The sequence below is a fragment of the Heterocephalus glaber genome, unplaced genomic scaffold, assembly GCF_053883595.1.
Source record: "Heterocephalus glaber isolate CG9 unplaced genomic scaffold, H.glaber_assembly_v1.0 deba00001479, whole genome shotgun sequence".
Taxonomy (NCBI): domain Eukaryota; kingdom Metazoa; phylum Chordata; class Mammalia; order Rodentia; family Bathyergidae; genus Heterocephalus; species Heterocephalus glaber.
Window position 1 is genome coordinate 10,570,458 of NW_028258316.1, and position 267,975 is coordinate 10,838,432.

The 267,975-nt window shown below is 48.6% G+C and overlaps 2 protein-coding genes, 1 non-coding gene and 1 pseudogene across 7 annotated transcripts; 3 read left to right on the plus strand and 1 right to left on the minus strand.

Annotated features, from left to right (window-relative positions):
• Positions 1–11,567: 11,567 nt before the first annotated feature.
• On the plus strand, positions 11,568–70,719 carry Psmb7 (proteasome 20S subunit beta 7). The gene is made up of 8 exons (XM_004849396.4): positions 11,568–11,679; positions 12,103–12,196; positions 13,258–13,355; positions 14,957–15,097; positions 20,345–20,460; positions 40,282–40,340; positions 67,760–67,911; positions 70,484–70,719. Exons 1-8 carry the CDS (start codon positions 11,618–11,620, stop codon positions 70,593–70,595), a joined length of 834 nt encoding a protein of 277 aa, XP_004849453.1. The 5' UTR covers positions 11,568–11,617; the 3' UTR covers positions 70,596–70,719.
• Positions 70,720–71,942: 1,223 nt separating this feature from the next.
• Positions 71,943–140,967, minus strand: Nek6 (NIMA related kinase 6). Of its 5 annotated transcripts, none has more exons than XM_087183219.1 (10): positions 140,669–140,967; positions 103,483–103,600; positions 94,992–95,132; positions 93,866–93,928; positions 90,077–90,187; positions 87,929–88,037; positions 87,129–87,236; positions 80,922–81,016; positions 75,362–75,475; positions 71,943–73,129 (listed from the first exon to the last, which is right to left on the minus strand). In XM_087183219.1, exons 2-10 carry the CDS (start codon positions 103,570–103,572, stop codon positions 73,019–73,021), a joined length of 942 nt encoding a protein of 313 aa, XP_087039345.1. In that variant the 5' UTR covers positions 103,573–103,600; positions 140,669–140,967; the 3' UTR covers positions 71,943–73,018. The 5 variants fall into 5 exon arrangements, with proteins under 5 accessions (XP_087039345.1, XP_004849456.1, XP_087039347.1 ...); XM_004849399.4 differs by lacking the exon at positions 140,669–140,967 and adding an exon at positions 140,289–140,425; XM_087183221.1 differs by lacking the exon at positions 140,669–140,967 and adding an exon at positions 127,656–129,454.
• Trnat-agu (transfer RNA threonine (anticodon AGU)) lies at positions 132,702–132,773 on the plus strand. The gene has a single exon. It is a non-coding gene; the product is annotated as a tRNA-Thr (tRNA).
• A 59,197-nt stretch (positions 140,968–200,164) lies between the features above and the next one.
• Positions 200,165–200,793, plus strand: LOC101709016 (AP-3 complex subunit sigma-1-like; annotated as a pseudogene).
• Positions 200,794–267,975: the final 67,182 nt, after the last annotated feature.

Genomic DNA, 267,975 nt, shown 5'->3' on the forward strand with positions numbered 1-267,975 from the left:
TTGTCCTGCCTCGGAGCCAGATGACTATGGATTGAAACCTCTACATATAGTGAGCTTAAATAAGCCTTTCCTCCTTTAACATGTGGGTATCAAGCATTTTGTCCCAGCAACGAGAAAGTAAGACAACTACCTTTAATAAATGTAAAACCTCTATGTTCTTCACTTGTCTTGCCAAACTCTTTGAACAGGGTAAGAGCCTGGAAGGGATCCTTGGGCACCCCAGCACTTATTAACAATATTGCATGATCCATGCATACTATCTAAATCTTGGAAGCAGCCTATATGCCCATCAACAGATGAATGGATAAAGAAAATGTGGTATTGGGCCGAGAGTTTGATTCAGTGGTTCCACCACCTGCCTTGCAAGTGCAGGGTCCTGAGTTTGATCCCTGGTACCAAAAAAAAAAAAAAAAAAAAAAAAAGGAGAAAATGTGGTATTTACACACAATGGAGCCTGTAATCCCAGTACTCAGGAGGCTGAGGCAGGAGGATCTCTGAGAGTTCAAGGCCAGCGTGGACTACACAGCAAGACCTTGTCTCAAAAACAAAAACAAAAACAAAACAAAAGAAACAAAAAAAGAAGGATAAAATTGTGTCATTTGTAGGAAAATGGATGCACCTTGAGACCATAGTGTTAAGTGAAATAAATCAGACACACAAGCTTAAATGTCACATGGTTTCTCTTCTATAAGAAACTTAGAAATATAAATAAAGAGCAAAATAAAAGATAGAGAATAGGAAACAGGGAGATAGATCTTTTCTCAAAAGAGAAGGGGACCAAGATATGGAGAGAGAGGGGAGGGAGGGAAAGGGAAGTGGATAAATACGTGTTATGTACTTATACCATCTCCTCACGAGGAATGTAATTACTATGTACTTCGAACATGTAGCAATAAAAATAAAAATAAAAAAACAATAAGAGCAAAAGAGTGGCCCAGAAGGTCACCTGTGCAGCCTCAACAGGTGTCAAAGGCTTGAGTCAGAGTCCTGCTAGGAGGGGACCTCTATCTGGGGACCTGGGACACTGACGTTTGGGTGGGTGCAGCTGAAGACCTTAGGCCACACTCCATAGAGCCACCCTTCGTATATTTTACACTTGGGGTCTTTCAAAGACCCTAACCAAACTGGCAGCTATAAAAAAATGCTCATCCTTCTCAAGACCCAGACATGCCTCCTGTGTGGGTGTCCTGGGGCTGGTGTGACAAATCCCCACAGCCTGAAATCTTTGAAGTGATCCTTGCACTGCAGGGCATCGGCGGCCCCAAACTGGTCTCCCTGGCTCAGGCCAAGAGGTGCAGAGAAGGCTGGAGGCTCAGAGTGGAGAACTGGTCTTCAGCTCCTAAGGGTCACCTGCATTCGTTGGCGTGTGGCCCCTTCCTGCGTCTTCAAAGCCACACCCACCACCACGGTTCTTCCAGTTCTGGAGTCATATCTTCAGTTGGGGTGACATTTACGGCTGACCTGGATAATCCAGGATAATTTCCCCCAGTCAAAACCCTCAATTTATACCTGCACAGTCGCTTTCATAGGGAAAGGCAGTATCTCCCTGGGTTCTGGGGACTAGGAAGGATGTCAGCATCTGTGTTAGTTACTTTCTTTGTCATGGGAACAAAATAACCAACACCCACAGTTTAAAGGAGGAGAGGTTTATTTGGCTCACAGTGTGTTGAGGTTTCCGTCCAGGGTCGGCTGGCTCCCAGGGGAAGAGCACTGCCCATGGCATGGCGGTGGGGAAGCAGCAAGAGTCAAGGGAGGAGCAGGGGAGGGAGAGAAACCTTTCCAGGCCACGCCCCTAGTGACTGGCTCTTCCTGCCAGACCCTGGCTCCTAAGAGCAAGTCAGCTAAACCCCCGTAACCCAATCACCTTCCCACAGCCCCACCTTTGAGCGTGTGAGGCTTCGGGAGACATCCAGGTATAAACCATAACAGCATCTTTGGAGGCTATGTTTAGCAATGATCGAGACACTCATCCTTCAGTTCATTCATTAACTTGTTCATTCATTCACTCACTCAGCAGTGCAGGGCTCAGCTAAGCCTGGCCAGAGAGAAACAGAGCTCCTGGGCCAGGGAAGGCCACAAGCTGTGTGGACTGGCTCCTGTCCCTCCACTCTTTCTGCTCCAGCCCTGTCCTGGGCCACCTTGCAGAACTCTGGGTCACTTTGTCCAAATTTTGCCTAGAAAAGGAAATAAATTCAGTCTCCTGATCCAGCAGCACCTATAAAGCACCAGTCCTGGCTCGGAACATCATAGGGAGTTGCTTCTTGCAAATCTATGGCTGGGGCTCCAGTCCCCTTGATAGATGTGGAGGACTCAGAGAGCCTCAGCGGCTAACCTGAGGTCACACGATAGAAGTGGCTGATGGAACTGAGTCTGGGGCACTGTGGGTCCTGCCTTCTTTCCTGTGTGAAGCCACAGACAGGCCTAGGACCGAAGCCTCGCCTCAGCTCAGTCACTTTTCATTGGGCCCCAAAGTTAGAGATCAGCTCCGTCCCCTCTACACCAGTGTGTTAGGCAGGAGTCGGCTGGTGGCCCTTAGGAACGGAAGACATTAGGCTTCCCGTGATCAGGGCCCCTTGGCCACCTGTCCCCCGAACTGCTGTCACCTTTTAATAGATTTCTCCGGGAATGAGTAATTTGCTCCTGGTGTTGGCTCGGTGTTGGGCAGGAAGTCCCCGAAGGCCTGGCAGGTCAGTGTGGAGCCACTCAAAGGCGGCAGCTGGAGGAGAACAGTGGGTCAGCACTGGCCACTTAGCACGGCTGTGCCACCAATTACTGCCTGGCCTGCTTCCTGCCGTAGACATGCCCAAGGCCAGGGCTTTGAACCCTGGCAGAGAGTCCAGCTTCCAGTAAACAACCCAGGGCAGCGGGCAGATTGACAGCGAGACTCAGGATGCCGGGCGATGGCTGGCACTGCACGCTGCTCCTGCTGGCAGGTGGACAGGACCTCGGTCCCTAGGGTCCCCACAGGCAGGGGCTCCGGGGGCTGTCAGTGGCTGAGCCTCATTTCCGGTAGGCAGGCCCCTGCCATATCCAGCAAGGTTTCAGAGTCATAGAAGGTAATTTCTCCAGGTAGAGGATCAGCCTGGGCTCGGTTCCCTTCTCAGCCACCAGCCTGGGAGCAGGGGTGTGAACAGGAAGCTGCAGAGGGACAGCAGGGCCTGGCTGCTCTTTCTGCCATGAAGGTGACACTGTTGGCTGCCTCAGGCCTGGCTAGGGAGGCCGTTTCCGAGAAGGCCTAGGTTTCCAGACCCCAGGAAGTGGGGGCCTTTATGGGTACCTACAGGAAGGGCCACAGGGAGCTTGCCAGGGATGGCGGCAAGGTTCCAGATCTAGGCTGGGGTGCTGGGTGCACTTCAGCTAAACTCACCGACCAGTGGCTTTCACTTCCACATTTTCCTCTGCGCCCCATGTGCACCTTGGTTTAAACAGGAAGACAGGGAAGAATAAAGGGCACCTGGGACACACACACTCACATGCAAACACACACACTCACACTCACTCTGACACGCATGCTCACACGCGTGCTTACACATACACACATGTATACTCGCTACACTCACACTCATGCTGTCACACATGCTCACACACTCAAAACAGTCACACACGCTTACACACTCATAATACTCATGTACTCACACTACTGTATGGACCCACACACTCTCTTTCACACTCACATGACAAGTACTCAACTCTCACACGGTCACAAGACTGTCACACTCACAGGCATGCATGCACACTCTTTGCCACTGTCTCACGTACTTTCATGTATACACATCCTCACAACACTACTACCTACTCACAGATGCACGCACACACTCTCAAACTCTCAGACCTACACACACCCTCCCGCGGGGAACCACAGTTTTTTCTTCTACAATCAGGGCTCGCCCTCAACTTTTTCTCTCCTCAGTGAAGCTGCCAAGGAGAGCAGAGCGTCTTAGTCTTTGCACTGCCATTAAGCCCGGTCCATGTGCAGGAAGTGAATGGGTGACACCGGAAGCAAAGCGCCCAGGTGAGCTGCTGTCCTCCCCTGAAACAGCAGCTCAGGGACAGGGCTGCTGACTTGTGCTTGCTGTCTGTGGAAGTTCCTGAGAGCACAGATGTCCCCACCCTGCTTGTACACTCGCTGCCACCCTGTCCCGCCCAGATCTGGGTGGTTGCCCCTGAGGTCTGTGTGGCAACTGCTCTGCTCTACTCCTGGGGACCCCTCACTGCTGGGAAATAAAGGGGGGCTCAAAACTGGAGGGACTGTTTGAAGGGGCTCCACTGGCCCACATCAGAGACACCTGGAGACAAAAATGATTAAAGTAATTATGAATTATGATACAAATCCACTGTGAATGTTTAAATTTAAAACAATTTATCACAGTAAAAGACACATTATCATTAATACCCCTCAAAATACTCCCTCTTGCTTCAAACACACTTATTCCATGATTCTTACCATTATCTGAAGCAGTTCTGGAAGTCCTCTTTCATGAGTGTCTTTAGTTGCCCTGTCGTGGCTGCATCGATGTCCTGACTGGATTCAAAACGCTTACCTTTCATGGTCATTTTGACTTTGAGGAAGAGCCAGAAGGTGCACTGCATCAGATGTGTGAATAAGGTGGGTGGGGACGCACTGTAATCTTTGTATGAACCTGTGTTTCTGTTTGATATTACTCAGGAACAGCATTCACCATATTTTTGATCATACCTTTTAAAGACACTCAGGAAAGAGGACTTCCAGAGCTGCTTCAGAAAGTGGCCAGAATGATGGGATAAGTGTGTCCGGAGTCCAAAAGATTATTTTGAGAGGGATTAATGACAAGGTGTCTTTTACTGTAACACATTTTTCAGTTTAATTATTCACCATATATTTTAGTGGGGGGTTTTTTGGTACCGGGGATCAAACTCAGGACCTTGTGTTTGCATGGCAGGCGTCGGAACCACTGAGCTAAATCCCCAGCAAGGTCCCGAGTTTGATTCCCAGTACCACCCCCCAAAAAAGGTGTTCTAGATTCATTATAATGTTATCTATATAATATATACTATTACATAAGACTATAAACATATGCAACAATATAGAATATTATTTAGCCATATGTTATGTATTATGTAGCAATCTACTATAGAATAATACTATATTATACTATATACTGCATTATACTATATATTGTTATATTACATATTATACATTATAATCCATTCTGATATTAAACACATAATCTATGTTATAAATCCAATATATAATCAATTATAAAATTTAGTTTAGCCCACCCAATTTTTTTTTTTTTTGAGACAAGGTCTTCCTAAATAGGTCAAGCTGACCTTGAACTCACTATGTAGCCCAGGCTGGCCTCAAACTTGCAGTGATCCTTCCGCCTCGGCCTCCCAAGCTCGAGGATTACAGGCCTGTGCCACTGTACCCAGCCTCAGTCCACCCACTTTTGTCTCAAGGTAGAGCCTTGAAAAGGGAATTCTAGGGCACAGCATTCTGGACTTTTTCAAGGCTCCTGAATTATTTTAGCAACCAGCTATCCAGAAGACTCATCCTGCTTCACAGCCCTGCTGGCAAACCCCAGTAGTGCTCTTCTGGGCACATCTGGGCCACCTTGGGGCACTGTCACTAGAGGAAATGCCTTCTCTGGATCTGACAGTGGGCACCTCCAGTTATGGAGGTGTGAATGGCCCCGTGGATCTGTTTTGGTGGCGTCTCGCTTGGCTCTCCCTGCACCTGCAGATCCCGCACTCTTGGTGGGGGGACGTCCTTCTCCTCCAGTGCCACCTGCCTCTGCTGTTCCCTTGCTCTGCTTTACCCACTCCCCTGACCTGCTGAGGACACTGGCTGCCGGGCCTCTGCCCTCTCCCCTGGTGGCTCCTTCCCACTCAGAACCTGCACAGCCTCCGCTATTCCCTGGGAGCCCCTACCTCTCGGTCCCCAGCTCAGAGCTGTCTTGGGCTCCATCGAGACACATCCTAAAGTCACCCGCGCAGAGCCTCGTGCTGCCCTCCAGGTGGTCACCCAACAGAGATACCCGGAGGACAGCGTGGACGCCTCCTTTTCCCTGGCCCTCATACACAGACTTCGACAGCATCCTGCACTGTTCTGTAGAGACTGACTCCTCACTGTCCTCACCCCCCACACCATGGCTCTGGGAACCCAGTGCAGGCATTATCAGAACCCTCTGATCCTTTAACTTCCTGGTTTATTTCTGTGTCTGTTTCCTGGAGGACAGAAGCTTCCGGTCCCTGGTCCCCACACCCAGCATGGCCCCAGACGCCGGCCTGGATCTGCAGAAGGAACTCGTGCACTGAGTCAGTGATGGCTGATGGGACAGCACTGCCTCACTGTGCTCGGGTAATGTGTGTCCCAGAGACACATTTGAGGGGGACCGTGCAAGGCTGGGGGTAAAAGCACCCATGGACCTGGAACAGAGACTTCAGGATGCCTTGTCCTTTGGTGATGCTCTGCCCAAGCTCCTGTGTTAAGCGGCCAGTGCACTCCCCTGAGAGGGCTCACATTGCTTCTCGGTTTAAGCCTGCTCCTTGGCTCCCCAGTGCCAGCCTACAAGGCCTTCGTAACTGGGCCTGTCCACCTTGCCTGCCGCACCTCTCCTTCTCAACCCAGCCCACAGTCAAGCCCACCTGCCCCCCTACCACCCCCGTCTCTTTCTCTCGGATACCTCTCCAGCCCTTTCTTTATTTTTCATTTTGAGACAAGGTCTCATTAAGTTGCTAAGTTGCCCAGGCTGGGTTTGAATTTGCAATCATCCTGCCTCAGCCTGCCAGAGTTCGGACCTGACACCCTGTCATTCCTCCCTGCTGTTATCTGAGCTGCTCTGTCTGGAAGGCTTTTCCCCCACTCTTTGCTGGCGCCCTCCACAACTTGGGTCAGTATCATGTCCTCCAGGGAGCCTCCCGACCTGCCAGGTCAGTCCTGATGCCCCAAGTCTGCCCCCTAGGGGGAAATCGATCCCACTTTCTGCAACCAGAGTCTCAGCCTTGCCTCTCCTTCACTGGGTGACCTTGGGCAAGTCTCTGAGTCCTTCTGAGTTTCAGCTTCTTTTTCTGCTCCTTCCCCGATAGGGAGCCCCAGCTGCTATTTCCTTGCTCCTGGGTTAGTGAGAGAATCACACAGGCTGGGACAAGAGGCTGGGATAAAAAGCAAGCACTCTGGACAGCACAGGCCTGGGTTCAAATTCCATTTCCCTTGCTCACCAGCTGTGTGGCCTTGGGTTGGGCATCTCCTCTTTTTGGATGGAGAGTTCCCCACCTGTAAGGCAGGAATCTCATATGGCTCAAGGCATGAATGGGGTTGTGACCTGGAAGGTACTTAGCACAGCACCCGGCACACAGCAAGGTCTCAGTAAATAGATGCCACTGGGCGGGGAAGGGATTGGAACATGTGAGTGGGGGTCTTGATTGCCCTGTGGCTTGCACAGGCCCGAGAGGAGAAGGGAGGGGGGCTTCTCTCAGGCTCACCAGCAGCTGGGGCTGGCAGACTCAGGGGCCACCCCGCCTGGGCCCTGCTCACAGCGACAGGGCTTCTGTAGGGCTCAGGTGGCCCTGACTGCTCAGTGCCCCAGGAGCAGGTGGAGGAATCCATGCCTGGAGATGCCGCCCTGGGTCCCCCCAAGCCCCTCCCCCTGGAGCTGGGCTGCTGCACCCCACTGTGCAGAGAGGCTCCGCACCTGGGTGCTGGGCCAGGGGCCCTGGAGCCTGAAGCAGCTGCACTAATTCATGCAAAGGAAGGCGCCCAGGTTTGCCCTGTCTATTTATAGCTTATTTATGAAGAAGGAAAAACAAGGGCCCTGTTGCCATAGCAACCAGGAGCATCATGGGCGGCTTTCCCTGCAATGGGAAGATGGCCAAGTCTGCTTGTGAGGCACCCTGGCTGGTGTGTACCCTGATGGAAGCCAGAGAAGGTCTTCTAGGGCTTGTCCCTCACTGAGTTCTCCACAGCCTGGACATTGGGCGGGGTGGGGACTGCAGCTTGCTGGTGCCGTGGAAAATCTGGTGTGGTGCTGGGGCCATGCACAGCTGACCTCTGCGTGGGATGCACTCCTGGTCTCCTGGTTTTGGAGCTCCCTCCTGTCCTCGAGTGTCCACCTGCTTCCCCGGGCCAGGTGTGGAGCCTGTCATCCAGCTGTGCTCTGGAATGTGTCCTTTAGGACATTTAGCATAGCACACTGGAGCTACAGTCCTCACACTGATGCCCTGGTGGCTGTGATCTAGCTTACAGCTGGCAGGAAGCCTGGCCAAGGAAGAAGAGCTTAATAAATACTGAAGAATGAACGAATGAGAGAGCAAAGTGCTTTAGAATTTATGATGCGTACACTCATTCCGCATGTAAGCCCTGTAATGTTCTCTCATTTTACAAATGAGGAAACTGAGGTTCAGAAAGGTAAAGAGACCAGTGTAAGGCCACCCAGCGATAACTAGCTGAGTTGGTTTGGAGGAAGAAATTTTGCTTTTGTTTTGGCAAAGCCCTGGGGATCCCTGGAGTGGGGGATCCGTAGGGGTGGTGGTGGTGCTGCTGGGTCAGGCCTGGGGCCAAAAGAGGTGTGATCTGAACCTTGACTCTGCTAGTTGTCAGCTGTGCGACCTGCTAGTGACTTCGCCTCTACAGGCCTCAGTTGCCCCACCTGTAAAGGGACCACTGGTTCCCCAAAGACAGGCACTGTGCCTGTCCTTTGATGATCTGTTTTCCAGTGTCTGGCATAGTCTAGGTCCCTGGAATCCTCTGAGATCCTGTATGCAGCTTGGTTAGGACAAAGCCCAGGATGTTAAGAGCTTTCTGGGACTGTGGTTTGTTCCTGTGTTGTTTGAGAACTGAGGCACAGAGAGTCCGAAGGCTCCCCCGAGGTCACATAGCCACATCCATAGCAGAAGGGGTGGCTTTGGTGTTTAATTGGGCTCTGTGACCTGGCTAGGGAATATGTGGAACTTCGACCAGGCTGCGGGGAGGGCATTCTGGGCTGAGCTGCAGTCCCAGGGGGGTGCAGACTGTTGGGCAAGGAAGCTGAACAGGTGGCTGAGTGCTAGGATGTAGGACTACCTTGCCCGCTGCTGGCTTGGAGGTACTGAGGCTGCAGCCTGCCCCTGCCCAGGGCTCATCCGGTATGGGCCAAGCCCACGCAGCTTGGAGGTTCTCGGCCGCCCTCTGCTGGGCTCTGGTTGCCTTTGCTGGGTTACCCTCCCCCCCCCCCGCCCCCAAGCCAAGAGGCAGTTAGGAGGCAATGCTGCCTCCTCAGCTCTGTCTGGGCCCAAAAACAACACTAGGGAAACTTAAACAAGAAGAAAAATGTCTGATGAACAAACCTTAGTCGTCACTGTGCCCCCCTCTGCATAGCCCTGGGGATATTGACACTTTCCTCTCTGGACTGTAAACTCACAGGGTGTAGGAGTTTGGTTCAGTAGATTAGAAATCAAGATCCGGGGGTCGGCAGAATGACTCCTTTCTGAGCTCTGGGGGAGAATCTGGCTGAAGCCTCTGGCCTTGTGTCTGGGGGTTCAATGACAAACTCTAGTGTTTCTGAGCTTGCAGAAACACCGCCCCATCTCTGTCTCCATCTTCACGTGGCCCTTGCCCTGTGCGTGTGTGTCTGTCTACACATTTCCCCCTTTCCTAAGAACTCAAGTCCTGTTGGGTTAGGACCCATTTCAAGAGCCTCATTTTATTTGATTACCTCTGTAAAAATCCTATGTCCAAATCAGGACCCAGACTAAGAGTTAAGACTTCAAAACATACACTTACTTCCCATATTTCCCGTAAGAGATGCAGAGATGTAATAAAAGGTAATGTGGGACTACAGAGTTGCGATGGACACTGGTTCTAGGTACTTAGGATGCATCCATTCATTCATTTGCATTTGGAACCATGCCTGGCATATAGTTGGTGGACTATAGATAAGTGGGTAAATTAATTCATTCCACAGTCATTAAGGCTGTCATTTGCTATGTAAATTTGAGCAAGTTACTTCACCTCCATAAGCCTTAAACTCCATGAGCAAAAAGAGCTGGCACAGACCCATCTCCAAGAGCTGTTGATAGGCTGAAATGAATGTATTAATAATATTAATAATATTATAATATAATAATATTTATGAGGAGCTGTTATGTCAGGATCGATGCCTTCCAAGTACAATGTTCAGTACACATAGAGATATTTTTAAGTTGAGAGAAAATTTACCTAACACAAAATTTACCATTTTAATGGTTTAAAGTGTGAGACTCAGTGGTTTTTAGCATATTCAAAACATTGTACAACTATTACCACAATCTAATTCCAGAACATTTTTATCATCCTCCTCAAAGTCTATACCCTCCTCCCAGTTTAAAACAGTCTTAAAGTTCTTAAACAGTCACTCTTCCCAGCTTCCAGCAATCACTAATTTACTTTATGCTTCTATGGATTTGCCTATTAAAGACACTGTCATAATAAATAGAATTATTCCATTTATGTTATATAAATTGTACAATATGTTTTCTTTTATGCCTGGTTTCTTTAGCACAGTGTTTTCAAGGTTTGTACCTGTCGTAGTATGTATTTGTGCTTCATTTCTTTTTATGCTTGAATAATATCCCACTGAATATTCCACAGTTTGCTTATCCATCCACCAATCAATGGCCCTCTGGGTTGTTTCCACTCTCTGGCCATTACAAATAATGTTGCTATGCACATTCATGTTCAAGTTTTTGTGAACACACATTTTCAATTCTCTTGTGTAAATATCTAAGAGGGTAGCACTTTTGGGGCAATTGCCAAATCATTTTCTGGAGCTGCAGCCCTATTTTAGATTCCCACTAGCCCCCAAACAAGTTCTAATTTCCCCCACTTTCTCCCCAATCCTAATTCCCCATCTTTCTCATCAGAGCCAACCCAGAAGTGCAAAGCAGTATCTCATTGTGATTTTCTTTTCTGGAGTACCAGAGATCAAACTCAGGACCTTGTGCTTGCCAGGGAGGCACGGTGCCAATGAGCTAAATCCCCAACCCCTCTCATTGTGATTTTGATTTGCACTTCTCTAATGACTAATGTCAGCACCTTTTCATGTGCTTATTGGCTTTTTTTTTTTGACTGGGTCTTGCTTTGTAGTGCAGGCTGACCTTGAACTCACAATGTATCCCAGGCTGGCCTTAGACTCACAGGGATCCTCCTGCCTCAACCTCCCAAATGCTGGGTCTACAAGCCTGCTGAGCCATCACACTCAGCTCTATTGGCCCTTTGAGGAAAGTGTTCTTTTCATTCGACAGCGGAGAAAACAGATTCAGAGAGGTGAAGAGACATGCTCCTTCCAAAAAGGTGTCTGGGTCTTGGGTATTAATATCTCTGAAAGCAACGCGGTACCACTTTAACCTTAGAAATACATCTAATCTAGGAAGCCCACGTGGAGGCTGGAGCGGTTGCCTCAGACAAATCCTTTGCAGGCTCCGGGAGTCAGTTACTCCTCCACAGCACTTGAGGCGGTATGTGCCAAGCACATTTGGGCCTCTCTAGGAAGCGCGAGCTCTACGATCAATCGCTCCAAAGCGGAGTTTGCCCCGCCCCTTCGACCTTGTCGCCCGGAGCGCCGGAAGTTCTCGGCTCTTTTTCTTGGCGCCACCTCCGGCCAGGAAATACTTTCTCAGAAAGATGGCGGCCGTGTCGGTGTATGATCCACCGGTTGGAGGTTTCTCGTTTGATAACTGCCGCAGGTGCGGCTATGTGAGGGCCCAGGTCCGGGGCGGGAGTGGGAATGCTGTGGCGGGGTCGGAGCTGGGCCACCGCCTGGCAGAGAAGTGCGAGCGAGAGATGGTTGACGGGGCCTGTGTGACTCAGGGGAATTAGGGCCTGAGCATGGCTTTGCCCTGAGGCCGAGTCTGTCCTCTCGCTTTCCCATTGCGCTGGGACACCGCTACTCTCGGTCTTTTCTGACGAGTCGCAGCCCGCCCCCTTCCCCCGCTTTGGTACTCTCTTTGTGGAAAGTCGAGGCGAAAGTGTTGAAAGTAAGAGGATTCAGTGAACAGATGGGCGTGAAGGGGAACAGCTTTCCTAAGTTCCCTGTTAGGCACTCTGCGTTTTGGAACGGTGCAGTGGTGTCTTACCGTTCATCTCTTCATTTTCGCATTTGATCGCAGGAATGCCATCTTGGAAGCCGATTTTGCAAAGAAGGGATTCAAGCTTCCGAAAGCCCGGAAAACTGGCACTACCATTGCAGGGTTGGTCTATAAGGTGAGCAGGACAGGCCAAGACCAGGAACCGGTCCATTTGAACTCCTGTATCTCTCAGCTGAATCCGGACGGGCAGGTGTTAAGGGGCGCATCTGAAAAATAGGTCTTTTAGAAGAGACAGCTTTTGTCAGAAGGTTTTGTGCGTTTAACAGTTTATGTTCTTTGGTGACTTTGCAGGTTTGTTGTTTTGTGTTTTTTTTTGGTACCGGGGATCAAACTCGGGATCTTCTGCTTGCAAGGAAGGCGGCAGAACCACTGAGCTAAATCCCAGGCCCCGGCTTTGCAGTTTTTGACAGAAAGGCAATTTGCTTTTTCTTCAGTTACTTTAGGAAGGTGGGTAATGTAATGGGACAGTACAGAATTTGGGGTCAGACACACATGTCTAACCATTGAATGCTTTTATGTTGCTTCCAAGTTTGGGCAGCTCACTTCTCACAGCAGTACCCTCTCCATTCATCAAATGGGTGTAACTCCTGCCCTAAGGGTCAAAAGGGATAATGGTTAATGTTGTTACACATGAAGAGGGGTACTTTTTTTTTCTTTTTTGCGGCAAGATCTCGCTAGGTAGTTCAGGCTGGCCTTGAACTCACTATGTAGCCCAGGCTGGCCTTGAACTCTGGCAGTTCTTCTATCCCAGCCTCCTAAGTGCTGGGACTACAGGTGTGTGCCACCACACCCAGCATAGCACATTTTAAAAAGCAAATTGACAAGGGTGGCTATTTTAGTGAGAAAATTTCTGAGTCTTAATCTAGATTTTTTTTTTCTTAATCCAGATTTTTAAAAAAGATTAGCTGTGATTTATGAAGAATTCACTGAATCTCTGAACCTTATTTGCAAAATGGGAATGATGTCATACCACCATACTACCTGGCGGATACAATCAGTAATATTTTTTAAGAAGCTTTTTTTTGATTCTGAGAGTGTAGGATATTTTTGACTCGGTATCAGACTGGGAGCAAGGTATTGCCAGCAATGTTTTTTCTAAACAGTATAGAGGACTGTGGTTTATGTACGTAAAGTTGTTTAAAACCTTTTTTTTTTTTTTTTTTTTTTTGGTACTAGGATGGCATAGTTCTTGGAGCAGATACAAGAGCAACTGAAGGGATGGTTGTTGCTGACAAGAACTGTTCAAAAATTCACTTCATAGCACCTAATATTTAGTAAGTATTGGTTAGTTTGAATAGTTCTTAAATTTTCAAACTTGTTAGAGCTAAAATTGAACATCTGTCCTCACTAAACCCTGTTGTTCAGCCTTTGTTTTCTGTTTCTCTTAAATGGCATTTACATCTGCCTGTCTCCAAAGCTAGTTGTCTTCAAGTCCTCTGTTTTCATCTCCAGCTCAATTGGTAGACAGTTCTGCCTTCTGTGTGCCTCTTGAATCTCTTCCTTCCTATTCTTCCCTCTGCTAAAGTCTTTGTTTTGGTTCTGTTTTCTTAGTTACACTACTGCAGTTGTCATTGAATTGGCCTCTCTGCCTCTGGTCTTTTCTCCATCATATTGTTTACTCTTTCACTATATTGGACTTGGTAAAACACAGATGTACTGATAACTTTTTTTTTTTTTTTTGCTACTGGGGATCAAACTCGGGACCTTGTGCTTGTGAGGCAGGTGGCAGAACCACTGAACTAAATCCCTGGCCCGATAACTCTTTTTATTAAAAAGTTTCTGAGGGGCCGGGGATTTAGCTCAGTGGTTTCGCCACCTGCTGCACAAGTGCAAGGACCCGAGTTTGATCCCCGGTACCTTAAAAAAAAAAAAAGTTTCTGAGAGACTTTCCATATTTCACACATTATTTTCAGGATAAAAATTGGAAATCTGTAGCATGGTATTTTTTTTTGGTACCTGGGATGGAACTCGGGTCCTTCCGCCCACTTATGCAGCAGGCGGCGAAACCACTGGCCCAAGGTAAACTTTTTGAGAGATTGTATAAGGCTTTAAATACCATGTTACAGGGCCGGCGATTTAGCTCAGTGGTGCTGCCCCCTGCCTCGCAAGTGCAGGGTCCTGAGTTTGATCCCTGGTACCAAAAAAAAAGTTTACCTTTCAGGCTTTTTCAGATGCCGTTACCCTATGTTCCAGTTACGTCTGTACTGTCCCTATTGCCGTCATGTCCTGGTGTCCCTGTTTCCCTCATCTCCAGGCTATTTCACCTTTGCTTGTGCCAGGCCATAGGCTTAGAAATGCCCTTTCCTCTTCTTAGCCTCTAGTGTTTTTAATCTTCTATAGCCAGTTCATATGAATCCTTTTCTTAAGTATCAGAATAAATTGCTCTCTCCTCCAGTTTCCCATAGCATTTTGTATCCGTGCTACTATATTATGTAGCATATTATATTTTTGTCTACTTGTGTGTCTTCTCAGTTTTGAAATTAAGAACCCAGATTATCGTATTTTCTTTATTCCTAGTCCTTAGTGTAATGACTGGTACCTGGTAGTGAATATTTGGTAAATGACGAATTGCAAGACTTTTAACACACTTTGCTTTTTAAAGTTGGATATATTTGTAGTATTAGTAAAATGTGCACTCTGTTAAAAGAATAGAAACCAATGATTTGAAATATTCCATTGGGCCATAGAAAATATTTTTGCATGAAATTAGATATGTATTCTCAATTTCATGTTTAAGATAGCTAGTAATTTTATTGCACATATATTCAAAACATCTCCATATACCTGCACTCCGTGGACGTTGTCCAAGAAACTCCACTCTAATTGAGCCTCTAGGTAATTGAATGTCACCGAAGTTCCTCATTGTATTTTTCAGCTGTTGTGGTGCTGGGACAGCTGCAGACACAGACATGACAACCCAGCTCATTTCTTCCAACTTGGAGCTCCACTCCCTCACTACTGGCCGCCTTCCCAGAGTTGTGACGGCCAATCGGATGCTGAAGCAGATGCTTTTCAGGTATGATTCCACAACAGGGTTTTCCTTAGCATCTTTTTCTCATATCTTAGATTCTCAGCCAAGGGAAGCTTGGAAACTAGGGAAAAAGCATTCAGAAGTACATGTTTTATTCCAGAAATCAGTTATTAAAAGCCTTTTTTTTTGAGACAGGTTCTCACTATGTAGTTCAGGCTGACCCTTGAACTCACTATGTAGCTTAGGTTGGTCTTGAACTCATAGTAATCCGCCTGCCTCAGGCTCCAGAGTACAGAGAGCCATTTTAATTTCATAAGGCATTTGATAATGCATTTAAATTTATAGGGTCTGATTTTTTTTCTCCCCCAGAATAATTGGGGAGATGTGAACAATTAATTTCCTGAAGCGTAGGGATACTGCTTGTGTTTTAGTTACTTTTCTTGTTGCTGGGACAAAATACCCACATCTTAAAGGAGGAGAGGTTGATTTTGTCTCACTTCAGTCCATAATTGGCTGGCTATAAGGATGACATGGCACAGGGACATGGCAGAGGAATGGATGCTCTTCTCATGGTGGTCAGGAAGCAGAGAGTCGAGCTCGGAAGGAAGTTTATATAAACTCTTCCAGGTGATGCCCACAGTGACCCCATCTCCTAACAGCAAATCACCTGTAAGCCCCCATAATCCAGTCACCTTCCAAACACATGAAGCATTGGAGGCCATTTAAGATCTAAGCCATAACAATTGTATAAAATTGTACAATTTTACTCATGGTAAGAAATTGAGAGCTGGTGGAACCTTTGAGTTTGTCCTATGAATCTTACCCTCAAACCCCCAACACACAAATGCAAGTGACTTCCTCCCTCTTTTAGGAGCAAACTAATGCAGTGAAAAGTGATACGTGTAGTTGTTTGTGAGTAGGTATAATAGTACTGATAATTAACCAACCTTTATCTCTTATTCAATTCCAGGCCTTGTTTTAAAATGCTTCATGTATGTGCTCTGAGAGAGGGGCTATTTATTACCATCTCTTATATGTTGAGAGCTTGTTTGGAGGTTCTAGCAGGGGAGTGCAGCTACTTGTATACCTTTGACTGAGGAAATGGTCCTCCACTGGGGGATGGTCATCCTCTTCAACTGAGCGTGCAGCTTCAGGAGGGAAGCACACGGAGCGGTGAGGGAGGGAGGGAGGGGACACCTGCCTACCAGCCAGATCAGCTGAATCAACCCTAGTGATCAATAGTGTGACAGATATTGCAACGAGATCACTGTCACCTCTGCCATCTCATATTTCTAAGTGAACAAATTAAGGCTTTACTGTAGCAGTGTGGTCACTTGCCTGGCCTGGCCTGGCCTCTCCCTACCTCTGTAGCCTCCAGTGAGTAGTTGTGTCTCTTTTTCTCCTTCAGTATTGTCATTACTTTGTATATGTCTTGACAGTTTTCTGAACGTAAGTCCACTTTCTTAACCTATGTAAGAGAGGCAGTGTATTGTAGTGGAAACAGCCTGGGCATTTAGTCTTGGGTTTGAAAACTGGCTTTTTCTTTTGGAATTTGCCTCACCCTTAGCAGATTCTTTGCTTTTTCCCTTCTGTGTGAAATGAACCTTATAATATCTCCGCTGGGGTTGTGAGAATTAAAGGGAAGCATAAATAGAAGGCAAAGATTGTAAACTGGTAGCTCATAGGCCACTGGCCTGTAGAGGAGTTTATTTAAGTCATGTGACATTTTTAAAAATAGTAGTAAAAAATTATAAATTGGGAGATTTGAATTTGAAATTCTGGATTTTTGGCTTCTTTTGAAAAAGTTCAAAAAGAGGATGGGATAACACACAGCAGTAACCTGGAACAGAGTGGTAGGTGTCACCTTCAATGGGAATGTGCTCTGTCACAGTCCCCACCTGCCTCAGTTTGCTGTTTCTTTCATGTCCTGTGCCTTCCTGAGAATTTGCAGATCTTCATCTACATCTCTAGCACAGGCCTACTTCTCAGTAGTGGGTATGCAGCAAGGCTAATAGTACGGCATATACAGTTTCCATTTTACAGATGAGAAAACCAAGGCATAGAGTCATCTGGGTAGGAAGCCTAGTCTGCCTGAGTCCTGTTCTGGCTTGGCTATGCCAAGCCCTTTGTATATACAGCCATCATCCTATTCCAGGAGAATTCTTGCCAACAAAATAAATTCCTCCAGCCTAATAAGATTTCTGAAGACATTTTTGAATTTTAATTTTAAATACAAAGCTCCCTCTTGTGGCATATATGGCACATTACATATGAAGCAATTTTAAAATTGCCACAAATAATACAGTATTTTGGTTGGGCTGGGGATTTAGTTCAGTGGTTCCGCTGCCTGCCTTGCAAGCCCAAGGACCTGAGTTTGATCCCCGGTACAAAAAAAAACAAAACAGTATTTCAAGATTCCTCACAATGTTGTTTAAAGCATTTTACATAATAATTTAGCGAAATATCTCAGTTAATCTCTTTAAAATGTTTTAGGAATTCTAAAGTATCTTATATTCAGTGTTTAATCATTTTTAGTTTAATGTACTTTGTAAAAGTTAAATTTTATCAAAGTTTTGAGAGGAACATTTCCACATTTAACCAGGGTGATGTAGTCCTTTATGTCCTGGGATATTTTTGATGAGTTATGTAAAATGAATCAGTGGTGGAAAGGAAAAAGGCCTAGGATTTGACTTCAGCACTTGGGTTAAGTCCTTTTGACAGCATTGCCAGCTGTGTGACTTGGCAGTTCACCTTATTGCTCTGAGCCAGTTTCTTTCTCTAAATGAATACACTAGTTTCTGTCTCTTGACTTTGAGGGGGAAAGGAATAAAGAGGTAAGGTTATGACAATGTCTAGTATAGGCTTGGACTTCTGTAAGACATACTTTTCCATACCCGGCATACTATATCTCTGTTCTCATATTTGTGCATAAACAAGAATGGCATCCCACTTTGTGTTTCTGACTTACCCTATTCACGTAATAACAGTGTTGTGTGGATTGTTTCCATTAGCAGATGTAATCAGAATCAGGAGTTCCTGCTTGAGCCAGTGGAGGAGTTATGGAGACCCAGAGCCTCCTGGAGTAGGAAAAACTTATTTGGGGGTGGATTCCAGAGTTTTAATCAGTGTTTCAGAGGGGTCTGTGACCCATAAACTTTGAAGAACCGTGGATGCTCTTACAGTGTTTGATGCTATCACAGTAATCCATTCTGTGGATGTGTTACATTTTAACCACTTTCTGAACATTAATGATACTCGCCATTTTAAGACATTGAAGGTATTATAAGATATTCTATAAGCTCTTTGGGGCATAGAACCTTTGGGTGCTTGTTTAACTCACTAGGTTGTATTCTACAATAACTTTCTGAGTCCCCCCCAAAATTCTGACAGGCACATTTAACTTATTTTTTTGGTACTGGGGATTGAGCTTGACATCCCCAGCTCTTTTTTAGTTTAATTTTGAGACAGGGTCTTGGTAGATGGTCCAGGCTGACCTGGACTCGTAATATTGTTGCCTTAGCCTCCCCAGGAGCAGGGATTAGAGTTATGCACACTTGGCTTCGTTTAACATTTTGGCACACATAGAACTATCTGAGAGAAAGTTTTATTAGGTTGTACTGCCTCTGATCAGGATGAGAATAGTAGTATGATTGTTAATGATTATGTAGTGTTGTGTTACGTGGCTCTGCCACTTTATTTAGCCATCTCTCTTCTAGTTTTTTGCTGTCATAAACTATGGTGTAAATATCTTTTGGCATTCTTTTCTGTAAGTTTGTCTCATTATATCCTTAGGCTTGTTTGCATGTTTCTTGAGATTGAGTCCAGGGCTTTGCACATACTAGGCAGGCGTTCTACCGCTGAGCTATATAACCCCAGCCCTTAGGATCTGTTTTTCACGATTTCTGTCTTTGGCCAAAATATGTTAAGATTCTTTTTTTTTGGTACCGGGGATCGAATGTTAAGATTCTTGTAAAGGCATCAAGCAGGTTATATTTTAGCATGGAAGGGAACTGGCTGATTATTGTCTTTATTAAACACCCTACTCAGACGATAGTGGGAGAGGCACTGGATTGGTTGGGGGCAGTGGGCCTGAATGCTCTGACTTCTGCCTCAGGGTCCTAGGTTCCAGTCTTGCCCTCAGGTGGCTTTAGACCAATTATGTATTTCCTCTGAACCTTTGTTCCCTCTTTAGGTTGCTTCTAAATCCTTCCCTGTTCTTGAATTTTTCACTTAAAAATGAAAAATTCTCTATGAAATAAAAGTTTGGTAATCAAGGGACCAGGGACCAGGGACCAGGGACCAGGGACCAGGGACTTGACTGTTCTGTTTACTAAGAGAGCTCCTTGATGTGTACCTGTTTCTCAGACCGCAAAATTATGATTTTGGTCTTTTCTGTTTATTGGTTTCAGTTTTTATGGGTATAGCACATGGCAAGTTGAGCATATGTTGGTTTCATGTTTCTTAAAGAGCTAAAGATTCACAGTGGAGAATTTTAAGTCCATTGTGTTTATCTAGCATTGCAATTCCAGTGGTAAAAAATGACCAAATACATGAAAAGAATATATAGAAATGGTAAACCAACCAGGAAGAGAGTCCAAAGGAACAAGTACATGTGCATTTACCTTGAGATGGGGTGAAAGATATATTGTGTCCATGTTCCTGAAAAGGTAGAACTTCATCTGGTGGATGGTAGCGGTTGTTTTATTATCATGGAGTTATTCATGTCCTGAATGATGAAGTATTTCACCTTTACTCCATATAAGCTCTGTGATTATAATTTAGTGGAAGTACTCAAAGGAAAAGGTATTTAGACAGAAGCCTCTTTTCTGTCAAGGCTGTGATGAGGTTGGTTCTTGGGCCATCTGAGTGGTTGAGCTTAGCAGCTCCTCATTGTTAAACTCTGAAGGTTGCTTATCCACTGGTCACAGAGAGGCGTGATGAGCAGGGTGCCAATGATTTTTGGAGTAAGCCAGCTTTGGCTCCGAGACACAAACAGCTACTTAATGTCTCTGACATAGTTCTCTCTTCCCTAGTGAGAACGATAGTGCCCTCTCTCAGAGGAGGGTGTGAGCTGAACTGAAATGAGGTATGTGGAGCACCTCACAATTTACTGTTTATGGTGGCTATTATAGATGTTCCTCCTAACATTACTTGTATTCCCCCTTTGATTCCAAACAAAACAATAAGCTCTTAATGAAACAGTGAAGCCTTTTGTTATTTGACTTCTTGTGCAGCTTTCGCTGTGATGCTGTGTAGACTCATGTTTTTTCTTATGCACACTCTGATCACCAGGTATCAAGGTTACATTGGTGCGGCCCTAGTTTTAGGGGGAATAGATGTTACCGGACCTCACCTCTACAGCATCTATCCTCACGGATCAACTGATAAGTTGCCTTATGTCACCATGGGTGAGTGCAATGTTTCCCTGTGTTTCAGAATCCTTTTTACCAAGTTGATCTCCTGAGGGTTGGTCTTCCTGTAAAAGGAGGCAGTGCATTATGGTTCTTTAATTCATTCAGCAAATATTTAATGGGTACCTACTATGGATTACACTTGGGATATAGCAGTGAACAGAAGATAAAGATTAGATACTAGGTAAAGAGTCCTGCCTGTGAGGAGTTTTTTAGTGGTAATAAACAATAAACACTTATAAAAGTATATTTGTAGTATTAGAAAGTGCTAGGAAGTGATAAATACTAGGAAGAAGAAAAGAAATATAGGTGCTCTAATTATGTGAGATATACCTTTGGGGAAAACTGGGTCAAGGGGTATATAGGAACTATTTCTTACATCTGTGTTTGATGTACAGTGATCTGAAACAAAAAGTTAAAAAAATAATTCACGTAGGATTAGGGGACCTGGGAGTGGTAGGGAGGAGGAAGGCAGGTGGCAAATGGCAGAGTTAAGTTGGAAAGATGGAGTGGACGCTCCACCTGTAATGGTGCCCAGTACATGCAGAGAGGTTTGAGTGATTGGGTCCCCAATTTATCTTTTAATCTCTGAGGCATAGTGGATGTTTGTTCTTTCCTGAACCTTGATTTCCTCACCTGTGAAATGTCAGCAACACCCACCCACCAAGTTGTTGTAATGATTAGAAAATTATATAAACCATCTGCTGTAGTACCTCACTTATAAACAGCAGTAAATCTTTTTTCACGTCAGCTTTTTATGCTTGTATTTTAGCACTAATTTCTACTTGAGAAATTTTTTTTTGGTTTGTTTTTTGGTACCGGGGATGGAACTCAGGACCTTGCGCTTACGAGGCAGGCGGCAGAACCACTGAGCTAAATCCCTGGCCCTTGTTTTTGTTTTTTGAGACAGGCTTTCACTACATAGTTCAGGCTGACCTCCAGCTCACTATGTTAACCCAGGTTGGCCGTGAACTCATGGCAGTCCTGCCTCAGTCTGCCAAGTGCTGGGATTACAGGTATATGGAGCTACACCTGGCAAGAAGAGACCTTTTTCATGACAAAAATTTTTTTTTTTGAGATGGAGTCTTGCCATATTTTGGGGATGACCTTGAACTTGAGATCTTCCTGCCTCAGCTTCCCATATAACTGGGATTACAGGTGTACACCACTGAGCCTGGCTTAAAAAGAAAGTTAAAATTATATTTAGAGGAATTGGGATTTTCAGATTCTAATGAGTCAGTTGTATAGTTCGAGAAAGGTAACAGTCATGTGTAGCTGTTGTTGTTTACCACTTACGTTTTTGTCTTGGTATCTTGCCTCTGAATCTGGGAAGACTGCTTCCTTTAGTAGTTGGAAATTGCCAGTTTGAGACTTTGCTATCCCATTGTGTTGTCTAGTCTCTTCTAAGGGTTCTACAACAGGTGTTACCTGTTTGTCTGGAAGAGTGATTTACTCTAAGATACCATATGAATGGATCTTTGCAATTGTTTTAGAGTGGAGATATTTCAACTAGTTTAGAAATTTCTCTGAATTGCTTTATTTAATTTTTTAAAAATTAAATTTTATTTAATGTTTATTTACATTAAAGTTTCCATTTATTTCCATTGTTTTTATTTGTCCCCGTTTAATACCTTTAAGTGGTGGTAAAAGAATAATCTATTAAGTAGTTTTTTTTTTATTTGAAAAATTTCAAACTTGCAGAAAGTAACAGTAACATAGAATAAAGTGACACTCCCTCTACTCGGATCTGTCAGTTAACATTTTACTACATAAGCTTTTACACATACAGTATATGGCATTAGTATTATTATTTATTTTTGTACTGGGGAACGAACTTGGGACCTTGCGCTTGCTAGGTAGTTGCTGGAACCACTGAGCTAAATCCCCGGCCTGGCATCATTATTTTTCTATGAAACCATTTGAGAATAGCAGGCACCATAACCCCCACATCTGACTCTTTCAGGATGTTCTCTTCTGTCACCTCAGTAAAGTCATCAGTTTCAGGAAATCCGACATTGATAAAAAACAGTTTCATTTTTAAAATAGGAAAATTGGATTTCTTTGTTTTTTTCTAAGGAAAATTGGATTTCTTTTGCTTTTGAACTGTAATAATTTGTCTGATGAGCATATGATGAATTTAGGAAAAGTTGTTCAGAGTGAGTAGGCACCCAGATGTGTCTGCTGGTTTCACTTCTGCAACCCACTTTGCCCTGTACAGTCATCTTGTGCCTCCAGATCCAGTTTGAGTTGCAGGTGATGAGGCCACAGTTCTGAGTTTATAGAGCACTTCTGTTTAGAACCACTTCACACAGTCAGCTCTTGCTCTCCTTAAAGACAGGATTAAGAAGAGTGAGGCAGCAGTGACAGCTGATTTAAAATGCTGGTACTCTTTTGAGATTTTGTGTGTTTGTTGGTCATTCTTCAATTGTTTAGCAGGTGGCCTCTGTGAGGAGGCACTGTGTCGGGCAGCACAAAGATGAACTTGAGGGTCTTTGCCTTCATGACAGTCATAGACTTAACAGGGAGGGCAGAGGTAGATGCCCATGAGGGTGAGATGTACACAGGCCAGTCCCCTTCCTGGCAGAAAGGGCCACTTTTAAACTGGAGGAAGTCAGGAAGAGCTTCACTTCACTTGAGCAATCTTAAGAGGGGTATAGGATCTTTTCATTCACTTAACAGATACTTATTTACCACCATTAGTGCTGGGCACTGTGCTAGGTCCTGGGAAGACAGCAGTCAGCATGGTGCCACCTGAGAGCCTGTGGCCCCATGGGGCAGACAGACATTAATTGCACATTAATCTAAAAGAATGCACAGGGATAAGTACCCTAGAGGAGAAGAACAGTAGTAGGAAAGAATAATAGGGAAGAGTGTGTGGACAGTGGATGCTGGGGGTGTCCTTTCTGAGCAGATGACATTAAAACATTTTCTTTCTCTTTTTGGTGCTGGAGATCTAACCCAGGGCCTTGTTCATACTAGACAAGTGCTGTAACCTCTGGGCCACACCCCCAGTCAGAACATTTTTTTAAATTGAAATTAACAGTAATACCTCAGTTCCCGCAAGCTTCTGTTCACAAACCAGTTCCCAAACAAAAGCATTGGACAAAATTTTACTTCCGTTCACAAACTCCATATTTGGTGACAAACACAACTTCAGCCATCTTCTCCACACAAACACAACTGCAACCATCTTCCCCCAAATCATAAAACAAGTTAAGTTTATGAAGTGAGGTACCACTGTACTTTATGAGCATGATAAAACAATCGAGGGATGAAGTACCGAATGAAAACTAGCCTGTCTTGTACCCTTTCTCTACAGTCACCACTGTTAGGAGTGGTGAAAATGTTTTATAATAAAGCCCTCCCATTTCCCTGTCTCTGTGATCTCTCTCTTTTCTTTTTCTTTTTTTTTTCTCTTTTGAGGCAGCGTCTTGCCATGTAATCCAGGCTGGCTTTGATTGCACTGTGTAGCCCAGGTTGGCTTTGAACTCATGGCAGTCCTCCTTGTCTCAGCCTCCCTAGTGCTGGGATTACAGTCATGTGCCACCATGTCTGGCCTCTCATCTCTTCATACATGTCTGTCCCTCTTAAAAACACATAAATGAAGTCATGCTACATGTTTGATTCCTCCCTTAGGATGAGTGTGTTTTGAAGAGGTTTTTGTATCAGTGTATATAGATCCATATTATTTGTGTAATGGCAGGTACATAGAATTGCTTTATATGGCTGTAGCATGCTTTATTGACTGAATCTCCTAGTGATGGGTATTTTGGTTCTCAGCTTTATGACAAATGTGTCTTCATCTATTTGGTTTTTTTTTTTTTTTTTTTGGTACCGGGGATCAAACTCCTGTCCTTGTGCACGCGCAGCAGGCTGCGAAACCACTGAGCTAAATCCCTGGCCCCGTCTTCATCTATTTGTAAGAAATACATTGAGATAGACTTCTAGTAGTGAAATTTCCAGGTTAGGTTGTGTTCGTGTCTGTGGTCTCCCACTGTGAGAGAGCTCCTTCCTGGAAAGGGTGAGCGCTTCTGGTTGGTGAGCTCAGCCTCCCAATCAGGGGCAGGGGCAGGCGTGAGTTCCCCAGATATAGGAAGAAAGTACAGCTGCTGGGCAGCCCTCAGAAGTGACAGATGGCAAGCCATACTGTGCATTTTACCTTTTGAGAGCTGTTGCCAAATTGCCCTCCAAGAAGATGGCACCAGTTTACTCTCCACCCAGAGAAGATGATGCATTGTGCTACCTCACCAGCACTGAGTATTTTTGCATTTGATCATGGAAAAATGGGAAGAAGTAGCACTGAAGCTGAGACTTGACTGTTGAGTAGGAATCTGCCACCCTACCCCCTGCCCCGTTGAGTTGCTGGAGTCAGCTGCAGGGCAAGGCAGGAGCAGTGCTGGGTGGTGTCCAGGGTTCCAGGTAGGGGCACCAGCAGAGGCAAAGCTGGGAGGGATGAAGACTGGTGGATGGTATGAAGGTGGAACTGAGGTGCAGCTGGAAAGTGAAGCCAGACAGGGTCCAGATGCTGCAGACCGAGCTTTTGTGATTTTGTCCTGGGGCTTCCTAGCTAAAGTTTTGGTCCAGGCAATGATAGGATGAGATTTGCTTGTTAGAGAGAGCTGGCTTTCATTTTCAGTTTCTTTCCAATCCAAGTCCCTTGTGGAGAGGAGTGCTTTACAGAAAATGTAAAATACAGTTTATACTGCCCTGGGCTTTGTCTCTGTCACTCTTGTAGTTTCTTTTAGCCATTGTTCACTGTGATAGTAGCTGTGCAGGGCTGCATTGGCATGAGGGAGGCTGGGGCAGGGAGGAAGGTCACCTCCTGGCCAAAATTGTTGAGAGGTGACTCCTGTCACTTCAGAGTGCTCCGCAACCATCTGACCCACAGGCTGAGTCCTGAGTCCCCAGCAGTGGTCTGCTTCTTCGTCAGTGCCAGCTTTCTGCTGGCCCTTGGCTGTAGTGTTCCAGTGACTACCACCTGGGCCACCTGCCTTTCCAGTTGGACTTTAAACACCTTGCCCCATCTCTTTTCCTGTTCCACTTCCACTTGTACCCTGGGCCTCTGCAGCCACAGTCCCTTGCCCTCCCCAAAACAGACTTGATCAGCTCCTGCTGCCAGCTACCTGTCAGAAGTGGCTTTTCTGCCTGGAGTATTCCCCATGGCCAAGGTCTATCCCTGAAGCCACTGTCTGCTGGCTGTTGCGGCTGGTGTGGCAGGTCCTGATTCCACAACTGCAACCTTGGCCAAACTCCCCTTTCCTCAGCCCTTGTCCCTCCTGCCCCTGAAACTGGAATCTGTCTTTTTCCCCGAGACTCCTGTTACTTTGTGAATATTTGATGGTGAATTACTTTTCTGATTCTCTAACTTGTTTATGCCAAAGAATGTCTGAAATTAGTGTTGGCAGCCTTAGTGCAGTTTAACAAGAGCCAATAGTTCACCGTCTCCCTGGAGTAGAAGTGGTTTAGATTGTCCTCTGTTTGTGTGGCCCAGTTTAGCTCTAGGAGAACAGCACAAAGCATTGTTATGTGATGGTTCCTTTTTTAGCTGTTGTTGAAGCTTGGTGTTATTTTAAATTTAAGGCACATTTATGCAGCGTTTCTGTGAGAGTCCGCTGGGTGCTGTCACATTATTTTCAGTTAACATTTCATGCGAAGGATTCTGTTATTGCTATTTTATTGATGAGGAACCTGAAGCTTAGAGAGATTTAGCAGTTTAGCTATTATCACTCAGCCTGAAAGTAGCAAAGCTGGGATTTGAACCCTTGTCTTTCTTCTCAAGCAAGCCTCACTCAGTACAATATAGCAGCAGTGATTTTATTGTCTACAGTTGTTATTTCATTAAGCTATTAAGCCTTGCTTCAGAACACAAAGGGCATTCACAAAGGGCATTTGGGTTTTTTTGTATTTTTGATTACTCTCTGTGTAGATTTTCTACCCTGAATGTTAAAAACAGTATTTACTTGGGCCGGGGATTTAGCTCAGTGGTTTCACCATCACCTGCTGCTCAAGCTCAAGGACCCGAGTTCAATCCCTGGTACCAAACAAACAAACAAAACCATTATTTACTGAAACAGCTTTATAGTATCAAAAAGATTTTTTTAAGTTATCCACCATCCTGTGACCTAAAGACAACAAAATTTTCATTTTCTGTTTCTTTCCAATCTAAGTCCGTTGTAGTGAGGAGCACTTTACAGAGAATGTAAAATGCAGTTTATACTGCCCCGGGGCTTTGTCTCTGTCGCTCTTGTAGTTTTAGCTATTGTTTCCTGTGATAGTAGCTGTGCAGGGCTGCCTTTCTTCCTCATCTGCCTTTGATTTTTGTTGTTGATTTGTCTTTTTTCCTTCCTCTTTTCTTCCTTTCTTCTGAGGGGTGGGGAGGTGGGTATTGGGAGAGAACTCCAGGATTGTCCAAGTTGATGGATATTGTTTTAATTCATATTATTTACTTTGGACGAGCTACATACTAAATCGCAAACAACAGATGAAATGCTCCCATAGAACATTAACATGCGCGGTGTGATTGAGGCCTTCCATAAGCATAACTTTTGTTAGAAAATGAATATTTCATCTGACTTCTCATGTTTTAGTTAAATTATGAGTTTATTATGAGAAATAAAAGCAAAACTTTGTGATTAACTTTTTCTTTTTCTGAGATTTTTGACAGTAAGAGCTGGAAGCTACAAATCACCTCAAGACAGGGGTGCCTAAATTTTGCTTACCCAAGGGCCTGTGCTGGCGGCCAGCCAGGTGCCTGAAGGCTGCTCTTCATTTACATTGACTCTACTCTGCCACCTGTCTTGCTCATCTCTGCTCTGCATTGAGTGCGTCTGGGAGCCTCGTCTCCAAGGACTGGCATTCCTCAGGGTGCACCTGGGAAATGAGTGCATCCAGCTCCTGTGCCGAAGCCCAGTCTTAAAGCTTTCTTAATGGACGTAATGTTGACCATAGTGATAGCAGCATTCATCCAACTGCAGCAACAGCTGCTGTTGTGAGGTACTTCACTGATTTAATCTTTGCAACATGGTGCTGTAGCTGCTGTCTTCTTTGCCTTGCAGATAAGGAAACTGAGACTCCCAGAGGTTTCTTGCCAAGGTCACCCGGCAGGGAAGTGCATGTGTTAGAATGGGGACCCTAAGGTTTCATTTTCTTTTCTTTTAAGAGAATAATATGGAAGAGACTGTTGGTGATTGATCAGTGTGATTGTTGAAAACTGAGTGGGTTTCTTTGACTTTTGTTTATTAAGAAAAGGAGAGCAGTTTAGTCATTTTTTAATAGACAAAATGTGGACTTTTAATTCTCAGATTAATTAGCTCATTCTTTGAACTTACCAGCTTTTCTTTATTAGGCAAACTGAAGTAGTGTCAAGAGAAGCTTGGGGACCATCTTGCTATTAGTTTGGCAGTGTTCCTTGTAGCAGCATTGGCAAGGTATATAAAATTTTTATTTTGCTCGCTTATCCACATGGAGAATTAACATGAATAAAATTGCAAGCATGACATTCCTGGAAATGAGGCCCTTGGACAATTTAGAAATACTAACTTAAGGAGTAAACATTGGTATGCACCATGAGGGAAGACTTGGGGTTACTGCCAGGGCCATTCAGGTAAAATTCCATCTCCAAATAAACTGGATGTAGTTTCCTAATTACTGGAAAGCACCTGCTAAGCCCCAGCTTACAGGGCCCGTGAGCAGTTAAGATTAGGGACAAAGGAGGGAACATACTGGATGTTTTTACCTTGTGGCCAAAAGAATCTTAGAATTAAGTTGGAACATCAGTAGAGAGTTTAGACCTGCCATTTTCTCTATATTTTTACCCTTAAAGTACAACCTTTCCATAGGCATTTCTTTTTTTTTTTTTTTTTTTTGGTACCAGGAATTGAACTTAGGACCTTGCGATTGCCAGGCAGGTGTGGCACCACTGAGCTAAATCCCCAGCCCTGTGTAGGCATTTTGATGTTTCCAACCTGCCTTGATTTTGAAAGTTATCCTGCATTGGATCAATTAGTACACATCAAAATGACAAGTGTTTCTTCTATATTCATTTTCACTTAAGACAGCAGCCATGTTTAGTTCATGGACCACCATAAAAGCCTTCTTGAAGGACTTATGTATAGACTTCATAACTGTGGTGTTGCTGGAAATTTGTTTTCCTACACTTGGGGCAGGGACGAGTGATCAGAATATGATGTATTGCCTTGGGTACCTGGGTTGTGTCTGAGTCTGCATCTGCCAGGGGTTGTGCGAGGGAGGCACTGTGTTGGTCCAGGGAACCTCATTCAAGTGGAAGCTTTTCCTAGACAGCCAGAGACTGCCCACCCAGAATGGGCTTTTCAGTACCCTTCTGGGGTATAACTTTGAACCCTAGAAGAAGCCACGAAAGCTCTTGCTTTAGTGCCAGTTCTACTTGACCAGAGCCTCGTCATAATCTCTGGGAACCTCAGATCTGTTATTTCTCAAATGAAGCTGCTGGGTGTGGTGGCACATGCCTTCTAGCACTCGGGAGGCTGAGGCAGGAGGAATGTCACAAGTTTGAGGCCAACCTAGACTACATAATGAGTTCAAGGCCAGCCTAACTACAGAGCGAGACCCTGTCTCAAAAAAGCAAAAAAAGGTAAAATGAAGCTAATGTGATTTTTGTTGTGGTGAGAGTGCTGGTTTTTCTTTTTGGTTTTGGGAATATCCCAGGTCATTGTGGTGCTGAGATGTTGTGTCATGTGTGAATACACTCGGAGTTCATATGCATTTTTACATATATGTATTGCTCTTGAGAGCACGTTTGGAGATACTGGCTTAGTGAAAAGAGCTGGTCAGTCTGGGTTCAGATACTAAGTCCATAATTCATTAGCTGTCTGTGAGCCTTGCCTATTTCTTCTGTAAAGGGTGGCTAGAGGAACTGCCATGTGGGGAAGGTGAGAGAATGCAATGAGATCCCATATGTAAAAATCTTTGTTGTGTAACAGACAGTAAGATGTTTGCTGCATGTTTTAATAATTTTCAGTGCCAACACATTGTCCGTGTGCAGTTTTCTATATTAAGATTTCTCTGGCACTTTCTCCTGCTTTGATTAGTATATATAAGGTACATTTTAGAAGATTTAAAATGTACAATGCATGGATTTTGTGTCTTAAAAATTATGCTGCTATGGAGTGCTAGGAAGAAACCAACTGGGAATCAAAAGGCCATGAAAGTTGAATCGCGCATTTTGCATCCTGGTTGCTGCAAAGGTGGTACTAAGCCAATAGATGGTGCCATTACGTTAGGAAAAAAGAAAACATTTACTCCTAAAATTCTTTATATTGTTACAGGGAACTCAATACAGTCAGTCCTTGCTAGTTCTTAGTCTATTCTAATCAGAGTGGACTTTGTTCTTGGTTCTGTGGGGAAAAAATTGAACATCTTTTGTAGGTAAAATGGTGAAGTATTGAATTAATGTGTGGGATATTATCCTCTTTTTTTTTTTTTTCCTGCTCTGACGTTTTACTATGAAGTCTTTTCTGATTTGAGTTCAGTCTTCAGTCTGTCTACAAGCAAATAAAAGCTCTTGTCAGGAGTAGGTTTCAGAAGTATGAAGTGCTCACAGTTTTAAGTTCTTCACTTTAAATCCCACTTCCTCTTACCTGGTCTTGTCTCAGAGAGTTGGCCTTGCTAAAGAAAGTGCCTTTATACTTTCATAACCTAGTACTTGCTGATCTTTTATTTTCTTATTGGTCAGACTAAGAGGAAAGTCACTTTATGCATTAGAAGACTTCATTATGTAGTTTTTAGAACACCCAGATTGGGGTTCATATTCCCACTTTGCCATTATGAGCTATGCAACTTTGAGTAGATTCCTTCACTTCTCTGAACTTAAGCTTTTTTCCATTTAAAAAGGTGCTAATGCCATCTAGGCTATAGATGAATTAAATGAACACATATGTGTAACTGCCTTTTTAAAACAGTAAGTAGGATTTCTTCTTGTTTACACACAAGCTCTAGGGACAAGGCAAACCTTTACTTACATTTAAAACTAGGTATGCTTTATAAATTATTAAAATCTCTTAGGCCGGGGATTTAGCTCAGTGGTGCTGCTGCCTGCCTCGCAAGCGCAAGGTCCTGAGTTTGATCCCCACTACTGCCAAAAAAAAAAAAAAAAATCTCTTTTTCTTTTGTTCTTGATTATTCTAAGGGATGTGAAATCTTGGGAAAGGTCTGCAGAATGGACTACCTAGAATTTGGGGAGTTACTTTGACAGGAGGACCAGAGGAGAAAGGGTACCTTTGAGAGACCCTCCTGCAGCAGGCTGTGCAGGCTGTCCATGTACCCCAGTGCGCTGAGTGAGAGCTTGTCCCCAGTGGACCTGCCTGTGTAGGATGCTGTGAGGGCAGGCACGTCTGGAGTTGATTTTAATCCTCCATCTTAGCCTGAAAACAGAGAGGTAGGTGACACCTCTGTTTTTAGAGACAAGTTTTCTCTCCATACCTTGCGGCATTGCAATAAAATGCATTAATAAAATAGAACCTTTCACATTTTAGGTTTGGATGCCTTCTGACTGTTAGTCTTTTCTTAGGAATAAGTGTTTATAACCTGTCAGGTCCATGAGACGCTGGATTTGCAATTATAAGAAAAATTCCTGTCCCTTCAAGTGGTGTTTAAATTATTTACTTAGAGTAAAATTTAACTCCTCTGGCTACATTACATTACATTTAGAAAGACAACTGAGTTTTTTTAGAAATTAGTTTTTGACTGAAAAATGTTGACTGACTTAAAAATATATTTTTAAGCATATTAACGGGATAATTTTTTAATTCATTGGGAATAAAAGGTAGGCTCTGACATTGAAGTACATTTGCTGATGAAAAGGAAGCATTCTTCCCCCTCACGAGGGTTTAAATGTAATACTCAGTGCTTACTCAGGAGTGAAAACATCAAATTAAACTGTTTATGCTGACAAAGGACAAATCTGGATTTCAGCAAGCAATGCAAGATTGTCTGATTGCTTGGCTTGCCTTGCCTGGAAGCTTTTGGCCAAGGCAGATAATGAAATGCATGCATATGATTAAACCATTTAGTCTGTGGAGCAGGTTTCCTGAGTGGTGAGAGGTACTCCACTGCTCTCTAGTGGCTGAACGCCATCCCTGGGTATAGCATTGTTTTATATTCATAAATCACCTCTTCACATGTTGGCATCGTTGGCCCCTAGAGCAAACGCCAGTACCAGGAGATGAGGCCTTGTAGCAGGATCAGAGTGAAAAATGACCCCCATCCAAGGGGCTATGGAAAGCATCAGATTTCTCCAGGAAGAGCGGCCAGTCGGCTAACAATGAGCAAGTGTGAGTAAGTGCTCTGTCAGGTAGAGCTGACACTGATGGATTAGAAAGTTCTGCAGGTGACTCCTTTATCGCTGCATACGTCTTCCACCTTGGCAGGCCACGGTGCCAAACAGGTCCTTGGTTGCTTGAAACGGACCGCTCCTTAGCAAGAGGAGCGGGCTTTTTCCTGTGAAGGTCTGGTTAAATTGATTTGGGGAAAAGTAGTGGGAATCCATTCCTGCTGCCTCTCAGAAGAACTTCATGACTTTGAGAGAAGAAATGTTGAAGACTTCTGTTCCCATTAAAGCTGGCAGCCTGGGGATTTGTTGAGAATGAATGTATAAAATGGCTACTGGGAAGGTTGTTTCAGTGTCATCACAGTCACTACTTTTTATTGAGCACTTACTATGACCCTGCATTTTGCTGTGGATGTGGAGACTCTGACTTGTTCAATTCTCACAGCCCTTTTTTGAGGAAGATGCAAGCCATTGTCATCCCCTTTGTGTGGGGGAGGAAACCAGGGTGGCAGGCCTGTGGCACTGTGTGGTTTTTGAGGGATCATCACCTTGTGTTAGTCATTGCTTCATGGACTAGTGTGGCAGCCTTGTGGTGCTTGGAGTGATGTCCCCAGGGAGATGGCTAGAGAGGCTAGGACCTGTGCCTCATCCTGTGCAGCTGTGTATTCTTAGAGCCTGCATCATCTCTGAAGTCACTTGGGAATGAACAGTATGTGGGCTTGTGAACCACAGGGCCTAGGTTAAATCTTGGCTCTGCTTCTCCACTGTATTGCCCTGGCAAATTCTTTGAAACTAGTTGAATCTCAGTTTCCTTATTTATAAAGTGATAAAGCACCCTCAACACTTGAGTTCAAGATCTGAGACTTAGGGACCCTCAATAAATGTTTCCTGCTTCCATAGTCCAAGAGTTGATAAGTATAGATACTGTTTAAAAAAAAAAAAGAGCAAATTTCTATCTGCTCAATTTCAGATCTTTCTGACAGTTTAGGCAGCAAGTTTTAGAAAATTATTTCGGTCTTTAGTATATCTTTAGTATGTCTAATAACAGATCATAGAGTTGCTAAGTTTGATTTAGTATTTATAAAAACATGTTTTTTAAAAAAACTCACTTCCCCAAGGTCATATTAATACAGGTGTTTTTAAACATGTAGTATAGGTAAAATTAATACATATAGTACAGGTAAAATTTTCATGATGCATTTCAGATTTTGTCCTAAATTGGATTCTTTCAGAAAGTTAGGTTCAAATTGAACTACAGGTGAGCATCTGAAATCTGAAATGTTCTATCATCTGACCCTTGAGTCCCAGCATGTCTCCACAAGTGGAAATCTTCACCCTGTGATAGGTCACAGTGAAAACTCAGGCACACTAAGAATATTGTACAAAATTACCTTCTCAAGCTATCTGTATAAGGTTAAATGTCAATATCCTGATTAGACTTGGGTCACATCAAGATATCTTATTATGTATATGCAAACATTAACAAATTAAAAAAAAAAATCCCAAACCACTCTTGGTCCTGTGTTTTGGAAAAAGGATACTGAACCTGTACTAATGTGGATATGATCACAAAGATTTTTTGGGTTTTTAGAAAATGGAGACAAATTTAAGTTTTGGCTTTTTTTCCCCACTGTGGCTATTTTAATATAAATGATTTGGAACAGATACTTGAGTGGCATTACAAAACAGTGAATGGCATATGTTTAATCATTTAAAACATTTAACTAAAATTCCAGTCTCATTTGAATTTCCAAGTAAAATCACGCAAATTAACTATATCCAGATGTGTGTTAATCGTTCTGTTGAAATTTAAAGAAAAAGCCAGGTTGAAAGCATGTCTTTTTGGGGGCGGTAAGCTAAGAAAAGATAGCTACTCCTTCCAGGCCTACTTGCTAATCTTGACTTCAAGCATTTGGCTTTGCTATTTAAGAGGCAACTTGGAATGGAAAGAATGTTGCACACTTTAAATGCAGAAAGACCTGGCTTAGAAATCCCAGTTTGGCTAATCACTGGGCATGTGATCTGGGCAAATTTCACACCTCTGAGCTTCAGTCCTCTTAGGTAAAGTGGGATCACTCTACCTGTCATCCCTGAAGAGGAAACAGAACCAGTGTGGTTGGAAATTTCTTATACCACATAAGGTTATTACAGCTGTTTCCCAAGGTACACTTCTGGATAAGTGGGGTCTGGCTCGATCCTCATACCCTCAGAGACATTATTGTTAAGATCATTTTACCTCTAAAATGCCCTCCGGAAGCCCTCCTAAGGACAGTGGTAAAGAGAGATGTGGTGTATTTATTTGTGATGATTGATTGCTGTCCTTCCTTGGGACTGTTGACTCAGGCATGGATTGACCTTCAGGCCCCGGTGTACAGCTTTCAGGAATAAGCTGCTTGTGATGCTGTTAGACATAAAGATGTGACAGCTAGCAAGGTAATAGGGGTTTGGCTTGTTGTTTTCATCCCTTCAGAATGTTGAATTTTCTCCAAGTTTATACCTTAAAAAATTGCAAGTAATGCATGCTCTTTGAAGAAACAAGTTAAACAAAATGAAAATAGCACCACTAACAAATAAACATAATATTTTGATTTATGTTTTTCCAGATTTGTATAATATCTGTTAATATTGCTTTGGAATCCCCCCTAAATACTATATCTTGGACATTTTTCAGTTGCCAAAAAAAATGCTTCTGGTTTGTGATTTTTTTTTTTTTTTGGTGAGGTTCGAAATTGGGACCTTGCGCTTGAGAGGCAGGTGGCGGAACCACTGAGCTAAATCCCTGGCCCTTGATTTGTGATGTTTAATAACTTGTATATGTAGTGGGTTTTTTTGTTTGTTTTTTTGTTTTTTGTTTTTTTGGTACCTGGGATCAAACTCCGGTCCTTGTGCTTGCGAGGCAGGTGCTAAATCCCCGGCCCTGTATATGTAGTGTTTTATTATCTCTAGGTTCAATGTATATGTTTTAATATAAACAATGATCTTTTTATAGACATGATGCGAGGGCTGGGGATTTAGCTCAGTGGCACCGCACCTGCCTTACAAGCACAAGGTCCTAAGTTTGATCCTTGGTACTGCAAAAACAAAAAAAAAAACAGGCAAGGACATGATGTGAATATTCGCTCACTCATTTCTTTAACTAACTCCCAGGCAGTAGAGTTGCTAGTTTGGCCTGTGGGTAGCTTTTCATTTCTAGCTGATGTTTCTGAATTCCCATTAGAAAAGTTGTGTCCATTTTCACCTCTCCCAGTGTGTTCATGTGCTCACTTCCTGTCTTTATCAGCACTACCTGTTGTTCTTTTTAATCTTTGCTAATTTAGAAAGTACAAGGTGGTTGTTTTAATTCGTATTTCTTAGAATACTAATGGTGTTTCTAAACGTGTATAGGTCTCTACCTTGTTTTTTGTTTTTGTAAACTGCTGTGTCTTTTCTCTTTTGGAATATTGATGTTATTTATCCCTGAGCTCTTTTTAGTTATTCTGTGTGTTGCATATATTTTTTCAGAGTGTTAGGTGTTCTGTTTTACATTACTTACAGAAGTTTTTTGGTTTGGTTGGTTGGTTGGCTTTTTTCCTGTGATTCATAGGAATTTCGTTTTAAAAGCTTGGCTGGAGATGTGGCCCTGCGTTATGGGTGCTTGGCTCCCGGTTAGCAGATGTGGTTGACCCCCAGTGTCATCAGGAAGGTCTGTGGGTGAGTCAGGCCCTAACAATGCACTGGAGCAGACCAGGCTGTGCTCTTTCCAGGACACCGAAGGGTGGCAGTTGCAGACAGTTTTTAATGAGCACCCGGTTGGGGTGGCGGAGGCCAGGCAGCCTCCACCTGATGATTGCTGTGGATTGAGGTGTGCAGACTGTGCGTAGTTTCTGATCCCACTGGGGCTGAGGGGCCGAGTTGTGTGTTCTCCCCTACGCTTGCTCCGCAGCCTGGCTTCTGAGTGGGTTGGGAGTTGGGGGTGATTGAGCAGGGTGGGTGAACTGGGGGGAGGTCTGGTAAGGCAGTGAGTGACTAGGTATCTGTCACAGCGGCTTTGCATGTAGTCCTCTGTCTTAAAGGGCTTTGTTCTGGAAGCAACACTGGGTACTCAGTACCTGTGGTTGGGCTGAAAAAGGCAGGCTGTGGAGGTTGCCAAGAAGCAGTTGCAGGGAGACTCCTGAGGAAACAGGAGCTTCACTAGGAGGATGTGGAAATCTTAAGCAAGGTAGCTTATTCCTGTGATAGGGCAGTGGTTTGCCACCCTAGGTGAGGATGTAGAATAAATAGTACATGAGTGTATGCCTTTAAACCCTTTTTTGATTTTTGAAAACTGAACTTGCATTACATCTAAGTTTGCCTTTTATTTAGCCTAGTGTGGTGAATTAAGCTTTTTTTTTTTCTTTTTCACTACTGGGTTGTTGAACCTAGAGCCTTTGCACTGAGGTACACCCCCAGCCCTTTTTCATTTTGAGATGGGATCTCACTACGTTGCTAAGTTGCCCAGGTGTTCTTCTGCAGTTTATCAAGGTGTTTACTGCTGTTTTCACTCCTCAGAGTTTCCCTGGCTCCTCCATCAGACAGTTGTGTTCTCAGCTCAGCACAGCTTACTTTCACGTGTGCCTCTTTCTTGAGAGCTCATGGTGTGCCAGAGTCTGTGTGGTGTTGGGCTGCTGTGAAAGGATGGGCAAGTTGCAGGGTTGAGAGTTTATAAGCTCGTAGGTTGGCTGGGGATCAAGGAAGGCTTTTGGGAGGAGTGATGTCTCCATGGGATTTGAAGGGTGGCTAGGAAGTTCTGTGGGCTGTTAAGGGAGCAGTGGGGCCACCACGTGCCAAGATAAGCTTGAAATGGCTTGGGTACTTAGGAAATGATTGTCACCATTGTGTGTGTGTGTAATGGGGACAGGTTTGGGCTGAGGGAAGCAGGACTGGTCCTGGAAGGTCATGTGTGCCTTCTCTGAACTGTGTTGTGGCATGTAGAACTTTCTATATGAGAGAATGAGATAGGTCACCTCTGAGACAGGAGTCCTGCCCTATGTTTGTTAGTCCTGTAACCCTAGACAGGATGGCTGTCACTTCGGTGGGTTGCTGTGAGGATGACTAAGTGACATAAAACATGGGTGGCCCCAGGTTCTGTCTTCTCCCTCCTGGAGTGTGAGTTTTTGGAGCACAGGCCTCAGCCCCTTGTTTTTGTAGAGTCTGGCCTGCCTCTGTGGAAAGCACTCTCCCATGGTGCAACCACTTTCTCACCTGACCTGTCAGCTTTCTGCAGAGGCAGCGGACCCCTACCAGCCCACTGCCCTCTGGCCGTCTCTGTGCTTCTTCCTTAATGGAAAGCTGGGTAGCTCTGCTGTCTAACGTGTCCTTGTCTTTGGAATAGAAAATAAGAGGAAAGGGTCCTTCCAAAGAGCTTTCTTTGCCTTGGTGTTGGGTCTGAAGAGAATGCTTGGTTAGAGAGCTTGACACCAAGGTAAGGATGGCTTGGGGCCTCATTTGTGGTTTATGGGGAAACTGGGATGTAATATTTGAATATTCTTTCTGTGGGCCACATGGTGGTTATACCTGTACAACATTTGTCTGATGGTTTATCATATATAGTTTTGGGCATTGGACCAATATCTAGGAAACTTGAATAAAATTCTTAGAGAATACTGGTCTCATTGAATTAACTGTTTTGTTTTTTTTTTTTTAATGGCCAACTCTTTTTCCCTTGCTTCCTCATTGCATTGCCCTGCAGTTATGTGAGGTTTCACGTCGTGTTCTCTCACTGGTTTGGGCGGTGACAGTGGTGTATGAATTCTCACCCGTTTCTAGGCAGCAGAGGCATTCAGTTATGTAGGAACCTGTTGACAGTCACTTGTGTGCCTAGCTCCTAGCACTTTTGTGTCCTTCTGAAAAGGGGGCGCCAGAGTTCTCTTTCCTAGAAAGCTTGGAGCAGGAGGTAATTTGCAAGTGAAGTAGAAATTATCTTTAATATTGAATTTCCCTTTCTTTGCAGATTTATTTTGGGGCAGGGGAATATAATTATTTTGATTTCGCAAGAAGCAGAATCAGGCTGTTTAGGAAACTCTAGCTTTCCAGAAAATTTGTGAGTGTTGGGGATTGAGGTGTGTGTTATGGTGTAGTAAGAGCCTGTAGCCCTCCTGTGTCTGGCTGCCCCAGGACCAGCTCTAAAAAACACCTCTAATGACACGGAGTGTCTGTCCACACTGGTCAGAGCCTTCGTGTTCCAAGAGTCTGGGGGTCTAGTTTGTCATTTCCACTTACAGAAATTTTGTCTGCAGTGTTGTTTCTAAGCAGAAAAAAGTTTCTGATAAAAGATTCTGTTGGGAGGGAAATATTTTTTCCTTTCTGAAAAGACTGAATGAAGCTGAGCAGAAGGAAATATATATGCCTAGGAAAAACAAAGCCCTGTTTTATTACAGTTTTTTACAAAGCTGTTAGCTCTTAAGAAAATACTGGCTTTCTATCCTTTTTAAATGTTGATTTCAGGGCTCTGGTCCCTTTACCCTTGGGCTCTTTTTTTTTTTTGGTAGGGGGATCAAACTCGGGTCCTTGTGCTTTTTACCCTTGGGCTCTTAAGGAAGATAATCCTGGGCCACTCTGGAAAAAGGCAAGCCTGCTGTTGGCCACCCTACAGGAGTATTTTGTATCTAGAACTATTTTTTTCTGAGATTTCCTCATTTGCAGTTTTCTTGTTTCTTCTTGACAGCTGTCCTTTGTTTGCCACACAAAAGCAGGGGTTTTTTTTTAAGTTGTTTTTTTTTTTTAACTAGTGAGGCTGGTTCTTACCTGAGCCTTAGACAGCAACTTAGATTTCATACTTTTCCCTATTGACCTCTGAATCTCAGGGTGACCTGGTGGTAACCTCTAAAACGCAGTAGAATTTTCAAGGACATGTTTACTTTGAAATTCAGAGGTTTGATTTGGTGAATTTGTTTTTGCATATATGCTTCCCCCCCATACACTGGTGTTTTATCTGCTTAATTTCTATCTCCTTTCCAAAGGGACTTTTAATAGCCTTTACATCTCCATTTCAGTGTTTTTTTTTTAAGTAAAAAAAAAATTGTGAGGGTGGGGGGGAGGAAATGGGGTTGCCTTTTGCTCCCAAAGCTTAAATGAATAGTCACTGCTTATAATACTGGTCTATACTTGACGCTTCCTACTGCTTTAGATGTGATGTATCCAGTGCCGTGAAGGTAATGATCCTCAACCGCAGCAATATTCCATAACAGGAGTATCTGTCATATTCATCGGGATTACCATGTTCATTGATTTGTGTCTGTAAATCTGCTGTTTCTACCCTTTAAATTTGATCTATAATTGGATCTCCTTAAATGGTTCAGATAAGGTAGTCTGTATTTCCTCAATGTGGTGTTGCTGTCAGCTTCCCCTTTTTCATTATACATTCAGCAGACTTGATAAAATCAGCAGGACACCTCATTTGAAACTGTTTAATCGCTGCCTTTTTCCTTTGCTAAACCATTGAGTTGGTCAAGCGATGTACACAAATCATTTTAAATAGAAAATATGGTTTTCTCTCTGACCCAGCTAAATAGATAGTGTTATGCAAAACAAGTTAAAAAGTAATAAATGCCAAAAAAATCTTCTAATTGGAGTAAAAAATTGTGGGCAACTCTATCCTCTCTCCAAAAGTAGAGTATCCTGAAATATTGCCAGCATCCTGTACAGACAGGATGATGATTTTCTGAAGATTCTCTGGTTTCTGAACAAAGCAAGTTTAAATTTTCAAATAGTGCTGAGCTGCCTTTTGCATCCATTCAAAGGGAGCCCATACTTAAATGCCTTTATGTCTACTTTGGTAGGGATAAATTTGCTATCTGTTAATACCTATGCAGCGTAACCTTTCAGCCATTTGCTATTGTGATAATAAATTTTTGTTTCTTTGTCTGTCATTTTGTCTACTCAGCTGTTACTCTTCAAAGTGCAAACTAAAAATAATAGCCCCAAATAAATGCCACATAATAAAGTGTTTTACAGTTGCAGCTGGAATAACCTGGTGGCTGCGGCTTGCAGTCCTATTACCGTTGCTGGTGTGTTAGTTTTTTCCCTGTGTGTCAAGGTGCCTCTACCAGGGCCAGCTCATTAAAACAATGTATTCTTCCTAACTGGCTTGGTATTTAGCACTTGCCCAGCAGCCTGCCAAGGCACAATATGGAGCCCAAGCCTCACAAAATAGGATATGTGAAATTAGGTGGCATTCACTTTCTGAAAAAATACAAATTCTCCATAACCTCATTTTTGTGCTTCCGCATTTCATCGTGAATAATTTACAATTAAACTTGTCTGTGGGAGAGGAAGGGCTAGTTCCAGATTTACTCAAACTAGTGGTAAGTGTGAGTCTAGGCTTTTGAGAAATACTCTTTTTTACTTGGTTGATGTGACCCTATGGGATTAATATTTACACTGTACTTGAATGTGACACTGGGCGTGTTTTGCTGTTTCTCCTACCCTGAGGTGAACCTGAGATGGAGAAGCTGGGAGTTGGTAAAATACACTAAAAGTGCATCTTTTTCTTACAGGTTCTGGCTCCTTGGCAGCAATGGCTGTATTTGAAGATAAATTTAGGCCAGATATGGAGGTATGTAAGTCCCTGTAGTTTTATCCTTTCAGGTATTTTTCCAATTGTGTGTCAAGCATTTACAAACTGTCAGTTCCTCCAGAGCTTGCACAACACTGTCATTAGTTGGAATGTTCTTTGGCACGGATAGTATGTTTGTTGAAGAGAATGGCGACTTGGAAAGTGTCCTTTCATAGTAGCCCTGTTGTGCCCTCCTTCAGGCTTGAGGAGCCGACACTGTTCTGCTTTTTGCTCTGGGCATTGAGCTGTTTGGAACTCTTAGCTATAAATGCTCCTGGAGTGCAGAACATTTCCTTGTATACTAAGATTTCTTGTAGCTATAGCTCAAAATGACAGGTTTTTTTGTTTTCTTACTAAGAATAGAGCAACTGTGTGTGACTTTGCATGTCACACAGACCTGGCCTGAAAATGGGGGCAATTTTTTAAAAATCCCTGTAGATTGTTTAGCATCTTGTAGAAGATGGGGACAAGGTCATATGTGCCTAGAGTTTTCTCAGGGTGGAATAATGGACTTAAATATATTTATGAAGTTCTTTTACTATATTTTCTTTCTTTTTTTGTTTTTGTTGGTTTTTTGAGGCAGGGTCTCCCATTGTAGTTCAGGCTGGCCTCAAACTCTCGATGATCCTCCTGCCTCAGCCTTCTGAGTGCTGGGATTACAGGTGTGTACCACCATGCCCGGCTTACTATATTTTCTTTGGTGATCAGAGAAGTATATTTTGTGACATTCTTTCTAAATCTGTTTTAATGATAGCTGTCCTCCCCTCCCCAAATTGAGCAACCTCCTACCGCCCAAGAAACCCCCTCCACTAACAAATCCACAGATCTTCCATTGCCACTTTTGGAAGAGTCTTAGTATGCTTGGATGCTCACCACACTACATTTTTCTTCACTACAATTCCTCTGTGCCACCAAACCAGTACATACAACCACTTAAGTCCTAAAGGCAGCCTTCATCATATACTCTTGGTGTTTGGATGGCAAATTTTTTGACAGGGAATATAATTTCTTTTCAATTATTAGTATGCAGTTTGAGTGATTTACTTCATTTCTTAATATATAGGTTTCTGTCATTTCTGACTTTGCAGTATTTTGTTTAGGAACCGAAGGACATTGCTAGGTATTACTTTAAACAGTGCTTTATGTCTCATCTTCTCTGGAGATCACATATTAAAGACATTTTGTTCTTTGATCATCTCCTTGTCATTGGAGCACTAAGTGTCATAGGAGCTGTGAAGCCGACACTGTCCTTTAGGTTGGGCCAAGTGTTCTGAAGGCTGGAGAACATAGGGGGTGGATGCTGATCAGCCAGAATGGGCATTCCTGCCAGAAACCATTGTGCCTTGGTACTTGACAGCACAGATAAGGGACTTGGTCAGCAGGCTAGAATTCTCCCCTTTCTTAGACATCTGCAGAATTAAAAGGTGTAGAATTCAGGTAGATGTTTTCTAAAAATGATAGCCGTGCTCTAATTAAGAATAGTAAATAGAAAAGAAAAAAAGAATAGTAAACAGGACCAAGTATAAAACGATAAATGAAATTAGGATTCTGTTCTCATTTCTCAGGTGGAAAATTTATTCCCATATCAGCATTATTTGGGGTTCTTCAATTCCTAAAGAAAAGATAATATATACTAGGTCACTTACAAAGAAAAAGAAAAGAAAAAAACCCTTCCCTAGTCTTCTAACCAGAGGATTTTTAATGTCAAGGCCCTTTTTAAACCACATTAATCTTTTCAAATTTTCTTGAAAGCTTTGTCTCTTTCCAATTGATTGGGGCCTCCATATGTTAAAGAAAAATGAGAATTGCAAAAAGTTAAAGTGTGAGGTATATTAATAGCAACTTACCACTCTACTAAAGTAATTTTACATTACTTAAGAGTTTGGATTTAGAATGGTTCAAAGGCTGTGATTTTAATATTGATGTCCTGTGGGAGAGGAAAGGGAATTGTCAACATCAATAAAACTTCTGATATCAATCTGGGGAAGGTGTTAGATTAATTAATCTCAGAGCACTTCATATTCTGCATTACCTGTGAGAATTTGAAATAGGTTGAATCAATTCTCATTTCAGATTGATTATATATAAATTTACCATTTTGGGTTTTTGCTAAGTTTTGAAACTTGACACATTGATAATCAGTGAAAATCACTATTAAGGGGAAAGTAGTACCTGCACTAGTGGTTGAGTTTTAAAGTAAACAGAAGGCAAATAATAGTATAACACGTGTCAGTAGACAGTATTTTAAAAATCTAAACTCATGGTAAGAGGTACTTAAAAGGTTTATGAAGAACAGGCAGTCAACTGTGCTGGCCACACTGCTTGCTTTTGGTGACTGCAGTGACGCGGTGGTGGTGGAAGGTTGAGACTAGGAAGTTGGGAGGACTCTGTCAGTGACTTTGTTGTGAAAGAGAAGTAAGCTGTGGTGTCATTTCTAGTTCTGTGTTTGCATAGAACTCATGGAAACAGACATCCTGGTCTCAAATTTCTGAACTTTTAATTTTCTTTTCTGTGGCAGGAAGCCTCCATAACTTTTTCCTCCTTGATTAAATAGAGCCTGCAGGGTGAGCTGACTAAGTCGCCTTTTTCCTTTTTGGTATGGGAAGGGACTTTGGCTATGTTTTAAACAGAAACCCAGAACACCCTTTCACATCCCCTGTGCGTTCCCAGGGGCCACTTTTTAGGCTATCATAATTGTAAATTGCCAAACAGTCATTTTTAGAGTCAAACTCATGAAACAAACTCTCAGCTTTCTTGTTAAAACAAAGAATACATTAGAGAATGCCCAAAGTCTTTTTTCTCCTTTTCCTAAATCTTATTGCCAGGCTTGGGCTAGAAGATTTATACATCAGAAGTAACTGTGGTATTTATGGAATGAAGGTCACTCTTTACTTAAAAACCTTTAGTGTTTCCTCATTGTCTTTAGCTCCCCTGTCCAATACTGTATCCACTACCTACATGAGGCTGTCACATACTTGAAATGTGGCTCGTCTGATGAAAAGGGCTGTGGGTAGAAAATATATGCCAGATTTCAAAGAATTAATTCGAAAAATTTTAGTATTTCAAGGGTTTTATATTGGGCTTGGGTTATAGCCCAGTGATAGACTGCTTGCCTAACATGCATGAGGCCCTGGGCTTGAGTCTCAGCACCTTGAATGAATGAATGAATGAATGAATGAATGAATATTGATCACATATTGAAATGGCAATGTGACTACTAGAAAATTTATTGGGTAGGGCTAATCTAGGATTGGTTCTTGAACTTGTCATTTACACAGTGCATATTTCTCTACTTATCCAGGTGCCACCCGTACTGTTACTTTTCTTGAAAATATTCTTTAACTTTTTAATAAGTTGAGGTATAATTTTTGTCATAAAATGTATGAATCTTAGGTATACTTTCCAAGGCTTTGGCATTTGTAATCACAGGTAACTCTCATTCTAATCAAGATACAGAGCATTTCCTTTACCTCTAAGTGTTCCTTTCCAGTCAGTCCCTTCTTGCTCTTTCCCACAACCACTTCACTTCTTCTTAATTTAAATATATATTTAAAGCACAGTTTGTGCCTGTAGAATCCTGGGTGTAATGTGCTGGCTATAGTTTTCTCTAAGACACATGAAAATGGCTGCATACTATTAATAGAATGAAGAATGTGTTCATACATCTCCATCATGTGTAAGCCCAGGGGAGGTGAATGTTAAACCTTGGGGAATATAGATCCACGTAGTGTATGCCTGCTTGCTGTCAACTTCTCCTACCTGCTGGTGTCTGGCAGCAGAGCCTTCAGTGGCTTCCTCATTCGTTTGTGTTTCTGTGCTCCACTGGACATACCTGTCCCATGGTTTGATGACTCTTTTCAGGGATATCTCTTCCACTTGCCTACGCAAGATGGAGCTCCTTCAGGTCAGCAGCCATGAAACTGTCTGTTCTTTCCATCTCCATGTTCAGTATGTACTTGTTGACTTGAGATAGGATAACCCTGAGCTAAAGCAAAATCTGAGTCATCAAAAACCACCTGGGAAATAAGAGGACTTTCTACCTTTCCCATCTGGAAAGTGATGAACCTGTTTTTGAGATAATAGGGCACTTCTCCAACAATGTACATTGTTGAGGCTGAGTCAGCGAAGCAGGTGCCCGTTAAGTACACAGGTGAAGGAAGTTGGGATGGGAGCAAATGCTCATTAGGAAGGACCAGGCCAGAAAAGCAGCGTGGTGTGGCCCAGCTGGGATTCTTAAGATGGGCCAAAGATGGACCTCTGCTGCTTTGGTTGTCTGAGCCAGCGACTTGCCTCAACTGGTTCAGTTTCCAACAGATTGCCGGCTAACTAACGAACTTAAGGCACTTGAGAAATTCTCACCCATTTGTGGTCCAAATGTTACCTCAGGTGATCCTGTAATTTTCCATTTTCTTGGTTTTTTTCTCTTGCAGTTAGCCTGGAAGTTTGAGGTCAAAGATTATGCTTATTCGTTTCTGTTTCCTTACACCTAGTGGGGAAATTGGTACCTAGGAGGGATTCAGCTCGTATTTGTTAATGGCTGAATAATATTTTGTAGTTCTCAGATCAGCCTTCCTTTGAAACAGCTTATTAACTTCACTTTAGACTGCTGAGATAGCAATAAAAGCATAAGAACTTGTATTTCTTACTGGTGATAGGGTTCATGCTATATTTTTATCAGCGTAGGTCTTTATCCAGGTATTATGCCAGTGTATTTGAATGTATTTGAATGTGTGGCTTGACCTGATGACAAAACATCAGTTATTTGGGGTTTTTTTGTGTGTGTGATGATGAATTGCATACAGCCATTGCCCCAGGTTTTTCTCCTTCTATTGTTAAGGCTGGTAAAAGAATTAATATTTCTTGATATTGGTTGTTACCCACAGGCTAACTGGACAGGGACACTGGCAGTAACCACTTGGTGGCCTTTTTGGTCCATTTTCCGGTTAAGTATGAGGAATTTGACCATTATCTTTGGAAATATGGTGCTAGTTTGGTGGGGGTCTGTATCTTAAAAATTGTGGAAATAAAGTACAGATTTTATTTTTTGGGAGTGGGGAGGAAATTAAGGAAGTGAATCAGATAACTTAGTTTTCCTTCTATTTTCCTTCTTTGTAAGGAGGATTGTTTTCGTTTGGCCTGGTGAGAAATTTAAACTCTCGAAGACTACAATTCATTAAAATGGGTAGAAGATTAATATTTAGTCTGTCAAGATCAATACCATCCCCTCTTTGCACTAATTGTCAGAATACCGTGTGAGGGCTGCCGAAGGGTAGTGGTGTGCAGCAGGACCCTCACATCACAGGGAGATGATTCAAAGGCAAACTGTCCTGCACCCTCTGGTATCGACTTGCAAATTAGCATCTGGAATCTAATTAAACAAGCTTAATGAAAGTAGCAGCTGAATGCTGCTGGAAAAGACAATCAGCTCTTTTCCCCCTCTCTGATACATGCTCTGTACTATTGAAGTTGGTCACCAAACACATCGTGTGAGCACGGTTAAAAAAAATTAGCATTTATTTGAAGACTAGAAACTGTTTTTCATTCTGTTATGCATTTGGCATGCTCTGGCGTCCCATGAGAGCCATGCCACAGCAGATAGTGCACAATATTTATAAATCCATGACAGGCAATAATAGCAACTTGAAAAATTCTTTTGCTAGAATCTCAAGTTGAGAGCTGCCAAAAGCTGAGAGGATCAGATCTGCAGTGGCAGCTGCTGTGCCCTACAGTTAGAATTCTAGACTTTGAAGATGCTCAACTTAAAGAAACGAAGACTGCAGGCTTAGCCAATTTTTGCAGGTTTCTAGAGCTCTGGCTCTCTGCCTTTTGAAGATGACTTGCTGAAGCTTCTACCACTGCCTGAGGCATGCTAACACCAGCAGGATCTTTTTTCCCAGTCTTAGTGTGTCTTCAGTTTTTAGTAGTACATGCTTAGTTGGTGCCAGCTGTGATGGGCCTTTCTCTGGTTTCAGTACTGGGGGATGAGCTCTTACCTTATACCCTTCAGAGAGGAGCTACAAAGATAGATGGTGACGTATACAAGTGCCACTTCAGCCGACTGATTTATGGAGTAATATTTCATCACTTGGCCAGTGCTGGCCTCTAGAGAAGCCCTAGTAGATTGCTAAAGATGTGAGCAGCTATCGTCCTAAAGGTTTGTAGTTACCTCACAAATGAGATGCCAAACACTTAGCTACTGAGGAAACAATTAATCTGTCATTGCAGGTAGCTATAATCCACTTTAAATAATGAAATACTTGATACTGCTATGGTGTTCTGACAGTAAACCTTAGAAGTAACTGTGTTTGTTTTTGTTTTTTGGTACCGGGGATCGAACTCGGGACCTTGCGCTTGTGAGGCAGGCGCCGGAACCACTGAGCTAAATCCCCAGCCCAGCTGTGTTTGTTTTTTTAAATCAAGTAAGAGAAGGCACCAAAATTGCAGATTCATTTGTGCTTTGCAGATAGACAGTAGTGTGAGAGATCTGAATTATTTTGATTAAAAAAAAAAATCTGTTCACTTTGGCACATAGACCATCGTCTCAGAGGAAAACATAGACTGTGAGTTCAGTATGATCAGATAGCGAGAGCACAGGGCTTAGGCCACCAGTCTGCTTGCAGTGAACACACAGTGTGACTCTGGGCAAGTTTGGGGTCCTTGTCTGTGAGATGGGGATTTAGAGGTCTGACTAATTGCAGGTTGCTGTGAGGATTAGATGTGGGCTATAAAACACCTTGTATGGTGGTGGTTCGCACAAAATTAGCTCTAAAATATGGCAGCTGCTTTCACGTTCTAGTTATTCTTTTTTTTTTTTTTTTGGTACCAGGGATCGAACTCGGGTCCTTGCGCTTGCGCAGCAGGTAGCAAAACCACTGAGCTAAATCCCCGGCCCTCATGTTCTAGTTATTAGATGGTAGGATACAGACGTCACATAGCAACAACTAATGTGATTATTTGTACTAGCATCAGGTATGGTGATTTATAGCATAGCGTGGGGACCTTCTTTCCTATCTGAAAGCTTAATGTTGAAGGCTGACACATGGAGCAGACATGATGCCAGTAGATGAAGCTTGTTTAACACATAACACAGGCCTTGAAAGTATTTGCCTTTTTACTGTGGGGAAAGGTATTGAAAGCACTGTGCTCATGATAGCTCATGGCTGCTTCTGCCAGGCTCTGTTTTAACAGCTTTTTCTGCATTATCTTCTTTACTCTTCAACAATCCTGTGAGGTCAATACATCATTATCTCATTTTGAGGAAAAGAAAACTAGGGTATAGTGAGGTCATATAACACATTTGAGGTCACACAGCTGGTCAGTGATAGAGTCAAGATTTGAGCCCTGGTCAGCTTGACTTTGGAGTCCTCTGATAAAATCACTAACTGTGCTATTTGCCCTCTTTACTAGGCCCGTCGTTCTTTGACAGCAGAGTGGGGCAGACATCTTACTCTGGGTCAGTAAAGATGTGGGGTGTTCCTTTTCTCTGGTGAGGTCTTGTGGAAATGGCAGAAAGCCAGACAAGTGTCAGAGGAGGTGTGCAAACATATCTCTTTGGTGGGCTTTGTGATTGGAAGCACCCAGAAACAGAAAGATGCAAGGAAGAGAGCTAGAGAGTGAGAGAAGAAGGGAATGAGAGAGAGTTGGAGCTGGAGAGGGAGATTGGCGAACAGAAGTAGGTTATTTGGCTATGGAAGAGCCTTTTTTCTTCTTGAATTTTAATGTCTTTTTTTTTTTTTTAACTGTCCTCTACTCCAAATATCTTGTGCTTGCCCCCCTCCAAGTTTCCAAATACTGTTTACAAGAGAGCTATTTTTCTCTAGGTAGCTGTTGTACAGATGGCATAGCCATCCTCACATTTAGTAATGAGACCAAGAAGACTTTAAATACTGGTGAATGGCATTTGTCCATTTGAGGCAAATCATGAATAACTTGAACAAAAATAAAAAAATAACCAAGACTATCATATTTGAATAATGAGGTGCTCTTTTTTCCCCCAACTGCCAAAACTTTTTAATCTTCGTCAACAATTGTTCTGTCCTCCGTCTTATTTAGGTTGCATCTGTGGACTCTGCGCTCAGGAGCCCTGACAAGTGGCATATGAATTCTGTATTCATTAGTGATCTTGATCCAAATGCCTCTGTCCCTGCCACGGGGGCTCAGGTGTGGAAGCTGCTGGCTAATCCCACCAGCTGACATTCAGAGGCTTAATGACTCCATGGGAAGGTGACCACTCGCTGGGAGGTTTGCTGGCGGAACCCACACAGCAGACAATGGAGATCAAGGAAGGCTATCAGTGTTTAGCTGAAGCACCTTCCTGTGCAACTTGAACCCTGTTGGCATCAAACACAGAGTTTTAAGTAAATGTAAAATTAAAAAAATCTGACCTTCGACAGCCATTATAAACGATGATTTTTCCTGTCTGTTGATGGTGTTTAAGATTGTTTTTCTTGTAGTACTTTAATAGATGTCAGCTTAATGAGCTGAACTTGACTTACTTTTCTAGATTTTAGCTTTTAAGGTTATGTTTGTCTCATGGTTACATCTGTTTATGTGTCTTGTATGCCTGGAGAAAAAAGAACTTGGAATTAGAACCAAAATTCTTTCATGTTGAATGCTTTCAAGGACTTATGCTGACATTTTTGTTTATTGTAATCTCTATCACTGACCAACTGTGTGACCCCAGGCAAGTTATATGACTTCCCTACACCCCAGTTTTCTTATCTCCAAAATGGAATAACAGAAATGTTGGATACTTTATTATTATTTAGTAGCAGCTTGAAGTATAATTAACATTGATACAGTTCACCTATTTTAAGTCGATAATTCAGTGATTCTTAGTACTCACAAAGTTGTATGACTATCACCACAATTAATTTTAGGATATTTTCATCACCTTTAAGAACAAAACAAAATTCAGCCTATTAGCAGTCACTCTTTATTTCCCTAATCTACCCAACCCTAGGTAACAACTAATCTATTTCTTTCTCTATAGACTTGCCTGTTCTGGACATTTTATATAAATGTCATCATACATGCAATGACTTTGTCTACCTTTTGTGACTGACTGCTTTTACTTAGTATATTTTCTTAATGTTTCGTTCCAGCTACAGCATGCAGTAGTTCTTCATTTCTTTCTTATAGTCGAATAGTGGTTTATTGTATGGACATAGCCACATTTTATGTCTCCATCCATTAGTTGATGGGCATTTGGATTGTTCCACTTTTAGCTATATTCATATGCTATGAACTCTTATGTACCAGTTTTTTGTGTCGTGATTTCTCTTGGGTGTGCACCTTGGAGTGGGATTGCTGGGTCATATGATACCTTTGTGCTTAACCTTTTGTGGAACTGCCAGATCTTTCCCCAGTGTCTGCTTCACCACTAGTGCATGAAGGCTCTAATTTCTGCACATCTTCACCAGCATTTGTCAACTTTTTGGTTACGTTTATCCTGGTGGGTGTGAACTGGTGTCTCATTGTGATTTTGGTGGTTCCCTTATTAAGAAGTAAGGCGGGGGCTGGGGATTTAGCTCAGTGGTTCCGCTGCCTGCCTCAAAAACAGAAGGTCCCGAGTTTGACCACCGGTACCGAAACAAAAGAAGTAAGGCAGTTGTGGAAATTTTAGATGGAACAGTTGAAACATTTGACCTGCTTCTTACACTGATTTGGGTAGTATTTGGGTTGATTCTGCATTTGTTTAAATATTGAAGGTTCCTTTTGGATGCGCTCCCTTAGGGTGTTTCTGTCATTTATTTTTGGTCATAATTCCTGCTTATTGGTTTTCCTTAGGACTTGAAGGATTAGATGTAGTAAATTGTGTTTTTACTGTTGGATTAAAAAGTATATCCATTTTCCTCATTCATTTCTCTCTGGTTTATTTAACATAAAACATTGAGTTTTAGAGGTGTTAGAACCCTAAGATATAATCCCCGGGGCCCTGTGTAGAATTATTTTTAGGGATAAATTTTCAATGGCATTATAATCACTTAACTTTAGAAATGAACAGATACTGAAGTTGACGTTTATGGTCCAGTGGGTGATTAAACTTACAGAATAGATGATAATAAGAAACACTTTTGATAGTGACAGACTCCTACCAGCTATCTTAAGTTGTCCCTCTTTCAAAAAGCAAGTTTTTTCCTCCTGAATTGGAACCCCTGGCAGCCAACTTTAGAGAGGCCGAAACAGACTTCATGAGTTAAGGTTACTGGTCTTTGGCCTGATGATTCAAGAGCAGGACTCTGCTTCCTACTGTACAACATTTAGATTTCAGGAGTAATTCCTTCTCTCCTTTTGATTCTCTGGGATTTGTTAGTCTTCCTTGACTTTGAAGTGACTGCTTAACTGTTCATACTGTACCTCTGCCCAAGTCTGTGTCTTCCTTATCTCTGTACCTCTAGAGCCCCAGTTAATCATGGTGGCGGGTTTCATTTCCACCCTTGCTGTTATTTTCTGCCTTTGACAGAAGTTGAAGTTGAAAATGACATATTTCAGGGAAGGGATGAAACAAGATTTTGGGAAGTATGTTTTAGTCTACCTGTTTAGTTTCAGGAGTAAAGGGAACTTTTGAAGAGGGTAAGAAGGAAGATTTAGTTTACTAAACTCTCTGTGAGGTGGGAATGGATTTCTTTGGGCCAGACCTCTGGAATTTAAGAACCAACAAGTCTTGGGAAAGTGACCCTGTGTAAATTTTGACAGTATCAATTTCTGATACATTGGGAATAATAAAAGGATATTTACAAATAATATACTGGCAAAGTTAATAACTTTGTTTATTTTTCTTTTCCTGCCAAACTGTTTCTGTGCTAAAATTTTCCATGTCTTCTACTCTGCTGTGTAAACACCAAGTTTCATGTTCTCACATAACCAGTTGGCGATCCATCAGCAGACGCTTGCTGGGCACCAGCTGAACGCAGTGCCTCGCTAGAGCTGGGATTGGAAGAGGCCATCCTGAATGTGGTGGACTTGTCCTATGCCACCTTTAGTAGAGTAGATTGAAAAGAAGGGATTATTTTGCTCTGTAGTAGATAGGTAATTATTTATGATGCATTTCTTTGGATCAGGTGTTCCATTTGAAATGTTTTTGCTTTACATATTTCCTGTAGATGTGAAATGTAGGGAAAATATAACATACAGGAGAAATTTTTCACAAATGTGTTGCTTGCTGCACCTGTGGCAAAAATCCAGAAAGCTTCAGAATGTAACTTCTTTGTGGCCAGAGACTATGTAATGAGAGAGGGCAAAAGCTAGATTGAGGGGTAGTGCTGAAAGAAATAAATGGCTGCTAACTTCCAAGTGTACAGGTGGATTTAAAGGAAATATGTTGATAAAATAGTCTACCTCAGGAGAGCAAAGAAGAAATGGACTTCTTTACCCTTCTGTTATGAAATTGAATTACCTTTGCTAACTGAGGGCTCAGTTACATAATTTTTCAGGCACTGAAAAATGTTCTCTTTGTCCCTCCTTCCCCCTGCCAACCAAACCAAGCCAAACCAAGATTTGGAATATCATGACTTCCTGGGGAAAGAAACAAAAGAAGCTCTTTTATGATTCACTGATTTCATTCCATTCTAGAAATCTATTTTATGAAAGTTTTGCATTATAACCACTTACCATACAGTGCTTTCAGGGAAAGAGGGGAAAGCCCCCATGAATGTCAGAATGAGATCATCTGTGGTAGAGGCTTGTAAGCTCTTGAACAATGGATTTCTACTCTTTTTGAACATGGGCTAGAGAAATAAAAGAAATGAAATATAGGGCTGAGAGTTACTAGATGGTAGCCTAGAATCTTATAAGTTTTGGCTTGGCAGGTAATTTGGCATAAATTGTTAATGTAAATCTGGGTTAGTGGTGAAGACGTTATTTTAGTAAAAAAGATAAACTGCTGATTAATTCAGCATAGAACTCAATTACAAATTGAAAGTGTCTCTGAGGGACTCCCGGGCTCTAAAGACAGCAGATGTTGAATTGATACTCCAGCATATTTCATGGTGGTATGAAATATTAACATGGTTTATTATACTTGTGTGGTGTGCGATATCTGAAAGGAGGAGGTGGCAGGCATGTGGGTGTGCAAAGCAGCCTGACATCACACATCGCTAATACACACTGATGTGTGATTAGGAATTTTAGAAAAGCCTCCCCCTCCCCCCAGTGAAATGGCTCTGGAAAAATTCAGTTTATAATAACATTTGGGGCTAAATGTTTAAATGTAGTACCCATGTAGGTTTACATCTTACATGCAAATTAACTTTAAAAAAAGGTAAACTTGGTGACATAGTCCTGTAGGTGAGTGGACCTGCTGCTTATGAGAGAAGAGGCTCTGGAGGGCTTGAACTGTGTCTCACTTTGTCAGCTTTCAGGAGCTGGAAAGTTTTAAATTGCTGCTGTACTGTTTTTACCTTCTGATCTAAAACATATGGTGATTTTTAAAATGCCCCTGTATTTTACACAGGCAGAGAAGTTTCATTTCTAGCCAAAAAAAGGGGGAAAAAAAGCTTCACAGTTTTCATATATCTGCATCAACTCAAGGGGAGAAAAGTCAGCAAATTTCATGTATCAGAAAATCTGAATAAACAACTGCCAATATTTGAAGGGATTGGCAATTCTCAAGTAGGGGATGCGACTAAAGTTGGCTTAGGCAAGATATTTCAAAGCCATTACTATTCTGATGACAGTTTTTTTTTTCCCTTTTATGACAGCCTATATCAAATGCAAGTTTGCTAGCTGAAGTAAAAACAGTTCCAAAAATAGCCAGATGATTATGGTAAGAATGACTATACCCTGGATACCTTCTGCTGTGTGAAGGCTTGGGAAAAAGGTGCCCCTTCTCAGAACCTCTTAGGCAACCCAGACTTGCAAAGACAGGGAGCAGTGAGTGCAAGTTCTTAGTAGTGAAACTTGGTGGTTTCCTCTGCAGCGCCAGAGGAGCAGCTGGCTGGCCACAGGGGTTGCCAGTGAGGGGGCTGAGCTCCTGACACGTGGTCCTTCAGGAATGTGGAGGGCAGCTTGTGTGTCCTTCACCTGTGGTTTGTTGGTCAGCTCTTTGACTGCTTATGAGACAAGAACCTTTTATTAGTGATATCTACTTTCTAGATGTCTAGGCCCTCCAACAGCTATGGAAATTATGACATGAAGAGTATAAGAACATTTTATGTATTGGGGGTATAAGAGGTGAGGTGCAGGAGGCACCAATGGACTCGGGTAGATCTTAGGATGGTACCACATAGCCTGCGGGTCCTTGCTTGTGTTTTTTGTGTTGAGGTTTGAGGAAGTATGGGACAGGACACCTGAAGAGGCACATTGACCATTCTGGACAAAGGCATGTGGGTCCTGCTGGAACTTTGAGTTGTGTAACCCTGAAAGTTTGAACAGCCGGACATATCTGGAAATAGGAAAACAAAACTACAGATGGTATCTGAAGTTGCCTGGTTGGTCATTTCTCCAGTCATTGTGGCCTTTTAATTAGCATCTGCTCTTCAGTATGAGATACGACCGGAGCTTAGCAGCCCTGTCCCCTCGTGTGAATATTTAGTTTAGAAAGCTGCCACATTCCATTAGAGGTGGTTGTGTTTTGGCAGTGGGTGCAGGAGTGCTGTAGACTTTTCAGATATCCTTTGAGATTTATGTTGCAGTGTAATTGGGAGATGCTGGTACGTAGTGTGTTGTGCATGGCGGAATGTGAGATTACCTGCTGTAATGAGACCCCAGCAGCATACCTCACGAAGGTAGTTAAAGTTTTAACCTCAACAGATAATGTTACTTGGTGGGTTTCTGTGAGGTAATTTATACCACTTTCCCCTAACCCTGAGATTGTGCAGAGACAACAACAAAAAAATGATAGGAAGTTGTGGAAAGTAGGTATTTTTAAATTCCACCTAGTAGTAATATAGAGTCTTGAAAATATTTGCAGTGAGCCCTGTAACTGTAGAATGCAGTTGCACTCATCGTCATTGTCACCCTGTCATGCTGTTGAAAGATAAGTTTTCTAAAATTGGAACTCCGATGGTAACAGAAAATTAAAAAGATATAAGGACCTATAAACTTTGATTTCTTGACAAATACATTGGCTTTTAACTCAAAGGAATGGAGTTGGGATGAAAGAACAGTAGAAACAGGTACAATGGAAAGTGCATGTGTGGGCTTTTAAGAGGTCTAGGTTTGACGATTGATTTTTGCTTCTTGTGTAACTCCCTGTAGCCCCAGTTAATAAAATAGAAAATTCACTCCTAAAAGGGCTGAAGTCAGCGCTTAAAGGGATTGTTAGGAGGACCATGTTTGTAAATTGTTAGTCAAGACAACCCAAAGTTTGCTCTCTCATTCTCCGATTATCTCCTGCCCTGGAACTTGCTTTTTTTCTTGATTTTTAATGAAGATTTGCAATCCACAGTGGCCTGATGGGAAAATTAAGTTAAATGGAATCTTTTTCATTGACATATAGGGTGGCCAGAAAACAGTTTGACTCATTCTGTTTGCTGAGAAGTTTTTATCTTGTCTTTTGAGAAATGCCAACATTTAAAGGTGGTACTGATGAGGTGACTTCCACAGGCTTTTTTCGGGGATTCCATGAGCACAGATTCTCTAGTAAACAGATCAGGACATTCTCAGTTTTACAAATGCAACCAGCCAGGTGAGCAGTGGGATGTTAGAGTAGCGTTGTTTAAGCCATGTGTTTGCAACTATGAAATAGTTTAAAGGTGAAATACTTTAAAAAGATGACCCATGAGTGAGTGATCACTTATTTCTAATAAGTACTGGACTGGAAAAGCACCCGTATTTTGGGAAGCTAACTGCAAGTTATGTTTTCTTGGGCGAGGGAAGCAAAGCATAGGCTTTGGAGTTAGACCACATTGTTGCACCTGAGGCCTTCCAGTTGTTGGCTGAGTGCCTTTAGGTCCATCATGTCCCCTCCGCTGTGGCTGGGTGTCCTGGTAAAATAGGGGTGAGGGTAGTACTGTACTTACTGGTTTAAAGGATTGGTTTGAAGAGTGAATGGCACCAGAGCCCTCATGCAGTAAATATAAAATTCTCTTTCTACCCTTTTATAATTTAATTTCTAGTACTAGAATAAGTGGAAACATGCCACTTAGCACAGTTGTTGGTGATATGGTAGGTTTTATGGGAATATATTGGTTTTTACTTGTAGTATAATGGTGACATTCATAATTTGCTTTGAACCGAGAATTAAAAAACAACGTGCTGAGTTAGTATCAGTTGCCTGTCACATTGGTAGCTCTGGAAGAGTGAGGCTTTTGCTTTTTAACCTTGTTTGTGAATATTAGAGAAGGGAGTAGAATCAGATGAGATGAGCGTTGTCATGAATTTCCTGTATACCAGGTGCTGCACTAGGAGTTTCTCCTGTGACCAAACGAGTATTTTGTTTAACAACTGCTGAAGATGCAAATTAAAAGGCTTGGTGCTGGGTGGATGGTATTAGGACTTCTTTTGTAGCATAAGGAAATTGGAACCTAAAAACGTTGAATGACTCTAGCACTGAGGTCACAGCTAGTAATTAGCAAGACTGGATTCATACCTGGATCTTTATTGTCTTCAATTCTTTGCCCCTCCCACCATGCAGTACTGAATGTATCAGCTCCAGAACCCAAAGTTTCCTTGTATCCTTTCATAAGTGCATCCACTCACACACTTTTCTCCAAGTAATTGGGAATTATCTGAAGACTGAGCCTAGGGCCCAGGAAAAAGTGATGAGCCAGGTGATCCTTCATGGAGCGGGGTCGGAGTTAGTAGCTCCTCATAGTTGTACCCTCCACTGCTGCCTATATTGAGCTTATCACTCTGCTTCCTCATAACTTGACCTTAAACAGGGCCAGCCCCTCACACTCATGGTCCTTCCTTAATGTCTCTCTGTAATCTTTTTTTTTGGTACTGGGGATCGAACTTGGGACCTTGCGCTTGTGAGGTAGGCAGCGGAACCATTGAGCTAAATCCCCCCGGCTCCTGTAATCTTCTAAAAATGTTATTAATTTATTTTTAATTTTTAGAATTTTGAAGACAGGCTCTTGCTAAGGGATCAAAGTTGTGATCCTCCTGCCTCAGCCTCCCAGAGTGCTGGGATTACAGGCATGCACCACCACACCTGGCAACATTATTGTCCCCCCCAGTCAAACACTCCGTTGTGTTCTTTCTTCCATACTCCAGAGGCCAGACAGGTGTATTTGAGAGCCCTTTGCTGATGAAATGGCATTTACAAGTTATTCCAGCCCAGGTGTCCTCCTTGCCTCTATAACCTTAGATTTTCTGTGGCTCTAATTCTGTCTTGTCCCTTTTAGGTGACACCTTTTAGGGCTTCTATTGCAGAAACTTACTATTTCTAGAAACTTTATCAAGTTAATCATTGTTTTCCCATCAATCTGCCAGAAAAACAGTTGCCAGGGATGACCTTTATGTCCAGCAGCAATTGTTCAGGGGAGTGGTCAGTGCCCATGAACAGTCTTAGAAGTCCAGGTGGCATCCTCTCCTTCCCCTCTCCTTCTGCTCTTCTGCCCCTCTCCACTGTCTTGCCCCTCCTCTGTACTCCCATCTGACACATCTTCCTCGTCTCTAGTGGGATTCTGATCACTTTCCCCCTTTCTCCTTTCTTTGGCATTTCCTGGCCCACTGCTTCTGGTTGGAATTTTTGAAAGCACAAATATATCATTCCTTGGCTTAAAATTCTCATGCCTTCCCAGGGTTTAGTACAAAGGACCAACACTCTCTGTTCTCTGTGAGGTTCTCTGAGATTCATCCCCACTGAACGCCTGCCTGACCACACCTTTCCCCTCCTGTTTTTATGACATTTCTTCTGCCCTTTGGTTTGCCCACCTTTCATCCTGTCTCCAGACTCCTCAGCCCAGTCCTCTTCTCCTCTACCCCAAGATACCTCTGAACATAGTAGCTCCTTCCACAACAGCTATCTGTCTCTTCGGAGTTTTTATCTCATAGTAAAATTACCTGTTCGCTTTCCCTTCAGGCCATAGTCTATTCCCGCTGAGCCACGCCAACCTGCACATTTTTGTCAGGGCTTTTTGCATCATTTGAGATTCGCTTCATTTGTGGCCATCTTGAAACCTCCTGCTAGGAAGGTGTCCTATACTTCCTAGGTTTTGTGCCTGTCCTTTCTGTCCTTGTGAGGCTGTGGCAGCAGAGGCATGCAGAGGATAGTCCCCTGCAGCCGCCCATGGGTGTGCACCAGGCAGCTGTGCTGGCCTCCAGACAGTGAGTGGGCTCCATATGACCGTGGCTCTTCTGCTGGTTCCCGCCCTGGCTTCGATCTCCACTTCACACAGAACGGAATTTCTATTGGCATTTCCTCTCCTATCCTGAGATATTCCTAGTGCTGGGTTCTTTTTCATTTTTGTTGTGATCCACGGACTAGATTTCACTCCATTTCCTTTCATTTTCAGGTTCAACCCTTTTAATGTTTCTAGAAATTTATTGCCACAGTTGTCATTGGCCACATTGTTTTAGGAGAGGGACATTGATATTAAGATCATTAGCACCTGAGTCTCCCTAGTTTTTGTTTTGAGGCTTGTTAAGCATATTTCTCACTTTATTTAAACCTAGTCTTTTTTTTTTTTTCTTCTTCTCTCTGACTACATTTGCCTCAGTGCAGCCTTGGAAATATATATTTGTGTACACATATGCTGTGAACACTGATTTCTTCTCCTTGTGGAAAGCAATATGTTCTCATCTCTTTTGGTCCTTTTCCCTCTGGAAGCTTAGGTATTTTTCCTTCCATTCACTGTCACAGATTCCAGCAAAACCACTTGCCCGCCACCAGTTTTCCTAATGGTGGGTTAGGGAAACAGGCTTTGGTGATGCCAGGCACTAACTTGGCATGGATCCCTGACCCTCCCTCTCCCTTACACACAGCTCTGTGCCTTTGGATATCAGCCAGCCTTTCTGAGAGCCTCAGTTTCCTCACCTGCACAAGCAGATGGGAGTTCAATAGGGAATGGAGGTGCATGGCTCAGACCTGGGACTGTAGTGGAGCCAGGGGTTAGTTCTGTCATGCTCTTGCCTTTCTCTTTCTACCCTAGAACTTGCTAACAAGTTTCTTTGTAAAGTCTATGTGGCAGGGATACTTCTGTCCCTTTATTCCTCCCCTACCCTTGAACAGAAGCATTGATCCATGTTTCCAAGGAATGGCCTGTGGTCAGAGAGCATAGAACTGCTCAGGAGTGACGCAGCATCCAGGGCTGTCCTTGCTCTCCCTGCCTTTCTGGTGCATTGTGGCTGTGCAGCCTCTCTGTCTCCTTTCCTGGTCTTGAGTTGTAGTCAGGCCTTCATGTCTTTTGGTGATCTGGGCAGGCCCAGGTGGCAGTGACCTTCTCATCCCTACTTAGAACCCCTAAATCACTCCTGTCTCCACAGTCCTTCCTCCCTCCTTTCCACCCTCCCTCCCTTGTGTCACCAAGACCTTGACATATGCATATCATGCAGCATCCACCACTAGCCATGGAGGAGGAGTAGGTAGCACCACCTCCATCTTAAAGTCTCAGTCACCAAGCACCCAGCTCTGTGGCACACTCAGTCCTGGCTGGCACACACTTCCACTCAGCAAGTCCCAGGTGTTCACATAGGCAACTTCATTTACCCAGTAGCTCAAGCCAGACCCAGAACCCTTTGCTTTTGTCACACAACCCAGTCTGAAAACAAATTTAATTAGCTTTTTCCACTGTAAAAGATGTGGTCACATGTGGGGCACATAGGTTTGTGTGGCAAGCCTCCTGCTTGGGGAGGGGGCCTGTTTTAAACACTTTTTTGAGCTCTTTAAATTTTATTCAACCATCAGCCATTAATGACTCCTTCAGGTCGCATCAGTGGCTTAGTCAGGTTGTCAGAACCTTAACACGTCAACAGGCCACACTACAGAACATCGTGTTTAAACCTCTCCTTTCCTACTGTTAACTGGCTTTGAGTTGGGACTGGTGCCATTTTGGAATTACACCATTTGGCCTTGATCTGTCTCGTAATTTCATCCTTGAGTTTATCAAAGCAATGCATACATTTGAAATTAAGGTCCAGTTTTTCATTCGTTGATGGACGAGCCATGTACTGTGTTAGTTGCCTGGGATGCAAAGACGGAAGATGCATAGTCCATTCTGAGGTCTAAGTTTGGTCCTCTCTCTCTTTATTTTTTAATATAAAATATCTTTATTTAAAATTTCTGGAAAATTATATGTAATTTGCATACAAGATAATGGAAAAGATCTCAAATTGCTAGACATGCAGACAGTACAAGGAATGAACTTGTGTGGGCTCTGAGCATCTTGCCAGACTTTCATTTCTTCCCACATAAAAACTATCACCTCTGATACTTACATGTCCTAATCTAGTATGTCCTTTAGATCCTTTTTACACCTTATACCACATACATTTTTAAAAATTGACATGTTGACAGATGCTTCTTTTGGTACAAATTTTGGGAAACTAGGTTAATGCAATTAAAATATTATGAAGTGCTGGGCTAGGGCTTCAGCTCAGTGGCATTATGCCTGCCTCGTAAGTGCAAGATCCTGAGTTCGATCCCCAGTACCAGAAAGAAAAATTATGAATTGCTTATATTCTTAACAGCTGTGTGCTTTTGCTCCCCTCAAAGTGGACTAATCTACTTAAATATTTATGTTATACAGAGACATCAAATCTCAAGGCATCACATTACTCACATAGCCACAAAGTCACACATGTGAGGCTCCTTGTTCAGAGCTGCTCATAGGTAGTGGGAACCTGAGTTCCCTCCTAACCATTTCTTTATCTTTATTTTATTTTATTTTTTTGGTACTGGGGATCGAACTCAGATCCTTGCGCTTGCGAGGCAGGTAGCGGAACCACTGAGCTAAATCCCCAGCCCCATTTCTTTATCTTTTCATGAGAGAATAGTACCTACCTCAGGGTCAATAAGTTAAAGGGAAACATTGCCCTGTTACCACCAGCACTGCCTTACTGCCCTAACTCCTGTGGCTGTGTGTGGATACATTTCGGACTCACTGGCCTCATGTTCAAATCTGTCGTTAAAATGCTTTGTACAGTACCATAAGAAATGTTAGAGCCTCAGAAATTTTCCTATTAGTCAATCTCTTGTTTGATCTAATCATTTTGCTTACTCTTTCAACGTTCTCTCGAGTTTTTGATGTTGAAGGACATCCGGATCTCTCCTCATTGTTAACAGATTCACAACCCTTACGAAATCGCACAAACCACTTGTAAACAGTCTTTCTGGTCACTGCAGCATCACCATACACTAATTTTAACATTTCCTGTGTTTCTTTAGCATTTTTTTGCAGTTTGAAACAAAATTTCATGTTAATACGTTGCTCATGATCCATCATTTATGGAACTTTAAAAACATGCCTCTCAACTGTGGCTCAGACTGACTGGCCCAAGCAAGTTGAAATTTGTCTCACACACTGTTACTAAGGTTCGATGTGCTCTTCTAATGAAGAGCCCTGCCTTTTTGTTAGATGGCCGAATGCCATCCAGCAACATTCACTGTTTTTAACCACACCACGTACACTTAAGAATGTCTCACTTCTATAGAGGCACTTTCCTGTTGTAACTATAGTGACAACTGGTGTCAGCTGAAATACCAGCATGAGAGCACCCCAGCTTCAATGACTTGTACAGGCAGTGTTCATCCTGCACTTGGAACTCTAGGCTGCTGACCTCCACCTGTGCTGTAGATAAACTTCAGGGGGCCCAGGTCCACCCTGATCCGGGTTCTTGGACCTGCTGTGAGACCCACCAGGAACCCACTGAAAAGTAGAGCTAGATCCTCCTGTCAACCTCCCAGGACAAAAAGCTGGTCCCCTTCTTTTTATAGTACAAACTTGCATCCCACCCAGACCTTTATCTGCTCTGCTGCAGATCATGAGAGCAACAGAATTTTGTTGTTGTTATTGTTTTGCTTTTGCAGTGCTGGGAATTGAACCCAGGGGCCTTGTGCATGCTACACAAGCATTCTACACTGAGCCACAACCCAAGCCCAGAGCAATGGTATCTTTTACTGTTTCAAATCAAAGAAACAAGAGTTAAAGATTTTCCAAGATGAATTTGCGCTGCCTCAGTTCTTTAATTAATTTTTGATTGACAAAAATGTAATAAATTTATCACAGACAACATGAGGCTTTGAAATATGTATATATTATGGAGTGGCTGAATCAAAGTAATTAACATATGCATTACCTCACACACTTATTTTTTGTGTGTGTGGTTGGTAAGAATTTGCTCTTGGCAGTTTTCAAGAAGACAGTATTGTCTGTCACCATGTACTGTGCAGTAGATCTCTGCACCCTACTCCCCCTAAGGGAAACTTTGTAGTCTTTGACCATCACTTCCCCAGACCTCCCTGCTTGAGCTCAGTTAAATCCATAGTTATTAAAGGAACTGAATGTTACTAAATGGAGTTACATGTAGATTCAGTAGCAATAGGAGACTAGATGCAAGCTGTAAAGAGTTCTGCTAGGATGCTGTCCATATTCTTGTTCCCCTGAGGGAACAAAGATAGAGGAATTGTCCCCTGACTCCCGGTATGGAGGTGGGACAGAAGGCAAGGGACGCATCTGTGATGCTCTGAAAAACAACACAAAGCAAACAACGACAGAATAAGGTGGAGCCAGAGGAGTTCCTTGTGTCTAAAGCCTGACTATTTCTTCTTTTCTTACCCCTTATATCAGCTGTTTAGCTACATAAACAAAGTATTTTCCTTAATTCTTAAAATTTTTTAGCCTGGTGTGGTGGCACATGGCTATATTACCAGCTACTTGGAGGCTGAGGCAGGAGGATCTCAAATTCAAGCTGAACCGGGGCAATTCAGTGAGACTCTTTCTCAGAATAAAGGAGTGGAGATCTAGCTTGATGGTAGAGTTCTTGCCTAGCATGTAAGAGGCCCTGGGCTGAATCCCCAGTAACACAGAAAGAAAGCAAACAAACAAAAATTAAAAATTCTTCGTTACAAATGCATTGTTTCAGTTGGCTGGCCATACATATGTGGTTGCACATTCCAAAGCTGTATTTAAGACAGTATGTTAGGCATTCAGTCAAATGCATATTTAATACTTTGCCTGCCCCCAATATAACTAAAGCACTGTCCAGTATGCATAGCCATGCCGTCCAATGTGGAGGGTTGATTTAAAGAGTCTTAAGCTGTGCTGAATTGTCCAGGGTGCCCCTTAGCTGGCATACCTGTAGTTCACTCCAGTGACATTCCCACTCTCAGAACCACTTTAGCGAGAGGAACTCAGTGGTAGCTGTAGACAAGAATGGAAAAGTCTCTTTGCAATACTCTTTTGGACCTGCACCACAGCGGATACCAAGGAAATCTATCAGTTTGTGAGTGTCTACAAAATGCAACTCTCTAGATAACAGGTTTAAAGTAAAGATTTAATACAGCCTCCATCTCCTATGATGTTGCAGTGACAGTTTAAAACTCATTCTCTAAATCTCAGCAGACTTTATAGCTAGCAGTGGGCCAATATAAAGTTTAATAGCATTACAACACATAAATCATCTTTTAAAGATGCTACTAGTAGCTCCAATATTAAATGCAGACAATCGCCAGTGGTATAAATAATTTATCAAACACCATTTCAGATTAGCCTTCCATGCTGAGTTATTTATTTTAGCCTTTTCTGTACGATTCCTAAGGCACTTTTTGAAAGATCCATTACTGGTCAGTTTAATGAACTTGGGGGTCTGTTTTGTCCCCTCAAGCACTTGGGTACAGCTGTGGTGACCATTACGTGGCCGACGTGGACCTCTTTGTGCCTTTTACAAGTGCTGCCCATTTGTCATGTAGCGGTAAATGGAGCTGTACATTGGAGTCCAGGGACACATTGTGCGATGCAGTGATGGAGACAAACAGATAGCTCTATAAAGTGCTGCTTGTCACAGCTGACTCGTAGTACAGTACATCACTCTTATTGTAATCTCATTTAAGAAGCAGGGGTGGCCCAGGAGACTGATACTCCCAGTTAGTTTGGTCTTTGTAGCCATAAAGCAGGAAGTGTTCCTTTTATATTCTCTGAACTTTTAGAGAGTGTGCTTTTTGCTTGGATTAATTATTACAGGAACTTCTCCACGGCTCAGGGTGAGATCTGTCATCAGGTTTGCTTGGACCCCCTTCTCCTGGTTTAGGCTTGGTACAGTGGTCATTGTATAGGGGTAAACTGTTTCCGGAGCCCTCTGGCTTACTTTCATCAATAAGTTATCAGTTACTAAGCAACAGCTGTAAGCCAGACTCTGTAGTAGGTTTTTTCTACACTTGATTTCTAATTTGTGCAGCATTTCTGTGAGGTGGGATTTATTATTAGTATATTAGAGAGCAGGAGAGTGAATTCAGAGAGGCGAAGTGATCTGCCCAAGGTTACGCAGCAGTTAGTAGGAGACTGGGTGTGCAAGCCTAGTCTGTCTGCCTCTTTATCTGCCAGCTGGCCGTGACCTTAGGTCCCCCCACTTGCATTCAGTCACCAGGGTCATGGTGCTCTTTTGGCTGAACCTCTCAGAGTGAAAGGAAACTGTCCTTGTCCTAGGAGCCCTTTTTTAGTAGCCAGCATGTGTCCCGCTGGCTAATCCACACTGAATCTCCAGGTTCCCCTGAGACAAGCACCGTAAATCCATGAGCAGCTGGTCTGGCAGGGGAGAGCCTCGCACCTGGGCCTGGCCAGCTGGGGACAGGCTCTGTAGGGCCCTGGTCAGAACCCCTCTGTTGCAGCTGTCCCTAGACAGATGCTGCTTAGGACTCAGGTCACCCTGCATCTTGCAGAAAAGGGAAGTGCAGTTTCCCTAGAAACAATGAATCCTAAAGGAAGAAACAATGTTTCCTGCATTTATTGTGGGCCAGAGACAGATAAAAATGTGGTGTTTTCCCCACCTCTTGCCTTTAGTTTGTGGTTTTTCTTGATAGTTTTCTCAAATATTTGGTAGCACATGTTAAAGACAAAAGTTGTTTAATTGCAGAATTTCACTATAAAGAAAACACAACATGAATATGCCCAGGAGTGTATTTGCATATGTGTCTAGACTTCTGTGTAGGGATACTGTAGGCAGAGACAGTATTCAGCATTATAAAGCAGTTCCTAGAACACAGTAGGTCTCTGGAAATATTTATTGATGATGTTAACTATGTAAATAACAGGCAGACAGTAGATTGCAGACCCTCAAGCTTTTTTATATTTTATGGAAATTGAACCCAGGGTCTCATGTATGCAAGGCAAGCACTCTACCACTGAGCTACATCCTCACCCCTTTTTACAATTTTACTTCATTTTGAGACAGGCTGTATGTTCCCCAGGCCAGCCTTGAACTTGTTATCCTCTTGCCTGTCTCCCAAGTAGTTGGGATTACAGGTTTATGCCACTGTGCCTGGCAAGTCCTTCAATCTCAATGTTGATCACTGAAGTTACACTGTGGGAATGTTACCCCGGCTCGGTCAGAGTAGAGAAGGGCCTTTGGGTGGTTAGTCTGCAAGTATTTTGGGAAACACAGTGCTCCCTAACCTGCAATGGAAGTGAGTGTCAGAGGAGCTGCTAGTTGGCCCAGCGAGAAATTGGCAGCTACTATCCTCGTCCTCTTAAACTTGCCCACGTTTTGAGAATCCTTAGTGATGGAGAGGGTGACATAGCCCTGAATCAGGGGACTGCTCTCCACTGCTGCCTCCTGATGAAGAGACCCCAGCGCAAGGAGGATTGCTTGAGACCGGTTTTACTCTATACTGTTCACCAGCCCTGTGACCCTGGGCAAGTCACGGCTCCTTCTCAGCTATGGTTTCTGACAGCGCCAGTCTTCAAAGGTTGTAGGAGCAGGAGTAAACAAGATAAAGAGCATCAGAGTGCCTAGCTCAGTATTTGGCCCCATATAATAGGTGCTCTGTAAATATTAAGATCCGTGTCATTCCATAACATCTTCAGTCCTGTAAACATGAGGGGCTAACTTTGGTGGGGGGAGTCGGGAACTTGTAAGATCTTAAGAAATTATCTTCCCTAGAATTGGTGGAAAGAAATTTAAGATACATTTTCCCAATTTTTCTTTTTTGGTACCAGGGATCAAACTCGGGTCCTTGCGCTTGCGAGGCAGGCGGCGGAGCCACTGAGCTAAATCCCCAGCCCCCATTTTCCCAGTTTTTAACAGTAATACTTAATAGCACACATGATAATTTTAAGAGTACATCAGACTATACCTGATGCACTTTAGAATTTCTACATTGAGAAGTTTTATCAGTTACATAGTCATGTTACAGAATATTTGCAAAGCAAAGGAAGACAGCTGTACTCAGCACTAGTAGCAGTCTAGTTCCTATGTTCACAGTCAAATGGATTGACATTAGATACTCATCTCTCTCATATCAGGTGTTTATTTCTGGTTCCTTTAAATCTTCCCCCTTCCTTGCCCCTTAAAATAAAACCACTGGAGAAATAAAGATCTGCAGTCCTAAGTGCTGCCAGCAGGACTTGTGATATCATTAGGTGCTCTTGGCTGGCGAGAGGTACCAGCAGCAGTGGTGAGAAAAACAAAGAAAAGGAAGTGGTTAAATGCTAAGAAAGAAGAGCGGGAAGGGGAGAGGAGATGGGAGCCAGGAGCAGGGCTGAGCCAGGGGCTCTGTGTGCACGCGCACACTTGGACTGCTAAGGTTGGTGAGGCAGTGAAGCAAGTTGGAGGGAAGTTGCCTGAGCCAATCGGTGGTTGGGTTTTGCTGTCTGTGTGGTGGCAGCGGCCATGTCCTTGGCTAAGGAGCTTTTTTTGCTACTACCTTCTGAGGTTCTGGTGGTAAGGTTCTTTTTGGAGGAGGGTGATCCTGGTTTTCTGAGACAGGGCCTCTGTAGTCCAGGGTGACCTCAAACTCTCAAATCTGTTACCTCAGCCTCTCAAGTGCTAGAATTGTGGTGGGCACCATCACACCGGATCTGGTGAGGCTTCTCACTATTGAGAGTACCTGGAGAGAGTTCCTGATTAGAGGACCCTGTTTGAATTCTTAAGGGACTGTATTTGTACAAGAGAATAACTGGCTTCATTGTTCCCATATATGTGTGGCTCAGGAAGTGAAAAATATGTGGGGTAAAGATAAAAATAACCCCCTAGTCCTGCTGATGGTTTGTGGAAGCTGCACTTCCCACAGAGCCTCTTACCCTTCTGGGTCTGTAGGGGGCGCTCATGTTACTGCCACCCCAGGCTGGCTGGGGCAGGCAGGGGAGCAGGAGGCTGGAGTGGGCTCAGGTCTTCTGACAACTCAGAGGCATTGAATCTGCCCTGGGAGCATCTCAGGCTGGGATTTGGACAGGGAATCTTTCTCGAAGCATTGGATGAGATGCTTTGATCAGCTGGCATGTGTGTAGACTGTCCTGGGAAGGTTGGGAAGAGCTGCTGCATGGGCTGCTTTCCCTTCTTTGAGAGCTTGGTTCATTTCTGCCTTCACTGCTTGAAGGGCTTGAACTTAGTGTTCCCCAGCTTATGCCCAGCTGCCTGCTCTTGGATGCTGTTTCCTGAGTGCCTGGTGCTGCTCCAGCCAGTGTTCCTGTAGCTCCTACTCAGTTAGCCCTAGTCCTCACCACACTGTGCTGTGGTTACGTGGGTCTAGTGCCCCCTGGACTCTTCACGTCCCCATATGATAGGGACTCTGGGGCTTCGTCCATTCTCCAGCCCCAGCTCCTAGCCGGGTCTTCTTGATGAAGAAAGGAATGGGTCCACTGCTGGGGACTTAAATTTGCTATTTCTAGGCAGAGCAAAGGAGAGAGTGATTCAGAGAAGTCTCTTCAGTGAACTTTGAGCTTGGGAGTGCAGAGTGGGAGTGGGGAGAGGTCTCACCCTGGCAATCTGCCCCACTGTCTTGCAGTCCCATGATACCAACGTTTCCATTATGTTACTAGGAACTATGTCTCAGCCATTGCTGAATATTTTTTATCAGGGTTTAACAAACTAAGCCCACGGGCCAAATTCAGCTTAATACGTGTTTTTGTTAATAAAGTTTTATTTGGAAACACTCATACCTATTTGCTTATGTGTTGTTGTGGCTGTGGATGCTACCATGGCAGAGATGAGCAGCTGTGAGACTGTTGTGCTCACAAAAGCTGAAATATTTACAACCTGACCTTTTACAAGAAGCAAGTCTTGACCTGTTTTAGATGATAAACGTCATCAGCCCCGTAGTTCCCCGTTTTGTGGTGGCTCTGCGATGTGAAGCCGTGGTAAAAGTGGGGTATGTGCATTAAGGGTTTGAAAGGCCCAAGTCCTTCACTGAGCAGCAGAGCAGCTTTAGGCAAGGCATTGGGGCTCTCTTTGAGATCTTTTTTTCATCTGTAAAATGGGCATTGGAAATAATATGCAGCTCCCACATCTAGCGCTCCACCATGAGAGCACTTTGGGGCTTCACAGTAGGCCTGCAGCTTGTTGTGGGCACCTTGTGTTACAGCTGCCCTTTTCTCTCTCAGGAGGAGGAGGCCAAGAAGCTCGTGAGTGAGGCCATTGCAGCTGGCATCTTCAATGACTTGGGGTCTGGGAGCAACATTGATCTGTGTGTCATCAGCAAGAACAAACTGGACTTTCTTCGCCCATTCTCAGTGCCCAACAAGAAGGGGACCAGGTGAGTGAGGGGTGACCTTCTTCCAGTGTGCCCGAGTGTTTTGAGTCCTTTTCCCTGGGGAGGAAAGCCGGTGTCCCAAACCAGCCTTACACACAGACCTTCGAGCCAGCATTTGCGTTGTGACAGCCGACCACTGCAGGGTGTGGAAAAGTGACTTAAAGCAGAGAGTGATGGTGGGAGAAGGGTGGGCCTCGGAGAGTGCACTCAGGCAGAGAGCTGGGATGCAGGGGTCCCAGCGTCTCCCTTTCTGAAAGGAACCACACTACAGAGTGGAGCTGTGAGGAGGTGTGTTTATCCTCACCCTGGTCCAAGACACCAAAGGTTCTAAGCCAGTGTCTGGGAGCATCTCATTGTGGTCTTGAGCTGACCATGTTTGTGACACCAGAGTCGTGCCACTGTGGCATGCACACACCAGTGGCTCATCATGGCAATGCAGGCCAGGTTTAGGGAACCAGGGTGAGGTTCTAGTTGATGTGTGGAACAGACAGTGACGTGTGTGGACCAGGTCCTCAGCAGTTCCTCAGGGGTGTCCAGCTGCTGAGCCACCTCCTGACCTCTTCCTGGAGCATGGCTCCTGAGTTCTGCTTCCAGCCATGTTTACTAGAGTGAGCGAGCAGTGTCTGTGATCTCTGCGGGGGCAGCTTGCTTTCATTGAGTGCCTGCTCTTACCGCACTGCAGATCTGAAGCTCCAGTACTCCTTGAAAGGCAAGGGTGAGGTATCACTGTGGGTGCTTGGTGCATCTCCATGGGCCGGGGTGTCCCAGCAGCACAGAGCTCTGGGGAGGCTGCTGGCTGTCTCAGTACCTGTGGGCATCAGTCTTCCTGCACTTGAAGTGACGGAGCTGGACTAGGTGATCTCTAAGAAGCCCACAAAGTTGGTTGGGCCTTGAGCAGGAAGGGAAGCAACTATCAAGCACAGAACTTTTGAGGAGAGCAGGTTTAAGCCCAGCTCCCTGAAGATGGGAGGCAGGGAGTGGTGGGAGAGGGGAGGGTGCCACTCCATCTGGACTGAATAGTGTCCTGGTAAGGCTCCTGCAGGCCCTGTGCGAGCCATTGGAAAGCGGTTTGTATGGTTGAGAAGGGAGCATAGTCACAGCTTGTGTTTCTCACCTAGAAAGGAGACCATACATTCGGACAGAAACAAAGTGACCAGGTGTTCCAGGAGGGCTTGGCAGTGACCTGCCCCCTGGACAGGGCCGGTCTCCTCAGTGCCTAGGGCAGAGGGCACTGCAGTAACAGTGTCCACACTGGAATCCCACTGACATTCTCTGCCAGTGACTGATGATGGGGGCGCCACCTGGGTGAAGCAGATCCTTTTCAGAGTGGACAGCAGGTGAGGGCAGAGCCAGAGGCCCGGGCAGGTGCCAGTGCCACTGTGGCCCTTGCCCTGTGGGCCACTGTTGCTGCTATGCTGTGCCGTCCACCATTGCAGGTAGTAGAAGCCTGCCCCGCACAGCACAGGCCCTCACAGTGGGGCGTCTTGTGACTGTGCCTCCTGAAGACATTGAGGTGCAGCTCAGATGAGTTACACACACACGGGCCATTGGGCTGTGGGTCCATGATTGCATGGTGCTGCCGAGGCCCCAGCAGGGTAGGCTGAGAGACATACTCAGACACTGGGGCAGCGCAGGGAGGGGTCATTTTGGAAAGTGCAGCTGCTCGGGCCTCTGCAGAAGAGGGTGGGTGGGAAGGTTCTACAGGAGTAAGGCAGGCCTGCCCTTCTGCCCCAGCTCCAGAATGTGATTCAGAACTATCCCTGCCCACTTTTTTGGCTTCCTGTTCCCTCTGTGAGCCCAAGAAACCATTTGAGAGGATGACTTTTCCAGGTGGAAAATGGCCATGGCAAAGCCAGCAGCCTTCCATTAGTCTCTGCCAGCTGGGGACAGACCAGAGCACAATTGGGTGTATGCTTCTGTTTGACCGTGTCAGAACTCCTGGCCCCTGCGTGAATTAACAGCTCACCTGTGTGTCTGATGACTGCCTTCCAACTGCACCCCAAAAAGAGGTTATGTCCTCGTGGTGATCCATCGTGTCTCTGCAGGGGACAGTTAATCATGAGAATCATGAGAGCGTGGGCTAAGGTGACAGGCTGGGAATCTGGCTGCGGACACTTTATGGTTGGTGCTTCCAGACAGCTTAGCGTGCAGAAGATGGTGCCTGAGCCAGCCTTGTTTCTGAGGAGAGCAGGGTGATCACGGTGGAAAGGAGAGGCTTTACCTGTGCAGGCTGCTAACAGGCACTCGGAGGTGGAAGCCTGCAGCCCCAAGGCCCAGTGTTTTCCAGCATGTATGGGGAGGGGTGGGGGTGGGGGACACTGGAGCACACACTGGGCAGGTGGTGTCTGGATTTCCTCTTCCATGTGCCAAGATTGTATCCCTCCCACGTGTCCATTTCTTAGCAGTGGTTCCTTGGGGGCAGTGGAAAGGGATCCCTGGGGACTTGATTCCCCTGGGCCGAGTGGAGTGTGGACTTCAGGCCCCTGCTTGCTGCCTGGCCAGAACTCTGCACTTTCTAGCTCTCTGTCAAGCACCTGGAAGAGAATCCTCTCTCTGCCTTTGTTTCTCTCACTAGGTTTGGCCGGTACAGGTGTGAGAAGGGAACCACTGCAGTCCTCACCGAAAAAGTCACCACTTTGGAGATTGAGGTGCTGGAGGAGACTGTCCAAACGATGGACACTTCCTGAAGGGTCAGCAGGTGGCTGGGTACTGCCCTGGAAGACTGGGGGCAAGGGAGCCCTCCAGAAGATATTCATTTGGTCATTTGCTGAACGGAGCTCAATAAAAATGAAAACCACAGTGGGTGCCTGAGGTTTGAGGACTGTGTGGTTTTTGATCAGGCCTTCCTTTCAGGCTCCTAATCATTCTAGGAGAATCATTCTGGTTGGGTGTCAGCAGTGTGGCCTCCCTGCAAACAGGACAGGCTGCCTGTGGCCCACAGCTTTGCGGTCACTTTGGTTCCTCTGCTGAGGTGTGCAGGCCCTACCCAGGGCGTGGATGGTCCTGACAGATTGATGCAAGCAGTGCAGCCTCTGTCCCAGCAGCCAGGCAGGATTGCAGATGAGCCTCGGGCTGGGGGTATCGGTAGAGCAAGGCCCTGGGTTCCATCCCCAGCACTACAAAAGAGTAAAGAAAAGTTTCCCAAGTTTGCATTCTCAGGCCCTGCCCAGTTCGCAGTGCCAAGAGTTGGGCAGGACAGTCGGCTTTCTCATAGCTGCACTAAGCTGGCTGAGCCCACGGTGCCAGTTTCATGGACATCAGAGGAATTTCCTGGGACTTAAAATTGGGATGTGACCATGTCATAAGCCCTCAGCCTGGGAACCTTTGGGACAGTAAGTTCCATCGGGCAGATTGCTCTGGGGTCGGGCAAAATGGGTGGCGTGTGGCAAGCAAGTTCTCCGTGTGCTGAGGCTGCCTGTGCCAAGGGACTCTGAGATCCAGAAGCAGAATTATATACAAAAAAAATTCTGCCTGGAATTGGGAAAACTCTGAGTGGCTTGTGTTGGGCAGGAGACAGAGGTGCCAATTCTCCCCCACGAGAAAACTCAAGGATGCGCCCACCTGAGCCAGCTCCCCTTGGGAACAGCTGGGAGTGGGCTGGGGAGATGAGTGCAGTTACTGATGCTGCCACTTGGCTGACGGCTGTCAGAACCATTTGGGGAGCTCAAGAAAATTCCGAGATTACTCAGAATGTCCGGAGCCTGACAAGCTGTTTTCCAAACCTCCTCAAGAAGTTGTGCTGCTGACGTGTTACAATCTCCCAGCTCAAGAGGAAACTGTCGGAAGCTGTTCTAAACCCCCAAAGCACTCCCTTCACAGAAGTTCCCTCTCCCCACTTTATTTCAAACACGAGGGCATGGTCAGCAGAGGCATCTGGAGACAGCTCTGAAGCCTGAAGGTGTCATGCAGAGCAGAGCTCAGCTTGGAGGCAGAGCAGCGGCCTCCAGGGCCCTGTCAGCCAGGTGAGGTCAGGACGCACCTGACCGAGACACCAGTGAAGGTTAACTTGCATATAAAAACACAATTCAAACTACTTCTAGAGCTTGAAATTCCTTAAATTCACATTTATAAATTAGTTTTCACAGTTAATCCTATTGGGAACAAGCAATAAATGAACATATTTCTGGTTTCCTACACATAATACAGTTGCACTTTAATTCTGACGTGCATGGCCCATGGGCTATTTTCTGAAGAGTGGATGGCTACTGCTTTGGGATCTTCTGCATCGTGCTAACTGACCTGCATCTTTTATTTTAAATTCTGTCAGCAACCTGAAGGTAGATAGTATCAGTCCCATTTTAGAGATGAGGAAACTAAGGCTCAGAAAGGCTAAGAAACTTGACCAAGGTCACACTAAGAAGTTGCAGAACCAGAATTTGCCAAGAGCCCAAGGACAAAGCTTGTAGCCCATGCTTCCTTCCCACAGAGGGAAATGCTTGACACTGGTCATGACAGGAGCCACCACCACTCCAGGAGGTGACGGGGAGCCCAGCACATGGCAAGGGTTCGGGAGATGAATAACCAGACCGCCCAAACCTGGCTTTCAGGTGTTATTTGCCTCGCAAAGCTCTGCTCGATGCTGGATTATCGTCATCACTCATCAAGTTATAAAATGCAGATTAAAAATATTAGTGAAATCTCTATGCTAGTTTAAAAAATTATTTCCACTTTATCCCTTTACAACAGAGTAAATTGAGCACACAGCTTGATTGTCTGGAAAGATACTAAGAACTAAACTGAACGTGCTGCTAACCATTGTCAGAGGCTCACTGCACAAGTCACAGCGTCCCCTGCAAGTCTCCTGTCAGTGTAGACTTGGACAGGTCTCAGAATTCCCCAAAGATTCACATTACAGTCCAGATTCAGGGGACTTTGGCGGCTCGCTGAACACCCCCTTGGCAACAAGCCAGCTGAGATGGTGCAGACAGTACAGAGAAAGAACTGGGATTTGACTGTTGCCTGGTGTTCAGCATCTGCTGCAAAGGCCGGCCGCCTTTGGGGGACCCACTGAACCCTCTTGTCTCAGCTGTTCAGGCTGCAGGAGGCTGCTTCAGGAGAAGACTCAAGTAAGGCAAAGTGGTGTTGGCTTTTGATGCAGCTCAGTGCCTGTTCAGGTGCTGGACATCCAGACGTGCATCTGCTTGGCCACCTGGTGCACGTACGCGATGTCCGGCCTCTGGTCGGGGTCGGGGTAAATACACATACTGACCAGTTCTCGAAGCTGCAAGGAGAAAGCAGTTGCTGTTGTTAAGAAAGCAGCCTTAGCAAGCGTTCCTGTCGGCATCGGCACATCCCATCCTTACAGCACCCAGAAGGTGCTGCTGTTGTCCCTATTAGAGGTGAAAAATGATGTTACGAAAGGCTAAGTGATGGGTGCACAGCCACAAAGCTCCCAAGGGACAGCCAGGGCCACTCCTTGGCCTGTCTGGCCCCAAGGCCATGCTTTGAGACCGAGAGTAGTTATTTCCAAGTAATTTTGAACTCTGAATTGGGTGCATCTTTGGGCTGATGTGTGGGTGTGGGTGTGGGTGTGTGTGTGTGGCTGCTGTCAGTCACACAGAGGCCCAAACCCGAGGACCCCACTCAAGGAAAGGGCTTATTGATCATAATAAATGCATTAACATGCAGCAGGGCTGCGGTCTGCCCACCCCCTGGCCTCTTCATTGTGCTCATGAAAGACAGCACTTTTAATTACACAGACGCTGAGGGCTTCGCCTGCCCGGGCTGGGGGAGGGGCGACTTGAGCCTCCGATTGCCTCCCCTTCTGATAGCTCGGGTGCCAATTATTTTAATGGTAATTAAAATAATGACCTTAAAAAGCCCGTGTCTTAACTTGCATGGCTGGGCTCACTGCAGTGTTTTCCATTTGAATACCTGCTGCTGTGGGGGCTGGTGTCCCTGCTGTCTGTGGGGACAGGAGAGGTCCTAGACCAGAGAGGGCCGAGTGGCCTCAGTGGTCACTCCTGCGGGTCTGCAGCAGGGCTGGAGGGTTGTTCTGGAGTCCCAGGGGCTGCTACACACTCCCCTGGCTGAAAGGCTGGGGCCCAGGCATCTGCAGTCAAGGGTTTCCTCTGCACTGGACTCATTCTAACTGGCCTTAGAGCCTCGGGCAGTGCCTGCCACCTCTGTGGTATTTCTGGGTTCTTTCTCAGCACTGGGAGGCCCCAAACCTGACAAGGAAGATGCAGCCTGTGCGGATGCCTCTGGTGAGGTCATCTACCGTACACAGCTTGAGCAGGCAGCTGGGTCAGTCTCTGACCCTCTGACCCGAGTTATGGTGCCTGAGAAAGCCAGGTTAAGTTGGAGTCTGTGACCACACAGTCGGCAATAAGTACATGTTTGAGGTTTTCGGAAATTAAGAAACAAAACAAAAATAACTGTCTTTATTTCTAAGAGGTCGTGGGCCATACTCAGGAGCCCCTGGCTAGGCTCAGGGCCTGTAGGTGCTGCACACTGCTGCGGATGGTAGGCACCTGGGGCCCAGGTGTCGGAGAACAGCATGGCTGGCTCTGGACAGGGCCAGGGGCTTTCACATCAGCCTCGGGACAGAGGCAGAGGGGACAGCACCCCTTTGTGGACTGGTGCTGAGGCACAGATTAGTTGAGATTTGTGCCCAGTTGCGTGGCTCTAAGCTTCTTGCTTCTGAATGGCACAAGATCCAAAGTTAAACAAAGGCGAGAAAGGAGAAAGCAAACACAGCCAAGAACTTTAAAGAAATGAAACTCGATTTTCCTTTCCTGCCAACTTGCACTCCAGAGCACAAATACTTCCTCCAGAGGTGCCCATGAGAACTCTGCCAGCCGCTGAGGCACAGTCAGGAGAGGAGGGAGGGCACTGCGAAACTGCCCCAGCCCTGGACCTGCCCCAGGAGGCGGCAAAGCCCAGGGACATTGCACAGTGTGCTGTGAGGGGCAGCCAGCCTGGACACTGCTGGGAGCCTACTCTGCCCCTCGTGCACAGAGCAGCTCCTTCCAGGTCTCACCCCTAGACGCTTGGCTGCTGTAGAGACGTGCCACCGAGACAGGATGGCATTGTGGCTAGGGGCAGGGGCATCAGTTCATTCTGTCACCTTGCCCAGGTTCTTTTGCTGGGCTGGACCTTGGTTTCCTTACTGAGAAGATGAGGGGACAGGAGTGGGTGTGATCACGGACAGTGGGCCTGCAGGTGGGCCCGGGAGGGCCTCAGGCTCACCCCCACAGCATGAGCCTTCCACAGGTGGAGCTGGAAGCTGAGCAGAAGGATGCCAGTGGCTCCATCTGCTGGCTGCTGCCTTTGGGGGCTGTACCACATCTGTGAGACTCCTCCTGTAGAACTTCCCCCATGGGCCTGGCGCCTCCCAGAACTCCTCCCTTCCCCAGCCTGCAGAGTGAGCCCAAGCTCCAAGCTCGGCCTCCCGGGGGGGCCCCCATGGCTGCCTGGGGTCACCAGGTCGGGCTCTGGCCTCCTGACTCACCTTCTCCGAGTAGTGCTCCCCTGGGAGTGGAGGGTAATCACATTGCTCAATCTTCTGGCAGAGGGAGAAGAGATTCATTTTATCTCCATAGAAGGGGCTCTGGAGGGCAGCCATCTGCAGGGGAGAAGACAACAGGTCAGTTCCAGCCTCAAGGCCCAGAAGGACTCCGGACGGGGCCGGGTCCTCCGGTCCACACTGCAGGGACTGTGCAGAGGGCCTTGGCACTGGGACCCCCAAGGAATCCCTACTTGACCTCAGGCCAGGACAGAGGGCCAGAGTTTTGTCTCGGGGCCGGCGGGAGCCAAAGGAAGTGGGCTTTGTGGGTGCCTTCCGGGTTCCCCCATCCTCTTCATACCCATGCCCATGGGCAGTGTCCTTGGGTATGCAGGTGGCCTCAAGGAGGTAGCATTTTGGGTTTCCTTAGGCCAGGTCCAGAGCCTGTGCCAAGGCGGCACCTGTGAGCCCAGGCCCCGGCCTGGCCACATGCCTTTGGGTGGGTGTGTGGGGCAGCATCACCGCTTGCTGCTCCCATGACACCCCCTCCTCACCCCTGCAGGAAAGGCACCTGGCAAGGGAGGGGACCTGACTGGGAGCTGGCTTTGCCGCCCAGTCTGCTAATGGCCTGACGAGGGCAATGCGTCTCCAAATGTTTAAATGGGAGCCTCGGGTGCCAAGGGTTAATTGGGCAGTTTCAAAAGGACATCTGTTGCCACAGGAGAGAGCAGCTGGGGCTCTAGGGCAGTCACGGGGGTGACTTGGGTGCCCCCTGAGTCGTGGCTGGAGGATCCAGATGGATTTCGCTGGAGATGGCTTCTGTTTGGGGTAGACAGGGCATTTAATGTTGGCCCTGCCAATGCGAGCCCTAGTTTCTTATGCAAGGGACCCGTTGTCCTTCAGCAGGCCAATCTGATCTGATTTTCACAAACTTGGCTGCTTGGGACTCCAGGAAACTGGAGGCAGGAAGCCCCCACATCTGCACTCCCTTTCCCAGCACCTTCGCATAGCCTTGTCAGGAACCTTTCTGAACAGGGTCAGCAGTGGGCTGTACCACAGGGCCCTTGGCTTCTCCACCCCAAACTGCAGATTCCCATAGAAGCAGCGTCCCTCTCCTCCCTGCTGCCCCCTCCAGCTGCCAGCCTCGGCCTTCCACCTACATCAGGGCAGCGGGCTGTGAAAGAACCTTGGGCTGCCAGCAACACTGGGATTAGGACGATTACCCAGGATAGCGAGATCCCCAGCTCTGGTGGCCACCCAGCCTCTGGCTGGTTGGAGCAGATAAGGAGCTGTTTGGGGCTGATGCTAGTTCCTCGTTAGAGCTGCCAGAGCCATGGCTCTCAGCGCTGCGCGTCCTCAGAAAACATTCCCTCCTGGGAGTTATTGGGATGACATGGCCAAGGCCTAGGATGGGTGGGCGCTTGCCCGGCTAGGAGGGCTGGGAGAAACTGGTGCATGATTGGAGATGTCGGAGAGAGAAGGGGGAATCAGACTTTAGCAAGAACAGGGACTGCATCTGTCAAGGCCCCAGACACCCATCTTGTCACCCAGCACTTCTCCAGCACATCCTGGAGAGAAGGGTGGCCCAGAGGCCACACAGTCTTCAGCCCTACTCCCGAGGGAAGGGCACTGGCCACTCGGCTGCCTGGGCCGGAATCCCAGAGTGCTGTCACATGCCAGGCATAGCTGAGTTCCTGCAGCCCAAGTCCTTTCTGGGTCTCCATTCTGGATGGGCCCCTCAGCTACTGAGAACTACCCCCCCCGCCCCGCCCACGGGTCCTGGCAATGAGCATGCCAATTCCCTCAGCTCCAAGCTCAGAGGCGAGCTCCTGTGTAAATAAATGAATCCTGCCGAGACTAGGTGGCCCGCTGGGTGCCTCTATGGGCTGCACTGGTAATGAAAATAAAGCACCAGGCCCTCCAAGGCGATTCCTGTGGTGCACTCTGGCGTCCAGGCAATGTCGCTGGCTGGCTGGCTGGCTGGCTGGCACAGTTCTCCAGAGCCTGACCTCAGTGCTCCACTGGGCACCCACGGAGGGCACGGGCCAGGGGTGTGGTGGTCCCTCACTAGCCATGAGTCAGTGTGGGGATTGTGCGGATGGGATGAAACCCAGGCTCCCGAGATGGGATGTTATCCTGGACTCCTAGGAGGGCACCATGTTACCACCGCGCCCTGATACGGAGGGCAGAGCAGGCTGAAGAGGTGCTGGGAAGCAAGAGGCTGCAAGGTTAGGACCGGGGGCCATGAGATATGGGCAGCCTCCCCATTTTCCACAGAAAGGACATAGGACAGAGTGACCCCAGAGCCCTGTGGGAGCTGCTGCCCACACCGACTGCAGCCCCGTGAGACTGGTGGTAGACTTCTGGCCTCCAGGACTGAGAAGGCAAATGCTGTGTGAAGCCATCAAATCTACGGTCATCTGTTGGCCACTACAGAACACTGACTCAGGCCTTTGGAGATCGAAGCCATGCCGGGGCCAGGGAGGCCCTGTTGTGGGACTGTGTGCCCCTCAGGCCCCAGCCCATGTTCCACCAGTACCACCCAGAGTTCTCAGTGGCCATCTGGAAGGGTGGGGACCTTTGTCACAGCTCCGCAGGGGGCACCCCAGAAGGACAGACACCACAGGCTGCCGGCAGCAGAGGCTGCAGTCGTGACTGCGGGATGTCTCCTTCCAATTACACAGCCCTGGGCCCAGATGTGCCCCACCCTGTCTGCTGGGCAACATCCACTTCTTCCCTGTGTGCTGTGGGAGTGGGGAGGGGGTGCTGCCCCATCGCTCTCCAGGGGCCACCACCAATGGGAGCCATGAGGACGGATGGCCAACCCCAGGGGACATGGCTGATTGATTCCATTGACTTCTCATGGCTGATATCCCCCTGGCTGTGAACAGCACCACCCCACACACTGCCAACAAATCCATCAGCCGGTGCAGGGGTAGTGGGAGTCACTAAGGGGGACCTCTGCCTCGGCAGACATGAGGCAGGTGCCCAGCGGCAGTTCGAGTGTTGACGAAGACTGTTTCTTGGGCAGAGGGAGCCAGATGCCTGGTAGCCTAGGAGATGCACACAGTGCTCCTTCAGCCTGGCTGGCCTGTTTTTATGTGCAGGGACCCCCATGGCTCACAGAGGGCAAGAAACAGCTTCCAGAAAATAGGAAACACAGAGTGGAAAAAGAAAAGGAAAAACCATCTGGACCAGGGACAATATACATGAGGATAGGAGGACAAAGGAGACTCCTCCCTGGGGACTGGAGCTGAGCTGCGTGGTGGTTTCCCACTGGCCAAAGCAAAAAGGGAAACGGCAAGGTGCCACGGCCTCACCTCCAGAGGCAGGCAGCAAGCGACAACCACTCAGCTCGCACTGGGTCAGTGTCCTTGTGGACAAAGTGAGGGCTGGCTCTGGGCCATGTAGGCACCATGCCATGGTCTCCTTCATGCCTCACTGCAGGCAGGCTGGGACCCATGCCAGCGGGGCAGTGCTGACTTGCCCTGGCCTGGCACTGGGATTCGAGCTCAGGTCCCTGTGAGTGCAGTCTGGGCTCCTGCCTGCCACTGCATCTCTCCCCAAAATGACACAGGTGTGAGTCACACTTATGAGTTCACAATCGCACTCACCTTGCCCTCAGTGCTGAGGGCACTGGCTTGGGCTTTGAGAGCCCTGGAACAGCCGTCCCTACCCCACAGGACAATGCCCACTCAGAGGTGGCCACTGTTTATCTGCTGATGTGACAGGATTTCAGGGTGGCTGGAGAGACCCTGGACCCATGACTCATCTTGGATGATGGGTGCCACTGTGACCAGTGACTCCCCCACCACTGGCTGTGCTGTGTTGTTGGTGAGACACACACAACCTTCTTGGGCCATCCTGAGTGTCCCTGCACACAGGCATCCGAGGCAGGCAGGGTTTTTCCTGTTGTCCCCGCTGAGGACAGTTCTGATTTTCATCTCTTTGCCCCTCGTGCTAAAGACACTGACTTCTGCAGCTGGGCACAGTGGCACACACCTGTGAGGCAGGAGGAGCAGGAGTTCCAGGCCAGCCTGAACCACACAGCCAAACCCTATCTCAAAAAAATAAAAGTAAAGACACTGACCTCCTTCCACATTCTGTGTCCACTGTCTGCTGCCAGGCTCACCCACCCACCTGGCTCAGCCAATCCTGACTCCCAGCCCACCTAGGAGCCAAGCTGGGGAGAGACAGGATGGGGGACTGCACACCCCACTCTGAGGCAGTCATTGGGTGGGCACCCCAGCTAGGCGTTACTTCGGTCTTCTCCACCTGATGCCCTGCAGAGTCCCAGAGAGGACCCGTCTGTTCTTGTCAGTTCCAGGCTATGGGCTTACAAGGACTCTGCGAAGTCTGAACCTAACAGGAAGCACAGCTTGATCTCATGGTGTCCACCTGGCACTTGGAGGGAAGATCCTGCTGTCTAGAGACCCTGGGCCCGAGGGCTGCCATGTCGTGTGGCATGGTACAAGGGTGCCATGTCTTGGGCTGATGCATGAAATATGGGTGCAGTCAGAGCTGCCCATCCCCAGGAAGCAAAGGAAGCAGTCCTGGACACTGTCCTAGGCATCACAGACTGTTCCTAGCCATGCTGGCTTCATGGGGAGGTCCCTTCAGCTGATCAATGCCACATCAATCCACGAGGACTCCAGGGAAAGCAGAAAATGATCAAGGTTCTAGTTGTAAAAACCGAAGCCCTCTCTTGCCTGACATTTCATTATCAAGGATCTGACAATGCAGGGCAGGAACTACCGCTCCCATTCTACAGATGGGGACTCTGGAGCTCGGCAAGATGGTGTACTCCTGCAGCTACCAGTACTGGGTTGCCAGCAACACAGAGACCCCAGAGGGCCCGGGTCTCCCTGTTGTTGGTGGCTGCAACGGCTTCACAGATGAGGACAGTCCATGCTTCCCACTCCCCCAGCTACAGGGTCCCAGTGTGGCCAAAATGCGTGTGGCTTCTGTGTACTTCTGCCCACTGAGACTCGGACATGGTGCTGTCCCTCAGTCCAGCCAGCCCTGAAACGGGCTGTCTGACAGCCCTCAAACGGGCTGTCTGATGTGCCCTTTCATGGTTCAGGGTGGGGGCACAGGCCTTCTGAGAGACGTGGATGCCTTCAGAGGGGAAGTAACTCAGAGGCAGGAGGCAGCCCTAATTCCTCTCCTGTCCCCAGCACCCTGGATGGGGCCTGACACATCACAAATAAAGAACATGGAGCAAAATCATCAGCAGGTGGATGTGGCTGCCAAGGAAACCGGGAGGGGTCCTGGGGCAGGCACTCGTCGTCGTCGGGCAGCTGGATCCCCTGCCCATGCTCCCTCAGTCAGCTTCCTATCTGTCCCCTCCCCAGATCCAAGCAGCCCATGAGTGAGTGGGCCCCAGCATGCGCTACCTCCAGCCTGACGTCACTGACCAGGCCACATGGGTAGTGGCAAGGGTGTGTCCCAGATGGTCTGATACCTGCAGCGGACACATGCTGCTCCGGTGCCCCTGAGCTGGAAAGTGAGCCCTACCCACGTGGGTGCTCCCCAAAGGCCGTGGAGCCAGGGAACAGAGGCTCACCTCGTAGAGCAGACAGCCCAGGGACCAGATGTCGGACTTGAAGTTGTAGCCGTTCTCATGGATCCTCTCTGGTGACATGTAGTACGGTGTCCCAACTGAAACACAGCAAGGTGTGGGACTTAGACCTGGGCCCAGGCCGGGGAAGGAGCACGGGGTATGGGGGTGGGGGTGGGTGGAGACCAGGCAAGAGGGCCAGGCAGATTGGAGGTATCCAGGCTATGCAGCCCTGGGATCTGGAAGTGGATTCCAAAGACTCACCCAGAGCTGAGCATCAGGGTGTGGCTGGGCATGGGAATAAGTAACCAGAGTCCTTTAAGGAGCCTGATCTGGAAGAGTCTAGATCAGGCTCTCAACAGGGAAAGGAAAGCAACCATGGCTGATGCTGACCAAGCCTTCCACACTGCCTCACTCACGTTCCTAACAGCCTGTGAGGCCGTGTCCTCATTTGACAGGTGGGGAAACTGAGGCTCGGTGAAGACGCTCGCATAAAAGCAGCAGGAATAGGTTCGACCCAAGATCCAGGAGCCCCAGAAAGTGAACGCTTAGCTACCATCCACAGCCAGCTCTGGTCCAGTCTTGGGGTTGCCTGAGAGTTTCATCTCCTGTGTGCCCATCTATCCACCCCCCTGTCCCGTCTGCCCACCAATGGATGCATCCATCCATCATGCATGCGTCCATCCATTAGTCTGTCCTTCTCTCCAGCTAGGTCCATCCATCCATCCATCCATCCATTCCCTGCTGCTCATCCATCTACCTTCATCCCTTGTTAAAAAGGGCTCCACGCTGCTGGGGCCTTGCTGGCGTGGACCCCTGGCGAGGTCAGAGCTGCCTTCCTGAAATGTCCAGGAGAAGCAGCTGAATACGGGTATCAGGAAAGGCTGGGTGGGCCTGTGGCCACAGTCAGGGGGAAGGGCTTAGTAAAGGTCTGGCGCCCCAGCCAGGCCTGGCATCAGAATCACCAGGTGGAGTTCGGACCCCTGCCCCTCTCGTGGGCTCCTGGGAGTTCCTGACCTATCTTCTAGATGCAGAGGAGCAGCTGAGCCCCACTCACTCCTTCAGTCAGCTTCATACGCTGGGACAAAACACCTGACCAACCCAGTGGAAAGGAGAGCTGTAATTCGGGCTCAGGGTCTCTGAGGTTTCAGACCGTGGGCTGCTGGCTCCAGGGCAGGACCATCTTGGAAGCCTTGAACGCCCTGCCCTTCCTGAGTCTGTACCCAGAACGCTCAGTCCATGGTGGCCAGAAGCAGAGAGACTGGAAGGGCCAGAGAGGAAGGGGCAAAGGACCCGAGTCCCCAGGCCACGTCCCATGACCCAGGTAGACACCCCCTGGAGTGTGCTTTACTGATCTAGACATTTCTCAAGCTGACAGTTGAGACTGTCACACTTGCCCACCCCCACAGTCTTTCAGACACTCAGTGGACATCTCTGGAACAAGCCCCGGTGCACTGGAAGTGTTAACTCCGGGACGTTTGGTTCACACCGCACCCGGCCCTGGGTCCTCGGGTCCCTGCCCCCGGCGCATTCTCCTCCCCAGCCGTGTCCCCTGGGTCGGTGCATCTTAGGGTGGGGTGCTCTGCCTCACCAGGGGCACCTGCCACTTGTGCCGGGGTGTATGAAGCTCTCCCCACTAGGCCAGCTTTGTGTAGGCCTAAGCCCCGCACACCTGGGTTTTCTGCCACCAACCAACGCTCAGGCGTGATGGAGCACAATGTGCCACTTGTGTGAGTTTTCAAGATGAAACAAGAGACTTCAAAGAAACCCTGCGCTTTCCGCGGGCCACTGAGGATGGCTCCCCAGCCCCCAGGGAAGTGGGACCTCCAAGGAAGCTGGGGGAAGCTGGCAGGAGGCAGCATCTGCACAGACAAAGGCACTGCCTGGGCACCTCTGTGGGCAGCACGGCTCGCCTGGTGCTGACCACCTCTCGGCGCCATGCCCAGAGCCTGTGCCACCCGGGCCTCAGTCCCTCCTCACAGCAGGGGATAGCGTTGTACACAGGAGAGAGGAGCCTTGCACGGCCGACCTTCTCCAGTCTGTACCCAGAACACACGATTTCAAACCCGGCAGATATCAGAGGAGGATGCGGGGCCTCAGAGGGGGAAGCTGATTAAAGTGCCCGCTTCCCTTCCCGGATGTGCCGCTCCTGTCAAAACAAACATTGCTGTGTTTTGAAATGCTCACGGTGCTGGAAACATGTTCATTAGATATGAAAAAGGAGGATTTCACATGAAGGAGAGGCTGGTGTCTGCAAGCTGCCCTTTTCCCAGAACGGCGCTTTTGAAATGGGCTGCAGAAATGAGCTGCAGCATCCGTGCGCCAGGCAGGGGTCCCAGCTGGGTGTCCCTGCTGGGCACTGGTCCCTCCCTACAGCCAAGGGTAAGACCTGGCGCTGGAGCCAGTGGGTGTGGCCACATCAGACGGTCCCTAGTGGAGATCAGACACCCTGCCCCAGCCTGTTTCCCCATCAATACAACAGTGTCCTCCCCCCGGCAGCTTGCTCTCTCTCTGGGACTCGGGCAGTGGTGCTCAGAGCTGTGTTTGGGTCCAGGTGAAGAGTACACTCGTTTCCTCCAAGGCAGGAGGTCCCCTAGGACAGAGGCCAGGTCAGCCTTCCCTGAAAGCAGCACTGGACCTGACACAAGTCTGCTGAATGAACGAGTGAATGAATCAACCAATGAATGAGCTCTACTTTGCAGTGTAGGACTAGTCTGACTCCTCACACGCTGCCTCCTAAGACCTTCCTCACCCCACTCTGGCCACAGCGCCTGTCTTTCTAGCAGTTAGTGCCCCTGAAAATGCCAGGAAGGTGGGTGGCAGAGCAGCCATGTTTGACCTCCCATGACCTCCCATCAGGCACCAGCTGAGAAGCATAGCTGAGCCTCAGGCCTGAGGTATGCCTGCTGACACAGGTGTACAGGCAGGCTTGTCCCTGGGTGTCTGTGCTGCTGGGATGGGACCGGGCAGTGGGAGGCCCAGGGCTGCATCTGCATGGGCCTCTGCCTTCGTGACATGCGTCCCTGGAGGTGTCTGGCCATGAGGACTCACTGCTCCTAGATGTAGACATGTCACAGTGCAGTGTGGCCAACGAGGGAGCAGCACTTGCCTGTGTGCAGGGCCCTGTGGGAGTGGCTCTGCCTGTTCCTTCACTAGGCCACCTAGCACTGCCCGTCACTGCCGAACACAGGGAAGGCTGCAGAACCGCATGTCCCCTGTGCCCACCCTGGGGCTAGAAAGTCAGCTCCGCAGGAGAAGGAAGCTGACAGCTGGTACCTGACTGGCTGCCCCCAACCGCCCTAGCTCCCCAGGCCCGAGTCCACGTGGCACCCTACTTGGCCCTGGGTGTGCGCTGGCCTCCCCTCCCACCCCGATCCCCACCAGCGGCCGCCCTGTCACTACTGCTGAACGAATGGCAGGGCCTGCCCTCCTGCTCTCCAGCCCCACAATTTGTCTTGCAGCTGCTGCCGTTGCTCGGAGCGAGACACTTGCTTGTAGCTTGTGAGCTGTGTATAGGCAAATCTTTCATTTTTCTTTCATTACGGCGGCGTGTACTGTCACTTAATTTTTATGTATGCAATCCTTCCTGACAAATATGATCTGCTGCCTGGTAATTCGTCTGACGCTCATTCTGTTCCGCGCTCTAATTACGGATCCTATTCCTGACACTGAGGCAGCCGCTCTGCCACTGCTGGGTACCGCACCTGTCAGCCCGACCATGGCACTGACTAATGCCCTTTCATGCCAGCCTCGTGTTAGCAAATACAGAAGCGGGAGGGGGCTGGGGCAGGGGAGGCAGAGGAGATGGGATTTCCATAAGCCTAGCTCCTGGGTCAGCAGCCTTAGGAAGTAAGGTGGTTGCCAGGGCAACCGGCTACCACCAAGGCATCAGCACATAGTAGGTGCACACCATACATGGTATATACATAATTCATACCCACATACAGGGTGTGAAGGGGCCCCTGCCCCATGGCCCTCCAGAGTCACCTTGCAATAGCAATCAGTTCAATCTCTAGCCCAACCCGATGTGTCTGTAGGACTCAGTCAGCTGTTGGCAGAGCCTCGCTGTGGATGGAGAGTTCCGGTTTCCAGGCTGCGGGTGTGCACTGTTATCAGCATGGAGACCGGGTGGGTGCAGGCAGGCTGTTGGTTCCCTGAACACGTCCATTGCACCAGGCCTAGCAAAGACCCCGTGCAGGCCCTAGCTCAGTGGTGTCTCTTGGACGCTGGGCACATGGCCCAGGGCAGGGACAATCCTTGTGAAGGGCTCTTTGCACCCATCATGTGGTCTGGTTGGCCATCCCGAGACCTCAGGAAAAGCCTGGCTTCCGGGGGTGGCCTTTTCCCAAGTTCCAATTCCTTCTCATTAATACAATAAGTGCACCAGCCCAAGTGGATAAAATTGCACTGTCGGAGGAGCCTGTATCTCCACCTGTCCCTAATGATGCAATCCTAACTGGCTCTGATGGAGCACCGGTCTTCTCCCCGGAACTTTGGCGGGCTCAGGCCTGATGAAGGCGCCCAGGAGGCAGCGTCGCACTCCCCTCTGACAGCGTCCCTCAAGAGCTCTGGCCTTCTTGAAGCCAGACAGCAGGGTAGGGCTGCAGTGCGCTTGTGCAAGGTCCTGGCTTGACCCCCAGCACTGCAAAAAAACCCAAAAACCCAAACCCAAAAACACCAAACTAGGTAAACAGCCCAACCAACCAGAACACTGTGTTTTTCAGAAGAAAAGTATCGGAAGGGACTGGGAAAGACAAGGTTTCCTTTCAGTGACAGCCAACGGCCGGAGTTCCCAGATGAACCCCAGACAGAGGCGCAACATCATCTTCCCAGGCCCCCGCCCAGCCTCTGGAAGAACCTCGGGCTCTGGCCCAAGCCGCTCAAGTTCCCATCCTGCCTCAGATCCCTGTGACCTCTTAAAAGTCACTCCAGCTCCTGTACTTCAGATTCTTCCAGACCCCATGGACCCCGAGGGCTACTGGCGAATGGAGCAGCCTCAAGTCCCACGGACAGACGGTCCTTGCACATCCTTCCCACTGCAGCCAAAAGAGGCACCTGGCCAGGTGTCCCCAGGCTTGGACAGGGACACAATCCTCCTCCACAGCTAGGAGCAGCTCTTACTTTGCTCCTAAGTGTGTGCCCTATGCTGAGGCTAAGGGGTCAGGACCTGAATGAACAGTGAGTTTCCACAGGAAAGAAGATGCTGCTGGCACACACAGCCTGCCACAGGCACCCAGGGGTCGGCGGACAGGGATACCCTGGTCTAAGCCATGGGGCTCCCTCTGGTTGCCCAGGGATGTGTCTGCCCAGGGCCAGGCAGCACGGGGGCTGCTAGGAACCGGCTCTGGGGAAGTGGGGTCTCTGGGGACCCCCACCCACCTTGTGTACTGCACAGGAGACCCCACTGCCGGTCCCACAGGGACTGACTCTTATATCCTAATCACCGTCCCAAGTCTCTCGGTGTTCTGTACCAGGCACCTGGACTCAGCTGCCATGGCTTCACCGGACCAGTCTCTCCCCGTGCCCAGCCCCTCCACCTTCCCCAAACTGCCAGGCCTGCTTAGCCCACCAAGCTCGGCACTCAAGGCCCTGCTCACCTTTCTTGCTACACCCAGCCACCACTCAGCCTGTTCCCTCACCAGTCCCCACCCCCACCAGCTGTCCCACCAGCTCCTGTTCAGCCCCATCCGCAGTCCAGCTACGAGGTCACCACCACTGGGTAAACAGCTGGATCTACAGTTTCAAAACCCGAAAATCAGGAGCCAGCTCAAATGTCCACCTGGGTGGAAGGGACCTTAGGGGGAGCAGCACGGAGCCCGGGAAGATGGAGCAACAGCACAGGACAAATCCTGCTGGCCTCCCTGGGGCAAGGCAAAGCCACCAGCCCCTCCAGCCTATTTTTCCCCTTGAGTCTGTTCTGAAAGGATGAGTAGACTCTGGGCTCAAAAAGGCATTTCCAGCCAGGTATGGTGGCACACACCTGGAATCCCAGCACTCAGGAGGCCGAGGCAGGAGGATCCCTGGGAGTTTGAAGCCAGCCTGGGCTACATAGTGAGTTCGAGGCCAGCGTGAACTACATGAAGAGACGCTTTCTTAAAAGAGCCAAAACAAAAAGATTTCCCTGCACTGAGTGGCTGAAGGGCCCACTGGATGTGGGCACCTCCTGGCACAGTTGCCAGGACTGCAGGGCTGCAGACAGACCGGCTCTCTTACCGAGGGAGTGTGCTGCCGTGGTCTCGGAGCTGAAGAAGCGGCCCAGGCCGAGGTCACCGAGCTTCACGATGCCCGTGGCCGTGATGAACACATTGGCAGGCTTGATGTCTGCAGGGGCAGGAGAAGGGTTGGTGTGGGGAGCGGTCTGGGAGGCCCTTTAAGGGGACAGTGCGGCCAACTCCTACTGAGAGGTCCAAACCCACAGGGAAGTTCCCTCCCCAGAGACTCTTCCGGGGCTCTGCCTAGCACCACTGCTCACCTGTAAAAGGGACCTGGCATCTCCTATCTCACGGGGCTGCTATGAGGTCCAGGAGGGCAAGGATTTGGTGTTCTTGTTCCCTGTTTTTACAGCTGCGTCCCTGTGCCTAGAATAGTGCCCAGCATACAGCAGGCTCTCAGTGGAAATTTTATAACCAGTGACAAAGCCGTCAGTGAGGTGACCCGCACTGTACCCCAGTGACTAGAGCAGCACCTCACAAACAGGTAACAGGAAAGTGCAGGGATGAAAGGAGAGATCAGTGAAGTGAGCTCCCCAACTTGGGGTGACATCAACTATTGGGAACCACTCCTTTGTAAGTGTCTCACCTCCTCTGCTCAGCCAAATCCTATGCAGACATCAAAGCTCACATGAAAGTTCCCTTCTCTGGGGAGAGCTCGCAGCAGCACTGGAACTGGCTATACCTGGACTACCTGTGCTGGCCCTGGGCTGGAACTGGGGACTAGACACTGAGGGTGGCCCCTTTCCTAGAGGTGGGGGCAGTTGCATGCTGGGGTTCCATGCCCCCAGTACAGGTGCATACCTCGGTGCATAATGCGGCGGGAATGCATGTGCTCCACGGCACTGCACAGCTGCACAAAGTACTTCCACACGGTCCTCTCAGGGATAAGCCGCTGCTGCTTCTTGAAGTACTGTGGGAATAGGATGGGCAGGTTTTGTGAGCGTCCTCCAGGCAGGGACTGCAGGGCGCTGCCCATACCTTCCTCAGCGGGCGCCTGAACGGAGAGGTTGTGCAGGCCCAGATCAGCCCCGGCTAAGCCTTGGGTGGGCGGTGGCAGGGGTTCCTCCCAGAGCAGCCTCTGGCCTGGTGAGGAGGCAGTGTGGGAGGAGGGACTGCACCACCCTCACCAGGTGCAGCCACCGTGCTGGGCCCCAAGTGGGCAGGACTGGGGGCACTTGACAGATGAGACGCCAAGGGCCACACAGCGAGGCACTGAGTCACAGCCAAGGGCCAGCTCTTTGGCCACTTCGCTGACACCAGCAGGCGGTGGGAACAACGGACCGAGCTCAGAGAGGTTCAGGAGTGGGCCAGAGGCTAGCAGCAGAGCTCTGGATCTGGGATCCGGTCTGGCTGCTTCAGGAAGTAAAACCTGGCCTTGAGGGGACCTCAGGGCAGACCGTCCTGGCACCCTGGCCATGCCAGGCCCCGAGGTGGGCTGGCCAGGTGACATTATGCTGTGATGTTACTCAGTCCTCATTACTGTGTTTATGCGGGCACAGGCACAGCCGAATGGTGACTTTCTAAATGTCACATCCTCTAAGCATTGCCTGACATTTAGAGGGAAGTTGTGGAGTCTCTGGTGGGTTCCAGGCGGTAAAGGCAGCTCAGCTCCGGGTGTCACCATGCCTCGTAAATAACACGGCACCCAGGCTGTAGTGGCGATCCTCGGCCTCTGGGGCTGCAGCAACTTCAAGGCCAGCAGGACAGCCTAGCAGAGGCCCTGGCAAGGCCTCTGTTCCCTGGGGACCCAGAGCCAGCTGGATTCCTAGCACAGCACACTGTGCTGGTGTGGACAGACAGGGACTCCGAGGTACAGGGCCCTGCCCGGGGTCATCCACGTTTGTGTCTGACGGGGCCCTGCCTGGCCTTGCCGGTGGGCACACGTGTGTCCTTGGTCACTGCTTGGGATCACCTCCTCCAGGGAGTCCCCCCTGCCTTCCCCAGCCCTGGACTTGGGCTTGTTCACAGGTTTGCCTTCCTGTGGGAATCTGGGCTCCCCCAGGACAGCGCCCTCCAGGTCCGGACATGGGGCTGGTACTTGCTGGGATGGTGGTGCATGTGCGTGCAGTGACAGAATGACATGGAAAGGAGAAACTAGCGGGGAGGGGGACATGATATAGCACATCTGCTCCCACCGGGAGCTCTGCTGAGATTAACATCCCTGCAAATGCATTAATATGTCAACAGAAATATAAAAGCAGGTGATAACAGCTCAGGCAATGCCACTTCCCGGCGACGCTGTATTCCTAGGGGCCAGATTTTGGAAGACCAAGTGCCGAACGATTGCTCAGTCCCCAGTGCCTGCTGGGAAGACAGAGAAGCCACGTCTGGCTGCTTCCAGGCATGGCTGGAGCAGGCAGGGGCTGCAGCAAGGCCAGGACTCCCTTGAGGACAGACCCGGGTTAGGGGTGGAAGGCCGTGGTCCTGCTGCCAGGCTCACTGGGAGCTGCTCCTGGGCCCTGGGCGGGGGACTGGGGGGAAGTTCCTAAGCAGTGGGGACACAGCAGGGCCCAACCTGGGTGACTAGGCCCCACCTGGGAGTGACGAACCTAGGCAGTGGCCACTGAGTGGAAACACAGATTCTCTCTTAGGGCTGGGGGTCACCCTGGGGCGATGTCCACTGAATCAACCCAGGCCAGGGAAAGCGACCTGGGCATAGATATGCTTCCTTCCCTATGTTGGGGACAGTCGCAGGTAGGTCTCTTAACCTCCCTGGGCTCAGTTCTCCCTTCTGCACGTGAGGCAGCCTGTGACACTTCTTGGGATCCTGTGGGCTGGGGTCTGCCCTCTGGATGGGCTGAGGCAGGTGGGGAGAAGCCTGATGACAGGAAGGCAACGAGACCCCAGCAATGAGGCTGGATCGGAGCTGAAAGGAGCAGCATCAGGCCAGCGCTGAGCCCAGCCAGTGGGGTGTGCACTGCCTGACTTGCCCGCACCCCGGCTCCCCACCTTGATCATCTGTGAGAGGTCGCCCGCGTCGGCCAGCTCCAGGACGATGTTCAGCTCATTGTCCTCGATGAACGAGTCCAGATACTTGATGATGTTCGGGTGGTTCAGTTGCTGTGCAGGAGAGAGAGACAGAGAAGTGGACCAGTAGCAGGAGGACTGGCCCAGCACCTGACTGGGAGCCTCAGGATGCCCAGGGCCAGCATGTGCCGGGGAGGCAGGTGTGGGGTGCCGTTATGAAAGCTGTTTGTCACTTGCAAGTCTCAGTTTCTTCACCTGAGAAACAGGCACGATGTTCTGAAGAGTGGCCTGAGGAGCAGAGGAAGTGAGGAATGGCACACGCCAGAGCTAAGCAGGACCCAAAGGACCCTGCCCCCGTGTGGTCAGCCCTGTCCCTACAACACTCACAGCCTGGATGTGTGTCTAGCTGCGCACTACCTGCATCCCTCCCCAGACTCTAGAAAAGGGAGGAGCCTGGGGGATATATCACAGAGCCACGTGACCCTCCTTTCATTCCTGCATTCCTCGACCAAGGTCCAGATGGGCACTGCCCTTAACCAAGGTCCCCAGGGGCCAGAGGCGGCCTCCGTCACTGGCCCAAACTCACGCCCGCTCCCCCAGGCTGACCCTGCTGTGCCCCAGGACCCACCGCCTGTTGGAGCGTTTGGGCCCCAGCTCTAGCCAAGCCCCAGTGGTCAGGAGGTGTCAATGGTCTCCAGGTGGCTCTGCCCCCCATTCATACCCTGCACCTGTGCTCCACCTCCTCTCCTGCCACCCTCAAGTCTGCCCACACTGCCATGTGTCACTGTGGCCTGCACACTTGGATTTTAAGTCCACTCTGGACTTAAATCAACTACCCCAGGACAGGGCCTGTGCCCCTGTCCCCTCCTGGGCTACTGTGTGCTCCTGCCTGTGCCTGGTTCACTTGAGTCAGGGAGAGGAAGTCCCCATCGCAGGAGGCTACTGCCACCAACGGTCCCTGTCCCCACCCAGCCCAAGCAGGGTTCTAGCAGGCACCCGTGACTGCTTCATGAATGTTCCTGGGAGCTGGGAGTGAGCAGAACAGGACAGGAGGTGCCCAGGAGCTGTCCTGCCCGACAGCAGGGGTCAAGGTGGTGGAGTTGGGGACAGCTCATGCCAAGACCCTGTGGCAGGAGGGGCCCAGCACATTGCAGTGGCCGACAGAGAGCTGCTTGGGAGCTCAAGTGTGGGTACACAGGCCTTCAAGATCCCCTGAGTGCTCCGGCCGCTCACCAGAGAATCAGGGAGCTCTAAGGCCTGCAAGGCTCCAAGGTACTTCCTCACTGGGTTTCTAGCCTTACAGTGCTGATCTGTAGGAACACATTATGTATACATCCTTTGTCAGACAAGGTGTCCCTGCTGTTTCTTCTCATCTTGCCTTTTCGCTTTTGGATGGTGGTTGTGATAAATGTAAACTATTCCTTTCGATGAAGTCTAATCGATCACTTTTCTCTTTATGGTTAAGTAATGTTCTTTGTGTCCTGCCTAAGACACCTGCGATTATCCTCAGGTTAAGAAGATTCCCTCGTTTTCTTCCTTGTTTGGTTTTTAGTAGGGTCTCGCTGCGTAGGGCACCCTGGCCTCTGGGAGCACAGGTGTGCACCACCACGCCAAGTGTGCCCCCCCATTTTCTGCTCCAGTCTTTACATCGTAGCTTTAGCTTTGACGTTTACCCTGTGATCTATTTCATATGAAGTTTCGTGTGTAGCGTGAAGCTCACCTCTCTGCACTGGGGATGCCCGGTTTTCCCAGCACCCGGAGTGTAAAGTCTTTCTTTTGTCTGCTGAATTGGCCTGGTGATTTTGTCAAAAACCACCTGGCCCTGGTTTTGTTTCTAGAAGGTTGCCTAGGAGGTAACACTGGCTAACCCAGCATTGGCCTGCAGTGCACATGACCGTTTGTAGGTGTCAGTCACTTACAAGAGCATTGAAGCCTTAAAACCCATAAAGTGCCTCCCCCAGTGTGGGCATGTTGCTATGGTGATGAAGCAGGACCCTGCTCCTTCCCCTTCTCTTGACTCAGCCTCAGTTCTTCCTGGGATCTTTGCACCCTCTCAGGGGGCTCCCCCAAACCCACCCTGACACCACGGTTTCTCAAACAACTTTGAAAAAAGCTAGAGAGGGGAACTAGGAGGTTTCAAGCCCTGGCCCCTGGGGCAGTACCTGACCTGGTAGGTCTGAGGCCAGGAGGTTTAGCTACCCAAACACCCTGTCAGTCCACAAAGGCTCAGGCAAAGGGGCCCCCAAGGTCAACTTGGCCAAATCCCCAAGGCCCAGGGAGGGGAAGGGGTTGGCCACAGATACAGCAAGCTGGGGCCAGGCTGAGCCTATAGCCTTGTCCACACAGCCTTCACTCCACACAGCCTCTCGGTGAGTCCAGGAGGGTCCAGGAGGGGACATGCTTGGGAGAGGGACATAGAAAGTGCTCCAAAGGTTTGATACGGTTGGGTTTTGTCTGGCTGCAGAGGGATGGACAGAAGGCCAAAGGAGTGGAGGGAGGCTGGGCCCATGGATGAAGGATCCCCCTTTCTTTGTTCTCAAAACCATGGCTCCTGCTAAGAAAGGCTGTACTTGCCCATAATCCCAGCTCTTGGGAGGCTGAGGCAGGAGGATCATGAGTTCAAAGCCAGCATGGGCTGCATAGCAAGTTCAAGGCCAGCCTATCCTACATAGTGAGACCCTATCTCAAAGGAGTCACTGCCTCTCCAGATGTAACCCAGAATGCGTGTCTGTGTGTGGTCTGTCTTCCCCGCAGGTGGCATCCGTGTGCAGCACTCAGTGGCGCTCAGAAAGCACGATGACACATGCCATTCCCATGCTTGGCAGCCACGTACCCCACTGGCCCATGCATTGGGAAGTTCTGGCTTTGGGGGGTCTTGGCACAAACAACAAGAACAACATTGGCCAGGGGCCCCTCAAGAGCCACATTTCCCTGTGTTTTGCAGGAAGCACCTCATGCCCTGCACATCCTGTTGACGTCCCAGGGCAGCCTGGGGAGTGGGAGCAGCACTCTGGGAAGGGGCTGGTGCGGCAGGCAGAGGTTATGACAGTCACAGCTGCAGCTGCCGTGGATGGTGCTGCTCCAGCCCCCAGGCAGTACACCGGACCTGGGACCCTTCTGAAGAGCACTGTGGCCTTCACACCCGCTTCTTATGGTGCTGGGATGAAACCCAGCTCCCCGTCTCTTCCCACATTCAAGCCGGCTATCCAGAGCCGTGCATCTGGTCTGCTGACATCTCCAGGCTGTGTCAGTCACCTCCCTCTCCTGGTCCCCTAGGGCAGGGCCATCTCGGCCATCTGGATGCGGGGACTGCGCCCTGGCCTCCAGGGCTGCCCAGGAAGCAGGTCCCTGGGCTCCATGCCAGCGGGCCCTTTCAGGCATGATTTATTTGATCCATTCCACCCTGTGAAACAAGTTGTCTCACCACTGAGCCAATGGGCAAACAGGCTCAGGGAGGTTGTCACTATTGAAGGTCACACAGCTTGGAAACGAAGAAGAGATCAGGACAGGAACTCAGGCCCCTGCACCTCCAAAGCCTGAACTTTTCCCCCTCTCAGCTCCTGAGACTGCTGAGACCCCAGGGAGAAACCAAACCCAGGTAGGGAGGAGTCCCCAGGAGAGAGCAGCCCAGTCCAGGGCTATGATCTCCAGGGAGGTGAGTGTGAAGGCCAGGGCCACACAGCGATGCCCACTACAGGGCACTCAGCCCTACCTGGGCCCTGGCACTGTCCAGTTGCCCAGAAAGGGCTCCTGCCTGCCCGCGATGCTTACCTTCAGAAGGCCGATCTCCTTGACACAGTCCTGCCTGGCCTTGGCGTCCATCATTTCAAAGATCTTGGGGAAGGAAGAGACAGAGTGGTTAAAACCAGCACCCACGGGTCCTGGCTCTGCCTCTCCTCTCAGGGGACTCCAGTGCGAACAAGTCCCTACTTGCCAAGTGCCCACTAGGAGCCCGGCACTGCCTTAACAGCATCACTCTGAACCCCGTGACTATGCCACAATGCAGGAGTGACCGTACCCAACTCACAGAGGAGGGGACCCAAACCCAGAAGATCCAGCAACTGGCTGAGGCCACCAAGCCTGACTCACGGTGCCGTCGTGTGAGCCCCGTGAGAGGGGGTGCAGCACTCAGCTCTGCGTCCTCCCAGCACCTGACTTGTGGGTGTAGAACAAAGGCAGACACCGCAGCCCCATCATGGCCCCAAAGAAGCAAGACAGAGCCAGGGAGCCCCCGGGAGATCAGAGCAGAGCACAGGCCCCGGACAGCGCCTTGAGGCACACACAGGTGGCACAGATCCACGGAGATGTGAGAGGCTTTCTCTCCCCGCTCCCGGGTCTGACCGTCTAAGCTGCCTCTGCCCAGCCTGTTCACCTCACTCTGTAAGGACAAATCCATGGGCCCAGGACGCTGTGGGACTCGATGTTCCTGGTCTGACTCCCAGTTAGGAAGGACAGGGAGGGTGAGAGACGCCTGGAGCCCAGAATGTGTGGCGGGTGCAGGCACAGGGCCAGTCAGACACCATCTGAATCTCACTCTGCAGCCTCTGTTAAGTCTACAATGTCTTCCTCATCTGGAGGATGGGACAATGACCCCCGTCCAGGGGGCTGTTGTCAAGGCTCCACAAACTCCCAGCATGACCCAGTACACAACAGGCTGGCCTCAACTCAGGTTATCCTCTTGTCTCAGCCTCCTGAGTGCTTCAGTTACGGGCGTGTGCCACCAGGACTGGCTTGCTTGCTTTTTTTCTGGTTCACAATGAGCTTCCCCAACCCTGTGTGCACTGGGTCTCTCCACAGCTGGGGAGCTGCCTCTGACTTCCTAGTCCATGGGGTTGGGGGTGGCCAGGGGAGAAGCCAGCTCCTTCGATGCAGCTGGACCCGTGGGGTTGCGGCTCACCTGCACCTTCTTCAGAGCCACTGTCTTCCCATCCAGGAGGCAGGTGGCCTTGTAGACCTCACTGAACTGTCCTCGGCCGATCTTCTTCTCGATCTGGAAGTCGGCCAGCGAGCAGCGGAAAGTCAGGGTATTGAGATGCCTCTGTGAGGACAAGGGCATCGGTGACCAGAGGGCTGGATCCCAAGGCCTGGGCCAGGGCAACTGGGGACCTCAAGTACCCAGCGCCCCTCAACAGCATCCTCTAAGATGAAGCAGTGACTGTGCCTGGCAGCCCGGCATCAGAGCCTCCCCGGGGCTTTTCCCAGAGCCTCACCCTTCTCAACAACCCCGCCGAACGCCGGGAGAAGCAGGCAAGCTGCTCAGCTCCCCACCGCACTCTGGCATCCTCCGGATCATCCGATGACTCCTCCCCAGGCTGGCTCTGGGGCTCGGGGCCTGGCCACCCTGCTCATTCTCGGATCCCTGATACCAGGTCGGGTGGGGCCAGCCTCATGGGACAATGTCAGAGATGCAGGACGAAGCGTCAGGCTTGCCATGGTCCCCCAGCCCCACGGCCCTAACCCCAAGTTCCCCTCCTGGGGCAGCTGGTCTCCATCTCAGAGGAGAAACCGAGGCTCAGCTCTGCAGCCTTTCATCTTGAGCTTGTTCTTTGGAGAAACTGCCCCCACAAGGTGACAGGAAGAAACCAGAGACTTCACGGTGGCTGCAGGGCCAGCAGGGCCTCCACAGGGTGAGAGGAAAGGGCGGGGCTAATGCCAGGCCTGGGCGGGAGAAGAGGAGAGAGGACCCGAGCCTCTGTCTGCCGCACACTGCCTGCTAGCCGGAGGGGTCCTGGGAGGTCTACGCTTGACCCGTGGGGAAACTGAGGCCCGGAGAGGCCAGCCCTGCCTCGTTCTGGGCAGAGGCTCACCTACCCTCCTGCCACAGCCCCACTGTGGGGCAGGGGATCCCCGACAGTGGGGATGGTGTCCCCAGCACACAGACTAGGTCTTGTTGTCACCAGTCCCTTGTAGTGTGTAGAAACGCGTTAGCAGAGTGGGGTTGGGACAGGGTAGAAACACCAAGCACCCCACCAGGGTAGGGTGTTTGTCAACAAGCAGCAGACACTCCATTCCTTTGCCTTTCCCTCCTTTTTTTTTTTTTGATGGTGCTATATTGAACCCAGGGCCTTCCCACTAAGCTAACATCCCCAGCACTCCCCTTAAAATTTCTTTTTTGTTGTTGTTGATTTTGAGACAGGTCTCACTAAATCACTAAGTTGCCCAGGCTGGGCTTGAACTTGCAATCCTCCTGCCTCAGCCTCCCCAAGTTCTGGGATTTGATTATAGGTGTGCACCACTGTGCCCAGCTAAGCAGCTAAACTTTTAAAAGTGAAAATGTAGCTTCCAAATCTGGCCCCAAATCTGCTTCCAAAAGAATGAAAGACCCAGAGAGTGGGCTGGGTTCAGGAGCACCTCCGCCTCACACTCACACCTGGAACAAAGACCTTTGGATCAATGAGCCCTGAGAGGGGCGATCCTCCTGCCTCAACCTCTTAAATGCTGGGATTACAGGTGTGCACCACTACACCCGGCTACAGGAGATCTTCTGTACCACAATTCCCCTCCACACCCCTGAGCACCTGCCTAAGGGCAGCAAGCATTACTGAGCCCAGCCCTGCTCCACCCTGCAGGCTCCTCTGACCCGCCCCACTGCAATCCCCACTTCAGGAAACTGAAGCTTAAGAGGGGAGGCAGCAATCTCCTCTAGATCCCTCAGCACATGACGGCACAGCAGGGCTCTGACCCAGGACTGAGGGCTTGGGCACCTAAGCCCCTTGGCCTGCACAGGGTGCCCTCAAACCCAGGTCCTCCTCCACCTCTCCTCCAGCCCCCCACAGCGGGCCACTTTCCGCTCCACAGTGCTCCTTAAGCCCCTCCCGTGCCTGACCTTGGGCTTCTGCAGTAGGGGCCCCTTTCTAGGTCCCCGAAGTGTCCCCTGTGCCGCCACACAGTGCTCTGAGTGTTTGTTGAATGACACAGTGGGATGTGCTCCAACAGCCTGGCATCCAGTGGGACTCTGTCCAGGCCGCATCACCCCCTGGGCTGCACCTGAAGCCACGCCCTCAGAAAAAGCCAAGGCAGGGAGAGTTCTCAGCAGGAAGAGTTCTCACACTCATAAAAAATGATGACAAAATGTGATGCGTGAGATGTCAAGTGACTTAAATCTCCTAACAGCACAGAACCCAAGGCCATGAATCCAGATTCGTAAATAAGGATACTGAGGCGCACACACAGCTAGCTGCCAGTGGAGTGGGAAGACTTGAACTTCCCATCTGACTAGAGCTGCCTGGGCTCTTTGTGATAAGGGTTGGGGTCTGGGGTCCCTCTTCTCCCAGGCCTTAGTTTCCCACCTAGTACAGCACTTACAGGAAGTGACCTCCAAGGGTCCTTGCTCTGGGACACCAGGCTTTTCCCTGTGAGGAAAAGGAAGCTGCCTGGAGTCTCCAGCAATCACTGCCCAGTTCCCAGTTCTCCAGCTCCCGGGGCACTGGGAGACCCTTGGCCAGGGCTGGGCTGCAACTGAGCATCTGCATATGGATGACTGGGATTTGCATTTCCTGTCACAACCCATTCTGCTTAATGAGAGGAAGGGCGTTCTGGAGCTCACAGCTTGGGTAGCTGCACAGTCTGAGGCTCTGGAGGCCACCACTGCCTGAAAAGGCTTGGGATGGGGGCCCTGTCCCGACTGGCCCAAGCCCTGGTCTAACTGATAGAGAAGAAAGGGCACACGGCCTTCCCACCCTCGAGGCCAGGCCTGCCAGTTGCGTCCTGCTGCAAGCATCACACTTGCCCCTGCAGCTGAGTGACCCAGACCAGGCATCAGTTCAGGGGACAGGAAGAGTGGCTCTAGGATTCCCCGGAGGATTCCAGATGGTGCAGCTGATGAGTCTTGGGGCTCTAAATTGCTGGGTGACTGGGGGCTGCTCCAGAAAAGCTCACACCACAATGACAGAGTGACCAAGGAAGGGTCATTGTTAACTGATGGGCTTTCAGAAACCAGTCACCTCTTGCTTACTGTCCCCTGCTTTGTTGAGAGCCCCTGCTGGCTCCTGCTGACAAACACACCCTCAGGGCACAGCTGGCAGAGGGGCAACACCGACATGGCTCTTCGAGCTGAGACCCTGACTCCGGGGTGGCAGGTGTGGGTTCGGATCTCGGGCTGACACTTCCAGGCTGAGGGCGAGTCCTTCTCAGCTTGGTCTCCTCTTGTGGTCCCCAGGGAGTAAATACGCTAATGAAGAAAGGACCTCAGGCCTGCCACAGAGGAGAGGTGACATGTGAGTTATTACTGCGGCTATTACTGCTGGTGTTGCTACATCTACAGAATAAAGCCAATGACAGCCGCTACTTCTGAGGGGCTGGGAAAGAGCCGAGATAGGGCTGGTCTGGCCCAGGGGACAAGTATGGGGGCTCCTAGCTATAGTTATAATCAGTACCACCAAGCTGGCTGTGGTGCACACCTGTGATCCGAGCACCCTGGGGAGGCTGAGGCAGGAGGATTGAAAGCTCAAGCCCAGGCTGGGCAACTAGGTCTTAGTGAGAGCTTGTCTCAAAAAATTAAAAAAGAGGCTAGGTGTGTAGCTCAGTGCAACAGCCCTGGGCTCAGTCCTCAGTACAGCAAAGACCCACAGAGGTTCTGCTGACCTGGGGCTAGCAGGGACCTCAGGGCTTCGAAGGTGGCTTCCCCCAGGACAAACAGCAGCTGCCTGGGCTTCCCTCGGGGCTGACTGCAGGCTGCTCACAGGGACTAGGCCACGCAGCCACTTCTGACTCCTGGTGATCCTGCCCCAGTGTGCTGAGTCCCTCAGTTCTCCCTGCACAGAGGAGCTAAGCCTAGGGGTCAGGAGCGGAAGACAGGGTCAGTGGCCGCACACTGTCTGACCCTGCTCTGCTGTCTGTCACCATGGGCCAAGGAGGAGGCGGAGCTGCAGGAGGACATCTAGATCTGAGAGGACAGCAGAGACAATGACCTGAACAGCAGCAGGAGCCTGGAGAATGGGTGTCAAGGACAGCTGAGGTCCTGAGTCACCTCTGCCCCCACTTGCACCTTCCCTGGAAATGCTGCCCGCTTTCTCAGGCTGAGGAGAAAACGGCAGGCCAGGTGGGGCTGGGGCTGGACACCATAGGACGCTCCCACCTAGACAGCTCTGAGAAACCCGGCCCTGTCTCCAAGTCAGATCAAACCAGGCCACAAACACCCCTCACCTTTACTAATTTGAGTTTAAAATGTTTGAACCACAATAAGCCTCAGCCATCGACAAATCCTTTTGAAAAAAAAAAAGGAGCATAAAATTACATGTAAAAAGAATAAGAATACATTCGCCCAATTAATTTTCTGAAATCTCATTAAAAAATTTACCCTGACTAAGTCAGACTTCTGACCTGAATTTTAATCATCTTTACACTGGATGGGTCTTTTTTCCCTGATATTTGCAATGCATCATTAATTTTAAGGCAACCGTTTCTATGATTTTAAAAAGCACATTTCATCAGAATGACATTTCCTGTAAACGAATTTCACCTTTAAAGACAGCTGACACCGCGTATCGGGAACTCTTAATGGATTCGGGGTGTGTGAATATACAGAGATGCATTTTAAATCTGCCTTGCACAAACGAAGGGCAGGATTTACAGAGAGTCTGCGTTGTCGGATGCCTTCGGAGGCCAGCCCTGCTTGGTTCCTCATGATCTGGCTAATTTCAATCCAAGTTCCAAGATTCCCTCTCCAAGACCTAGCAACACAGGGACCTGGGCTGAATCCTGACTCTGTCCCTCAGTTGAAAATAGTAGGTCACTCATCTGAGTGTCCTGCCCTGCAGAGTGAAGTCCGGGATGGGACCTAGTTCTCTGAGCTGGGAGGGCACTGGAATAAGTGAGGGGCACCAGGCTGGCAATGCAATCCGCATCACCATTATTCCAACTTGGAAGTCTACACCGGGTGCCCTCTGAGGGCCCATCGGCTCCTGGAAGCAGAAAGCCATTTGGCCCAGATGCCAATGGCAAACTGAAATGGGCCTAACCTGCAGGGGCTCCCCCAGGACAACCCCCTTTGCCAAGTGAAACCCACAAGGAGCTCCCCATTCACTGCAACTTGATCTTGAATGATACAGCATTGGTTGAGGTCTTTCACAGAGACTGCCCATCCTTCTATCTTCTCCCAGCTGGGGTGTATCTAACCTGGCTGGCCTTGTACCTTTGGCCCTGGGGTTTACAACTGTTTTCTTTCCTTTAGAATATTCTCCTCTCCCTGTCTCATTCCAAACTCCTGATCATCCTTTGGGCAGAACCAGCCACCCGTGATAGGTAACCTTAATCATCAATGCGACAGGATTGAGAGACTCCTGGAGAGGGACAAGATCACAGGGCTTTGTGCTCATCAGTAGATTAATCCACTCATGTTCACAGCTGGGTGTGCTGCTAGGAGGGGCCCTGCTGAGGAAGGTGTGCCTTTGGAGGGTGTATCTTTTTGGGCACGTTTCCCCTGTGCTCTGCTCTACCATGACTTTCTGCCACAATGTTTATACTTTGGAGCCTGCCAACCATGGACTGAACTCCCTGAAACTGTGAGCCAACATTAAACCTCTCCTCCCTTAGGTTGTGGGTATCAGGTACCATGACTCAACCATGGAAACTAACACACCGCCTATTCTCTGGGTTTCTCAGCACCCTCTCAGAGGGCTGCTACCTCAGCACAGTCTTCATCTATTTACACATGGGGGCCCCCAATAGACTGAGCTCCTTACTGCAGGTACCAGGCACCAGGTAAATCCCCCAGGAAAAAGGAAAAAGACACTTGCTGAATTTGAACCATTAGCAAACACTCTTGAATTTAATGGCCACTAATATTTGGTCATTAAACTTTATGCAAGCACCAGTATTTTTTGGGAAGAGTTTCCCGGATTTTGGTCTGTGCAGTGCTTACAGCTACCCCCACTCCTCTCTCCAAATAGAACGGAGCATGGCCAGTCTCGAGCAGGTTTCCAAAGACTTTCCAGATGGAAGACACATTAGCGAGGGCTTCTCAGACAAGAACACCTTTCCCCTTCTTGGAAATTCATGTGTTCTCTTGGGTCAGCCAAGCCTTGTAGTTCATTCCTGATGAGAACACTCTGTGCAAACTGGTCAAATCACGAAGCCTGGGCACTTTATGCCCCTTTCTCAATTCCTTGCATGCATTCATTAGAAACCCCAATAAAAAAGGCATGTCCCGTTTTGCTAAGGGTGCATGGATTTCACATACAACTCTGCCAAGTTCAGCAAATCTATTTTCACGTGCTAATGCTCTTGAGCTAGAAGCCTTCCTGAAGTGAACAAGCAACCAGCCTTGGCCCTAGAAGGTTAACAAAAACCACAGCTGGAGTGTTTGCAGTTTACAATCTTTCTGTATGGAAGGTATTGCCCAGCTCTGAGATTTTTAGCTGTGAACACTACAATGACTTTTTTAAATATAAAAATAAGACTCGTGACATATTGTTTCCTCAACACCTGCAATGTTCGGAGCCACGTTGGTTGTTTAAAGTTTATCATCTCACTTAGTCTTCACAGCTATCTCATGAGGGAGATACAATTATGATCCCAATTTACACATGAGGAAACTGAGGCTCAGGGAGGTCATTTACTCCATGTCACCTGACTGGTGAGGGGATGGAGTTGAGAAGGGAACCCAGCCTGGCCCACATCAAGGCAATTCAAAGTGTTTTCATCCTACAAGAGGCAATATTCGGCTGGGACGTCTACCCAGATATGGTTTAAACAGCAGGGCTTCAGGACAGGAGAAGAGAAAGACCTGACTGCCCTCCACCACCCAGACCTAGAGTGGGTGCAGCCCAGATGCCGACCAGATGCTGGTGAGGCCGGCGCCATCTTCACTGGGCAGCACTGCCCAGAGCAGCCCAGCGTTGAGGGATCGGATCTAATTACACTTAACTGTGTCATTACCCACTCCAACATGTGCGCAGGATGCCGGGGACATGGCCACCACCATGGCCCACTGCCTCCCGGCCTTGGCACAATAATTACGGGGCCCTCTCCTCTGCCAAATGAGGCTGTAATTAACCATAATTGCTCAAAATGCAACTGGCTGATTCTGGGAGATTAATCAAGGGGGATTCGATTGTTGGTGAATGACTTAGTATGACAAATCACTACATAGCTCGCCGCCTCCCACTATTGGCTCCAGGGCCCGGTGGACTCCTCTGCTTCCAAGGACCGCATCCCCCTGCATTCCAGTCAGTAACAGGCAAGGAGAGTAAGAAGAATATAGGTATCCGTGGGCTCTCTGCATGTTCGTGGGCACACACACAAGCACATGCAGTGTCCTCTGGATCATGTGTTGCCTTTTCCCTTAGGTTGATGCAGCTGTGTGTGCCATGGAGCATGGCACGCTGAGAGTATAAGCACAGGAAAAGGAATTCAGACCCACCTGCCTCCTTGGCCAGCTACCTTTGTGCAATGTATAACCTGTACAACTGTCCACAGCAACCCTTAAGTCCTCCAGTAAGAACTAGGAAGTGAGAGGCTGTAGTAAGTCTTCCACGTTCCAGGAATATGGCTGACTCTGTTTTCCCCCTGGTTTAGGTCTCACAGCCTTAGAACAAAAAGTCAAACCCAGACAAGAACTCGTCATCATTCCAGGCTGCTCACAGGCCTCCGAGGATCTGGCCCCCAGCCAACATGTCCAACCTGTCCTGTTGGCTTTTGCCTGCCACTCCCTTGAGAAACCTCTCTGGCCCCCAAGTGTGGGTCAGGTGCCTTGCGGGAGGCTCCAGGGATCCCCAAGTTTCTTCTGCTGGTTTCTTATCTTTTCCGTGAGGCTGGGTCCAGTAGAAAGGAGGCAGACCCGAGCCAGGCGCCCAGCAGGAGTGACCATGGCTGTGCCCGAGGCACTCACACAGGAGCAGCAGCAGCAGCTTGAGGCTTGGAGCAGAAGTTGGCGGGGCACAGTGGTTCTGAAACCCAGAAGCCAGTGCCACAAAGGCTCCCCATGGCTGCCTGGAGCCCCCCAGGACCTGTGGCAAAGGCGGAAGGTACAAGGAGACCCTGGTATCCAGAAGCTGTTGTTCCAGACAAGAGGTGGAAGGGGAGTTGGACACAGTTCCAACCAGGAGTTCCAGGAGGCATAAGATGGAACTTTCTACCCATTCCCTGCATTCCACACTGTACACGGTGCCCTGATATCTCCTAGAGAAAGCGGTTCCACTTGTGAGGGCACTGTCCAGGGGTGGGGCGGCCTGCATCTCAGCTGAGTCTGGCACAGAACGGTTTCTCTGGGTTTGCTGAATTAAGTAAAGGGCTCGCTACACTGGCTAGTGAGCTGCCCATCACCAGAAGCATTCAAGAAAAGGTCCTGTCTAGAGTGCTGAGGGGCTTCCTCCGGGGCCCATAGCATGAGTGGGGTTGCCTTGTTCCTTGGAGGCTCTGCAGTCCACTGCAGACAGCAAAAGGCTTACCTGTGAGTCAGGAGGGTGCGCAGGCCCCGGAGTGTGGCAGAGGCTGTTCGGGCTCCCTCCGTGGGGCATGTGGCTGGGCTGGCCCGCCATCCTGCATGCCAGCTCACGAGGGCTTGGGCTGCAACAGAAAACAGGTCTGGTCACTTCCTCCTTGGGCAGAAGGACTCAACACCCCATGGGACACACTTTCCTTCCATTCTGCCATCAGCCAGGGGGCTGGGATTATCCCTGACGGAAAGGGGAAACTGAGGTTCCCAGCAGGGAGCATTCGACTAGCAGTGCCTGGGCCAGCAAGGAAGGCGCCAGACTCAATCCGACATTTGCCAGGCGCCAAAGCCACGAGTTGGGGGTGGCGTTTGGTCCCCCTGTCCGCCATCATCACTTTTACATAAGCCCAGGCTGGAGGGAGAGAGAACTGAGTCAGACTCCGGCAGCAGCTGCAGGAAGGACCCTGTGTCCCCGTTTCCCGGTCCTGCTCAGGGCCAGAGGCCTCTGCACAAAGAAGCAGCTGCTCAGCCTTGGGGCTGGAGCTGCCCAGAGAGTCAAGGGTGCTGTTTAGTAGTTGCCACAGAAACTGCAGCAGCTGTCCCTGATGAAGCACCTACTAGGTACCTGAGCCAGAGGGCACCCCATTCTTCCCAGTGTCACACCTACTCCTGGAGACAGAGGAGCCTCTGGCCTCCTCCATCAGACAAGCACTTCCGGAAGTTTAGGCACAGAACCTGCAGGGCCGAGGGCAGGGGTCCCAGCCATCCCATGTCCTCCACCTGGGAGACACCTGCCTCCACTCACACGCTCTTCTCAGCCCTTCCATGGGCCGTGGCTGGGCCCGGGCTCCCACAGTGTGCACAGACGGCAGGCAGGTGGGGCTCCTGCGTCCGACTGCACTACCTCCACAAGCCCTGCCCTGATGTCCCACGCCTGCACCCCCAGGAAGCCAGAAGTCCCAGGACAAAGGGGCTCCTCAGCACCTAATGCCTGAGGGGAGCACAGGGGAGCCAGGACCCCTGATGGGACCAGAGATGGCAGCCTTGCCTGACCTCTTCTTGTGCCTTCCTAGTGCTCCTGGAAGCCAGCCCTAATGAATCCCTGCCCCAGGAGCTCTGGCTCCAGGTCGGCTTCTGGAGAACCCAACCTAAGAATTCATCTGTGTTAGCCTGTTTTTCGTTCCCCTAACAAGATAACAAGATACCTGAGGCAGGAGGTCAGCCAGCCAGCCTTCCTTCCTTCCTTCCTTCCTTCCTTCCTTCCTTCATGCTAGGGGTTGAATCCAGGGCCTTTTGCACTGAGCTATATCCCCAGCCCCACTTAAAAAATTTAAGACAAGGTCTTGCTAAGTTGCCCAGGTTGGGCTTGAATTGTGATCCTCCTGCCTCAGCCTCCCTGAGCACCGGGATACACTACCACACCGGGCAGGTTGGATGCATTTCTAAAGAAAAGAGTTTTATTCAGCTCACAGTTTTGGAGGTTCAGGGCCTGGCACTGGATGGGCTCAGCTCCCGTGGGGCCCCATGGTGCAGGACAGTACAGTGAGGAAGGGGGACACATGGCTAGACAAGAAACCAGACAGCAATTTGAGGGTCAGACCTGGGCTTTTACAGTAACTCAATCCCTTGAGAACTAACTCAGACCCCCCAGAAACACCTTAATCCCTTCAAAGGCCATCCCCAATGATGAAGAGCCTCATGGGGCTCCACCTCTTTAAGTCCCGCTGCCTCTCAGAAGCAGACTGCTACTCTGGGATCGTGCTCCCATGTGTAGGGACCCCAAGCCACACCCCCTGGTGCATGTCCTCAGAGACTGGGTCATTGCCTGGTCACCTGCACCCCAGCCACCCCACCACCCATCCCAGTGGGTCACAGGCCTGCTGTGTGCCTGGATGGAGACCACCACTCCCCCTGCAGTCTGACCCCGACACCCAGGGATGACTGTGACTTCTGCGTGGCAAAGGATGTCCACCAGCCAACCCCGAGTCAACCGCTGAGCAGGACCTTTGGGCTTCCCAGCTCCCAATAACTTGCACCCAGCACCAATGCTGGATAAAACTGTACTCTGTCACACAACACAGAGGGCAGGAGGTGAGGCCACCAGGGGACGGCATCGATGACAAAAGCACCTGACTTGCAGATGCAGGGGGCCCTGGCAGGCCGTCTGCAGTGCAAGGGTCATCTCCTGCCGAGCATGCCTGGGAGGTCTCCTGCTCATGATGCTGACCAATGTGGAAAGGCTCTTTGGCATGGCTCATCTTGCTCGGCATAGATACACAGGCAGATGCCTGGTCTCTGTGCACGCAGTGCAATTTCAGATTGGCATCACGAGGTGGGCATCGTGGGGTGTGCCTGCCCTTTAGGGGCCTCACATGTCCCCACACCCCTGCCTCTGCCACCTGCAAGCCTGTCTCCCACCAGGCCGGCGCTCTCCCTGCCAAGCCCCCAAAGCAGATGGGACAAGGTGCCCTCAGCATTTTTCTGCCATCTGGCTGAGCCCAGCAGCGGAGCACACACCCCCAGGGTGACACAGCGGCGAAGGAGCAGGGGGTACACAAAGCCCCAGGATAAACAGATAAACACCGTGCATCATCCTCAGGCACTGCTGTGACTCTGAGGGGCAAAGTGTGTGACAACAAACCGGGTAGGAGTGGGAGCAGAATGTAAAATGCGCATGAATTTGAAGATGAAACCGGAGACTCCTGTGGGCTCGACAGCTGCTGTGGGCTGTACCCCCAGACCCCTCCGGGTGACATGTTCACCGTCCTCTGCCCTTAGGGAGGCCTCTGGGGAAAGGTGGAGAGCTGTCCTGGGGAGAAGGTTCCTTCTCTATCTCAGGAGTCTCCAGGATCGGCCCACACCACCCCATCCAGGCCCACACATGTGATCGCTCACCTGCCCCTGGGTCCCCTGCCCCGAGCTTCCCACAGGCTGGAAACCAGCAGCGTCTGCCCCTGCATTCCCCTTCCCTCATCTGTCCTCCCTCCCTCACTCAGGCCCAGTTCCAAGAGCTTCAAGTGGGCCTAGGTTTGACTCTCTGTCCAATCACTGCCCAGCTGGGGCTTTCCAGATCCCCCAGGAGAAACCTGGCAGGTGTTTGCAAGTGTCATCTGGTGGTGACAGTACCCTCTGACAGCTGCACTCTCAGGAGCTCACCACGGCCACTGCAAGGGACCAGCCACCCCAGAAACAGAAATGGTCGTGACAATGATAGCAAACAAGTGCTGAGCCCTTATCATGCTGGCCCTGGTCCGAGCACTTCACCCCAAGAGCCTTGACACCCCCAAGAGACAGGGTCTGGTGCTGGCCTGTGTTACAGCTGAGGAAACGGAGGCACAAGGAGGTTAAAGGTCTCCCTGGACGACCTGGATGACAGGTAGTAGGGCCAGGACCCTGTCCTTTTATGCAGTGCCGGGTGTCAATCCTGGGCCTCACATATGCAGGAACGTGCTCCACCCAAGCTACACTCCAGCCCCAAGACTTGAACTTGCACCTGTCTGAAGCCACCACACTGCACCCCCTGCATCAATCGTCACCTTCCTATTCAGCTGGCTCCTCACAGAATGAGCCCTCTCTCCACTCAGACATGGGATCACACTGATGCCAAGGCGAGGGCCTGCAAGGAGCCTCCATGGACAGAAGCCTCCAGAGACCTCGCCCCCTGACACCACACTCAGCTGCTGTCCACACCACCTTTGCTGTCAACCCCTGGGCTTTGGTAAGCCACTGTGCAGAACCAAATGGCCCCTGCTGTACTATGCGGGGGTGAGGGGAAGGAGGGAGGAAAGACCCCTTTGTGTAGCCCATGTCCTTCCTGTTCATCCTCAGGGCTGTTCACAGACCCATTTTACAGGCAGGAAGCTGAGGACCCAAAAGGGGAGGTTCAAAACCATTTGGCTAGGAAGCTGTAGAGGGATTCAGACTCAGATCTCTCTGACTCCAAGGACTCCTCGCATTCCAAGTGCTCTGCTGCCTCTTGGACTCTTCTGAGTGTAAAATCAAAGGGAATTAGCATTCCGCTTATTCCACCCCAGCGGAAATCCAAGCTCCTTAATGCCAGAAATTGCTATCAGAAACCCCTTCTTAGGGGGCTCGAATGTGGGAAGACCACGACAAAGGGCACTTGGAGGGACAAGACTTGGGAAGCAGGGAGAAGACTCACAGCACATGCGTGCAGGCACCTCCGAGTAACACGAGGAGCCGCCGGTCCCCAGATCCCAGGGCTCCTGCCAAACTGCAGAACAATGAGGCAGTAGCTGCCAAGCCCAAATCAGGGGCCAAAAATCCATGGAATGCAAGACCCAGAGCCACAGGCCACACTGAATACCACCTCAAAGAGAGCCTTTCTTCTGCTTGGAGCCAGGGCCCTACACTCCCAAAGGCTCTGTAGATGTACAGTGTGTCCTCCCAGCCCAGGTTCCGGGCTTTCTTGTGCACGGCAACAATACGCTGCCATGTGCTGCTGTCTCCTGGGGGCCTAGGACTGGACCAGGAGCAGCCTGGGGTTTAAGAGATCAGCTCAGGAGCCAGACTGCCTTGGTTCAAACGCAGGTCCAGTTCCTTCTAGGCACACAGAGAAAACGGGCCTCAAAGTAAGATCAGCCTCGTAATAGTAACAACAGAGCCTGGTACCTGGAAGGGCCGCTGGAGGCTCTGGTACCCGCGGCATTGTTTGTGCTAACATTGAACAGAGAAGTGACCTCCTCCACGTGACAGTCATGGAAACTGAGGCTCAGAAGGGGCAGGCCTTGCCCTGGGCCATGCAGTTGGTGAGTGCCAAGGAAGGGCCGGTGGGCCCCAAGTCACGGATTCCCAGGCCACCCTGCGTGTCCTCATGGCCACAGAGGCTCCGCTCAACTCCCTGGAAGGGATGGGCTGCGGCACAGGCCTGGGCTCAGAGGCTCCAAGCACCTTTCCCACCAAGACTGTCGCCCGGCCCTGGCCTCCCAATTTCTAGAAACTTCATCTAGGGGGACGTGCTACCTTTGCCTCCCACCAAACAGCGCCCCTCATGGCGGCTGATGGCTCCCCAGGCCCTCCCGTGAAAGATGGTGCAAGGCACAGGAGGGCTCCAGCCAAGGACCTGCCTGGAGCAGATGCAAAGGCCTAAGTGTGCAAGGGCGTGTGGGTGCACGTCCCCGTGGCGGCGTCAGTGCATGGCCTGCCTGCTGTCTTCTGCACTCACACGCACACACATGCACAGCCAGGGTCCGTGACGTGCACAGGCTTCGAGCCCACGACATCCCCACGCTGTCCTTCAAGGCTGGGTGGAGGTGGCCAAGGCCCAGGAGAACCACACAGATGGCCCTGGAGGAGGCTGTGGCCGGACGCTGTTCTCCATGCAGTTTCCCTGAGAAAGGCGCTGATTTAGCCCCCAGCCTCCCACTCCTACTCGAGATGCCGCACACTCAGCACCCCGGGTTTCCTTCCTTCCCCAGTGAATCGCCCACCACAGAGCTGGGGATCTGAGGCTCAGCAGGGAGACATCAAGGCTCACAGTGCCTGGTCACTGGACCAGCGTCAGCACCAGCCAACATCTGCAGTGATTTCACATCCCCTAGGAAACCTGGGCGCCATCGCCCCTCCTTGGCGAATACGGCTCTCCAAGGAGCACCGTAACTCGCCAAGTCCACACTGGAGGGAGCTCCCATCGCTGCTTCTCAGATGGACATGACTGAAAGCCACAGAAAGAAACTCAGTGGACCAAAGAGGCCCAGCACCAGCTGGGGGTCAGGAAGGCCCCGCCTATGTGGACCAGCTGATGGGGCATCTGATAATAACAGTGCAAACAATGCTCGTGTCAGGAGTGCATCTTGCAGACATATCAGCATAGCTGCTCTAATACTACCACGCTGAAAAGGAGGAAATGAAAATTCAGGCAGATCACACAATGCACTCAAGGTCACACAGCAAGTGATAGGCAGAGTTGACGCTTGAAGTCGAGTCTGCCTTGGTCCATCCATACCACCATGGAAGAGTTTTCGAATGAATGAATGAATGGGATGGAGGGATGGGTGGATGGATTCTGCCCAGAGTTGCAGTTCAGGTTGCTGTGCCCTTCTCCAGCCCCGGGCCCCTTCTCTTCTGGTCCTGGGATAACCAGACATTACTCATTCATCACTTGACAGGAAGCAGCCAGCTATCGGGCCAGAGTTGTGGGGACCTGTCAAGCTAAGGGGATGAGCCACAGAAGGGGTCCGGTTTCTGGAATGGTCCTGTACCCTCCCCCTCTGATGCCAAAGGCCACATGCACTGCTCAGGTTCTGTGGCTCCACAACCCGCAGAAGCCTGGTTTCTCTGAGGGGCAGCCTAGACCAGAAGCCATGCCCTGGAAGGAGAGTCCAGAGGTTCCTAACTGTCCCCTTTCCCTGGTGCAGCAAGGACACCCAGGTGGGCGAGCAGGACCTGGAGCTGGCTGACCTGGTATCCACTCGCCTCCCTGGCCACCCTGCCCCACTTGTCCTCCCAGCTCAGCTCTCTTCCTCCACTGCCCACCCTCATCCTCCTCTCTAGACTTCAGCTATCAACAGCCACAGGCGTGGCAAGCTCAACCTGCCTGAATTGGAGCTCGGCCCGACCTTCCCTGGGTCCCCATCTTAGTGACAGAGTCACCTCTGTTAGGTGAAGGACTGGGGGGAACCCAGGTGTGGTCTGACTCCTGTCTCCCTCATGGTCACACCTGGTCTGCATGCAGTGCTGCTGATTCTTCTCCAAATGTCTCCATCCTAAATCCCCTGCTCTCCCCATGCTCCCCTCCGGCCCCACCTCCAGCCCACCATGGAAAATTTCCTAATACCGAAGGCTCCCCACTCGAAGCTCACAGCAAAGGCCACCCCCACCTCAAGCTCTTACGGGCTGGCACTAGGCTACCAACTTCATTTGCCCCCAACGGGCCCAGGAACCATGCCAAAGGGCCTTGCCTCCCCAGTGACAGCGCCTGGAAGACCCATCTCCACCTTCACTGGCCAACTCACACTCATCTGTGGGGATCAGGTCTCTGGGCCTACTCAGGCTCGGCACTTCTGGTGGGGTCTCGGGAAAGTCCCCTCCCTAAGCCTCAAGGTCCTTGTCTGCACAGAGAAGGGATGGCCGGACCTCAAAGGGTGGCTGAGAGGACTCCAGGCACAAGCAGGCAACCCAGTGCCTCCCTTCCCCAGGGACAGTGTCCATACTAGCTTTCCTCCCAAATCAGGCTGCTGGGGCACAAACTGCTTCCTTTGTCACTGAGTCCTCCTCTGATACTGGCCTTGAAGGGCACAGACTGACCACAGCAGTCACCTCTAGACCTCCTGCGCCTTGCCCAGGACTGGCACAAAACAGGACCTAGTGAGAGCTGGACAGACACGATGCCCGGTAGCAGAGGGGCTCTTCCCAGCCTCCTGAAACCCCAAGAAACCTCAGGACCGCCCAGTCACAGATCATACAAGTCACCTGGAGATTCAAAAGCAAACCACACCACACACTGCGGGGCCCCAGGACCTTTTCTAAAATTGAGAAGCCTACTGATCACATTTCACTTCCTCGTCCTTGGGTAATAAAACCAAATTCTGGAAGAAAAAGAATGCAGGGCTGTAACCATCTTGTGTGTCACTTAAAGGGGCAGAGAGGCACCGGGGATCTGGCTGGGGGGCCCGGGGTCCAGGCCTGCCCCCAGCCCCTGGGGGATGCGGTGGAGACCTGCGGAGTGCTTCCTATCAGCACATTCCTCCATTTTACAGATGAGGAAACCCAGGGACCCAGAACTTGGGAGACTTGTTAAGCTCATGTGGCTCGTCAAACCTGTCCTGATCCCAAACCCAACTTGTAGGGAAAACTGGGGTCTTCTCCTGCGGGGAGCCCCAGACTCTCTAGCATGCCTACAGTCCCAAAGACCCCTGCCCTCCCGGAAATGAACCTGCTGCACCCTGAGAACCTTGGCAGGCCCTGCTTCCCTGCCAGAGGGAACTGCCGCCCACCACACCTTGCTCCGCCACACCTTGCTCCGCTTTCAGGGCCACCTGGGAGTCTCCTCCAGGCAGCCTCCAGACTCCCCGGTTGGTCTGTCCCTGCTCTATAGCCCTGGTCCTTCATGCTGGCTCTGCCTAGTCACATGTCTTCCTCTCCTTTGATATGGAGATTTCCTTGAAGGCAGAGAACTAAGAACTACCTATGCATCTCCACAGCCCTGCAGGTGTGGACAAATTTTTTGTTTTGTTTTGCAACAGTAGTTCAAATGCTTGCTATGTAGTTCAAACTGACCTCGAACTCACTACGATCCTTCTGCCTCAGCCTCCTAGTGCTGGGATTGCAGGAATGTATCACCACATCTGGCTCAGAGCAGAAATTCTCAAGAGCAGGAAGTCTTCTCCTCCTATCTCCTGTCTCAGACCACAACTACTCCTTGCAACCACAACCAGAAGGAAGACAGCTGCAGAGCAGCCCTGAGGAGGCTGGTAGGCAGCAGTGTCTGTCACCAACTTGCCCTGGGCCCCACTGGTTCCTACCCAGGACAGTGCCCAGCACCCCAGAAGGAGAGCTGTGCTTTCTGCTGCCCTCACCACTTCAAAAGCTATGGCCCTGCCCGGCATCACTCAACCCAAAACCTGGTGGCAGCAGCCGCCCTGCCCGGGGGAGGTGGGGACCAAGCAGAGGGTGGCAGAGGTGCAGCCAGGTCAGGTGGCCCAGTGAACACAGGCCCTGGGGGTCTCTCGGGCCTGGCTCCCCTGTCCCTTGCTGGGTACACTCCCAGAGGGCACAGGGAGCAGGAAGGGATGAGGGGCTCCCCACAGCAGGAGTCTGCCAGAGGCTGCATACCTTTCACAGCAGTGCCCAGGCAGCTCCGGGAAGGTCTCTGCTGGTCTGGGTGGATGGCGGGAGTGCGGTGCTGGGGACCTCCAGGAACCTGACAGTCTGTGCCAAGGCGGGTGAAGGACAAGGGCTACTCTGTCTGTGCACGGGACTTTCCCTTCCCAAGACTCCAGTCCCCAGGCAGCACCACAAGGAAACTCCCCTACCACACACTGCTCCAAAAATAGCTCCGCTGCCACCTCTATGGCGAAGGCAGCTTGTCAGGGCTGCCCTGGAGCCCACAGCTCACTAGGAACCCTAAGCTGACAGCAGTGGCCATGGGCTGGTCTTGGAGCCAGCGCAACTCGGAATGGAAGTAAGGCCCTGCTCCCCTATTTGACCCACAAGGAAACTGAGGCAGGAGGGCACGAGGTTTCCCAGGGCCATGAGCAGCGGAGGGGCAGGACTGCCCAGAGAGCGGCTCCCTTAACCGATGCCACACCCACACGGCTCAGGCAAAGGGACTTTTGCAGGTGGCCAGTCTCCCTACCTCTCACCAGGCACCTGGACAGCAGAAGCTGGCCTACGGTTCCTTTCTTTCTCCTGTATTCCCGGCCTGCTTGCCTCCGCTGGGGCCAGCAAATGCTAAAAAGCACAGAGTCCTTGCTGCCCCTTCAAACACTGAGCCCTTGCTATTCCCTCCTTTGCACTTGGGGCCAAATGTGTCTGTTGTCCATGGCGATGGGAGCTTGGCAGGCAGCAGTCCTGGGTCCAAGTTCCAGCTCTGCCACATCCCCACTGGGTGCCTGGCATCCTCACAAGGCAAAACAAGGGCAAGAACAGTACCTACCGCCTCAGGCTGCTGTCGGTTTCCGTGACATTACAAGGGTCAAAATGCTTAGCCTGGCACCCAACAGACGCCCACAATAGGTCATTGTTTGATTCTTGTATTTGCCTTCAGGCCCCAGCTCCACTCCACAGGCCCAGGGACTAAGGAGTCTTGAGTGCTCCCCCTCCCCAGCAGCACCAGAACTGATGCCTCCAGGATGCCACAGACAGCCCAGCCCTCATGATGTCCACAGGACAGAACCCCAGGACAGACATCCACAGCCAGAAAAGAGCATACGAGGGCTCTAGGGAGGGAAGGCCATGGCACAGGCGGTTCCTCACCAGGGCAGCGACTGAGGGTGCCCAGATGGACAGCTGGAGTGGGCTGAGGGAAAGGGAGCTCAGGGCATGGACCGAGGGGGTTCCCTGTGGCACACCTGCCTCCACCCTGCACTGTCTCCCCACCTCATCTGCAGCTCTACCACCCCAGGGGCTGGCACAGGCATATGGAAGTTGAGGCCCTAGAAGACATGCAGAGCCAGACCCTGTCACCAGGGCTCGGCCCCCTGCCAGCACACCTTCCCCGATGCTAGCCGGGGACAATTGCTGGGCACATGTCAGGTGCCTGTCCCCTGGGTGGCTGCGGCTAGGCCCAGGCTCACTCCAGGATGTGGTGGCCACACACCCTTGACTCTAAGACCCTGTAAGGTAGGCACTGGCAACCTCAATTCCTAGAGAAGATTCCAGGTGGGCCAGGCTGGGCCTCCTGAGAAGCACACCAAGCCCCAGTCTCATATCCAATCAGCTGAGGATGGCTCGGCGTGTCTGGACGACACTGTCTCCTCCACCCAGTCCTGCCATCCCCATGGGGTTACAGGGCTGGCACATAATCAGTGCTTCGGTGACTTCCTGTATTACCTTCCTGACCAGAGCCTCCCTGGACCCAAGTTAGGCCTGGGACATATGTGGCCACTTCTAACTCCTCCAGAAAAATTTTTGCTCTGAGCCATAGCATGTGTGGACTGGTGGCCAGGAACGCATATGACTTGGATAAACCATAACCCACCTCTGGCCTCATTTTCTCCAAACACAACATAAGTGGATGGGGCTCTACCGATATGTTTTATGAGGCTGATGGGGGATTTTTATCTTACTGGACTTCCCTAAAGCTGAGCTGGGGAATCTGGTATCCAACCATGTGTTCTTTCCTGGAAGAAAAACCAGATCTGGGTCTGGAACTGCTGAGAGGATTTGTTCCCTGGCCTGGGAACATTTTTTGAGCCCTCTGCCCTCCCTATGGTATGCCAGGGCTCATGTGGCTCCAGAGTTCCCAGACATGGCCAGGCAGGTGGTGTATCAGGAGGGGACTCACTCACAGAACACCCCTAGATGACCGATGATGGGCCACATCCTCCAGGGACACTGGCAGTGTGTACTCCAAAATCAACCCTGCAAGGTCACAGTGTACCCATTTGACAGATGAGCAAACAGAGGCAGAGCTTGAATGAGCACACAGGCTTGAGCCCTCATCCAGACCCCTCTGCAGTGCAGACAAGGCTCCTGCCTGCAGAGAAGCAGCAAATGGAGTGGGCTGGGCACCAAATGGGGGGGGGGGGGCAGATCAAAACGCTCATCTGTGTTGTGTGGGGGCAGTCAAGGGGGCTTCAGGGAGACAGCACATGGGGGGACAGTAGGTGACCAGAGAGGAGGCCAACAGGCAGCCTAGCAGAGGCTGAGTCTGAGCCCGGAGTTCAAATCCTGTGCTGCCGCTGTCTGCCCATGTGAGGGTGAGGCAGGCCCATGGTCGCCTCTTTGCACACAAGGCCCTGGGAGAGAGGTGGCCCCGAGTGGGCCTAGGGCAAGACTGAATGACAACTCGCAGGTCAAGGGCTGGCCTGGGACTGTCAGGATCCGAGGTCACACAAGAGCTCGGTGACAGTGGCTACCACGGCACTGTGACTGGTGTCATCATAAACCATTGGGGCTCCTTTAAGAGACTGCTCCCGGTGTAGCCAACCCTCACTCTCTGGGGACTCCAGGCTCCCCGACAATGATCAGGGCATTGGCCCTGCAGAAGCGGCCCGACCCCTCACCCAGAGGACGGGAGAGTCCACCTGGCTCCTGCTTCATCCTCCCAGAGGCTGGGAAGCAACGGCAAAGCATTTTACAAAATTACCAGGCCAAGGAGCCCAAGCCAATCCCTTCCCCGCACTCTCAATAAAATAAATCTTGGCCTGCCTGCGACTGGCAAGAGACCCTATATATTTACTTGACAACTGTGCCTCATGATCACGGGGCCTGTGGTTCTGGCAGGCAGCATGTGGCAGGGATGACAGTGGTCCTAGGACAGTCACTATTTTCCAGTGACTTTTATCGTCCATTATATCCCGGCATTTACAGGGCTCTGCTCCGGGCCTGGCAGGAATATCGCACTCAGTGGGGCTGGCATGTCTGAATATTCTAGCCACGGTGGTGCAGACCCATCCTTGCGCCCGAGTCTTGTGTGGTATGGGGACCCCAGGGAGCTTCAGGGACTTAGGTGGGGAGCGGTGGAGGGGTATCTAGCTCCAGCTCTAGCTCTGGCTTGCTGGGGACACTAACTGCGGTCTTCTGGGGCCTGGGGTGCTGTGCACAGGGAATATGGGGGTGCATCAGAAGCTGGCACATGGGGGCTATTTTTAAAAAAATTTTGACACAGCTGATATCACATGCTTGAATTGAGCCATGACAAGAATATTTACACTATGGAAACTGGAAGATGCTACAAATATGGGGTTTGTACAAACCCTCCATGGAACTGTTTGTTAAACATTCCCTGCGGAGGGTGTGCCCCACAAGGTGTGAATCTTGGCTTCCTCAGACACTGGCCAGGGGGACCTACGTTATTTCTCTCTTTGAACCTTGGCTTCCTTATCTGTAAAATGAGCACAAACCCAAACGCTAGGGCAGGGTAGGAGGACGAGAGAGCATCTTTTGGAAGTTTCTCTGGGTCATTCTTGGTATAAGTAGGTGCTTTATAACTGACAGCTGTCATCACTCATCTATTCAACACTCGCTGAGCACTTGAATAAAAGAGATACAAAAATGCCCCAAGGAATGACAGATGACAAACTCTTCCCATTTGGGAGGGTCCTGACAGTCCGCAGAGCGACTTCTGCCCCCATATCTCACGGGACCTCATGACATCCTGCAGAGGCAGGCAGAGCAGGAATGCTATCTGTGTCTGAGATGAGGAAATGGCTCAGGGGTGAGCAGGGGGCAGGAGGCCCCTGTGAGGGGCTCAGCCTCAGGCCCCCCACTTTCTACTCTGGGCCCACTGTGGCACCCGCCTATGAATCCCACCCCCAGCCAGGCTGCCCCATTATGACGCCAGGCCACTCAGGAAGAGGGGGTCTAAGATCCTCGGTTCTAGTCAGGGCTCAAGGCCTCCTTGCTTTGAGTCTTTCTCCTTCTGTGCCCTGAGTGCTCATCAAAAGGCCGAGAGGGCTGCACCCTGGGCTCCCCTGAGGCTGGCAATCAAGGGTCTGTTGCCTCCAGGCTTTCTGGCCAAGTCAAGTGCCCCTCTGTTCATGAAGTGGGGGAGGACACGGGCACATCAGCATCTGCTGTGCCCAGCAGAATCCCAGGTGATCCTGGGCCTTGGGCAGGAAGGAAGAGGGGAACGAGCAGGGCATGGCTCTCATGCACCATGCTGGGACTGCCCTCCCAATCCACAGATGAGGAAACTGAGGCTCAGATCAAGGAAGTTCCTCCTGCAGTGTCAAGAGCCCAGAAGCTGGCTTCACACCCGAGGCTGGCAGTCTTCAAAGCCTGTGGCTGAGTGCCCAGCAGAAATCAGGAAGCCACCAAGCCCTTTAGTTCCGACGACCCAGGGATCCATGGAGGGGACGCTCCTGGCCAAAAGCCTCAGCACTTCAACAAAACAGGACAGTGAGACAAGTGTGGGCAACCCTGATGACTCAAGTAACTTGTGAAAGCAGGAGGCAGGCGGAATGGAGGCATTGCTGGGGGGTTTCACCTCTCTTCCTAGAAGGATGTGTCACCAGGGTCTGGTTAGTCAGTGCTCAGCCCGGCCATCCACCTCTCGGCTGGCCGTCCCTGCAGCAGTCGAGGGCTGCAGGTGGGGCCACCTTCTCATTTCACAGACAGGAAAACAGGCTGGGGAGGGGGGCTGGGTGCGGGACACGCAGCAGGGTCTTAAGCCTTCAAACCCCCTTGCCAAGAGGTTAACTTGGCCATCTGCAGGGGCAGGGAGAAAGGACCCCACAGAGCTTTTAAAAAGAGAGAGAAGGGGGAAAAAAAGGATCAGCTGAAAAGCAGAGCAACACGGCCCCCAGCCAGCCCGAAGAGGCTGCAGACGTTTTGTGCAGTCTGGATTCCTGTGGGCTGAAGGGTCACGCGATTTCCTCTGCAAAAGACAAGGTTGAAAAAGTCTGGCTGAGGGGTAGAAGAAGGGGAGGGAAGTGGCCACGAGACTGGGAATCATGAGTTCAGCCCTGGCTGCCCCACTGAAGAGCTGGAGGAGTCTCTGGCCCCCTCCGGGCCTCAGTTTACCCTTACTTATTTACTCTGCACCAAGCACTGTTCTGTGGACTAAAGTGATATTAACCTCTTGGTCCCCGTAACAGCACATTATTATCTCCAGTTTACAGAAGTGGAAAATGGACATAAAGGTAGGTTGCCTAGCACAGGTGGAACTGGGATTCAAACCTAGGTAGAACAGCTCCAGAATCTATGCCCTAACCACTAGGCGGCACGGCCCTCCAGCCTGCAGGGGCGCTGGCTGGTCCCCAGCATCGTTCTGTCCTAACAGGCCTGGCACCTGTGGCACCAGCAGCCTGTTCTGGAGGGACTGAACCGTCCTCCCCCGTCTCATGGCTGCTCCTGTCTGCTGTCTTTGCAGTGAACTCTGGTTTCTTCAGTTCACTCAGCAGTCTTTACAAACCACAGCCCAGAAGCCCCACAGGAGTCCCCCAGGGTCACTGCGGCCATCATCCTGCCTCTTTGAGCCTTGCTGAGAGCCGAAAATCCAAGCAGGAATGGACGACCCCTCTGTGACGTCCGTTTTGGAGTTTCACACTTACGTCGGCCTCTGGGACCGCAGGAGGGAGACTGCCATTCAGGCATCCAAGAAAGAGAGAAAAAAACATCTATTCATAACCAGACAGAGACAGCTCTGCAGAAACGATGCTACCAATGCGACAAGCAGCCCGGCTGTGCAAGGGATTCCCCAAAAGCCTGACCCCAGAGCATCCACGTGGAGAGCTCAAAGGCTTGGGTGGTCACCAAGCCCTTAAATTATGCCTGGATGCTCGGCCATGTGACTCCAGACAGAATATGGTTCCGACCCAAAACCTGGGCTTGTCTTCCAAAACAAAATTCTTCTGACAAGACATTTTTTTGGCTTTCACAGACTGCTGAGTTCTGCTTCACTCTAATCTCTGGGGTAAGGGATAACTGATGCGATGGAACAGGCACGGAATCATCCCACACACGGTGCCACAGATCTGGGTCCACCAGCTCAGCCCACGAGCGCAGTGTTACCAGCTCCATTTCGAAGATGAGGAAACTGAGGCTCAGAGCAGAGAAGTGAGGTGCCTAAAGACATTCAATTATTTGTACACTAGATCTACAAGCACATACGGGCCCCATCTCATGGCAACAAGGGGGTGAGGCTCTGTCCTCCACAGGGCTCCTGGTTTAAAGATGAGAGTATTAGAAGCCAGGAACCACAAGCCCTGTGACCACGGCCTTGTGTACCAAGGTGCAGTCTGCCTGGGACTTTGGGAGCCAGTGTCTCCTCAGAACAGGCAGGAGCTGTGGGTGGCCATCTGAGGAGCAACTACAGGGCAGGGACCCCAGGCAGAAGGTGCAGCACATGCAAAGGCCCAGTGGCCAGGGAGGCTCAGCTGTGAACCGTGAGAAGACAGAGGCCCCAGAGAGGAGAAGCTCAGGGAATAGGGTTAACAGAGCAGCAGGACACGGCGGGCACGGAGTGCAGAGCCAGAACTACAAGTCAGGGCTCCAAATGCCCCTCCCAGTGCTCCATCCAGAACAGGGGAAGGAAATCCCTACAGAACCCCCTTCTAGACCAATGCTATGTTTATGATCCAGGCTCCAAGGTCTCACTTATTGCACTGATTGAGCACCTACTGTGTGCTGGGCACAGGAAGGATTCACAAAAGTTGCCACAACCTCTTGCTGCCCTTCGTACAGACTTGGCCCAGGCTGCAAAGTCACTCCTAGCTCACAGGAGGGAGCAGTGAGTGTCTGGCAGGCGGTTCTTGCTCAACATCACTCAGGCTGACAGGTGTCAGGGCTGACTCTCACCTGGAAACGCCAGCCGCCAGCCACAGAGCCTCTGCCCGAATAGAGAAGGGTCCCTGGGGGCCAGAAAGGCCTGGATTCCCTGCTTCCTGCCCACAGGCTGCCCTTTATCCATGAGCAGGGAGGCCTGGCTGGTGCAGCAGGATTGCTGGGTTCAGCAGGGCCCTGTCATTCCTGGGCAGGGCCCCTTTCCGGCCCCAAGGAGCCAGGCCAGGGCTGGCGCTTGTGCTGAGCAGGGAGAAGCTCAGATCTCAGGTGTCCTGGCTGATGTGCCAGAGGTCTAAGACTAATCTACTGGCCTACCTGTCCATAACACCCACGCTCCAGCACATGATCATGCCCAGAGTGCTTGGGCTCTGGAGTCAGCGACCCTACTCTCACGAGCCCCCAGGTCTATTCAGTGGGGTGATGTGATCTGTCCCGGTGGCTGGCCTGGCCGTGCCTCTCCTGTCTCCTCCACAGGATCAGCACCTGCCTCCCCGGACCTTCAGGGCCCGGTCTCCTCACCCTGCACTGACTGGATGGTGTCAAACCCACGTCTACCTGCAACCTGGGAATGCAACCTTACCTGGAAGTCCAGACAGTCCCTGGCTTAGGATAGTCCTAATTTGGGATTTTCTGACCTCACAATGGTGCAAAAGTGCTAAGCATTCTGTAGAAATGACACTGTGAATTCGGCTCTTTTCCCAGGCTAACTGTGAGGAGTAGGAAACTCTCATGATACCAGCTACACGAGATCACAACACTCTACAGTGTGCTGTGTGATAACTAGCACATCCGGTAGGTTAGTATGCTCCATAGTGTGCTCCATGCATATTTGAACCACAGTATTTCCAATTTACAGTGGGGTTATCGACATAACCCACAAGGGAAGGAACACCTATAGGGTTTTTGCAGGTATAAAGTTGAGGTCAGGTGGGATGACTAGGGTCTTTACAATATGTGAAGAACGCCACATAATGACAGAGGAAGAAACTAGTGCTGTGTCTGTACTCGGAACCCCAAGGACCAGGCAGCCACCAGCAGCTGGGGAGCAGCATGGAATGAACTCTCACTCAGAGCCTCCAGAACTGTGAGCAAGTGGATTTCTGCTGTGGGGGCTCACACAGAAGCAAATCTGCCATTCCCAGGCCTGGCGGCTTCGCAGGTCTGCAAAGCTTCCCCCAAACTCTGAAGACAAATATAACTTTTTCTGGCATCTAAGATAAAATTTCCATCTCGTACCATCTTTCATTGAAGAAAGGACACCAGACATCAGAAGGCAGCTAATGCTAGGCCTGGCCCAGTCCTCAAGACCCAGTGAACTCAAGCCACCGGGCTTGGTGACTTCTTCCATCCTCACTGGGGACATGCAGACTGATTTCCTCTACGCTCCTACAAGCACAAAAAAGCTATGATGCAGGTTATCTTAAAAATGTGATGGGAGCCAGGTGTGGTGGTGCACACCTGTAATCTCAGCAGTGGGGAGGCTGAGGCAGGAGGATCACTTTGAGTTCGAGGCCAGCCTGGGCTACATAGAGAGACCCTGTCTAAAAAAGGAGGAGGAGGAGGAGGAGGAGGAGGAGGAGAAACAAAAGAAAAGAACGTGATGAGTATGTTCCAGAACCGGCATTATTCTGGTTAAGCCCCTCTTTGGAGTGGCCGATCTCCTAGGCTAAGGCAGGAGGCATCCCCGGCCATCAGTAAGGAAGACAGCTCCCTGGTTGAGGGGGAAAGAAGAGGAAAAGCAAAATGCAGAGAGAGAGAGAGAGAGAGAGAGAGAGAGAGAGAGAGGGAGAGGGAGAGAGAGAGAGAGAGAGAGGGAGAAGGGGAGGGAAAGAGAGGGAGAGGGGGAGGGAGAGAGAGGGAGAGGGGGAGGGAGAGAGAGGGAGAGGGGGAGACAGGGAGAGGGGCGGGGGGAGACAGGGAGAGAGAGAGAGGCCGGCCTTTCTCAAGCAAAGCAAACTGTGAAAGTAGGAAATGTGCAGACGTGAGGGCTGGTGACTCCAGCTCTCTTCCACGTCACCTCATCCACTTGAGCCTGGCTGCAGAGTGAGTGGCCAGATGCTGCTGCTCTGGGAGGAGCTTTCCAAACATGTGGCCCTGATGGCCCAATGACCCAAAGGACGATAGTCGCCCTGAGCTCTAAGAAGGTCAGGTCACACCCACCCACATCTGCCCCTCAGGTTTTCTTCCTGGGAACTCAGGAGCTCTGCTCCAAGCTCCGGGTGCTCCTGACAGGGGACAGGAGGGCTCAGGATGACGGCCGGGCCAGGACAGCCTCAGATGATAAGGTCTGATGTTGCTGGCATCTCTGGCACCTCCTAGGCCCAGAGCCGGGCTCCCCTCCCTCCTGCTCAGCACGCCCAGGCAGGGGCAGGGTGGGCCCCGTTCTCAGGAAGCCAGGAAACACACTCTTTTCTGGGCTAAGTGCCCAGATTCCTGGAGCAGTCACAGGACACTTTTTCTGAGCTGCTCCAAAGCCACAGGCATGGACTAGAAGTTTCTCTGGGCAGCGTGAACCTGCAGGGACGCAGATGGGCACACCTGGAATCCAGGCTCCAGGCTGGGCAGGGGGAGGGGGCCCAGCTGACCCCAGACCAGCAGGAGCACCAATCCTGCCCCTGGGGCACAGCCAGCCGAGGCACAGACTTATCCCTTGCGGGCCTCGGTGTTCTTTTTGAGAAAATGGGGGTTAGTTCCTTCCGCCACCATTTGTCAAGTGTGTATCGAGAGGCCCACAGAGCCTGGCCCTGTCTGAGGGGCTGGGACACAGAATGGACAGGTAGGGAAGGTCCTGCACTCCCAGAAGTCTGGGAAGTCAGGAGGTGACATGGATACGGAAGCAGACAGACTCGGTCACTTGGGAGCAGACACAGCCAGGAGCTGGGGGGGCGTACAAACAACGGGACCTGGCCTCACCATTAACTTAGCTTTCGCAACAAACTGCTTGGCATATAATCAGGCTAACAGAGAAATGGGGCTCTCCCGTCCTCCTGCTGCGCAGACAGGGCAGCCAAAACTAAGAGGATAACTGCATCTGGGCATGGGACCCATGCCTGTAATTCCAGCACTCTGGGAGGCTGAGGCAGGAGGACTGCAAATTCAAGTTCAAGCCTAGTCGGGGCAACTTAGTAAGACCTTGTTTCCAAAAAAAAAAAAAGGAGCAGGGCTGAGGGTGTAGCTCAGTGTGAAGGCCCTGAGCCCAGCCCCCCAAAAAAGGAGGGGGCCCCAGTGTCCAGTCAGTCACAGACAATGCCTCTGTACCTGGATATGGGGCCACTAGGCTGAGTCCAAGCCCCACAGGAGCCATGGGGTCAGCCTAAAGGTGAGAGGGAAAATGAGAAAAACCTCAAAGCGACAATGAATCCCCACGATAATCACGGGGGCTGTGGAGATCCCAGGGATTCAGGCTTCCCATGCGTGCCAGAGCCTCCTGCTGTCCCCAGAGTTCCTCCAGAGGGGAAGTGTCTCAGCTTGACCCTCCACCACAAACACCAGTTCTCTTAACAATATGTTGTTATTAATACAGAACTATCAGCCATCTTTTAAAAATATCTCTCATCGTTATTGTCTTTATCAGAGCACCCACCAGCTGGTCCTCATTGTAAACAGATCAATTTTTTAAATGAAACCACAACTCAGAGAGGTCCAGCAACTTACCCAAGGTCACAGAGCAAGGCTCCTAGCCCCCATCTGCCTCCTCTGGAAGCCCCTGAGCTGATCTCTTCTAATCTCAGCAGGTGTCAGCCCACCAGGTAAAACATGAGGCCACCGGGTGCAGCTGCGGAAAATGTAAGAGGCCCCGTGGAACCAATGTGGCAGGTGACAGGTGTCACCTGGGACGGGGGTTGGAGGGTAAGGAGGCCTTAGGTGCTGAGCGCAAGAGTGGCTGCTTTTATCTGGAAGGCTTAAAGGTTGATAAGAGGACAATGAGGTCAGACGGGTTTTAGGAATGTGCTTCCCGGCAGGGTGGAAATAGGCTTGGCGCAGGGGGTGCTGGGGTGGGAGGACCCTGGGAAGCTGGCAGGGAGGCCCTGACGACACCGCCTGTCAGTGTCGGGGCCTGGCCTGGCGCCACCCGCCCCCCTTCCCTGCTGGGTGCTGGGTGGGAGGCCCCTCACCCCGCACCCTCAGCCTCCCTCACAGCTTTCCTGCGAAAAACAAGGCCTACGCCTGCCGACTTGCTGGGGACAATGTGAGAATTGATGATAAAATATGTAAAGCTTGCCTGCAAGGGAAGAAAGTGCCACGGATGTGTTATTCTCCCTAAATCTGGATTTCTGTGTGTCATTTTTTTTCCTCCCTTGTCAGAGAGGTTGTTTTGATTCCCAGGGACGAAAGAAGCCAGAGTGTACAGGAGGGATCAGCTGAGGCCCGGGCTGTACGGGTGCCTGCCACGGAGCACATTTATTTCCCGGGTCTCAGGGTGGGCTCATTAATCTCTGAGAGCCTTGCTTCACACATGCTTTCTGGGGGCACTGCGCGGTCAGTGACTGGCTCCAGCAGTCAGGGGTGACTCCACGGGCCACGGCGGTGGGTGGACAGTGCCCGAGGATGAGCTGTCACCAGGAACAGAGCACCCATTGGTTCCCACGGAAATGAGGCTGCCCCACAAGCCCCTGCTCACTCCCGCATGGGGGTAGAACACAGGGTAATTCCAGAGGAACAGGGTTCTGCCCACCAGCCAGGGGTGTGGCCCAGCCTTGGACCCGGGCCCAACTGAGAGGCAGGCAGAATGTTCTCTGGATGAATGAATGAATGGATGAGAGGAAGGAGACTAACAAGCCACATCTGGCTGGACAACTTCATGTATCTGGGCTCTGGTCACCAACAGACCCATTTTACAGCTGGGGAGACTGAGGCTGATCTCATACCTCATCTGCCTCTTCAGGCTCCCTGCAGCAGTTAAAGCCACCAGGAAACAACAGTCTTTCTAACCTCCAGCCCAACTCCTCCTCCACTCCTGCTCCCAACCAAAGGCTTCCCAGGCAGGAGCCCAGAGAGCTGGCTCCAGGCCCCTCCAGTCCCTCTGCAGGCTGCTCCATCCCCTGCCATCCTGCCATGGTCTGCCCCAGCCCCTGCCATCCTGACCCCAGCCTTCACGAGCCACGTCCCTGCTTCAAACACTTCTGGATTCTCATGGCCCACTGGATCAAGCCCAACTAGTGTCCTCTAAAGAACTGGCCATCAGCCTTGCATGGTGGTGCATGCCTGTAATCCCAGCACTCAGGAGGCTGAGACAGGAGGATCGGCCCAAGTTGGAGGCCAGCCTGGACTACACAGTGAGTTCAAGGGCAGTCTGAACCATATAGCAAGACTCTGTCTTGAAAAGCAAAAACAAAAAGAATCGGCCATTGCAGGCACAACAGGCATGTGAGTCACAGTGGTTCTGGCACATGGGACAAGTGCGGTCCAGCCAGCTAGCCTATTTACCCTTGAGAGTCTGGGGCTTTGGATATAGCCTCTCTGTCCCTAGCGCTCAGCTCATAGGAACAAGGCCTGAGGAGCAAATAGCGGTGCCTCATTACCATCACCAAAGGCTGTGCCACACGGGGGGGGGGGGGGCGCCTCATCACTGGGTCTCAGGACATGGGGGGCACACCAAGGGAGGGGAGCATGGCGGGGCTGCAGGGGCTCAGAGCAGAGGTATCTAGGCCGTGTTCAGGAGCCAGAGGAGACTCAAAGCTGTGGCACTGAAGAAGCAAGAAGATAGGCAGTGCAGAGGAAAGGGCCTAGCAGGCACTAGCGGGTGGGTGACAGAGACAAGTGCAGCTGCCATTCTGGAATGCCACCCCATTGCTGTGAGTCTGGGCTCCATGACTGTCACCTCCTCAGTCAACCCTCAGCAATGTCCTATGAGTGAGGAACGACCTTCACTTCCGAGATGAGGACCAGCCAAGTGGTGACATGGAGGGGAAAGTCCTGGTCTCAATATGTGGGCACCCAAATCTCATCCCTACAACTTTAAAAACATTCTTAAAATCATTCACTGTAGAATTCCAACCCAGGGCTCTCTCAAATGGCAGAGCCTCCATCAATCCTTCCTTCTGGTATCTGTGGAATTCCTACTATGTGCTGGGCTCAGGTCTCACCCTGAAGTGTACAGTATGGTGAAACCTGCAGTTAACTAAGCCTGACAGTGCTCAAGGTCAGAGCTCAGGTTAAGAATTTCATTCACTGGCCGGGGATTTAGCTCAGTGGTTCCACCGCCTGCCTTGCAAACCCAAGGATCTGAGTTCGATCCTCGGTACCAAAAAAAAAAAAGAATTTCATTCACTTAGGTTTGGCCCTTTTCATGCCTGTTCTCCTCATTCGTCTACACAGCAGACATTGCTAATCGATCCCACAGTCTCTCAGGCAGCCACGAACAATCTATCAGAGCTAGGACTGGAGATTATAACTACCGCTGTTCCTGCAGCAAGTGGACAAGCAGCAGGAGCACAGAGATTGCTCCGTGCTGCCCTCCTTCAAACTCTCAGGCCCAGACCCTTGAAACTCTATCTGGTCTCTAGACGGAACATCTGATGTCCGTCATTGCCCTGGGCTGGCATTCTTGTACAACAGCAAAGAGCCCTGGAGCTCTGGTACATGGGATGGAGATGAATGATAGGCAGTTGGACTGCGAGGCCTCACTGTTGCTTCCTGGAGCCTCCAGGAAGGATGTCCCTGGTTCCCTGGGGGACAGATTAGGGCTCAACCCTGAGCCACCATGTATGAGCTACGTGACCTGAATCAAGCTTCTGTGTTCTCAGGGCCTCTGCTTTTTCACATGAAAATGGCCCAAAGATACCCACTCCTCAGGACTTACCCAAAGGGACCAGGACAGTGGGGGTCAGGCGTTAGCACTGCACAAATGCTGGGTCCCCTCCTTCCCTTCCTTGGCAGCAGGACCAGGTACACAGAGCCATCACAGGCCCTGTCACCAAGAAGCTCACGGGGGATGTGACCAAGAAGCCAGGAGCAGGTTGGATGGGCCCCTTTCCTCCACAGCTCAGGTCTCTAACACCCAAGGAACCAACCAGCTGGAAGAGTTTCCTCTCACAGGCTTGCTTTTTTTGCTTCTGCCCCTCCCCCTCTAAGCAAAACTGGCGAACAAGCTCGCCTCTGTCCCCGAGGCAGTTCCAAAGGGCCCATCTTGTCCCGCAGAAGTGATGGCAGTAATTCCATTAATGGGAAGCAAGACGAATGGTACCCGGTGCCCAAAGTGTAGGAAGCAAGACAGAATGGGGGGGGCTGGGGAGGGGGGAGTATTGCTGGAACTCACCCTCCTCTGGGGCCTTATTAGGTCTTGAAAGAGCCACCGCACTCGCTAAAACCTGCTTTTGCCAGCAGAAGCCTTGTTTTACAAATAAACAACAACAAAAAACCCGTAAATGGGAAGAAAACCCTGAAGACTACGCTCCCCTGCTGCAGCAAGGCAGCGAGCAGCTCAGAGCTGGAGTCTTTAGCCTCCCCAACTCCCACTTTAAATAAATGGGCCTAAATGCCAGCTCACCATTTTGTGAACACAGAGCGCGGCTGTCCCTTGCTGTTTAAGGACTGTTTGCAACCGAGGGATGGGACAGCTCAGGGACACGTTCTTTTAAAATTCTTGTCTATCCCCTGCCATAAACCCTGTTGCCCGGTAGCCCCAGGAGAGGCTGGACATGGGCCCCCTCTCCGGACGTCACAGACACACGGCCTTCAGCCTCCTCCTGTCCTGAAAATTTCAAGGTGTTTTCACTGTGGGGGTGTCCATTTCCACTCCCTCCACTCACTGTCTGGGGTAAAGCTGCTGACCTATTCCTCTGGCCTCGGTCTGTCCAAATGCAAATTGAAGGTGGGAGCTGAATTTGGAGGCAGCTGTGAGTGTGAGAGACAGAGGCAGTAATGTGGAGTTGGGCCCCCCGGGGCTGTGTGACCCAGCAATCTGTGGAACCTCTCTGGGTCCCAGCTTCTCATTCTGATATGAGCCTAACCCTACCCACCCAACGGCCTGCAAGCAACAAGTAAACATAGCGCCAGCCAATGGAACACCCATGGCTGGCTGTTCCTCCCAGAACCCAGCACCCTGCCGACGAACAACCACTCCTCTGGGCAAAACCTGTGCCTTTCTGCTGCCCAGAGTAACAAAGACATCCATTCACACCAGACCTCAGTGGTTCAGGGACTGCACTCTTGGGACTGAAGGCCTGGGTTCAAATCTTGGCTTGGATGTGGACCTATTATACACTGTTGAACAACTGACCCAACCTTGCTCAGCCACCCTTTCCTACTTTACAAAGCAGAACCGATAGGACCTACCTCAAACAGGCTCCAGGAGGTCTCAGTGTGATTGTACACAGTCAGCCCGGCCCAGGACAGCCTCTGGGGCCAGCACACAGTGGGCAATGGTGACCCTTGGGAGAGTGTAGGGGACCCCCCACATCCCAACTGGGAAAACCATTTTCTCACAGACACCCTGAGAAGCAAAGCCTCCTAGGGCTCCTGGGAGCGCTGGGACCTTAAAGACAGGCAGGATGCATTGTCCCCAGGAGAGAGACAGAGGGGCTCCATTCCAAGGGCAGCTGGGGACACCACACTGCCCCACACTGCTGTTCCACATTGGCACCCAAACAGGCACAGCTTTCCCCGGGACGCATCCCCAGTGCCCTCTGGTCAGTAACCCTGAATCCCTTGTTTATGAGCCAGAGCGCCAGCTCCATGGGGGCAGGAACTTTGCCCCTGTGCCTCCTTACTGTGTCTTCCAGCAGTGAGTGGCTCGTTCAGATAAATGAATGACTAAACTGGGGGGCGGGGGTGAACTCCAAGAAGAGTAGCCCTGAGCTGTGACCTCCCACCGTCCCAGGCTGGGATGGTGCTCCTGAGTGTCACGGGGGCCATCAACCTCCAATCTTCACCCCCACATACCGTCACTGATTATCAGTGTAATAACAGTCACCGACTGCTGAACGCCAGCTCCACACCTGGCATACAACTCAGTCCCATGCTTGCTTACCCACTGCATCATAAAAATTCCCCAAGGGGCCAGTGTGACCCCTCACTTCACAAACGAGAAAACCAAGGCCCGCACGGGTGTTGACAAGCCCAGGGGACTTGCTGGTCAAAGGCAGAGGTTGATCTGCATCCAGCTGGTCTGACCTGCCCCCTCCCTCTCTGGGGGTGAGAAGGGCTGCAAAGCTAGCTGGGTCTCACAGGAGAAAAGCTGGGGTCACAGCCCCAAGGCCCGGACTCTGTCCCACTCAGCACCCCCTTGGAGCAGGACATCCAGCCAGGCAAGGACTGCAGCACCTAGATGCACCTGGCTGCCCAAAGAGCACTGGCTTTGGGGTCGGCTGGGCCTGGGTTTAAATGTTTCCAAAACGTGTGGCTTAGGGATTTGGGGAGTGGTGTCCTTTTAGGAACCTCAGTTATCCTCTTCTGAAAAATGGAGTCAGCCCAAAGTTGTCATGACAATGAAGCAGGGAAACAGAAAGCACCTGGCCAATTCCACGGTGCATAGTAGGTACTGAGTAAGCTTTCTCCCCCGAGGCTCTCTGTGGTTGCCCGGCCCCGATTTCAGGGCTGGAAACAGTGTGGGGCAGCTGGGGAAATCCAAGTTTCCCATTCTCTCTGATCTCTGAGCACCACCTGCTTGGCACTTCCCTGAGCCAGCAGGTCAGCAATCTTGTCATTTGATCTCCGACCCTTGTCAATGCACTATAGGAAGTCCAAGGGGATGGGTTTCTCAAGGCAGTGATAACCGCTCACAATGTGATAGGCCAGGATGTCTTTGGCATGAGAGGCCCAGACGAGGAGGCTACTGACAGAGTCACCTGGGACAGCAGTCTACAGATGGTGCCTCAGAGCACAGCTCTCCCTTCCAGCAAGAGCTGGCCCCAGTCCCTGTATGGAACTGACATGGGAACTGTAATCTGCTGGATATGGTGTGCGATGACAGGCCAGCAACATATACAAGTCATCCCGACCTGCCCTCTGAAGGGAGGTCGAATGTGGGGAGTCACACGGTGTCCACCGTCCTGACATTCCTGATATGAGCTCTGGATGTGGAACCACGGAACATGTGTTGGAGTTCAGAGCCTCAGCCCTCTGCTGCACCCTTCTCTCCTCCCCAGGGCCTGGGTGGGTCAGGGTGGGGCACATGCTCTCACAGGGTCCCGGAGTGAGGCCCCAGGCACTCGAAAGCAGCTGTACTTGCCCTGAATGTCCCTGTGCCCAAGGGAGCAGGACACTAACAAACATACAGGACAGGTGGAAAGAGAGATTGCAAAGGAAAGGAGGAAACTTGTTACGTGTTCCCTCCTGCTTTTGGAACAAGGAGACTGACAGTCCCGTTGGCACTGGGCCCCACCAATGGCATAGGTTGGTCTTGCCTTCTTCCACTTATGTGACCCCCCTGACATACCTTGTCTGGCTCCACGGCCTTTGGGGACACCCCTGCACAAGTGAAAGACACCACCAGTCTGTGACTGTCACTGACTGAGAGGCTGCTCAGACTCCTAGGTCCACCAGGGGCCTTGTTCATTGAATTTCCATGTCGGCCTTTGTTGCTGTCTACGTGCCGGGCCCTGTGTCAGGTGCTGGGGATGTGACAAGTGTCCTCCTGACCCTCTGCTCTGGAGCTGCTCCCAGGACTATGAGTCCAGTGAAACAGGTAGGATAGACGAAGTCAACTTAGGGACACGGCACTTGGTGCATCCAACAGGTGGCATCAAGAAATGGCCCCCCTGGGTGGCACCCTCAGGTGGCTTGCTGAAGGGAGGGATTCTGGAGTCAACTCTGGGAGACACAGGAGCCCTCCTGTTTCAGGACGCCTCAACTTCACTGACTGGGCTCTCCCTCAACTCCTGCCAGGGATCTGCAGGGAAAGGGTAAGGCTGAGGCTGGGGACCCAGGATACTTCCAGGGGGACAGTATGCAGTGAAGTCACTCCATGACTTCGGAAGGAAGGGTGGAACCAGCATTTCTCGTGCCGGCCACTGGACCATGGTGGCGTGCCATGCTGCTCACCACGCCATCGAGGGGCCAGCCCCTCCTGGGTTAGATACCATTCCTGGTGGATTCTACTCCTGCCTGACATTTTATAGACATGGCCCTCCTTCCCTGGGATTTAGACAGCTCAGTTAGTACTGAGCGAGTGGTGCCCCAGGCAGGAGCACAGGACCTTTCTGATGTGACCCATCACACACAGAGCAGAGTAGGGTTACCCTGGGCCAGATCCCGGGCCACTCATTAGCTGTGGGGTCTGGGCAGATGGGGGATCTGCCTTGGGCCTGTTTCCCCCCTGTCACACGGCATTACTAACAGTCCCATCTTCTCGGGGTTGCTGTGATGATTAAATGAAATGATGTTAGTGAGGGATGTGGCAAGTGCTCAACAAAAGCCAGCTACTGCGAGTGCCCTGATACCCCAAAACATCACACGAGAAACCCTGGCATCGCACGATGCCTCTCAGGATGGAGAGAATCTGCTCCCTCCTATCTAGCATCTGCCGTGACTCTGCTCCCAGACAACCCTCTCCCCCATTGTCAGGTCGCATCAGCCCATAAATATTTAAACAACATGTCATCAGATTATTATAACATATGATCTATAGCACTGATGTGCTGCAGTTCTGTGCATTTGGGCTTCATTTTCAGAATATCAAGACATAAAATATTTATGTATTTAGCCAACCACGAGATCTCACATTCTGTCTCATAATGCTGGGTGGTGGCGAGGCGCTGAACTGAGATGCGATGTGTGAAGGAGATGCCTTGTTCTCACGTCGCTTCCTAGGGCATCTGGATGGTTTCTGGTTCATTCTGGGGACGTCATCACGTGGCCTGGGGGGTTTGTCACAGCAAGCAGAGGCCAAGACTGAAAGAACCCATGAAAACCACTACAACTGGGGTCATTTTTATTGGTGTCTCCTTGGGCCCCTAGATCTGCACATAGTAGGTGTTCAGTAAATGTTGCCCAGGAAATAAAAGGATTCCCCGTGAGCCTGTGGCACTACCCAAGAGGCTGGCACACGGCAGGGATTCGGTCGTATTTCCGTTTAGTTCCCTGTACCAGGCCAGGCACACAGTGAGGCCTGGAGAACACAGCTAGATGGGCAGCAACTGAAAGGGACTGCCAGATGAAATTGTGACCAGATAAAAAACTTAATTAGCTCATAAACTAATGAGGGATAATGACTCTCTATCTGCTTGTCCGAATTAAGCTGTGCAAGACCCTCCTCCTGAGAAATACAGGCTCTCTGTAACCTGTAGTGGGTAGGGAAATGAGTTTTTCTGCATAATTAAATATCTTGATTGCTAACATTAGCACATCAGAGTGACCATATGTCCCGGAATTTTCAGCAGTGTGCAATTTCAAGGCTGCTGCCCTGTAAGCCGTTCAAGCATCCAGGAACTTTTCGCACACCAGCGACCCAAAGGCATCTTCCAACTCTCCTGTTTCCAATTGCCACTAAAATACTTTTACAGATCGCTGCCCTGGGGGGAATTGGGAAAGTGGGGTTAGCTGGTGCCTAACCTGTAAATGATCAATGCCTGCAGATACCACAAAAGTATGCCCACGGGGAAGCAGCTGGCTTGCAGTGTAGAATCTCCTCTGCACGCTTCCCCAGGAAGGTGGAGCAGGACCGCGTCAGATGCCTGTTTACCCCAGCAGCCTGCTCTGGTCTGGGCCTGCACAGGTGCTTAGCGGCCCCTTGCTGAGCAGCACTTCGAACCTGGCCATCAGTCTTATTCAGGTTGGTGATCCCAGTGCAGGCACGGCCCCTGGGAGGCACAGCACCCACTGCCCATCACCCCTTAGAGAAAACCACAGAACTGTCACAAATGCCATGCTGTCACCCCTGGGCTGGCTCCAAGAGCATGCAGTCCCCACCCCTGTCCCCAGCCTCTGCAGAGACAAAAATGAGACCGTCCTCACTTCCTGCTAGGCTCGCTGAGGAGGCTGGCATTTCAAACAAACACAAAAGGGCACTAAAATTCCTGGAGGAGACGAACAAAGGAAATGCACACGCACTGAGTCAGTGCACACTGGGGTCCTCTGTAACCGAATCCAGCCAGACTCTGCTGGACCGGCCAGGCCCCTGGGGATGGGCTCCCCTCCTCTGTGCCCTGTCTGCTGCCATGTGGTGCCCAGGGGTCCTGCCATCTGGGCTCCCACCCTGGTGGCCCACCAACGTCACATCAGCAAGGGTGTCACTACCTCTCACAATGCTGGTTTTCCTGTGTCTGGGTTGGGGAAGAATTCCAGATCCTGCTCATTTGCCAAACAGCAACCCTCCCCTTCCCCAGGCAAAAGAGGCCCAGTAAACCACACGGCATGCTGGACAGGAAATGCAGCTTTCGAGCTTGGTGTGTAGCTCAGTGGTAGAGCACATGCTTAGTGTGCATGAGGCCCTGGGTTCAATCCCTGGCACCTTAAAAACATGCAGCTCTAAGACATGGCACCAACCATTCCAATCATCAGAACCCTCACACACAGACACTAAGAGCCACCTCTGCAGAGAACGGAAACAGGAGGGAGCCCCCAAAGCCATGGGGCAGGTGCTTCCAGGGTTACGTTCTTCCCACAGGTGAGGATCCCTTACCTGAAATGCTTAGGACCAAAAGTGTTTTGGATTTCAGAGCCACTCGGAGTTTGGAATATTTGCACTGACTTTGAAAATCTGAAAATCTCAAATGCTCCAAAATCTGAAACTTTTGAGTGTCATTATCATCAAGCCACTGCTCAAACAGTTTCAGATAATTAACTGGCTTCCTACTATGTGCCAGGCACAGTGCTGGGCGCTGAGGATACAGATGTGGTCACAGGCCGTTCGGCACCATCCCCCTGCTGTGGCTTTCCTTTGTTGAGAAGCCCAGGGGCAGGGCCATCAGAGGACCTTTGTGTCAGCTGGGTCTTAGTAAGTTGCTAAGTTGCCCAGGCTGGACTCAAACTTGCCGCCCTCCGCCTCAGCCTCCCAGAGTGCTGGGATGACAGGTGTGTGCCACCATGCCCAGCTCCGAGGTATTCCTTGAGTGAATGGATGTCCCACACACCGCACACAGGCAGCCCTGGTTACCACAATAGAGTCTACTCAGCCCACCGACGATGGCACTGTTTCACCCACAGCCCAGGCCCAGAGGCCAGGACACCTTGGCCTGAAGCTGGGAGAGTGATGAGACTGAAGCCTCGGAGCAGCCACAGGTGTGGATGAGCCCTCAGGCTGGTCTTGGTTTCTCTCTCTTCCTCAGTGTCGCCATCTGGAAAACGGGAGACTTTCATGCTCTCCTTTTTGTATTAACCACCAGAATCCTGGTTCTTTTTTCCCCAAATAACATAAAATTAATTTTTTTTTTGGTGCTGCTAGGGATTGGATCCAGGGCCTTGCACAGGCTAAGCGAGTGCTCTACCATGAAGCAACACCCCCAGGCCCAAATTAACAATTGGTTCATTCACAAAGCTATGCACCCATCACCTTATCTAGTTCCAAATATTTTCATGACCCTGAAAGGAAGCCCAAACCCTACCTCCTTGCTCCTCATCCTCCCAGCCCTGGTCACCACCGATCCACCTCTGTCTTGACGGGCTTCTCTATTCTGGAGATTTCCCATAAGCACCTTCTCTTACAATGACTCCTGGACGAAACCTCCTTATGTAAACAGGTGACCAGAGGGCAGGGTGGCTTTCTGTCCCCCTCCCCAGAGCTTACACCCCTTATCCTCAGCGGCCTTTCAAGGGAGGCTCTGCTTCCAGGCCCCTTACTTTTCAGAATTCTATTTCTAGGCAGGCATGGTAGCACATACCTGTAATCCTAGCACTTGAGAGGCTGAAGCAGGAGGACTGCTGTGAGTTCGAGGACAGCCTGGACTACATAGTGAGTTTAAGGGCAGCCCGAACTACATAGCGAGACCCTGTCTCAAAAATCAAACAAAAATCCCCCAAAACAAAAAACCACCAAAGCCAGAATTCTATTCCCAAGGTTAGGTTTCTAAGCCAAATCACCCCAAGTGGTCCCTAAGAATGGAGGGTTAGGATGTCACCAGCCCATTTTCCAGGCAAGGGGTGGAGTCTGAGCCCACGTGTGACCCTCACATGAGGTGGGGAGGTGTCCACAGCCTGCTGCCCTCTCCTCACCACACAAGCCACTGGGCCTCAGGAGGGAAGAGCTGGAGTCCACAGAAGTCACCTCAGCAGGAGCGGCCATGTCTGGGGGACAAGGAGCTCCTTTCTCTCTCAGGGAGTGCTGGCCTGCAGGAACCCCAAACAGTTAAGCCCCAAACACAACGGACTCACTCAGGCCTCAGGTACGGAGCCTCTGAGGACTCTGGTGGGACAGGAGGGACAAGGTCGCACTGCCCCATGGCCTGCCTGGCTCTGCGACGGCCACTTCTCTCAAGCAGGGGCCACTGTGCAAATAATTAACAAAACATCTGCCGGCTTCATAACACACCAAGCCGCACAGCTCTCCGGGCCTCCACAGACCTTCTGGTCCTCGCCAAAACTTGGGGGGTTCGCTGTCCTCCCCTGGTGGGGGGCAAATATCGATTTGAAACATTTTCCTGAGACACCACAAGGCCCCCTGGCACTTAGTCCCTGCTCCTTTCCACATGGCCACTGTCTCTTTCCCGTACTTTGAGGTAATCATCAGAGAAAGTCTGTCAGAGGCAGCTGGAGGGGTTCCTGTCACCCCTCAAGACCCGTCGGGACCTCCTCAGAGGCACCAGAAGGGTTCCTGGCAAGGAGTTGACCCTCCTGGCTGTGCAATCCTGGGCAGGGCTTTAGTAATGAAATCCTCTCTACACCATTTCAGGGAACGACCCTTCAATACTCAGGAGGCGCTGAGCACTTCACTTAGTCCTTCCCCCCACTCTATGAGGTCATAAAAGTGTCCATTTTCTAGATGGGGAAACTGAGACTGAGCACAGTGACTGACCTGCTCATGAGTGGCAGGCCTGGGTGGAACTCAATCCTCACTCCATTTGGTGCTGAAGGTCAAGTTCCTGATGTGATATGACTGCCTCCTGGCCTTGGGGGCCTCAGTTTTCCTTCTATAAAATGGGCAACTAGGATAGATGGCAAGTCCGAAAGTCTACAATACATGGTCTTTTTGTTGTTGCGGTTGTTTTGTTTAGTTTTGTTTTGTTGAGACAGGGTCTCATTATGTAGTCCAGGCTGGCCTTGAACTCACAGGGATCCTCCTGCCTCAGCCTCTCCAGTGCTGGGATCAAAGGCATACACCACCCCCCTCTCTCTGGCACAGTGACTCTGGATTGTGCACCCACCAAATTCCTCCTTGAAGCTTGGACTGATCAGAACTGAAGGTCACTGGTAAAGTAATTGCCTTCCTTTGCAGGCCTCTTCCCAGAAATGCCAGTTTCAAAGGATCTGAGCACAAGGAACAGAGCAGGCAGGTGCTGGTAAAAGGCGCCGTGAACAAATTCCAACTCCGCCGCCTACCTGCAGTGAGGGCGCCTCTGAGGGTCTGAGGGATGAACCCCAGCAGCCTGATTCAAGCTGGGACAAGGTGGGGGTTCCTTAAACGGGCCTCTGTCCACCAGGGCCAGGCTGATTTTGAAGTGCAAGGGTTAAAGAGTTTGGGGAAAAGGCAGGCAGCAGGCTTCCCATGGCTGCTTCCCTCCCCACCCCATCAGAATTCCTTCACACTCTATGGAATTCCTACACAAAGCCCCTTTTTTCTCTTCTATGAGGTCAGCATCACGCAGATGTCTAAGAGAAAGAACAGCTCCATGTGAATCGGGCCATTGGAATGGATGCATTTCAGACCCTGGCAGCCCCACCTCCGCTTCCGATGGCCCCCGCCCTGTGCCCAGCTCCAGACAGAGGCCTGGGCTGCGACCCTGCTGAGTGCAAGCCAAGAAGCCTGGACATAAGTCCAGTGCCTGTGCCACCAAACCACACAAGAAATCTATGGAAAAAGCCAGAATTGGAGACGACAGTGCAGCCTGTGTTGTGGGTCTGTTTTCACACAGGCCAGTCCCGCTAAGAGGAACAACATCAAAATTCAAGGGCCGGGGATTTTGCTTAGTCCTTTGCAAGCACAAGGACCTGAGTTAGATCCCTGGTACCAAAAAAAAAAAAATTCAAGATCACACTCTGAACTCCAGTTCCCAGCGCCAGCATCACAGGAAATGACACCACTGACTGACGAGCCCCAGCGCCGTCTCCATCTGGACGTGGAGCTGGAGGAGGCCACTGGTTTAATGCAGGTTTGGCCAAAGGACCAACTATGTGTACGTCACCCGCCACAGAGAGAACTGGGTGACCCTGCTGACCTGGTTGTTTTTTTTTTTCCTTTTTCAACTAATATTTTCCCCCAAAGTTACCTTGCCATTACTCAGGAGTCAGAAATGAGAAGACGGCCAAATGCCAAAGTGCCACCAAGGCCTGTCACAGTCAGCACACCTGGTGTCCCTTGCTTGCTTGCTTCAAAGCCCTCTGCAGATAGGACCACCCCTCACATCGCAGCAGCCCAGAGCTCCAAGTTCCCGAGGGTTGGCTTGTGAAACTTCCACGGCCCATGAGCTTCACTTCCTAACAATGACAACAATGACGTCAGCAAAAAGAAAAAAAGAAAAAAATGTAGCAACAAGGACTATTTTTACCTCCCCAAATCACAGGCCAGACGGGAGAGAAATCCATCAATGCCAGAAATACGGCTGAGCCTTTGCACAAGATCTATTATTTCACACCTTAAATTAACGAATCTGGAAGCAATTTGCAAATGTTCTTCAATCTGCAGAGAAGACTTGGGAGAAAAGAAGAGAAAAACCTTTCCCCTTTGACACCAAAGGGCACTGGGTAGGGGCACAGCACAGCTCAAGCCATGCAGGTCCTCCTATTCGATGCATCGTCTCAGGTACAAGGCATCAGAAACCGAGATGGAAATGAGAATGAATGAGGAAACAGACAGGCCCAGGACTGAAATGACAAGTGACAAGAAGCCTTTAGACCCGATTTTGTCGTCAGATACTGTGGACAGAGTGCGGCCCAGGGCAGGGCCTCTGCCATCCCCAGGGCTGGAACACTGAGCTCTTCCTGAGGCAGCGTCCGGCTTCATCCCACACAAGCCCGGAGGTGGCAACCTGTGTCTAATCTTGGGTCATTCACCAGGGCCCTCCACCCTCCACCTCCCATGTTTGGTCCAATGCAAGAAGAGGAAGGAAATATTACTCTCTTTTTGACAATTGTTTTGACACTTCCCTTATGAAACCGATCCATGGCACTTGGAAAGGAAAGAAAATATGTAAACGGCAGCCCCTTCTCTCTGGTAGCTCTGGTCCTGGACACTGGCCATTTGTACCAGAGGTGGAAGAGCAGGAAGAGAAGCCTGCAGTGCCTCAGGAAGACCAAGCCAGAAGGCTGGAGCCCGGGGGCCTGAAGGAACCTGACTTTGCAGTGCATCGGAGAAGAGTACAAGCCAGCCAGACGTGTTTCACATTAAGAACTTTAATCCTGGAGTTGAAGAAGTGGGTTCAAATCTTGACTTTGCCATTTGCCAGTTTATGACCCTCCCCAAATGACTTAACCTGGCAAGCTTCCAAGTTCATTGGGCAGCCTATGGGCTCTGCTTAGAGAAACCCGAGTTCAAATCCAGAGGCCACTGAGTAGCACGTGACCTTTGACACCTGATGGAATTGCTCTGTACCCAGTTTCCTAATCTGTAAACTGGGCATCATTACATTCATCGTGTTGGTGAGCGGATGGAGTGAAATAAAACACTTCAAGCATTGAGCACCGTGCCCGGCACAAGGCATACCCTTAATAAATGGGGACCCATTTGTTGTAGCACACTCTGTGAGGCTGTTTTCTCATCTGTAAAACAGAGGGAATCCTCCCTATCTCTCAGTGAGAATTAATTGAATGAATGTGCATGAAAATCTTCAGCACCCAGACTGTGCACCTCAGAACTCAAATGTCACATCCTGGGTGTAAAGGAAATGGGAAGGGTTGGAAAGTCACACCAGTGACCAAGAGTCTGGCCACCACCCCCTCTCAACTCTGCCAGGGCCCAGGCTTGACCTCTCCATGCCAGGGAGGAGTGAGACCCCCAGAACAGTTCCCAGCACACATGAGGCGCCCCATAAATTTGTCTCCACCCCTCCTCCCCTGCTCAGTCCCACCCAAAACCCCCACTCCCATCCCCCACAGAGCCAGGCGCTCCATTTCTGGAAACCCAAACAGTTCTAACTTCAGACCGACCTGGCCACTGCCTAAGTCCGAGACCTGATTTTGTGGAGCTAGAAACTACTTTTTAGTCATTTCCAAAGCAGACGGACAGCAGAGGCTGACAAACCACAGGGACCGTTTTAAATCCCGGGCCTTTTCTTCTGGGAAGTTAGGCAAGAACCTTCCCAAATGTTTGCTGTGGGGCTCTCTGCCAGGGAGTGACTCATTCCCGGCTCCCCACAGGCATATTTTATTTGGGGGTGGGGGATCCAGGGAGCCCTGGGCCTTGATGGGGGAGGGGGAGGCAGCATTTCCAGCAAACCCAGAAGGTGGGTTTTTTTTTCATTTTGGGGGACAAAAAAGAAAAAGAATATTTCCTTCCAGGTTTTGTTTGCTGGAAGGCGGCATCCAAAGTTCAAGCTTAAGTCCTCCTGCTGGGAGGAGGCACCTCCAAACAGGCTCTGTGCCCCTTTCAATGAAATTCTTCTTCCATTAGCGACGCAGTTTTTAAACGCGCCTAGAAGGTTCCCGGGCATGCACAAGAAACTCCTGCAACGACGACATTTTCCCTCAGAAAGGCAAGCTGACTTGAACATGTAGGGGAGTGAGGGAGCTCTTGAGTTTCTAAAGTTTGTCTTAAAACAGTTGAGACTTTTGACAAAGACTGTCAACATTTATAAAGTGGACACAGAAAAACTTGTCAGAAAAACTGTAAGGTCAGCTCTTGGGAAACGTGTCCCAAGCTTGCTTTGACCAATTTGTTACCATCTTTGGGGCTCATATTTGGAGCCCAGACACTGTACAAATTAATCAGATCAATATTAAGTACTTAGCAGAACTGGCAGAGAGAAGCCCCCAGACACAAACAAGTGTCTCAGGGCTCCATATTCCCTAAGGCCAGACACTCCCCCACACCTGGGAACCAGGTCAGAATTTGACCTGGCTGGAGACCTGCTGAGCCAAAACAAAGCCAGGGAAACAGGGCGTTTAGGAAACGTGAACAGAAGTCCTCTGGTGTCCCATGAGGTGTCCACCCCAGCCCTGTGTCCCTCAGCCTGTGTGGCCATGGAGGGTCCCGCCAAGGCCTGGCTCCATGGCTTGCACCCCTACCAAGCTCATCTGGGAGTCACCAAATCAGGACGTGCACCCTCCCCGCGCCCTCACCGGGCCCGCTGATCTCCACGGGTTCCCTAGCATCAAGGCAGGAAGCAAGGCACATCACAGCCATTTGGCCTGGTGGGCGAAAAGTGTGTTTGTGGGGGAGGGGGGCTCAGCCTGGAGAGTAAACACACTCTCACATTCCCGCATACAAATGATACCCTCGTAAACACATATGCACACTTTTGCACTCGCTGACTCACACATGTGCACACGATCCCTTGTGAACATTCAGACATGTGGGCACACAGACTCCCAGAGATCCACGCTCGGTCAGGCTCAGAGCGCATACCCCCTGGCCCACTGTAAACACGCGACGCAGGGATAAACAGGGGCCAGAACCGTTTCCCGGGGATACACCAGCAGATCCCCGAGGTGCGCGCGCGCGCGTGCAGCACAACACACACCCGGGACAGATGGACACGCGCCCACGCACGCCGCCGCGCCGCCGAACGCGCCCTGTTTCCACCCGAACCCCAGCCTTGCTCGCTCCCGCGCGGCCCCGCGGCGCCTGGGTGCGCGCCCACGCGCCCACACCCGGCCAGGCCGCGGGGAGACGGCCTCGCGCCCCCTTCCCAGACTCGCGCGGCCCCGGCCCCGGCCACTCACCGGCGGGCGGCGGGATCGGCTGCGGCGGGAGCACCGGGCGCGAACAGCGGGCGCCGGCCCAGCGGCGGGTCCCACACGAGTTGGCGACTCTGCTCAGCCGGGTTCCGCCGCCGCCGCCGCCGCCGCCTGCGCGCGCCCTCCCAACCCCTCCCCTCCCCGCCGCGGAGCCGCGCCGCCCACTGCGCGCCGCCGCCACGCAGGCTCCGGGGGGCGCCGGGCTGCGCGCTTCCACGGCGGCCCCTCCCGCGGCGCCGCACTTGTGGGACCCCCAGTGATCTGCTCAGCCGGGCTCCCCCGCCCCAATTTCACAAAGGGGGAGACTGAGGCCCAGGGCAAGTCTGGGTCAGCAACCCGCCTCTCCCCAGGCTCCAGACACTTGCAGTGAGATCTGCAGTCAGTCAACCCCTGGACCTCTCCAACGCGTCTTTGGGGTCCCATCAGCCAACATTATTCCCATCACAGCTCCGGTCCGACTGAAACTGGAAGAGCTTCCTGTGCACCCCCTGAGCGCAGGCACTGAAGTAGTCTCCAAGGGTGTCCCCATGGAGAAGGCCCTGTTCCCAGCGCTCAGAGCCCCAGCACACCCACCCCCCCACCCCCCATGGAGCAGGGGCAGCAGGAGAAGCCTCCACGGGTGAGAGCTCCAGTCCCCTGCTTCACTTCCTCAGGAGAACTGCCCCCCACACACTGCCCAGAGCGCATGCTCCGTCCTGGGGCAGTTCCTCTTTCTACTTTTGCTGTTTCTGCCACACATTCCTCATGCCAGCCACCCAGAGTGGCAGCTGCTGAATGTGCCCCCACTGGCTGTGACCTATGACGACAGCCACAACCTGTGTGTACCAGACTTGCGGCTGCACACTGCCTGCCTTGTGTTCAGGCCCACAGCACTCTGTGAAGGAGGCAATGTGCTACCCTCTGCCCATTTCACAGGTGGGGTTAATAAGGCTCAGAAATGAAGCTTAGGAAAGCACTTACCCAAGGTCACCTGGGTGAGTGGTCGAGATGGAAGGGAGAGCGCAGACCGTCTAATTCCAGCACCTGCTCATCATGCTGGGCTCTGGGCTGCTGGAACAAGAAGGGGCCTCCAGGACAGCAGCCCAGAGGAGCCAGCCTGGTCTCGGCCCCTGTTGATGAAAATGTGGAAAAAGGGACCGTTCTGCAAACTGTTTAGTCGTTTAGCTGAGAATCTGTTTACAGCCTCACATCATACACACCACAATGTCATACAGACAGAAAAGTTAAATATAAGAAATAAACACCAAAAGATGGGCAGGTTGGCACATGCCCATAGTGCCAGCTATTCAGCAGGTTGAGGCAGGAGAATACAAGTTTAAGGCGAGCCTAGGCAACTGAGTGAGACCCTGTCTCAAAATTTTAAAATAAATACATAAATGAAGGGCTGGGATGTAGTTCAGCGCTCCATGTGTTCAATCCCTGGTACTGTGAATAACTAAATAAATATTGCAAAAAACAATAGAAAGAAACAGAAGCTCTGAGATAGTATACGGCAGGGTTGGTAGCCAAGCAGTGACTTGATTACATTTTAGCCACAAAGAGTTCATTCACTTGTTCACTGGTGACCTGTCATGCACCCGGCACCAGTGTAGGCACTGGGATATAATCATGAACAAAATCTAGCCCCGGCTCTCTTGGGCCCTCAACTTGGAGGAGGGCAGGGTAGGAGGAAGGCACTGGAAGTATCACAGTGGCATCTGTAAATCTGGTCTGGGAGAAGGACTCACTCTGTTCACCTGAGAGTTTCAGGGTTAGGCCGATATTTCATTATTTCTCTGCACAAGGGGAAGAAACACAGGCTTATGCCTTCCTTGTGCCTGGATCTTCGGAAGACATTTATGCTTTGCAATTCTCTTGGTGGTGGTGTCGTGGTTTCTGGGTTGGATGAAGAAACTGAGGCTCAGAAGCCAGGTGTGGTGCCACACACCTGTAATCCCAGCATTCAGGAGGCTGAAGCAGGAGTATCACCATGAGGTCAAGACTAGCCAGTGCTACATACTGAGTTCAAGGCCAGTCTGAACTATGTATCAGGACTCTGTCTTGAAAAAAGAAAAGAAACTGAGGCTCAGAGAAGGAAGGTGGCGTGACCCAGGATTTGCATTTACCCAAAGCCCATCGAGCACTCTTGTCAATAAGTAGGGCAGGGGACTGTGGAGGGGGAGGGGAGACATGGGACTTTTTTTTTTTGAGGCACCATCTCATTATATTTCTAAGACTGGCCTTGAACTCCTGGGTTCCAGCAATCCTCCTGCCTCAGCCTCCTGAGCAGCTGGGACACAGGTGTGTGCCACCTTGCCCAACTTTGATAATTGAATTTTGGGTGAAAAAGAGCCCCAGTTGTCCCAGGAGGTATCAACTGGCACTCACCATCCAGGTGTGATTATTCACAGTAGCCCCCTTACTCCAGAAGTGCTTGGCTTGGATGATCAACTTTGAGGCCACCCTGGTTGTATGCAAAGATCACTGCATTGGGGGGGTTCTTTTTTTACATAATGCCAAGTACAAAATGGGGGACCTTTATTGGCCCTGCTACCTGCCTGCTCTTCACCACTCCCTATGTGGCCCTAGCCAGTGTCCAACTGGCAAAAAGGGGCTGGGTCTCCAAGGGCCCTGTCCACCTTGGTCTTGCAGTGTTGCATGTGGCCCGGTGTACCCTGGGAAGTTTCTTAATGATCGCATACAGAACCAAGGCCCCACCCCACACCATTGTAGGGCTCACTTTTTAAAATAGCAAGTCTGTTTTGAGCTATTTTAATGTTTAAAATGTTTATTTCTTAAACAGATACTACTTGACCAAAGTTCAAAGCTCAATAGGTAGAGAAAGATATAAGGTTAAACGTGCCTTTAAACCCCTGCCCCTTGGCCCTAGAGGGAATCAGTGTTGCCAAACATGCTCTAATCTCAGTGTGTTTTGTGCAAGTATGGATGGATGGGTGGACGGGTGGACATACCTATGTGTCTATTTTTTCTTACTATTTTATATAAATGTTTGTAAACAACCCATTCTATCACATACCTTGTATTTTCTTCACCTCTTGGAGACCATTTTCTATCATTCCATAAAGAATTATGCCCTTTTTATGACTGCAGTATTTCAAAATGTGTGTATATAATCTCATGGAACAAACCCTGCTCTGTGGGAGATGATAGGAGTTCTAGCCATGGCTCCTGCCCTTAAGGACTTATGATCTTATAAGGGGACAAGAAAAACAAGACACTGGCAGGGCTATGAGAAGGAATCTTTCCATGCTCATTGTGAGGCTTGCCTTTGGGGCTAATATTCCTCAGTTCAGCTCCGGGCTGTCTCTTCTTTGTAGTGCAAGCTCACATCAGTCTCTTCTCCTTTCTGGGCCTGAGTTTCCTCGTTTGTTAAATGACAGCAGTCAGGCCCTCTTCTGGGATTGGAGTGGTCACCTGAGATTGTATTCCTACAAATGCTTTTTTTTTTTGGTACCGAGGATCGAACTCAGGTCCTTGCGCTTTCGAGGCAGGCGCCAGAACCACTGAGCTAAATCCCTGGCCCCCTACAAATGCTTAAAGGAGAGTAGAATGCTGTGGTCCCAGGAGGAAACGTGGGGAGACTTAGGGGAGAAGGAGAGGCTGAAAGGAATGGGCAAACTCTTTCTCCCTGGAGCATTCCGAGCCCAGGATCTGAGGATGGAGGGTCGCTCGCTCCCCGAGAGAGAACCTTGGACGCAGTTACCGCCTCCTGTCTCTGCCAGCTCCGGACTTCAGAGCAGTAACCCTCACCCCCTGCAGAAGCCCAGACCAGAGGACAACACAAGTTAACCAGCTTCCAGGGAGGCAGGAAGTCCCTCGGGGGATGGCAGATGGGACTTGTGGAGGCCCCGCAGCCAGCAAGAGGCAGAAACCCTGGCGATGCCATCCCTCCACTGAGGCCCTGCAGCTCTCCATGCTTCCTCTTCCCTGGCTCAGCTCGCAGATTCCACGCAGTGAACACCAAGACCTGCGTCCTTCTAGAACATTCCTTGACTGATCTTTTCAACTTCATTCTGAGGGGGTGACCGTCACCTGCTTCACAGAAGAGGAGATGGAGATGAACAGGCACAGACTTGATGGGGGAGCTGGAGATATCATCTTGGCCTTGAAGGTCTGTCTCTCTTTTGTTAATTGAGACAGGGTCTCTGTATGTAGTTCAGGTTGGCTTTGAACTCTCTGTGTACCCAGGCTGGTCTCAAACTCATAGCGATCCTCCTGCCTCACCTCCCAAGTGCTGGGATTATAGGAGTGCGCCACCACGCCTGGCTTGCTTCAGGTTTCTTTGAGAAGGGGCTTGCAGGGGTCTGGCCACTGCCATCCCAAACCCCCTCTGCGCCAGGCATGGGAGCAGTAGGGACTACACTGTCACCAGGAAAGGATATCCTTACCCTTCTTCACAGGACAGTCTTCAGGACTAGGTCCGAGCGGGCCCCTGTTTAGGGTGATTCCCCATGAAGCAGGGTGGAGTCTGGGCCCCTGAGGATCAGAAAAAAGAAAACCAAATTTGTGTGCATGACACAGAAGCCTTCAGACCTAGGACCCAGGGTGAACTCTCCACTTTGATCCTTTGGTTTCATGAGGAGCTGGCAGCTGTGTAGAAAGGAGATTGGGCGAAGCACCGTGACTTCACAGTGACAGAATGAGGAGGATGCCCGTAAGGCCTGTCTGTTCAGGTTCCTCCTGGCCTCACCACAGCATTGCTTCTTCCTGTGTGTGCAGCAGGACTCCTTCTAGTTTGTTTGTTTGTTTATTTGTTTGTTTTGAGACAAGCTCCCACTATATAATTCAGGCTGGCCTTGAACTCACTGTGTAAGCCAGGCTGGCCTCAAACTCATGGTGATCCTCCTGCCTCAGCCTCCTGAGTGCTGGGATCACAAGCATACACCACACCCAGCATGGACACTTCTGAAATAGGAATCACCACATCTCCTACCAGACAAAGTGGCGGGGGAGAATTCCTTCATGGCTCCCTCCGAAACAGAAAGTCAAGGGAAGAATGATACAGGAAGAGGAATCCTTGTTCCCATGGGCTGCCCCAGGAGAGAAAGCAGGGTGGGAGACAGGAAGGCAGGAGGAGGTCAGAGAGGAAACTGCTTCTGAGGCCTTTGCTTTGGCTTTTAATGGTGTTTTTAGTTTTGCAGTGCTGGGGATGGAACCTAGGGCTGCATGCGTGCTAGGCAAGTACTCTGACACAGAGCCACACCCCCAGGCCTTGGGAGGCCGTGGCTGAAATTGTACCAATGCCTACCAAGTCACAGCCGGAGAGTTTATATGTCCCCACAGGGTGGGTGGCAGTGTCACTTCCTTTTACAGGGACCCACAGAGCTAGCTATTTGCCTCATTTCCCTGCCTGATAAAAAAAGGCTCAGGGAGGTAAAATGACTTGCCCAAGGTCACACAGAGGGGTCAGAGTACAGCTGTACTTCACGGTGGATACGTAGATACAGTCAACTGGAAAGGTAATGATACCGTGTGATACTCCCTGACACTGGCAGATCCCATCCTATAGGCCTGCATCTTAAAACGAGTCCACTTGTTGGCCAGGGATTTAGCTCAGTGATGCTGTCAACTGCCTTGAAAGGGCAAGGTCTCAAGTTCAATCCCTGGTACCAAAAAAACCAAACAAACAAGAATCCATTTGTAAGGTTTGCCTATTTCTGCAGTATACAGGGGTGACTGAAACATACAGTGAATACTTTTTTTTAACACACTTAGCCCATGTTCTTGCCACTTTCTATATGAAATCTGATAAACGCAGTGAATGCTGCTGCCCAGCACCATGCAATGGAAAGGCAGGCTCGTCAAAACAGCACAGTGCTTCCTCATCCACCTTATTCACTCGATCTGGCAGTGTGACTTCCAGCTCTTCCCCAAAGTCAAAATGCTCCCACTATGGCTAATTTCGAGTTACCAACAACCACCTCGCAATTCCCACATATTAAACAAGCCACTTTTTGTGTGTGTGTGGTAATAGGATGGAACCCAGGGCCTTGCACATGTGAGGCCAGCTCTATGCCACTGAGTATAGCCCCAGCCCCATGAGCAGCCCTTGCTTAACAATCAGCTCCCACCAGCCAGTGCAAACCACCTCTAGCCACCACTGGTCCTATCTGTCCCCATCCAGGCTGTATAAATGGGTGGGTCTGTCTCAGAGCCTTAACAGTCAATTTTCCTTTTGCAGGAGCTCAGAAAACAATATCCTAAAGTACTACTTACTGAGTATAGTACTTGAAACCAAAGGAGGTTGGAAGGTCTCGTAGCTGCCTTAGAGCCGGATTTTCTCCCTCTGGCCCCTCTTGCTTCTTTCTCCCGTAAGGCAAGTGGTAGATAATAGAATTCTTCCCTAAGGCAAATCCCAGAAACCAGAATCTCTTTTTTCCAAATCCAAACAGAAACTGCAAAACTCTCCTCACCTTCCCCTGCCTTTCTAACCAGGAGCTGGCCACAAGGAGAGGATCCCTCCGACCTTGATCTGATAGCAGTTCATAAGGCCCTCATTCTGGGGGTCCCATCCCACACCCAGGAGGTAGGAATGTGCACACGGAGACTGAGAAGCATCCGGACTGGCCTGTTTCCATTAGCTCACGTCTTTTTGTCCAATCACATTTCCACACTGCTGCTAGCCGGGGGGCGTGGTGGTGTAAACCTGTAATCCCAGTACTCAGGAGGCTGAGGCAGGAAGATTGCTGCAAATTCAAGGCCAGCCTGGGCCATAGTCGGTTCAAGGGCAGCCTGGATTACAAAGCAAAACTGTCTCAAAAAACAACAGGACAACAAACCACAAAGAAAAGAAAAACATTTGTTCATGCTTCCTTGAGCTTATGCATAAAATAATCATTTTTTAAAAAAAAAATCTGTGTATATTCCCTCGTGTCTTTGAGTTTTCGCTCTGAAGGCTCTTGTGTTCCATAAAACTATCCCTAATGGAACTGTTCTGCTTGTCTCTTGTTAACATGTCTGTTGTTAGGGTGCTGGCTGTCACCCTTGAGGTGGGGAGGAAAGGGACCACCCTATTCTACCCCGTAAGAAAGAAGGAAGGCCGCCAGGCCTAAGCTTTGCAGCAGCACCACCATGACGGAGAAACGAAGGCTCACGAAAGTGATGTCTACTGGCCACAGTCTCTCAGAAACTCAGTGGCAGTGTCAGGACCAAGTCTAGACCGGCATGACAGGACTCTACGAAGCAATACCTCATCTTAGGAAGATGGGGTCTGATGTAACAAGTTGTATCCCCTTCTTGGGCTTCAGTTTCCTCATCTGTAGGAGAAGGAATTGGACACATTCATTTCTCATGTTCCTTTGGAGCTTAATGAGCAAGGACTATCATATTTCAAGAGGATAAGCCAGGTGTGGTGGCATGTGCCTGAAAACCCAGCACTCGGAAGGCAGACACAGGAGGATCACTGTGAGTTTGAGGCCAGCTTGGGCTACATAGTAAGACCCTGTTTCAAAAACACAAAACAAATTTCAAGAAGGTAGAGAGGATGGGGTGGGGTTTATGCCAATGGGGTGCAAAAGTGCTCAGTGGGTGGAATTCATAGTTGAGCAGGGCGGGGTGTGCTGCACCCTGGAAACGGAGGCCCGGAGGCTGTGTGCTGCTATGGAACCAGCCTGCACGTGAACCCCGGCCCCTCCAGTTCCAGGCTGTGTGACCTTGGGCTAGTAGCTTCACCCCTCTGGTTGGTTTTTGGTCCTGCTGTCTGTCCTGTTGTCCAGAAGCCTCAGAGGGCACTGACGGAACACCCTGTGAGAAGCTTAGCACTTGGTAGACATGGCCTTGCCAACTGTCATGACCGCTTTCTTTTTCCAGGCCCTCTCCCTAAGTGGGTTTAAGCCAAAGCCAATGCTCTTCGCTGCTGACCCAGAGCAGCTGAGATGGGAGCAGAGGTCTTAGGTTTTTGTTTCCTCAAAGCCAAAGTGGAGCCCCTCTCTCTGGCTGCCTGGGCCACCTCCTCGGACCTGCACTGTGGGCTGGGCAGCCTGGGTTTCTGAGAGCTGTGTTCCTAGAGGAGACATTAAGCATGGAGGAATGCAGGGGGCCTTCCAGAGAAGCAGTCTGGGGAAGAGTCCCAGACCTGGCCAGCTGCAGCCCAGCCCAGCCCCCAGCAGAGAGAAAGGGGAGGGACATGGAAAGAGGCTGGCCCTCTGCTCCCAGGGGCCTTCCTGTACTCCGAGGCTGAGAATTCATGCACGGGGAGCACCGGGAGCCAAGAATTTAGGCTGGTTGAAAAGTAATGAGGAGATGGTTATTATGGGGACCCAGAATATCCATGGACCAGGCTCCCTGTGCAAGGGCACTTCCAGTGCAAATGGAAGGAGCTGGAAATTTATTGAGCAGCTGCCGCCTTCTCAGCATCATAAAAGCCTATTTACTTGCATGACCCAACTGTAATGGGCCTGTTCCCAGCCAGAGACCAGTCTCAACAGGAAGTCCCATCCCAGAAAAAGAGAAGCAGCCACCACCAGCAAGCTGAGCCCTGGGATCATAAAAGGTTATCTCACCAAATGCAGCTCCAAAATGCTGCAAAGCAAAGCAGCTATTTTCTGAGGTTCTTGGGGGCCCTGGGAAGGGCAATGGTCAGGACATTACAGAAGGGCTTCTGAGAGCCAGCTGAGCACCTGACACCCTGTCTCCCAGGCCCCTCCTCCTGGCACCTGCTTATGCCCCCCTCTCCTGTCCCCCTCTCCATCCTCCATCTCAATTTCTGTGTCTCCAAATTCTCCTTTCCCCAGGACAGCCCAGGTTTATGGCTGTTCAGTACCAATAGCTCCTCCTTTCATGCTCAAAGTGTCCCTGGAGAAAAATAAATGACGGTCCCCTCCTCACTGGCCACTGACGTCCAGCATCAGCAAAAGCCAGGCTGAGCGGGCTTCCTGCTCTACTTTTATTGCCTGTCTCCAGGGCCGGAGTTTCCTTTTAGTCCATATGACACTGACCTTGCCACTCAACTCCCCATTCTGCAGGTGAGGACACAGAGTGCCTGTGGTTAGCACTGAGTTCAACATCCAGCGCCTTTTCGAAGCTGGGATTCAAGCAGCTGTGTTGGTCCGAACCCTTCCTGTTTCCTGTGTTGTAGGGGTGATTGGTGTGGGACATTCCTCATCTCCAAGGGAGAAACTGGCAGGCTCTCTTGTGCTGCAGGCCTGAAGAGAGTTTGTGCCTGATTCAAGGTCACACAGTAGCTGGATATGGTGGTACATGCCTGTAATCTTAGCACTTGGGGAGGCTGAGGAAGGAGGATTACAAGTTCAAGTCCAGCCTGGGCAACTTAACAGCTTAGTGAGATCCTGCTTCAAAATTTAAAAAAAATTTTTAAAAAATTGTTTAAAAGGCTGAGGGTAGTCAGTGTGAAGGACCTAGGTCCAATTCCCAATATTGCAAAACAGAAAAAAAGAAATCAAATAGTGCATAAGCAACAAGCAGGGTTTGTACTAGAATAAGGCATCTCATTCTCAAAATATCCTGAAGTTTTTCCTGTGCAGACAGAAGCCTCAGTACTTCCCACTGCAGAGGTGGGATCCAGAGCCAGGCGAGTCTGGGCCATCAGTGTCTCCACTGCCACTATGTTGGTCCCACCCCTACATCTGCATGTCTGCCTCAGTTTCCCTAAATTCTCTTTAGAGCCCCTTGACTGAGCTGCTCTTCCTAGCCCACCATTGACAGCCCTTCTCCCAAAGATAAGGCCTGGCCTCAGACCCCAGTCCAGCTCTGCCCACAGGTGATGTCACCGGCCTGAGAGGCAAGTAGTGTCCAGACCCCAATGTTTCCATGGCAGTGCCTGTTCCTCCGTCAGTGCTGTGTCAGAGATGTCCTGACCGTGTCCCCTCCACTAGTGCAGTTCAAGATCCTCTCTACACTCTCTCCTGCCCTTCCCTCAGGTGCAGCCATACCTGGCCAAGTATTGAGCTCAGAAATGGTGCATGAGCCTGTAATCCCAGCACTCAGGAAGCTGAGTCAGGAGGATCACTGCAGGTTCGAGGCCAACCTGAATTACACAGTGAGACCCTGTCTCAAAAAAAAAAAAAAAAAATTAGTGCCCAGATTGGGAGGCCCACAAGCAAAGTCCCTCTGACTTTCTCTTCCCCTCTTGTCCCTCACCCACCCTCTTCCCAAGCAAGCCATGGAAACAAATTCCTCTTCCCCAAGGCAGGTCCTACAAACCAGAACTTCTTGTGACCCAAAGCCAGCCATGACCCTAAAAATATCACTGATAACCTGCCTTTCTGTGTAAGAGCTGGCCATGAGTAGTTCCCCACCTACCTTGTTTGACTGTAAGCCATGAGACCCCAGTTCCAGAAAGGGCTGTGCCCCACACCAGGAGGAGAAAACATTAGCCCGGAGGGGCCAAAAAGCATGTGAACAGACAGACATTGCCGGGTTTCTCCACTGTCTGTTTCCAGGAGCTCACACTCTTCTGTCTAATCACGTTTCTATACCGCTGTCCCTGCATCACTCAACCTAAGGGTAAGAATGGATTGTCCAACAAGAGTCTTTGGGGCTTCACACTGAAGCTCTTGCGCCATGTAAACGGTGATCAAATAAAAGTGCTCTGCTTCCCTCTTGTTAACCTGCCTTTTGTTCCAGGGCTGCGTGTCAGAGGAGTGCTTAGGATTGGTGGGAAAGGGATTTATCAGGGTCATCCGGATTCAATACCTGCTGCTCGGCTCTTGCTCTCCCCACCCGTCATCCATCAGGACCCAGGGCACTAATAATTAATTAGCTGGTAGACACAGAGAGGTCCTATGGATGGTTTATAGTGGATAGCCTTTCTAACTCCTCAGAGACTGGACTTCCCTCTGTGAAGTGTTCCCTGGCCCCAGGCAGGGTCATCCTTCCCTCTCCTGGACTGGGCCAAGCTCTGTCCCATGTGCTGCTCCTGATCTGCTTGTCTCCCTAGACCTCGAGCTCCGAGGGCCAAGTCAGTGCCCAGGTGAGAGCTCCGTGGAAGGGGGTTTCTAGGACTGGAAGATCCTGGGCAACCTCTTACTAGCTCCTGTTCTCTGTGGGGAGTGCTTCCTGTGTGTCACATTGTCATGTGCCCTCATATCAGCTCATCCTTTCTGTCTGGTGAGTATCAGTCCCATTTTATTTTTATTTCATATTATTTATTCATTTCTTATGAGATAAGGTCTTGCTATGTAGTTCAGGTTGGCCTTTAACTTACTATGTAGCCCAGGCTGGCCTCAAACTCATAGCAATTCTCCTGCCTCAGCTTCCTGAGTGCCAGGATTGTAGGCATGCAGCATCGTCCCCAACTTGGTCCCATTTTATAGATGGAGAAATTGAAGTGCAGAAAGGCGAGGAAAATCAGCCAAGGTCGCACAGCAAGTAAGTGATGTAGAACTAGGTCTAAATCTGAAGTCCTTGCTCTTCCCATCCCTCTCTTTCAACCGCAGGCAGTTTGGGCAAGCGCAGTCTGGGCTCAGCAGACTCTGCCAGGCCTGGAGACCCTGCTCAGGACAGCAGGGGCTCGGGGGAGAGGGACAGAGCCCTACCCCACCCACTTGCTGGGGCCCAGGTCAGGAGGCCCCCCCAGGATGGGCAACCCCTTTCCCTGAGACCCCGTCTCAGGCCAAGCTAATCCTGGCCTTTGGCTGCCCTTCCTGGAAATTCCAGACAGGATACTCGGAAGCAGTTCTGTGAAAGATGTGGGACTTTCCAGGACAAACCAAAAAGAGAAGACACAGTGTCCCTCTCCGGGGGTCACATGAGTGCGGTTGGCTGAGAATGTCCCCTCTGACCCAGACTCCACTCACACGCCCCACCTTTGTTCCTCTCGGGAGGATTCAGCAGGGTGGCTTGATCATGAGATCTGGGTTCAAATTCTAGCCCGGTGCCTTACTTGTGACTTTGAAAAGCTGGTTTGCCTCTCTGACCTTTCATCTGTAAATGAAGGGATTTGGGGGTAAGATTCAACAGTGAGTGCCTGGCCGAGCGTCGATGTTCCTTCCACTGAAAGGGACCAAATTAGTTTCTAGATCATCGCTGCTCCTTGGAGAAAGTCTGTCCTCCCTGTCCTTCCCTGACAGTCCTGGTAACCTACAGAGTCCCCAGGAAAATCTCCAGTTGCCTTGCTGTCGAAAGCTCTGGCTTCACCTCTGGGCTCCGTGGGCAGGGAAATCCCACCTGCCCTTCTCTCTGCTGTCCGGGTTTTCTCCCTCCAAGCCCTCGTGGGAAGCCCTGGCTGCTTTCAGATGAGGCAATTGTCCCAGAGAAAATCCCTGTGCCCTGCAAACCACAGAGACCTGAGTCCTGCCACCTCCACCTCCCAAGATTGGGCTCCCACTTCACGGAACCTAGCGGAGCTGCAAAGCCGATATCTGAAGATCGAAGTGTACTGAACAGTCTCGGCTGAGGATTTACTGTCACTTGGTTTAAACCGCCAGCTCTCTTGTGCGTGTGGTAAACGGGTCTTGCTTTACAGACTTCAAACTCCACACACCTCCCTGTACCTTGCTAGAGCCACCTTCGGGCCCTGAGGTGCGGGCATTTAAAGAGAACGAGATCTCCACAGATTCATACCCAGTACCTTACCGGTGCCTGACAGGGAAGCCTATCATTCCCCTTTTCCTGTCAGAGAGACTGAGGCCCACGGGCAGAAATGGCTCACCTCGGCCCTGAACTAGAGTGAGCGCTCCTGGGGCTCCTCTCTCTCTTCCTGTCACTGCAGAGTTTAAAGCCTTCTCCCTGCTCAGAGGTGTCCCCTATGGTCACTCTGTGGGCCCAGCCTGGAGTCCACAGCCCAACAATGACACCCACAGTTCCACATGCTGGCCTCCACCCCCTTCTCAGCCCCACTTCCCAGGACCCCCTGGGCCCTTGGATGTGACCGAGACTCGCTGCCCATGTCAGCTCCTCTGTCTGAAAGCTGCAGATGGGGGCGAGCATGGTGGTGACGTAAGGACAGAAGTTATCAATGGACGCTGAGTCCCAGGCCCAGGAGAGGATGAGGCAGGTGAGGCATCCAGGGATAAAATGTGAGGAGGGAGAGTCAGAGTGGCCACTGAGCCAGCAATTCCACGCTTGGTTTATACCCAAAGGAACTGAAAATGGCTGTTCAAAAATAAAGAAAGAAAGAAAGAAAGAAACTCATGCACAAATGTTCTAATGTTCGTAGCGGCATTATTCATGATAGTCAAGAAGTAGAAATAATTAAAATATCCACTAAGAAATGACTGGATAAACATGATGTGGTCTACACAGACAGCGCAACATTATTCAGCCACCAAAAGCGACAGAGCACTGACACGTGTCACAACACAGGGGCACCCAAACACACTATGCTAAGGAAGAAAGCCCATGAAAAGCACCGTATGTTGCTGAGGAGTGTGATCATTACGCCTGTAATCCCAGCACACAGGAGGCTGAGGCAGGAAGATTGCCACAAATTTGAGGCCAGCCTGGGGTACATAGAAGACTCTGTCTCAAAAAGCCAAAAAATAAAAACAAAAATTCACATATTGTATGATTCTGTTTATGTAAAAATGCCCAGAATAGGCAAACCTATAGGGATAAAAAGTAGATTTTAAAAAAAAACCCTATAACTTTAAAATAGTCTAATTGGCAAATTTGATGTCACGTGTATTTTCCTCAAGATGAAAATATAAGCTGCGCTCACTCTCAGGGCCCAAGCTGTGCTGGCTGCCCTGGGCCAGCCCCTCCGTGGACCTTGTAGTCCAAGACCCCGCACCCTATCATCGGGCCCTGGGGTCCACAGCGTGCATGTGGCAAAGGCAGCTCTGGGCCACCTTCTGATTTCTCCCATGCCCACCAGACCCCGGCAGCATCCTTTCTCTGGCAGCTAATGCTGCCACCAGCTGATGCACAAAAGGGACATTTGGTTAAAGCAGGCAAAGATGAGGACCTGGGAAGAGGAACTACTTGGAGACAGCCACAAAACACTGGGAGAGAAGAAAAATACAGAGCTAGGAAACAGAGGAAGGAGAAGAATCACTAGGACCGATGTTTTAAAAAGCTCCTTGATTGAGATATTATCCTCACATCCTACAATTCACCCACTTAAAATGTAAAATTTGGGCCGGGGATTTAGCTCAGTGGTGGCGCTGCCTGCCTCGCATGCGGAAGGTCCCGGGTTCGATCCCTGGCACCAAAAAGAAGTGTAAAATTCCACACTTCAAAAAAGAATGCAGTTTCAGATCTGTGCAGCCATCTCTCACCGTCAACTTTAGGACATTTTCATCAGCAGAAGAGAAACCATCCCTCACCCAGCTCTAGGCAACTAGGAATCTACTTTCCTTGCGCCTGGATTTGCCTGTTTCAGAAATTTCATACAAACGGAATCCCACGATATGGGCTCTTTTGTGACTGACTCCTGTCACTTAGCGTAATGTTCTCATGGTTCTTCCATTAACTAAATAAAAAACTGTCTATTTTCCAATGTGGTTGTACAATTTCTGCACCAATATGTGTTCTGCTTGTTTTAAATCTTCACCAGCCCTTGGTATTGTTAAAAATTTTTAATTTTAGCTGATCTGAAGCTAGAAGGTGGCATATACCTGTAATTCCCACACTTGGGAGGCTGAGGCAGGAGGATTGCTTCAAGTTTGAAGCCAGCCTGGGCTACATAGTGAGTTCAAGGCCAGCCTGGACTACATAGTGAAAACCTGTTTGAAAAAAACAAAACAAAACAATTTTTAAAAAGCTACTCTGTAAGTGTGGAGTGCTAGCTTAGCATGGTTTTAATTTCCATCTAAGAATGGTAATAAACATTTTATGCCCTTATTTTCTAGCCATATATCTTTTTTTGAGAAATGTCTCTCCAGAGCCATTGCTCATTTGCTCATTTTATTACTTGGTGGTTTGTCTTCTTATTATTTATTTATGTTATTTTAAAATTCTGGATACCAGTTATTTACCAGACATTTTTTCCCAGTGTTTGGTTTGTCTTTTCATTTTCTTAACAATGACTTTCAGAAAGCAGATGTATTCAGTTTTGAGGAAGTCCAATTTATCGATTTTTGTCTTTTATGGTTTATGCTATTTGCATTCTGTTTAAGAAATCTTTTTTTTTTTTGGTACCTGGGATTAAACTCAGGACCTTGCACTTAAGAAATCTTTATCAAGGTCACAAAGGTATTTTCCTATGTTATCTTTTAGAAGTTTTATATTTTGCATTTACGTCTATGATCTATTCTGAGTTAATTTTTGTATGTTGTGAGGGTTAAGGTTCTTTTGGATTGTTTTGGATATGCATGTCTGATTGTTTCTCCATTATTTATTTTTAAAAGTTCTTTCTCCCTTGAATCACTTTGATCTCTTGTAAAAAAAAAAAATCAGCGATCCAAATATGTCTTGGTCTTTTTTTGTTTTGTTTTGTTTTTGGTACCGGGGATCGAGCTCGGGTCCTTGTGCTTGCGGAGCAGGCGGCGACACCACCGAGCTAAATCCCCGGCCCTCTTGATCTCTTTTTAAATGCTCGATTTTGTTCCATTGGCCCTAGGTCAAATTTTATGCCATTACTATACTGTTTGGAAATTTTTTCTTAAAAATTTATGGGCCTATTTCAGGTCCTTTGAATTTTCATATATAATATAGAATCCATTTTTCAATATCTACAAAAAAGACTGTTAGATTTGATTAGGATTGTATTGAACATTAATCAATAGAGGAAGAATTGATATAATTCCCTAGAATTACTAATATTTTGTTAAATTATCGAGTCTTCTCCATGAACATGGTATATCTTTCCACATATTTAGGTCATCTTGGATTTACCTTGGCAATTATCTTCAGTTTTCAGTGTACAAATCCTATTTCATTAGACTTAGCTCTTAATTTTTCATGTGTTTCATGCTCTTGCAAGTATTGGGTTTTTATTTGAGTTTTACATATTAGACCTATATCCTGTAACCTTGCTAAACTCTTTGTTTATATTAGCCTTTTTATAGATTTTGGGAATTTTCCTACATAGATGAACATGTTCTCTACAAATTTGGGTTTATTTATTTATTTAGAGATACTGGGTGTTTACTTATTTACTTGCTTTCTTATTTTACTGTACTGGTTAGGACATTTGGGGTACAATGACAACAGTGGAGGTCCTTCCTTGGATTGTTCCCAACCTCAGGGGAAAAACAGGGTGACCTGGAACTCATTATGTAGCCCAGGTTGGCCTCAAACTCCTGGGCAATCCTCTTGCCTCAGCTTCCTGAGTGCTGGGATTACAGGGGTGCACCGCCATGCCCAGTCAAAAGCATTGTCTTTATCACCCCTGAGGGCACCATGAGCTATACTGTAGAGGCTCTTTATCAGTTTGTTGAAGGTCTTGTCTATGTCTACTTTCTATTTTTTCTTAAAAATCACAAGTAGATTTCAAATTTTATCAAATGCTTTCTCTTCATGTATTAAGATCATTTGGTTTTTCTTTTTAAATCTATTGATATGATAAATTACATTGATTTTTTTAACATTGGCCCAAACTTGTATCACTCCTGTGACAGACCCTGCTTTGTCTTAGAAGTGTTATTCTTTTTATATGTTGCTAGGTTTGTTTTGCTAATATTTTGTTGGAGGTTTTGTCTTTGTATTTGTGAGGGGTATGAGTCTCCAGTTTTCTTTTCTTACGATGTCCTCACCATGCTTTAGTCTCAGGGTAATTCTGATCTCATGTAATTAGTTTGGAGTTATACCTTCCTGATCTATGCTCTGGAGGAGCACAGTACTGGTGAAATTAATATTATTCACTGGTAAAATTTGCCAGTGAAGTCATCTGGGTCTGAAATTTTTTTCATGGGAAAAATTTTCCAACTATGAATTTGTATTTCTTCGTAGGACTATGAGGGTTTATCTATTTCCTTTTGAATGGACTGTGGTAGTTTGTATCTTTAAAGAAATTTACTCAAAATAAAAAATAAAATTAAAAAAAAAAGAAATTTACTCACTTTATCTAAGTTGTCAAATTTATGGTCATAATAGTCCCTTATTATATCTTTAATGTTCTTAGGATCTGAAGGCAGAGCCTCTCTTCATTTTTTTTTTTTTTTGGTACTGGGGATGGAACTCGGGTCCTTGTGCTTTCGAGGCAAGCGGCGGAACCACTGAGCTAAATCCCTGGCCCGATTTACTGATTTTGTTGACATTTTCAAAGAACAAAATTGTGGTTTCATTTCTTTTCTCCATTGCTTTTTTTTTCAGTTTTCTATTCATTAATTTCTGCTATTATCTTTATTCTTTCTTTTGTGCTACTTGTTTTGGGCTTAACTTGCTCTTCTTTGCCTAGTTCCTTAAGGTGAGAGCTTAGCTGACTTTGGAACTTTACTCTTTTGGAATAGAGCCATTTAACACTGTAACTTTCCTTCAATTTATTCTGCTTTAGCCATACCAAACTGGCTTTGGCATGTTATATTTTCACTGCAATTCAGCTAAAAATATTTTCTAATTTCCTTCATGCTATTTTTCTATCTATTCGCTTTTTTTGTTTTGTTTTGTTTTGCGGTACCGGGGATGAAACTCAGAACCTTGTGTTTTTGAGGCAGGGGTGGTGCCACTGAGCTAAATCCTCGGCCCTGTCTATTCTTTTTTTGATGTACACAAGTATATTACAATTTTTAAATTGATAAGTAAATGGATACGTGGCGACTTCTAGATGAGGCGATTCCTGGGAGCGAGGGGTAGATGGAAAGGGGAGGGGAGGTTGGTAGATGCGAACAGTGAACACGATTTCATTTTTCTTCTTCGCGCACCTGAGATTACACTTCCCGTGGCTTGCTTTAGCCACTGAAATATGACACTTCCACGTGGAAAACTTCTTAAGCGCCTTTGCGTGAGTTCCCTTGCTCCCTCCTCTGCGTGGTTCCCCCTGAAGACTGGCGCTGAGGGCTGCACCCCTCAGAGAATATCGTGAGTAAAGCCCCTTATCAGTCTTCACCGGGTACAGAAAGCGTGAGACAAATGCACCTTTGCCTTTCAAAGCAACTGAGTTTAGGGTTTTGCTTTTGAACAAATCTGTAGATTCATTCTGTAGGTAGTAGGTATGAGAGTTTGTCATAAAATCTCCTATATTTTCTATATGTTTTAAATATTTAATTTTTAGAGCTGGGCATGACAGCCCATGCCTGTAATCCCAGCACTCTGGAGGCTGAGGAAGGAGGATTATTGTGAGTTTGAGGTCAGCCTGGGCTACATACTGAGCTCAAGGCCAGCCTGAACTACATAGTGAGACCCTGTTTTCAGATAAAAAAGAATAAATAAATATTGAATTTTTAAAGGAAAACTAACATTAGGGAAGAAGAGGTAGATGGGGTCAGGGAGGGGCAGCTGGGTGATGGACTCTGTTTTGCTGCTCCCTAAGTTTTCTCTTGTTCGACCCTTTGGCCACCGGGCCAGTGGTTTGCCTGTTTCTCCAGTCAGGTCATCGTCTGTGGTCATCTGCTTCTCACCCTCACCCTGCTTCTTCATACCCGTTGCCAGCACCTGGCGGATCACACATTTATTCGTGTGGCCATTGTCCCTCTACCCTTTAGAAAACAAACTCCTGGAGGCCAGGTGATTTATTTCAGTGCCTGGCACACAGAAACCACCTAACACCTGTTTATTACACGACCACATGCAAAAGGTTGCTTCCACCCTCTGTGTGCCCCTGTCCCTGTACCACACTCCTTCTGAATCACACTCCCTGCAAGGTAGCACACCAGGGAGTCAAGGAGAGTGTAAGCAGCTCTTTACCCAGCAGTTCCTATGCATGTTCCAGACTCGTGTTTGTGTGGCGTGTCTGGGCCCCTGTGTCTGTCTGTCTGGAGGCTCTGCTCCTTGTGCAGCCATCTTCTACTCTGTTCCCTTCTCAGGAGAGAAGCTGGTTAAGTACATCCAGAGAGAGCTGGTGTGGTAGCACAGCACTGTAATCTCAGCACAAAGGAGGCTGCGGCAGGAGGATCCCCGTGAGTTCAAGGCCAGTCTGGGCTACATAGTGAGACACTGTCTTAAAAAGAAGAAAAGAACCTCCAGAGAGACACAGACAGCATCTGCTCCCCAGGTCTGCCCTGCTGCCTCATGCAGGGCCTGGGGCTCAGCTTTCCCCAACAGACACAGAGAACATGGTGTGAGGGTCTTTGGAAGCCTCTGCCCCTTCCTGGCTGCAGCAGTTTCCTGACCACTGGGCCCCAAGACACTCTGGCTCCAATGGCCCACGCAGAAGCCTGAACTCCTGTAATTAGACATAATGACCCCCCACCCCGGGCTCCCGGCATCCCCTGCACACCCAGATCCCCGTGCATCTGGGCTGCAAGGCTCTAATTAGGTCTGGCGCCAGCGGTGGGAGATCCAGGGCCAAGGAAGTGAGGAGAGAACCTGGGCCATGTCATCCTGGTACCTGGTCCAGTTTGGTTCCTTGTTAGCTGCAAGGCTTTGGACCTGGAAGGTCTGTTCTCCAACCTCCAATTTCTCACCTGTAAACACCAGACCCATTGTCCCAGGCTGGAGCCTGGTCCTGGCCAGGGGACCTGGACAGTGTCCCACTCCACAGGCCAGTTTGGCAACAGGTAGCTCCAATAGCTCATGGAAAGACCCCTGGCCGCATATCACCAAGTTGACTGATTTTCCAAAAACTTCTTTTAAAATATTCTCCTTTTCTTATGTCCTATGCACATTTTTCAAATGGACATATTCCCTTCTGACCAGCGTTTCAAGGATTATCCAACTTGTCCAAAGCTAAGTATCTTAAGGTATCTATTTATTTATTTATTATTTGAGACAGGGTCTAGCTATATAGTTCAGGCTGAGCTTGAGCTCACTCTGTAGCCCATGCTGGCCTGGAACTAACATTGATCCTCCTGCCTCAGCCTCCCAACTGCTGGGATTACAGGTGTGCACTACCATGGCCCAGTCAGGATGTTAAGATATCTACTCTGCTACTACAGCATTCTTACATAGTATCCCGTAGATAAGCTTTCCAGAATTTTGCATGAGAATTTTTCATTTTAGTCTGATTTTTTTCAAAAATCTCTGTGCTGTAGTTTGGATCTAGAATATCCCCCAAAGGTGCATGTGTAAAACCTCAGTTCTCAGCTTCTCAGCTTAGTTCTCAACTTTAAGAAGTGAGGCCTAGGGCTGGAGATATAGCTCTATGGCTGAGCATTTGATTAGTACGTGTGAGACTCCAGATTCAACAGCCAGCACTGAAAGAAAAAGAAAGAGACAGGGTATTTGGGAAGATTTTAAGTCATTTAAAGTGTGGCCCAGACCATGGGACCCAGTGCCTGCCTGCCTGCCTGTCCATCTGTCTTTCTGTCTGTCTGTCTCTGCCTCTGTCTTTGTCTCTCTTCCCCCTCCCTGGTCCTGGCCATAAACTGTGTGGCCTCCTCCTCTGTAGAACCAACCAAAGGTGGACTAAAGTAATGTGCTGAAACCATGAACCAAAATAAACCTTCTTTCTTTGTGAGTTGATGATCTCAGGTATTTGTTACAGTAGTGGAAAGCTGACTAACACATTCCTGAAATAGTAACTTTCTCTTTTAACAGCTCTTAAGCTTCTGAGGGATTCTTTTTCAAATTTTGTTAGTCAAGTCAACACATTGTCCAAATATATTAAAAATATAATTTCGTATTTTGATTTTACTTTTATTAAAGTTTGACATGTGCTTTATTTGGCAAGATTTATAGTGAAAAACAGCTGTCTCCTGTCTAATTTGCCTTTACCCTCAATTCCCAGCCACCAGAGGCAAACATTTTTTTAATAAGAAACAAATTTGTTTCTTACTTCTATCCTTATTCTGTTATTTTTAAAATTTTCAGTTTAGATAAAAACTGCTGTCTCCTGACCTTGGAAGATGAGTTTCCTTCCTATGTAACCCTTCCTTGTGCATCTTCTGATATCATTGTCCTGAGAAGATCATATCGTAATTTTTGGTTTGATGGATATTTGGGATTGATTTTATTTTAGACAGGGTCTTAATATGTTGTCCATGTATTGTGGCACATGTATTGTGGCACATGTCTTACTATGTTGTCCATGTATTGTGGCACACATGCTGTAATCCCAGCACTTAGGAGGCTGAAGTAAGAGGATTGCCACAATTTTGAGGCCAGCCTGGGCTACATAGTGAGTTTAAGACCAGCCTGAACTATATAGTGGGCTTTTGTCTCAAGAAAAAATTGTCCATTTTCCTGTGTCTCACTTTCTTGATTTCTAGGTGCTCACTCCAGTTTGCCTTAAACCCTGCCCCAAAAGATGGGTTTATCATAAGCTTTCTGCTTCCTTTTTTTTCCTGGAAACATCCATCCAAGAGCTCCTTTAACATTACAAAGTTGTTACCTGGGATTAAAAAATCATTTTGTTTTAAGATATTTCAAGTTTCAGAAAATATGCAAGAACAGTACAAAGAGTGCCAATGCCCCCTGTCCTGATTTCCCAATCAAGTCTGCCCCATGAGATCACTTGAGAAAGAAACACAAGCTAGTGTCAGATGCTGCTAGGTCAAGCACCCTCTTCTGCTCATCTTGCCTCTAGTTCCACACCCGGGTGTTCGGGAAGATAACAGGGTGCCATTTTTTGCAGGATTTCCCATGATTATTATGCATTCTAGGTAGAACATTACAGAGGTGATGCCACATTCTTCTCATTGTACCTGATCAGGCAGTGCCCAGCCTAGACGCCTTATTGCTGTGGTGTGAGCTTTCAGCATCTCACCAGTTTCCTCCACTGTCAGTTACTTTGTTACTTTTGTCACTAATTCACCCTGGAAGGGAGATACTTTAGCACTGTGTAAATCTCCTGTTCATCATTTCTTCGGCCCCTTGAGTATTAGCATTCCTTGACGTTTCTTACTTGAAATAATAATTATTGCAATCATTACAAAAGGTGATTTTTTTTATTATTTGGTATTCTACTTCAGGGAAAGCTTTCTCTTCTGTTCATCTGTGTATTCATGTGTTTGTTTAGCAGTGTGGATTTTATTCATTGAGTTATAATCCATTGCTATTATTAGTTATTTTGTGTTCAGATTATACCACGTTGGCCAGGAGAAGCACCTTCTAGCTGGCTCCTGTCTTTCTGACACTTTGCCATCTTTCTTTTTTTTTTTTTTTTGCCATCTTTCTTTGATGACTTCCTCCTCCTCCTTTTTTCTGTTCTTTCTTTCTCTTCCTTTTTCTTTTCTTTTCTCTTATTTTCTATCTTTGTTGTTGTTGTACTGGGGGTTAAACCTAGGGCCTTTGCATTGAACTACATCCCGAAACCTTTTCTAATTTTTTGTTTTTTAGACAGGGTCTCACTAAGTTGCTAAACTGCCCAGGCTGGGCTTGAACTTGCAATCCTCCTGCCTCAGCCTCCCAGAATGCTGCTTTTGAGTACTTCTTCACTTTCTGGTACAAGATATTCTGGGCTCATCTGGCCCAGCCTTGGGAATCAAACACTTCTCCAAGAGGTCTGATTGCCTTAGAGGGGAGAATGGAGTGCCCAGTGTTACCTTCTTGGTGAGCAGAACTGGAGAACACACACACACACACACACACACGCACGCACTCACGCACTCACACGCACACACACCAGGGAGAAAGCTGGCCCCTTTCATCCATGATAGGCTCCTCATCCACTCCACCCCTGTGTAGACCTGTCCCTGACCCTGACAGGCTGCTACCCCATGCCACTGAACCCCAGTGTTGGATGAGCTGAGGAAGAAAGGCAGCAAGGCAGGCAGGCAAGCCTGGCCTGAATAGCTCCAGACAGCTAGGATTTTCAGGGCTGTCCAGTCTGGCTCTCCCCCATGTCCCAGTGGCTACTATGGGAGGGGACCAGAACCCAGACTGGGGGGAGCCAGCCACCTACTTGTCCTGACTTGCTGTGGCCTTCAGGGCCTTGCCAACTCATCTTAGGCATGGTGTTGTTGGAAAGTTCACAAATTTAAAAGTTGGTGATCTCTGGTGGCAGCACGATCTATGATGGACGTAGCCACTGTGGGTATGCAGGTAGAGGTGCTGCCCACTCCCACACTCGGGCGTCCTCACTCTGCACCCAGAGTGGCCCTGTCCAGCTGATTCGAACTCTCAGTCATCTGTGTGATCTTTTGACAAGAGGGTTAGGAGAGAATTGAGTCCCGTTGGGCTCCACGCTGGCTGGGTGACCCCAGTCAAGCCCCCTTCCTACACTGGGCTTTGTTGTCCAGGCCAGAAGAGGAGAGGTGGGGCTCTGAGGCCAGTGCCTGTCCATTTGGGCCACAGCACAAAGAACCAGGGCCACTAGTTCCCTGGGAAGGGAGGGAGGACCTGCCTGCCCTCCTCACCCTCTTCCAGAGAAACAGGTCCCTGGCTGGGCCTGCAGCCAAGGGGAAGCTGGAGACAATAAACTGAGTCACTCAGCGGCCCAAGCAAGTTGTGCAACTTCCCCTCAGCTCCTGCAAACAGGACTTTGGTCTGCAGACCTTGAGCTCTGAGCAGCCCCCACTCCTGGGATGCAGGCCACCACTCTAGGGGACAGGGCTGGGGATGGGTCCTCAGGGTGCTCCCTTAGTCCCAGGGACCACCAGGAAGGAAGCCCTGAGTTCCCAGGGGAGGGTCCCACAGAGAAGGGGTCAGAGCACATGGCTGGGGGAAGAGGGGCTGGTTAAGGGGATGCTCCAGGTGGGGGGCAGTGGGCACTGCCAGTTGGGGCACAGAGCAGAGGCCCACATGTGAGATTGTGCACTCAGATGTGAACCCATGGGGGCACGGGTGGGTGTGTGGCTGTGGATATGCAGTGATCCACATGCATGTGCACAGGTGATGTGTGGGTGGTTGGGTAAATACTGGTGCAGGACACATCCCTGGGGCCTTGGTTCAGCGCTCCGTGTGCATCACCTCCATTGCATCCCACCAGCCACTGTGGCAGCTTTGCTCCCATTCAGTCTCATTCTGAGCCTCGATTCCCCCACCTGTATCATGGAGAGCAAGGCTGACTGGGTTCTCAGGCCCCTCTCAACTGCATGGTGGCTTGGGTACAGTGCTGTCTCGGTCACTTTCCTCATAACTGAAACACAATACCCAGCACCCACAGCTTAAAGGAGGAGAGGTTTATTTTGGCTCACAGTTTGTAGACGTTTCAGTCCAGAGTCCAGTGGCTCCCAGGGAGGACAATATGGTGGAGGAAAACTGCTCAGGTTGTGGCATCCAGGATAGAGCAGGAGTCAAGGGGGGAGCTAGGAAGAGAGAATCTTCCAGGTCATAGCCACAGTGACTGCTTCTTCGGTCAGGCCCCACCTCTTACCAGCAAGTCAGCTGTAATGTCCCACAATCTAATCACTGCCCAAAGGCCCCACCTATGGCTGAATGAGGCTTTGGTGGGGGGGTCATCTAGATATAAACTATAACAAGGATCCCCAAATACGCAAATATGGGCAAAGTAGGAGCCCAAAAAGTCTAGAATTTGTCCTTATCCTGGGGGAAGGGGCAGGAGGCTTTGAGTGACAGAACCAGGGACCTAGAACCCAAAATGACAGACCCAGGAAGGGCCAGAGGGATTTGCTGGAGCCTTCCATCTGGCCAGCCCCTGCTGGGGACAGGAGGCAGCTAAAGTTACCTCTGCCCAGGGCTCTGGAAGAGCGGGAGTGAAGAAACCAAGACAGGAGGATCTCAGGGAATAGTCCCTGAATGGAGTTCCATGGTACCAGGTGAGAGGCAGGACCACTCCTCTTGTCACTGAGGGGAGTTGGTCCCTGGCTCTCTTGCTTCTTAAAGAGTGAGCCCTGGGACAGCTGTGCTGGTGTGGAATAATCCTGGTTCCCTTCAGGGCTGGCTAAAAATGAAAGACTTGGCCTGTGTGTCAGGGCAGACCCTGAGGGAAGGGAAAAAACCTTGTGGAATCCTCCCAGTGCCAGGCTTTCAGAGCAGGTGACAGGTGGGCTCTTTTTTGCCTCCTTCACTGCTTTCTTCTTCCCTTCACTTGGACAGCACCTCATCCTGTGAGTCTTTGGGAAAGGCTGAGGGAAGAGGCAATGTGACATCTCTGTCTATGCCACAGACACAGTCAATGCTGGCAGAGGAAGCTTAGCTTGCCTGGGAGCAGGTGCACTGAAAAGGACTCTATGGAACTAGTACCTGCTGCAGTAGGTCCCATGGGTGACAGGACCACAGGGGCCCATCTGTAACCCTCCAGGATGCAGACTTGGGAAAGAGAAGGAGGATGTCCTGGGGCAGAAAGAAAGCCCTAGACACCCACTGTACACATCTGGGCCAGTCAGACAAATGGAAGCCACTCCAGGTATTTCACACAGAGGGATTTAATCTAGGGAATTGGCTGAAGGAAAAAGGAAGAGCTGAGAAGTCAAACAGCAAGTGGCAATTCAGTGCCCAGCAATGACAGGAGTTGCCACCACTCCAGGGCTTGCGGACAGGAGGAGGTAGGGAGATTGCTGGGGGGAGGTAGGAGCCATGGGAGGAGCTGGAACTGCAGATGGATGGGTGCCTCTGCAGCAACTGAGGAGATAGAGTGCTGGGAAGGTGAGACCACTGCCACTCACTAGGAAGACAGACACAGAGAAAGACAGAGAGACCCGGCTTCTCCCTGCAGTCTGGCATTCATCCAATGTACCAGGAGGCCAGAGAGTGAAGGAACCTAGCACTGGGGATCGAACTCGGGGCCTTCCCACTGAGCTTCAACCCCTAGACCTTTTTATTTTTCATTTTAGATTTTAGGCAGGGTCTCACTAAGTCCCCAAGTTTCCTGGTGGCACTTGCTGCCTGAGCAGGCTCTGTGGCATCCCCACTGTGGCCCAACCAGGACAAGGCTCCTCCCATGCTGCAGTTGAGGAACATGGGAGGAACACAGTGTGACGGCTGAGGACAGGACTTTGGAGCCCAGCAGCTTGGTTCCAGTCAGCTCTGCTCCTCACTGTTCATGTGACTTGGTCTCTCTGTGCCTCAGTTTCCTCATCTGTAAAATGAGGATGATTGTGACAGTAGTAGTGCCACTTAACAAACGTCTCACGAGAACTGAGGCTTATATGGGCATCGGCTAGAAGTAGTGTGTGGTCCTTACTTTGCCCCTACACTCTGCACAGGTTATCTTATCTAATCCTTCAAAACATTTTAATTCTCATTTTACATCCAAGGTTCAAAGCTCTGAAACATAAAGCAGTTAAATGAAGTTGGTACTAGCTAGAAGTAGAGTGTGACTGAAAAGTGACATTGCGAGTGAGTTGTACCGTGCCCTGTTTTGTTTCTCAGCTCTTCTATCACTTGTGTAACAAGCCCCTGCATTAAATCCCTCTCTTTGAAACCTAGACATTTCAGTCTTCTTGACAAGACCCTGCCTGACAGCTGGACATAGTGGTGTACACCTGCACACCAGCACTTGGGAGGCTGAAGCGGGAGGATCGATCATCTTGCATTTGAAGCCAGCCTGGGCTACATAGTGAGTTCAAGGCCAGCCTGAACTATATAGTGAAAAACTGTCTCAAAAAACCAAACCAAAACCAGAAAACCCAAACCCGCTCTCTAACATCCTGCTCTAGAGGTAACTGACCTAGTCTCCGGAGAAGAACATTGATCCCTATGTACCCAAGTACCCCTGCAAGGAACCACTGACTTAGTGCCCTTAGGCTGGGTCTGAAGCCTCAACACGGGTTTTGGTTGGGACAACCATGCTCCAACCACAGCACATGCTCATTCCATGGGTGGAAGTAGAGGGCCAGAGAGGAGAAGCTGCTTGCTGGGGTCCTGCAGCTGTGAGGGGCAGGCCTGAGGCAGAAGGCCAGGCCCTGAGCACACCCAGGGCACCCCACTGCCTGCCCTGCCATTGGCTGTCAGCCCCCTACCCCGCCCGTGGCTGTCCTCGCAGCAGGCAGTTAGCCTCTGTGACCTCCCAGGAGCTGGCTCCTTCTGTCCCCACTTGCAGACTAATTTCTACCCCTCAGTGTCCTGGGCATTCTCCAGGCCCAGCATCTGGGGAAGGGCTGGCAGGTGGCAACCAGACTTCCTGGCAGATTTGATGAGGGCTCTTCCCCCTGGTGAGGCCTTTGCCTGCCCACTGTGGCTGGTGGCTCCAGTCCCTCCCAGGGGACCCTTGATGACTCACCCGCTGCAACACTTTCACTTCCTTCTTCTCTGGAGGAGGCTTTAACCTGCTTCAGCTGCCAAGAGGCTGCATGGGGCACCCAGGGGCCCTGCCGAGGGCAGGAGCCAGGCCTGAGAGGTAGCGGGAGGGTTCACAGGGTAGTCACCCTCGCACTTAAACAGGGTTGTCACTGACCTCTCGTACTTCCTGATGGCATGGAAGGGCCCCATCTTAATTCTTTCATTCATTTACTCATTCATCCATCCATCCATTCAGTCCTTCATCCATCCATCCAGTCATTCACTCATTCATTCACTCATCCATCCCATGTTCATTCATTCATTCCTTCATTCCCTCATTTCCTCATTTAACAATCTTGTACCAAGAAGCCAGGCTTTGCTCTCTGCCTGTGAGGAGCTCACCGTCCAGGGTGCATGGCTAGGCTGGGGGTGGGTGTGCAGATCCAGAAACAGAAAACCCCAGCACGGTGATAGTGGGGCTTTAGGGGATGCACAGGGGCAGACTGTGTGGTGGTTTGTCACTAAGCACAACCAGAGTAGATCTGGGGCTTGTGGAGCCTGGTTCTTCGGTTGTGGGAGGTCCTCCCTTTGAAATAGAATATAAAATTAGAGTCAACAGTGACTATTTATTTACAAGAAAAGAAAACCCAAGGCAATCTTGAAACTTGGAGATACTTCTGAGATATCTTCACACAGTTTGCCAGAAATGTTTACACAGAAGTGCATTCTCATTACCAGGCTTCCCCTCTCCCTTACAGCACTCTATGGCTCCCAGCTACCCAGGACACAGGCCAGGGCCAGGCTGAGGTTGAGCTTCACTTGGGACCACAGTGCAGGCTCGTTGTGCAGGTGTGTTGCACAACATTCACACCTCGTTGAAGAGGAGGATGCCTGGCTGAAGGATCCAGCTGTGGGCTTAAGTGTGGTTACAAGCCCCACTCAGTCATTCTGAGCTGCACAACCTGGGGAAGTGGTTCATGGTCTCTGAGCCTTGGTTTACTCACCTGACAAATGAAACTACTGATAGAGCCATGGGTGGTGTTTTTGTAAAAATTCTGCGAGGTCGTCCACGCAAGGCGGCACCCACGCAAGCTGGAAACACCAGGCACCTGGAAGCCGCCAGTTGTCGCACTGAACACCGCTGTGTACAAGGAGGGGCTGGGGTCCTAATCCTGCCTGTGTTCTTGCGTGTGGATCCAGCGTGGTCAGGGAAGGCTGCCTGGAAGAGGCCATGTGGCTGTTGAGTCCTAAGGGAAGGTAGGAAAGGTATTTCAGGCAAAGGTTGGTGGTGTTTGTTTGTTTGTTTGTTTGTTTTGAGACAGGATCTCGCTTAGTTGCTAAATTGCCCAGGCGAGTTGAATTTGTGCTCCTCCTGCCTCAGCCTCACAGGCTGAGATCCCAGGCTTGTGCCATCATCCCCACATGGCCTGGAGAAGGATTTCATTCAGGGTGGCTCCATTGGGCTGGGCCCGATCTCCCAGGCCCTCCTGGTCTCAGGCCTCAGGGCTGCAGCCTGGCTGGGCCCAGTGTCATGTCTGGGTGGGTGGGGGATGCCCCAGCATGGTCTCGGCCTTGCTGACAGCAATTGCAGCCTCTCCCCCGCCCCCTCCTGTTTCCAGGCCTCCACTTCCTTCCCCTGCCCAGACCACAGAGGCGGTTCAGAGGAAGCCATTGCTTATTTTAGCAGCAATCCCTGGACACCCCCACCCACAGCTGCTCTGTCCCTGAGTCATTCTCAGACCCACAACCCACAGCACTCACGGGTGAGGACCAGGTCCTGCCCCCGGGCCAGCCCTTCACACCTCTTCCTGGCAGCAGAACAAGGAGCCCTGGTCTTGCAGCAAGGAGACTTGGGTTCAAGTCCAGCTCTGACAGTAACTCACTGTGTGATCTTCTATGAGTCCCTTCACACTTCCAGGCCTGTGTCCCTACCCGTGACACAGGGCAGAGTGTGTGGGGGGGCTGACTGCTCTGCAACACCCCATAGTTTACCTCTGTGTACCCCCTGAGGCTTTGGACAACAGCCCGGGTGGGGGGCAAATTGATTTGAGGACCTGAAGCTTACGCTTGACAGGTCTAGTGTCTCCCCTGTGTTCTGCCTCAGAGCTATACCTCCAGCCCCGGGATGTCCATCTTTAAGAAAAGGGAATTTTTAAAAAAAAAGTCAGACATGGTGGTGCACACCTGTAATCCCAGCACTCAGGAGGCTGAGGCAGGAGGATTGCCATAAGTTTGAAGCCAGCCTGGACTACACAGTGAGTTCAAGGCCAGCTGAACTGTGTAGCAAGACTCTGTCTCAACAAATTACAGAAGAAAAAAAAAAGTAAATTTGTATTTGTGATTCTCTCTCTCATCTTTCTCTTTTTCTCTTTTTGTTTTTTTCAGTCAGGGTCTCACTATGTGGCTCAGGCTGGCCTTGAACTCATAGCAATCTTCTTGTCTCAGCCTCCCAAGTGCTGGGATTATAGGTGTGTACCACCACACCACACACATTTACTTATGATAGTGGATTTCTACTTAGAAGGAGCCTATGTAATTGAAGAGCTCTGAAGTGTAAGCTTTGTCCAGAGTCATGGAAGATCTGCCCTTGGAGGGCCAGGGATTTGGAGAATTTAGTGGCACTGTGTTTGCCTCACAAATGCAAGGTCCTGAGTTCGAGCCCCGGTACCAAAAAATAAAATAAAATAAAATCTGCTTTTGGAGAGTCCCCAGGATCCTCAGGGGATGGGAGAAAACTGAGGCCCAGGAAACAGATAGCATAGGCCCAACCCAGTCTGACAGCTGGTGAGCGGCAGGCTTTGGTATGAACTCAGATTTGTAAAAGAAACAATGTCCATGTTTTACCCTGTAGCCTGTGGTAGCTGCACATGGCAGAGAGAGCATTTAGGAAGAAGAGAGACAGAGAGGCAGGGACGAGGGAAGCACGGGGACACAGGCTATGTGGGTGGACGAGCCCAGATGGAGTCCCAGCTCTGCCCCTCTCTGAGCTGCGTGGGGCTTCCTGAGCCTCAGTGTCCTCCCCTGCACAGTGAGGTGCCAGAGGGCAGTCGCAGGCACTGCACCCTTAGCACCTGGTGCTCCTTCCGCCCAGGCCCGCTGAGGCCACTCTGTACCGTGCTGTGAGAGTGACTCGGGGTGCTGGCCTGCTGCTCACCTCGGGCCAGACTGTTCTCAGTGCCGCCATTTAACACATTCCCTCCTCAAGCCCTCATGGCCTCGTGAGGGGTCTGTACAGTTATCTCCCCATGCTCCAGATGGGGAGACTGAGACACATGCTGTGTGACCCAGAGATGTCTTTGATCTTGAGTAGGCCAGGGCTGGCAGGGGGCAGAGGTGTCAGACCCTACATTTATGATGACACCAGAGCGCTGCCAGTAAGTGTCATGCTTGGGGCCCCAGAGAAGTCCCCAAAGGAAGGAAAGGATTCCTTTAGACTAGAAGGCTGGGTGCCAAGGTATTAGAAGGCATTTGAGCCAAGTCCTCATAGATTCTAAGGGGTTTTTCTGGGCTGATTATAGTGGAATTCCTGGCAGGAAAAAGCACATGGAGAGTCAAAGAGGCACAGGGGTATGTGTGGGAAGAAAGAGGAGCCCCAGGAGTTTGCAAATCTGGGGTGCATGGCCAGGAGTGCATGTGTCTGTTCACCCCATGTCCATCCGTGAATCTGTCCCTTCAACACTGACCCGGAGTGGGTGCAGTGACAAACTGCCCATGTCCTCTCTGTCCACTCCTGAGTCCCCTGCCCTCTGCTTCCCAGTTTGGCTCTCCTTGGCACCATGGGAGCCCTCACAACTTCACCCTGTGCCACTAAGAAGCCAGGACCACTGGAAGTGTCCCTCCCCCAGTAAGGGATGGTGATGGTGAGAAAACACGGTGGCCTGCCCTTCCCAGGACAAGACAACTCGAGGCACGTTCTGTGCAGCCACTGATTGTTCCTGGGATCGAACCCCAGGTGCCCACGAGGGGCCTGTTCATGTTGGCTTTCTCTTCCCCATCACACTCCTCCCCCATTCCTATTTCCTGAGATCTTCACTGCTCAAATAGGCCACCACACCCTGTCCCCTCCTTCCTGCTCCTTCATCTGCCTGAATCCACACTGTGATGCTCTGGGTCCCACTCTGCCTGACCTTTGCTGGGGCTGAGGAGCAGAGCTGACATGGGCAAAGCCTTGCCCATAAGACCCACAAACCTGGGGGGCTGGAGAGGGATGCTGAGGGTACCATAAAGCTGGGTCCTTCTGCCATTACCCCCTTTCCCTCTGGGTGAACTGGGGCAAGAGGAGGTTAAATGCTGAGGGAAGCCTTTTCCTCAGTCAGCCATAGTGTCCCTGGGAAGGTTCCAGAAGCCTGTGCCACAGGAGCAGGCAGGCAAGAAGGAAGGAAGGGAAGAAAAATGGTTAACACCCGAATTCACTACCCATGAGGTACTTTCCAGGTATTAAGCCATTAATCTTCCCTGTACTCTCTGAGACAAATGCTCTTAGTGTGAACCTCCCTTTCCACATGGGAAAGCAGGAGCACCAAAGGGCTTGCCCAAAGTCGTAGAGCTGAGACAGGCAGCTGCCCTCAGAGCTGAGCTGTAGCCTCTGTGTGGCTCTGTGCAAGGGAGGAGGAGGCAGACAGGGGCTGGCTCGGCCAGAAGAAAGGCCTTGGCCACACACCAGGGTCTGGGGAGAGGCACAGAGGTGCAGGAACACATGCCTGAGCACACATGCCACAGCACGTGGGTACTGTGTACACAGATATGCATCTGTATCCAGATAAGTGTGTGCATACACACATTTCCAGCACACTCAGGGATCCATTGGCACACATCTGGGCATCCACAAGCTTTCACACTCACATCTGCATGGATAGACATCATTGTGCAAACGCCCAGACAGACACTTACATGCACATCGCACAGGTTTGCACTCGTGCCTGCCCCCATCCTTGTGTATGTGCCCTCATGCACACTGGCACCACAAATATGAATGAATGGCCAGCTCGAATTCTTTGCTTAAAGAAAACTTGTGACTGTATTAAAAACCTACGACACATCACCAAATAATTAAAGTGTGGTGCGCAGCAATGGGACTTCTCGCCTCTCTCTCGGGGCCGCCTGTGTGAGGCTGCGCTCAGCGTGGCTTCATCCTATATATTTGAGGAAGAGGCACTTTATTACAGTAATTTATCACCCCCATAAATGTGGCTCCTCGGTAATGCAGAATAATTTGGGAAGAAATATGTTTTAAAAATTAAAAATGCAGTCGGCATGCGCCCCGTCAGGTCTGCAGGGAGACATCCCTGCAACTCCGGTAACTGCCTGTGTAGCTCTAATACCTACAACTTCCATTATTTAAAGTGTGATTATATTTTTCCTGCTTGGAGCTTTGTCAGCTATAAATAAAAGATAAGGGTGAATTGTTGCGGGGCCTAGTAAGCACTTCCATTATTGGTACTTAAGGGGGCTGGGGGATGGAGGGAACAGGCAGGGTGGGAAGGGAAGGGGAGGCCATCGGGTGCTGACTGGGCCCGGAAGCCAGGCCCATGGGGTAGATGGGCCCAGACCTTTTCTGGTTGCCTTTTCCTTTGTTTTTTGTTTTTGGTACCAGGGATCAAACTCGGGTCCTTGTGCATGCAAGGCAGGCGGTAGAACCACTGAGCTAAATCCCTGGCCCGCCTTTTACTTTGGATCCAGGGTGACACGACCCTGGGAACTCTGGTTGTATTGCCCACATACACCACGGACCACAGTGAAAACCACTAACAGAGGTTACTGCCTATGACATCTCCCTACAGGCCTGAACCCTCTCCCAGGGGCTCTGCACTCAGGGAACACAGGGCAGGAGGGTCCCATAAGAGAAAGTGATGTATCTACTTGAAGTTGTTTGCTATCCCACAACCAGTAGCTGCTACCAAGTGAGTCCAGAGAGACGCTGGGTGAGGGAGGAGATTCACAAGACAACCCGTGTGTGTGTGTGTGTGTGTGTGTGTGTGTGTGTGTGTTCTTCATTAGCCAAAAGTAGGTCATTGACTTTGCAGTCAGAGGTTCTTCCAATTACACAGCGAGTACCTGGAAAGGAAGGGACATTCCTTCGAGAACGACCAGATTGGAAAACAAATTTGTTCATTTTGTTAAAAGGAAAAAAGGATCAAAGCAAAGCCCAATGAAAAAGGACTGGAAATAGTCCCTTTGTCCCCAACTCCCAGGCATGCACATTTCTCTAAATCTGAACGCTTGGGCTGGCATCCCGGCTGTGCCTGTGCACAGATTTTTACTTCCTTGAGCCTCGGGTTGCTCATGTGGGATTTGGGTACAACTGTTCCTGTTTTCAGGGCTATCACGGCAATCAAACTGAGAAACTTACATTGAGTGTTGGGCCCAGCTCACACAGAGGCCTAGCGATTGTGCGTCTTGGTACTGTATTTGCCAATAACTGAGAAGCTCCTGTCCATGCAAAAGCCTGCCCACAACTATTCATAGCTGCTTTATTCGTAACTGACAAAACTCGGAAGCAATCAAGATGTCCTTCAATAGGTGACTGGATAAACAAACTGTGGCACAAGGAGACAATAGAGTGCTATTCGGTGATAGAAAGAAATGAGCAATAGGGTTGGGAAGTTATTGTGGAATTTCAGTTTAGGAGAGAGATAGTGGTGAAGATTGTACAATGGGAATGTGCTTAATGCTCCTGAACTGTACACTTAGAAATGGTTAAAATGGAAACTTTTATGACAACGATGAACGAAATTAATCCATGAAAAGACACGGAAAACTTAAGTTCATATTACAGAGGGAAAAAAGCCATTCTGAATAGGCTACATACTACATAATTCCAACTATATGACATTCTGGAAAAAGCAAAACTATAGAAACAGTAAAAAGGTTGGTGGTTGCCAGTGGTTGGGGAAGGAATGAATAGGTAGAGCACAGGGGATTTTTAGGGCAATGAATCTATTTTGCACGCTACTGGAATGGTGGATACATATCACAGCACATTAGTCATAATGCATACATTATACTTGGGCCCATTAGTCATTCTATACTCCACATTTCTGTCATACATCGAACGTGCAACACAGAAATCCTGCAGTAACTATGCACTTTAGTTAATAGTAATAATGTATCAGTACTTGTTCATCAATTGTTAATAATGGGGAAATGGTGGGAGTGGACAGAGTATATGGGAATTCTCTGTACTTTTTGCTCCTTTTCCTGTAAATGAAGAATTGTTCTAAAATGTAGCCTCAAAACATTAAAGTAGAAAGATCCAAATGTGGTGGTGCATGCCTGTAACCCTAGCACTGGGGGAGGGAGGAGCCTGAGGCAGAAGAGCTTGTGCAAGCTCAAGCCCAGCCTGGATTACGTAGTAACACCCGGCCTCAGCATTGCCCCCCCCAATAACTAAAATTAAAAAATTAAAGTTCTAAAAAATGAATAATTAAAAATGTTGGATGGAGGCCAACACTGGTTTTTTCCTCAGCATTTCAAACTCTAGAGTGCCAGGGTAGGCACCATCTTAGCAATCCTTCCACCCAGTGCTTTCCATTGTGTTTCTCCCCTAGTAAAAATGTATCGGGTTCCTAAGATGCTTAAAAAGCTCACTGTGAACAGAGCTGACTGGATGGAACCAGCAGACCTACCGGTGGGGGCACCCTATCCTCTATCCTTGGTTTTAGCCACACTGGGCCAACAGAATTTGTCTGAAGTAAGTAAATCATTGCCTCTGATTTAAGCCACTCCACGCTAGTACTGGCTGGTTGAATCTGCCAGTCCAGACAACTTGAAATGGTTGAAATTGACTTTTGCTAAATACAGCGATTTACCAACAGAATATCATAAAGTGATGAGTGTGCTAATCCAAGAGAGGAAGGAAGGAAGGTGGGAGGAAACCAAGGGACAACGAGTGGGGGTGGGCTAAGGGACTGGCCGTTTCCCTGAGATCCGAGAATTCCAGTGGTGGTGCTTGAGGAAGGGGCAGGAGGGGGCGGGGCAAGAGGTATGGTGTATGGTGGGGGGGTGGATTACAAAGGGAAGCACTGAGCACAAGCCAGGGTGGACTGATCCAAGGTTGCGGTTATCTGTGGCAGAAAAGAGACTTCTGGCTCTTGGGCTCTTCCTAAGTCATTTACTCATGTAGTCAATGCATTTCCTTTGAGGGGTAGGTGCACTAACACCAAGACCAAGAGACCCAGCTCCTGTCCTCAAGGAATTCGCGGCACATGGTCGTGAGATGAGCTCGCCATTCAGTCATTTCATGGCTTCCTGGTCTAAACATGTGTGTCTGTGAACAAAACCAGGCTTCATGGAGCTCGAAGTGTGGGATTTACTCTCTGTGAGATCTTGGGCAAATGGCTTCATATCTCTGTATCTTAGTTTCTCATCTATAAAAAGGGGCTCTTTGCAGTCACCTGACAGGGTTATCACAAAGATGAATTAGTAACAAGGAAAGTGCTTAAACATTGTAAGCTCTCAGTAACTTAGCAATTTTTTTTTTTTGGTACTGGGGATCGAACTCTGGTCCTTGCGCTTGCGCAGCAGGTGGCGAAACCACTGAGCTAAATCCCCGGCCCAACTTAGCTATTTTTATTCTTTAGTAATTTCAGCACATGCGATTGTGTACTTTCAAGAGCCCCATTGCTAAAGAAGTTGTGGATCCCCACCCAGATCACTGAGCACGCCTTCTAGAATGTGTCGATGGTGCCCTATGCAAGCACCTGTGATTTTCAGCCTGAGTACTTCCTCTTCACTGTATTGCACAGCTGGGTGGGTAAAGCCAGGAATAGCATTTAGCCAATGGTGTGCAGGAGTGGGAGGATATAAACACCCCATGCCTCCTTGAAGAGGACAGCTTAGGGCATGTTTTTCCTCTGTCAGTTCCCAAGGGAGACTGTGCCTCAGTGCCTGCCTCAAACGAACAAGGTCCCAAGTTCGATCCCCGGTACCAAAAAGAAAGAAAGAAAGGTAGGAGGCAGCAGGAACTTTAAGGAGTGTAGAGTTGTTTGCTGGAGGTTAACTATAACTAAAGTCCACAAGAAAGAAAGTGACAGGTCAGCCAACCATTAACTCAGGACCCAAGGTGAAAGCCAGAAGGCCACCAGGTAGTGCTTAAACAGACCCTTAATTCCCAAAAAGTGCTGCCAATCAGGTGCAGCGTCTGATAGAAAGAGAAACAGCCATCCATGGGGCCTAACCTCACAGCCCCAGAGGACTTCTATGACTAAGTCAGAGAGCAACAGAGAAAGACTGGTGTCCTGAAGCCTGACATGGGAACACTGGGGTGCATAGGCCTCATAAACCTGAACCTCAGAATGTGCTAGAGGACAGCAGCCTCCCCTTGGTGGAGACCATGCAAAGCCCTCTGGTGGAAGATTCTGGAGATCATGTGGATTCCTCCCCAGCATGCCCCATCCTCCTGCTAGTCAGACCAATAACCAGGGTCTTGCATGGTCTAGGGTTTCCTTGATTGGGAGGAAACAGACTGTGCAGGAGCTGGCTAATGTGTACCACCCAGAGCCAGGAGAGTCCCCCGCAGAGTGGATCTGGAGGTTCTGCATTACAGCAGAGAGGTCAGAAGGCTGGATACAGAGCACTGTCCTGGTCTCAGGAGTCCTGGTCTCATCCTACTATTCTGCTGGGATGGCTTTCAGGCCATGGGCATGAAGATGGAGATGACCAAACTCATGGCAGAGTTCCGAGGAAGGATCAAGCAGCTCAGCGAGGCGGATATGCCAGAATGGACTGCTCCCACCCCAGCCATGAGACTAAGTCAGAAATGATGGTGCTTCTCAGGAGGGCTGGCAGAGATTAGAGTCACACTCAAAGACTGAAGGCACCCGGGAGTGGCAATTCCTGCATTTAATTCACCAAGAGAGCCCCCACGGAACCTGCTGGGGCATGGCGAAGGATGGTGACTTGCCACAAGCCTAACTAAGTGGCTCCTTGTCACAGCTGCTCTGCCAGCTGTGGGACCTTCACAGAACAGATTGGCACAGCCCATGGCACTTGGCATGCAGCTCCGGATGGGTGGAATGTGTTGTTTTCCATCCCCAGCAGAGAGGAGGGTCAGAAATTCACACTCAGCTGGGGCAGAAGGCAGGATGCGCTCATTGTTCATTCCCTGCTCTCTGACACAACATAATCTAGAAGAATCCTGATTATTTGGACTGGATGGCTTTGGATTATAATAATTTAACTATGCTGAAACCATAGTTCCCAAATCCCTTGCTCTACCCAGCTCTGGGGTGGTGTGAGTCACAGGACCTTTTGAGAGAGACGCAGAAGACGGAAGTGAAGCGGCAGTCATGGGCACTCTGTGCTTGGAAGGTGGCCGCCTGGTGCAAGGTGCCATGACAGCTCATGTGTGTGGTCACGTAGCGACCAACACCTCGCTGGCATGGGGAGAAGCACATCCACTGCTCTATGGCCTCCTGCCACTCTGTCCTAGTGCCAATGTGCCAGGCACCTTTCCAGGCTCTGGGGGCTGGCGAGACAAAAGGTCTCCACTTCCATTCTTGTCTTGATGTCTCTCTTCTAGGCTTGTGGCTACAGAGGACACAGAGGACCTGCTCTGAGCCTGTAGCGGTGCTTATTTCTGAAACACGAACTTGGGAAGGAGGGCTTTCCTGTTTGGTTTACACACAACCGAGGCACAGAAGGCTGTGCCATGTGGCCAAGCTCACGGAGGTCGAGCTGATGATGCCGTGATCTCATGGCCAGAGCTCGCTTCCTGAAGCCCATTTCTGCCCATGATTGGCATGGCCCTGGGCCCCTCTGGCCCTGGGGTGCTGCCCAGCCCCCAGACTTCCAGCCTAGACTTTCCCCTGAAAGCCCCGGGGGCCGCCGTCACTGCCTTCCCCCTGACTGTTGTCAGGGCGCGGAGTTAGAACTTGGCTTCTGGTGGGCGGCAGTGGCAATGGCTGTGGAAGAGGAGAAGTGACTTTCAACTTCTAGGAACCAACTCCGATGATCAGATAGGACTAGGGCTGAGTCACCGGCAGGCCCCCGTCCGTCGGGCTGGGTTTCAGTCAGGTCAGATGGTGGCAGCGTGTGGGGGCAGTTGGGGTGCTGGGGCCTCCGGTTCCTCTTCCTCCCCGGAGGCCCAGGCTCTTCAGTCCTCTTTCTGTCCTCAAGCTGGGGAGGACTCCTCGCCTGGCAGGTGTCAGTCCAGGCCAGCTGTGCTAGGCTAAATTTAGGTCCTTGACTTTGCAGCTGTGAGGATCCAACGTGTCATTTTGCGGATGAGAAGCAAGAGACTTGCCCAAGGCCACACAGCAAGTTAAAGTCCCAGCTGGAACTCAAATTTGGACCCAAAAAATCACCCTGGGACTCCAGATGCAGGTTCTGAGCACAGGGCCTTGGGCACTGGCCTGAGCCCAACCCTCCGGATACGGGGGGGCAGGATGGGGCTACTGCCCTGCACTTGGGACCAATTGTGGAGGCCAATCGTGGAGGAAGACTTTTGGTCCCGCATCCTGGCTCTATTGGTTGGGTCAATTGCTTAGGACTGAGCAGATGCTCCATTAACAGAAGCTCTGTTTCTCTACACAATGATGTCATAACTCATTTTGGCAGAATTTTGGGGGGTTTTTTTTTTGCAATGTCTCGGGGGTCCTGGGTGAGAGGAAGTGAAGAGGAAAATAAAATAAATGGGCTTCGAGCTTCCCCAAAGTGTCCCCACAGCAGGCCCGCTATGAACCAGAGTACTTCTGCCTGTAACTTTTTAAAAAATTTGTTTTGTTGTCTATGTTGGGGGTGATGGTACTGGGATTGAACCCAGGGAGCACTGAGTTACATCCCCCTTCTTTTTAAAATTAAAAATTATCTTTTGATATAGAGTCTTCCTAAGTTGCCCAGGGTGGTCTCAAATTTGACATTTGGTGGTCTCCTGCCTCGGCTTCCCAAGTAGCTGGGATGGCCGGTGTGAGCCACCACACCCTGCTGTACCTGTTTTATATTTTTCAAAAGGACTCTGCCCCATCAGTCCATCTCTGCCTGTGGGTGAAGACCAGGGGACCTGAGGACATCGGGGAGCTCAGAAGCGTCATGGTCGCTGGGCCAAGGCCAGGCGGTCTCCCATGGGATTTGCAACCTCCCTGCGGGGAGAGGCTGTTGTCACCATTTCACAGATGAGGAAGCTGGGGCTCAGAGAAGGGCAGGAACATTGCGGAGATGCAGGGAGTGGAGGCACCGATTCAAGCTGGGCCAATCAGCTTCTCTCCACTGTGACTTTGGCAGGGAGACCAAGGGGCGCCAGGCTGCCCTCCAGGTGGCTTATTGGGAATGGGGCATAAAGCCAGGTTGGGTGGCAGCATTGGGACACTTGCTTGTGGAATGGCAGAGAGAGGACTCAGTGCAGAGGGGCTACATGTACTGTGCTGATGGGGGCGAGAGAGACAGGGACTAAGGTGGCACGGAGAGAAAGCCAGCCACGCAGAAGAAGTGGGAGAGAGAGGAGAGAGAACAGAGACAGGGATGCGTTTCTCCAAGAGGCAGAGATTGTGAGAGAAAGGGAAAGAAACGAAAGAGAGAGGGAGGGAGAGAAAGAGGCCAAGACAGAGGGAAGTAGAAAACAGAAAAGAGAAACACATATGGGCTGTTTCTAGCCACAGGTTCTGTGCTGGCAGATTCAACCAACTAAGGTCAAATATATTAAAAAAGAAAAAACAGCTGTATCTGTACCACACATGTATGGAGTTTTGGGTCATTATTTCCTTAGAAACACAGTATAACAACTCTTTCCTTAGTGTTTGATGTTATATTAACTGTTATAAGTAATCTAGAGATGATTTGAAGTGTATGGGAGGAGGCCGGGTGTGGTACACACACCTGTAATCTCAGCACTGGGAGGCTGAGACAGGAGGATTGTAGGTTTCAACCCAACCTGGGAAACTTAGTGAATTAGCAAGTCTCTTTCTCAAAATAAGTAAGTCAAAAGGGCTGAGGATGTAACTCAGTGCAAAGGCCCTTGGTTCAATCCCCAGCAACACACACACATGCAAATGCACACACACACACAGACACACATGTGAGCACACCCACTCACACACAGAAGTGAGCATGCGTGCACATGGGGATGTGCGTAGGGTTCCATGCAACTGGTATGCATTTTGTACAAGGAATTTGAGCATCTGTGGACTTTGGTATCTGTAGGGGCCCTGAAACCCATCCCAGTCCCTATAGATGTGAGTGAGGAGCAGTTGCAGTCACGAGGAGCCCAAGCAACTTTTTGAGTCCCTGTCCCTGCCTCCTGGAGGCCTCTGCATGCCCTGCCTGGATGGCTGCTTAAGGAGGTGTCTCTTACGATTAAAAAGTCCCCACCTAGGACAAGGTGCAGGCAACCTCTGTGGGCAGGGGACCACGGCCCCGGGAAGTTCAGAGCTCACAACTGTCATTCAGCCTATGAGGATGGAACCCGGAGGCCCAGCCCCTGCAGTGGTGTCCCCTGATGGTTCCAGCCCTCATGGAGGTGCTGGCCTGCAGGTCAGAGTGGCTTGGCACAGAGGCCGTGTCTGTGATGGAGCTGAGCAGGGCACACAGCTTGGGGGCTCCCAGCGCTCCCCACCACCTCCTGCTGCGGCTCCAGCCCCTCCTGGATGCAGGGCTGTCTCAGCTCAGGCCCCGGCCAGGCCAGTGACAGCAGGGAGGGAGAGCCCCAGGAGCAGGCCCTGGAGGTGACAGTTCTTCGCATCCTACCCAGTGTCCCTGCCCTGCTCCTCCTCCTCCTCCTACACCTCTCTTCTCCACCTCCCTCCTCCAACCTCCAGTCCCTGCCCCCTGGAAGAGTCGCCCCAGGAACCAGCTACAGTGAAGCCTTGCCACAGGGTGTCCATCCATTCTGACTATCAAAGACGTGGGACAGAAAGGACCTGGGGCATAGGAGGTGCCTCAGTGAGAGGCTTTGGGTGGGAGGGCGGGTCTCAGAGAGACAGTGTAAGCACTGTGTGTCTTGTGTGATTGGAGGCCAGATCAGCCTCGTCCTCCTGAAGCCTTGGTCCAGGGTTTTCGAGGTATTGAACAGATGGTACCCAAAACCGTGGACTTGGGCAAGGCTAAGGACAGTGGGCAGCGGAGAACAGGAGAGGCCTCCAGGGTGAGCCTCCAGGTGCAAGCATTTAGAGGTCAGTCAAGAAGAAGAGTCAAGGAAGAAATGCAGAAGGAGCCAGAAACATAGAAAATCAGAATGAAGGAAGCCAAAAGGGAAAAGTCTATTTCAAGACTGGAGAATTAGAGTATGGTGGCACACACCTGTAATCCCAGCACTTGGGGAGGCTGAGGCAGGAGGATTGCTATGAGTTCAAGGCTAGTCTGGGGTACATAGTGAGTTCAAGGCCAGCAGGAACTATATAGTGAGACCCTGTCTCAACAAACAAACAAGCACACACTGGAGAACTGTTTGACAACACTAAGTACCTCCATTGAGAGGTTGTGGGGTCCATCCATTGACAGATGGGCATAGCTCAGCTTTGTTTGTTGCTGTAGATAGTTCTTCCCTTTAATCTTTACATATGTATTATTTTTCAATGCTTCTTTGCAGTGCTGGGTGTCCAAATATGTATATTATTATTGTTATCCTGGTCATGACTTAAAGGTATTGTTCTTAGAGTTTATTCTTTATTGCAATGCACTGAGCTGGGCACTTTATATTTGTTGTTGTTATTAGTAGTAGTAATAGTAGTGGAAGTAATTGTTATTTTTAAAATAGAAAGAGCTACTGGGTGGATGAACAGGCAGAGCACAGAGGACTGTAGGGCAGTGGAACTGTTCTATATGACCCTGTGAGGGGGACACATGGCACTGCACGTTTGCCTAAGCCATAGTATGCACAACACCATGAATGAACTCTAAGGTAAACTATGAACTTCAAGGGGTAAAGGTATGTTGATGCAAGTCCATCAGGTGGGGCAAATACTCCACTCCCATGGGGAAGCTGATAACAGAGAAGGCTGGAGGTGTAGTGCAGGGAGTAGGCTGGATATTTACAGACCTTCTCATCAGGTTTGCTGCAGACCTAAAACTACAATAAAAAATTAAGAAAGTGGAAATAAGGAGCTAATGTTTACTGAAGGATTGCCTGTACTACACATTGGGCCAGGTGATTTGCACGTACTACATAATTTTATAAATGAAGAAACAGATTCAGAGAGATTAAAAATCTATCCCATTATTGTACAGTTAGACCTCATAGGGACAGCTTGCAATCTCAATTCTGTTCCAAAGCCCTTATCTCATCTAAGAGTGATGATCAAATACATAGTGAATGTATACATTTTAAAAGACAATTGCCATTAATCTCTCTCAAAATACTCCCCCTGGATTTGAACACACTTATCCCATTATTCTTGCCACTTTCTGAAGCTGTTCTGGAAGACACTTTTGAGTATCAGTATGAGATGTGATAAAAAAAAAAATACAGTGAATGTTGCTGCCAAGTGCTCAACCAAAAGGCAGGCTCAGAAAATACCACAGTGCATCCTCATCCACCTTATTTACCAGATCTGGCACTATGTGACTTTTGGCTCTTATCCAAAATAAAAATGACCACAAAAGGTAAACGTTTTGAATCCGTTCAGGATACTGAGGCAGCCATGACAGCACAACTAAAGACCCTCACAAAAGAGGACTTCCGGAACTGCTTCAGAAAGTGGCAAGAATGGCAGGATAATTGTGTTCAAACAAGGGGAGTACTGTATCTTGAGGGGAATTAATGGCAATGTGTCTTTTACTATAAGAAAAATTTAAAATGTAAACATTTGTTATATTTTCCATCACAACTCATACTATTCTATGGACTGATGTTTCTCAAATGTTCCAATGAGAAACATGATCTGAGATGCCTATTTAAAAAATAGCTTTTCAGGGCCCACCTCTGACTCAGTAGCTCTGAAGTGGAGCTCAGTCTCTATATTTTTATTTTCCACCAGAAGTCCTTACCATCAGGCAAACTTGGAAACACTGCCATAATACTTAATGATAAGATTGGGGTGTATGGTTTCATTGTTGACAATTACTCACTCTCTTCCCTGTAAGAGGGTTATTCAGCCCCACCCTTGCCCTGCCTCCTGCTAGGCAGGAGTATAGTTCCTAGAACCATGGCCTGGGGGCAGTATGGTTTGGAAAGTGAGTGACCTGACCTCCACATGCCTGGCATAAGCTTTGGGCACAGTTGCATATCTCAGCATGTTCTCTTGCAGTTCTCGTGTGTGCTGTGAAAATGACAGGTCCCAGAAGGAGACTGGGTTTATCATTCTGGGTTTAAGAACAAGACACGAGGGACATTGCTAACCTGCAGTCCTTGTGAGAAATAGAAGCTTTATTGTGAGCCATTGAAATGGGGGGGTTGTTTGTCACACAGCACAGCTGACTAATACAATATTTATTTATAATATTATATAGCAATTGTGATATCTCTCAAGCACTTTTTATGTGGGAAGCTGTCTCTCTATGTGATACATACATTCTAATCTTAGCAAAAATAACTCGTAAACTAGGGATTATAAGCAGATTATAATCACCATTTTGGAGATAGGGAAAGTAAAGCTCAAAGAGACAGGGTGGTTTGCCCAAAGTCACACTGTCAGAAGTGGGAGGGCCACTGTCTGGCTGCAAAGCTCTTCACCCCATGACTGAGCCCTTTGTCTTCACCCCTCCTGCTATTTGTCACCTCTCCCCTCCATTTTCTGCTAGCATCGGTCTCAAGTGCAACCTGTTGGCAGAAACAGACATATGCAATATTGAATTCACTTTAATTAAAATACATTTTAGTGGATTTTTTTTTTCCTGGGCCATAACTCATTTTGATGGGAACCCATTGGATTTTAATGGGAAACCCATTAGAGGAGCATATTGTGATCTCTAATGAAGCAGGGCTGTGTGGCGAACCACCTACAGGTAATTAGAAGCCCTCCAGGCCCTTGGGGAATAAGGTGAAATGAACTTCGGTTTGTTTAAGACAATTAGTACAGACAATGATCTGGGAACGAATTAAATGGTCCTTGATTAGGAGCAGCTGCGCAGGTGGTGTCCTCAGGAAAATGGGACACACAAGTGGGGCTTTTAAGAAAGGGTAATTATTAGTGCTTATCTGTTTATATTGGCAGCGGCACTTCCGCCAGGCGGCAGTTTGATAGGGTGGCTCCTCCCGACCCGCCTCTCCCTGCTGCCCTCCCCCCTCATTGCTCCCCGCTCCTTCCGGGTCTGCCAGGTGTCTCCAGGGGCCTCCTGGGCTCTGGCAGCAGATGGGAGCATCTTTATTGGCAGAGCTGGGAGCTTCTACACTCACGCCGGTAGCTGCTCCCGTGCTGATGGGCGCTTCTACACTGGTGGGACCTGGAGCCTTTGGTACCCTCAGGGATGGAGGTTTCTATGCTAATTAGGACAGGTGCCTCTCTGCTTACACACACTCGTGTTTTTACACTTGAGGCTGCAGGACCTTCTGATCCTCAAAGGAGGCACTGCTGGGGTCTGCGATGGGCACGTTCATGCTGGGAGGAGTCATCAGCAAGGGCACAAACTGGGCCAAGTGTTTGTATACTGCAGAGATGGATTCATTTCTCCTTTGCCCTGAGCCTTCCTTGAAAGAACAGGAAGGCTGCCCGGAAGTATGGGCATCTGAGATGTCGAAAGAGGGTGCCACTAAGGTGACAGGACTAGAGCTCACCGGCAGGATGCTTCCACACTGAGCAGAAGGGAGGCGAGTGTAGACGTCGAGCTGGGAGTGTCTACAGGACAGGAATGGGTGTGACTATCGTGGGAGATCTGCAGTGCACACTGGCTAGGAAGCGTGCTTGGCAAGGGTAGAGATGGGCACTTCTACACTCACATAAATAGGGCCCCCGTATTTGCTAGGACAAGTGCTTCAATGGGTGGGTGTGTCTACACTAGCAAGGATGGCTCATCTATACGGGCAGGGTTGAGTCTGAAGAAAGGAGGGAGCTCTCACAGGGAGAGGGCTGTTTCTTCTCTTCTAAGCCACTCTTTGACATTTCCTGTCTCTCCCAGTACCACCAGATTTATTCTGCTGATTTCCCCCTATGCCTGACCATCCCCTGAGCTCAGCCCAGGGCTACCCCACCCACAGATAGAGGGGTGGCATGGGGCAGGAGAGACAGTGACAAGACGAAGCAGGACCCCTGGTGACCTACCTGCCCAGGAGTGGTCTGGCAAGGGAAGGGCCCCATCTCCAGGAGAGCCCAGAGCCCAGAGTGGATTCCAAGCCAGTGTCCTGGTATCCAGGACCAGAGAGGCCAGGGAGGGTGGCAGCCTGGACCCCCGGCAACCCAGAGCCCCTTCCCTAATCCCTCACACCCCAGCTCCTGGCAGGGGCTGCTTCGAGATTCCCCACGCAACCCTGACACGGGGCTGTAGCTAAAACATTGGTCTGGCAGTTTTCCCTCTTTAAGTCGAAGTGTGATGTTGGCAGGCAGTGAGCTGTGGTGGCAGGCTGCCAGGGGGAGCATGTGTTGGAAATCCTTGCTCCACGTTGCAGCAATCTGGGGCTCCCCCACCCACAAACTCCTCCAGAGCCAGCCAGCCACGGGGGCCAGAGCCTGGCACTGGAATGGAGCAGCCACTGAGATTAGGGGGTGATGAGACCGAGGGCCAGGAGCACCAGGACAGAGAGATGAATAGAGATACCTAGAACTGGGATGGGGCCATGGAGACATAGGAACAGAGCCACAGCTAGGGACAGAGACTCGGAGAGAGAGACGCAAACACAGCCAGAGAGGAACTGAGGGACATAGAGGACCAAGATCAAGCAGGTGCAAGGAAGACAGAAAGATGACAGAATTTAAAGAAGATAAGCACAGCCAACCATGGTAGCACAAACCTGTAGTCTCAACTACTAAGGAGGATGAGGCAGTGGTATCTCTTGAGTCCAAGAGTTCAAGGCCAGCCTGGGGAGCATAGTATTTTTTTAAAAATAATTTTAAAAGAGAAGATAAACACAAAAGATTGGATAAAAGACTGGGTACACAGTCCTGTCACTAAATATCTCATTATAACAGAAAAAAATACATGCACTCATAAAAGTATGCCATCCATAACAGTTGTTGAAAACAAGAAAGTCCTCAGTAGACCAGAAACTTTGAGAAGTTCCAGAAAGATGGAAAGTAGAAAGGGTTGGCTTAACTAAGGAGTCCACAGCCCAAAGCATAGGAGGAGAGATTCCCTGCTCATTGTGTGGCCCTGGAGAGGACCGAGGGGTGTCCAGCCCTACGGGGGGCCAGGGGCATCACCATCCGGAGTGTTTGTGTGTCATCAGGCTGCCGGCCACCCCTGCCCCATCCCCAAGTGAGGACTCGAGGCTGAGCAGCTCTCGGGGGAGTTTGCCCACAGGCCAGGGTGAGTGGGGGTGTCCGGCACTGGACTCAGGTTGGCCCAGGGATAGCCAGGACACACCAGGAAATAAGAAGGTCCCATTCCAGCGGGCCACACCCGGGCTCCTTCCCAGTGATTATCAGGGCAAGCCCGAGTCAGAAGCACCCTTCAGAGACTGGCAGCTGAGGGCCATCGAGGCAAAGGGGAGCAGAAAACCAAGAATACCCCAGTCTTAAACAAAATTGACACCATGAAAAAGAGGCATCCGACTTAACAAACAGATGTGAAACCCATGGGGATTGTCCTAAGGAGACAAACACAAACAAAAATCTTTAAAGTCGTGTAATGATTATCCCCGGGGACTCTGGTGAAGTTATCGTGTCCATAATTGAGAATGAACTGTTACTAAAACAAATCACTAAGAGATCTTGGAAATTGAAATTAATTGTTCAAATTGGAAATGAGTAAGTTGGCTGAATAGTGGCATGAATACAGCTGAAGAGGAAATGGGAGGAAACTTACAGGTGTGCAGCCCGGTGGCTCTTCCGGGTGTGTGCTTAGGGCAACTGTTTTGTGTGTGTAAAGAAATATGCATGAGAACTCACTGCAGAATGCTCTGTGATAGCAAAATGTTGGAAACTACCTATGATCCAACAGAAAACGGATAAACAAATGTTTTGATCCTATTATAGAACCCTGTAAAATGAATTACCCAGTGTTATGAGTAACCACAGGAATAACTTTTAAACATGTAATGCCTAAAAATAATTGTAGAATGACAGATTTGTACAATATCTATTATATAAAGTTTAAAACATAAAAATAATATTATATACCTTTTTAATACATTCAGTATAGCAGATTATACTTCAGTAAAATTCACATTAAAATACATATGAAGTATGGATCACAAGTTTGAGCCCAGCCTGGTTAAGACTGACTTAATGAGACCTTGTTTCAAAATAAAAAATTTTTTTAAAAAGGGCTGGGAATGTAGTTCAGTGCGAAGACCCTGGGTTTAATCCCAGGACTGAAAAAACCTTATGCTAAAAGAAACAAATAAAAACTAAAAAACTATATGCACTGTTTGATTCCATTTACAGAAAGTACTAGAAAAGCCAAAACTATAGGGATAGATAGCAGTTATTATTCAGGGCCAGGGAAAGAATAAGAAATCAACTCTAAAGGGGAACAAGGAAATTGGATGAAAGAATTGCTTTATATTTTGATTGTGATGGTGTTTTCACAATTTTAAACAGTTACAAAACTCGTGAATTCTAATTTCTGTGATATCTTAGTGGAAAGGCAATTTAGAGGTCATAAATCGCAAATTCATCATAGATGACCCTGCTGGAGAGGGGAGGGGTGAGTGGAATGGGGAAATGGGAAGAACAAGAGCTTCAGTTGTATTGAAAATGTTTTGTGTCTTAAAAAATATAGAAAAATAAAATAAAGATTGGAAGCAACTATGGGAAAAGTTAAAATCAGACAAAGTTAGGTCACACGTGCTAGTGTGTTTGTTATATTATTTATTCTTTATATTTTTGGTATAAGTGCGGTATTTCAAAACTATTTTTTGAATGGATAAATTAGTGAGTTAAGAATAAGCTGAGTAAAAAAAAAAAGAATAAGCTGAGTGATTTTCTCAAATTGTAGTGCAAAATGACCAAAAAGAAAAAAAGAATAAAAAACCTCAATGGCATAGAGACTAGATACAGACACCTCAGTATTTATCTAGTACTTGATAGAAGTTCCCTAGGAGAAAGTGGGAAAAAAAGAGAAGATAATCAGTCAATAGGAGAATATTTTCCAGAACTGAAGAAAGGTGAGAATATTCAGGTTAAGACAATCAAGCAAGTGCTGAGCTAAATAAATAAGATAAATGGTATAAAGGGAGAAATTCACTCACGAACACAGAGGCAAATTTTTAGAGAAAGAAAAATCTTAATAGCATGATGTGGAGAGAGGAGACTACTTATTCTTAGAGAAATAAGAATCAGGTTGACAAACAGCTTCTCTTTGGCACCACTGGGACACAGCGGAACATGAGTTTTGCATTTCTGTAGAAAATTATTTTGATCCCGAGATCTTACTCGGGTCCTTGCGCCTGCTCAGCAGGCGACAAAACCACTGAGCTAAATCCCCTTCCTGAGATCTTACACCTAACCCAATTGATCTTCAAGAATCAGAGGAAGGGCCGGAGATTTAGCTCAGTGGCACCACCTGCCTTGCAAACACAAGGTCCTGAGTTCGATCCCCGGTACAAAAAAGAAAGAATGATGGGCCGGGGATTTAGCTCAGTGGTTTTGCAGCCTGCTATGCAAGCTCAAGGACCCGAGTTCAATCCCTGGTACCAAAAAACAAACAAAAAAGAATGAGACCAATATGAAGATGTTTTGGACAAACCCTCTCTGAACAAATTTACATTAATATAAGGAGCTACTCAAGAACATGCAATCCTGCCATGTCACAATGGGGATCTCCAGTGTTCTGAGAAGGGCATCGCTAGGGGATTTTGTCACGTGACCACCAGAGAGGGATTGAGACAGATGCAGACCCCGAAGCCCACTCCACACCAGGGTTTGTAGTACAGCGTGTTGCTCCTGGCTTACACACTCGAACAGCGGGTTGCTGTACTCACTACTGCATGGGTGTGACACAGTGGTAAGTATCTGTGCATCCAATATAGGAAAGGTACAGGAAGAATACAAGATGATAGGATTTTTTAGGATTGCTGTCACCTCTGTGGTGCATAGTTGACCAAAATGTTGCTATGTGGTACATGATTATCATCAAGAAAAAGAAAATGACTAGGAGACAGAAAGGAAGGAAGGAAGGAAGGAAGGAAGGAAGGAAGGAAGGAAGGAAACACAGGAAACAGAGTTTTAAAAAACATTAAAATTTTAGCCAGGCGTGATGATGTTAAATCACGTCTACTTTGACACAGGAGGATTGTTGAGTTTGACACCAGCCTGGGCAACTTTGCCAGACCCTGTCTCAAAATAAAGTAAAAAGGGCTGGGGCTGTAGCTCAGTGGCAGAGCTCTTGTTTAGCATGTGCGAGGCAGTCGGTTCAATCCTCAGCACTGGGAAACAAAGACTAAAACTTTGTAGTTAAAGCTGACTTTTACCGCATAAAATAAGAACATCAGCAGCGGCAAAGATGACAACAACAATGCAGAAACTAAAGTCCCAGAAAACTTCAATGCGGGTATGTACAGGAGCGAAGATGGGGAATGAAAATGTTATTTAAATGAAAATGGAGGACATAGTTGCCGTGAAACTCTAGACAGATATACAAAGAGGCAAGAAAGTTATGTTAAGTGTTGAAGGGAAGGAGATTTCTGTTTCTGGATTGGTTGTAGTAGGCTATCACAGGCCTAGTCTCTCATTATGTTAACTAGGTAAAAGAGATAATTAGAAAATCATGTTTTTAAAGCTATCCCAGAGCTGTGGTAACGAGGACAAGATGAACTAAAATCCAGAGAAGCCAGAACCCGTCTCGGCAGGGTGATACTATTTTCCTTGCTAGGAACAGTTCTCAGTTCTAGGCTCAGGCAAACAGGCTGTCCTGAGGAAAGAGGCCAGAGGGCATTTGGGTGGTCTCATAGTGCCAGTGTGAGAGTGGAAACAAAAAGGGTTCCCAGTGGATGGCCAGTGTTCTCCACAGGATGTTAGATTGCTAATTGTGGGTCTGTATGGGGGGTTGAGTCAGAAGTTTCTAGAAAATGGAGTGAAAGCCTTGGGTCACTGTGCCCAGTCCCATCAGAGAGAGGGACTAAGCAAACACTGGTGTCCTCCCCATCAGGAGGCTAAGAAAGTTCAAATGCCAAAGGGAAGACCCAAGTGTCTGTTATTTCTTGCTGAGGAGATCGAGATCTTCCATTCTCTCAGTCAAAAGCCCAGCAGCCCCAGACCCTGTATGACTGACTTAAAGATCAGTAACAGGCTGGGGAACATAAAATACAAAAAATGAAAGCAAATATGAATAACAGAAATATAACTTGAAAATACCCCCAAATGGATTGGAATGAAATAATACATTTATAAATAACACTCGAGTCAACGAAGAAGTCAAAAGGGAAATGTTAAACTATTTTAATTGAGGGGCTTGCTGGTATAGTTAAGCGGCAGAGCGTGTGCTGAGCATGCACAAAGATCCCCAGCACCAAAACAAAACGAAACAAAAACCATAAAATAAAAAGTGTGTTGAATACAAGAAACGCAGTACTGAGAGGAAATGTATAGTATCAAGTGCTTAGAAGAGAAGAACTTTTCAAATCAATTATCTTAACTCCCAACTTAATGAACTAATAAAAGATCAAATTAAGCACAAATCAAGCTAATGCTGATGGAAAGAAACAAAAAAGATATGAACAGAAATCAATGTAATTGAGAAAAATGATTAAATGAAACTATAAGCAGTTTCTTGAAAAGGTTACTATTAGCATTCATCAATCTCTAGTCAACCTGGTCAAGAAAAAAAAAGACAATACATGAATTAAAGCATCAGGAATCACAGATAAGATACATCAGGTGCTACATACCTTAAAAGACTAATAAGAGAATCTGAATCCTACTAAAAGACTAATAAAGAGAATCTGAAACTATGTCCATAGTTTCAGCCACTAAGATGAAATGGTCAAAATCCTTGAAAGATACCAACCACCAAAGCTTACTGATTAAGAAACAGAGTAAAAGTCAATCAATCAATCAATCAAATCTGGGCTGGGTGGATGCATCTCTAGTCCTAGGTACTCAAGAGGTTGAGCCAGACAGGATTGCTTGAGTCCAGGAGATCAAGACCAACCTGGGCAACATAGCAAGATCCAAGTGAGAAAAAAGAAAGAGGAAGAGGTGGAAGAAGAGCTTCCACCCAGATTTCAAAGAACAGCCCAGGAGCCCAAGCAAAGTGTGACATCAGAGCCCCTGCCTGAAGTCGTGTGAGTGAAGCCAAAGCTGTAGTGAGACCACAGGAAATTGGAGATGCTAGGAACCTGGAATGTCTGCCAAGGAAAGCCACAGTGAGTGGAGAAAGCCCAAGCGAGAGGAGACATGGACTACAACCAGCAAAGCCATGGGGTGGGGCCACCCAAGCCCTCTGGAACTCCCATCTCACCACCATGCGCCCTGATGTTGGATGTGAAGCTACAGGATTTGATGTTGCTGTGCTAGGTTTCCGTCTTGCCTTGGTCCTGTTCTTTTCTATACTCCTATTTCTCCCTTTTGGAATGGGGATGTTTGTGCCGTTGTATCTGGGGAGCAAGGAATTTGCTTTTTGGATTTTATAGGCTTTCACAGATAATGGTTTTTGGAGCAATGCTGGGATTGTTGAGACTTTGTGGGGAGGAATTAGTGTGTTTTTTGTATGCTGGTTAGTTATGTCATGATAGTAGAGTTGTGGGCTTATTATTGTATTTATTTGGCGATTAGGTACGGTTTAAGGAGATATGATTAGGTGTTAAGCTGACAAGGGGTGGATTTTTGTTGGTTAATTTTGATTATCAATTTGACGGAACTAAGAGACTTGTGGAAGAGTGATTAGATTGTAATCGCTGGATGGGCTCCCTGGCCCCTTCTTTATTTCTTCTTCTTTTTTTTTTTTGTTGGTACCGGGGATTGAACTCATGACCTTGCACTTTCGAGGCACCATGGTGCCACTGAGCTAAATCCCCGGCCCTTTATATCTTTTTTACTCTTCCCCTGTGGTCTGCTTTCTAGCCATCATGAACTGAGCAGCTTTCTTCCACCACACCCTTCTACCATGATGTTTCTGCCTCGGAGCCAGCTGGCCATGGACTGAAACCTCTGAAACCATGAGCCAAAAGAAACCTCACCCCCTTTAAGTTGTGGGTGTCAGGTATCTTGTCCCAACAATGGGAACACTATTATAAGGGTTTTCCTACCTTACCTTAAATAATCAATATCATGTGGTCCTATGCTGAGATTCAGCGGTTTATCAATGGAGCAAAATAGAGAGCTCACTTATTTAATGGTAAACAAGGACATCAAAGGAATCCAATGGGGAAAAAATCAAACTAGGACAACTAGATATGCATAGGGAAAGCTGAACGCTGACCCCTGTTCACATCATAAATGAGAATTAATTTGAATTAGATTATAAGCCTAAACATAAAGGTTAGAACCTAAAGCTTCTCCAGGAAGACATGTAGAACACCTGAAATTCTCATATATGGTTGATGGCAAATGTCAAAATCATCCTGGAACCATTGACAAGGTGGAAAGAGCAGTGGTTGCCCGGGACTGAAGTGGCGAGGGTGGAATGGTGGAGCACAGAGGATTTTTAGGCCAGTGAAGATACTGTGGACGATGCTGTGAGGGTGGGCGTTTGTCATCAAACATTTGTCTGAACCCAAGAAACATACAACACCAAGAATGAGCCTACGGTAAAGTACGGACTCTGGGCGATCGTAATGAGTCGATATGGACTCATCAACTGTAAAAAATGTATCACTCAGATGCAAGATGTTTATGGGAGGAGAGGCTGTGCACGAGTGGGTGGAGGTATGGGGGAAATCTACGCACTTGCCTCTCAATTTCGCTGTGAACCTCAAACTGCTCTAAAAGATGAAGTCTTAAAATAACAACTTTGGAAAAAGTTCTAGCCATTTCTTATAAAACTTAATATCCATCTGCCTTATGATGTTGCAATTTCATTCCTGGGTACTTATTCAAGAGAAATATAAATGAAAATCTCCCCAAATAAATGTGCAACAATTTTTCCTAAAAAATCTACTCTTATTGTCCCCAAACTGAAAATTGCCCAAATGTCCATCAATGAGAGAATAAATTATAATGTATTCATACGATAAAGTATTAATTAGTAATAACAGGACAGGCTACAAAGATAACAGTATGGATAAATCTTATTAAAAATCATTATTTTGAGTGCAAAGGCAATTAATACAAACCAGGTACAGTGGTGCACACCTGTCATCTCAGCTACTTGGGAGCCTGAAGCAGGAGGATCTCAAGTTCAAACTCAGCCCGGGCAACTTAGAACTTTTTTCAATGATGATGATGACGATGATGATGACAATGATGATGATGATGATGATGATGATCATGATGATGGCTGGGGATGTAGCTTAGAGGTGGGACACTTGCCTAGCTTGTGTGAAGTCCTGGGTCCTATCTCCAGTAGCACAAATAAACAAAACCATTGAGCAGAGCAGTGGTGGAAAGAGTTGTAGTCATGGATTTGGTTGTTACCGAAAGAGAACTAGAATGAGCTTCACTGGGAAGGGGGATAAGGGAATTTTCTTGGATGATGGCATTGTTATATATTTGCTGGAGGTTTCGATTTCAGAAGTATGGGCATCAATCAAAGTTTATGGAATGATGCACTTAAGATTCGACATTTCATTGTATGGTATTTTTGTTTAATGACAAAACTGTGAACAAGTATTGAACACAAGTTAAAGTTACACAGGCTGGAGTGCTGAAGGGTAAAGTATGCTGACACCTCAAACTTACTTTGAAGAATATAAAATAGAAGACAGATTGATAGTTGGCATTAATATTGAAAAGGAAAGACCAACTGTCACTTTGAAGACAAGAAGAATAGAAAATCCAAGAGGATAATAATGGAAAATTGCTATAAGCAAATAAGAGAATTCAGCAAGGAAGCTAGATATTAGACTGACATAAAAAATTAATAGTCTTCCTCACCATCAGTACTAATTAATTATAAAATTCCATAAGGAAAATCTCACTCACAATGGTGTAAAAAAGTAAGCCAGGTGGAGTAGTGCATACCTGTAATCCCAGTACTTGGAAGCCTGAGGCAGGAGGATCACTGTGAGTTCAAGGCCAGCCTAAACTACATGATTAGACCCTGTCTCAAAGAACAAAATGAGGGCTGGGGATTTAGCTCAGTGGTTTCACCACCTGCTGCGCAAGCTCAAGGACCCGAGTTTGATCCCTGGTACCTAAAAAAAAAAAAAAAAAGGAACAAAAACAAGCAAACAAGCAAACGAAAATGCCCCCTTGGAACTTGCTGTGTGATTAGGCCACAATCTTCAGTGATTAAACATACAGCTTTCTGTGACGTTCTTGGTCACACAGTCATGGAGTTTCTGAAGGGAGTGTAGACTACCGCCAGGCATGACAAACCTCTCTGCAGACAAGTGAACTGCAGAAATTCACTACTACACCACCAAGAAGTAAGAGTGGCTACCATGGACACAGAAATGGCAAATGAAATCCAGAGAGCATTTTGCAGGAGTTCTGACCTGGATGGAATAAACCTTAGTGCACTTCCTCTCTATTGCCTCACTATGACTGACTGAAGGGTTGCTGCTTCTTGTTAGAGGGCTCATTTCATTCCCAACATTACTCAAAGTGCCGAGACGTTCAAGTGGAGTATATAGAAGTAGACTTCAGCTTCTTGAATCATTTCTATACAATTTAAAACATTCTTTCAAAGGAGAAACCAATATGGTGAAAATGACCCTACTTCCAAAACTGCTATAGAGATTGAATGGAATCCCAGTTAAAATGCCAATAGCTTACCTCACAGAACTAGAGGAAACAACCTCAAAATTCATCTGAAACCAGAAGAGACCTAAAATCGTAAAATCAATTCTGGGCAACAAAGGCAAGGCAGGAGGCGTCACAATCCCTGACTTCAAATTATACTACAAAGCTACCTTGATAAAAGCAGCATGGCACAGGCAAGAAACCAGACCTGAGGATCAATGGAACAGAATAGAAGATGCAGAAACAATCCCAAACACACTCAGCTACCCCATCTTTGACAAAGGGGCCGAACACCTTCACTGGAAGAAAGATGGCCTCTTTAATAAATGGTGCTGGGAAAACTGGCTTTCCATATGCTGAAGAAAGACCCATATCTCTCACCATGCACTAAACTAAAATCGAAATGGATCAAAGATCTAAATATTAAAACAGAAACACTTAACCTGCTGGAAGATAGAATAGGTAAAACTCTTGAAGACATGGGTGTAGCAAAGACTTTATGAACAAAAGCCAGATCACGCAGGAACTATCACAAAGAATCAACAACTAGGATGACAACATATTAAAAGGGTTTTGCACAGCAAAAGAAACCACCAATAGAGTGAAGAGACAACACACAGAATGGGAGAAAATGTTTACCAGATGTTCCTCTGACAAAGGACTAATATGTAGACTGTATAAAGAACTCAAAAAAATCAGGCCCCCAAATTTAAAAGCCCAATCCAAAAAAGGGCATCTGAAATGAATAGACACTTACCGGATGAAGAAGTGCAAACAGGAAATAAATATATGAAAAAATGTTCGACATCACTGGTCATTTGAGAGATGCAAATTAAAACAACACTGAGATTCCACCTCACCCCAGAAAGAATGGCTATCATCAAGAAATCAACCAATAACAAATGCTGGCGAGGCTGTGAGGAAAAAGGAACCCTGCTCCATTGCTGGTGGGAGTGTAAATTGGAACAATCAATATGAAAATCAGTATGGAGATTCCTCAGAAACCTAAGACTAGAGGTTCCATTTGAGCTAGCTATTCCCATTTTAGGTTATCTTCCCAAAAGAATTAAAAGCATCACACCACAGCGATATATCCACACCCTTGTTTACAACAGCACAGTTTGTAATGGCTAAATCTTGGAAACAGCTCAGATATCCATGAATGGATGAATGGATTAAAAAATGTGGTTTTTATATTTAATGGAGTACTACTGTGGCATAAAGAAGGATAAACTTGAGACATTTTTAGGTAAATGGAGGCACCTTGAGATCATACTTTTAAGTGAAATAAATCAAACATGCATATTTAAATATGGCATTATTTCTCTTGTGTGAGAAACCCAAAAGGGTAAATAAGGACCAAAATGGATGATAGATATTAGGAAGTAGGAAGAAAATGTTCAAATGGGAAGGGGACTAGGGAAGGCACAGAAAGGAAGAGAAGGAAGGAAGAGAAAAAGGAAAAAAAGAATAGAAGGAAAAAATGGAAACAGAGCTTTTGTAAATAAGGAGGGGAAGAAAGGTTGAAGGGAGGAGATGGGAATGGGGAAAAAAAGAATCAAGCTATAACATGTACAGGCACAGATTCCCTATGATGAATGTGATCATTATGTATATCAAAAGTGTATCAATAAAATTAATTTTTAAAAAATTATTTCATGATCCTCTTGAGTGTATTGGGTTTTTTAAAAATTAAATTAACATGGCTCGAAAGAACCACCTAGCTCTGTGGAAGTCGCAAACAAGAGCCTCAGGTTCCTTATTACACACAATCCAACCAATGCGACCTTAAATGTACAAAGGAATTTAAGAAGCAGGGAGTTCCCGCCATAGTGAGAGCACTTGAAGCCACTCGGGATGCTGCTCCTGGGGAGACAGAGGGCTTCCACGTGCTCCAGGGGCCCTCCCGTGACGGGGCACCATCGTCCAGCCGGGTTGATGATGACTGGTTAAATCTTGTCAGAACTCAGTTTCCGGAAGAAGCTGGTTGCTGTGTTGCAGGCCTCGGAGAGTTCCAGGGCATGTTGCCATAGCATTCATGGGAGGTGCAGTGAAATAGGAGACACCGTGCGCGCTTCCTAAGACAAGAGCGGTGTGGAGCTTTCAACAGCAAGCGTTTGTATTTGGAGAGATATTGTCCTGAAACACTCTAGGCCATATGTGGTTTATTCCCTCAGCCGTTTTAACCTGGTAGGGCTTATATGGCTGTTGCCTGCTCACTTTATGCTTAGATCTCCCACATTCATACCAGTATACATCAGATTTGCTTAGCCATTGATTTTTTTTTTTTTAATTACTACCAAGTCTTGTGATTATTTAATGTCTTCCTCTAGGTCTTATTTTGGGAAGTTATAGGAAACCTCTGTTTTGAAAATCTCCATTGTTGCAGAAGCACGTCTTTTATGTCTCCAGACCAACAAGCCTTGCAGTTAATTTAATGCCTGCAGTTTAACAGGGAGGGCCTGAAAAAAAGGATGGGAAATATTATTAGTCAAATGTTGTCTTTGTCTTGTGCAGAACATGTAGAATGTGCTCTTTAGCTTAATAAACATGTTTTAAAGATAGAGATGCTTTGTTATTGTAGCTGACAATTCTTAATCATAAAATTTCTGAAATTCTTGTAATTTTTCCCACACTTATCAGAAGTTGTTTACCAATTTATTTTTGTTTGAAGCGTGATCTTTCTCTTTCTCTTCCCAACCTCTTGCAAAAAAAAGAAGAGAGGGCCGGGGATTCAGCTCAGTGGTTCCACTGCCTGCCTTGCAAGCACAAGGACCCGACTTCAAGCCCCAGTACCAAAAAAAAAAAAAAAAAAGGAGAGAGAGAGAGGGTTTCTACTAATGAATTGAGCATATTTTATATGTCTTTTGACCTGTGTAACTTAATATTTAGATACTTGATAATTTGTTTTATTATGTAATTGACAAAACGGCAATGTGCACTAATGTTAGTTCAGCCATATATTTATACTGTCTGGAACGTGTGGTTATAGTTCTGTGGGATAAATAATTTTTCAGAATTCACTAGCTTGTAAAAACTTATTGTGAGAGTTTAAACATCTAAATAAATAATGAAATAAAATAGTATAAAGTATTCAGAAATAAACTTAAGAAATGTGTATGGCCTATATGAAGAAAAGTATTCAACACTGCTGATATAAATAAAGGTGTTTTTAAAAAGATAGAATAATATTTTCACAAGCTCATGGCAGAAAACTCACATAAAAAAATACCTGAAAAGAAGCTATGAGTGGTGGCACATGCTTGTAATCCCAGAACCCTGGAGGCTGAGGCAGGAGAATTGCAAGTTTGAGCCTAGCGTGGGGTCACTTAGCAACTTAACAAGACCCCATCTCAGAAACAAACTAACTAACTAACCGAAAGGACAGGCAAAATACCCATAAAATTTTGGTATTATGAAATACAAATTAAATTAAAAGAAAACTAATAGAATGGGAGAGATTTTGTAGCATATATTACAGATAAAAGAAATCCTGGGGGCCAAGGATTTAGCTCAGTGGCGCTGGGTCTGCCTGGCAAGTGCAAGGTCCTGAGTTTGATCCTCAGTACCTAGAAAAAAAATATATTGTACTCCGTATATATCAAAAAGAGCAAATCCATTAGAAACAAACCCACAGAGAAATGGGGGGGAAATCTGAGCAGTAAACTTTAAAAAATATATATATAGGTGATAAACAAAATGAGATTTCAACTTGTTGATGATTATAGAAATTAGCATGAAAATAGGCAAATTTATCTTCATTTTGAAGAAACTATAAAATACTGATATCCAGAGAGGATATGAAGGAAACGGTTTCTTTAATACATGATTGGCAGACAGTGAATTTATAAAATATTTTTGGATGGTGATTTGGTGTTCTCTCTGCAAGATTTAAATATTCATACTCTAGTGGTGCCATTGCCTGCCTCGCAAGTGCAAGGTCCTGAGTTTGATCCCTGATACAAAAAAAAAATTCATACTCTAGCAATTTCTTTTCTGGTAACCTGTTCTGCAGAATCATGCAATGCACAAAGTGCGTACACACTTAAATTTTTACCAGTGGAGAAATAATTAAATAAATCATAAATGCTGGATATCAGTTAAAAATATTGAAAGGAATTTATATTTCCTGACATTGGGGAAATCTTCAAAATGTATTTGAGTATGAAAACATCAATGAATATGATATGATTGCATTTATGTTAAAACAAAAAATATATATATTGTGACTGAAAGGACTAGTTACTCAGCCAGTATCTTTTTTTGTTTGTTCATTAGTAACTGAAGTAAAATATAACTACCTAAAAGAACACAGATCCCAGCCTCCCTCGTAGTTAGCGATGGCCAAATGTTAAAGTTCCAGACAATAATATGTGAACAAGTTATTAGGACAGTTTTCTGAGAAGACTGATTCAAAGAAGCAGGTAACTGAGGCGGCTCTCCTTTTGCTTTTCCATCTTTTCTCCTTCCTTCTGTTTTGAATAAGGACATGATGGCTGGAACTCCAGCAGCCACTGAGGACCATGAGGAACTAGAGGTCAACACTAAAAATGGCAGATCAGAAAGTTCAGAAGAGTCTGGGTCCCTGATAACCATGATGCTTACCTTAAGGATGCTTTTACATAACAAAAAACTTCTACTTTTTTTATGCCACTACTGATTTTCAGTCTCTCTTACTAATGACTGAACACAATTTCCAACTGTATAAACATCATACAAACCTTAAATATGCAGATTACATACACTCAAAAGACAACCGTGGTGCTCCAGCTAAATCTTCCTGCCTCAGCTTCCCTGAGAACTGGTATTACAGGCATGCATCACCACAACCAGCTCCATTTCCCCCTTTAAGTTGTGTATGTCAGACATGTTGTCCCAGTAATGAGAAAGCTGACCAACACAAGAATCAAGATACCCAAGGCCTAGACAAGAACTGGGAAATCCAGGGGCACACATGTGTGCGTGGAAGAGGGGCAGGTGGGAAGGACAGCCAGAGAGATCTTGAGGCGAGGCTCGGGTGCCCGCCTCCACCCTGCCCCAGTGCCCACCAGGTCACCCATGATCAAGGCAATTCTCATCTCCAACAACTATGGCAAGCCTGGCTCTCCAAATTCTACCAGGCCTACAGTGAAGATGCATAACAAATCACCAGGGAGATTTTCCTTTTGGTACCTAAGAGAGATGAAAATGTTTGTAATTTCCTAGAAGGAGGATTATGGTAATCAGTCTTAAACTGTGTAACTTACTGTGACCTATGGAGTTAAATCTAATTAATTGGAGGATCTGACAACAAACTGATTGATAGACATTATGCAACACTATTTTGTCTTCTGTGTGGATTCTTCAGAAAGTGAACTTGGCATTTGGGATTTAATTCCAGTGTTCATGGAAACATTAGACAAATGTTTTGAATATGTCTGTGAACTGGATTTAATTTTCCATGTAGACAAGGTTCACAATATTGTTGTGGGAATGGTGATGGGGGGATGATACTGGAGACCAACATGAATAAAATTGTTACACAAATTGATACACAAAATAAACTGGAGAAATCTGAGGCTGGCTTAGCAGGAGCTCCAGCCCATAGTCTATCAGCTATAAAGAATATGATTCTTCCTGAGATCCCAAGAAATATTAACATTGGTGACATCAGTATAAAAGTGCCAAAAGTGCCCCCTTTTAAATAAAATATGAAACAGGGCACTCCCAGGTAAAATCCAGGGGGAAAGGCCATCTAAGTTTACCATACAGTTATTTACCAAAAATCAAGGAGGAGAGTCTTAACTTTTGCTCTTGGATGTAAGTATAGAAGTTGTGTAAAATCAGTATGAAAGTTCAATGTTGCTTTTCTTGCTGAGTGATTTTAAAGAAATTGTATAGTTTCAGTATGATTTTTTTTCTATTCTACACTGCATTCCTATGCCCACCTAAGGCATGCCTCTGTGTATTGGCTATTACAGTATTTCAAAAAGAGGTATTTCTTTAATCATGTACAACCCAACATGTTGGTGTTTTGTATGGATTACAAGTGCAACAGTCCTTAATTCTTTCTGCTATTTGTCACAATTGTTATTTAAAGAACAAAGTGTGTATTGCATGAAAACATTATGATTTTTCCCTCTTAGTTTAAATAAACTTAAGGTAACTGGATTTCTAAAGCACTTTTTGCCTGATATCTACTTTAGCAATAATTTTTTTTACAACCCTATGACTCAAAAAAGGAAATAAAGGTATATTTTATCACTGTTAAAGAAATTAAAAAAAAAAAAGAATTGGCAAATGCATAGCAAACAACCCATAGTTACTCATTTTCTACCCAGAGCAGACATCATTAATCAATCTTGGAACAATTTCCTATTGAACCTCTATAAGATTTCTCCCCAGAAGAGCAGTCACTACCAATCAATTATACTTAGCATAAAAGATGAAACCATTTGACACCCCAAGGGTCTGCAATTCTTCCCTGTGGATGTGACCCATGGGGATAGTTGTGAGCTTCCCAGGACCAAAGGCCTCCGTTATCAGATCACCTGGTACAACAGCTCCCTAAGGGCTCTCCTTGGTGCTGGAAATCGATCTGCATTTCCCTTCCAGGACCCAGGACCCTGGACCCTGATGCTTTCTGATTGGCCACCATTATTTACATGGGCCAAATTTCCCGTAATTGCCAGAGATGCACTTCATAGACAAACAGACTCCAGACTCTTAAGGGATGAGAAAAATCAGTTTGGGAGTTAAATACTTCTAAAAGAGATGTGTTAGGATTTGCTATCAGCAAGATCAGAGTCCAGGTAACTGCAGGAGTCAGTTTCAGAGAAGCCATGGTGAGCATTAGATCATCCCACAAATCCCAAGGTTGTCAACCAAAGCTCATCTTTGGGTCTCAGACCCAAAGACAGGGCAGCCCTCAGGGACAGAAGATCAGAACCAAATTCAGGCACTAGCAAAAGCAAGTGAGAAAGAATCACTTTCTCACACTGTAGAATTGAATTGTAGACTGAATGTCTCCATTGTAGGTGTTGTAGACTGAATGTGTGTCCCTGAAATTCACATGTTGAAATCTTAAATCTCATATGTGACGGTAAAAGGAAGTGAAAGCTGGGTGTGTGGTGCAGGCCTGTGCTCCCAACACTCTGGGAGGCTGAGGCAGGAGGATCAGGAATCTGAGCCCAACCTGGGCAGCTTAACAACTTCGGGAGACCCTGTCTCAAAACAAAAATAAAAAAAGAGATGGGATGCAGCTAAAGGCATCATATTACAGTGATAAATGCAGACTCATGTTTATACTAGCACAATTCATAACAGCTAAAGCTTGGAAGTAGCCTGTATGTCCATCAACAGATGAATGGATAAAGAAAATGTGGTATTTGCCCACAATAGAGTAGTACTCTGCTATAAAGAAAGATAACTGAGTCATTTGTAGGGAAATGGATGGACCTTGGGACTGTAATGTTAAGTGAAATAAATCAGACACACAAGCTTAAATATCACACAGTTTCTCTTATATGAGAAACACAAAATCATAAATAATTCAAGAATAAAATAAAAGATAAATAATAAGAAACAGAGATCTTTTGCAAAAGGAAGGGAAACCAAGAGATAGAGGGAGGGGGAAAGAGGAGTGGAAGGGGATGTAACAAGAATTAAATAAGATGTGTTGTGTTATGTGCATGTACCAACTCCCCATGAGGAATATAATCATTATGTACTGCAAACATGGGGTAATAAAAATAAAAATATTGAAAAAAAGAGAAAAGAAAGGAAGTGGGACTTGGGTAGATGAGTAGGCTTGAGTGTGGAGCCCTCATGCATGGGATTAGTGCCCTTATAAGAGGGCCCCTGAAGAAACCCTTGTCCCTTCCACCATGTAAGAAAACACAGGAAGCTGTCACCACAGCCCAGGAAGTGGCTGTCACGTGATAGTGAACCTCCAGGTGCCTTAGTCTTGGACCCATCTCCACAACTGTGAGAAAGAAATGTCTATTGTTCAGGCCATGCAATCTTCAGTGCTCTGTCATAGAAGCCCAAACGCAGCACTAAGCCATGTGGACATTCATTAAATTCTAGCAGACAGAGTTCTGGCGGTTCGTGGGTATTTATTTCTTCATGGATAGTTTTTAGTAGTGTAAGAGGAATGAGTGAGATGGGAGTTAGCATCCCATTGGGCAGTAAGGACAGCAACCCAGAATGGAACCTGCTGAGTCACGACCTCCGGAATCTTACAGACACATCTGCCCGGTGTCTGGGACCCACCCCCACCCCGAGTGGCCAGGCAGGCCACTGGCTCAAGGGCACACGGACCCTACATGGACACTGCAGAGACTGGACTCTGAGAAGTATGTAGTCTCCTGTATAGTAGGGATCATACTGCTTACACATCAGCCTGAGCTCCCTTTAGACCCTTTAAAAACTCCTAGACAAAGAGTCTTCTTGGGTATCCCATCAGGACCCACTCCTGGCTAGAAGGAGCTTTACTTCCTTGTCTTTCCCTCTTTCACTTTCTTGCCTTTATATCTTTTAAATAAATTTATTTGCACCCTACCTCCTTCATCCACAGTTTCATTCTTCATCACTGTGGGGCATGACCCCAGAGTTCTGGTAACAGTAGTACATTTTTTTTCTTCTTTTAAAAATAATATATGGCCATTATAGGACATTGGGAAGAAAAAAGAGTAGAAACAATGGGAGTAGGGAAGTATTACCCATAATCTAAACACAATCATGCTTTCTATTTTGACTTACTTATTTCAGTTTTTTTCTCTTGAACATTGACAAAATCAAACTGATCCTGGTGGGGCTCAGAAAATGATACAGCAAAGTTTAGCTTTTGTTTGTTTGGTTTGGTTTGGGGTTTTTTTTGTTGTTTTTGGTTTTGTTTTTTTTTTTGAGACAGGGTCTTGCTATGTAGTTCAGGGAGGCTTTAAACTCACTATAGATCCCAGGCTGACCTCACAGAATCCTCCTGCCTCAGCCTCCTGAGTGCTGGGATTACAGATATGCACATCCAGCCTGTTCTCTGGCATTTGCACTAAAGGATATCAGAAAGTCTCAGAAGCAAATTCTCTCTAAGCTTTTTCTGTTCTCCTATCTCCTGTCCTCCCTCAAAGTGAATCATAGAAATTAGAATTCCTCTTTTCCTAGGCCAGTTATAGAAACTAGAACCCCTGTCCCCTAAAGCAACCAGAAGTCACTGTGTCTCTTCTCCTTTTTCCCTCCAGGACTTTCATTCCAGAGAAGTCCTGCCCCCTTCCTCAGAGGAAGGAATCTGAACAGACAGGCCTGTGGCAGTTGGGTCCACTCTATGCTCTGTACCTTGGGATCTGGATCTATAGGTTTCCTCCTCCTCTGGCTTTCATTGTAGTTTACCCAAAAGGTAAAAAACCAGAGGGCCAAGGAAAGAGACCACAGTCTCATCTTCACCTTTCTCTTTATTTTTTTAGTACCAGGGATCAAACTTGGGTCCTTGGCTTTCGAGGCAGGCGGCGGAACCACTGAGCTAAATCCCCGGCTGTCTTCACCTTTCTCCTTGTTGAGGCTGTCTGTGTCCCCTACTGAAGTCTACATCTCCTGTCTGATGGTTTACTCCATGCCTGCTTCCTCCCACATTGTTGCCAGCCTAAGGGGACCACACCATGGCTGGTTACTGTTCCTGAACCCAGAGACTTCTGACCCAGACAACCCAGAGTTTGGCCCAGCTTCACAGGTTCAGAACAAAGACTGCCCAAAAGACTGGACTCATTTCAGACACCTGCTATTAGTTTGGGGTTCCCCAAGTCACCCTCTCATGTGACAAGTTGGCCGCAAATCTTGGAATTCCACTACTCCCTCATATTCAATCATTCTAGAAATCTCAAAGGATTCAGGACGGGATTATATGTAGGATTAGCAAGAAGAAACTCTTGGCACTCTGGAAGTCTGAGGCAGGAGAGCCTCAAATTTGAGCTCAGCCTGGGCAGCTTAGTGACTTAGCAAGATTCTGTCTCAAAATAAAAATTTAAAAAGAAGGGCTAGGGATGTAGCTCAGTGTGAATGAAGACCCTCCCTGGGTTCAATCCTCAGTTTTTTTTAAAAAAGAAGATACAAAGAAGAACCAGACAAAGGAAGAGATGCATAAGCAAGGCTCGGGAGAGTCCCAAACACTAAGCTTCCATGGACTTCAGCACCTGTTATTCCCCACAACACACAGTGGTGTGTGACAATATGCATGGCCTTGCCACCCAGGGCAGCCCATCTAGATTACAATGTCCAGCTTTTTATTGGGTTTCTTTACATAAGCATAATTGATTAGCTCACTGGCCCTGTGGCTGACTCACTCTTTACCTCACATTCTGTCCCCAGAGGGAGGGTTCAGGTCACATGGCTCAGAGTCCCAGGTCTCCAATTACTTGGCTGGCCTATCAGGCAGGAGCATCCTCCATCCTGAGTCACCGGCTTAAGCTCTCTAGAGGCCACAAGTCCTCTCCCTCGCATACACAATGTGTCGTGGCCCAGCAGACACCTCCTGAGTAGCAGAAACATGCCTGTCACTGAGGGAAGCCCACGGGTTTGAAGGTCACCTCCCAGGAAGAGGCCTAGGGCATTGTCTTTGCTGCAACACTAGCCGTACCTCTGTAAATCGTCCTTTTATTTATCTCCCCTTGACTTACTCAATTCGAGGGTGGAGCCCCAGTGAGTACAAATGGAACTAAAACACATCATTCTGGCATGTTCCGTCCACTAGAGTTTAATCATGTGCCTATACCCACTGCAAAGGAGCCTGGGAAACAGTCATGATCTCAGTGTCCTGGCACCTCCTAAAACTCTGTAACTTTGGAAGAATGGATGTTATTTGGGGGGAACAAATAGCAGTCAGTTACTCTGTGCTAGGCACTAACATTTTAAAATCTTTCCCAGTCTGTAGGTCAAAGGTAGTGTTTTGTCATTTAACTTTGCAATTATTTTTACTTACTAGAAAAAAAATGTTCTTTCATTCTTTTGGGTTTTTTGGTACTGGGGATCGAACTCGGGTCTTTCCACTTGCAAGGCAGGCGGCAGAACCACTGAGCTAAATCCCCGGCTGTTCTTTCATTCTTTATTGGCCATTCATTTTTATTTGACTGTGATATATTTTTCAGATTTTAGGTTCATTTTTCCATTAATTTTCCAGAGAAATTTTGGAGTTTTTTTTAATCAAATGACCTTCATTAGGATTAAAGATAAGGTCTCTTTTCTGTCAAAGCAAATAAAAAAACAAAAAAACAAAAAAAACCCTTGAGTTCAAAAGCAAAAAGAGTAAGGTCCAGGGATTTAGCTCAGTGGTTCCACCGCTTGCCTCGAAAGCACAAGGTCCCGAGTTCGATCCCCAGTACCAAAAAAAAAAAAAGTGAAAAGAGTAAATACAAAATCTTATTTAAAAAAAAAGACCAGCATCACTGGGCTCCTGCGTCAGGCAGTTCTTTTCTGGCCACTTTTCCAGGAGGACACACAGGTAACTTTCCTTCATCTCTGTATTAGTAACTTTCCCGTTCCTGGGACAAAATACTCAACACCCACAGCTTAAAGGAGAGGTTTATTTTGGCTCATGGTTTCAGTCCATGGCTGGCTGGCTCCAAAGCAGAAGCAGGATGGCATAGGGGTATGGTGGACAAAAAGCACTGTGTCCTGGTGGTCAGAGCGCAGAGCCCACAGGGAGACCAGACGTAGATGACCCTTCCGGGTCACACCCCCAGGACCCTCTTCCGGCCAGACCCCACCTCCTTACCGTACCATCAGCTGTGGATTCCGTAGCAGATGAGTACAGCGCCCCCATCCCCCAATCACCTTCCAGACATGGGAATTTGGGGGACTTTTAAAATCTAAACCACAACAATCTCCTTCTAGTTCCAGGGCTCTCCTGGCAATTTTATGAGCCACCATCTGTAGGAAGTAAAGTAATCATTCCACTACGTGTTCAGATAGGTGACAAATCCTCTCTTCCAAGTTCAATTCCCCTTTGAGGGTCGGGGGAGAAGATGGGCACCTGACTTGCAGCTTGTTTCCCAGGAGCAGGAAGCTGTCCTGACTGGAGGCCCCGAGAGCCTTGTCCCTGTAGCTGCAGTTCTGGCAGCTGCTGGCTTCTGGAGAGACCTGGTTAAGCCACTCACCTGGCCATGGCTTCACAGACTCATCCCCTCTGTGTCTTAGTGTGGATTCCCTCCAAAGCGGAGCATGAGACAAGGACCAGGGAGCTTAGTCATGAGGCCATACCAGGAAACTGGAGCAAAGGAGAAATGAGACGAGGAAGGAGAAAAGGCCAGGGAAAGGAATGGCACTGGACTTGGCCCATGACAGTGGAGTCTGGGGACTTCCTGAGGAACTGTATAGAACTGTGAAGAACTGGGAATTGGTTTCTGAAGGACAGCAGACAGAGAGACACGTGTCCATGGGTTCCCCTCCTGTGTCAATTGGTTCCACCCATTGGGTGGAAGTGACCAAGGGTCTGTTAGACCTCTCTGGGCTTCTGCCCACCTTGGAAAACCCCTGAGCATCCACCACAGCTGCAGGTGAAATGACAGGTGTGTCCAACAGATGTGCTGTGTGCCACAAATAGAACTGGCAAGGCAGCCTGTTTTCCATATGTAAACACCTCAAACACACGCTGAGAAAAATGGCCGTGTTGCATTTTGGGTAGGCAGCAGTCTGGGGCTTGAGAAATGTGAGTTTCGAGAAGGAAGGGCTGGGAGCTGGGCCCAACGGACGGGGGATACACGTGGTACAGAGCACATCCAGCTCAAGTGGCCAGTAGGACAAGGAATGTGGGGACAGGGGGCAATGCGGCTGGATGTAGTCTGCCTGCAGGTGGGACAGGTCTCTTAAGGGCTGGGTGGGCTGACTGGCAGGTGAGACCCCTGTGTTCCCCAACCCAGGGGTGCTGGGAGGGGAGGGAGACATGTCCCATAAGAACAAGGGGCATAGGAAGAGGTTCATCTTGATGCTGTTTGCTTTAACAGTGCAAAAAAGTAAGCTGCAGGCCAGGGATTTAGCTCAGTGGTTCCACCACCTGCCTCCCAGGAGCAAGGTCCCGCGTTCGATCTCTGGTACCAAGAAAAAGAAGAAAAGAATAAAACACGAATAATTTGAAAAGAATAAAAAAAGTAGCTGCAAACAGAGAGCACTGGCCACATGTCATGGCCACATTCAGACTGAGGTCAGCTCGTGGTGATGGAGAGAGGCACCACACAGGGTTCACACCAAGCAACATCCAGACAGCTGGGAGCTACGGGTCAAACGGCCAGCTCCGCTGGCAGCTGCCCGAGTCACAGTGCCATCGGTGGTGAAGGTAGTGTTCACCTGAGAGTTTCAGCCCAGCTTGGGGACCAGGCACAAAGGCTTGGGTCACAGGGTCTGGGTTCAGCTCCTCAAGAGCCACTGCAGGCTGGGTGACTTCAGAAATGCACTTCGTCTTTGAGTCTCAGTTTCATCTGGGAGTACATCTGGGGTTGTGGAGAAGGTGAGGGAGGGTCATGCTCATAAAGTGGGCACAGACCGTCAGCTGCCAGCCTCCACTGCCTGTGCTTCCTGCCTCTTCTTCCCTCCCAGGTACTGCCCAGCATGCCATGTAATCCTTCTTAATGCCAGCTCAATCCTTCAGTTATTCTCTTGATAAAGCCTTTTTTGGGTTTTTTTTTTGCGGTACCAGGGATCGAACTTAGGACCTTGAGCTTTTGAGGCAGGTTCGGGACCACTGAGCTAAATCCCCAGTCCTCAATAAAGCCTTCTATGTCTCTCCAAGGCTGCTCATCCCTTCCAAGACAACATCCTCGAGCCAGCTGTGGTGGTGCACATCTGTAATCCCAGCACTCTGGGAGGCTGAGGCAGGAGGATTGCAAGTTCAAGCCCACCCTGGGCAACTTAGAAAGACCCTATTTCCAAAAAATTAAAAATGAGAAGGGCTGGGGCTGTAGCTTGGTGTGAAGGCCCTGAGTTCAATCCCCAGTACCACGCATAATAAAACAGAATAAAATAAAATACGTCATTTCTTTTTTTTGAAGGTACATGCTTTATTTCAGAACATCCAGATAATTACCTCAGTTCTCTACATTGCTAATTTTAAGAAGTTCCAGGGGCCGGGGATTTAGCTCAGTGGTTTCGCCACCTGCTGCGCAAGGCCAAGAACCCGAGTTCGATCCCCAGTACCAAAAAAAAAAAAAAGAAAGAAATTCCATAGATGAAAAGAATTACATTAATAATCACATTTTTGCTTGAGGGGTAATAAAGAGTGCTGAGTGTATAGTTTGCTTCTTTTTATTTTTTGTGTGTATGACATAAGAAAAATTACTTTGAATATTTGTTCACATTTATTTATACATATCCTATTTGTCCATCTATAAGAAACTTCTTTTTGGTATAGTTGTTTTAATATGCAAATCATAAATATTCTGGATGTAGTTAGCTTGAATTATGAAATAATTATTTTCTTTCAAATGAGGAAGTATAATATTTCAAGATATATCATTATTAGTTTCCAAATTATTATGTAGGCTCCATCATTAGGCTTTGCATTAATTCATTACATTTGAAATGAATTTAAATTTTATAATGTGTTGCAGTTTTGTAATCATCTTTATTTTTTTATTTTATGGGAAAGTAAAAATTTCATAACAAAATAATAAGAGAATAACAATAATGAACGCACTGTAAAACACTTCATTTCTGAGTGGCCAGATGTCCAGGGCTCCTGCATCCTCCCCAGCCTGTCTGTCCCCGGCTGAGGGGCAGAAAAGCCCAAACCCAGGGAGGAGGCCCCCGCACCAGGACTCCTTTTAGGAGGCTCCTTTTAGAGACATCTGCCTGGCTTACGCTGTCCACACCTCTGGAAATGCCTGGTGCCAACCATCTCCCCTGGACAAGGTAGCTGGACACCAGGTGGTGGCCCCAGCTGGTCCAGCTGAGCACAGTCACCTTCAAAGGCACAAAAGACAGCCACCAATTAGTGCCTTTAAGCACATCCCAGCCTTAGGCTGAATTTCCAGAAGTGCGTTCAGGGGGATCCAAGGTAAGCTCACAAGAGTGGGCGCTGGAGCCCCTCACACCTGCCACGCCCCTGCCTTTGGAGCCCCAAGGTCCCCTCCCGTTGCTGCTCTTCTCCCGTTTCTTCTCCCTTCCTCCAGCTCTGTATTCAGTGGACATCTCAGCCTCTCACCTCATGCCCGCTCCCGTTCCCTTTCCTTCCTGCTACCCGTCTAGACCATTCTTAATGCATCACAACTCCAGATCTGGGAACCAGGCTGGCAAATGGTAGAGGGTGGGGCAGGGACGTGACATTGGCCCCTGAGGAAACCCCAAGCCCCACGTGTACACAGGGGACCTGGTCCATCCGTTAGCACCCAGCCCTTCTCTCCGTTATCCTCTTACTCCTGAAATGCGGCTCATGCCTGATTTGCATATCATTACCATATTTGTCCTGGGGTCTCACTGCAATCCCACACATGCTCATAGGAACACACACCTCTGGGCACATGTGCACACACGGCTTCTCCAGCCACACCCGTGTGTGCCCTACTGGGAGACTTCACTAAGGCAGACAGGAGAGAGGGGCTGAGCCCACCACTTCCTCCCTGTGGGAGCCCCTAGTTCCACAGCATGCCCCTGCCCAAGCCCCTCCCCCCAAACATATTCTTTCTCTGTGCCCTTCCTGAACTCAGCTCTGCCACCGAGCTCTGCTGGGACCTTGTTATTTTTACAGCTGCAGAGACAAACTCTTGGAGAGGAGGAAGCCTTTGCTAAGAGGCTGGTGCCTCTCGCCCTGAGCCACTGCCAGCCCAGCTCCCCAGGGACAGAGTCCCTAGCTCCACCAAATGGTGATAGTGGTCAGCCAAGACCAGCCCCGGGGCCTGCCAAGAGGTCCTTCCGCTGGCAAGCTGGCCCACTGTCCCCTCAGGGAGGGAGCACACTGGTCCGGCTCTGAGTTCTGCTCTGGGACAGGTCACAGGCCATCAGCCCGAGGAAGGGGGTCTGCCTCAGCAAGGCTGTGGGCAGCTGCCCAGGCATCCTCCTGCTCACTCCCCTTTAGGCGGGAGCTCTGGGCCATATCTGTTTGGGCAGACCCAGGACCAGCAGGGTGGGTCTCAGGACTGGGACCAGGAGCTGGCCCTGGGCCTTTGCCGGAGGGCAGGGGAGAGAGACTTTCAGAGGGAGAACAAGGGGCACTTGGAGACAGAAGGAGAGAAGCAGCGTGTGCTCATCGTGGGTGGAGTCACCTGTCCGAGGCCATCTTGCTCCGCCTCCTGAGCCTCCCATTCACAAACGCCAAGATAGCAAAGGGTTTCTCAGGTCCTTACCACGAGCTGCCACCACATCAGCCCAGCCAAAGTGATGCTCATGCCACCTGCCTGACACCTGGCTGGGAAGCCCTATGTGACATCAGATAGTCCCCTTCCAGGGCCCCTCTCCTGTCCCCATCCACACTCAACATCCAATGCCCTGGGCCTCTGCCAACAGCTGTCAACAAGGTTGAACCAGGGAGCCACCTCTGAGGGGTCCCCCAACATACCCATCCACTCTCTGCTCCAGAGTGGGAATGTTGTGGATTTCAGTGCAAATAACTCATTATTTCTCTTTGCAGCCTGGAAAGCCCCACATGTGGAGTTAATTCTCCATCCCGACACAGGGTGAGTGCCAGAGAGACCCGGGAGTTTGCTCAATGCCCCTGGGCACTGCTCTCTCCATCACGGGGTTAATTAGGCCTCAGAGCCTGGAGCCCAGGGAGGCCGCATTAGACTGGGAATCCAAAGACCCAGATTTCCATCTGCTTTGGCCAACAGCTGGGTATGAGCTGCCTTGGACAGAGCCTGTCCCCTCTCTGATCCTCAGTTTTCCCATCTCCAAAATGAGCAGGTGGCCCCATGTGACCTCCAAAGTCCTTTCCAGCAGGCTCAGTTTCCATGACATCCTGTGACACTGACACTGTAACAGCCTACCACCATCTAGGATGATGTCCTAAGTCATTCTGTGACATTTACAGCCACCTACAGCACCCTATGATGGCCCTGGAAGGTGGTTCCTGAGATCCAATGACATTTACAACCATCTACCTACAGCATTCTATGACATCTTTTGACATTTACAAGAATTCACAGTACACAGTGACATTCTTTGACATTCCAGAGCATTTTGTGACATTCCTTGACATTCAGCCACACACTGTGGCATTTGGGCCACAATATTCTGTGGTATTCTGTGACATCCACGTCCTTCCCAGGTGGGGCTTCTATCTTCCAAAGGCCTCCCTGACATGGCTGGAAAAGCCATATCTCCAGCTGGCGACCCAGCCACCCTTCCCAGAGTCCCCTCCTGCCCCAGGTATGTGACCCTTGTGGTCAGAAGTCCTCGACCCTGGGCCTGTAGAACCACTCTGTGGCTCCACACTCCTGCTCTTTGGGGTTGGGGGCTGGGGAGACACTGCAGCAACAGGTGTCTCCTCAAGGTGTCACATACCTGAAAAAAGTCCGTCTCCCCCACTGCCACTAAAATATTCCAATTAATGGCTCCTTCCTTCAGGACAAGGAAGTCTCCTTGGCATGGTATTAAGTGTAAGCACAACAGATATTTGAAATTTTTTGACCCCTGGGAATGGCAATTTTATGTGGTACGACCTAATAGGACATGAAGAATTCTGATCTGGGAATCAAACAGTCCCAGGGACAAACAATAGTGCTATGATTGGTGAACTGTGCAGCTGGGACAGCCTCACCAGACTTCAATTTCCACACCCATATGTGGAGAGAACAACTTCAACGAGGGGCTGGTAGAGCATTTGAGTAAGGCCATGAACTGGGGCCCAAGTACGGAGGCCTGGAAGGTCTTCCTCTCTCAGAGCAAAGGTAAAACAGCTCATAATAGAAGGAAAAAAGAGGACCTGGAGTTTGGCCTCAGCCCAACTTCCTTGACCCTGGGATCTTTGAGAAAATGACTCTGTTCTGGGAACCTCAGCTTGCCCACCGGTGACATGGAGTGGGATAATCGAGTTGAAGGGAGGGCCCCTTTTGGCTCTAGTGGCCTGAACCTCTCTGGCTGGGGGAGGAGTAGGGCAGCAACATGGACTCTTGAAGTTTGGTCTCTGAAGCCAGGATGCTGGAGAATGGGTTAAAATCACAGAAGAAGGAGCAGCCGGACCCAGCGAAGTGCTGCTAAGCATGGAAATGATGGACTTGACCATAATGCTGCTCCTCCCTGGAGTGTTAGAACAACCCCCAAGGACCTCTGCTAAGAGAGGTGAACAAGAACCCCACCCACCCGGCCAGGTGTATATCCTCTCCCGCCCTCCAGGCACTTGAACTGCAGAAAGGACCCAGGCTGATGCGGAAACCTTAAGAGACCGCGCCCCCTGGTGGCCAGATTCTGTCATCGCAGTTCCAAGGCTACAAAGATGGCCTCTCACCTACCGACCTGTGGCTTACCCTCTGCAGAAAGGACACTAGGGTCAGAGCTTGGCAAAAAGGTAACTCAAGTTGAAGCAAGACCACACTGCTGAAGGACGGTAAGGACCCTCCACGAATTTCTTGAACAAATATTTATTGAGCACCTACTATGTGCACCAACTGTATTTTGAGTTCTTGTGCCCAGGCTAGAACACAGGGCCCTTGCTCTGCAAGGAGCTCCTACAGTCCAGGGCTCATGGACGGGCTGAGCACCTACTATGTGCCAGTTTTTTTAATTCTTGGGACTCCTCACAACTATGGGGATGACAGGTGTCATTTCCATTTTACAGTGAGGAAACTGGGGCTACACAGCAGCAAGGGGCAGAGCTGGGACTCAGACTAAGATCTTGGGGACTCCCACGCTGCCCATTCCAAGAGGCCTGTGCAGGAAGAGCCCAGAAGTGGAGTCAGGGAGGTGCCAGGTGGGCTCTCAGGGGTGTGCTGAGGCCCTCACACCGAATCCCCGACCCTGAGCATTGTTCTCTTTGTCTGAGCATCGGGGCTCCTCCTCCCCCAGCTAGGCGCAGGCCAGCTGCCTGGAGAGCGGCCCGGCAGCCTGCTCATTAGAGCCCTCAGGCTCGCTCTCGAGGGCTGCCCCACCCCAGGGTCTGGGCGAGAGTTTGACACGAATCTAAAAATAGCCGCTGTTTTGTTTCTTTGTTGGAGAGGAGGGGCTGGCAGAGGGGTTGGGTCCCCCTAATGACCTGCCCGGCAAAAACAAAGCCTTTTTTTTTCATTTGCTCTGCTTCCGGTGCTCTGGGACCACAGCACGGCCTGGTCTGCGCCGTCCACAGAGACGGAGCTGCATGTGCTCCTGCCCGGTGGCCCTGGTGGCAGAGGCAGGCCCCTGGGTGGGACAGCCCGGCCAAGGCTGGGCCATCGGGGCACACGGTGGGGACTGAGGGCTGTGGGCAAGGCTCTGCTTGTGGGACCTTTTGTGCGATGTCCTCTCACAGGGCACAGCTGGTGGGTGGGTGACTGGATGGCTGGTCACAGACAGGTGACCCTGGAGGTTTGTGTGCGATTGAGCCCCAGGACACTGTGCCCAGGTGACTTCAAGAGCGACTGTATAGATGGCACCAAGGAAACTGCAGGGCCATGTATGTGACACTATGCAAGGGAACAGGGTGTGAACAGGTAAGGGCTCCTGTGACTGTAGTTGTGCAGTTGACAGACACTATGAGTGTCGGCTGTTCCCAGGAAGACTCGCCATGGGCAGGTGAGTATGCTGGGTAGGCCTGGGTCTGCCTGTGCCGGTGACACTCTGTGTGACTCTGTGACTATATTGGTGGCACTGGGAGAGGGCGTCACCATTCAGGTGACATCACAAGTGGCATGGAACCGTACTCAGGTGACCACAGCAGCTCCCAGGGCCCTCAGCAATACAGCTCGAGCCTCCATCCCAGGAACTGGGGTATCTCTCTCTCCTTTCCTCAGCTCCTGCACTTCTCCCACCTCTCTCCCTGCTCCAGTGGGGTTAGGAGGTGTGGCCACCCAGCACGCATTCCATTTGACCATCTGACTCAGGTGCTGGACAAAACTTAGACCAGAGGCAAAGGCAGCATGTTCTGCCATCCAGGACAGGAGGCAGGAGAGGGGGGTCTCAGTGGTATCGCTAAGGCTGAGGTTCAGTTTATTTTATGGTGCTGGGCATCAAACCCTGGGCTTTGCTCATGCTAAGCACATGCTCCACCACTGAGCTACACTCCAGCCTCTGGGTTTATTTTTAGAAGGGAGGACATAAGTCAGGCATAGTGGTCCACACCTGTTATCCCAGCTACTTGGGAGGCTGAGGCAGGAGGATAACAACTTCAAACAGCCTAGGCAATTTAGCAATTTACTGAAACCCTGTCTCAAAATAAAATGATGGGGGGCTGGGGATGTAGCTCCGTTAGAAGGCCCTGTGTTCAATCCCCAGTACCAAACGGAAAGAAGGAAGGAAGGAAGGAAGGAAGGAAAAGGAGGAAATGTATATATATATATATACACATTTATATATATACACACATTTATATATATATACACATTTATATATATACATATATATGTGCTGTGTCCTTTTAAAAAAGAATGAAAGCAAACATGACCAACAGTTTTTTGCTGTTACTCTAAGCATATGATTGTGTGGACTCTTATGCCATCCTTTTGATTTTTCTGAACTTTTAATCTCTCAAAATAAACAAAAACAACACATGCTCATGACAGAATTTGTTATACACAAAAGCTAACATTGATGTCAAGTGCTGAGCTTGGGGCTTTGCAGGAATTATCTCAATGAGCATTTACTGCAGTCCTAGGAAGAAGCAGTGTTTCCATCCTCTACTTTGTGGGTAGGGGAACTGAGGCTCAGGGGAGTGTATTAAATCGTCCTCCAACACACGGGGGTGGAGGGGGCCACCACTTTGGCCACCACTTTGGCTCTACCTAGCCAAAGATTATCCACATAGAATTACATGATTCTTGCCATCCTCCACCCAATGCTTTTAGCAAAGAAACAAACATATAAATAAATAATAAGAATAATAGAGTCAAAAAATCAAAAGGATGATGAGTTATGAGCATGTATCAACTCCCCACAAAGAACGTCATCATTATGTAGTACAACAATAAAAATTCAAATTAGAGAAAAATGCAGAGTAATGTAGTCAACACAATCTCCCCACCACTCAGCTTTTGTGGAACTTTAATATTCATTATGCTTCTCTTACTTTTTAAGGAATAAAATATTTCAGGTGTGTTTGAAGAACAAAACAAAACAAAAAAGCAAAGCATGACCAAGCCAATCGCTCAAACTTCCTCTGTGTCTCCCCAGAGAGCATCCTGGTCCCACTTTCTTCCCACCGACTGTGTAAGGATTTGAGGGTGGCTTAGATGACCTAGTGGTGGCGGGCAGTCAGGGTCTCAGGGTCAGTGCCACCATCTGTCCCCTCTGGCCTCTGCACATGTCCCGCTGCCCAGGTTCTCAGGTGGGCCTCTGCCAGCCGCTCTCCGCCCCAGGCTACCCTCTCTGCCAAGGTGGCCCAGCAGCAGGCCTTGGGGCTCTGACTGCACCCTTGATCGGGAGGCTCAGAGAGTCCCTCTGCTGGAAGCCACCTCCACTCAGGGGCTGAGGTCCCAGGTGTACTGATCCAGCTGCCTAATAAAGCAGTTCCAACGGCTATGGCTGCACGCAGCAGGAGCCATTTAATATCTCTGGTGGTTTCTCTGCCTGGGAACTTGAGGGTGGCTGGGCTGGGCAGCTCGGGGACGTCGCTCCTGAGATTTCAGCAGGATGTTTGCCGGCTGGGGCCAGAGGACCCACTTCCTAGCTGACTGATTCACATTTCTGGCCAGCTGGTGTGGGTCCTGTTCCTGACACATGGGTCTCTCCCCAGGGGGACTTGAGCCTTCACACAGCATGGTGACAGATACAAGAGTGAGCATCCCAGAAGAACGTGGTGGTGCACACCTGTCGTCTCAGTACTCTGAGAGGCTGAGGCAGAGGGATTGTGAATTTGAGCCCAGCCTGGGCGATTTAGCAACTTAGCAACACCCTGTCTCAAAACTTTAACAGGGCCAGGGAAGTAGCTCAGTGTGAAGGCCTTGGGTTCAATTCCCAGTACTTCCCTCTCTCCTCACCAGAACAATAGAACCAGGCAGAAGCTATATTATCCTCCCGACTTAGTCTTAAAGTCCTGTGACATCACTTTGGCTGGATTCTACTGGCCGCAAGGGTGGGCCCCAACTCAGAGCAGGGCACTCTCAAGAATGGCATAGGAAATGAGATTTCGCCCTGCGTGTCACCTAGTGAGTTAACCTGTCATAGCCTCTCAGATGCTGAAGGAAACAAGAGGCTCCAGATTCAGACATAAGGGATAGTTTAGGACTCACAGCAGCAGCCAGAGTGGCTGCATTTTTCATGTGCTCCCAGGCTTATGTTCTCACAGACCCTCACAAAGAGGACTAGAAATGACCAGGGTGCACATCGGGGTGTGTCCAGGAGAGGCATCTGCGGTTTGGTTTCCAACAGGTTGAGTGTGTCTGCCTTCCGTTCCAGAGGGACATTATGTCTACCTCCCAAGCCCATCTGTGACAGACTTGAAAATATAATCCAGAACAAAGAGACTCCACACGTCACTCACAAGCCACGCTGATATGAGGCAGCTCTGTCTTAGTCTGTTCGAGTTGCCAAAACCAAGTGCCATAGACTGGGGGCCTCAACAGCAGATCAAGGTGCCAAGCGATGAACTCAGCAAGGGCTTCCTTCCTGGCTTGCCTATGGCCACCTTCTCACATGGAGGAGAAGACAAGGGAGAGACAGACAGACAGACCTCTTATAAACCACCAGTACTCTCAGATTAGGGCCTCACCCTTATGATGTCACCTCCTGACGGCCGTACTTCTAAACCCCCAAACTCTGGCACATTGAGGGTGAGCGCTGCAAGAGATGAATTCCGAGGGACACAGCCTAATCCACAGCTGGTCCCATGGGGACTTGGGATCCACCAGGGACCACCCAAGGTGACCAAGAGCGCCTCTCACAGGCTCGCTGCCATGGCCAAGGTTTGTGGGCACCCTTGGGAGGTCTCTTTCCAAGGCAGCCATGGGGGCTGGAGGAGAGAATGTGGCTCCGTCATGTTAGAGGTGACATCCCTCAGCAGACACCCCTCCTCCGAGTGGGCCCCAAAGGGAATGTGGGATCCTTCTCCCTCATCATGCTGGCGCCTTGTCCCCTCCTCTCCATCATCATGGAAGGCTGTTCCCAGCGTCACCCTTTCCTCCAGCGCTGACCACACGGCCAAGTGTGCAACTGATAAACAAGAGCTACCGGATGTTGACCATTTTCTGGGTGCCAAATCCTATTTTTGGCCACATTCTCTTCTCCCCTCCCCTCTTCCTTCCTTCCTTCCCTCCCTCCCTCCTTCCTTCCTTCCTTCCTTCCTTCCTTCCCACCTTCCTTTCTCTATTTCCTTCTTTCTCTTTCCACAGTGCTGGAAATGGAACCCAGGCCCTTGTGCACACTAAGCAAATGCTCTGCCTCTGAACTACATCCCCAGCCCCAAGTCCTATTTCTGAATAGTAGACGCTGAATTTGCCTTTCTCTTTTTATTTCTTCTATAACATTCCTAATTCCCTTAAGGCAGATGAATGTTCTCTAACCCACTATTGTAAAGATCATGTATCAGAAATTTAACAAAAAGGAAAGAAAAGCATGGTAGCAATTTTCAAACTATTGGACCCATTTACAGAGGTCCCCCCCCCCCGACACAAGTGAGATTGTCCAATACATATTGTTTTCAATTTTGCTTTTACTCATTTATCTTGTGATGCTGAAGATCAAACTCAGGGCCTTGCTCATGCGAGGCAAGAGCTCTACCACTGAGCTGCACCTCTCACCCCAATTTTACTTTATGCCAGAAAACATATTGTGGGTTCTATGGAGTCTGTGTTAGTAATGTGAATCTACTGCATTCTCTGATAGTGCTGCAGTGTCCCAGAGTACAGATTTTCTACGATTTACTCAGGCATATTCCTCTGAAAGCCATTCACATCATTTCCAAATATTTTTGCATTACCTATAATGCTTTAAGGAACGACCTCACAGGCCTATCTCTGAGTCCGTGTGCCAGTAGGTTCGTAAGCTAGATTTTTTTTTGGTACCGGGGATTGAACTCGGGTCCTTGTGCTTGCACAGCAGGCAGCAAAACCACTGAGCTAAATCCCTGGCCCGTAAGCTAGATTTTTATAAGTGGAATTGCTGGGGTGTGGGACATGCACACTGTATATTTTGGGAGATACTATTAAATTATCACTTCTGAATATTAATTTGTATTCTATCCAGCTGCATGTGAATGTGCTCATTCCCCACACCTTCTCCGTCACTGAATATTATGTGTTTTTAGTTTAGTAAATCTATCTGGCAAAAAGTGGTTTTGCCACATTTTAACTCTCATTATTATTAGAGTACTTAGGCTTCACCTACTCACCTGCTATTTGTAACATGATTGAAACACTTAACTGAGACCGTGTTACTATTTGGTTGGTGTTATTTTCTTATTCATTTGTGGGAACTCTGCATGTTATAGACATTCTTTGTCTATAACATAAATTATACAGACTTATTTCCAGTGAATTTTAAATTTGAATTCTCTCACTGCCTAGAATCATTTTTATAAAGTTGAACCCATTGAACCACTGAGTTTCCCTTTTCTTCTTCCCCTCTTCCTCTTCCTCACTCTCTCTCTCTCTCCCTCTCTTCCTGCCTCTCTCTCTCCCTCCCCACAGGGTCTCACCGTGTTGCCCAGGCTGGCCTCCTGCCTCGTTCTCCTGAGTAGCTGGGATTCCAGGCACACTACCAAGCAGGTGATCGTTTTCTTAACGGCATCCGGGCTTTATGTCTCCCCTTGCCCAAAACCTTTATGATGGTGAGGTATTCACTCTCTCAGTACACGCAGGCCTTGCTTTCTGAACATTGCATGATACTGCAGGTGGTTTAAGGGCTCACTTCTTGCCATCCTGGCACAAGGAGGACACCCCAGAGGGCACAGATGGCGGCTTCAGGGCCCCCGCAGTGATGCTCTGCACACATGAGCTGAGCTCCTGGGACCTGGTCCCTTTGGAGCAAAGCGTTTTAAGAGGCCCCACGGGGGAACCCGGGAGAAGCAGCCCGTGCCAGCGACTGCGGGCTCTTCCTCCTCCCTGGCAGCAGCTGGGAAGAGCTGCGCCTTGGAGAGCGATGCCGGGGGCGAGGACCACACAGTCGCTGCCACCTGCCATCCGCGGCCTGATGAGGACCCAACGCCCTCCGGGCTCCTGGCCCAGCCTCCCAGCTCGATGGGCAGCGAGAAGGCGGCTCTGTGTGGCCCACGGGGTAGGCATTCGCGGGCGGGGCGGGTATGCGGGGCCGCCGGACGGCGGCGTGTGACTGCACCCGTGGAGACGCCCGCAGTGCACACAGACTCGACGCGGGCACACACGGCTGCTCAGTGTACCCAGCCCCACGTGTACACGCGCGCCTGTACATGATTTAGAGCCGGGCACACACGAGCTGCACGGCCCCGACCCCACACGCCTTAGGGAGAAGCTGCAAGCACCGCCCTGGGCGCCGTCCGCCTTCCTTCCCCTCCCCCAGAGCCAGCTCTTTGCTGAGCTCTTTGTTACTCTTGGCAAAGCCCGAATCCCAGCGGGACAATGGGCCGGCCAGGCCTGCACAAATCACCCGCTCTTTGGGGGCCTTTCAGAGGCCTGGTCCGCTTGAGTGACAGCTGAATCGGATCCAGGCTTGGGGGGTGGGGCAGAGCTGGGAGGTCTCCACTGCCTGACCCCCACCTCCACGGCCCCCCCAACCCCCTAACTCCAATCAAAGCCTTCTTCCCCAGGCACATACAGCGCACCCCCAGATCCTGTCCGTTTTACCTTCTTAGTCCATTGCTGCCAGGACGCTCATCAAGGTCTCTTCTCTGGCCTGGACGCCCAGCGGATGAGGGGACCTTCAGCTATGTAACCAAGTCATTTCCCCTCCTGTTGAGACCTTTCCATGGCTTCCCATTCCCCTCCAGATAGTCTGGACTTGGCCCCAGCCCTTGGGACCTTCTAGTCCCTGTGACCCCATTCCCAGCCTCACAGCTCGCCAGGGCCCTCCCCAGGTCACTCTCCGTGTTGACTTGCTTGGTGTCCCCAGGGCCTTTGCACCTGCGACTGCAGAAAAGTCTTCCCCTGGCGTTTCATGTGTGGGGTCTTTCCAAGCTAGAGCTTCCCAGACTAACTGGGGTGGAACCAGGGTTTTTCCTTCCCTTCCAATCCATTCTGGACCCTGCTTTTGAAAAATACAATAAAAATAAACTACTAGGAAAAAAAGAAAGTAAAACAAAGTGAGTTGTAAACACCTGGGAAACCAGCTTAGTTTTTCCTCACGATGTGAAGCACTCACTTGCCATGTGGCCCACCGATCCCACTCCTCAGTTATTAACCCAAAGAAATGAAATCAGGTTCACATAAGAACCTGTCTGAGTATTTTCAGTCCTTTGACCCATAATTGCCAAAATTAGAAGCGATTTAAATGGCCTCCAATGTGAATGGACAAACTGTGGGCCCAAACAAGGGAACACCATGCAGTGACAAAAAGGAAAGAAGCCCTGATACCCAGGACACGGGTGGATCGCAGATGCTTTATGCTGGTAGAAGGAGCCAGACACAAAAATCTACATTCTGCACAAATCCTCTCACACAGGTTAACCATCTCTCCTCTGAAAATCTGAAGTCTGAAGTGCTCCAGAATTGGAGGCTTTTTGAGCACTGACCTGATGGCATAGGTGGAAAATTTCACACCTGATCTCCTGTAACAGGTCACAGTCAAAACACAGGTACGCAAAAAAATATTCCTTCAAGTTCCCTGCAGGCTATGTGTATAAGATGCGTATGAAACGGAAGTGGGTTTTGTCTTCAGACTTGGCTCTCATCCCCAAACAGCTCATTATGTGCATGCAAATATTCCAGAATCTGAAATACTCCCAATCCCAAGCATTTGGGATAAGGGATAATCAACCTGTATGACATTTGGGGAAAAAAACAAAACTACAGGACAGAAATGAGCTTTGTTGGCTGCCAGAGGCTGGGTGGGAGAGGGGCGCTCCTGGCCCAGAAGCCCCAGGGAAATTTTGGGGGTGATGGGCAGATTCTGTGTCTCGATGGTGCTGAGGGTTATGTGACACAGTGTGGTTGTCAACATTCATAGAAGTATACACTCCAGAGAGCGTATATTAAAACAGTACGTACATTAAAACCAACTTCAAAAACTACACAAATACAAGTTCTAGCATTTCTATTGTGGTAAGATAAACATAAGCTTTAACTTTTAAATCCCTTTTCAGTTGGCAATGTAGTAGCATTAAGTACACTCACATCATGGGCAACCGTCGCCACTTTCCGTTTGTCGAACAACTCCATCCTCCCAAACTGAATCTCCATCCTCCTTAGCGCTGACTCTCCATTCTCCTCCTCACGAACCCTTGGTAACCTCTCCCCTACTTTCCCAGTCTTTGAAGTGACAACTCTCCATTCTCCAAATTAATGCACTCACACAGTATTTACCCTTTTGTGGCTGAGTTCTTCACTTTTTTCAAGATTCATCTCTGTTGTAGCAAGTGGCATGATTTCATTCTTTTTTAAGGCGGAGTAATATTCCATTGTATTGTAGACTACAATGTGTTTGCTCATTCATCTCCATAGGATATTTGGGATGTTTCTTCTTGTAGCTACTGTGAATAATGCTGCTATGAACACTGGTGTCTAAAAACAAGCCCTGTATTTTAAAATTATGAGATTCAACAAACATAAAATTACTTTGGCACCTTGTTAAGTAAGTGCTCTCAATTTCAGTACTCATCTCCCTGGTTTGACTTTTGGGTATCACGGCTGGCTGGGCACCTGGGCCGGCAGCCTCTAGCTTTCCTGAGCCCGCTGATTGGATTTCTTCCCCTTCCCAGTCCACTCCACAACTCCCCAGGTTGCATCACAGCCTGCAGGGACAGCCCACTGGGCTCCATAGCTCCTCCAGGTAGAACCAGCTCTGAGCCTCTCTCTGCAGCACTGGGGTTGGGGCCTAGAGAAAAGGCAGCCAAGTGAGGGCCATCCTCCAGTGTCCAGCAGTGAGTAGAGAGGAAGGGCTTGAAGCCACGTCTGCCTAGCTCCAAGTCCACGTTCTTTGTGCTGCACAGTACACGCAGCTACAATGTCCCTTAGTCTTTGGCCTCCAGGTGCAATGCAAGATTCGGGGTCTGCTCCTCTCTACTCATCACACTCAGGATGCCTCAGACTTTCGGAGACTTCTGGCCACTTCCAAGCTCAACATAGAGCCACTCAGTCACAAAGCACTAATCACTGCCAATTGTGGGTTGGCTGAGGTCATGGACCACAAGATGGTCCACGGATGATGGTGAGTGGTGGTATATGCATCCACATGTCCACATATATGTCCACACAGGTGCACCTTATGCATATTACCCGGGCACAGAGGGTTCAGCATGTGGCTGTGTCTATACTCCAGATAATTCAAAATTTCATTTTTTGAGAGAACAGTTATCATCTCTTTTCAAAGGCCAGGGGTCAGGGGAGAAGGTTTTAAAGAGTGTACAGAACTTAAATCTCACAGAGTCTGTCCTGGCATCTGAGTTTCCAGGGGATCATGGGAAGTTTTTTTAAAAGAAGGAGAAGAAAGGAAGGAAGGAAGGAAAGACAGAAAGAAAGAAAGGAAGCTGAAATAAAAACACATACCCACACATATTTATACACAGCCTACAAACTTAACCCCAGACTGGACCATAAATGCATGCTTTGATATACATGGAAACCCACAGACAACCACACACCCGTAACACACAAACACACACACACACACACCCCAAATAATAATGCCAATGATTATTGTTTCCAATGAATCAAACCTTGTGCTAAGTACTTTACATGCATTGCACTATTTAGTCCAATAAAATCAATCAGGATGGGCATTATCATTTTCATCCCCATTTTATAGATGAGGAAAATAAGGCTCAGAGAATTGAAGAAATTTGTTCTAGGTTGCAAAGCTGGGAAGTGACTGAGCTGGGATTTGAACCAACCACAGTGGGTGAAGGTCTAAGGTCAGTCTGAAAAATTACTGGACTGTTTGCTTACAGACAGTTGCAAACATCACACGCACATGCATTTACTCACATCTCCTATGTATTGACACACTGATGCACGCACATGTGTCCCTAGATGGCGTACTGATGGAGAGAGACACAAAGACACACACATACACATGAACGCAAGTCAGGTATCAGGAGACTCACAGACACACACACATGTGTTGGCCTTGTGCAATTGCACACACTGAGCTTACTGACGTGATCATGCACAGAGCTAAGTCCTAAGCATTCTGGGTCCAGGCACAGGCTTCCCTCCCCTTGCTGCCTGACCCGCCCCTTTTGGCAGGTAAGAGCTTGGGGGCTGGGCAGCACTATGTTGAGCTCTGCCATCTGGTGGCTGAGACCCTTCAGGGACAGGCTGCTGCCTCCCAACCTCACCCAGCAGGTAAGCAGAGCCACCCTTGGGGCCAGAAGCACAAAGCACCACACCTGGGCCCCTCCCAGGAGAGGCCGAGCTCGGGAGACCTCCAGGTGGCCCTCACAATGGCACTCCCCAGCCCTGGCCCATCCTCCCGCTGTCTCTCCAGCCCCAGGTGCCAGTCAGGAGCCAATGATCCCCACCTATCCTGGCTCAGCTTCCTCCCAAGACATCTGCACCCCAGAGTACAGAGCTGCCTATGTAGCCAACCTGGGGGCAAGGACAGCTTCTTGAAGTGAGGGTTGTCTCAGCTGAGTTCATCACCCGAAGGCTGAATAGACATTGTCAGGGTGGGAGAGAGATGCAGCCTGAAGGCAGCAGTGCTAAGTCCTAGAAATGTGAGAAAACAACATCTTTGGGGACTTGCAATTGATTCATCAGGCCAGACAGGAACACAAAGGATGACAGAGTGAACAAAATCATTGCTTAGGGGATACTTTGTGCTCTGTGAGATGGGGCCTTCCTGGGCAGCAGGAATGGGCTCAGAGTCACCAGGACCAGGGGAGCCACTAAGTTCAGGCCTCCTTCTATGGCCACCAGATCATGGAGCTCAGCTGCAAATGGTGTCTCAGACCCAGACACTAGCTCACTCTTCTCTGGTTACCAGAGTTTGTCCAGACAAACCGCTGGCCACGACTGGCCACATGACCCAGGCCAGTAGCACTGACTTTACTAATCCTGCTTCACAAGCAGGGAAACAGCCTGGCAGAGATGACTTTTTAAAGCCAGGACATGATGGGTCCAGAGCTGGGCACGAGGAGGCGTCCTTCTGGGGATGATGAGAGAAAGCAGCCCCAGGATCTGGGGCAGGCAGGAGAGAACACGGGCTGAGCAGCTCAGGAAAGAGAGGCTCAAAGTTTTTGAAGCTGGTTCCCTTGCATGGGAGTTAAACTCTGGTCTTTGTGGTGACCTGTAAGGAGGCTTCTGCTTTGTTTCACACCACTCCCAACTCTGTCCCTTCCCCAAGAGTCCAGAACCCCTTATGCCAATGTGGGCATCCCCAAATAAATCTAAGAATTCTAATTTTAGTGGGCTCCAGTTAATTCCCCTGAAGGTGGTTTTAGAGCTGTGACTGCTGAGATTCTACCTCTAATGAGACAGAAGAAAGGACTCCCTGCTGGCCCTCTCTGCCTGGGCCTAAGGGAGCAGGTGGTGCTAGACACACCTTGGTCTGTGTCTCCTAACCTGTGCTGCTCTGAAAAGGTGCTAGGGTGGGGACTAGCGCTGGTGTAGGGGGTCTCTTTGGCTTCCCCTTAGAGGCCTGAACAACACCACCTCCACTTTATCAGTTAGGGTTGCCTCCCACCATCTCCCCCACCAAAGCCTTGCTCAGAGCTGGAAGGCAGGCAGTGTGTGGTTGGGAGTGAATGGGACATTCCTGCTCTCAGTGCTAACAGAGACCCATAAATCAGCCCCTCGCTAGACTTGGCCCAAAATCACCTGTGGAGTTCTATTTTTCTTACTGGTTTTGCATGGCACTGGGGATTTAACTCAGGGAAACTCTACCACTGACCTAGATTCTTACCCTCTTTGTTAAACTTTATTTTGAGAAAGAGTCTTGTTGAGTATCCCAGGCTGGCCTTCAACATGGGATCCTCCTGCCTCAGCCTCTCAAGTAGCTGGGATTACAAGTGTGTGGCACAGTGTCTGGCTACTCCCTGTGTGTGATGACTGTTCCAGAAACCCAAGATAGACTCCCCACTCTAGTGAGAATGAGGGTTGGGAGGTCTTTGGGGATATGAGGAGGCCACATGGGAAAAGGACTAAATCACTAGCCAGATAGTTCTCGATTCAAACTGCAGCTTTACTGCTGTGTGCACTGGGACAAGACGCTCTCTGTCACAGATCTTCGTGCTTGCATCCATAAAATGAGGGAAATGATGCCCACAATGCAGGCCCATTGGGCAATTTTTCTTTTTTTTTGGTACCAGGGATCAAACTCAGGACCTTGTGCTTTCGAGGCAGGCGCCAGAACCACTGAGCTAAATTCCCAGCCCCCGTTGGGCATATTAAATGAGATGATATATCTATAACATGGACTGGTGCCTGCCATCTAGCAGACGCACTTGATAAATGTCCCAGTCTCGCAGCTGTTAGCTCCAGCACCCAGGACAGCTCCCCAAAGGCGCCAGCTTGGCCGCTGTCCGCGGTGCTGATAAGAGATTCCAATCGCTCTCATCCTTCCTCTTCCTCTGAGCTCATCACCCTCCGCGACATTCTCAGAGGTCTCAAGGACCAAGGGAGGGGGACTCACAGTGCTTTCACAATTTTCTCCTAGACATTTGTCACCAGACTCAAAATAGAGCTATAGAATGAAGGCTATTTTTCCGATGGTTGGTAAATACATTTTTCTTTTTCCTCATAAAATTCCATTGCATGCTTAATAAGTAGAGTTATAACAACAACAAGGACAAGAGAGAACAAAACACGATGATGTTTGCTGACCACTGATTGCTAACCAAGCTTTCTCTTCCCTCCAGTCTCATAAACCACTGTCCAGCAACCCAAATATTTTCAACAAAAGTACTGCAAAAGTACTGCCTCCTCTTCTCCCTTCCAGTTTCTAATAATGTGCAGAAAAAAGAAATGGAAGAAGCACCAGGATTCCCAAATCTCTGAGTTCCCAGCCACCACTCCCGGTTGATCACAGCTGTGGTGACTCTCAGCAGGACCAGACAGGTCCACTCATGGCTGGAAAACAGCACAGCACTTGGAAGCAGTCATACTTGGGTTTGGATCCCACCTCTGTTATTCACCAACTTTGACTCCTCTGAGTCTAAGTTTTCTTACCTATCAGGAAGATTCCTAACTGTACCTCGTCCATAGTTTATGGGAGGGCCAAAGGTGTTTTCTCGAACACGTTTAGCAGCATGTCAGTAAATGCACCCTAAGGTGATTATTAGTATTATTTGGGCATCTGAGTCCAAAAGGAAACATCAATCCCTTTGTGTCCCAACTATAAAGTCAGCTGCAGACTCTTCAATGTTGAAGGTTCTCCTGAAAGGCTTAGCTTCCCTCCCACTCCCATTTCCTGTTCTCCCTCGAGGAGCACCAGCTTCTTCCTCTTTCTTTATGTTGGGAATAACACTCACCCTCCCAACTCTCTGCTCTCATCCACTCTGGTTGGTTCAAGTCCACCTCACCTGAATCTCACAGTTTGGTTGAGTTGAGACAGACAAGCAGGCCTGGGAATGATGGCTTAGCAGTCAGTAGCATGGCACTTACAGGAAGTCACTTAACCTCTCTATCCTGTGTTTCAACTGCAAAATGGTGATGATAGCATCCCCTTCCTCATGAGATTTGTTGCAAGGAACAAAGGAGAAGCTGCCTGTATAGCTAAGTACAGATGTGCATGATGAGGGCCCATGGCCTGCTTGACATTCCTGCTGCTCTTGGTTTCTTGTTGTCTCATGCTAGAGGTGCTCTCCTGCCTTCCTGACTGTCCCCTCCTTGGAAGCAGAGTGCACACCGGCATTTGGATTCCATCTGGTGCACTCCTCTCTGGGTGTGTGAGGAGAGATATGCATGGCTCATTCCCGGTGGATCCTGAGGTCAGTCTCCTAGGGCTCTCTATTCTTGTCTTGAGTTGGCATCATCAGTTAGTGCTTAGCCTTGTGATTGTCCTTGCTATGTTGCATGTGTGTGGGTGTGCGTGTGTGCGTGCACTTCATAAGATTGTGCGTCTGAATACCTGAGAGTGTGTTGGTGGCTTTCACAGAAGGGCACGTGCAATTGGTCTGTGTATGAGCATGTGAAAATGGAAAATGGTTGTGCAGTTGCAGGGCACGATGCCAGCTGTTTAGCCATCTGCAAGCTTGGACGGTGCCTGGCAATTCACAAAGTTGCTGATTGCTGGGCCCTACCACTCTGAGCAGCATTGCTAGCCTGTCATTTTAGGAATAACCATGCTTCAGTGATCCAAAACCCTGCTTGCTCAAAATTTTTCACCATCTGACTTAGGGGGAGCATGATGAAAATGTTGGCCAAGCACACCAATAGTTCTGAAAGGATGATTGGCTTCTTTAGGAAAAAGCTTTCCAATACTTTTATACCTACAGTACTCAGTTTGAACCCTCTTTTTTACAGTGAATGCTTAATTACCAGTGATTTTCATCTGTTTATTAAAGCAACCCTTATAAGAGACCATGCCTTGACAATATGGGGTTGGTCATTAATTCACATTAATTTGAAAATAATACAATTTTGCAATGTTCCATAATTCAGGTTTATCACTAATTCACAAACACCCCTCATTAATCCAAATCAGGAAAGTTCTATTATTTAACAGCAATATATGCTATACTCAAGGGAAATAATTACTATGTTGCTATTTAGAATTCAATAGTTACAACACAACACAATAAACCCTTCATCAAAACAGAGCAAGGTTTTTCCTTCTCTCTCTTTTCTCTTCTTTCTTTCTTTCCTTCTTCCTTTCATTCTTTCTTTCTCTCTCTCTTTCTTCCTTCCTTCCCTTCTTTCTTTCTTTCTTTCTTTCTTTCTTCCTTCCTTTCTCTTTTCTTCCTTCTCTTTAGCTTTCTTTCTGGTGCTGGGGATGAGAGCCTCACGCATACTGGACACATGCTCTACCACTGAGCTATATCACCACCCAGGGCAGAGCTTTTCAAAGCACTTAACCACTGTTTTATGTGGTCCCATTATGGCTACCATTTGTCAAAGAGGAACGAATGCTTGTAGTGATGAAGTGAGCTGAAGACCAGGCTCACAAAGCCAGTGAGCAAAAACTGAATCCAAATTAAATACAAATTAAATCCAAGGGGCTGGGCAGGAGCCCAGTGGTAAAGCACTTGGCTAGCATTCAGGAGGCCCCAAGTTCCATCCCCAGCACTACCACCAAACAAAAACAAACAGAATGAAATCCAAGGGGTCTCAGCGGTCTCTTTTTCTCAAATAACAGTGAGATGCCCCAGAAAAAGCCCGAAGGAACTGTCTCTCTTGGCCATGGGATCAGGAAAGATGTCATCGTTCTCAGCAGCCTGTCATTTCCTCTACCCCAGGGAGCTGTACCAGGAGATGATAAGCAGAGGTGTTTGGCAGCAGGAAGGAATCCCTCCACAAACATGTGCCATTCTCCCCCCTCCTCAGACCTGCGCCAGGCCTGGTGCTGGGCCCCCTGAGAGGTGGAGGCCCCCTCGTGGGTCTGAGGGCTGCACTTACAGACCCACAGTCCCAGGAGAGCGAGAGACACGGGCACAGTTATCTCAACCAGCTTGATCTGCAGGGCAGGACGGGCAGTACCAGGCACGTGGGAGCCTGGAAAATAATGGACAATGTGGCCCTGGGGTGGGGTGTCAGGAAAGAGGGCGAGATAGAGCTGAGCTAGCCAGGCCAGGTGTTAGGGGCTGAACTGTGTCCTCCTCAAATCAGTATGTTGAAGTACTAACCCCCAGTGCCTCTGAATTTGACTGTATTTAGGGAGAGGGCCTTTATAAAGGTAATTAAATTAAAATGAGATCATTTGAGCGAGGTCAGGTCATCAGTCTGGCTGGTGTCATTGTAAGAAGAGGCAGTTTAATGGGGAAAAAATAAGAACCAAGATGCACCATGTAAAGGTACAATTCCCAATGAGAAATGTAATTGTGTTGTATACCTACAATGTACCAATAAAAGAATTTAATTTAAAAAAAAAAAAGAAGAGGAAGTTTGATGCAAACATGTAGGAGGGGAGGCAGTGTGAAAACACCGGGAGAAAGACGACCATCTGCAAGTCAAGGGAAGGGCCTGGGGCAGATCTTCCTCTCTCTGCCCTCAGCAAGAGCCACCAGCCCTTCCAGCGTCTCAATCCTGGACTTCCAGCCTCCAGCATGGTGAGAAACCCAGTCTCTGCTGTTTCAGCCACCCTGTCGTGCCCTCTGCCATGGTGGTCAAGCCAACTGCCGTGGGGGGGAGAGCCTGGGGCACCGGAGGTTGCAGGTGCTCAGTTGGCTGTGGGCTATCGCTGGTCAGGGCAGATGGGGGAGGAGTGCTGGGGTCTGAAGATGAGGGCTGGATGTGCCAGGGTGAAGACTTTAGGTGTCTCCCAGTGTCTTTCTATGCAAGACAGAAACAGCTGTTAAGCAAGAGAGAAGCAGATCTCTTAACTATAGGTACCCAAAAGAAAAAAAAAGAGTTGAGCCAAGGATTTAGCTTAGTGGTGCCGCCACCTGCCTTGAAAGCACAACGTCCTGAGTTCGAGCCCTGGTACCAAAAAAAAAAAAAAAGAAAAAGAAGAAAAAGAGCTAAGGCCACACACGGTAAGCATGGGCTATGCAGACTAACAGATCTGGGTTTGAATTTCAGCTTCACATTTTATTCAGGCACTGCTGATTTTCTCAGCTAACGTGTGTTTACGGAACACCTACTGTGCGCCATACACTGTTCTAGGCACTGGGAATACATCAGTGCCCGAGATAAGAAGCCCCCTCCCCAGGAGCTTCCATTCTGCCATCCACAGTAACCAAATTCCCAAATCCGTGTTTGCCGTATCTGGTGATGAGGAGTGAGGCAGAGAGAATCAAAAGAAAGAAAGCATCCAGAGAGGAGAAACACTTTCCAGTTCAGGTGGTCAAGGCAACAGCAGCGAAGCAGGAAAAGGTGGAGGTGAGGGATTGATTGGGAGCAGGAAGCTCCCGGCAACGGAGCAGCAAGGGCCCAGCATGTCCTCTCCTGAGGACCTGCAGGATGCCAGCTGGGCAGTCAGTGCGAGGGGGACAGTGACAGCTGATGGGGCAGGCAGAGGCCACGCCAGTGTGTGTGGTGGACAGGCCTTCCAAACCCTTCCAGAGAGAGAGGCCGAAGATGCCGCCGTTCCCAGACACCCTTGGGGAAAGTGACCATTCTGTCCCCCAGGGTGGAGGGGACGAAGGTCTGTTCTGCATAGGCCTAAGCGTGAGTGGGAGAGGACAGGGGATGGTGACTTTGTCCAGCTCTTTCAAGAAGCAGTTGCTGAAAAGGAGCTCCAGGCATGCGGTGGACCTAGAGCGGGACAGCCTGGGAAGGTTTGCTCCCGGGTCCCTGGCCAAAGTCCGAGTGACCATGGGCTGGATGGGTGGAGGGAGAAAGTGGTGGGCGGAAAGGGGGAGAGAAGCCTGCAGGGGTTGGACCCCAAAGGGTGCAGGGAAGGGCTCTGGGCCTGCCCAGGAGCGGGGCAGATAGAGGAACAGGTGAACAGCCAGGCAGGAAGGCTCAGAGCCCGGGTGGGTGCGGCCTGGGAGTCCTGGGGCTGGCTGCGAATGCAGATGGTCCACTTCCGGGAACTGTGGGGGCCTGGAACAGGCCATGGTAGGCACATCCGCACCAGGGAAAGTGGCTTGTACTTCTCTACACAAGCGCTTTAAAAAAAAAAAAAAAATCCAGAGAGCTGGTTGTTACACGTTCATGTTCCCAGTGAAATAACAAAGGGAGGTCATCAGCTCAGCAAGAGGAGGAAGGAGAGAAATTTGAAGGGAACGTTAAGGTATATAAGGCTCATGCTGGAGTCAGAAAACGGTCATCTTGACCAGGAAGCTTTTGGAGTGGCCCCGGCAGGTAGAGAGATCTTGTCTTAAGCAAGTTGCCTGAGACAAGATCCCTGGCCACTTGGAGCCTCAGTTTACACATCTGTAAAACAGGAGTCCTGAGGCCTGCTTTAGCAGGTGTTTGGAGCAAAAGCAAGACACGTGAAGCACCTGCCCAGAGCACCAGCCATGACCTAACTGAGGGAGCTGTGCTCTGGGTCTTGAATTCGCAGAGGAAGGAAAAGCTAAGATGGCTTGGGGAAGAGGGCGGAGCCCCCCCTCAGCCTCCCCTCTGTGTCCTCTGTGAACTGGGATGGGAGGAGCCAAGCGCCATTAGGGGGACACATTATCCCAACTTTCCACGCTCTACATATTTATCGCAATATAGCAACTGCATAATTTGAAGCGGGTGTTAAAAAATATTCCAATGTGTTATGTGATTTTTGCATTCCTGGGTGAAGAAAAATTACTGCAAGAAGGTGGTTAATTATTTCAAAAGACAAATTCTATGAAATAAAATAAAAATAGAGGCGTTGTCCAGGGAGAAAGTGAGAAAAAAAAAAAAGAGTGAGCCATAAAGAATGCTCCCCTCTAAATAGAACGTGGCTGTTTCTTCAAGCAGTGGGTACATGATGAGGGCACAGGCGATCCTTGGACCCCTGTCACCTGGCTAAGAGGGGACAAAACGGGGGGCATGGGGAGCCACGGAGGAGGCTGCGATTGTTCGAGAGGATGCTGTGCAGTGGTCGGGGCTGAAGAAAGTGTTGAGGGTGGAGAGAGAGGTATTGGTTGAACCAGGGGTGTGGGAGTGAGGGGAGGGGTGAGGCGGGCTCTTCATTAAAGGACAGGGTGGGTGCCAGCGTCTTTTGTGGAGTCTTTTGATAAGCTCCAATGAAGAACCACTCCTCATCAGGTGAGGTGGTATGTACCTATAGTCTCAGCTACTCAGGAGGCTGAGGCAGGAGGGTGACTGAGCCTAGGAATTGGAGGCCAGCCTGACATCATAGCTAGACCCTGTTTTAAAAAATTTAAATGAACCACTCTTCCCTACCCAAGCCCTGATTGATTTAAAAAATGAAAAGAAGAACTATGAAGGCCAAATATCACCTTAGTCCCTGATGAAGGCCAGGGTAGGACATAGCTTTGGATAAGAGTCAAATGGGCCTGGATGCTGAACCCCAGAATAAGGCTCATGTACCCCTTGGCAAGTGCTGAATTCCAGCCAGAAAATTCTAACGACATAGGAGAGAAGAGGGTTCTTGTCCCCTGTCGGCAGCCTGCTACCATGGATAAAAGGAAGGCCCAGGGTCCATTCTGTTATTCCCAAACCATCAAGAAAAGTCCCTCTACCTCCTGTGAGGCCATCAGGCCCAGCTAGCTCCCCAACTCAGATTTGTCTCTGTTCCCTTCTCTCTCCTGTGCAAGGGAGTTTTGAGTGTTTGTTGAATGACTGAATCAAGTTGATCATCAGCAGACAGAGGGAGGCAAGCCCTTCTCAAGTCTGGAACAGGATTTTCAGGATTTTCAAAGTTTCTTCTGGGATCAGATGGGCTTATCATCAGGTACAGACTTGCTCTCCTTGCTGCAGGTAGTAGTTGGGGCCGGTGCCTCAGTTTCTCCTGTACCTGAGGGGCAGCCTCGGGCAGGTGACTGAGATCCACCTTTCTGAACACACTGATTGGCCTGAGGCTGCGGCAGTCAGCAGTGGTTTGTGCTGATGGACTGAGAGAGGAACACGGTCTCGGTGCAGTGACTGCGAGTCAGCTGGCCTGGGAGGGCTCAGAGCCCTGAGGAGGGTGCTGGAGGTGCAGGTGGGCAATTCCTCCGCCATGGTGGCAGGGCCTGCTGTCGCCCAGGCGGGACCTCGTGTGGCCTCCACGCAGAGCCACTTCCTTACAGTGGTTCCTCACTGTTTCCTCGGCCGCTGAAGTCCGTTAGACTCAGCAACTCAGAGCAGGAGGATTTGGGGAGAATGAAGGAAGAGGATGGCAGTGCCAGGGGCTTGGGAGGGAGCTGGACACGAGGACCAGAAGCCACAGGAGAAATAGGCTGCTGTGTCAGCTTGCGAAAACCCCCTCTGCCCAGGGTGAAGGAAGGGGACTGGGTTACCTTGACAGGCAGGGCCAATGTGGCGGCAGAGGCAGGAGGGAGGCTCGACCCATGGAGCAGGGGTGTGCACAGTGTTAGACATCAAGAGTAAGGGACACCCTGACATCATGAAGGCCTTAGAGGCCATGGGCAGCTCTAAGGTAACTCACAAGGCTGTGACATACGTCATCCCTACAATGACATCGCTACCACTGGGTTTCTGTCAGGATTTCTTGATGGGACAGGAAGGGTGGGCATTTCAGCAGTGCTGCCCCTCAGGGTCAGGCAACATGTCCTACATCACAGCTGTGACAGTGCAGACCAGGTCATGGGACATGGACACAGATATAGACAACAGACTAGCATGGGCAGTGGACCGGGTCCGGCAACTCCCTGGCCGCTGAGAGGCACTTCCCATCCATCCCGGAGACCAGCAGGCATGAGTGACCAAGGCTTCTGTGTGCCTCGTGCCGAGGAGCCACAAAGAGACAACACAGCCTCTGCCCTCGGGAAGTGGGATCTGGTGTGAATCTGCATGGTGCACGCTTGTGGGGTGCAGGTCTACTGGGGGGAGGAGCTGTCTGAAGAAAAGAAGGCTGGGGAGGCGTGCGTGACTGAGACAGCACATGGGCAAGGACACACGCATGCCGCGTCTGTGCTAGTGGGTGTGGAGGCTATGGTGTGAGGGTGTTCAGGAGGCATTGGTGTGTTTGTGTTTACAGGTGAGTGGGCCTGGCCTGTGCTTACACGTGGGCAGGGAATAGACCTCTGTGTGTGAGGACACCCACTTGCGAGTGTAATTGTGTGTCCACATGTGTGTCTAACAGTGTGTGTGAACATTGATCATGAGGTCCACTAAGAATCCGGTTGTTTTTTTAAATGTGCATGCCTGGAAGTATAAGCATGTGGGAGTGTAAGCTGTACACATCTGTTCTAGTGACCAGGCAGCACTAACTGCGAGAACTTGGGCAAGTTATTTAAGCCCCTTGCCTCAGTTTCCTCACCCATGAAATGGAGATAATTCATATCCATCTTACAGGCTGCTGTGAGGTTTGGGTGGGCTGTGTGTATGAAGCATTTAGAAGGCTGTGTGTCACACTAAATGCTCTGTCAAGATTGGCAATTCTTGCTCAAGTGTGAGTTGCACACCTGAACATTCCTGTGTCTGTCCATGAATGTGCGTGTGCACGCGCATGTGTGGGGTGGGGAGCGCTGCATCTTAGATGGGTGACCCTGGGTGGCCCCAAGGCCCGAGGGCAGGTGTAAAGCTGGAGCCTGAGGCTGGACCAGGCCAGCTCTGTCCCAAGGCCAGAGCTCCTTCCCCCAGCCTGCGGCTCCTCCTGCCCTGCCTCCTGCCCTGCTGCCTCCCCACAGGGCTGCTGGGAGGTGGGGGCTGGGGACAGCAGCCAAGAGACCGGTCCCTCCTGCTTGGCAACCTGACAGCTGTGGCCCAATTAAAATCAACAGTTCACAGGTGTTCCTGGTAATGACTCATACACCAAAAGCTCCACTCCCTTTAGGGCTGTTTTAAAAAAATTTAGAGCTCTTTAAATTTTATTCATCCACAACATCAAACCCAGGGAGGAAGTAATAAAAGAGGAGGAGGAGGGGCACAGCACACACATGTGCACACACATTTGCTCACGCATAGATGTGTTTGTTCACACACAGACACATGTATGTACCAATACTGACTCACACATTCACACTCCTCGGTCACTTCAACACACACACACAAGACCTAGATGTGTACTTGAACACACAAACACATTCAAACAGGTGCCATCCAGACCCACACCCACTGCCACACCCCTCGAGCAGCCACGCACCTCGCACAAGCACGTGTGTGCCTAGTGGTTGTTTCCCTATTGCTGCATGCAGATACCACAGACTTCGGAGCTTAACACTCGGTTAGGATCTCACAGCTTTCTGTGGGGGTCTCAGGAGGCTGCAGTCAGGGCTGCATTTCCTCTGGAGGCACTGCTGGGAGACCCCTGCCTGACCCACCCAGGCTGCTGGCGGAACACATCTGTGGCTGTGGGACTGGGGCTTGTGCTGGGTGCTCTGGGCTGAAACTACCCCTCCCCCATCCTCCCCCGTGGGCTTCCTCCATGTGGCGCTTGCTTAACAGGCCAGCAAAGAGATCGCCGGTTCATGCTAGCAAGACAGCCAGGCAGATGTGTGTGTGTGTGCAAACACACATGTGGGTACATGTGTGCCTGTGTGTGCATAGTATATGGATAGATCTATTTCTGCATACATGTAAATATATGAATGTCTATTAGCATATGAGTACCTGCATGCATGTGTCATGTGTGAACCTGTGTGTATATTTATCCATGCATGTGCATGCATGTGTGTGTCTACATGCACATGTTTATGTACATGTGTGTATATGCTTGCACCAAGCAGTGGTCTCTGGGTGGTCTCTCCCCAGATGCACTACTGAAGCATCTTTGGTTTTGCTGTAAGCATTTTTCCAAAGCTTTGGCTTCTCCCCAGACTCAGGCTTCACACCCAAGTTCCCACCTTCCCCTGCTCTCCGGAGTCCTTCCTGACAATGCGGCTCCATCCCCATGCCTGATCTCTGGTAGCACCCGTGGTGTTTGTGCTGATGTCCCTGCCATCCATCTCCTCCTCCTCAGCCCCACACAGCATTATTTTCATAACTTCCTCATTGAGTGTCTGCTTCCCATAAATTCTGCAAGCTAATAATCAGTCTCAGCTTTCCTATAAATTATTTAACATCTATTGTCGAGGGGAAATGCAATTGGTCAGATCTGGGTGCTGCTAGGAGAAGCTCAGGTGCGTGAGAACTCACCAGTCCTCTTGGGGTCCAAACTGGGAATGCTGGGACTGACTGGTGGCCTGGGAAAACCAGGAAGCACACATTTGAGTCAAAAGAGACAAAGGTTCTGGGAGGCTGAAGCAGAAAGATTGCAAGTTTGAGCCTTGCATGGGCAACTTATTCAATGAGACTGTCTCAAAATAGAAAATAAAAAGGGCTGAGGATGTAGCTCAGTGGGAAGACCCTGGGGTCAATCTTCAGTACCAGAAAGGGGTGCAGGGGGAGAAAGGCAGTGTGAGCTCCACTCTGTAGGAGAGAGTCACAGTTCCTGGCTCTGGGCCTGGGTGGCAGTGGCAATGGGAGGGAAGTGAGGGTCCATTGCTATGGAACAGGAATAAGCAAACTTGTCTCTGGAAAGTGCCATGTAGCAAATACTTGAAGCTTTACAGGTAAGATGATCCATAGATGAATGGGTGGTGTTGCGTTCCAATAAAGCCATATTTCAGGGTCCTCTGCCGACCCCTGATATGGAAGCCAGTCTAGGCCCTGAGCCCTTGGCAAAGGCGGCTGTGACTGCATCAAGCCTGGAAGCCTGAGGGGAGATTAATCATTTCATACCAACTGCTGCCTCCTGGAATGGGAGTGACTCTCAGTCCCCATCCCCTCTTCAGCCACTCGGGGAAGGGGCTCAAGGGACCCCAAATGGGAAGAGAAAAACAAATGGGCCCCAAGTCACGGAGATGGCAGGCAGGGGTCATTCAGACCCCTTCCTGTTACCTATGCCCCGTTGTCTTCCTGTGTCCTTCACCTCTCCTGCCTGCTTCAGCACCATTCTGGTGGGGCCTTGTCATTGCCCTCCTGGATAACTCCAGTGGCCTCTCCTGGCCCCTGCACAGTCCTCTGGGTCACCACTGCAGTGATCTTTCCTGAAGCCAACATCCTTGGTCTACACAACCTGCTGTACCTCCCCGGTGCTTTGTTTGAAGACATACTTTGGTTTAGTGCAGTGGACACTTATTTGGTTGCCTAGCTCCTCCCATTTCTGGGATTCTTGTCCTCCTTACGCCAAACACACACACACACACACACACACACACACACACACGATTATGGCACAAACGTCAGTCTGTGTGACCTCATCCTGAGCTATAGTTGATTGGTCCAGGGATAAGCATGTGTTCACGCTGGACCAATCAGAGGCCTCCTGCAGCTGAACTGAGAGTTCAGGTTCTTTGGATGACTGAATGTTAGGACTTGTAAACTCAAGAGGCCTTTTTGGCCATGCCCTGCCATGTGGATTCAGGAAGAGAAAATCAGCTGTCAGAGGTTAAGGGACGACCAGAGCGCAGACAGAAGTAGGACATGAGACAGGGAGAAGACTTCCTGGGCTGGCCACTGGGGCTTTTAGTCTTTCACTTGAGCACCCAGCCCATGACCTCAGCCAGATAGACAGGTGCTTCAATTCACCTGTACTTGGACTTGCGTTTCCCAGAGGTGACTCCTATGACTGACAGGATTCCCAATATTTGACAGCTGGGCTGCGTGACCATCAGCTCCATTCACCCAGGAATTGGGTTCCAAAGGTCCTGTGGTATTCCCAACATTAACCCATTAGTTTCTAGAGAGTAGAGAGATCCAGATGTTCCTGGGGAGGGCCAGGGGGACCTGGGATCAGGGATGGTAGTGGGGCTGGCAACTATTTACCAACTGAGCAGAAGCCTTACAACATCTCAAGAAGTTGCCAGCTGAAAAGAAGCCCCGATGCCAGCAGAACTCAGCTACCACACAGCCAGGCCCTCCCCAGCCAGACTCTGCCACAGTAGTCTGCTTGGGCTGCCACAAGAAAATGCCACAGGCTGCATGCTTCAAACAATAGAGCTTTATCTTCTCAGTCCTGGAGGCTGGGAAGTCTGCGGCCAAGGTGCTGGTCAAGACTCCCCGGGGGGCTCTTCCTGGCTCACAGGTGGCCATCGCCTTGCTGTGTCCTCATGTAATGCATGGTAGAGAAGAAAGAGCAAGTGCCCTCTATCTCTCTCCCTCTCTCCCTCTCACTCTCTCACTCTCTCGCTCTCTCCTGCTTTCTGCCCCTTTTGTTCCTATTGCCGCTCATTCTGCCCGACCAGAATCCTCTAGAATGCACCCATACAGATCTCCCTGTCCTCACTCCCCTCCAGCCACACACAGGTGGAGAGCTTCCCGAGGCCTGGGGTGGGGTTAGGGTTATCTCCAGGTCTCCCGCCAGCAGCCAGCCTTGGGCTCTGCACACAGTAGGGGCTTTAACTGCCCCTCTCCTTGGTCACTGCTAACCCAATTTTACTCTGTGGGTGTGCTTCACTGATGGTGGCTTGGGGAGAAGAAGGGCAAATGGAATGAGTGATAATCCCACAAGGCAAAGCCAGTTCCCTACACATACACACCGTTTCCTCCACCCATTTCCATCAGGATTATGGCTATGTCTCCCAGCCCAGCTCCTGCTCCAAGCTCCAGCCTCCCCTGCACACTCCAGTCACCCTGCTCCCTGGCTCTCTTGCCTCTGGGCCTTTGTTCCTGTGATTTCCCTCTGCCTGCATCTGTCTCCCCAGCCCCTCTCCCCTTTTCTCTGGCTAACACTTAGCTTGCTCCAGGAAGTCAGACCTGATTCCCTACCACCCCACTCCCAAAGCCTCTCCCTATGGTCCCCTGCACATTCCCAGAGGCCTCTGCACTTCTCTTTCTGTGATGTTTGTGACCATTATCACCTTTTTAAATGTCAGCCTGCACATAGGACAGATGTGGGCAGCGGCTCTCTGGCAGGGCAGACTCGGTGACCTCAGGACCCACCAGAGTGCCTGGGACTGGGCTTTGCAGCACCACTGCCCAGGTGCTCTTTCGAGATGCAGCTCTTAGCAACTCCAGTGCCCCTGCCTCCTCTGCTGGGATCTGTATGTGGACAAATCCCAGGGGACTTGTACACACACACACACACACACACACACACACACACACACACACACACAAGTCTGAGAAGCACTTATCTAGGTCAGTTGTTCTCAAACTCGGATGTGCATTGAATCACCCAGGGGATTTTGAAATCACCAGTGCTTGGGTCTCAACCACAGGTAGCCTGATGTACTTGATCCAGGATCAGACTTGCTCCCCAGAGGATCCTAAGGTAGAACAGGATTTAAAAACTCCTAGTCCAGTGCTAAATTAACACTCATTGGATAAGTGAGGCAAGATTTCTTGAGTATTTCATATAATCCTCTCAAACAATACTAAATGAACTAGTATGATAAGCCAAGCATAGTGGTACACATCCATAACCCTGGCACTCAGGAGGCTGAGGCAGGAGATTTCCATGAATCTGAGGCCAGCCTGGGCTGTACAGTAAGTTCAAAGCCAGCCCCATCTCAAAAAAAAAAACCACAAAAAAATAATTTAAAAACCAACTACCATCATTCCCATTCCTCAGGTGAGGAAAGTTAAGAATCACCAAAAATGAGCAGCAGAGCCAAAGCCCATGCTCTTTGCCCCATTCCAAGCTGCCTTCCTGGACAAGGACAGAGCTCTCAGGACTCAAACTGGGCTCCATCCTGGCTCCTCCTTCTCGAACAGGCAGAAGCCCCTGTGGGCACCAGGGAAAACAAGCCCCTTGGGGCATCAGGAGGCAAAAACACACATAAATAAAACTTGAACCCCAGTGCCCGCTGTGAAGATTAGGCATATATTTATAAAAATCACCAGAGCCACTGTTCCTCAGTTTCGTGTTTCATTTACGGTGCACACAAATAGCTTCAGCAGGAATATCTGGAATCAAAACAGAGCTGCAGGTTCCGGAGCATCTGTGCTATAGGGGGTGCAGTATGCACTGAGATAATTTTAGCCAAATGTGTTATAAACAAGATCTGCAGAACTGTGCGGCGGGCTGAGTTTTGAAAACTTAAGATTCTAAATGTATAAATTGTTTGGAACATTTAACATCTAGTCATTAGGCAGTCACCCCCTTGCCCTCCGTTTTCAGTGAGAAGCTTGCAGCATGGCAGCCTCCAGCTGACACCCCCTTCCCACGTATTAAATAGGGACCACTAGGCTGCAATGCGTGTGTGTGTGCGCACACACATACACACACACACACACACACATGCACGCATACACACACCAGCTGGTCTAGACCATTCCTTGGAAGGCAGAGCCGCACCGAGGCAAAACATCCGCTCACCACTGTGCCGCGAAGAATGTTTCTCAGGGACAGAGGACTTTTTTTCCTACTGAATTTTCAAAGCCAGTCTTACACCTCAGGTTCCAAACACTCCCCTCCAATGGAGGGAGAGAAGGTGGGGGAAGGCAGACAGAGAGGGAAGAAGGAGGCCCTGGGATGCTCATACCTGATCATGAAATACTTGGCCAGGTAAGGATATTGTCCCTTTTTTACAGGGGGTGAAACTGAGACAGAGAGAAGTGACACCCCCAAATCAAAGAGCTGTCAGGAGGCAAAGCTGGGGTCCCAATGGAAGAGGAAATTGTTGTGATGGAAGTCATATGGTGGACAGGAAATAGTGACATCCACTTGCACTGTTTCTTCTGAAACCTTAGAGCCCCCTTTTCATTAAATTATCCCATTGGACCCATAGCACTGTATACACCTGGTAACAACACAGATAGTGTGAAGGAGTTGTGATCAAAGCCAAGAGCCTTCCAGCACTTCCTGTTATCCAGACTCCAGGCCCACCCAACTTGCGAAAAGTCATTTTATTTTTTTCCAGTACCAGGGATCAAACTCAGGACCTTGGGCTTGCCAGGCAGGCGCAGTGCCCTGAGCCTCATGCCCGGCCCAGAGTAACACTTTAAAAAAAAAAATTTGGTTTTCTAACTCTGTCAGGTAGATAACTCCAAATAACTATTTAATTTGCTTTTCTTTTTCTATTTCTTGGTTTATCATCTTTATACAATATCAACTCCATGATCTGAAAGAGAGGAATTTAGCTCATTTAATATATCTTTCTTTTCTTCTTTTTCTCCCAATGTTTGAAACTTAAATAATTACTTTTACATCTTCAATTTTTTTACTTTTGAGACTTTAGGGGCATGTACATAGTTTACTTAAAACTATAGTTTCTTGTTCACAACACTTTAGTTCATGTTTGCAGCATATGATTGCATCCTTTGTGGACAGCTGGTACATATAACTGGCGCATCTTAAATCTTTGTACATCCCCTTCCTCTCATCCCCTCTTCCCATCTTTGCTTTCTTGGTCCCCTTCCCATTTGCAAAAGATCTGTCACCTTGTTTCCTTTTATCAATCTTTTATTTTGCTCTTTATTTGTACACTGGATTACTCAAATGAGAATTACAACATTTTAAACCATTTTTTAAAATGTGACACCTTCCCAGCTTTTAACTTGAGGATTTTCACACCGCTGGCTTTGCTTCTCCCTTCTGTCAGCTATGGTTCTTTTCGAATTATAAAGATCACTGGTATTTATGTACCAACATTCAACCACAACCATACATCTATGCTTTCCCCATAATTTGACTCTAAAAGTTGAAAGTCAATAAACAGCATTTATGTTATCATGGTTGTGTAAATTTTATTTATTGTTGACTCAGGTAGTGTCTTGGAATTCTATTTATACTTTTAAAAATCCATGGGTGATTGGTAGAAGACTCTTCCTAGAATTATGGTCTATTTGGTTTTCTTTTCTTTTTCTTTTTTTCTTTTTTTTTTGGTACTGAGGATTGAACTCAGTACCTTGCGCTTGCAAGGCAGGTGTGGCACCACTGAGCTAAATCCCTGACCTGGTTTTTTTTCTTATGATTCATCAAGCACTCAAATCATTGCCACATTTCAGTTTATGTTTGGACTATGACAGTCTTACATATTTTTGGTTTTCCTGGAGTTTTTAATTGCCTTTTGTTTCTTTCCTACACTTTATTATATTTTCAAATTTTTAAAAACTTTCTACTACTCCTGTAGTCAAAGTCCCCATTTCCTCAGAAACTTTCTTTTCTCATTCATCCATCTTCTTCCTTCCTTCTGAAAAGTTTGCTCTCTAACTCTCCAGCCTCACTGTTATCCTGAGATTTCCCATCACTGTAAGCTTGGGTTGTATCCCTCATTCAAGAGCCCCACATCTTCCTCTTTCTAGTTTTTTTTCAATTTGATAGGATAAATCTTAACATGATGAGTGGAAAATAATTTCTCTTCAGGATGTTGATTATCCTTCATCTTTTAAACCCCAGCCTTGCTGATGGGATGGCTAGTGCCAGTCTGATTCCATTTCTTTGTTGGTAGAACACTTTTTCTCTCTGAAAATCTTTAGAATACCCTTTCATGAAGACGTGCCTATATGTGGGTGTCTTAATCACCTATCAAACTGGGCACTTAGTGAGCCCTTTCAATGTAAGACACTGTCTTTCTGGTCTGGAGAATCCTCTGCTGCTATTTCTTTGACTATTTTCTCCCATCTTCTGCTCACTCTTTCTGGGGCTTGAAATGATACATAGAGATCTCATCTTTTGTAAATTTTCCAACTCTTTCACACTTAGACCTGTATTCTTGAAGACATCTTCAACTTTATGTTTCAGGCTTTCTGACTAATTTTTTTTACTATGACAGTTTTACTCCTTTATAATTACCTCTATTCTCTCAACTGTTCATTTCTCATGAAAATGTGTCTTTGTTTTATGGCCATGTTATCTTCTAATTTGATTTTCTGTCCTCCAAATTAGTTCTATTTCCTCCCAGGTCAACTTTTCTCTTTAGCTTCAGCTTTCTCTTGCTTGATGCTGACTTTTCCTTTCAAGAGGAATCTGGTCTTTAACTGTCTATTCATATTTGTGAAAGGACTGGATAGCTAGGTAGGTTTCCTCTACTGCTCAGTAAGGAGGATTAGTTTTCTAGTTGGCCTTTCACCAACTGAAGATTTTGACTGTGATGTCTGAGTGGGAAGGATGGGCCATGTGACTGGCAGGCCTTGTTATAAGGTAAGGTCTACAATATAGGTCACCAAAATGCATCCAGGAGTCTTGGCCTTCTTAGACAACTTCTTTACTTTCATTAGACATGAGAATTCTGCTTTATGGCCTAGGGGCAAATGCTGCACCCTGCTTCCTGCAGAAGGTAATTGTATTAGTCAGCTTTCCCATCATTGGACACAATAGCTGATACTCACAATCTAAAGAAGGAGAGGTTTAATTTGGCTCATGGTTTCAGGGGATTCAGTCCATGGTCCACTGGCTCCAAGGGAGGAATATCATGATGAAAAAGCATGGCAAAGAAAAGCTGTATAGTTCATAGCAACTGGGAAGCAGAGTTGGGGAACAGTGCAAGAGAGGAAGGGACCATGGACCCAAGGTTATTCCTCTATTACCCACCCAGACACATCCAAAATATGTTCTACTAATCTCTTGGGTGGTTCCCAAGCCAATCAAGTTGATGCAGTTAAACTTAATCATCACATTCCACATCTTGTCAACAACACCCAAACATATCTCCTTAGACCATATCTAATCTTCAAATAAATATAATAAGTTAATAATTTCCCCTAACATAATATAACTGTCCCTTGTACAATGAAAAATACAATAATCCCTTCCCCAAAGTTTCAGCAGCTCCAGCATTTCTCAAAATTCCAACTCAAAATCTCTTCTGGAAAAAAGCTCTTAGCTGTGAACCTCTGTAAATATAAAAAACAATTTACATCATCCCAACGTACAATGGTACAGGGTAAACATTCACATTCCAAAAGAGGGGAAGGAAGAGGGCTAGAAAAGAGTAGAACCAAATCAATACTGAAATCCAGCAGGGCAAACATTAAGTCCTGTACTTCCATATCCAACACCTGGGGCACACAGTGGTAAGACATAGTTCCAGAAGCCTTGATGGTTACAGCCCATGCTGCCTCTCTCTTGGGCTGGCTCACAGCCTGCAGGTTTCCTCACAGATGTTTCACTTTCCTGATATCGCCAACTTCTTGGAGTCTCCACTGGACCTTTGGCTTCATTCCCATAGCTTCACACATTGCCCTTTCAGGTGCTCCTTGCCTGGTCTCTCAAGCTCTCCTTTGAAGTCTGAGTAGAAGCCTCCCTGAATCCACAGTTCTTGCATTCTACATGCCAGTAGAACCAGCATAATGTGGACAACACCAAGGTCTGCTGCCCAAGGAAGCAGTACCCAGGCCCTCTTGCATCATGGCTGTAGCAGCCTCTGAGTACCTGGATGGCTGATCACAGTGGAATGAATCCTGAGAAACCAGCTCCCTAGGAGGCCTTTCTTGAGCAGAGGTCCCAGGAACTCTTTTTCTCAAATGAAAGATGTACACTTTTGCACTATGTGGGTGGGAGCCTGCTAATCTATGGTGGGTGGGAGCCTGCTAATTTCTGAGATGCACTCAAGGCATCTTTCTTCTTGTCCCTGTACAAAGTACTTGGTTGCTTTTTAATGGTGCTAATCTCTTTAGCAACTACACCTCCTTTGTTCCAAACTTTACGCATGATTCCTTTTGGGCCAAAATTTGTCAAAAATTTCTGCTCTACTTTTTGCCCCCAATTCTCAGTACAAATCTGGCTAAAACCAGCCAGCTGTACCCATGCCACAGACTGAATGCTGGGCTCCCTTGAAATTTCCTCTACTAGATCAATTAGTCCACTGCCCTCAATTATAGTCTCTTGCAAAGTCTCAGGATATAGGAAAAATATAGACAAATTTTTTTGCCAGAGTGTAACATACATAGCCCCTAGTCCAGTTGCCAACAAAGTCCTTGTTTCCTACTGAAACTTCCCGAGCCTCACCTTTACTATCCAAATTCCAATCAGCATTCTGGTCTTCTGAGCTTCAACCAGAATTGTTCACCAGGCCCTGTCTACCACATTCTAGACTTCTTTAGTGCACATTCCCAGATCGTTCCAACCTCATCCTACAAACCAGTTCCAAAGGCTTTAAAACCACATAGTCAAGTATATTTAGAGCAATGACTTCACTTCTTTGGTACCTATTCTCTGTATTCATCAACTTTCCCATCACTGGACACAATACTTGACACCCACAACTTAAAGTAGAAGTTTAATTTGGCTCACGATCTCAGGAGATTCAGTCCATGGTATACTGACTCCAAGGCAAAAACATCATGGCAGAAGGGCATGCCAGAGTAAAGCTGCTTATCTGTGGCGGCCATGAAACAGAACAGGGAAACAGTGTCAAAAAGGAAGGGGGCAAACAAGGTCATCTCCATAACCCACCCAGACATACCCAGAAGTATGCTCCACCAACTTCCTAAGCCAATCAAGTTGAAGCAATTAAGTTTAACTATCACAGTAAGGAATGGGACTGGAGAGATAAATAGCTATGATGTCTTATAGAGGCCTGCACATAATATCTTGCTATCAGCCCTTTTCTCTCCTGACTTTCACCAAAGCTGCTGGCTCCAGGACAGAATCTTTTTTGAGGTTCCACTCCCACCTCTCTATGACCCTCCTGGAGCAAATTCTAGGCTGGGTCTATTTTATCTACTAGCCCACTCCCATCTGTTTTCTATCTTTCACACATTTGCTGAACTCTCTTATTTCAAAAGAAAAGTAGTGAGGCTTCCATCTCCCACATTTGTTACTGTAGTCTTATTCCTTTTTTAATGTCTCCACTTTTATTTTGGTGATGCATCAGGAGCCATAGGAAACAAAGGCTGAGCCTACTGGCCCATCTTTACCTGGGAGCACCGAATGCTGCATTCCAATTGGAGGGACTAGAAGGTGCTACATTTTGCAGATTTTAGATAGTAATAACTACATGAAATAAAGTCATTTTGACAAGGCAATTTAATATTGTACAGTTTACATTAGGGAAAAGAATTTCCACTAAATGGTAATGCCTAACAATTTTTAAATAGATTTAAGGTAGGTCCTAATTGTAATAGCTGCTGGGAACTACATTTAAGAGATTGCTTTCCTTTTCTCACTACAGTTGTTGCTCATAGTGACCCAGCAAGGTAGGTATCAATGCCCATCCTTGGCAAATGAGGGAACTGAAGGTCACAGAGGTTACTTGCACAAGGTCACACAGTCCAGAAATGGCAATTCCCAGGAAAGTCAAGGATTTAGCAGGGCGAGATCAAGGTGAAATCTGGACAGAGATTCCAATTTAAGAGGAAATGGTGATAAGAAAACATTTCTCAGGCTGGGGGTGTTAGCCTAGCATGCACAAGGCTCCAAGTTTGATCCTTAGTACATGGGGGAGAAAAAAGGTGGGAGGGAGAAAGAAAGAAGAAAGAAAGAAAGAAAGAAAGAAAGAGAGAGAGAGAGACAAAGAGAGGCAAAGACTTCTCAAAGGAAGAAATTCAAATACATTTACAAAACAATGCTCAACATCATTAGCCATCAGGGAAATGCAAATCAAAACCACAATGAGATAACATCTCATCCTAGTAAGAATGGCTGTTAAAAAATAAATAATAATAACAAATGCTAGTGAGAATGTGGAGAAAGAGGAACTCTTGCACACTGTTGGTGGGAATGTAAAGTAGTACAACCATTATGGAGAATCATATAGAGATTCTTCACAAAATTAAAACTAGATCCAGAAGAAATAATAGCAGCACATCAAGACAACACCTGCACACCTATGTTTATTGCTACACTATTTGCAATAGCTATGATATGGCTTCAAGCTAGAAGCCCCTCAATGGAGTGGATAAAGAAAATTTGGCATGTATACACAATGAAATGTCATTCGGCCTTAAAAAGAATGGTATTCTATCATTTGCAGCAAATGGATGAAACTGGAGAATACTACATTAAATTTTAAAAGTCAGACAGATTGAGCCAGGTGGGGTGACGCATGCCTGTAATCACAGCATTCAAGAGGCTGAGGCAGGAGGATGACTGCAAGTTCTAGGCCAGCCTGGGCTACATAATGAGACACTGTCTCAAAAAACAAAACAAATAGGGCGGGGGATTTATCTCAGTGGTTTCACCGCCTGCTGTGCAAGCACCAGGACCCGAGTTCGATCCCCAGTACCAAAAAATAAACAAGCAAACAAACAAAAAGTCAGACACAGAAAAACAAACACTAAAACTTCTCTCTCATGTGTAAGCTAAAAAAATTTGATATGAAGGTAACATAATCTTAACTAGAAGCTGTGAAGGAGGATAGAGAGGTTGGATTTGGGTATCAAAACAGGAGCTATAAGTTCTGTTTTAAAAAATAATATTAATAGTCTTCATTTAATAAATGATTACTATTTTATCATTCATTCAACAGTCAACAAATATGTGTGAATGTGGCAAGCAACAGGTAGGGCATTTGTGTGTATATCTTTAATCTTCACAAAACCTCATAATATTAGAAAACTGAGGCTTAGAAAAGAATAAGTTGTCCAAGAACCCTCCCCATAGGAGTAGCAGAATTAAGATTCGAACCCAGGTCTGTGGTCCTGAAACTCTCACAAAGGTCTCTCCTGCTCCCAAGTAAATCTTTCCCCTTGTATCAGTATCTGGGTTTCCTCTTTTGTTGTTGTTGTTTGTTTGTTTTTAAATTTTTATTCTTATTAGTACATGCTTGTAGTACATACTGGTTACATTCATCCCCCATCTGTCATCTCTCGGTCCCCTTCCCATTTGGAAAAGACCTATCTCCCTGTCTCCTGTTATCTGTCGTTTATTTTACTCTCTAATTTATTATACTTTGGTTTTCTCGTAAGTCCTAGTGTTTTACAGCACAGTAAGGTAACTATGGCTCACAATAACCTATTACATATTTTATGAGTAACTAGAAGAATTCCAAGGCGCCAAACACAAAATATTAATAATGAGAAGGAAATACTAATTATCCTGATTTGATCAGGATGAATTGTTTACATGTACTGAAATACCATACTGCATGCACCATAAATATACACAGTTACTACGTGTTAATAAAAATTTTTAAAAAACAATGTTTAAGGAGATGGAAATGGTCACTCTCTTGATCTGACCATTACACATTGCATGCGTGTATTGAATTATCACCCTGTACCCCATAAATACATGTAGTTAAAATAATAATTTAAAATGAAATGTTTTAAAATTTAAAAAGAAACTCACAAATGGAAGAAAATATCTGCAAATCATGTCTGATAAAATATATGCATCCAAAATAGAAGAATGCTTACAACTCAATAAAAAAAAGGCAAATAACCCAATTAAAAATTAGATGAAGGATCTAAATAGACATTTCTTTAAGAAAAAAATGCACTAATGGCCATATATATATATATATGTGAATTCTATCTCAATAAAGTTGTTTAAAAAGAAGGAAAAACAGATGGGAATAAAAAAGGAGGGATGAAACCAGAACATCGTCACTTCGTTGTGCGCCGGTCACAGAGTGGATGGAGTCGGAGGACCCCACCCAGCTGATGCTGGACTGGAGGACAAAGGGACCTTGTCAGGAATAGACAGCTTGATGGAACAGGAAAAGACCACACCAAGAGGGCAAGTCTGCCAGTTCTTTACACAAGTACCCTATCCTGGAGCTGGGTATGCTGACATAGACCTGTAATCTAAGCACTCAGGAGGCTGAGGCAGGAGGATTGCTGCAAATTCAAGGCCACCTTGGACTATAGAGGGAGTTCGAGCCCAGCCTGAACTACATAGTGAGACCCTATCTCAAAAATTGAAACAAACCGAAAAATGACCCCATCCTGTACCTGTCTTAAAGTGACAGTGATCCTGGCCTTATTGTGACCATGGCCACCTCCCTCTGGCAGGGGGCAGGATGGGGTCCCCTCCAGGAACCCCCCACCCACCCTGCCTTCCAAGAACAGGCTCCACTTACAATAACAGCTAACATTCATGGCAGGCAAAAGGATATATTTAGTAATATTTTGTCTCCTATACAAAATTTCAAACACACACACACAGACACAGGATGATACAGCAAACACCCAGCACTCACGTCCCCGCTTCAACAGCTGTGGCTGTTTTGCACCGCCACATACCGCTGTCTTGCTGAATCCTCACAACGCACCTCTGAGGTGGGTGCTCTCTTTAGTTCCATTTTCCAGATGAAAAAACCAAGGCTCAGCAGGGTATCATCACTTGCCACGGAGGTAACAATGCTGGAATTCACACTCAGGACCACCTGGTTTAGACGCGGTATTTTTGTACTATCTTCAGCTGCCTGAAGAGAAAGATACAGAAAGATCCCCGACTCCAGCAAGCCTCAGTCCCAACCCTGAGCCTCCTCTGGTCCCTCATTGCCAGAGAGGAGGCCCGGGGACCCACCTGGGAATGAGTTGGGACTGGACGGGCTAAGAGCTGCAGGTGCCCAGATGGAGGCAGCAGAGCCCAGCAGCTCCTCTGTGACCTTGGGTAGTTTCCTCGTGTCAAACAGGATTAACACCGGATCTCAGTGACACAAATAACGAAAATGCCTGGCACACAGCGGGTGCTCTGCAAATAGTGGCAGTTAATTCTCCTCTCAAAGTCAGCATTGCCAGGAGTGGTAGAGCACACCTATAATCCCAGCACTTAGGAGGCTGAGGCAGGAGGGTCACCATGAGTTTGAGGGCAACTGGGCCACTTAGTGAGTTCAAGGACGGCCTGAGCTACATAGTGAGACCCTTTCTCAAACGAAAAAAAAAAATTCAGGAAAACCATATTGACTTTTGGAGTATGTCATAGGATTTACAGGCAAATCTAAGCTCAAGAGCCGGGCGGTTGGCAGGCATAGGGGTCCTCCATATGAGAGGAGCCTGCTTGGTTGAAGTGGAGCCTCTTTAGAAATCCAGAGACCTGTCCCCTCTGTACTGTCGCACTGGCCATAATGTCCCAGTGCTGGGAACTCAGGGTGCTCCCTCTGGACTCCATTCCAGCCCTGGCAGGAGAACAACAATGACTCCAACAACAGCTGCCCCAGGCGAGGCCTTTCCCAGAGCCCAAGCCTGTGGGCTGCAGGAGAAGGGACACTGTGATTTCCAACACTGGGCCTTAGGAAACCTGTGTGTCCACCTTCCTCTCCTGAAACGCTTCCCCGGGGAGCCCAGCCCCTGCTGCAGGGGGGCCTAGTACCCACAGAAGAGCCCGGATGGGGGAGGAACAAACCCTCCAGCCCTGTAAGAAGGCAAGTTCGGATCCTACATCTCCCAGAGCACCAGCTTACACCACATGCAGCAGAATTCCTGCCTGGCCAAGCCACAGGACTTTGAAAAACTATAGCTCTTAGTTTATTTTTTGTTTGTTTGTTTCCAGACAGGGACTTCTATGTGGTTCAGGCTCAATTTGAACTCATTGTGTAGCCCAGGCTGGCCTCAAACTCACAGCCATCTTTCTGCCTCAGCCTCCCAAGTGCTAGGATTACAGGTATGTGCCTAATTATCTGTTATTTCAAAGCTGCAAAGTTTTGGGCTGGCTCTGACACAGCAGCAGCATCATTATCGTGATGTAGAAATGGAGGCTCGGACCCATTAACTAGCAAGCTCAGCTAGAATTCACAGAATCTCGATTCAGTCCAAGATCAGCCTAACTGCAAAAGCTGGGTCATCCAGCCAGGTGCACACCTGTAACCCTAGCATTCTGGGAGGCTGAGGCAGGAGGATTGCCGTGACTTCAAGGCCAGCCCGGGCTACATAGCGAGGCCTTGTCTCAAAAAACCAAATCATCATCATCATCATCACCATCATCATCATCACCAAAAATACAAACACAAAAAAAGGGCTATGGATGTAGCTCAATGTGAAGACCCTGAGTTCAATTCCCTAGTAGCACAAAAACAAGAACAGACAACTTGGGTCATCTTAGCACACAACATTGCCTCTACCACTCAGCCCTTAGACTGTGCTGGGACTGACAAAGTGGCACCAGAAAGTGGCTCTCTGCCAGGCATCAGGCCCATGAGAGGAATGGCCTGGATTCTATGCCTGGGGTGGGAAATCCTCGTCCATCCTTGGGGCCGCATCTGTGTGTATCTGTGATGTGGGGCTGTCTGTGTGCAGAGCAGAGTGCTCTTGTGTGTGTCTCCGGATGATGTGTGTCCATGAGTGAGTGTGCACGTGTGTGTTGTCACTGTGTGCTGATCTGTGAGGTGCGCACGGGGTTGCATAGTGTGACACACAGTCCGTGTCTGTTGTGGGGCAGAGGTGCAGTGCACTGGGTCCGTTTGTGTGAGATGTGTTGTGTGTGAACCATGTGGCTTAGGGCCCAGTGTGCGGAAACAGGGGCGGAGCCTGGTGCTGGTCCCGGGCACGTGCTTCCTCCCTGGCGTCCCGGCATATGACACTGATCTGGGCCCGTGAACATCTTTTCTGAATAAACATGATGTCATTTCCATTCCATTCAGCCTGCGCTGGGACAGCTGCTGTCAGCATCGCTGAGGGAAATGCCACCTCGGCCCTGACAGCTGCCACTTGGCACACTTTGTAGAAAGCTTCTCTGGGAAGAAAGAAGCCAGCCAGTCATGCAGATGCTATTTAAAGGATGTTGCATCATGATGAGGAGTGGAAAGGAAGGCACGGTGAGCAGAGACGGCTGGGGACCTGGGCTAGAGGAGGAGGCGTGGGTGACCACCACACGGGTTCCCAGGATCTTGAGCTAAATCCATCCCTACCTCCCACTCTACAGATGAACAAACTGCACACTAGAAAGAGAAAGGAAGGCCTGGCATGGTGGATGCCTGTAATCCCAGCTACTTGGGAGGCTGAGGCAGGAGGATTGCAAGTTTGAATCCAGCCTGGGCAACTTCGTGAGACCCTGACTCAAAGTAAAATTAAAAAAAAACTGGGATCTGGGTATGGTGGTGCACACCTGTAATTGCAACACTTAGGGAGCTTAAAGCAGGCTGATCACGAGTTTGAGATCAGCTTGAGTTACATAGCAAGATCTTCTCTCCAAAAATAAAAACAGAGGGGATGGGCTATACCTTAATATTGCAAAAAAGGGTGGGGCTAGGATAAGGGGTTTACCTGAAGTCAGAAAACAGGTCAGAATAGAAAAACACAAGCACTGGATGTCACGGTCAGAATCTTCAAGTCTAAATCCTGCACTGTATCAATGGGAACTCTTAGACCCAGAATGCAGAACCAATTTGCTCGAGTCTCTGCAGAAAATCAGCGGCAGGGCTGGGATTAGAACCTGTTGGGTGTCAGGCTTGTGGCATGAACATACTGACCGTCTCTGTCCTGTATACAGTAGGAGCTAAATAAATACAGATGGTCCTGATGTGTGGTGGACCAACTTAGGATTTCCTTCCTCACAATGGCATGAATGCATCCTCAGACAACTGCTCTGTTGTCTACTCTCAGTACAGTAGTCAGTAAATGGCATGAGGTATTCAACACTTCATTATAAAACAGGCTTTATAACTGGGCGTGGTGGTTCATGCCTGCATTCCCAGCACTTTGGGAGCCCAACCATGGGCTAATGCAAGTGTTCTGAGTACGTTTAGGGTACAATGTTCAGTCAGGTGCATTGAATACACTGTGGACTCACAATACTTCCAACTTGCAGCAGGTTAATCAGGACGCAGCCCCACTCTGTGTTTGCTAATGACTTGCATGGCTTTAGATGGCCTGGAGCTGCACTGGAGTCCTCATCCTCACTGCCTGTCACACCTGGTGCTGGGCACTCCTTGCACTCTGGCGTTGGCTCCCACTCCAGCAGGAAGCATGAGATGCTTGGGGCAGAGAAGAGGGCCTCATGGTCTTCATTGGGTGTCTTGCACGTCCAGCAAACCTAGGTTTGAATCTGACCCCTACTATGTAGCAGATTTCTCCACCTCATCCAAGCTCCTTTCAGTGACATCAAGACTTCCCCTGCTCTGGGCTGAGGATTTAGCTCAGTGGTTTCGCCGCCTGCTGCACAAGTGCAAGGACCCAAGTTCGATTCACAGTACCAAAAAAAAAAAGACTTCCCCTGCTCTGCCCTCTTTCTACCTTTCCGTGCCCATTCCCCATCTCTTTCCATGAACAGCAATATTGTAATTTCTCATTTTCCCTGTGTAAACTGCTTTTGCCTAGAAAGACTTTCCCTGCCTGTCAAACACCTATTTATCCTTCAAGACCCCACTCTGCTATCAAGTCCTCTGTGGAACAGAGCAGCTAATTTATGGCTCCTGGTCACTTAGCCATCCCTTGGTACAGATTCCCCTACAAGATCAAGAGCTCACAAAAGGCCAGGACAGACACTGAGCAATAGCTGTATCTCCAGTGTCCACCTCAGAGGCTGAAATAGAAAATGTTCTGAAAAAAATGTTTGTTGAATGAATTGCATTGAGTTGCAGACCTAGTTAAGAAGCCAACCTCTAGTAATTCATAGAATTCAGCTAAGTTGTCTTCAAGGGTCTTATCTTCATCCTTTCTGAGCCAACTCTGCTCTCATACTGAGTCCTACCACCTCTCTGATACCTGAAGCATCCATCAGTCTCTCTCTCTCTCTCTCTCTCTCTCTCTCTCTCTCTCTCTCTCTCCTCTAAAATGACTTATTTTGCTCTTAACTGCCAGAAAAGTCCATTTCCTCTCACTGAGATGAGATGGATCATCTTGGATGATGGGAAAGAAATCTGATTCAAAGTATCCATAGTAACACCTGAAAGAGCTGGGTGTGGCTCCCAGCACTCAGGAGGCTGAGGCAGGAGGATCACTTCGAGCTGGAGGCCAGCCTGGGCTACATAGTGAGTTCAAAACCAGCTTGAACTACATAGCAAGACCTGAAAAAGAAAGAAGTGAGACTGTCACTTTAAGGAAAATAACTCTTGGTATTTTTTTTCCACAATACAATTGGAGCTTTCAAGAGAAAACTGAGTCCAATATCTTCCTTATGCTGAAGGTATGATGAGATATTTTTCATTGCACATTGAGATGTGTCAATATTTGGAAGATCTGCATAATTTAGTCAGTCAGTATTTTCCAACTGACAATACAGGATGTTACCAAATCATTGGTGAAAGATCTATCCAAAGGGCAACATTGGGTGGGGTACAGCTCAGTGGCAGAGCCCTTGCGTGTCGTGTACAAGGCCCTAGGTTCCATCCATTGCCAAAGCAAAGAACAAAAACAAAGGCAAGATAAACCGGTGGGTTTCTTGAAGCAATATGGAAACTTCAAAAATATGAATCAGGCTACATGCCAGCTAATCTTTTTTTCTTTTCTCTTACTTACTTATTACTTTTTGTACTAGAATGAAACCAGGGGCTTTACACTGAGCTATATTTTCAGGCCTTTTTTAATTTTTTTAAATTTTGAGACAGGGTCTCAGTTGCTAACTTGCCTAGGCAGGGCTCAAACTTGCAATCCTCCTGCCGCAGCCTCCAGAGCACTGGGATTACAGGCATGCACCACCATACCCGGCTTCCAACTAACTTTGGGTTTTTTTTAGTACTGGGGATCAAACTTGGGAACTTTCGTTTTCCAGGCAGGCAGCAGAAACACTGAGCTAAATCCCCGGCCCTCCAAGTAACTCTGAAAGGACTTCTACTTGTCAAGTTTTGGTATAGCATCAAAGAATAATATCCACAATCATCTAAAAACACCTAGTATTAAAATATAGTCATTCCAACTACATATGTGCATGAGGCCAGATTTTTTGCATATACTTCAATCTAAACATATCACATCAGACTAAATGCCAAAGCAAATATAAGAATCTAGTTTTCTCTAATATTAGAGAGATTTGCAAAAATCTAAACAATGCACTTTTCTTTTAAAAAAAGTGCTATTTTTCATTAAATTTTTGCTTTTATGTTACAGGTAATGGACTTACAAGATCATAAATCTTTAAATTTTTAATGTTAATTAGTTAATATCAGTAAGTTAAGCAACATGAATAAATTTCTGATTTATAATTTTTTGAGACAGGGACTTGCTATATAAATCAGATGGCCTTGAACTCATGGTGATCCTCCTGCCTCAGCCTCCCAACTGCTGAGATTACAGGCCTGTGTCACCACAGTCAGATTTGATGTTATAATTTTTAAGAATAGAAAGGGGTCTGGAAACCAAATGTTTGCGATCTGTTGAATGGGTTATTATGGCTACTTTACAGACAGGGAAACTGAGGTTCTGGGGGGCTATGTTCCTTCTGGTCAGTCACCCCACGAGTGAGCGGTAAACCCAGATGTGAGCTCCTCCGTGTGATTTCAGAGCCCGATCTTCCCCGGCACTCTCCACTTTAGCACCTCAACATTCAGTGATCAAACAGATGCAGGAACCCTGCTCCTCAGCTTTCAACAGCTTTGACTTCTGCATTCGCTCTGGTTATCATGACGGCTGGTGAGGCCAGGATGATTGCCATCCACTCTGGGGGACAGGGAACATGGCTCTGAGAGGCATCGTGTCTTTGCCCGAGGCCCCAGATGGCAGGGGCAGGGCTGAGCTTGAACCTGGATGCTCTGAATGCAGAATTCGCCTTCTTCCCACCGTCCTCTGGCTACCCAGTGGGTGTATCACACCCACAGCTTCGCAAGTTCTCGCTGCTAAAGCACTTGGTTTCAAGTCACCCTGTCCCATTTACCTGAAATTTGCTTTTGAGTCCCAAGTTCGATCCCCAGTACCAAGAAAGAAAGAGAGGGAGAGGGAGGGGGAGGGAGGAGAGGGGAGGGAGGGGAGGGGAGGGAGGGAGGGAGGGGGAGGAGGGGAGAGAGGGAGAGGAGGGGAGAGAGGGAGGGAGGGGAGGAGGGGAGAGAGAGAAAGGAAAGAAAGAGAAAGAGAGAGAGAAAGGAAAGAAAAAGAAAGGAAAGAAAGAAAGAAAGAAAGACTTGTCAAAGGCTGAAGGTCTGATGAAGAAAAGAGAAGACAAAAAACGGAGGAGGGGGAGGGGAGAGGGAGAGGGAAGGAGAGGGAGGGGGGAGGGGGAGGAGCTGTTCCAGGAGAGGGGAAGCTGATGCCAATACTGTGGATAAAAGCAATAGCTCCCAGTTTTGCTGCCCCTCTTAGGGCCAGGCACTTGCGCATATTATGCCATCTGATTCTCACGACAATCCCTGCGGGTTGGGAGTTGTCAACACCGTTTTACAGATGAGGAAACTGAGGCACAGAGAGGTGGAGTGACTTGATCAAAGATATAATCAGCTTCAAGTCCAAGTCTATCTAAATCTAAAGTCCTGGCTTTTTCCACTCAGCCCTTTGGTGGAGGGGAAAAGTGAAAGGGGGAAAAGAAGTGGTCAGCAGTGGGAGGACGAGAAAGAAGAGAGCAGAAAGGCAGACCCCGCGGGGAGGGAGCACCGGTCACATCCCTGGAGCCACTGGGCCCTCACGCCGGCCAGGGCCACACAGTGAGAGGTGAGCGGAGACAGAGGCGCCCTCCAAGGCGGCCAGGCTCCCGCAGCAGAGCCAGCTGGGTTCCTTTCCCCCTCACTGGGCCACAATGAGCCCCGAGGCAAACTGAAGAGAAAATGTACGGTTTGAAGTAGGGGGGCTCCTAAAGGCTTTGACTTCAGAGTCCCTGAGGGAAATGGGGTGCAGAAGTGACCAGGGTGCAGTTCGGGTCTAAAGAGAATTTGGTAGAGAAAATCAGAGGTTCTCCGTCACTCCCAGCTCCTCCGCGGTCCTTTCTCCTAGTGCACCTGCGCTTCCGGCGCCACTCACTGCCCACGCACGCACGCACCGTCACTCCTCTATCCGGCCACACCGAGCGCCCTCTGTTGGATTCTGGGGGCCCCGGGGTGACTCACTAAGGTCCTTGTCCTTTCAGGGAGACAGATGTGGTCAACAATGACCCTCAGCCAGACATGGTGGGTGACACACAGCACTCAGGAGGCCGAGGCGGAAGGATCACCATGAGTTCGAGGCCAGCCTGGACTGCATAGCAAGACCTTGTCTCAAAAAATAAACAAAAGAATGACTCTCCTGGAATTGCTAGTTTCAGTTTTTTGAGGAATCCCCACACTGATTTCCCTGGCGGTTCCCTGGTTTACATTCCCACCGACAGTGTAGCAGGGTTCCTTTTTCCCCACAACCTCACCAGTTGTGTTACCTGTCGTATTCTCTCACATGAGCAACCTAAAATATAAATAAATTTAAAAAGTAAAATAGAAGGGAGGTGGTAGAAATCAGAGACTTTTTGGAGGTAGAAAAAGGAAGAAGGAAGAGGACAAGTGGGAGGGGTTGAAAAGGAAAAAGAAACTTTATATACATGTGCCAATTTCTGAAAACAAAAATAACTATGATTGTAAATATACACTCATTAAATATATAAAAACAAAGAATAAAAAGGATGGGTTCTAAATGCACCTTAAAAATAAAAAAGAAAGAAAAGAGTATCAAATCCCCAAGCTGAATGTAAATACTCTGTATCACAAACATGTAGTGATAAAAAATGCAAAAAGAAGGAGAAAAGAGAAGAGAAGAGAAAAGACTGTAGTGAAAAATGCAAGTCAACCAGGCATGGTGATACAGCTACTCAGGAGGCTGAGGCAAGAGGATCGAAAGTTTGAGGCCAGCAATTTTGCATGATCCTGTGTCAAAATTAAAAATAAAAAAGGCCTGGGCTGTAGCTCATGGTTAAGCTTCCCTGGGTTTATTCCATCCCTAGTAGGGGTGGGGGAAGCAGGTCACTGGTGCCTTCAAGAAGACGCAAACAATAAACATGGAATCAAGGGGGAGTGAGAAAGAGGGGGAAGAGAGAAGGAGGAAGAAGAGAAAGAGAGGTATCTTAGTCTAAGAGCAATTGTGCCAGGGCAGGAAGATACTGGAAAACGTTGGTGGAAGTCAAAAGCACAATAAATATCACTTCATACTCGTTAGGATGCAACCCAGGCATTCACAGATGGATGAACAGGTAATGCGTGGTCCACACATACAGTGGAATATTCAATTTTAAAAGTGAAGGATGTCCTGACACATGCTATGGAGCGTACAAACCTTGAGCACATTATGTTTAGTGAAATAACCGGTCACAAAAAGATGAACACTGTACGATTTCCACTCCTCAGAGGTCCCCAGAGCAGTCAAACTCAGAGGCAGAAAGCAGCATGGTGACTTCCAGGGGGATGGAGGAAGTAGAGAAGGGAGTGCTGGGGTTAATGAAAAGAGTTCTGAGCATTGGCTGCACAACAGTATGAAAGTCCTTAATGCTACTGAACTGGGCACAAAAAAACGGTGGTAAATTGTATGTTGTGTATATTTTAACACAATTTTTAAAAAGAGAGAAGAGTTAGGATTTCAACATACAAAGATGGGGAAGAAGGCCATTCCAGGCAGAGGGAATATGTTGAGAAAACCCTGAAGGTGAACAAGATAAATGTAGTCAGGCGTGGTGGTGCATGCCTGTAATCCTAGCATTCAGGAAGCTGTGGCAGGAGGATCACCCCTAGGCCAGCCTGGGTTACACAAAGAGCTTAAGGCCAGCCTGAACTACGTAGTGAGTCCCTGCCTCAAAAACAAACAAAACAAAGGCAAGAGGAGGCTCAGTATGCCTGTAGGATAGAAAGGAAGGAAGAGGCCTGGGTAAGACACAGCTTCCCCACGGATGGGGGCAGGTGACTGAGAGCTGAGATGGAGTTGAAGTAACTGTGTGCACAGGATGCAATCTAATGATTTTTAGTAACTTTACTGAGCAGTGCAATTATCACTATAAATAGTGGAACATTTCCCTCTCCCCCAAATCCCTTAGTCTGTTTATTGTCCCTCCCTGTGCCCACCTCCCTCAGCCACAGGTAGCCATGCATCATGTGGTAGTTTACCCTACTGCTGAATTGGTTTCCAGAGGAGCTGCACCCATTCCCTTCCTGTCAGTAATGTGTGTGTGTCTGCTTCTCCCCATCCTCCCACACTTGAGATTGTCCTTTATTTATTTATTTATTTATTTATTTTTGAGGTAGGGTCTCCCTATGTAGTTCAGGCTAACTTTACACTCACTATGTAGCCCAGATTGGCTTTGACCTTGTGGTACTTCTCCTGCCTCAGCCTCCCATGTGCTGGGACTCCAGGCATGTCCCATCATGCCCAGTTGTGTTATTTATTCATGTCATTCTAGAAGGTGTGAAATGATACCTCATTTGTGGTTTAAATCTGCTTGAAATGACTACTGACTGAGGATGGTAAGCACCTTTTCATGCACTTTCATACCCAGGGAATACTGTTTATATGAGTTCAGATGAGACCCTTTGCGTGAAAGCTCTCCTGCCCTTTCCCTGCTCCTATCGCTGTCCCTGCCCCAGCCTAACAGGGCCACACCTCCCTCCTGGAAGAGGAGGACAGAGCCCTGCCACCCAGCAAGGGCACCCTGGGGGCTGTGTAATACAATGGGACCCTAAGCCTGCCCCGCACTCTCTTCTAGCAGGGGCATCTGCCCGGGGTCACCATGGAAGCCCAAAGCTTGCCCTCTCAGGAGGTCACAGGAGAGGTACGTACTTGGGGATGCCACAGGGGACCTGGATAGGGGGCCTCAATGTTCCCATCCCACACCCCACTTGCTTCCTGCATTCAGGGCAGGAGCACAGCTCTGGGTGAGCCAGCCGCCTAACCCACCGCTCCCTGAGCTCAGCCCAGAAGCAGGCACAAGGAACCTGGGAAGAGGGTGTTACCTGCCGGCTCCTCCCTGTGCTCCAGAAGGCTGCCTGGCATTGCCCTGTGCAGATGTGTGTGTGGCATGTGGTGACAAAGAGCTTGGGCTTGGGAGCTGGTGTGACATCAACCTGGGCATTGGGCCTGAGGATATAGAGAGGAAGGAGACCCTGGCCCTGCACTCCAGAAGCCCCCGTGGTACCGTGCTACCAGGAATTGGTCTCCTGTCCTCATAGGCCAGTGTGACAGGGCTATGACTATACATGCAAAGGGGAACAGCCAGAACTCCAGCCCATGGAGGGCCCTCCTGTGCTGGGCTGAGACCCACATGCTTCTGATCTCCCTGAAGCCTTGTGACAGAGCCTGGAGAAGTCACCTTCACTGGCTCGTGAGCTGACAGCCACCCTTCATCTTCTGACCAAAACAGACTGACCTTGCCCAGAAATGCCAACGTGAAAAGCTCTGTTCTAGAGCCTTCTCCCCTGCCTGGCTCTCCTCCTGCTGAGATGCAAGCTACTAGAATCATGGGAGTCTGTACCCAAGGCGCTTTGGCTGTTTTGTATTTATTGTTGTAATTATATAATTTAGCTAAATAAAACAAAAAATAATGAAATCTGACTGCAAAAAAAAAAAGGAATGTTTTGAGTAAAACCAAGGCAAATGCTTTGGAAATATGCAATAAAGATGAATTGCTAAAAATAAATCTGTTGATTCAGTTGTGGAAGAGATTTGGGGTGGGAAGGGATAAAGACAATAGAAGTCCAAATCCGAATTGCTTTGCAATTGTCCTTGCATCCTGCCTAAAAGGAGAAAAAGAGACTGAAAATCATTAGCAGCAGTGCCCTGTGGGTGCAGGCACCATAGACAGAGCAAGGCTCAGCCAGAGGCCTTGAACTCAAGCAGCCTCCTGGCCTATGCTGAGTAAATGTCTCAGGTGTCTGTGGATCCACTTTTTATTGGCTCCTTTCTCCTGGCAACCAATCAGATGAGTGGAGCGGTTTCTGTGGGATTATTATGCCCCCTTCCCTTTTTTTGAGACAAGGTCTCACTATTTATCCTCCTCTGGTCTAACAGCAGATCCAGGGAGGGAGGCAGGGATTCTCAGCCCCATTTACCAGATGAGGTAACTGAGAGTTTCCAGGGTGTTTTGCTGCCACCTGGAGGTTTGGATCCTAGAAACTTCAGGTCAGAGAGAGGTCGAGAGTCTGGCCCACGAAGCTGGGACAGACTGGTCCCCGAGACCCAATTGAGACACAGTGTCTCCCAGGGATACAGGAGGGTGACACTGGCCAACCTGCTCTCATCCATCCCCTGGCTGAGTGTGTGGAGTAGGACAGAGCTTCTTGCCATGGTCTCAGGAGACTGCAAGCTTTGGACAGACCCTGCCTGCCTGGGTTCTGCCCCGCCTGGCATTGGATGGTTCCTCCTTTCTCAGTCAGGCACTGATGTAGTGCCTCTGCCCTCTGTGGCCCAGGGTCTAGGAATCAAGTCATTCGGAGTTCTTGGGGACCTGTAACCAGCAGCCCTTGCCTGTCACCCCCTGGCCAGGTGCAGGTGAGGAGGAGACTAAGCCATCTAGCGCAGGCAGGAAGAAGGGAGATCTCTGAGACCCCATCACACTGTTCCTGTCACCACACCACTGGGTGCAGACCCTGCAAGGCTGTCCCACCCCACCAGGGGACAGTGAGAGAGTCTATACAGGTGCAGATACCGGGGCGGCAGTGGGAGCAGGCGGGAACTCCGGAAATACACTCATCTCACACCCATTGAAGGAATATTACACACACTCAACAACGACAGAGAACCCAGAGAAAAAACATTGTGGAACAAATACCCACATGGTCACCACCTAGTCAGCAAATGTTACCAATTTGTTATTTTTGTTCTAGGCATTTTTTGTAAAAGAAACAAATGAGCCCAAAATGGTGGCGCTCACCGGTGATCCCAGAACTGTGGGAAACTGAGGCAGGAAGGTGGAAAATTCAAGCCCAGCCTGGGTAACTTAGGGACTTAGTGAACTCCTCTTTGTCTATGTCCATCTATTTCTCTTCTTATAAGGACACAAGTCATATTAGATCAAGTTCTACCTTAATGACCTCTGACTTAGCTACTTTCCTCGGTGCTGGGACAAAATACTTGACATTCACAACTTAAAGGAGGGGAGGTTTATTCAGCTTACAGTGTGTAGAGGTTTCAGTCCTTCGCCTTCTGGCTCCAAGGCAGGACAGCATGATAGACAGGCGTGGCAAAGGCAAGCTGCTCACAGCATGGGGACTGGAAGCAGAGAATGGCAAGGGAGAAGCCAGAGAGAGAGACAGAGACCCTTCCAGGCTACGCCCCCAGGGCCCCACCTTCTGTGTCCAGGCTCCAGCCCCCAACATCACCTTTATCTATAAACTCACCAGTGGACTAATCCACTGATGAGTATCACACCCCCATGATCTAATCACCTCCCCAAAGCTCTACCTATGAGCACACGAGGCTTTGGGGATCTCAACCCGGGGACACATGCAAAGATTCTGTTATGATTTGCACCTTAAATGTCCCCCAGGAGCTCTTGTGTTGAAGGCTTGGTTCCCAGCTGATAGTGCTAATGGGAGGTGGAGGAAACTCTGGAAGGTGTAGCCTAGGAGGAAGTGAGTCCCTAGGAGCTTCCTTTGAAGAATATAGCTTGTCCCCAACCCTTACTCATGCCCCCTCCATGCTTTCTCTGTCATGGTATCCTACCTCACCATCCACCCACAGCAGTGAAGCCAGCCAAACCAACCATGGACTGAACCCTCTGAAACCATGAGCCAAGCTAAAACCTTTCTCTTTTAAGTTGTTCATCTCAGATATTTTGTCACAGTAATGGAAAGCTGATGAATACAGATCCTTATTTCCAAAGAAGGCCACATTCCTAAGTACCTAGGGTTAGCACTTCAACATATCTCTTTCAGGGGACACAGTTCCATGCATATCACTTTTAAGAACCAAAATTATACTTTTTATACTTATTCAAGGTTCACAGACATAATTCAAGGCCATTTTGTTTACTGTATGATGTCCTATTTTATAAATAGGTAACAATTATTTGCCAGCACCGTTGTTTTAACATCCATGGTGTTTCCTTGACCAGTGTGCAAGCATTTCTTTGGGCTCATTTGAGCAGAGCTCCTGGTCACATGGTATGCATATTTCCAACTTTTATAGCTATCACCAAAGTGCAGTATCTGAGGATTCACACTTCTAGATATACCAAACTAGATATATTCCCTATCTTAGCAATCTAATATGTGTAAATTAAATCTCTTTGTTTAATTTGCATTTCTTTGATAAATGGTGAGATTAAGTAACTATTCTTATGCTTACTCTTTTTTGGTAAATTGTTGATATCCTATGCCCTACTGTGCTATCTTTTTCTTATTGATTTATAAGAATTCTTTATATATTTTGGTTGGTAAACCTGTATCTGTTTATATGTTGCAAATGTCTTCCCAAAGACTCTTGCTCAAAGATTAGCTTGGCAAATGATGCCTTTTATGGTGCAGAAGTATTTGACTCAGTTGAGCTTAAACTTAACCATATTTTCCTTTGTGATTTATCATTTTTGTGACTTGTTTAAGGACTCCTTCCCTATCTCAAGCCATAAAGAAATTCTACTTTTCTTCTACAAGCTTTTTAGTTTGTCTTTCATGTCTGGGTCATTAATTCATTTGAAGTTTATTTTTTCATATGGTGTGAGATAAAGTCTAATTTTATTTTTCCATAGGGAAAACAACTTGTCCAAACATTGTTTTGTTTTCTGTTTTTGTTTTTTTGGGTACCGGTGATTGAACTTGGGACCTTGCACTTTCGAGGTAGGCACTGGAACCACTGAGCTAAATCCCCAGCCTAAACAGTGTTTGTTTGTTTTGTTTGTTTTGGGTACTGGGGATCGAACTCAGGTCCTTGCACTTGCGAAGCAGGTGGGGAAACCACTGAGCTAAATCCCCGGCCCTAAACATTGTTTTTAATAGTCCATCTCCCTCCAAAAGATTTTTTTTAAAATGGGGTCTTGCTATGTTGCCCAGGATAGCCTCAAACGTCTGGGCTCAAGCAATCTTCCTGTTTCAGCCTCCCAAGTAACAGAGAGTAGGAGTAGGTGCTGCCACCACACCCAGCTCCCCACCAGATTTGTCGTACACCAAGGCCCCTTATAACTTGGGTCTATTTCTGGGCTATCTTTTATTGCATTCCACTGCTTTATTTGTCCATCTTTATGTGAATAACCAGGGTATGTTCATTATCAAAACCTATAATAATATCAAATAATATCAAAACTTTATAATAATAAGTCAGGATATTTACTAGGGCAAGACCTCTACCTTGTTTTATCTCCGATTTGTCCCAGCTATTCTTACAACTTTACCCTTCTGTGCAAATTTTAGAATCAATTTAACAAGTTTAGTGAGAAATCTCATTGGAATTTTTAGTTCCAATTATACAGATTTTATGAATAAATTTGGGAAAATAAAGTATTTATGACATTCAGTCTTCTTTCCCATGAACATGATATACATCTCCCCTTATTCGTTTGTATGTCTGTTCTTCAGTAATATGCTGTGCTTTTCTCCATAGAGTGATTATGGGTTTTATGAGTAGATTACTAGGCCCTTACCATTTTTAAGTCACATGGCTTCATGTTTTTGTGTGGTACACTCGCATTGTGTAACTGGTCATTGCTGGGAGATAAGCACACTATGAATTTTCTATATTGAGCTCATATCCTTTAAAAAAAATTTTTATGAGTGCATGTTTGCAGTATATAATGTTTACCTTCATCTTAGAAAGTAGGTACAGGTACTTAACATATCCTAATTGTTTACATTCTCTTTCTGCCCCCCCCATCTCTGTATCCCATTTGCAAAAGATCTATCTCCCTTTTTCCTATTGTCTTTTATCTTGTTTTTAAAAATTCTTCATACTTTGGGTTTCTCATGTAAGAAAATTATGTGATATTTAGGCTTGTGCGTCTGATTTATTTCACTTAGCATTATGTTCTCATAATGTGCATCCATTTTCCTACAGATGATTCAAGTTTATCTTTCTTTATGGCAGAGTAGTGCTCCATTGTGTGTAAATGCCACATTTTCATCATCCTGAAACCCCGGTTTCCCAGTTTCCATTTCCTGTCAGAAGGAGGCTGAATGGGCAAGATGCAGTGTAGGCTCAGTATTCGAATCCTACATCTGCCTCTTACTAGCTTGGTAAATCACTTAACCTCTCTGAAGTCACGTTCACAACCCTCCCCCAGGTATTGTGAAGAGTCAGGGAGCCGAAAAGCATACAAGTGCCTAACACATTGCCTGGTACAGCGAAACTGTTTGGCTGACGCTGTTTCTCATTATTAAGTGGCCTCTCCTGCCAATGGGGAGATAATCATCCATACCAGTAGTAAAAGAATCCAATCCTGCTTCTAGTTATCATGGAGAAGCTACACACAGTTGTCAGTGTTCAAAGCAGCTTGGTCACAAATTAACACCGGTGCTGTGTCTGCCCTAATGGCTGCTGATTTGGAGCCTGCCTTTAAAATCTACTTGTCGCTCTGTCCATGCCATTTTGATACGCATGGTCTTCTAATCAGCAAGCAATCAGCCAGTCCTTGACCACTGATTTGAGAAATGCTGGGGACACCTGTCCATGCCCTTGGCCCTGGCCTCTGCCCCCATGTCCTGTCCCCCTCTGATTACGCGATGAACCCCAAGTCAGACCACACCACACATACTTTCCAGACAGTTCATGGAACTACTGGCTCATGGTGTGGGAACAGACAAATGGGCAGGCACCAGCTTAATTGTATTTAGATTGTGAATATCTCTATTCCAATGCCAAGTGCGCTCTAATCACCTGCTTACACAGGGCCAGCGTCCGGCGCCCAGAAGAGTCAAGAGTGGGTGTGGCTGGCACAGCAAGATGCAGAAGGCAGGAGGGCAGCTCTGGGTGTGACTCAGGGCTCCTCCCAACCCAGCCAAAGGAGGACCAGAAAGTCCACTTGCAAAGGACTCCAAAAGCCCAGGCAATGTTCCAGGCTACTTACTGTCTGTGCCCAGAGCCACATCTCCCAGCTCTGCCTCTCCAGGGGCCTCAGTAGGGGGAATAGAAGGATTGGGAACGTGGCAGGCCCTCTGTCAACACTGCTGCCAGCCTGCCCGCTGCGTGCCAGTCACTGTGGGGCACCATAGTCATCATCATGTGGAATCCTCCCAACAAACCAAAAGAAATGCAGCACAGGAAGGGCCCAGACCAGGCAGTGGACCCAGAGCTGTACTGAGGTGTTTAGATTGAGTTCTGGTACTGTAGACAGAGGAGTGCTGCCTGGGTTTTGGAGCAAGGAAGCCATGGCTGACAACTGTCCCCGGGCTGAGGCACCCTGGACTGGACTGGTCAGGACTTGTGCTCAGCTGCTGGTGTGTGGGGCAAATCCTGAGCTCATCCGGATCACCCTGCCAGAGCCCAGGCCCTGGCTCTAGTACCTCCCTTCATGTCCCTCCTGGGAGCACAACTTCCCAAACTCTGGGCAGCAGCTGCTGTGACTCCATGCAGATGGCCAGGGCTGACGTATCCCTTCTCCCCAGTTCCCAGGTATCCTGTGGCACAGCCAGGGCCAGCACTGGAGTGGGGAGACTGGGGGCCTTGGGTTCATCCTGGCAGAAGCTTCTGTGCCCAAGGGCCTTTCTCCACCCCTTAAAAATCTACTGTTGGCTGGGGATTTAGCTCAGTGGTTCCACTGCCTGCCTCGCAAGTGCAAGGATCCAAGTTCGATCCCCGGTACCAAAAAAAAAATCTGCTGTAGTCCATATTACCACCAAACATGCTGCAGGGGTTAATGTCATCGGTGGTCCATGCCTGTAATCCCAGCACTTGGGAGGCTGAGGCAGGAGGATTGCCATGAGTTCAAGGCCAGCCTGGACCATATAGTGGGACCCTGTTTCAGCAACAACAGCTACAAAATCAAAAAGAAAATTCTACGGGAGCCCAGGGGCAGGGCTGAAAGAGGAGGCTCCTAGGCAAATGTCCAAAGACACCAGAGGCTCAGAGACCACTAAGTTTGCTGTGCCCCAGTGCCTTGCACCAGGTTGGGGGGCGGGGCAGAGTGAGGTCCCAGATCTGAACACTTGCAGGACTGCACTACATCCACCCTTGAGGACAGCCTTAGCCTCCCTTCAATGGGGGTCTGAGAGGTTCTAGGCAGAGCCCTCCCCTCCCACCACACCCTTTCTGCTTGGCCTTCCCTTCTGGAATCCAAGCCACACATTCCAGAAGCTGTGATCAGGCCCAGGGAGTGCTGAGCTCCCCTCCCATGCAGCTTTTTCTATGTATGCCTTTTAAAGTAGGGAACATCACTTGTCAATTCTTCCAAAGTCCTTTTATAACTAAGGTAGTCAGCACATGCTTTGCTCAATACACAGGAGCCCCATGACCTAGCAATGCCACTCCTGGGTACGTAGCTAAAACGTGAGTGCATATGGTCACTAACAAACCTAACCAATGTGTTCACAGCAGCCTTGTTTA

What these genes read in the sequence shown, in the direction of transcription:
- Nek6 (XM_087183219.1), bottom strand. Translation starts at nt 103,572, where the DNA reads ATGGCGGGCCAGCCCAGCCACATGCCCCACGGAGGGAGCCCGAACAGC. An exon ending in CGCACCCTCCTGACTCACAG is followed by an intron (nt 95,133 to 103,482) that starts GTAAGCCTTTTG and finishes TTGTCCTCACAG; the next exon opens with AGGCATCTCAATACCCTGAC. An exon ending in ACCTCTCACAGATGATCAAG is followed by an intron (nt 88,038 to 90,076) that starts GTGGGGAGCCGG and finishes CTATTCCCACAG; the next exon opens with TACTTCAAGAAGCAGCAGCG.
- Psmb7 (XM_004849396.4), top strand. Translation starts at nt 11,618, where the DNA reads ATGGCGGCCGTGTCGGTGTATGATCCACCGGTTGGAGGTTTCTCGTTT. An exon ending in CTGAAGCAGATGCTTTTCAG is followed by an intron (nt 15,098 to 20,344) that starts GTATGATTCCAC and finishes TCTGATCACCAG; the next exon opens with GTATCAAGGTTACATTGGTG. An exon ending in AATTTAGGCCAGATATGGAG is followed by an intron (nt 40,341 to 67,759) that starts GTATGTAAGTCC and finishes TTTCTCTCTCAG; the next exon opens with GAGGAGGAGGCCAAGAAGCT.